This window comes from Macaca fascicularis, chromosome 12 (assembly GCF_037993035.2).
Source record: "Macaca fascicularis isolate 582-1 chromosome 12, T2T-MFA8v1.1".
Lineage (NCBI taxonomy): Eukaryota > Metazoa > Chordata > Mammalia > Primates > Cercopithecidae > Macaca > Macaca fascicularis.
This window is the reverse complement of record NC_088386.1, coordinates 104,833,302-105,106,377: the sequence shown is the minus strand read 5'-3', so window position 1 is coordinate 105,106,377 and position 273,076 is coordinate 104,833,302. Positions and strand designations below refer to the sequence as shown.

Sequence of the window (273,076 nt, the reverse complement as noted above, 5' to 3'; positions counted from 1 at the left end):
TCAGTTGAAAATGCAGAAATCACCCATCTTCTCTGTCCCTCATGCTGGGAGCTGGAGCCTGGAGCTGTTCAGGTCATTTTTTTAATTTCAGCACTTTGAATATGTAATCTGTCTCCCTCCTGGCCTGCAAGGTTTCTGCTGAGAAATTGGCTGATAGTCTTATTGTGAGCTCTTTTGCATGTCACTAGTTTCCTCTTACTTATTGCTTTCCAAATATTCTCAGTTATTCAGTTGGTATAAGTTGATTATAGGGTGTCTTGGTATAGAGTTCTTCAAATTTATTTTATTTGGGGTAATTTGCACCTCTTGGATCCAGATGTCCGTTTCTCTTTTCAGATTCGTCAGTTTTTGTCCATTGTTTCTATAAATAATCTTTCTGAAACTTTCTGTCACTCTTTTCTTTCTGAGGTCCTCCTAATGCCTATATTGGTTCTCTTGATGATGTCCCATTGTCATTTAGACTTTCTTAACTCTTTTTATTTTTTACTTTTGTTTCTCTGACGGGGTAATTTTAGACGACTTGTTTTTAAGTTCATTGATTCATTCTTCTTCTTGATCAAGTCTATTGCTGAACCCCTTCAATGAATTTTTTATTCAGTTATTGTTTTCTTCAGCTCCAGAATTTGTTTCTTTTTATAGTCTCTATCTCTTTGCTGATATTTTCATTTTGCTTACATATAATTTTCCTGATTTTATTTATTTGTTTATTTGTGTTCTCTTATAACTTACTGAACTCCTTTAAGATGATTATTTTAAATTCTTTGCCAGGTAATAGATCTCCATTTCTTTAGTGTCAGTTACTGAAGATTTATTTTATTCATTTTATTATGTCATGTTTTCCTCGGTCTTTGTGTTTATTGGAATTTTGCATTGGTATTTGTGCATTTGAAGATACAGCCACGTCTAGTTGTTATGAACTGGCTTCTACAGGGAAAGACCTTCAATGCCCAGCCTTACAAGAGATTTTGGAAGTCTCTTAAAGCTTTTCTTTGGACTCATGCGTGACTTAATTAAAGAGATTTATTGGTCTCTCTCTCTCTTTCTTTTGCCCATAGTCTCTTGTTCTCACTGGTTTCTGACTGCTCTTCCTTGTGCTAGGACACTGAAAGTATGCTATACTCCTCTCCCAATTTCACTCACTGTCTCCCAAATTCACAGAACCATACCAGCTTCAACCAGCTACCTGCACCTTCCCTTTATTCTTAACTGCTCATAGGCATCCAAAATATGCAGGTTTCATCAGGGCTCTGGGTAAGGTGAAACATAAACTGGACTCTCAGATAGCACTCTGAAAGGCCAGGGACACTGGATGCATGCTCCTGCCTTTCGTTTCCCTCTGAGGGGGAAGTCATACACTGAGGTGCTCTGTCTTGGTATGAGCTGTGCTGTCCTGAGGGAGGGACTAATTCTGGTAAAGTAAACTTGTTGCAATATAGGCTTCTTAATATGAATATGTTAAAATATATTTTCATGTTTTTATTAACTTCCTCTTAAGTAATATTTTCATTGTAATTTCATTTTTTAAGAGAGATGCCATGATGTAATATAGTGGCAGATGTTGGAGTGAGGGAAAACTACTTGAGGTCTAATCTCAGCTCTATTACTCATTAGCTCTGAGGCCTTGGACTACTCACTTAACTTCCTAAAGGTTTAGTTGTTTATAACACGGGAATAAGAGTAGCTACCTTGCAAGGTGGCTGTGGTGATTAGAGATAATATACATATCTGATCAGTGCCTAATACATCAATATGTAATACTTTAAGTGATATAACTAAAGATGCAGCTGAAAACTGAAGATAATAAGTGAAATCCATCATTTCTCTACACATTATACAATTCCACTAGGGATTTCCCAAGTGCGACACTGCAATTTATACCATCACTTTTATGCATTTCTAATGTATTTTTATGCATTTCTGATGCCAGGATGGATTAACTTAAATGGCAGTCAATTATTAAAGTCATTCAAGAGCCAAAATATATTATAAACAATAGTAATTATTTAGTTTAATATTTTTATAGAGTCTAAACTTTAAAAGGTATCAGTATTTTAAAATGTTTTAAAATGAATAGAGATAGTTGGCACAGAATATTCCTTGCAGAAAATATCTAATCTATTCAAACACAATTTTTAAAAAAGCACAGAATTATTCTAATTTAAAAGTTCCAGATTTTATGCACATTCTTAATATAAGTTGGGCACTTATGTAAGTTTTGTGAGTCACAGATTTCTCTAACAGCTAACCAACTGGTTGGCCATGAATGAACAGCACATGTCAAATCTCCCTGTCTCCAAGTAGGTTCCCCCTAAAATGTTAATTTCTTTCTAGCTATGTTAGCACCAGCAATATTAATTTTTGATAGCCTATGTTAAATTTTAAAAGAAGTCTCATTGAGCTTTGTGAAAAAGGAATATACCAAATAGCATATAAACCTTCAATTCACAAACTGCTGTTTTGTAAGTAATAATGATTCCCAGCACTTATAAAGAAATTTGTAAAGTTTGAAAGTGCTTTTATTTTTTTAAAGTCTTTTCTCACTTGGGTTTTATCAAGACTCTTACAGGTGTAAATGACAGAAATGTTCCGTAGGATTTTGAGGGAAAAAATACGCAGAGCTTCACTGGAAATAGAATCATTACGTATGTTTCTGTGTGTGTACATTGATGTGTATATGTATAATATTGTCCTGTCCTCTCTAAAATATCAATCCTCTTTATATTTGAGGAAAGAATATTTTCCCTGTCCTCTCCTCATTGCTTTGTAGGGACAGAGACTGAGGTATTGATATTCTTTCACTTGCTGCACGCTGGTCTTGTGGAGGCAGTCAGATGGAGAAGTTTGTCTGCTATGTAGAGCTAAGTTTCTCTTGTGTGGACTAGACTGATTCAAAGTCTAGACTGATGGAGTAGTTAGCAGATTAAAACCATTTCTTTATTATAAACTTTGTCAGCATTAGAAGTGATAGTTTGGTCCATACACCCAAATTTTATGTACATCTATAAACTGGTTATGTACTTGTTTGGTGATATATGACATCTTTTCCCCAGTCAATCCTCAGAACTAGTACTACTACAAAAAAAGGTTCTGACTACCCACGTTCCTACAGCAAACAGGGCATTCAAAATGTGAATCTATGACTTCAGATACAAAGTCCAGAACTCTTTCCAAAATATTATGTGATCTATATATAGTATCCTTTTTGTTCATAAATATACCATTTAGCCTGGAAACTTTATTTGTTGGGCCACTGTTTTACTAGGTTTGTGATTTATGGGATTCTCTAATCCCCAATATCCTCATTTCTAAAGTAGAGATATAATACCTTCATCTCTAGGTTGTTGCAATGCCTGTGTGTGTATGTGTGTGTGTATAATTTATAATATCAAATATATGGCATTATTCTGTTCCTGAGATGGAGTAGATACTTCAGAAATGTCTCTTTCATTTTTATTTGTAATAATTGTACTGTAAAAAATTCATTTAAACCTTAAAATCAGCTATTAAAATATGTTTGTAGGGTCATTGCTACTGGAATAATACAGGTTGCCAATGTAAATCTTTGTAAAACAAAAAGACTTCTCTTCTCATGATCGATTATACAAGATCATGTAATTTACTTAATCACTTATCTTCCAATACAAAAGTACTGTATTCTACACTTAAAATTTCAATATATTACATTGAATAAGCATTATGCTATCACCTTTAAATGATAGGGTTAAACTTTCCTCTAGTAGTTACTGTTTAAACAACAAATTGGAACTTGGAAAGAAAATATTTTAAGTCATACTTTCATAAAATGATTTACTAACAGATGGAAATCTTTTTGATGAATGTAGGAGGAGGGGTTTTAGAGAAGTTAGATTAAGAGACAGATTGCAAATAAGAGAGGGAAAAAGGTACTAGAAATGAATTAAGCCCAATTGTTCACTCCTTTCTACCTCCATGCCATTTGCAGTTTTTCCTATTGACAGAGCAGAGTACATTTCCTTACCTCTTTTTCATAATTTTGGTCAAGTAATTTGCTCTGATCAATCCAATGTGATTCAAGTGAAAATGTGTCAGTTCCGAGCCTAAATGTTAAGCATATTTCTGCTTGCCCTTTGTGCCTCTGCCATCCACTTGAAAAAAAATACAGATCACTGCTCAGTGGTTGAAGAAGAATGACAAAGACATGGAGCATGGTCACTCCAGCCTACACAGAGATACAGACGAAGCAGAGCCACCTAGCCCAGCACAACCTGGATCCACCAAACACTGCCTGACCTGCAGATCTGAAAGGATAAATGATTACTGTTTAAACCATGGAGTCTGGAGGTGTTTTACTACACAGCATTATTGTGACAATTGCTAAAAACAAAATGACATGTTACCAAAAACCATCAAAGGAAGATTTTATATCTATGAAAAAATAGATTGAAAAAGAGGTTTCAGAGATAGGCAAGGTATAGTTAGTATAGGAGGAAATTTAATTTGCTATATGAAGCTGTCAAATGGAAATGAAACGTTATATTTTACTCATTTATTTCCTGTTTGTGGTGCTGATTTTTAGCAGCATAATTAATTATGTGATTTTTTTTCAAACATGAATGGCTATTTCAGTTTTATAATAGAAAATAAAACCTTCACATTCTAAAAGTTACTGATGATGTAGACTTAGTTATAAATAATATAAATATTGATGAAAAGGTAAAAAGAAATTAATCTATCAGTCTATTTTGTAGTTTAATGATGTTAAAATGTTATTGTCACCTATACCCTCCTGCATTTCCAACAGCTGGATTTAAAGAGCTATCAGTTAAAGTGCTCTACTTACCTAGGTATATTAAAGTTAGTTAATATAGCTTTAGCATTTGTAGTAAATATAATTGTTATATTTGTTCAGATATTTTCATGATATATGCATGTCTGAAAATGCCTGGCAATAAGTATTCTCTCTAAATATTTATTGTATATTATTATCATGTGTAAATCTATTATCTACCTTCATTCAGAAAAAATAAGAAATAGCAGTTAAGATGACAAGAAGACCTTAGGGATATTACAGCAACACAGTATTCTAGATTTTTCTCCATAGTTCTCTACAACAATAAAGAAAGTAAAGCACATGAATTCTCAAGATAAGAATGCAATTTGTTCAACTCTAAGGGTTAAGTCTTGATTTTTAAAATTCAGAGTGTGGCTCAAAATGATCATATCACTTGGTAATGGATTAGGTATCATTAAATGACCTGAAACCGAGACGGGTGACTTACTACTGTATCAGTCAAAGTCTCAGCAGGAATAATAACTTAACCCGATAGCTTAAATAAAAAGACTTCCAGGCTGAAACTAATTACTGAAGGTTACTGAAGGTCAAATGCAACTGATCAAGTCATTGAGCTACCCAGAGACTAGCAATAGCAGCAATCTTCTGGTAGTTAAGAGACCAGCAGAGAAAGTAGTCTTTCCAGAAACCAGGGAAAGCAGGAGCTGTCCAGCAGAGAAGTAGGATTAGAGGAATGCAGCTGTAGCCAGAGTAACTGCACCAGAGAAGGGAGAGAATAGTAGGAAATGCTCTGAGCTCTCTCTTCTCCCACTCTCTTGCCTCTGGCTACTATCAGTGGAACCCACCTAGAAGCCAGGCTGGAAGAGAACCCAAGTGATGCAATCCAGAGGAGTCAGCTTCCTGTGTCACAGAAGGTACAGAGAAGTGGGGAATTAATACTGGGGATGAAAGAGGTTATACAAATTGAGAAGCAACATAATAAACTAGTTAGAATACCCACAAGAATCAGGAGTTAGTATTGGGTTTTGACTTAAATTAGAAAGAATTTTTCTTCATCTTTCTTCCTCCTTCCTTTCCTATCCATTTATTTATATTGTTTGTTTACTGAAGACCTACTATGTGCAAGTTGTTAGACTTCTATCTCATGCCAATGGACACACTGCTTGAGCAGAGGAAGCTTTGGATTTGTTTAACATAAGCATGAAAAATGACCCTATTACATGCAATATCTGTACACAGGGATTATTCAATCAACAAACATTTATTTGAATTTCATTGGGTCTCATGGGATTTATTTTTATATATATATATATATATTTGAAAACAATGTATATATCATGTCTATATAAAAACAATAAAATTTAAAAACACTGGTCCCTGGCATTATATTGTTTATAATCTACATAACATCCTTTTAGTGTGTGTATAAATGCAATTTTATTAGAGAATAAGATAATATGATTTGAAAGAAAATTATATTTATGAGACTACAAAAACCATTCATCCATCTATTTTACCAAAATGCTGCAAGAAATGAGTCAGTATATTGTGGAGCCATTTCCAGGATTGAATAACACCATGAATGGTTGTTTTGATATAAAGGCTATAAAAATTATTCTTAAGGTTTTGGTAAATTAGTCTGGCATATCTTTTCTTAAGTGACTTTTTCTCATTTTTAGTTGAACTAGACTTGCAAAATTAATAATATGATTAAGTCAAGGCCATTCATCTCTCAAACATTGTTAATTGTTAAAAATGGTGTAGTATTGTGTTGGAAGGCACAGAATTGCCATCTTCCACTCTGGGCATTTAAACTTTAGGTTTTCCGAGATACCATCTGAAGAGTTTGCTTTTGTTTAGTCATGGCTGCCATCTGATCTGTTTTCTGGACATGTTGCCCACTTAATTTTAAGTTTATGTACTCATTTTACTAAGTGTCTGATTTGCTTTTGGAGGCTGGAACTCATGATTTTTATGTCTATAATCACTACATGATGGTTGAATGTTAAAAGTCTTTGAAAAAAAATCACATGGGTAAAATATTTATAAAAGCTGAAAGGTTTCTTGTTAATCACAGCATTATTTTCAAATGTTAACCCACCATATACAAAACTTAAACACAGATAAAAATAATATATTGAAGTGGAACACTGCTGAATTTAAACTGGTTTGATTAAAAATAAAAAAATGTAAATGGTATGATGATGTTAGTATAATAAACATCATACAGAATGTAAAATATTTTACACAATTCTAGATGTTATATAATTCAGACAACCTTGCAGCTACTATGGACATAAACTTCACATCATCAACTTAATACTTAAGGATAAATTTAAAATTTATATGTAATAACAATAATTTTTTTAAAAATCATTAAAAATCATCTTCATTTATATAATTTGTATTCTTTTCATCAGCTTTTCTTTTAGGAGGATGTATCCCATAATGCCTAACACAGCACATTCTTTATGGTTTATACTGAACCTGTACAAGCTTGAACTTTAGAGTCATTTGACTTTGAGTGAAATGATTTTTCTTAGGCTCTCAGTCAGAGTCCATTTCTGACCTACTCCCATCAGGAAGCTATTTTAGTTTCCGTTTAAAGTAAAGTAAGCGGAGTATAAATAACTTTTTAATTGCCTTACATGATTGCCGAGATGCTCACAGTAGATTAGAATAAAGGAAAACCTGAGAGCCTTCAAAATCCTGAGAAAACAAGGTTGCAGAATGACACAGATTTACTCTGTAGAGTGAGTTCTTGAGAGTTCAGAAGCACTATAAGCATGATATAAACAGTTTGTTCAAATATCTCCAATGTTGTTATATGTTATGGCTAAACTATTGAATAAACGTAAAGAAAAAAATACCTGTCATTGTTGTAAATATTGCACTCCCCAAGGGTCAATAAATGCTTGTTGAATAATTAGATAACCTTTTTTAACTTCAAAGAAAAATCACTAGGTGAATAAATACAACAAGAAAAGTATTGAAGTTTTCTTGAAACGATATTATCTCAGTATTGATGTCTAGTATTTCTTTTCCTCTTTAGCATTTATCATTTCCTTCTCAAGATTAGCACTTGTATATGTAGGCATGTTTGGGTTCATAACAGTGCTCAATAAGAAAATTTATCATTGGAAATTGGCCACAGAATCTCACAGAATTAAATTTTACCTTTCAATGTAGTTTTGTTGTTGTATGAACTACTTAAGTCTTTTTGAACCTGAAATACATTTGGTCTTAATGGCCTCTTTCCTTTGATACTTGCATATCGTTCCATTGTATAATTGCCTTAAATCCTTGATAAGATAGGGTGATGGTACTAATAATTCTGTTAAAGGAACAAAATGCTTTCCCAATGACAAGAACAATCAAATATCCAACTCCTTTAATGGAGAATCAACATATACATTTTCACTTTACAAGGTACAGGCTGCAATTCTGAAGTATTAATTTTTCAATTAGGTGAAACTTATCTGAATAGAGATCAAATGTTGTTTTCTGTATTACTTATACAAATTTAAAATGGTGTTCATTTTATTTATTAGAAAGAAATTGTATGTCAAATAAGTTTTTAGACATTTTTATTGCTAATCTCCTAGGCAAAATGAATCTCGATTGTTCCTATAATATAATGGAAACATCTACAATTTTGACATCTAACTCTTCTGTGTAGATATTTTTCCATGTTTTTTAGAGCTTTTATCTTCTAATTTATTCTTCTCAAACCACAACCAACACTGTCCCAACTGTGCTTGGAACTTGCACAAATTAACTAGGATTTCAAGTAAAGAGTTGTGAGATGTCTGCACTATTCATTGATCTCTACATGTAAAAGTGGATATTATAACATTTTGACTGTAACAATGGAAGATTCAGTTTGCCAGTTAAACTTTTATTTTAAGTGACACGTGGAAAGGAGTCATCTTTTCATATAGCAATACTCATTTTGTAAGTAAATTGCATGATTTCTTTTTACTAATAAGTCTTATTTTTTTATAAGCTACTCCCTCCTTTTCCAAAAAGGTCATTCTAGAAATGAAAAACTAAACACAGAACAATTGAGTGCTTTTAAAAACTAGTAGTGCTTAACTTGCACTTAACCACAGTGAGTAGTTATGGCTATTTTTCAAATTGCCAAGATTTGTAGATGGCACTTTTACCTGGTAGGAAAAACATAGTGATGTAAACAAGATGCTCCTGCATTGTTAGCAGATAAACTTAACTTAAAGGCTTTTCTTGTCTTTGCAATACATCACAGTAGGGTTCTTTTTGTGTATTAGTTTTCCCCTGGATATTTGATTTTGGAATAAAGCGATTTTTCCTTTATGGAGGAAAATTTACCAAGCAAGTAGAAAGCAGAAAAAAGCAGGGGTTACACTCCAAGTTTCTGACAAAATAGACTTGGAACCAACAAAAATAGAAAGACAAAGAGGAGCATTACATATTGGAAAAGGGATCAATTCTACAAGAAGAGCTAATAATCTTAAATATATATGCACCCAATACAGGAGCACCCAGATTCATAAAACAAGTTCTTAGAGACTACAAAGAGACTTGGACTCCCACACAATAATAGTGGGAGACTTTAACACCCCACTGTCAATATGAGGCAGATCATCGAGACAGAAAATTAACAAGGATATTCAGGACTTGAACTCATCTCTGCATCAAGTGGATCTGACAAATATCTACAGAACTCTCCACCTCAAAACAACAGAATATACATTCTTCTCAGTGCCACATGGCACTCACCCTAAAATCAACCACATAATTGGAAGTAAAACACTCCTTGGCAAATGCAAAAGAACTGAAATCATAATAGACAGTCTCTCATACAACAGTGGAATCAAATTGGAACTCAAGATTAAGAAACTCACTCAAAACCACAGAACTACATGGAAATTGAATAACCTATTCCTGAATGACTCCTGGGCAAGTAATGAAATTAAGGCAGTAATCAAGAAGTTCTTTGAAACCCATGAGAACAAAGAGACAATGTATCAGAATCTCTGGGATGAAGCTAAAGCAGTGTTAAGAGAGAAACTTATAACACTAAATGCCTACATCAGAAAGCTAGAAAGATGTTAAATTGATACCCTAATATCACAGCTAAAAGAACTAGAGAAGCAGGAGCTAACAAATCCAAAAGCTAGCAGAAGACAAGAAATAACTAAGATCAGAGCAGAACTGAAGGACATAGAGACATGAAAAACCCTTCAAAATTCAATGAATCCAGGATCTGTGTTTTTTTTTTGAAAAATTAATAAAATAGACCACTAGCTAGACTAATAAAGAAGAAATGAGGAAAGAATCAAATAGATACAATAAAACGTGATAAAGGGGATATCACCATTGACTTCACAGAAATACAAACAACCATCAGAGAATACTATAAATACCTCTACAAAAATAAACTAGAAAATCTAGAAGAAAATGATTAAATTCCAGGACACATACAACCTACTAAGACTAACCCAGGAAGTAGCCAAATCCCTGAATAGACCAATAACAAGTTCTAAAATTGAAGCAGTAATAAAAGCCTACCAACAAAAAAAATCCCAGGACCAGATGAATTTACAGCCAAATTCTACCAGAGGTACAAAGAGGAGATGGTGGACTATTTCTTCTGAAAATATTCCAAACAATTACAAAGGAGGGAATCCTCCCTAACTCATTTTATAAGGCCTGCATCAACCTGATATCAAAACCTGGCAGAGATACAATAAAAACAAGAAAACTTCAGGCCAATATCTCTGACAACATCAATGCAAACATCCTCAATAAAATACTGGCAAACAAAATCCAGCAGCATATCAAAAAATATATCCATCACGATCAAGTCAGCTTTATCCCCAAGATGCAAGACTGGTTCAACACGCACAAAATAATAAATGTAATTCATCACATAAATAGAAATAAAGACAAAAACCACCTGATTATCTCAATAGATGCAGAAAAGACCTTTGATAAAATCCAACAAGCCTTCATGTTAAAAACACTCAATAAACTAAGTATTGATGGAACATATCTCAAAATAATAAGAGCCATTTATGACAAACCCACAGCCAAACATCATACTGAATGGGCAAAAGCTGGAAGCATTTTCCTTGAAAACTGGCACAAGACAAGGATACCCTCTCTCACCACTTTTATTCAACATAGTATTAGAAGTTCTGGCCAGGGCAGTCAGACAACAGAAAGAAATAAAGTGTAAACAAATAGGAAGAGAGAAAGTAAAATTGTCTGTTTGCAGATGACATGATTCTATATTTAGGAAACCCCATTATCTCAGCCCCAAAACCTCTTAAGCTGATAAGCAAATTCAGCAAAGTCTCAGGATACAAAAATCAATGTGCAAAAATCACAAGCATTCCTATGCACCAGCAACAGACAAGCAAAGTGCAAAATCATGAATGAACTTCCATTCACAATTGCTACAAGGAGAATAAAATACCTAGGAATAGAGCTAACAAAGGATGTCTAGGACCTCTTCAAGGAGAACTAGAAACCACTGCTCAAGGAAATAAGAGAGGACACAACAAATGGAAAAACATTTTATCCTCATGGATAGGAAGAATCAATATCATGAAAATGGACATACTGCCCCAAGTAATGTATAGATTCAACGCTATTTCCATCAAACTACCATCAACATCCTTCACAGAATTAGAAAAACTACTTTAAATTTCATATGGAATCAAAGAAGACCCCATATAGCCAAGACAATCCTAAGCAAAAGAACAAAGCTGGAGACATCACACTACCTGACTTCAAACAATACTGCAAGGCTACAATGACCAAAACAGCATGGTTCTGGTACCAAAACAGACATATAGACCAGTTCTATCAGAATAGAAATTATTCTATCAGAACAGAGACCTCAGAAATAACACGACACATCTATAACCATCTGATCTTTAACAAACCTGACAAAAACAAGCAATGAAGAAAGGATCTCCTATTCAATAAATGGTGCTGGGAAAACTGGCTAGCCATATGCATTGAAACTGAACCCCTTCCTCACACCTTATACAAAAATTAACTAAAGATGGGTTAAAGACTTAAATGTAAAACACAAAACCATAAAAACACTAGAAGAAAACCTATGTAATACCATTCAGGATATAGGCATGGGCAAAGACTTCATGACGAAAATGCCAAAAGCAACTGCAACCACAGCCCAAATTGACAAGTGAGATCTAATTAAAGAGCTTTGGCATAACAAATGAAGCTACGATCAGAGTGAACAGGCAACCTATGGAAAGGGAGAAAATTTTTACTATCTATCCATCTGACAAAAGTCTAATATCTAGAATCTACAAGGAACTTAAACAAATTTACAAGAAAAAAAACAAACAACTCCATTTAAAAATGGGCAAGGGACATGAACAGACATTTCTCAAAATAAGGCATCTGGCCAGGTGCAGTGGCTCACACCTGTAATCCCAGCACTTTGGGAGGCTGAGGTGGGTGGATCACCTGAGGTCAGGAGTTTGAGACCAGCCTGGCCAACACGGCGAAATGCTGTCTCTACTAAAAATACAAAAATTAGCTGGGTATGGTGGTAGGCACCTGTAATCTCAGCTACTTGGGAGGCTGAGGCAGGAGAATCGCTTGAATACGGGAGGCAGATGTTGCAGTGAGCCAAGATTGCACCACTACACTCCAGCTTGGGTGACAGAGTGAGACTCTGTCTTGAAAAATAACAATAATAATAATAGAAGGCATTTATGCAGCCAACAAACATGAAAAAGAGCTTAACATCACTGATCATTAGAGAAATGCAAATCAAAACCACAATGAGATACCATCTCATGACAGTCAGAATGGCAATTATTATAAAGTCAAGCAACAACACATCCTGGCAAGTCTGTGGAGAAATAGGAATGCTTTTACACTGTTGGTGGGAATGTAAATTAGTTCAACCATTGTGGAAGACAGTGTGGCAATTCCTCAAAGATCTAAAGCCAGAAATACCATTTGACCCAGCAATCTCATTACTGAGTATATACCCAAAGGAATATAAATTATTCTCTTATATGGATACATGCATGCATATGCTCATTGCAGCATTATTTACAGTGGCAAAGACATGGAATCAACCCAAATGCCCATCAATGATTGATAGATATAGAAAATGTGGTACATATACACCATGGAATACTATGCAACCGTAAAAAGGAATGAAATCATGTCCTTTGCAGCTACGTGAATGGAGCTGGAAGCCATTATCCTCGGCAAACTAATACAGGAACAGAAAACCAAACACCACATATTCTCACTTATAAGTGGGAGTTGAACAATGAGAACATATGGACACAGGGAGGGGAACAACACATACTGGGACCTGTCAGTGGGGCCAGGAGAGGGAGAGCATGAGGATAAATAGTTAATGCATGCGGGGTTAATACCTACGTGATGAGTTGAGAGGTACAGTAAACCACCACTGTACACGTTTACCTATGTAACAAACCTGCACATTATGTACCTGTATCCCAGAACTTAAAATTAAACTTAATTAAATTGAAAAAGCCCTCCCAATCAGATGTGTCACATCTATTAACTCGATTGTGAATTATATTTGTTATATAGAGATGAAGCTAGTAGACAGGAAACAGCATTCAGTGATGACTCCAATCCATCCAACAACGTGCAGCAGAGAAAAAGATATGTTTAGGTTCTTTACATATATTCTTTCAAGTTTATAAATGAACACAGGAAATGATTTTGTAATGTGAAATGCATTGAAGTAATGCTTGAGAAACCTAGATTGAGAATAGCTGCACTTCAACTTAATGTATAAGTCTAGAGGATTTGAAGGTACACAGTGAAAAAGAAAATCACTTTCCTGATATACTCAGAACAGAAACTTACCCATATTGTACTTGGCTTCAAGTGGTGATCTGCTGCTTAAATGAAAACATAAATTCTATGCTAAATGTGAATTTACCATAATGCAAATAATACATCCAATCTAATCCAGGACCAGATTTAGAACCACAATAATAAATCACTTTGTTAAATGCTCATTGAAAAATTTTGTACCCTTCCCAAAGGTACTCCATCAGCACTTGTTATAGAAAAAATAAGTTGATAATACTATTAAAATAAGTTAATACTACTCTCCATGCTTTCACTTCCTTTGAAATATAGCCATTAGAAATTGCCTTGTAATAGGAGTAAACTTTGCTAATGTTTGTCATCAACAGGTTTTTTTTTTTAAATGCTTTCTTCCCCCTCTTTTCCTCTTCATTCTTTACACCCCTCCCAGGGAAACTTCTGCAACCTGAGGCATTCTTTCTTACCTCAGATTTCAGAGAGTTATTATTCTTTCATCTAATTACTACAAAAATTTTATTTTATGTGGTAAGCTTGTGAATTGTCTTCACAATAAATTATTAATGGGAGTTAAACCACAACTCTTCCCAAAGATAATAAGATAAGGAAGAAATTTCCAAGTTCTGAATGGAAGTTATCAGTGAACTTTTTATAGAATATCTGAAATTGTCCAATTATAGCACATTGGTGACCAATATAGGACTGGTAGTCAGAAAAAAAAACAATGTTACATTTTTAATTACTTGATTCTATAAGTCAGGAAGTTCTTTCTGATGTTTTGTACAATATGTGGGTTGCAAATAACTCAACATGCCTTCTTAGTTAGAAAAGAGGTTACTCTAATTTTAAATTGTCTTGGCTTCAAGGCAACTTCATAGGGTTGTTGTGGAAGATCAAATGAGTTCGTACATTAGAATCACAATGTAAACTTGATAACACTTTATACAATTTAACGTTATTACTGTAATTATGTACTCAGTGTGTTTTCTTGCTAGTTATACATTATGGTTTTAAAGTTCTACAAGATATTTATTCAATTATGCATATGAATTCCATAATACAATTGCTTTTATTTATTTTTTTTTTTTGTGACAGGGTCTTGTTCTGTTCCCATGCTGGAGTGCAGCTGCACCATCAAAGCTCACTGCAGCTCCAAACTCCTCAAGTAATCCTCCTGCCTCAGTCTCTGGAGTAGCTGCAACAACACGTGTGCGCCACCACACTGGACTAATTTTTAAATTTTTTATACAAATGGATTTTCCCTGTGTTGCCCTGGCTGGTTTCGAACTCATAAGCTCAAGTGATTCTCCTGTGTTGGCCTCCAAAAGTGCTAAGATTACAGGAGTGAGCCACTGTGCCTGGCCTGCATTTTTAATAGCGTAAATCTTCAGGATAATTTAACTCAGTGAACTTTTTTTTGAATTTTAATTATGTTGTAGGCATGTCAATGTCATGCTTAGAGATGACAATGAAGAATGTATGATCTTGCTACTTAAATGTATGTTACAGAACTACATTTAGCTAAAGAATGTATATTATATGGCATACACATATACATTTTATATACTTATTAGAAATATGTTTACACACCAGCCTAAAGTTTTATAGACGATAAATAGATAGATAAATACCAATAATGGAATATAGACTATGTGCTGAGGAAGAATTAGTTCTGACTCTACATTTAGGCTGAATTTGAAAATGTATAAATTCAATAAATAGACACGAAGAAAGATTTTTTTTTTTTTAGTTTAGACGGTATTATGAGTAAGGCACCAAGTTCAAAAATGCAAGGGTAGTCACAGAGCAGAATTTTTCTGGTATGACTAGACTTGAATTTATAGAGATTAGGATGAGACAGAGATATGGTGGTATGGATTAGAATCATTTGATGAAGGATCATGAAAACCGTTTAAAGTTTTGAAAACTTTTCATCCTTATATATTTTGAGAAAGGCTATGCTATAATTAGATCTTGTTATTGTGGGTGGTGGGAGATAAAAACTCTGACAGAAATGTTTAAGGTAGATTTAATAGCTATAAGGGATATGGAGACAAATTAAGAAGCTGTTTGAGTTATCCAGTGAGTCCTAATATCAAACAGAGAAATAGTTAATACAACTTACATTGCTTTAACATTTTTATATACCAAAAACTGTAGCAAGTACTTTACATGCATTTTTCTCATTTAACTTTTACAGAAGTTCAAAATGAAGTGGGCATTATTGTAAACATCCCCCATTTTATCGATGAACAAACCGAGGCTACATGTTTCTTAGGGTTCTAGGGAAACTCATACATCTCATACATTTTCATGACTAAATTTCAAAAGCAAACTAGTGGTAAGCATCTGAGTCAAGCAGATGGAAATACAGTGGAGGGGAGAAAGATAAAGACAGAGTGGGAGAGTGAGGGAGGGAGGGAGAGAGAAAGAGAAGCATTGCTTTTTGAGGTTCAGGTTATGTTAGTTTCTTATGAACGTTTGTGAGTTTATACATTATGATTGGTTCATTTGTCTCTACTTATCTTATACTTCTATAAAATGTACCCCATAAGAGAAGGAAAGAATGAAAAAGAATGGCAGAAAGAGAGAAAAATCTGAACAAAAGAAACTGCAAAAAGAGAGATTCATTCTTTCTATAAAAAAACCAATTAATGACTCACAAGGGTTAATACTGGCCCAAATCTCCTTTTGCAAAGCATTGCATAAATAAGAAAGGCCCCTTGAAAACACTAAATTTATAAATAGTATTTTGGAATTCATTTAAAGCCAAAGTTGCACAGATATTTTCCAAGGAAGAGTGAAATTAAAATAAAAACACTACCATTATCATTTCACCTGGAATCATGAAGTAGTGACACTTAAAAGAATAGATTGTTATAATTTACTCTTTACTTTGTTCAAGACATTACTTGGGAATATCTGCTTTCTATATGTAGCAGGCTGTCCTCACACTGCTATAAAGAACTGCTCAAGACTGGGTAATTTATAAAGGAAAGAGGTTTAATTGACTTACAGTTCTGCATTGCTGCGGGGGCCTCAGGAAACTTACAATCAAGTCAGAAGGCAAAGGAGTAGCAGGCACCTTCCACACAGGGCAGCAGGATAGAGAGAGTGCAAGCAGGGGAAATGCCATACACTTATAAAACCATCAGATATCTTGAAAAATCACTCACTAGCACACGAACAGCAAGGGGAAACCTCCCCTATGATTCAGTTACCTCCACCTGCTCCTGACTTAGACATGTGGGGGTTATTATAATTAAAGGTGAGATATGGGTGGGGACATAGAGCCAAACCATACCATTATATTTTTAGCTTATGTAGTGTTGAACTTCATAATTGTGTTTACCCGTATTAGCTCTCCATTTAACTAGACTTAGAGAACAACTTGATAAACTATAAAATAAACCTATTAATCAGTGTTTAATTTTGGTTCCTTTGTATTTACCACTTAAAGTAGTGGTTACCATACCATATCATACCATTGTTTTGTGTTCAGACTGGGATAAATGAAGTTCCATTAGGAAATGTTCTCACAACAATATTCTTAAATTGAGAATGTTGGAGCAAACTGTGACATAAAATCATTCTATTTGTAAACCATATGATACTAAGTTTGTCCTTTAGCCTCCTTGAATCCCAGTGTTCAGATCTGTCTAGAGGGAGAATAACTTTCCATGCCTGCCTCACAGAGTTGGAGTGAAGATTCACTGGGGAAGTCTATGTGAGGAAATCTACAAACTCCTGATCACTCAAATAATACTTACCATCATCATTAAATAATTTGATAACTTTCATATAACTAGACCTGAATTGTAAGTTTAAAATATATGGGATGCATTGCCTGCTTGCAAACAGCATAAATTCCAGTCATGGGGTCTAAGGAAAGTCTTCAGATACAATTTTGTTATCTGTTTGATTTGGGGACCAGTTGACAATATTGAGAATCAGTTAAGAAATATATAGATTAGGCCAGGCGTGGTGGCTCACACCTGTAATCCCAGCACTTTGGGAGGCTGAGGTGGGCAAATCATGAGGTGAGGAGTTCAAGACCAGCCTGGCCAACATGGTGAAACCCTGTATCTAAAAATACAAAAAAAGTTATTGGGGCATAATGGTGGGTGCTTGTAATCCCAGCTACTCAGGAGGCTGAGGAAGGAGAATCGTTTGAACTGGGAGGCAGAAGTTGCAGTGAGCCTAGATTGCGCCATTGCACTCCAGCCTGTGTGACAGTGTGAGACTCTATCTCTAAAAAAAAAAAAAAAAAAAAGAGAAAAAGAAAGAAATATATAGATTACAACCTCACCTTTAGTACAGAGAAAGCTATTATATAGGGGACAGTGGACAGTGGACTGTTTAGGACTTGCCAGATGTCTTGTAAATACTTCCTTGAACCACATAGGAATTACCCTCAAAAGTGTAGCCCTGCCCCATGCCCCACTATAATTGAGCAAATGAAAATGTGTTATTTTCTTTATAATGAGACAGAGATAAAGAGGAAGCAAAGAGGAGGTGGTTGAGTATATACATTCAGTTACGTTTTCCAACTCACTCATCAGCTAAGTCACTTCTTCCTGGAGAGGAGTGTGTTGGAGGGGTGCATGATGGAGAGAATCTTGGATTATTTCTCCAGTGAAGATCAGCCACATTTAAATTGTAAATGAGAGATAAGCTTTCCCTCCTACAGTTTAGTTTTGCATAGAAGACATAGCACGAGAATATAAGTAAGCTCTGTACCAAGCAAACAGAATGATGAGCACAGATCCAATAGCAGTTTGCCATTGGGAGCTTAGTTGGGGACTGGAATGTTTAAGGGTAAGTTTGCGGTAAATATAAAAACTATTTTGAGCCTTCAATAGTAGAGGTTAGTGGGGTGGATGGAACAACATCTTACATCAAGAAGAGATCGTATCTATAGACATGGAAATTTCACTTCAGAAAAACTGTTGGTAGAAAAGACAAGGATATGAAGAATCATAATAACCAGTTTAAAGAAGTTTTTATAAGAGACCCTGGAAATTTGGAGACTGGGAGATAAATGGTGAAAGTTCTTGTCCAAAATTCTGATCTAACATTTTAAAAAATAGTAAATAATAAACCCAAACCATTATACCAATCTGTTATCTCCTCCAAAAAGAATCATTTCATTCACCATAATTTTATATAAAAAATATTATTAATTTTTAGCTACATACTGTGTATTACATTCTTTAGAATCATTTTTTTCTTTGGAGAAATATTCAATTAATAAAATGCAATTAAATATTGACACTCTTTAAATAATGACCAAATAATCATAGCTGTTGTTTATATGATAAATAGCAAACTGATTCTGCTTAAATACTTAAGAATGAGGTACACAGCCGGGCGCGGTGGCTCAAGCCTGTAATCCCAGCACTTTGGGAGGCCGAGACGGGCAGATCACGAGGTCAGGAGATCGAGACCATCCTGGCAAACACGGTGAAACCCCGTCTCTACTAAAAAATACAAAAAATTAGCTGAGTGAGGTGGCGGGCGCCTGTAGTCCCAGCTACTCGGGAGGCTGAGGCAGGAGAATGGCGTGAACCTGGGAGGCGGAGCTTGCAGTGAGCTGAGATCCAGCCACTGCACTCCAGCCTGGGCGACAGAGCGAGACTCCGTCTCAAAAAAGGAAACAGAAACAGCATGATTCATTTAAAAATACTACCACATTTTCACATAATTAAATAGTTTTTCCAAGCAAAGGAAATGGGGAGGTGATTCATAAAGAAAAAAATTGAAGTGGTCAATCAACACATGAAAAAAGTTTCAACCTCAGTGGTAATCCAACAAATAAATAGTTCATGTTAAAATGATGAGATAACACTTCACATGTCAATTTAAGATTTTTTAAAATAGGTATATGAACCGTATTCTTTTTGGGAGAGTGACCATTTCCATATACTGCTGGTAAAACACAAATCAGTAGAATGTTTCTGGAAGGCAATTGATTAACACATAGTAGACATTTTAAAATGTTCACTTTGATCCAGCAATTCCACTTCTAGAAATGTGTCTTTAGAAAATAATGATAGATGTAGACAAGGATTTAGCTAATATCCTTCAATGATATACTTTTAATAATAAAAAACTGAAAATAATATAAATGTCCACAAATCAGACATAGCTTAATTAACTATGGTAATCTATACCATAGAAGGTTATGAAACGATTAAGCATGAAATAATTTATGAAAATAATGTTGTAAAGTTATTAACTTCTTTTCACTATTTCTATCATAATACTGGGATAATTTGTATGTCATCTGATAAGCATCAAAGTGTCTATAGTTGTTGATAAGTGAAGTTGGTATTAGAGGTTCCACAGTCTTTTCTATGAAAAACTGAGGTTTATATTGGTGTATTAGTTCCTTGGGGCTTCTGTAACAAATTTTCACAAACTGGGAGGCTTAAAACAATATGAATTTATTCTTTCACAGTTCTGAGGGCTAGGTAACTGAAATTATTAATAGTATCACTGGATTGAAATCAAGATGGCAACAGGACTGCACTCCCTCTTGAGGATCTAGAGGAGAATCCATCTCTTTCCTTTTCTGCTGTGTGGGGCTGCTAGCATTCCATGGCTTGTGGCAGCATCAGTTTAATGTCTGCTCCATGGTCACATTACCTCATCATCTTCTATAAATGTCAAATATCCCTCTGACTTCCTCTTATAAAGATACCTGTGATTGTATTTAGGGCCCACTGGGATGATTAAGGATGATGTCTCCATCTGAAGATACTGTGTAAATTTTTTTTTTTTTTTTTTTTGCCATATAAGGTATATTTCAAAGGTTTCAAAGGTATGGATATCTGTTGCTGCTGGTGGTAGGGAACTATGTGTCCTACCACAGTTGGCTATTGATGTTATGTTTCACGAGTAGAGTGTTTCCATCTGTGATTCTTTTTTTTTTTTTATTTCAATAGTTTTTTGGGAGAACATGTGGTGTTTTGTTACATGAATAAGTTCTTCAGTGGTAATTTCTTAGATTTTGTAATTCTGAGCAGTGTACATCGTACCCAATGTGCAGTTGTTTATTGCTCACCCCCCTCCCACCCGTTCCCCTGAGTCCCCAAAGTCCATTGTATCATTTTTATGTATTTGCATCCTCACAGCTTAGCGCCCACTTATGGGTGAGAACATATGTTTGGTTTTCCATTTCTGAGTTACTTCACTTAGAATAATGGTCTCCAATTCCATCCAGGTTGCTGCAAATGCCATTATTTTGTTACTTTTTCTGGCTGAGTAGTATTCCATGGTATATATACACCACAATTTCTTTATTCTTTGATTGATGGACATTTGAACTGGTTCTGTATTTTTGTAATTGTGAATTTTGCTGCTATAAATATACATGTGCAAGTATCTTTTTCATATAATGACTTATTTTCCTCTGGGTAGATACCCAGGAGTGGGGTTGATGGTTCAATGGTAGATCTACTTTTAGCTCTTTAAGTAATCTCCACACTGCTTTCCGTGGTGGTTGTACTAGTTTATATTCCTACCAGCGTGTAAAAGTGTTTCCTTTTCACGATATCCACGCCAACATCTGGTTTTTAAAATTTTTTTATTATGAGTAAGGTGGTATTGCATTGTGGTTTTGATTTACATTTCCCTGATAATTACTGGTATTGAGCGTATTTTTATATGTTTGTTGGCCATTTGTATATCTTTTTCTGAGAATTGTCTATTCATGTCCTTAGCCCACTTTTTGATGGGATTATTTGGTTTTTCTTGCTGATTTGTTTGAGTTTGTTGTAGATTCTGGATATTAGTCCTTTGTCAGATGTATAGCTTGCAAAGATTTTCGCCCACTCTGTGGGTAGTCTGTTTACTCTGCTGATTATTTCTTTTGCTGTGCAGAAACTTTATTGTTTAATTAGGTCCCATCTGTTTATCTTTGTTTTTGTTGTGTTTGCTTTTGGGTTCTTGTCATGAAGTATTTGCCTAAGACAGTGTCTAGAAGGGTTTCTCCAATGATTTTTATCTCTGATCCATCTTAGGTTGATTTTTGTAAAAGGTGAGAGATGACAATGCAGTTTCATTCTTCTACATATGACTTGCCAATTATCCCAGCTCCATTTGTTGAATAGGGTGTCCTTTCCCTACTTTATGTTTTTGTTTGCTTTGCCAAAAATCAGTTGGCTGTAAGTATTTGGCTATATTTCTGGGTTCTCTATTCTGATCCATTGGTCTATGTGCCTGTTTTTATATCAGTACCATGTTATTTTGGTGACTATGGCCTGATAGTACAGTTTCAAGATGGGTAACGTAATGCCTCCAGATTTGTTCTTTTTGCTTAGTCTTGCTTTGTCTATGTGGGCTCTTTTTGGTTTCATATGGATTTTAGGTTTTTTTCATATTGTTTTTTCTAGTTCAGAGAAGAATGACGGTGGTATTTTGATTGGAATTGCATTGAATTTGCAGATTGCTTTTGGCAGTAAGGTCATTTTCACAATATTGATTCTACCCATCCATGAGTATGGAATGTGTTTCCATTTGTTTCTGTCATCTATGATTTCTTTCAGCAGTGTTTCATAGTTTTCCTTGTAGAGGCCTTTCACCTCCTTAGATAGGTATACCCCTAAGTTTTTTTTTCAACTATTGTGAAAGTGGTAGAATTCTTGATTTGATTCTCACCTTGGTTGCTGTTCATGTATAGGAAGCCCACTGACTTGTGTACATTACTTTTATATCCTAGAACTTTGCTGAATTTATTGACCAGGTCTAGGAGCTTTTTGGATGAGTCTTTAGGGTTTTCTAGGTATATGATCATGTCACAAAGAAATAATGACAGTTTGACTTCCTCTTTACTAATTTGGATGCTCTTGATTTCTTTCTCTTGTCTCATTGCTCTGGCTAGAAATTCCAGTACTATGTTGAATAGAGGTGGTGAGAGTGGGCATCCTTGTCTTGTTCCTGTTCTCAGGGGAAATGCTTTCAACTTTTCCCCATTCAGTATAATGCTGGCTGTGGGTTTGTCATCAATGGCTTTTATTACCTTAAGATATTTCCCTTGTACACCAATTTTGCTGAGGATTTTAATCACAGAGGGATGCTGGATTTTGTCAAATGCTTTTTCTGTTCCTATTGAGATGATGATGTGATTTTTGTTTTTAATTCTTTTTATGTGGTGTATCACATTTATTGGCTTGTGTATGTTAAACCATCCCTGTATCCCTGGTATGAAATCCACTTGATCATGGTGGATTATCTTTTTGATTTGCTGCTGGATTTGGTGAGCTAGTATTTTGTAGTGGATTTTTGCATCTATGTTAATCAGGGATATTTCTCTGTAGTTTTTTTTTGTTGTTGTTGTTATGTCCTTTCCTGGTTTTGCTATTAGGGTAATACTGGCTTCATAGAACAATTTGGGGAGGATTCCCTCTTTCTCCCTCTTTTGAAATAGTGTGAATAGGATTAGTACCAATTCTTTGAATGTCTGATAGAATTCAGCTGTGAATGCATTTGGTTCTGGACTTTTTTGTTGTTTTTGGCAATATTTTTATTACCATTTCAGTCTCACTGTTATTGGTCTGTTCAGAGTTTCTGTTTTTTCCTGGTTTAATCTGGGAGGGTTGTATATTTTCAGGGATTTATCCATCTCCTCTAGGTTTTTGGTTTATGTGCATAAATGTGTTCATAGTAGCCTTGAATGATCTTTTGTATTTCTGTGGTGTTGCTTTGTATTTTTTTGTTTTATTTTTATTTAGTTCTGTTCTCATCTTGGTTATTATTATTTTTTTCTTTTGCTGGATTTGTATTTGGTTTATTCTTATTTCTCTAGCTCCCTGAGATGTGGCCTTAGATTGTGTATTTGTGCTCTTTCAGACTTTTAAATGTAGGCATTTAATACCATGAACTTTCCTGTTAGCACCACCTTTGCCATATCGCAGAGGTTTTGATATGTTGTGTCACTATCGTTGTTCAGTTCAAAGAGATTTTTAATTTCCATATTGATTTCATTGTTGACCCAATGATCATTCAGGAGCAAGTTACTTGATTTCCATGTATTTGCATGGGTTTGATGGTTCCTTTTGGAGTTGATTTCCAATTTTATTCCACTGTGATCTGAGAGAGTGCTTGCTATAATTTCGATTTTCTTAAATTTGTTCAGACTTGTTTTGGGGCCTATTATATGGTCTATCTTGGAAAATGTTCCATGTGCTGGTGAATAGAATGTATATTCTGCATTTGTTGGGTAGAATATTCTGTAAATATCTGTTAAGTCCATTTGTTGTAGGGTATAGCTTAAGTTTATTTTTTCTTTGTTGACTTTCTGTCCTGATGGCCTGTCTAGGGCTGTCAGTGGAGTATTGAGGTCTCCCACTATTATTATATTGCTATCTCATTTCTTAGGTCTAGTAATAATTTTTTTTTATAAATTTGGGAGCTCCAATGTTAGATGCATTAATATTTAAGATTGTGATATTCTCCTCTTGGACTAGTCCTTTTATTGTTATATAATGTCCCTCTTTGTCTTTTTTAACTGCTGTTGCTTTAAAGCTTGTTTTGTCTGATATAAGAATAGCTGCTCCTGCTCACTTTTGGTGTTCATTTTCATGGGATATCTTTTCTCATGCCTTTACCTTAAGTTTATGTGAGTCCTTATGTGTCAGGTGAGTCTCTTGAAGACAGCAAATAGTTCGTTGGTGAATTCTTATCCATTCTGCCATTCTGTACCTTTTAAGTGGAGCGTTTAGGCCATTTACATTCAACATTAGTGTTGAGATGTGAGGTACTATTCTATTCATCATGGTCTTTGATGCTTGAATATTTGGGGATTTTTTTCATTGTGTTGTTTTATAGATCCTATGAGATTTATGCTTAAGGATATTCTATTTTTGTGTATTTTGAGAATTTGTGTCAGATTTAGAGCTCCTTTGAGCAGTTCTTGTAGTGCTTGGTAGTTGCAAATTCTCTCAACATTTGTTTTCTGAAAAACACTGTATCTTTCTTTCATTTGTGAAGCTCAGTTTCACTGAATGCAGAATTCTTGGCTGTTTTGTTTAAGGAGGCTAAAGATAGGATCCCAATCCCTTCTAGCTTGTAGGGTTTCTGCTGAGAAATCTGCTGTTACTCTGATAGGTTGCTTTATATGTTACCTGATGCTTTTGCCTCATAGCTCTTAAGAGTCTTTCCTTTGTCTTAACTTTAGATAACCTGATGACCTTGTGCCTAGGAGATCTTTTTGCAATATATTTCCCAGGTGTTCTTTGAGCTTCTTGTATTTCGACATCTAGATCGATATCAAGGCCAGGGAAGTTTTTCTCAATTATTCCCTAAAATGTGTTTTTCAAACTTATTCCTTGGGAGCACCAGTTATTCTTAGGTTTGGACATTTAATATAATCCCAAACTTCTTGGAGGCTTTGTTCATTTTTAAAAAAATTTTTTTTGTGTGCTTTTGAATTGGATTAATTCAAAAGCCTTGTCTTTAAGCTCTGAATTTCTTTCTTATACTTATTTGAGTCTATTGCTGAGACTTTCCAGTGCATTTTGCAATTCTCTAAGTGTATCCTTCATTTTCAGAAGTTGTGATTTTCTTAAATTTGTGCTTTTTATTTATTTCTCCAGAAATTTTTCTATTTACATCCTGTATCTTTTTAAAAAATTTCTTTAAGTTGGCCTTCACCTTTCTCTGGTGCTTTCTTGATTAGCTTAATAGTTGAGAGTCTGATTTATTTTTCTGGCAATTTGGAAATTTCACCTTGGTCTGGATCCATTGCTGGTGAATTAGTATGATCTTTTGGGGGTGTTAAAGAACCTTGTTTTGTCATATTACCAGAATCATTTTTCTGGTTCTTTCTCATTTAAGTCAATGTAATTCCCATTGATTCAGTTTGCCTCTATTGTAATAGATGTTAGCTCTTCCAAATTCTGGCAAATTTTATCCAATATTTCTTATTCATTCCTATAAGATTAATATTCTCTAGATAAATAGGTCCTTCTTCTGCTGTCCTAGCCCATTCATATTGAGAAAACTGCACTGTGACCATTGTACCATCAATACCTGTGAACACTCTGAATCTTCCTATTTTACATGAAGTTTGGTCTTCAGGTGTCCCTAGTGAAATTTTTCCATTAGTAAATCATGATTTATTAACCAATATAAACCTTGGCTTGTCATGCAGAGCTCCAAGAGAACATCTAATTTCATCAACCTTATACACCAACATGTTTTAGAAAGTTTGATTTTTTAAAATCAAAATAATTATCATAACATTTTGAGAGACACTGAAATATAGATAGGATTACTTTTGTGATAGATTGTCAGAGCAAAACTCAAACATACCTTCCTTCTTAAATTCTAAGTTTTTCTTATAACTCACAACCAAAAAATGGTGTTTAAATAAATTCAAGTTAAATTAATTATTTTTAAATTAATTATTAAAAACTTTAATTAAAATAATTTAAGTAATAGATTAACAAACCAATCTTCAACTTCTTTCTGCACAAACTCGATTATATTAATACATGAAGAATTGTAAACTCTTTCTTAGCTTTAGAATTAACAATCGTCAGTTTGAGCCAAATTCAATCCTCATCATTTCCCTAGATATTGCAAGGGTGTTTAAACAATTCAAGGTATGCACCCATTTCAGCAGGGATGGGTATGATTAAGATCTGGAACACAAATCAATGTATGTACTAACTTGCCAAAAAAAAAATAAATAAATAAAGCCATCTCATTGATGACAATGAGATCATATCAGCAATAAAATTATATGTCAGATATGATCAGCCTTCTCTTGCCACAATGCCAATAGTTTAGAGAAACTTCCTCTAAGCAATAAATGTCTCCCAAGACCAACATAGATATTTTAGCTGTGTGTATTCATCCTTACTTACAATTGCAGATGTGCAAAGAATCAGAAAAACAATATTTTCAACACCATCTTTTTATCAAAAAGAGAAACTGAGGCCTAGTCTTGTTAAATAACCTGTCTGAAGGCAACAGTTAATTAGAAGTAAATCTTGGATGAAAACTTATATCTCCTAGGGCTGTTAAGCTTTATATTACTCTGTCTGACTGTATTATATTTTATTTTCACTGTTGTCACCAGTCACCATTCATGTCAGAACCGTGTGGTTAAAATTCATCCTTCTTTCACCCTGCAATTTTGCCATAGTACACTTACTATTTCATTTCATTTTTCAAAGAATTATATCATAACCAAAATGAATTAATATAAACAGTGTTCTTAGAAAACCAAATTGACTTTTGGTAATAAAACTTTCATCAATATTTTTTAGACATTGTCAACTTCCAATAAATAAAACCTTCAATAAAATTGTAATGATTTATTTCTTCAACATACTGATTTTAATTCCTGTGGATATATATACCCAGAAGTGAGATTGCTGGATCATATAGTAATTCTATTTTCAGTTTTCCATAATGGCTGTACCAATTTACAATCCCACCAACAGTGTAAAACGGTTTGCTTTTTTCCATATTCTCAGCAGGATGAACCTGGAGGACATTATGCTAAGTGAAATAAGCATGGCACAGCAAGACAAATACTGCATGATCTTACTTACATGAGAAATTTTGGAAATTTGAACTGACAGACTTCAAGAGTAGAAGGGTGTTTACTAGAGTCTGGCAGGTGGGGGGCAGTGAGGGAATGGAGAAAGGATAGATATTGATTAAAGAGTACAAAGTTTCAGTTAGACAATTGGTTCTGAAAATCTATTGCACAGCACGATAACTCTAGTTCAAAGTAATGTATACCCTAAAATTGCTATAAGAATAGATTTTAAATACTCTCACCACAAAAATAAGTAGGTGAAGTGATAGGTACTTTAATTACCTGATTTAATCATTCTACAATGTATATAGATATCAAAACTATATATAAATATACTATGTCGTATAAATATACACAATTAATATTTTTCAATAAAAAATCAAATATTAAAAATTATAATGATTTAACTGACAACACATTATTGGGACTGTGTCTGATAGAACACACAGGAGAAATTGGAATAACTAGAAAAGCACAGTGCTTAAATGTCCTGATAAAATTGTCTTAGTAAGAGAAATAAGACAGATAATGATATAAACAATAAGTAAATAGACCATGAAGCATTATATACATTAAGAGATTTTGCTAATGAGTTTTAAATGATATTTTTCAGAAACTCAGAGCTATCAGCAAAATAAGATTACTGGGTAATTCTGCCAAGTAAAACAATGCCCTCAATGCCGATAACCTATTTATGGCATGTTTTTGAAGACACACATTAAAATGTTAAAAATCATGATGCTGTAGCTGAAGTACACTTATATAAGTATTAAAAGCTATAATTATGAAGGCCACAAGTAAAATAATAGATATTGTTTATTTTCAAGGTAACATTTGCCAACATAACAATTTAGTTTATTCCTTAAGGCACTTCTATACTGAGGTCTACACTCTTTTTCCCCTTCTCTTTCTCTTTGGGCCTCTCAAATCACACAGGGAACTACCAGGCCAAAAATGAGGACCACACTTTCAGCAGGCTTCCGATGGCTGGTGCTGTAACATTGTACACAATATACTGTTGAAAGTCCATGGCTGTTCCATACTTTATTCAACAGAAAAAAAAAAAAAAAAAAAGAAATCCCATTAAATCCACATGTCCACATTACTCCCCTCTTTCCATTGCCATGTTCATCCAGGATATTAGGAAGGAATAAATCCATGTTATCACTGCAAGAATCATGAAACTGCCTTGAGGCATCTGAGCAATTTAAGATCAGGAAAATATTACACTTCCATCCCAGGCTTTACTCGTTTTTAATAATTATATCCCTGTTTCCAGCTACATATTCCAAGTCATTTTTTGAAAAATCACAATATACATCCAGGACAGCACATCCTCATGTTAAAAAAGGGAACATAGGCCAGGTGCAATGGTTCAGGCCTGTAATCTCAGCACTTTGGGAAGCTGAGACAGGAGGATTGATTGAGGCCAGGAGTTCAAGATGCCAGCTCTACAAAAACTAAAGAAATTTAGCCAGGAGTGGTGGCCCCTGCCTGTAGGCCCAGCTACTTGTGAGGCTGAAGTGGGAAATCCAGCCTGAGGTTGAAGTGAGCTATGATCGCACCACTGCACACCAGCCTGGGTGACAGAATGAGAATTCATCTCTTGGGAAAAAATATTGAGACATAAGACACATTACTGAAGTGTTGTGATAATTAATATGAAATGTTCTTAGCTGAATGACATGTTATAATTAATAATTAATAGTATGTTGAGGGATAGGGAGAGAAGTGAGAGTGTGCTGAAGGTAATGGGCAAGATATTTTATTTGTAGAGGTGTGAAAATCTCAGGGCTTTATATTCTGTGCATGACAGATCTTTAATATGTTGCAGAGTTTTAATTTTCAGCGATAATTTCTATATACATGCCTTTAAATTTTTTACTACACAATTCTTGAACGCCCAATAGGTAGGGTAACAACCGGGCTACATGTTTTCTGTCTCCTGAAGTCTGCATGTTTTTATTTTAACTGTGATTTTTCATGGTCAACATTTACAATCTGTGCTTGTGTAGAGAACACGTTTTCCTGTCCAAACCATTTCACACACAGCGTTTAATATGATTTTTCAAAAACTTTTGTAAAGTAGAGAAAACAGATACTCCTATTTTAGACATAAGCTTTGGGAAGATTAGAGTGTAACTAAAATTTACTCAACAAATTCTGTCACATAGAAATATAATTTGAGCCATATATGTAATTTAAAACGTAAAAAGAAACAAGTGAAGTTAATTTTAATACTTTTCATTTAACTCAATATATCAAAACTTTAACAATATAAATTGTATTAATGAGATATTTTATACTTTTATATTCATATCATCTTTGCAATTCAGTGTGTATTTTATACTTACAGCATATCTCAATTTAGATACTACATTTGTATCAGAAATAAATTTTTGTCTGTGCAAGTTAAGTAAATTCCCTAACTCTTGAGTCACACAGTATTAATATTGAATTCAAAACAGTATTCTATTAATGAAAAAGCAATGCTACATTTATACATATCAATGAAGTGTTCAAATTTTTCTTGTAGATTTTCACAGCAAATTTAAATAATACTGCTGATCAAAATTAAAATATTTTGAGGCTGATGTTAGAAAAGGTTTAAAAATTTTTTTTATGGAAAGTTTTGATGTCAACATAAATTCCTGAACCTAATAAGTCAAAAATAAGATATCCCTTTTAAAGGAGTTTCAAAGTTAGCTTAATTCATCTGCAATGTGATAGCAGGGCAAAGACAAATTATATCACCAATTTTGGGGCCTTTGAATATTGAATATTTGTCAAGCATCTGTTTACTTTCAGGCAAATTTTGTAAAGCTCTTTTGATAATTAATGACCATGGTAAAGAATACAAGACTATTAAATTAATCATCTTCTATTTCTTTCAATAGTTTCATAAACTAGAGATGATTCATATCATTTGTATGTGTATAATGAACAATTTAACAAGTATATTTAAGACATTTTGCATACGTTGTTTCAGAAAACTGAGAACAAATATTTTGAATATGGATCACGTTGTGAAATATAGCATTAAGGGAGACATCAGTGTTTTGTTCCAAATTGCATTAAGTAGCTGGAACATTATCTGCTGGGGTAAAACTCACTTTTTCATATGTAGCTAAAATTCTTCTTTGATAATTGTAAGAGATTAAAAATTATCAATGATGCAGGATAGTCAAGCCCCTAAATTGAGGCTTAGCCAGGGAGGGTTCTTGGCTTTGCCCAGGAAAGATTTCAAGGGCAGGCTAGTGGTGGTAAACAGCAACTTTTTTTTTTTTTTTGGTGATTCTTATTTTATATTTTTATTTTTTATTATACTTTAAGTTCTCGGGTACATGTGCACAATGTGCAGGCTTGTTACCTATGTATACATGTGCCATGTTGGTGTGCTGCACCCATTAACTCGTCATTTACATTAGGTATATCTCTTAATGCTATCCCTCCGACCTCCCCCCTCCCCTCCCCCTCCCCTCCCCCTCCCCTCCCCCTCCCCCGCCCCCTCCCCTCCCCCCCCGACCTCCCCCCTCCCCCCTCCCCCCTCCCCTCCCCCTCCTCTCCCCCCTCCCCTCCCCCTCCCCCCTCCCCTCCCCTCCCCCTCCCCCCTCCCCTCCCCCTCCCCCACCCCCTCCCCCTCCCCCCTCCCCTCCCCCTCCCCCACCCCCTCCCCCTCCCCCCTCCCCTCCCCCTCGCCCGCCCCCCCTCCTCTCCCCCCTCCCCTCCCCCCTCCCCTCCCCCTCCCCCCTCCCCTCCCCCTCCCCCTCCTCTCCCCCCTCCCCTCCCCCTCCCCCCTCCCCTCCCCTCCCCCTCCCCTCCCCCTCCCCCCTCCCCTCCCCCTCCCCCTCCTCTCCCCCCTCCCCTCCCCCTCCCCCCTCCCCTCCCCTCCCCCTCCCCTCCCCCTCCCCCCTCCCCCTCCCCTCCCCCTCCCCCCTCCCCTCCCCCTCCCCCTCCTCTCCCCCCTCCCCTCCCCCTCCCCCCTCCCCTCCCCTCCCCCTCCCCTCCCCCTCCCCCCTCCCCCTCCCCTCCCCCTCCCCCCTCCCCTCCCCCTCCCCCTCCTCTCCCCCCTCCCCTCCCCCTCCCCCCTCCCCTCCCCTCCCCCTCCCCTCCCCCTCCCCCTCCCCCTCCCCCCTCCCCTCCCCCTCGCCCGCCCCCCTCCTCTCCCCCCTCCCCTCCCCCTCCTTTCCCCCCTCCCCCTCCCCCTCCTCTCCCCCCTCCCCCTCCCCCTCCCCACTATAGGACCCGGTGTGTGATGTTCCCCTTCCTGTGTCCAAGTGATCTCATTGTTCAATTCCCACCTATGAGTGAGAACATGCGGTATTTGGTTTTCTGTTCTTGCAATAGTAAAGCAGCAGCAGAGGTGCTGCTCCTTGTGGCAGGGCTACCCATAGGAAATGTGCTCAGAGGCGCAGTTCAGAGGCAGTTCTGCATTCATAGTTACATGCACTTTTAATTATATGCAAATTAAGGGGCAGTTTATGCAGAAATTTCTATGATGAGGGTAGTAACTTTGGGTGATCCCACGGCTATAGTAAACTGACATGGCACACTGGCGAGCGTGTCTTATGGGATGCTGCTCCCCTCGCTGTGTGTTAGCTAGTCCTCAATTTGGTGTGCTGTCCAAGCCCCACCTTCGGAGCCTAATACCGCTTCCTACCTCACCTACCATCATGAGTTCAATCTTCTGGGCCACAAATGGACATTTTTCTATAAGTATGCAAGTCCAATCTGGTTAGGTCAGAGTCAAAACTTCAGAGGGCTTCCTGGACCCGGCAGCGAACAGCCCAGAAGCAGGGCCCGCCTGGTCTCGGGAGCCTTTGACCTGGGGCAGACGGTCAGCGCGGGCAGGACAGAAGGGGCCTTCTGGACCACTCTTCGAGGACCCAGGGCGCCCCTAGAGGCAGGGCCTTGCAACCTGGGTCAGAGGGAAGCAGAAGCCTTGCGAGTTGGCGGTAGCGGCGTCCGTGACCTCCGCCCCCTGAGCTGCGGGACCCGGTGACTCCCAGGAAGAGCGCAAGCGTCTGCTGGCCGCTCCAGCAGCCGCTCCCTTCCCGCCTCCTGCTCCCTGAGGGTCAAACCCAGACTCCAGCGGTTCGCCTCAGAGAATGGGACTAACCCGGAGCCCCAGCGCTGCAGGACCCGGCCCGGGCCGCCCCAGCTGCGCCTCGCTTCCCACTACAAGCTTGCTCCGTGCCCGCCAAGTTGGCGAGTCTAGAAGCTTCTCTTGGGCTCCGGGAAGAGGGTCTCTGCTTCCGCTCCGACTGTTTCCTGCACGGCCAAGTCGGGGGCGTCACCCCGTCTGTAGGTGTCGCTGAATCTTGAGCCCCATGCAACACCTGTTTCCCAGAGCGTCGGGCGGGGACTCCGCGTTAACGAAGCGGCGCGCACACGAACACACACGCCCTGACCACACACACGCACGCACACACGGGGGCCGGGAGAGAGGCGTAAGGCCCAGTTTCACAGACGTTTGGTGGAGCTGCAACGGTATGCTTTAGGTGAGTGAGGTCCTGGGGCTGGCACAGCCCAAAGGAACATTTGGCATCTACACTCGAGGGGATTGTTTATAAACAACCGGGTGGAGGATTGAGTGCGAGGCAGGGAGGTGAAGGAACTTTTGAAAAATTTTTTTCCTCTTTGACTACTTCGTCCCATTTAGTAGATCTTAGTCTTGCCTGCTGGAAATTAACCCTTAGTTTCGAGCTGAAACTTGTGGAGCGATTATGATCATTATTTTAAGGGAAAAGGCAATTACATATCATTAAAGTGAAGAGGCACAAAGATGGAAAACATTGTGGTTACTGATTGTTAATGTTCAGTGTAAACGATGATAGTTAAGATTGTTTATTCCGTAGTAAATGCCAATTTAGACACTGTGTGTGGGAATGTTTCACAGTTGAGCGTCTCCAGTATGGTAATAACTGTTTATCCACAGAGCTGTTGAAACAAATAAAGTGTAAATTTTACCCTCAGCTTTTTGGGTGAGTGAAAAGGAAGTTTAGTGTGTGATAAGGACTGTTGTATGCATACAAAGTAAACTATTAAGTTTCGGTTTAATTTTAATTTTCTCCCTAGTGCCATAGGGGGCGCGCTAAGACCGACCAATAAAAGTTTTGAGCGCATGTTATCGATCATCTACTAGTGAAATCTGTAATAATACTGTATACCATGCTGTCGGATCACTAAACATTCGTTTAGTCTAACAATACAATTTCATTTTAAATTACCTGTCAGCCATAACTTAGTAAGTTACTTCTACTAAAGAAAAGCATCTGTAAGTGCTTTGACAACCGAATATGGTTGAAAGGTTTAAAACAGAGTGCTTGTAAAGCTTGTTTTGCATGCGTTGGCCAATTATATGAGCAACCAACTCTTGAATGTAAAGTGAGCTGATCATCAATTTACCCTGAATTTTTCCAAGGAGTTAGTTTGAAGACTATGAGTGCAGGAAATCTGTCCATCTATCAAGAATTTGATAGATAAATGACACTGGTAGAAAACAGCTGAAACAATTTATCTCTAAGTGCTTAAAAACATTTTCTGGCTATGCATGGCACAAATGAATTATAACAATGTACGTTCTCTATCAAAAGTGTCCCAACTTACTTTTTCTAAGATAATGGGCAGTTGCTATTTTGTTGAAAAAGAAAAATTATTACAGGATTCTATGTAAACTATTTTATATTAAAAAACACAGTTTGCTTTTGTCTTGCAATATAGTGTGAACGTTATTATTTTTCCAAAGTAACTTCAAACTGATGTGTCTTTATGATTGCAACTTGTCATATAAAATGATAATTTATGTTGATATATGAAATGTGACCAAGTGTTTGGCGATTCAAAAAATCTAACTGCTAAATTAAATTTCTTTTTTTTTTTTTTGAAAAGAAATATATATATTTTTTATTTTACTTTAAGTCCTAGGATACATGTGCAGAATGTGCAGATTTGTTACATAGGTATACATGTGCCATGGTGGTTTGCTGCGCCTATCAACCCATCATCTAGGTTTTAAGCCCACATGCATTAGGTATTTGTCCTGATGCTCTCCCTCCCCTTGACTGCCACTCCCCGAGAGGTCCCAGTGTGTGATGTTTCCCTCTCTGTGTCCATGTGTTCTCACTGTTAAACTCCCACTTATGAGTGAGAACATGTGGTGTTTGGTTTTCTGTTCCTGTGTTAGTTTACCGAGGATGATGGCTTCCTGCTTCATCCAAGTCCCTGCAAAGGACATGAACTCATTTTATGGCGGCATAGTATTCCATGGTGTTTTTATGGCGGCATAGTATTCCATGGTGTGTATGTGCCACATTTTCTTTATCCAGTCTATCACTGAAGGGCATTTGTGTTAGTTCGAAGTCTTTGCTATTGTGAATAGTGCTGCAATAAACATGCGTGTGCATGTGTCTTTACAGTAGAATTATAATCCTTTGGATATATACTCAGTAATGGGATTGATGGGTCAAATGGTATTTCTGAGTCTAGATCGTTGAGGAATCACCACACTGTTTTCCACAATGGTTGAACTAATTTACACTCCCACCAACAGTAGAAAAGCATTCCTATTTCTCCACATCCTTGTCAGCATCTGTTGTTTTCTGACTTTTTAATGATCGCCATTCTAACTGGCATGAGATGGTATCTCATTGTGGGTTTGATTTGCCTTTCTCTAATGGCCAGTGATAATGAGCTCTTTTTCATATTTTTTTTAACCACATAAATGTCTTCTTTTGAGAAGTGTCTGTTCATACCCTTTGCCCACTTTTTGGTGGATTATTTTTCTTGTAAATTTGTTTAAGTTCCTTGTGATTCTGGGTATTAGACCTTTGTCAGATGGGTAGTTTGCAAAAATTTTCCCCCACTAACACTTTTTCTAATCTTCAGTGCCTTCATTTTTGTATTATTATTGTATTAGTCTTTATTGTATTAGTCTTTATTATTGTATTAGTCTTTATTCAACTCTAAAATTATCTGGCTACAATTTCAAGTTATGTTTATTCCCTGTTCTGAAATTTCATTTATTTCTCTGGAGGTAATATACCATTTGAATAGTACAGGAGTATGTCTTATATTCCAGGTTTACTTTCTATTTTTATTAGCACAAGTATGGTAGTATTTTTTGTTTAAAAAAACTTAGCTTATTACAATGGATAATTAATGCTGCCAATAAAGTTACCTCAAAGTTGATTGAACACATTATTTTAAATTCCAAAAGTCATCCATAAGATATGAATTTGTACAGAACAAAAGTTTAATGTACAAAAAATGGTGAATAGTCTCACAAGATACAGTAAATTAAGAAAGACTGAGGTGAGGATGGATGAAAGGAAAAATAGGGCATTCACTTTTAGATAAGATGTTTGAGTAGCCTAGTTGAAGAAATCTAAGTGTAGTTGGATATCCTGATAAATAATTTCATAAATAAAACTGGATTCAAAGCATGGATTTAAGTTTTAAATTCAGTGGAAGTAGCTGAAACCATATATGTGAATGAGATTATTCAAGAAGAGTTTGAATAGGGGAAGTTTGGTTAACTAAGTTGTTTTGCAGAAGCACGCAGACTTAACTTCTGTGTAATTGCTGATAGATTAGAAACAAATTTTCATCCCCTGTGGCAATTAGCAGACTACATTTTGGGTAATTGATGCTCAGTAAATTTTTGAAGGATTAAACTTGTACTTTTTCTATGTAGAGAAAATTTCTCCTCCTCAATCTCATGTAAAATTAAGTCTCTAATCATTTGCAGTCTTTATTTTAATCAGGTATTTATGTCCCAAGAGAAATGAACAGCTAAAGCTAAGTATAGATGATGGAGCTGGACCAGCATTTATAGCATGAAGACACACAAACAGTAATAGTTGTGTGCCTCTGGAACAACATCTCTTCACATTTTAAAATGCTACTCTTGTCTTTAAACTCACATGCGGAGCAAACTGATGAGGTTTTACCGGCCCAAACAAAGAAAATCAAAGATTTCAAGAAAAGAAATATGATGAACACAATGGCTCAGACTATGGGCTACAATGTTAGACAGTTGAATTTGAGTGTAGTTGTGCCACATGCTAGCGGTGAATCTCTACGTTACTTACCCCTCCAAAAACAAAGTTCTTCTTTTGTGAGGTGCTAATGGCAAGAGAAAATTTCACTGGAATGCTGTGAGGATTACATGAAATGCCTCTGAAAAGTGTTTAGTCTGTGCCTGCTAGGTGGTAATCATATAGAAAATATTAGTCATCATTAATCACTATCATCATCATTTCTCTTTTATATACTAATTGGTTTTAACCAGTATGAAAGAATTCTCTGTATTATTTTATTAATATTGGTCTAACACCCAGCACTGGTCTATAAAAAGAAGAAAAAAGATTTTCTTCCTTATGTATTTAGTATGTATATTGCTTATTTATATTTTTTCTAGTCTTATTGCTTTGGTAGCACTACAGTACAATGTTGAAATGTAGTGGTTACCACAGGCATCTTGATCTTTTTTACTTTAGTGGTAGAATTTCTAAAATTATACCATTACATATCTTTTAAATACTTTTGCATACTTTTTTGGTAGCCATAATACCATTTTTATACCTTATTTGGCTAAATGTAAGAGAAGTTGTGAATTGCTATAAGACATACAATTTTGAATTTAAAATTTATAAAATTTAAGTTGGAATTACAAAAATGCATCAAATTTTGAACATAAAGTATTTGTGTTACTTATGTAAATGATATTGTGCTCCTACTCCAGATTTTGAGCTAAGGGCAAGAGTTGATTTCTAATAATTTGTTCGCTGTGATTGGCATCTTCTAGATGCTCATCAAATATTAGATGAGGTCTGTATGACTACAGCTCTAAAGCCTTCAGATTGACAGTTGTTGACTCTATTTTTTAGTAAGCTCAGGCTGCCATAATATAATACCACAAACTGAATGGTTTAAACAGAAATTAATTTTCTCATGGTTCTGGAGGCTACAAAGTTCAAGATCAATTGCTAGTAAATTCATTTCTGGTGAAGGCTCTATTTCTGAGTTGCAAATGGCTGCTTTTTATCTGTGTTTTCATATGGTAGAGAAAGAGAAAGCTCTGGTGTCTCTTCATCTTATTATAAAGGCACCAGCCCTATCTGGTTAGCTGCCCACCCTTATAACCTCATTAAACCCTTGTCATCTCACAGTCCTTGTCTACAAATACACCCACAAACATTCAATCCATAACATTAGCAAATGGGTATGAAATTCTTGGTAATAAGATACAGATCAGTAGAAAATTAAAATACAGAAAACAAATCAACAAACAACTTTAAATACTTTTTGACTTAATAGTTAGCTGGTAAAATAGGTATAGATCTTATGTGTAAAATGTCTCTCATGAGAGCCTGTTGCCTCTACTTGATTTACAGCAAACTTATGCAACCCACAGCTTGCGGGCCGCATGTGGCCCAGGATGGCTTTGAATATGGCCCAACACAAATTTGTAATATTTCTTAAAACATTATGCATTTTTCTGGCAATTTTTTTTTAGCTCATTAGGTTTTGTTAGTGTTAGTATGAGTGGCCCAAGACAATTTTTTTTCCAGTGTGGTTCAGGGAAACCAAAAGTTTGGACACCCCTGATTTACAGTAAATTATGAACTAATGAAAATTTCCTAATAATTGTCACTTGCCTTACTTATCACTATACTTGTCACTTGCCTTACTTAAGTGGTTAGGTTGGCTCTATTTTCTATTAGAGAGAATTTTTGGGTCACTTTTATTTGGTTCATATTTGAACCAATTGAGTGGGCATGAGATATATGTGAGCTTGCATATTTTTCTGCCTACACTATAAAGAATGTAGTTTCTACAGTTTCACGAAGATGCTCACACATATAATGAGTTCCTAAATGTAACTTCTAGTCTCATCACATATTCTGGCAGTTCATTTCCTGGATGAGTAAAATCTGCAAGACAAATAAGGTTTTAATAGCCTGTGGTCATCATGTACACAAAACTTCAGTTCATTTTTTATATTGACTAATATGGCCTATAGATATCTGCAAACCTGAAGAAATCTTAAATAGAAAGAATGTTCACAGAATTCTCTGGTACTTTTCCTGCAAGATAAAAAAAATATCTAACAAATCAACTCCAAGTACATTGTACAGCACCATTATGCAGCAGATTGGTAATATTAGTAAAGGAATTAAGTTTACAGGCCTGTTGCCTTTGGTACCACACATGGAAGTTGTCATATAACTACTTGTGTCACAAATCCTTGAAAATGTATTGTATCTCTTAAGTTACCTGATAGCTATAACCTTGGCTTTATCCATCTACCTTCTGCCATTGTGCCCATAGAGAGTGCTTTGCTATGTGTGTGTGGAATGAATGAACTCAATTGTCCTTGCCGATGCAGCAGTATAATTTGGTCTAGGATATAGGTAAACAACTGGCTAAAGGGTTTTCTTCACGTAAAGTTCTTTTTTACCTATGTCATCCAATTCTCAAAACAACAGATATCTATTAACTAATATTAAAGTACTTATAATAGTTTTAGAATACTGTTTTTATTATTAGTTTATGCTTAAAGTTACCTTCAAATAAAAGTAAGTGTTTATATTTGCTGTCCCATAAAATCAGTACCTTTCCTTTCATGAATGCTGGTTTATGAGGATTCCCTTCCTCCAAAAATTGCTGGTTGATGGGGTACTTTGATCTAAAATGAAAGCCTAAACCAGAGCATTTTAAAATCAGTCTTCTGAATTTCAACAAAGAAAATATTGTAAATTTAAAATACCAGTTATTTTCAAAATTCCTGGGCATCATAAAAATAATGTTTGAATATTATTAAAAATTTGAATGGAAATTTGCTTTCTTCAAAATAAGTGGTAAGTTTAAAAGGGGCAAAGCCTTGAGAATTTACACATTACCTTCCAAAGTTCAAGACCATCTTCAAAATGCATGTATAACACATTTTCAGTGAAAAATAGGTTGATAAAATATCATTTTGAAGAAGATATTCTAAAGGTCATCTTGTCTGCCTTCTTATTTTGAGCTCCAAGAAGGTTGGGACCAAATCTGTTTTTTTTCCCAGATTATGTCTCCAATGCCTAGTATAACAACCTTCCACAAATATTAATACTTATTAGAGTAACTACATTTCAAGCATTGTTCTGGGTACTGAGGATAAAGTGGTTAGCCAAAAAAGACGTAGCCTCTCTTCTCCTGGAGTTTTAGGCTAGTGAGTGAGACTGACCTTAACCAAATGTTACCTGTACTGAGAATCTGTGTTTTTCCTGTCCAGCCATTATTACCCTAGGACGTCCCCCTGATTCAGTTTTGGGTATCTCCTCTGAGTCTATGGATAGGGTCTTGGCGGATCTGTCAAACAAAGTGCCTTCTCTTTCCCTTCCCTGAAAATGAGAATATGACTCAAGGTAAGCCACTCAGAACCACTCTTCCTGGAATTTTCATTTTGGAAAAACATGGTAATATTGAAGCTTTAAAATAATAGGGTATTAACATAATAATAAGGGCCAGAAGGGGCTGCTTCCCAGAAGTGGTAATAAGCTAGGGAAGCATAAGAATGAGCTGTAAGAGAGGGAAGTAGAACACTTCAGGCAGAAGCATGTACAAATGTCCTATGGCAGTAGCGAGAATAGAGATAAAAAGATCTGTAAGGTGAGCATTGTAGAAGCCTTAGGAGCTATAGGGAACCTGATGCAAAACGAGACTGAAGAGAAGGGTATGGGGCCAGGACTTTGAGGCCCTGTAGGCCACGTAAAGATGTTTGATTTTTAATCTGAAAGCAACAAGAAGACTTTGGAGTGTTTTAAGCAAAGGAGGTGAGGGGAGCAAATGTGCATATCCAAAAATGTTCTTCCAGTATATGGAGTATAAATGGTCAGAAGGCAATAATATGAACTGGAATCTAGTTTATTGAGGGTAGACTATGCTCCAGGCACTATTAAAAAAGGTTTGCAAATAATAATTCACTTATGCCTCGTAACAGTACTATGAAGTAAGTAGTATTATCATCTACATTTTTAAATTCACTTATGCCTCATAACAGCGCTATGAGATAAGTAGTATTATCATCTACATTTTACGGAGGAAGAATCTGAAGCTCAGAGGTTACTGAATTTGCCAAAATTCTCTACACCAATATGTAATAGAGCCAGCATTTGAACTCAATCTGCCTTCAGATCCTGAGTTCATAATTATAAACACTAGAAAAATATGTATAGTCTTATTTGAGGTTATTATCGCTATTATAATTGCCATTTTTATAACCCATGAAATTAAAAAAATTGTGATAAAATTTGCCTACCATAATATTTAACATTTTAACCATTTTCAAGTGTATAGATCATTGGGATAAGAACATACATATTGCTGTGCAACTATCACCATCATTCATCTCCAGAATATTTTTCTTCTTCCAAAATTGAGATTTTACGCCCATTACATAATAACTCCTCATTCTCCTCTTCCTCCAGACCCTGGAAGCCACCATTCTACTTTCTGGTTCTATGATTTTTACTATTCTAAGTACTAAGTAAGTAGAATCATACAGTATTTGTCTTTTTGTGACTAGCTTGTTTCACTTAGCATAATACCTGGAAGGTTCATTCACGTTGTAGAATATGTCAGAGTATTCTTCCTTTTTAAGGCTGGATAGTATTCCATTTCATATCCATACTATATTTTGCTTATCCTTCCATCTACCCCTGAATACTTGGGTTGTTTCCACATTTTAGTTACTGTGAGTAGTGCTAAATGTGAACATGAGTGTGCAAATGTCTCCTTGAGACCCTGCTTTCAATTCTTTTGAGTATATACCCTTAAGTGGAATTGCTAGATCAAGTGGTGGTTCTATTTATAATTTATTGAGGAACCGCCATACTGTTTTTGACAGCAGCTGCACTGTTTACATTCCCACTATGGTGCACCAGAGTTTCAAGGCCTTTACATTTTGCCAACAGTTACCTTCTGTTTTTTGATGGGCCAATGAGTGTGAGGTAGTGTTTCATTGCGGTTTTTGTTTGCATTACCATAATGATTGGTGATGTGAATCACCTTTACATGTGCTCATTGGGTACGTGTATATCTTTTGCATCAGGTGGCTTTTGTAGTCATTGAGTTTAGGAAGTTCTTTATATATATGGCTATTAATTCCTTGTCATATACATGATTTGCAAATAGTTGACCCCATTCTTTCAGTTGCCTTTTCACTCTGTTAATGATGCTCTTTGATGCATAAAAGTCTTTAATTTTCGCAAAGTCCAATTTGTCTTATTTTTTTCTTCTGTAGCCTGTGCCTTTAGTGTCATATTAAAGAAATCATTGCTGAATCCAATGTCATAAAACTTTTGCCCTATGTTTCTTTCTGAGTGTTTTGTAGTTTTCACTCTTAGATTTAAGTCTATAATTCATTTTAAGTTAAATTTTGTATATGGTGTTAGGTAAACATCCACCTTAATTTTTTTGCATGTAGATATCCAGTTTTCCCAGCACCATCAGACTGTCCTTTTCTCATTGGAAGGTCTCAACACTCTTTTTGACAATATATTCAATTCGAGGGTTTATTTCTGAGCTCATTATTATATTGCAGTGTTCTGTATATCTGTCTTTATGCCAGTACTACATTGTTTTGATTACTGGAGCTTTGTAGTAAGTTTTGAAATCAGGAAATGTGGGTTTTCCAAATTTGTTCTTTTTTCTCATAGTTGTTTTGGCTGTTCATAGATCTTTCAGATTACATATCAATTTAAGGATGGATTTTTTATTTCTGTGAAAAACATCATTGGGATTTTCATAGGAATTGCATTGAATTTGTAGGTTTTGGGGGGGCTAGTATTGACATTCTAACAATATTAACTCCTCCATCCCATGAACATGAGGTGTCCTTTTATTTATGTCTTCTTCAACTTTTTTCAGCAATGTTTTTTGGTTTTTATTGTCCACGTCTTTACTTCTTTGGTTAATTCCTGACATTTTATTCCTTTTGATGCTATTATAAATGGAATTGTTTTAACAATTTCCTTTTTAGATTGCTCATTGTTAGTAAACAGAAATGAAACTAATTCTTGTGTTCACTTCGTATCCTGCTACTTTGCTAAATTTGCTTAGTAGTTCTAATAGTTTTTTGTAGAGTCTTTAGGGTTTTCTATGTATAAGATTATATAATTTGTGAACAAACATAATTTTAATTATTCCATTCTAATTTAGATGTGTTTTATTTCCTTTTGTTGCCTAATTGTTTTGGCTAGGACTTCTAGTACTATTTTAAATAGAAGTGGTGTAAACAGGCATCCTTGCCTTCTTGATCTTACCGGAAAAGCTTTCATTCTTTCACTATTGAGTATGATGTTCTCTGTGAGTTTTTTGTATATGGTTTTTATTATGTTGATGTAGTTTGTTGTGTGTCTTTATCATGACAAGGTGTGGGATTTTATCAAATGTTGTTTCTGCAGTAGTTGAGATGATGACATGTTTTCTTCCTCCATTCTCTTACTGTGGTGTATTATACTGATGGATTTTTGTATGGTAAATCATCCTTGCATATCAGGAATAGACTCTGTTTGGTCATGATGTATAATTTTTTAAATTACTGATGGATTCAGATTGCTAATATTTTGTTGAGGATTTTTGCATCAATATTCACAATGCATATTTGTCTGCAGTTTTATTTTCTTGTAGTGTTTTTGTCTGGCTTTGGTGTCAGGGCAAGGATAGACTCATAGAATGACTTAGGAAGTGTTCTCTTCAATGTTTTGGAAAAGTTTGAAAAGGATGGTGTTTGTACCTCTTTATATGTTTGATTGAATTTGCTAGTGAAGCCATCAGGTTCAGGAATTTTCTTTTTTGGGATATTTTGATAACCAATATAACAGGTATTCTGTTTTCTTATTTCATCATGATTTAGCCTTTGTAGGTTTTTTTATTTCTAGGAATTTGTCCATTTTATTTAGGCTATCTACTTTGTTGGTATATGGTTGTTCATGGTACTTTTATAGTCTCTCTCTTTCTTTAGAATCAGAAGTAACATCTCCACTTTTATTTCTGATTTTTGTAATTTGAGTCTTTGTTTTATTAGTCAGTCTAGCTAAACATTTGTCAGTTTTGTTGATTTTCAAAGATCCAACTTTTATTTTTCTTTATGTTCTCTATTGTTTTTATTTCTCTATTTTGTTTGTCTCTGCTTTAATCTTGATTATTTCTTTTCTTCTGCTAGCTTTGAGTTTAGTTTGTTCTTTTTTCCCCTAGATCCTTAATTTGTAAAATTAGGTTGCTGATTTGAGATATTTCTGTTTTTAAAATGTAAGCGGTTTTAGCTATAAATTTTCCTTGTAGCACTGCTTTCACTGTATCTCATAGGTTTTGGTACGTTGTGTTTTCTTTTTCATTCACCTTGGAGTATTTTATAATATACTGTCTTAGTTTGTTTTGCGTTGCTGTAACAGAAAGCCACAGACGAGTAATTTATAATGAACAAAAATTTATTGGCTTAAAATTCTGGGGACTGGGAATTCCAAGATTGAGGAGCTGACATCTGGTAAGGTTTTTGTTGTGTCATAACATGGTTGAAGGCATCACATGGGCAAGACAGAGAGAAAGGTGGGCCAGATCCATTCTTTTTAAAATAACCCACTCTCACAATAAAGAAACCACTCCTGTAATAATACCAATAACCACTTCTTAGAAGTCCCACCTCTCAACACTGTTGCATTGGATTACGTTTTCAACATATCAACTTGGGGGGATACATTCAAACCACAGAATTTATGTTATGTTTTGTTTGCTAATTTATTGGTGATTGATAGGGTGTTCTTTAGTTTAAAAAATGAGAATGTTCTATTTTTCCTTCTGTTAGCAATATCCAACCTCGTCTCCTTGTGGTCAGAGAAGATTCTTTGTATGACATTTATTTTCAAAAATATGTAAAGACAACTTATGGCCTAACATATGGCCTATCCTGGAAAATGTCCCATATGCATTTGAGGAGAATGTTATACTGTTTTTTTGGGGGTAGAGTGTACTGTATATATCTGTACAGTCTGCCCAATAGTTGGTCTATTGTGTTGTTCAAGCCTTCTATTTCCTTATCTTCTGTGTGGTTATTTTATCCTTTATTGAGAATGAGGTATTAAAGCTTCTGTTATTGTAGACCTTTCTACTTCTTCTCTCAATTTTGTCCATTTTTACTTCATATATTTTGATGGTCTGTTATTAGGAGCATAGATATTTCTAATCTATATATCTTTGTTGTATTTAACTTTTTATTAATATGTCTTGTGGGTTTGTTACATAGGTAAATGTGTGCCATAATGGTTTGCTGCACCTATCAACCCATCACCTAGGTATTAAGCCCCGCATGCATTACCTCTTTATACTGATGCTCTCCTTTCCCTCCTGCCCGCCTCCACAGACCCCAGTGTGTGTTGTTCCCCTCCCTGTATCCATGTGTTCTCATTGTTCAGCTCCCACTTATAAGTGAGAACATGCCATGTGGTGTTTGGTTTTCTGTTCCCGTGTTAGTCTGCTGAGGATAATAGCTTCCAGCTCCACCCATGTCCCTGCAAAGGACATGATCTTGTTCCTTTTTATGGTTGCATAGTATTCCATGGTGTATATGTACCACATTTTCTTTTTTTTTTTTTTTTGAAATTTATTTATTTATTTATTTATTTATTTATTTTTTTTTTTTAATTTATTTATTATTATTATACTTTAAGTTGTAGGGTACATGTGCATAACGTGCAGGTTTGTTACATATGTATACTTGTGCCATGTTGCTGTGCTGCCCCCATCAACTCGTCATTTACATCAGGTATAACTCCCAATGCAATCCCTCCCCCCTCCCCCCTCCCCATGATAGGCCCCGGTGTGTGATGTTCCCCTTCCTGAGTCCGAGTGATCTCATTGTTCAGTTCCCACCTATGAGTGAGAACATGCGGTGTTTGGTTTTCTGTTCTTGTGATAGTTTGCTAAGAATGATGGATTCCAGCTGCATCCAAGTCCCTACAAAGGACTCAAACTCATCCTTTTTTATGGCTGCATAGTATTCCATGGTGTATATGTGCCACATTTTCTTAATCCAATCTGTCACTGATGGACATTTGGGTTGATTCCAAGTCTTTGCTATTGTGAATAGTGCTGCAATAAACATACGTGTGCATGTGTCTTTATAGCAGCATAATTTATAATCCTTTGGGTATATACCCAGTAATGGGATGGCTGGGTCATATGGTACATCTAGTTCTAGATCCTTGAGGAATCGCCATACTGTTTTCCATAATGGTTGAACTAGTTTACAATCCCACCAACAGTGTAAAAGTGTTCCTATTTCTCCACATCCTCTCCAGCACCTGTTGTTTCCTGACTTTTTAATGATTGCCATTCTAACTGGTGTGAGATGGTATCTCATGGTGGTTTTGATTTGCATTTCTCTGATGGCCAGTGATGATGAGCATTTTTTCATGTGTCTGTTGGCTGTATGAATGTCTTCTTTTGAGAAATGTCTGTTCATGTCCTTTGCCCACTTTTTGATGGGGTTGTTTGTTTTTTTCTTGTAAATTTGTTTGAGTTCTTTGTAGGTTCTGGATATTAGCCCTTTGTCAGATGAGTAGATTGCAAAAATTTTCTCCCATTCTGTAGGTTGCCTGTTCACTCTGTTGGTAGTGTCTTTTGCTGTGCAGAAGCTCTTTAGTTTAATGAGATCCCATTTGTCAATTTTGGCTTTTGCTGCCGTTGCTTTTGGTGTTTTAGACATGAAATCTTTGCCCATGCCTATGTCCTGAATGGTACTACCTAGGTTTTCCTCTAGGATTTTTATGGTATTAGGTCTAACATTTAAGTCTCTAATCCATCTTGAATTAATTTTCGTATAAGGAGTAAGGAAAGGATCCAGTTTCAGCTTTCTACTTATGGCTAGCCAATTTTCCCAGCACCATTTATTAAATAGGGAATCCTTTCCCCATTTCTTGTTTCTCTCAGGTTTGTCAAAGATCAAATGGCTGTAGATGTGTGGTATTATTTCTGAGGACTCTGTTCTGTTCCATTGGTCTATATCTCTGTTTTGGTACCAGTACCATGCTGTTTTGGTTACTGTAGCCTTGTAGTATAGTTTGAAGTCAGGTAGCGTGATGCCTCCAGCTTTGTTCTTTTGACTTAGGATTGTCTTGGAGATGCGGGCTCTTTTGTGGTTCCATATGAACTTTAAAGCAGTTTTTTCCAATTCTGTGAAGAAACTCATTGGTAGCTTGATGGGGATGGCATTGAATCTATAAATTACCTTGGGCAGTATGGCCATTTTCACAATATTGATTCTTCCTATCCATGAGCATGGTATGTTCTTCCATTTGTTTGTGTCCTCTTTGATTTCACTGAGCAGTGGTTTGTAGTTCTCCTTGAAGAGGTCCTTTACATCCCTTGTAAGTTGGATTCCTAGGTATTTGATTCTCTTTGAAGCAATTGTGAATGGAAGTTCATTCCTGATTTGGCTCTCTGTTTGTCTGTTACTGGTGTATAAGAATGCTTGTGATTTTTGCACATTAATTTTGTATCCTGAGACTTTGCTGAAGTTGCTTATCAGCTTAAGGAGATTTTGGGCTGAGACAATGGGGTTTTCTAAATATACAATCATGTCATCTGCAAACAGGGACAATTTGACTTCTTCTTTTCCTAACTGAATACCCTTGATTTCTTTCTCTTGCCTGATTGCCCTAGCCAGAACTTCCAACACTATGTTGAATAGGAGTGGTGAGAGAGGGCATCCCTGTCTTGTGCCAGTTTTCAAAGGGAATTTTTCCAGTTTTTGCCCATTCAGTATGATATTGGCTGTGGGTTTGTCATAAATAGCTCTTATTATTTTGAGGTACGTTCCATCAATACCGAATTTATTGAGCGTTTTTAGCATGAAGGGCTGTTGAATTTTGTCAAAAGCCTTTTCTGCATCAATTGAGATAATCATGTGGTTCTTGTCTTTGGTTCTGTTTATATGCTGGATTATGTTTATTGATTTGCGAATGTTGAACCAGCCTTGCATCCCAGGGATGAAGCCCACTTGATCATGGTGGATAAGCTTTTTGATGTGTTGCTGAATCCGGTTTGCCAGTATTTTATTGAGGATTTTTGCATCGATGTTCATCAGGGATATTGGTCTAAAATTCTCTTTTTTTGTTGTGTCTCTGCCAGGCTTTGGTATCAGGATGATGTTGGCCTCATAAAATGAGTTAGGGAGGATTCCCTCTTTTTCTATTGATTGGAATAGTTTCAGAAGGAATGGTACCAACTCCTCTTTGTACCTCTGGTAGAATTCAGCTGTGAATCCATCTGGTCCTGGACTTTTTTTGGTTGGTAGGCTATTAATTGTTGCCTCAATTTCAGAGCCTGCTATTGGTCTATTCAGGGATTCAACTTCTTCCTGGTTTAGTCTTGGAAGAGTGTAAGTGTCCAGGAAATTATCCATTTCTTCTAGATTTTCCAGTTTATTTGCATAGAGGTGTTTATAGTATTCTCTGATGGTAGTTTGTATTTCTGTGGGGTCGGTGGTGATATCCCCTTGATCATTTTTAATTGCGTCGATTTGATTCTTCTCTCTTTTCTTCTTTATTAGTCTGGCTAGGGGTCTGTCAATTTTGTTGATCTTTTCAAAAAACCAACTCCTTGATTCATTGATTTTTTGGAGGGTTTTTTGTGTTTCTATCTCCTTCAGTTCTGCTCTGATCTTAGTTATTTCTTGCCTTCTGCTAGCTTTCGAATGTGTTTGCTCTTGCTTCTCTAGTTCTTTTAATTGCGATGTTAGAGTGTCAATTTTACATCTTTCCTGCTTTCTCTTGTGGGCATTTAGTGCTATAAATTTCCCTCTACACACTGCTTTAAATGTGTCCCAGAGATTCTGGTATGTTGTATCTTTGTTCTCATTGGTTTCAAAGAACATCTTTATTTCTGCCTTCATTTCGTTATGTACCCAGTAGTCATTCAGGAGCAGGTTGTTCAGTTTCCATGTAGTTGAGCGGTTTTGATTGAGTTTCTTAGTCCTGAGTTCTAGTTTGATTGCACTGTGGTCTGAGAGACAGTTTGTTATAATTTCTGTTCTTGTACATTTGCTGAGGAGTGCTTTACTTCCAATTACGTGGTCAATTTTGGAGTAAGTATGATGTGGTGCTGAGAAGAATGTATATTCTGTTGATTTGGGGTGGAGAGTTCTATAGATGTCTATTAGGTCTGCTTGCTGCAGAGATGAGTTCAATTCCTGGATATCCTTGTTAACTTTCTGTCTCGTTGATCTGTCTAATGTTGACAGTGGAGTGTTGAAGTCTCCCATTATTATTGTATGGGAGTCTAAGTCTCTTTGTAAGTCTCTAAGGACTTGCTTTATGAATCTGGGTGCTCCTGTATTGGGTGCATATATATTTAGGATAGTTAGCTCTTCCTGTTGAATTGATCCCTTTACCATTATGTAATGGCCTTCTTTGTCTCTTTTGATCTTTGATGGTTTAAAGTCTGTTTTATCAGAAACTAGTATTGCAACCCCTGCTTTTTTGTGTTCTCCATTTGCTTGGTAAATCTTCCTCCATCCCTTTATTTTGAGCCTATGTATGTCTCTGCGTGTGAGATGGGTCTCCTGAATACAGCAGACTGATGGGTCTTGACTCTTTATCCAGTTTGCCAGTCTGTGTCTTTTAATTGGAGCATTTAGTCCATTTACATTTAAGGTTAATATTGTTATGTGTGTACTTGATCCTGCCATTATGATATTAACTGGTTATTTTGCTCATTAGTTGATGCAGTTTCTTCCTAGCCTCAATGTTCTTTACATTTTGGCATGTTTTTGCAATGGCTGGTACCGGTTGTTCCTTTCCATGTTTAGTGCTTCCTTCAGGATCTCTTGTAAGGCAGGCCTAGTGGTGACAAAATCTCTAAGCATTTGCTTATCTGTAAAGGATTTTATTTCTCCTTCACTTATGAAACTTAGTTTGGCTGGATATGAAATTCTGGGTTTAAAATTCTTTTCTTTAAGAATGTTGAATATTGGCCCCCACTCTCTTCTGGCTTGGAGAGTTTCTGCTGAGAGATCTGCTGTTAGTCTGATGGGCTTCCCTTTGTGGGTAACCCGACCTTTCTCTCTGGCTGCCCTTAAGATTTTTTCCTTCATTTCAACTTTGGTGAATCTGGCAATTATGTGTCTTGGAGTTGCTCTTCTCGAGGAGTATCTTTGTGGCGTTCTCTGTATTTCCTGGATTTGAATGTTGGCCTGCCCTACTAGGTTGGGGAAGTTCTCCTGGATGATATCCTGAAGAGTGTTTTCCAACTTGGTTCCATTTTCCCCCTCACTTTCAGGCACCCCAATCAGACGTAGATTTGGTCTTTTTACATAATCCCATACTTCTTGCAGGCTTTGTTCATTTCTTTTTCTTCTTTTTTCTTTTGGTTTCTCTTCTCGCTTCATTTCATTCATTTGATCCTCAATCGCTGATACTCTTTCTTCCAGTTGATCGAGTCGGTTACTGAAGCTTGTGCATTTGTCACGTATTTCTCGTGTCATGGTTTTCATCTCTTTCATTTCGTTTAGGACCTTCTCTGCATTAATTACTCTAGCCATCAATTCTTCCACTTTTTTTTCAAGATTTTTAGTTTCTTTGCGCTGGGTACGTAATTCCTCCTTTAGCTCTGAGAAATTTGATGGACTGAAGCCTTCTTCTCTCATCTCGTCAAAGTCATTCTCCGTCCAGCTTTGATCCGTTGCTGGCGATGAGCTGCGTTCCTTTGCCGGGGGAGATGCGCTCTTATTTTTTGAATTTCCAGCTTTTCTGCCCTGCTTTTTCCCCATCTTTGTGGTTTTATCTGCCTCTGGTCTTTGATGATGGTGATGTACTGATGGGGTTTTGGTGTAGGTGTCCTTCCTGTTTGATAGTTTTCCTTCTAACAGTCAGGACCCTCAGCTGTAGGTCTGTTGGAGATTGCTTGAGGTCCACTCCAGACCCTGTTTGCCTGGGTATCAGCAGCAGAGGCTGCAGAAGATAGAATATTTCTGAACAGCGAGTGTACCTGTCTGATTCTTGCTTTGGAAGCTTCCTCTCAGGGGTGTACTCCTCCCTGTGAGGTGTGGGGTGTCAGACTGCCCCTAGTGGGGGATGTCTCCCAGTTAGGCTACTCAGGGGTCAGGGACCCGCTTGAGCAGGGAGTCTGTCCCTTCTCAGATCTCAACCTCCGTGTTGGGAGATCCACTGCTCTCTTCAAAGCTGTCAGACAGAGTCGTTTGCGTCTGTGCAGAGGTGTCTGTGTGTCTTAGTTTACTGTGCCCTGTCCCCAGAGGTGGAGTCTACAGAGACAGGCAGGTTTCCTTGAGCTGCTGTGAGCTCCACCCAGTTCGAGCTTCCCAGCAGCTTTGTTTACCTACTTAAGCCTCAGCAATGGCGGGCGCCCCTCCCCCAGCCTCGCTGCTGCCTTGCCGGTAGATCACAGACTGCTGCGCTAGCAACGAGGGAGGCTCCGTGGGTGTGGGACCCTCCCGGCCAGGTGTGGGATATGATCTCCTGGTGTGCCTGTTTCCTAAAGCGCAGTATTGGGGTGGGAGTTACCCGATTTTCCAGGTGTTGTGTGTCTCAGTTCCCCTGGCTAGGAAAAGGGACTCCCTTCCCCCTTGCGCTTCCCAGGTGAGGCAATGCCTCGCCCTGCTTCAGCTCTCGCTGGTCGGGCTGCAGCAGCTGACCAGCTCCGATCGTCCGGCACTCCCCAGTGAGATGAACCCAGTACCTCAGTTGAAAATGCAGAAATCACCGGTCTTCTGTGTCGCTGGCGCTGGGAGTTGGAGACTGGCTGCTCCTATTCGGCCATCTTCATGTACCACATTTTCTTTATCCAGTCTATCATTGATGGGCATTTGGGTTGATTCCATGTCTTTGCTATTGTGAATAGTGCTGCAACGAACATATGAATGCATGTATCTTTATAATAGAATGATTTCTATTCCTTTGGGTATATAATCAGTAATGGGATTGCTGGGTTGAATGGTATTTCTGGATCTCACTTTCTTAATCTGAAAATAGAAATAATAGTGTTCAGCAGTAAAGCTGCTGAGGGTTTATTAGACTAAATGGTTTTGATTTTCTGCCCTTATCTTCAGGTATGTAAAGCCAGAAAGAAATCTTAAAACTGTCCCAAAGGTAGGCTCCTAGGGAGAGGGCAGTTACTGGGCTGCGGTAAGTTCGGTATTGAGAGAAAAGCTAGGACAACTGAAGAACTGATGAAAAACAAGGATTGATAGCATTTCCTGGAATAATATCTGAATATCAGTTGCTCCTCTAATATCAAATATTTTCATGTATAACCAAATAGATAAATTTCATGTTTTAAGATAAAACTGAGTTTGATCTACTTCTAAACACAACCATGTTACAATGTTATTAATAGAATTGTATAATGGAATCTCAGTATTTTTAGAGACAGTGTAGAGAGATATACTGTATTTTCCATAAGGAAGAAGATTGCTGAGATGATCCCCAAACCTCAAAAACTGAGAAGGAAATGTGGAACCTAATAGATTTATAGCCTGCGAATCATTGCCCAGTTTATATTCACTCAATATGTGTCAATGTGTTACCTTCCTTACAGCAGAGAGCCCTTCTAACAAACAATATTACAGTTTCTGCAAGGACAATCAGTATCTTTTAAAGTTTTATTTTTGTACTTGTGTTGGGTTAAAAATAGGCATCTATAGGTGACTCTAAAAAATATTAAATAATGCAGTTTCTCATGTTTTCACCTCTCAAATTTATGGCAGCCAAAATTGATCACTCAAAAATATAAATTTTAATTTGTGCTGACAAGGTACTTTGTTATGAAGGATTCATTAATTAAACTATGGTTTATCCATCTAATGGGATCCTGGGAAGCTTGGTTCTCTATGTATGGATGTGGGGGAAAAAAATAAAGAATAAAATGTTAAATAAAAAAGTGTACTTTACTGATAATAATATATTTTATCTTTTTAAATAAAGGTAATAGAAATTAAGAATATGTATTTTCATGTGAGTGTGTACAACTAAAAGACAATAAATGAATACATTTTTTAAAACTAATAAGTTACCTATCTGAGACCAAGCTAAAGAGGTAGACAGGAATGCACATGGAATAAAGCATTCTAAATTTACTTATATATTTATATATTCTGATTTTTGAAATATTACCTATTACAAATCTTAACTTAAAAAAAAGTATCCAGTGCCTTTTGGGTGTATTAACTAGCTCAGTACAACAATAAAAAGCATTTTATTGTTCTTAAATGTTTCATTAATCCCATATGACTTGCTTTAAAATTTTCATCTAGAATAAACGAAAGTCCACTGTAATTTATCCCTGATAATTGTCTTATAAGGTTTCTTTATTTTTGCCATTGTTATCACTGAAGTGGCTTATTAAAAGAAAAGAAAATAAAGACTCTTATTTATTTGTCTAAATTTTTCAAAAGGGCAAATTAATATTTTAGATATAGTTAGTGTTTACTTTGTGCATTTGTTTTAGCTTAAAACCTAAGGCCATATTGGATGGCAATGAGTCAAACTTATTTTGAATTCATTTCTATTTCATCTAAACAAATGTTTAGCATGTAATATGTTCCCATGGATATATTGTACTGAAATAGTTGCCCTTATGAATCTTATACTTGGTTGTGTGTGAGGGTGAGACGGCTAGCAAGAAAAACAATAAATAAGTCAATTATACAGTGTTAATATTAAGTAAGTCTCAGAGGAAAATGAAAAAATAGTATCAGAGTTTAAGTAAAATTATTCAGAGTGCCAGTCAGTGTGAGTGTGGGGGCGAGAGGTTGATTAGATTTTTAAATATGTTGGCCAGTGTAGACCTCATTGAGAAAATGATATTTGAGGAAAAACTTAAAGGAGATGAAAGAAATAGCCAAATTGATATTTGGGGGAAGAATATACCAGACAGATAATATTAGTTATCTATAGCTTCAAATAAATCCACCCCATAAAGCAATTAATATGATTTATTTTAGTTGTTTTACTGCATTTTCATGTCAATAAAAGAGAAAGCTTCTAAAACCCTCCCCTCCCTTTTTTTCTTTCCTTTCTTTTTCTCTTTCTCTTTCTTTTCCTCCTCTTTCTCATACTGTATGTCTGTTACATACTGCAACATGCTAAGCACCCAATAGGGAGGGGTTTGGAAGGATAACATACAGGGAAATAACAGAATATATGAAAATGAAGACTGATAATAAGATTCAGTGTAAAGCATTGCTCAGGATTCCATTTGATATATTTTTATTAAAGGGCTAAATGGAACTGTCACCAAGAGATATTCTGCAGAATCACTCTAATACATGTGTGGTTATAACAATAAAAAAAAAAAAAAAAAGAAAAGAGTGACTTATATTTGCTGCATTGGACCTTATTTCCTTGTTTTTTGTTTTTGTTTTTGTTTTTGAGACGGAGTCTAGCTCTGTCGCCCAGGCTGGAGTGCAGTGGCACGATCTCGGCCCACTACAAGCTCCGCCTCCTGGGTTCACGCCATTCTCCTGCCTCAGCCTCCGGAGTAGCTGGGACTACAGGCGCCTGCCACCACACCTGACTAATTGTTTGTATTTTTAGTAGAGACGGGGTTTCAACGTGTTAGCCAGGATGGTCTCGATCTGCTGAGCTTGCAATCCGCACCTCTTGGCCTCCCAAAGTGCTGGGATTACAGGCGTGAGCCACCGCACCCAGCCATTTCCTTGTATTTTTAAATCACAAATTGTGTCTGCAATTCAAAAGAATATAAAAACTACATACATTTTCTGTTACCTGATTCTCAAAATATTTTCATTTGATTGTCCTTGATCATTCTCTATTGTTTGAATAGAAAAATATGCCAACTTTTGTATATTCATGTCTCTTAAAATATTGTCAACATTTTGAGAACAAGACATTTCATACTATTAAATAATATATTGTTCAATATACTTGCACATTTTCATCTTAAATTAGATTATTTGATTATTTGGTAATCTCTTGATTTTTTTTTTTTTTTTTTTTTTTTTTTTTTGCTTTTCTGTTCTTTTCTTAGATTACAGTGGCATCCGGTTTTAATTACTAAGGATTTAGGCTTGCAGGATCCAGAAGGAAGGGCAGCTGTTGAAGTGCCTGTAGGGTTAATCTGAAGACTAGAGAAAAATCTATCTTAAGTTATTTCTTAAAACAATCTAAGAGAAAAACAAAGTACAGTGAAGTAATTCTCATTTTAGAAGATAATTGGCTTCCATTCTTAAAAATGAGAAATAAAAGATGGGACAATTTTAGAGAAACTAGCTTGCATATTTGCTGAAGTACTCTCGTATCAAACTAGAACAGATCCATAGTTAGGGCTCAAAAATAGATTCTGGATAAAGGTATAAATGATAACATATTTTTATTTTTCAATTTGAAAATTGAGAAATAGTATCACATCCCCTGACATCCAACTATATCCCTGAACAGGCATCACTGATATTAAAGCACATTTGGATTATCTTCAAAATTTATTTAATGGAATTCATTTTATGTTTAACTGGATTTAATGCTAATGATAATCTTATAGCACACATGTTTATGAAGAATTTTATTTTTATTTATTTGAAGTTTGTTTACATAGTAAACAATTGTTTTAAAAAAGAATGAATCGGATATGTTTGGATACTGTAGAGGTATTGCTCTTGTGTTTATTCATGAATGACAACCTGATTGGCATAGAAATATTGACTCGTATTTCTTTGTCATCAAACTCTGAACTGGTGAATCCTTTGTCCTTTAAAATTTAGTGTTAAGAATCTAAAGCAGGCATGATTTTGGCTCTTTTGTGGCTATCTTTTTTCTAGCTTTTTTTTTCCCCCAGTAGAATTCTATTTTTTCTTTCTAGTGTGAGGAGAACACTTAAAATTGAGATCTAACCTCAACATTTTTTGAAGTACACAATACCATATTGTTAACTATTGGCACTATGTTGTATAGCAGATTTCTGGAACTTATTTGTCTGACATAACTAAAACTTTATACCTGTTCAACAGCAATTTTCCATTTTTCCCTCCACCCAGCCCCTGGCAACCACCATTCTGCTCTCTGTTTATGAGGTTGACTATTTTAGATAACTTATATAAGTGGAATCATGCAGTGATTTCCTTCTGTGATTGTTGGATTATATGATAATTCTGAAGTGAAACCATAAATCTACTAGAAGAAAACATATGGGAAAAGCTTCATGACATTGGGCTTGGCAATGATTTCTTGGATATGACAGCAAAAGCTCGAGTAACAAAAGCAAAAATAGACAAGTAGAACTACATCTGCTATAGTTTGGGTCTGATTTATCCCTGCCAAAACTCGCATGGAGATTTAATCCCCAAGAGGTAGTGTCAGGAGGTGAGGCCTACTGGGAGGTGATTGAGTCATGGGGGCAGAACCCTCATGAACAGATTCATGCCTTTCTGCCAGGGCAGCGACTGAGTTCTCACCCTTGGGAATGGATTAGTTCCCAGGAGAGTGGGTTGGTAAAAAGAGTCCGGCTTCCTCTACTTCTTTCTTCTGCTTCCTCTCTTGCCACAACCACTACTGTAGGACAATTATAACTCCTTTCATTAATATAGTGGTTTAATTGATGCTAGTATGATGAATTAATTCAAGTAGTTTATTTTTAAGCAAGACAGATGTGAAGAAGTTAAGAAATGAATCAGACAAATTAGACTTAACACTTCTTTTAAATCTCAAAAGTCAGTGTCTTTGTGAGGCAAGGCAATGGTAATTAGCAGGAGTGGATGAATATGTGAAAGAAAATGCAAAATCTAACAGAAAAGAACTTGTTGGCTGGGCGTGGTGGCTCACGCCTATAATCCCAGCACTTTGGGAGACCGAGGTGGGTGGATCACTTGAGGTCAAGAGTTCAAGAGCAGCCTGACCAACATGGTGAAACCCCTTCTCTACTAAAAATACAAAAATTAACCGGGTGTGGTGGCACGTGCCTGTAATCTCAGCTACTCGGGAGGCTGAGGCAGGAGAATCTCTTGAACCTGGGAGCGGGAGGTTGCAGTGAGCCGAGATCGTGCCATTGCACTCCAGCCTGGGCAACAAGAGTGAAACTCTGTATCAAAAAAAAAAGAAAACTTGCTGATTTTTTTTTCCAGTTTACTCAGATGTCAAGGATGTGTTCAATGAGAAAACATGACTATTTATGTATTTGGTATAAATTCATCCTTTATTATATAATATTGTAACAATGAGCAAATTTTAAAGCTGATTCTATCACTTACTTACTTACTAGAGCTGACTTTAGACAAGTGATTACCATCTTTCAGCCACTTTCCTCATCTGAAATGGAATCTTCACATAGTTGTTGTCTGGATAAAATGAGACAAAGGCTGTAAAAGCTAAAGTACAATATCTAGAACCTGTGCTCAATGGGCAGCAGATTCACTAATTGAGAACCTTCATTGTGACACATACTGTTCTAGATACTCAAGAGGAAAAGGTAAAAGGTGAATAAGACATGTTCTTATTCATGTCTTTTAAAGATCCCACAATCTATCAGAAGAGACAGAGGACTACTCAGAACATTAGAGTAAATGAGGTATGTGCCAGGAAAGATGCATGCACAAAGTGTTATGGGAATGTGGAAGGAAAGACTAATTCACCTCACGAGAAGTGAAAAAGAGGTTTTATAGGAGTGATGATTTCTGAGCAAAATTGAGCCTTGTAATTTTCCAGGTCAAAACATTTCAATGGAACAGCCTAAGGAGAGATTAACAGTATTATTGGTTAAACAAGTGCAAATGTGGAAAGATGTGAAGTTAAAAGACTGCGTTGAAGTATTACTTTTCTGAATTATATCTGGGGATAAAATCTTTTGCATTCTTTGCTTTCCTGGCTTTGCCCACAGTGACAGAGCAACCTCCATGTTTTCAGTTGAACCCAGAGGGCTACTTTCACTCAATGCCCTGCTGAGTCATCTCATTAGGCAGCTGTGCCTTTTCAGAGCTGGGTACAAAGATGTGGGTGGTTGTGTAAATGAGGTGGAAGGGTGACCAGATGTATACCAACTAAGTCAGTGCCCAGGAGAGCCAAATGATGATGTCAGTAGGAAGATTTGTTGTAATGAACGGACAGACAGTAATCAATGCATATATTTAAGAGCTTGGCAGAACAAGCCATCATATCCAGTATTTGACATTGAACCAAATTTGCTCCACACTTGTATATGTGTGATTATTTCACATCATATGACTCATATAGACCATAGCACTTCCTGATCAAAAGACATACAGTAGTTGAATGGATAACAATGCCAGATGCAATTATATGTTGTCAACAGGAGACTCACTTTTGATGTAAAGACACACATAGGCTGAAAGTGAAAGAATGGACAAGGATATTCAGTGCAGATCACAACCAAAAGAAATCCGGGTTAGCAATACTTACATTGAACCAAACAGACTTTAAGACAAAAACCATCACAAGAGACAACAAAAGGACATTATATAATAAAAGGGTCAATTCACTAAGAAAATATAGCAATTATAAAATGTATGCAACTAACTTTAGAGCACCCAAATATATGATATAAATATTGGCAAAATTGAAGGGTAAAAAAGACAGTAACACAATAATAGTAGATTTCAATACTCTTTTTTTTTTTTTTTTTTTGAGATGGAGTCTCACTCTGTTGCCCAGGCTGGAGTGCAGTGGCCGGATCTCAGCTCACTGCAAGCTCCGCCTCCCGGGTTCACGCCATTCTCCTGCCTCAGCCTCCCGAGTAGCTGAGACTACAGGCGCCCGCCACCTCACCCGGCTAGCTTTTTGTATTTTTTAGTAGAGACGGGGTTTCACCCTGTTAGCCAGGATGGTCTCGATCTCCTGACCTCATGATCCGCCCGTCTCGGCCTCCCAAAGTGCTGGGATTACAGGCTTGAGCCACCGCGCCTGGCCTACTCTTTTTTTCAATAATGGATAGAATAACTAGTGAGATGATCAGTAAGGAAATAGAAATCCTAAAGTATAGTATAGACCAAATGGACCTATCATACGCGTATAGAACATTCTGCTCAACAGCAGGAGAATATTTTTCTCAGATAACATTATGCTAAATTTAAAAAGCCAACTACAAAAGACAAATAATGTGTGATTTCACATATATGAGTTATCTAATGTAATCAAACACACAGAAATAGAAAATAGGATGCTGGCTGCTAGGGCTTGGGGCAAGGGGTAATGGAGGATTGTACAATAGCTATAGAGTTTCAGTCATACAATATGGGAAAGTCCTAGATATCTGTTGTATAACAATGTGCATATAGTTAACAATACTGTACTATAACTTGAGGGTAAATTTATGTTATGTGTTTTTTGATCAGAATGAAAAAGAATTTGCTAGAGCATAGTGATACATAGAAAGAAAATACAGAAAATTTCGTATTCTGGCTAATGCTTAAGTCACATTCAATTAAAAATTCTGTCACATTGAAAATAATTATATCGTAAAACCTAGACATTTTAGATACTTATAGTGGATGGGTGAGATTGGATGAGATTAAGAAATATAAATAAAAGGGAATAAACAAGTAAAGTAAGGAAACCTTGCATAGGCTGATGATGTAAATGGGCCATGAACTGAGGATGGAAGTGAACTTTGCACTGAGAGAGACAGTGAGTGAGAGAGAGGGAATGAATTTGAAAGCAATGTAAAACGCAATCAGTCCTGAGGCATACAATGTAATAATCTCCCAAGTAACAAATGGTATCAAGCCCAAACTAATTCACATATATATGGGTATTTTCCATTCCCTCAGTTTCAATAGCCCTCTTAGTACACTAATTTCTAGGGCTTCTCTAAGTACGTGAGTGAGAGCAGCATTTAGCAGGTCTTTGGTAATATTGCAAGGCGGTATCTGCTGGTCTCAATAGTAAATACCCAACTAGATTACTTTTTTCTAGATCTGGCATAAAGCCAGTAAGATTAATGATACTTTTTGGTAGCATTTAACAGAAGAGCTCAGTAAGTAGGTTTTCACTGTTACATGGAAGAGAAAAGAATACAGGCAAAACTAATACCCTATAATGTATTATACATAAGAAAAAATTATCCTCATTTTGTATAGCCTGGCCAAAAACTGACAGAATTAAAGAGAAAAATATAAACATAAACATAACTCATGTAACAAATTAATTATAAAGATAAAATCAGAACATGGCTTATGTCTTTCTGGTTTGAGTAATGAATGATAATTCTAGAATTATTTTTTTAAAGGTTGTCTAATCAACAGCTTCATTCATATGTTCTCTTTTAGCACTGATTTTTGAGTTGTCTAGTGTAAATGGAGAAATCGTGATGATTTCCTATGTTTCTGGGTTAGTGACTTACTTTTTTCTGCAATGCACATTAGTTAAAATTATCCAAAGACATTATTTATATAGTTCCAGATCAGTCAGACAGTTAAAGAAGTATAATGTGATTGGAAAGATTTTCCAATATACTGGTAAGTTTAAAAAGCAAATTCCTGAGCGATTTGCATCATATAGTTTCATTTTGGGGGTAAAAATATGTACTTATAGGTTCTTAAAATTTTTGGAAGTATATAAAACAAAATACTAAGAATGGTTATACCTGATTTTTTTTGTATTATATGTAATTTGTAATATTTTCTTTAGTAAAACCTAGATTATTTATATAAAAATATATTTCTTTTTAGAAAATAAAAGGCAAGACCTATATTAGTCTAGCATTTTTGTATATATAGGAAAGCATAGCTAAAAGGTTTTGTGATATATACCTTCAAGAATAACAATAGAGACTTCTGTGATTTCTTAAGACTAAAAATAATAAGAGAAATAAATTATATATTTAAATGCATTATATCTTTGTATGGGAAGTGGAGGTATCTATCTTAAAGAATTTACGGTGATATTCTGATCAGATATAGTAACAAATTATTGTCTAGAAGGACATTATGTACATGAACAAAACTAGGGCTGACCGTTTGTTCAGTTTGTAGCAGTTTGGATAGTTTCATTTCAAGAAAAATAAACTGGTTTTTTTACATTTAAAAAAATTATACTTTAAGTTCTGGGATACATGTACAGAATGTGCAAGTTTGTTACATAGGTATACATGCGCCATGGTGGTTTCCTGCACCCATCAACCTGTCATCTACGTTAGGTATTTCTCCTAATGCTATCCCTCCCCTACCCCCCGGCCCCATCCAACAGGCCCCATGGTGTGATGTTCCCCTCCTCATGTCCATGTGTTCTCATTGTTCAACTCCCACTTATGAGTGAGAATATGCGATATATGGTTTTCTGTTCCCATGTTAGTTTGCTGAGAATGAAACTCAGATCAAATGTGGTTGAAGAAATAAACAAGCCCAAAGGTAGGGCAGACTTACGGATTTATTGATAAAAATGGACCAAGAAAGATATCAAGAACGCAGATTCTTTCTATCCCTAGGCTATGCCATTCTTAATGTAAATTTTTTCCCCACACAGATTGGAGGATGGCTGCAGCAGCTCCAGGCATCATAGCCTGACACAACAGGGTCCAAAGGCATTATATTGTCCAGCCCTACTTGTGGCTCTTTCTTGGACATGAAGGAAAACTTTCCAAGAAGTGGCCAGAAAATTTTTCCACATCTCATTTGCCTTCCTAAACCACTCCAAGAGTGGGGGTGAGTACTGACAATATCTCCAAAATGTATTGCTTACATATGGGCCCTGTTTGAAAAATTTGGAAGTCACTGAATTACAAGATGAATTCTTCATGTTACTAGAGTTATTTTCAGTTCGGGGTATAGTCAACATTTCTGTACATATCTCCCCGGGTGCTTATGTTAGTAGTATTAAAACTGATATGCAGATAGCTAATGTTACTAATGCTAACAGAGCAATTGTAACAATTTACACTCCACTTATCATTGTATCAAGGCTCTGTTGCCTCCAATTTTTACAAACACTTGGTAAAACAAGACTTTTAAAATTTTAACCTACTTGCTGTATAATGATATCTGATTGTGATTTTATTTTCCTGGGTACTAATGAATACAAGCATCTCATTTCCTTTATTAGCCATTTGTTTGTTTGGTCTTTCAGTTCTGTATTGTACTTCTTCAAAGCCTTTGCCCATTTCTTTATGAGATGATTTCCCCTTATTTGTAAGTTCTTCTGTATTTTCTAGATTCCATATGCCATATATATTGATATATATGTAATTTGTAGATTCCATATGCCATATATATTCATATATATGCATATTATCTTTGTATATTTTTTATCTTTTTTTTTGATACAGAGTCTTGCTCTGTTGACCAGGCTGGAGTGCAGTGGCGTGATCTCGACTCACTGCAACCTCCACCTCCTGGGTTCAAGTAATTCTGCTGCCTCATCCTCCCAAGTAACTGAGATTACAGGTATGCGCCACCACACCCAGCTAATTTTTGTGTTATTGGTAGAGACGGGGTTTCACCATGTTGGTCAGGCTGGTCTCGAATTCCTGATCTCAAGTGACCCACCTGCCTAGGCCTCCCAAAGTGCTGGGATTACAGGTGTGAGCCACTGCTCCTGGCCTATACATTTTCTTATACTATCTTATTTATTTTATTTTAATTTTGGGCTAATGTTTTGGTTTTCTTTTTGGCTATTTTCCCTATAATGTTTCTGTCCAATGCAAAAACTATTTTAAAGGGAAAAGACAGTCAGAACAAATGGGACTGTGAATCTTACAATATTATTGTCACTGAATTGAATTGAGTTGAATTAGAAATTCTTACAAGTGGTTTGTTTATTTCTAGGTTTTTGTGTAAATATAATGATAGCAGATATGGTTATATACCTTTCAAAATAGGCAACAGAAGCACGACATCTTCAATTTGTATCTTTCTCAAGAAAAAATAGCATTAATAAAATAGCACTAGACAAATAAGAAAGTCAGCAGGAATAAAAATGTATGAACTTGATTGAAATTTAACAAAATCTGAATTGAGATTTAACAGCAGCATGAAAAGAAGTTACTTTATCATTGCCCTTTGAAGAGTTCTCCAATGTGAAACTGGTTTACAGCAATAGAATCTTTCCTAGTATTTGTCATGGATTTCTTTTTCATGAAGCATTTTGCTGACTTTATACCTTAGTATACAAACAGGGAAATGTTAATCTGCAGCTCTCTCTGTAAAACATCTTGAGGGCCATTTCTGACATCTTTCCAATGGAATAAAATAAAATGAACTTGTTTTTGGGATCTATACTACTTCCTGAATACAACCTTCATAGATTGAGTCTCTTTAATAAATGGTGTTGGGAAAGTGGGGTATCCCTATGCAGCAGAAAGAAATTAGACCCTTATCTCACACCATATTAAAAAATTAACTCCAAATTAATTAAAGCCTGAAATGTAAGGCTTTTACATAAGTAAGTATAGGGGAAATGCTTCAGGATATTTGTCTGGGAAATGACATTTGAATATGTTCTCCAAAGCATAGGCAGCCCAAACAAAAACACACAAATGGGATTATAGCAAACTAAAATTCTGCAAAGCAAAGGAAGCAGTCAACAGAGTGAAGAGACAATCTATAGAATAGAAGAAAATGTTTGCAAACTGTACATCTGATAAGGGTTAATGTCTAAAGTGTGTAAGGAGCTCAACTTAATAGCAAGAAAAAAAAATCACCTGATTTTAAAATGGGCAAAAAACCTGAGTAGACATTTCTCAGAAGAAACAGATATATGCAAAAATATTCAGCATCACTAGTCATCAGGGAAAACAAATCAAAACCATGAGAGATCATCTGAGACCTGTTAGAATGGGCATTAAAAAAAGACAAAAAATAACAAATGTTGATGAAACTGTGGAATTAAGGGAACATTATTTGCCATTATGGAAAGCAGTGTGTGAGTTCCTCAAAAAATTAAAACTACTGTATAATCCAGTTCTCTCACTACCGGGTATGTATCCAAAGGAAATGAAATCAGTATGTTGAAGTGATATCTGCACTCCAGTGTTTATTGCAGCACTATTCACACAAAAGGATATGGAATCAGCCTAAATTGTCCACCAGCAAATAAATAGATAAAGAAAGTATGATATGTATACACAATGGAATACGATTAAGCCATAAATAAGAAGGAAATCCTGCTATTTAAAATAACATGGGTGCACCTAGGGTACATTGTATTAGGTGAAATAAGTCAGAAATAGGAAGACAAATACCTCACAATTCACTCACATGTGAAATCTTAAAAAGTTGATCTCATAGAAATAGAGAGTCGAATAGTGATTACCAGAGGCTGAACTGTTGTGTGTTGGTGGGGAGAAGGGGCAGTTGGGGAGATGTTAGTCAAAGAATACAAAATTATAGTTCAATAAAAGGAATAAGTTCAAGGGATCTATTAAACAGCATAGGGACTAGAGTTAATTACGATATGGTGTATTCTTAAAATACATCATCATATCAGAGTAAATACTAAGTGTACTTACTACAAAAATGATTATGTGAGATAATGCATCTTTAATTAGCTAGATTTGGCTATTTCACTATGTATATATACTTCAAACCATCATGTTGTATAAAACAAATACATAAAATTTTATCTATTTAAATAAATAGATGAAATACATAAATAAGTTTGAAAAAATTATTTCTCACTCTTCTAAAGGCTAGAAGTTCGAGATCAATGTGCTAGCAGTTTCAGTGCTTGGTGAAGGTTTGGTCTTTGCTTTCTTTTTTTTTCAAAGCCTGTGAAATTTTATTTATACAAAAGAATAAAAATAGCTATTTAAAAATTATTGATTTAAACGTGTTTTTCCATTTTTCCTGTTCCTTGAACATGAATCTGCTTCCAACTCAGAAAGATTTAAGATAGGTAATTACTAAATACTTCCCTTGCAAAAAACCAAAGAGCCAAATTTCCCATTTTACTTATGATAAACCAGATTATTTTCAGTTATGAATATTGGGAACTACATGAAAGAGATGATCAGATATGTCAGCAGGAAGGTATGAGCTGTACAAAGGCATTACAAAAAGACCCCAAAGAAAATAAGATGATAAAAACAAGAGAAAAATAAGAACACACAAAGCAATATAAGAAAATGCCAGATATTTACAGCCTTCATCTGAAATGTAATTTGTGTTCTTCTTTCAACATAAAACAAAACCAGAGAACATTTCTTGATGTGTATCACAGATGAAGCTGGTACCAGCCAGTTTAGGGGGAGACATTCGTGCTAAGAAGGGAGAAATGTACAGTTAGCAACTCGCTGGGATTATATACGTCTTGATCTTCCTGCAGTTCTATTACTAAAAATGACATAAAGTAAATGATCCAATGTATTATGGAAATGACTTGTTTGTCACCACATTTAGAACAAGCTACTCAAAGTCACAGGCACTGAGTCTGGGAGAGCAGAGGTGGATGGCCACGAACTCAGGTGAAGGATGTTTATCTTTGTGAGGTCAGAGAAGGGAAGCAGGGCTCTACAACCTGGAAACTTCTGCACGAATGTATCTTCTAACAGTCAGCTCATGGTTTTTTGTTTAACCTCAGATCAATCCTATGCTGGTTTTTTATTCTTTCACTTTTTATGGCTGCTGTGTTGACTCCTTGAGGAAGTAGAGGAAGCAGTCTTCTGAGGTTTCATTCCCCGCACAGATCCATCCAGATCCTCAGGGTCCTCCTGGCTGGACTCATTTTCCTGATTGTAGAAGTCTGAAGAAATGTCCCTTTCCATCCCACTTCTTGGCTCTCTCTTTCCTTCCTTCCTTCCTTCCTTCCTTCCTTCCTTCCTTCCTTCCTTCCTTCCTTCCTTCCTTTTTTTTTTTTTTTTTTAATTTCCACATTTATTTTTCTTTCATGTGCGTAGAAAATGGCAGTGAAGCGTCCTGTGAATGAGGCAAGGAATGGGCATGGTGCTGCAGTACCAGCCTGGTTGTTGTGCTTCCAAAGTACACTATGCATAGTGGAGACAAAGGGTGTTGCAGTTTGTTTTTAATTGCTCGCAGTTCCTTGGGCTTCCCATTTGTTTTTGAAGTTGTCAGTTTCTTCAAATCTCTTTTCAAGCGACATACTGCATTACAAATGATGGCACTTAACCAATGTGGCGTTTCCATATTTATATCAACAAAAGAAATTTACAAGACATAATAGCATACAATCTTGACATTTACTAATAGCAATAAAACATGGGCATCATTTTATTTTTTCTGTACAAACTATCAGAACACGACTTTATTCACATTAAAAAATCATCTTTAATTTGATTTGACCTACATATCCCCATTTCATTTCACCCATTTCTCAAACCTCTCATCACGTCACCCACACCTTCACCAGACTACAGAATCTACAAGTAATTAGATGTAACACCTAAATAGAGCTTAGAAAGTCCTCTCCCAAATGTTTCATCACTTCCTTGATAATTCCTTAAAAAAGAAAAACAAATGCACTTCACTCATTCCTTCCACTCACTTTCACATTTCAATCATCAAATCAGCAAGATGGACTTTTCACCTCAATCCGAACAAAGTTAGAAAGAGTTCCTCTGTGGGGCGTCTTGATGCTGCACCTGTGATTCTGGGGACCCTGGGTACTGTTCTGCTCTATAAGAAGTTCGTTTAATGGAATAAAAGTCTACATAATTTGTGATTGATTTCAGTCCACACTGTGTTGACTAATCAGTAGAAGCTGGAAAGTGAACTCGGTCATCAAAATAAGGGTCTTCATAGCTATGAGGAGACTGCAAATACAATCTGTATGATTCAAAGTTATTTTGTTGGAGTCATCTTGACTATAATACAGCTGTCGATGCTGTAGTTGTCTATTTAATTCTCCTGCTGGTGAGGAATATGAACTGATGTAAACTGGCAAAGGTTTGCTGGAGCCTGACTGAACGATGGGTGACGTCTTTTGGTTGGTAGTAGACAAGGAAGGACGTGATTTGAATCAGTCTCGCTCCATTGTCGACACAGGTGTAATAAAATGGTTCTGATTCCACCCATCATTTTTATAAATGCTCCAGCGGTCCTGATATTGCCATAATGTATTCAAGACCTGGGCTGCTGCCTTCACTACTTTTAGAGATGATCTGTTGCCCCTGCCTTTGGTTATGTTCACCAGCTTCTCTATGTCTCCCAAGTCAGCCAGGGCTTTGGTGTTCTCCATGTTTTTGCTGGTGACCTCATGCAGAGCACAGCAGATGGCTGCCTTGGACAAGACAAGGCACTGGGACCGTTGCTGCAGGGAAGATGGTTGACCAGGTCTCGCATGGCATATTTGCCTATGAGCTCCTTGTTGCGAACATCTAGTGTCATATTCCTCAAGGCAGCTGCCACGGAAGAAACAACTCTATTGTTATCCATTCTCAGAAGTTCCACAAGGATGGGGAGCCCCTTTTATTTTCGGACAGCCACCCGGATGTATCCTGCAAACTTCCAGTTGCCAGCAGAGAGGTTCTGGAGAGGTCTGGCAGAGCCTTCCAAGGTGGCTGGGTTGGAACTTTCTGCTAGAAGAGTCAGATATAGCTTCACCACCGATGGGTGCCACAGCATCTCAACCCCTTTGGGGGACTTTGACAGTCCTGGGATAGGACCAACTCCATCCCATTGATCTTCTTGCGGAGTCCTCTTTTACTTTTTCTTCCCCCAGAAGCTTGGCTCAGAGTCTTTGCTGGGAAACTTTTTCTAGTAAGTCATCACATTTGTTCAGTCCCAGTAACCGGGCCTGGGGCACCTCCAGCTCCAGCCGATAGGACAGGTTCCTCAGGGTGCACACGCAATTCTTCACCATCTTGCTGTCATAATCAGATGTGTTCATACACGTGTAGATCACATACAACAGCGAGTCCACTAGCCCCTCTCAGGACTGCATTTGCTTCTGAGCCTCTTACCCCATGGAACTGAGGTTCCTCAGGCAACCTGTCATATTACACAGAATTAGTGAAGTCTGAAATTTAATTTTATGGCCATCATGAAGAGTTATTCCATCCAGAATGTGGAATGATCACAGAGTTTGTTAAGGGTGAGAGAGCATCATGAATAATCATCATTTTTACAGCATCACATGAGGATAAATTTCAAAGACCTCCTGTGAAAAGCTCCCTTACTTCTGCATCAATAGATTTTCTCAACAGTCACAACAAGGCAGGTATCCCACCAACATTCTTCATTGCTATTTTATTTTCATCTGTAGACTTGCCAAAAATGATGTTTCAAAGGGCACCACAGGCATTCTTCTGAAATCCCAAAACTCTGTGGCCAAAAGGTCAACCAGAGGCTTGATTCCCCCTAACCTACACACCCTCATCTTCACGTTGTTGTCACCAAGCAACAGGTGCTGCAGATAGGCTGCTGCATTTGCCTGAACAGATGGGAACTGGTGCTGAAGCATGTGAATGACCTTAGGCAACTCAGGATCATGCCAGGCAAACTCCCTGGGGTCCTTCTAAATGCTGTCTATTGATGGGAATCTTGTGGTACCATCATCAACCGGCACTGCGTGCTGAAGCCTGTTATAATTGCACTCTTGCACTTGGTATTGTATGGGCCTGTAGGGCTCTGCATAGGTAGCTGTTGTGTTCAGAGCATAATTATTTCTTTGGTATGTAAGGGTACTTCGTTAGCTGTACATCCTTTGTAGATTTCCAATACCTACTGCTGGCTCCCTCTTTTAAATGAGCTAGTCCTGAACTCTTGCTAATGCACTTAATGCAGCTGCTGAGGTAACTGAGGATTTACTGAAGAGCCTCTTAGCTTCCTTAAACTTCTGGTTCTTTCTATCATTTTTGCTATAGGAGTTTTTTTGGTTGGTCAGATACCGATCCCAGTCAGGAGTAATATTGCCATACATCTGAATGTCTTTCAGGTGGCTTCCCTCAAAAGCATAGGTCTGTTGCTCCAAGTTTGCCAGTGTTTCCCATGAAGGCCATGCCCTTATGACTTACCTCCTAAGGGCCACATCTCTTAATGCTTTCACATTGGCCACCAACACATGAACTTTGGGGACACATTCAGACTATAGCATATGCTATTCTTATATTTCATGTATCACTCTTGAGACTGCACATTCTACCATGCCTATAACTTAAGTGTAGCTTGAAATATGATGGCTGGTGGACTAGCTCTCTGAGAAACATGCAGAGGATAAGAAATTACTCTATTTTTCTCACTCTCTAGACCTAGGATCATTCTAAAACTGAATGGAAAATAGTTGGGTGATGACTATATTCCCCTTTCTAAAGAATTCTAAACATGCTTGAAGATAACTAGTTAGAAAACAAGACTAGAATGGAAGTGGATGAAACCATAACAGAGACATATAAAAACCATTTAAAGTTCTTAGAGAGTTTATAACGAAGTCTTAAAAAGCAATTGCAACAAAACCAAAAATTGACAAGTGGGACCTTATTAAACTAAAAAGCTTCTGCACAGCAAAATAAACTATTGACAGAGTTAAACAGATACCCTTCAGAAGGAAAGAAAATATTCACAAATCATGCATCTGACAAAGGTCTAATACCCATTATCTATAAGGAACTTAAGCAATTCAACAAGCAGAAAACACATAACCACATTAAAAAGTGGTCAAATGACATTAACAGACACTTCTCAAAAGAAGGCATGAAAGTGTCCAGCAAACATGAAAAAATGTTTCACATCATTAATGATCAGAGAAATGCAAATCAAAACCACGGTGAGATACCATCTCACACCAGTCAGAATGGCTATTAATAAAAAGTCAAAAAACAACATACTGGCCAGGCTGTAGAGAAAAGGGGACACTTATACACTATTGGTGGGAATGTAAATTAGTTCAGCCACTGTGGAAAGCAGTTTGGAGATTTCTCAAAGAACTTAAAACAGAACTACCATTTGACTCAGCAATCCCATTACTGGGAATACAGCCAAATGATAATAAATCATTCTCTGAAAAAGACACATGTACTTGTGTGTTCACTGCAGTACTATTCACAATAGCAGAAACATGGAATCAACCCAGGTGCCTGTTAATGGTGGATTGGATAAAGAAAATATGGTACACATACACCATGGAATACTACACAGCCATAAAAAAGAATGAAAGCATGTTCTTTTCAGCCACATGGATGCAGCTGGAGGCTATTATCCGAAGGGAACTAAAGCAGAAACGGAAAACCAAATACCTCCTATTCTTACTTATAAGTGGGAACTAAACACTGAGTACATATGGACATAAAGATGGGAACAATAGCCACTAGAGACTACTAGAGGGGGGGAGGGGGAAAAAGGGTTGAAAAACTACTTATTGGGTACTATAGTTACCACCCGGGTAATGGAATCATTTGTACCCCGAGTCTCAGTGTCATGCAATATACCCATGTAACAAACCTGCACATGTACCCCCGGATCTAATATAGAAGTTGAAATTCAAAAACACTTCTTTGAATAAGTGTTTTTTTTAAACCCACTTTCCCCTCTCTTTCTTTCTTCTACTTGTTTTACTTTTCACAAAGACTTAAATGAAATATTTTAAGTTCTTGTCTTTCATAATGAAAAGTAATTTTTTCACTTTTTTATTATTTCAAAGTTAATAATTTTAAAAATGTATTTAAACGTAAAATTGAAGGTTGTGTGATACTCATTATATTTGTTCAACTGAGGCCCCATGCCTGAAATTCTGTGTGTGGGAAGAACACACTGTCAAAAGGGTAGAATAACGAATCACTGTGGGAAGGCTGAAAAATTGTCTGAATCTATCAAAATGTCACAACCAAATTAAGGTTTAATTAAAAGCTAAAAAAAAAAAAAAAAAAAAAAAAAAAAAAAAAAAAAAAAACAAAAAAAAACCTCGGTGTTGAATCCCACAAAATCGTTTTAGAAGATTACTCTTTGCAATATTAGTACTCAGTATTTTAGCTTCTTTCTAATCCACATTACAGACCTGAATTTCAACTATGATGGATGCTTGCCTTTTTGTGAGAATAGGATACTGGAAATAATTTCATAAGTAGAGATTTAGTATGTTATCCACCTCTGATGGGATGCTCTTGACTCAGCTGGTCAATAAAACTCAGAGAATGTTCTCTGGGTAAGATTGGGGGCACTTAAACAATATAGTAGCCTTGCCATGAATGCTTTTTATTTTTCTCCTTCTGCCTCACTCTGTTCTCACCTATACTACAAAGTAATAGGATGGATCAATGCAATGACCATAAGATCATTATTCAGACTGCAGATTCCTCAATAGCAGGAAGCACACATCATCATATTTGTATCCCCTCAGCTTGCACCAGTGAAGGAGTAAATAAAATGCTAAAAAAATTCCAAGAAGAACAAAAGTCAGAATACAAAAAGTAAAAATACAAATAAGTATAATATTTAGCAATATCCCTCTTTACTTTTTCAATGGAATTGCGTTTTAATAAGGTCCATAGTATCCTCATATGATTTGGGGCATATCTGGTGAAACAACATTTGACACATTTTTGAAATGCCTCCTTCACTTGGCTTCTAAGATAATGCTCTCTTCCTTCCCTCCTCCTCCCTCCATCTATTCTCAGTCTCCTCTGCTGACATTCCCTCATCTCCCTGCCTCTATACATTGGAGAAGCCAAAGAAGTAAATCCAAGATTTCTTTTATTTTCTATTTAGTCTAACTTCCTTGATGCTATGAATCTAAATACTATCTACATGCTGATGACTGTCAAACTTATATTTCCAACGTGAGCTTCCCTCTTGAACTCTTGATTCTTAGAGGGAAAATTGACTACTTAACATCTTCATTTAGATGTCTAACGCACATCTTGAACCTACCATTTCCTAACCAGAACAGTCTTCACCTTTCAATATGGGACAACAATGTTCTAGTTGCTAAGGCAAAAAACTTTGTCGTCCTTAATGTCACAATTTCTCTTTCTCCCTCCATTCAAACCCACAGCAAATTCTGTAGTATTACATACAAAATATATCTATCATGCATTCATTTCCTGTGTTTTTGCAGTAGACTTTTGACCTCACCACTTGGACCTTGCAACACTAATGTCTTTTCTCTAGATAGCAGCAGAGTAGTGTTGCTAAAATATGTTTACCCGTGACAATTCTCAAATCAAAACTCTCTAGTGCTTTTCCATAGCATGCAGAATGTAAACCAAAGTCCTCATAGTGGTTTAATTTTCCTATTGATCTGGGCCCAGTCTTATCACTGATTTCCTACAACTTTCTTCTTTGCTCACTCCACTCCAACCATACTGGCCTCCTTTCTGTTGTTCTAGAATAATAGGTAAGCTTTTACCCAAGGCCTTTTTACTTGTTCCTTTGGCTAGAATTCCCCCCTCAAGTCTCCATATAATTCACTATGTCTCTTCCATCAGTCATACTCAACATCCGCCATCTTGAAGAGAATATCCCTAGACATCCTTAACTAAAAGTACAACTCTTTCCCTTTCCCTAAACACTAAAAAAGTTACTATCCCATTTTCCTTCTTTATTTTATCCAAAATAATTTAGCAACATCTAAAATGGTTTACTCACTAATCTTGTTTGTTGCAATTTTCCCACTACATCATAAGGTTCATGTCATATGGCTGTCCTAGGGTAAGGCCAGCAAGGCATCTAGGTTGCAAAATTTAAGGAGACAGTCACTCTCAGGTCATGCAAGTGCATTCATGCTTGTCACAACCCTGCTTTCATAAAGGCAAAGATTTTAACTTATTTATTAACTGATACTTTCAAAATGTCCATCATAGTGCCTGAGATATGGTGGAAGTTTACTAAATACTAGCTTAATGTATCTTAGATACTTAATAATAATTTTTTAAAACCCCAGTATGTGCCAATTAGTAACTGCTGATCAGTATTGGAATTTAGTAAGAACTTAATCTCCAGTGACCCACTTTGGTTAAGTTCTTTCACATTAACAGGTTGTAAAATGCCTGGTAAAATACAGAAGTTTCTCCTTTTTCTGCATATGTTTCAAGATCACCAGTGGATGCTTGAAACCATGGATAGTACCTATATATACTATGTTTTTTCTTATATGTATATCTATGATAAAGTTTAATTTAAAAATTTGACACAGTAAGACATTAACAGTAACTAATACTAAAATAGAACAATTATAACAATATACTTTAATAAAAGTTATAAAAATAATAAAAGTTGAATAAATTATAAAAATAAAAGTTATTTGGTCTTTCTCTCTCTCAAAATATCTTTTTTTTTTTTTTTTTGAGATGGGATCTCGCCTTGTTACCCAGGCTGGAGTGCAAAGGCGTGATCTTAGCTCACGGCAGCCTCCATCTCCTGGGTTCAAATGATTCTTCTGCCTCAACCTCCCCTCCCAAGTAGCTGAGATTACAGGTGCCCACTATCACGCCCAGCTATTCAAAATATCTTATTGTAATGGACTAACCTGTTTCCAGACTGTGGTTGACCCCAAGTAACATAAACTACAGAAAGAAACTGTGAATAAGGAGGGACTGCCGTATTAAAAACTCACCGAGCCGGGCGCGGTGGCTCATGCCTGTAATCCCAGCACTTTGGGAGGCGGAGGTGGGCGGATCACGAAGTCAGGAGATTGAGACCATCCTGCTTTACACTGTGAAACCCTGTCTCTATTTAAAAAGAAAAAAAAAAAATACAAAAAATTAGCCGGCCGTGGTGGTGGGCACCTGTAGTCCCAGCTACTCAGGAGGCCGAGGCGGGAGAAAGGCATGAACCTGGGAGGTGGAGCTTGCAGTGAGCAGAGATCATGGCACTGCACTCCAGCCTGAGCAACAGAGCGAGATTCCGTCTTAAAAACAAAACAAAACAAAACAAAACCAAAACTGACCTATATAGGCATATGTTTACACCCAGTTCAGAAATGGAGTTGATAACAAGTAATTCCTTACCCCCTAAATAGCTGCTTAAATCTCCCACATTCAAAGATTATACAACACATAACTGCATTGACCACAAGTAAAATTCAAGGTGTTTACATTTTGTTGAGACATAATATATGAGTAAAAAAGAATAATTTTTGCTAGTGTACTGAGAAAAACTAGGGTATGATATTACCAGAAGAGAAGTGCAGAATGTTTTTTAAGAGACTTATCTAAACTGCAAAAATATAGATTTGCAGGGAAACTATGTGGACACAAGTTCTGTTGTATCCTACTTACATATCTGGCATCCTACTCAATATCCGGTTGGGAGAAAATTATCAGGGTAAACCCTCTGAAGAAAGGGGAAGGTAATGATTAACTGAGGGAGCCTCTGAGGACCTGTGGCCTCAGAGTTTTTCTCTTTGACTAGTGTGAACCCTGAACACTGAAAGGATACATGCTTCCCAGGTAAGAGAGAAATCTGTAAGAAATACAGGCATATTGACCAGGCATGGTGGCTCACGCCTGTAATTTCAGCACTTTGGGAGGCTGAGGCGGGCAGATTACCTGAGGTCGGGAGTTCGAGACCAGCCTGAACAACACGGAGAAACCCCATATTGACTAAAAATATAAAATTAGCTGAGCGTGGTGGTGCATGCCAGTAATCCTGGCTACTCGGGAGGCTGAGGCAGGAGAATGCTTGAACCGGGGAGGCAGAGGTTGTGGTAAGCGGAGATCGCACCATTGCACTCCAGCCAGGCAACAAGAGTGAGACTCTGTCTCAAAAAAGAAAAAAAAGAAAAAGAGAAAAAAGAAACACGTGCATATCTGAGAGATACTGCAGGTCCAGATACACGCCACACGATAAAGCAAATATTGCAATAAAGTGAGTGGCATGTTTTTTTTTGTTTGTTTGTCTCTCAGTGCAAAAAAAAAGTTATGTTTATACTATACTAACTAGTCTAAGTGTGCAATAGCCTTACATGTAAAAAATGTACATACCTTCATTTAAAAATACGTTATTGTTAAAAATGCTAACAATCATCTGGCCTTCAGTGAGTCATAATCTTTTTTGCTGGTGAGAACTTTGCCTCAATGTCGATGGGTGCTGACTAATCAGGGTGGTGGTTGCTGAAGGTTGGAGTGGCTATGACAATTTCTTAAAATAATACAACAATGAAATTTGCATTGGCTGACTCTTCCTTTCACAAAAGATTTCTCTGACACATGTAATTTTGTTTAATAGCATTTTGCCCACAGTAGAACTTCTTTCAGAATTGGAGTGAATCCACTCAAACCCTGCCACTGCTTTATCAACTGAATTTATGTAATATTCAAAATGCTTTTTATCATTTCAACATTGTTCCTAGAATCTTCATCATGAGTAAATTCCATCTCAAAAAACCATTTTTGTTGCTCATCCATAAGAAGTAACTCTTTACCCATTAAAGTTGTATCATGAGATTGCAACAATTCAGTCACATCTTCAGACTCCATTTCTAATTCTAGTTCTCTTGCTGTTTCCACCACCTCTGGAGTGACTTCTTCCATTGGAACCCTGAATTCCTCAAAGTCATCCATGAGGGTTGGAATCAACTTCTTCCAAATTCCTGATAATGTTGGTATTTTAACCTCCTCTCATGATCACACATATTCTTAAATGGCATCTAGAAATGATAAATCTCTTTCAGAAGATTTTCAATTTGCTTTATCTAGATCCATCAGAGGAATCACAATCTATGGCAGCTATGGCATTACAAAATGTATTTCTTAAATAACAAAACTTGAAAGCCAAAATTACTCCTTGATCCATGGGCTACAGGATGCATGTGGTGTTAGCAGGCATAAAAATAATATTGCTTTCGTTGTATATCTCTGAGATCAGGGCTCTTGGGTGATCAAGTGCATTGTCAATCAGCAGTAATCTTTTGAAGGAAATCTTTTGTTCTGAGCAGTATGTCTCAAAAGTGGGCTTAAAATATTCAGTAAACCATGTTGTAAACATACGTGCTGTCATTCAGACTTTGTTCTTCATTTAGGGAGCGCAGGCAGAGTAGATTTAGTGCTGGCTTTATGTTAAAGTCGCCAATTGCACTAGCCCTTAATATGAGAGTCAGCCTGTCTTTTGAAGCTTTAAAGCCAGGCACTGACTTCCCATCTTTAGCTATGAAAGTCCTAGATGGCATCTTCTTCCAATAAAAGGTTGTTTCATCTATGTTGAAAATCTGTCATTTAGTGTAGCCACCTTCTTCAATGATCTTAGCTAGATCTTCTGCATAATTTGTTGTTTCTACATCAGCACTTGCTTCTTCACTTTGAACCAACGTCTGCTACCTTCCACCTTTTCTTATGCAGCTTCCTCACCTCTCACAGCTTTATATAATTGAAGAGAATTAGGACCTTGGTCTGGATTAGGCTTTGGTTTAAGGGGATATTGTGGCTTGTTTGATCTTCTATGCAGGCTACTGAAACTTTCTCCATATCAGCAAGAAGACTGCATGGCTTTATCATCACTTGTGTGTTCACTGGAGTAGCACTTTTAATTTCCTTCCAGAACTTTTCTTTTGCATTTACACCTTGGCTGTTTGTTGCAAGAGGCCTAGTTTTAGACCTATCAGGGCTTTTGACAGGCCTTTGTCACTAATCTTAATCATTTCTAGCTTCTGATTTAAAGTAAGAGCTATGGGACTCTTGCTTTCACTTGAACACTTAGAGACTATTGTGAAGTTATTCTTTGGCCTAATTTCAATATTGTTGTGTCACAGCAAGTAGGGAGGCTTGAGCAGAGGGAGAGAGATGAGGCTGGTCACTGGAGCACTCAGAACGTGCACAATATTTCTCAGTTAAGTTTGCCATTTTATATGGGTATGGTTCATGGCATCTCATAAAAAGTACAATAGTGACATCAAAGATCACTGATCACAGATCACCGTAACTGACATAATTAATAATAATAATAAAATTTGAAATATGAGAATTATCAAAATGTGACACTGAGACATGAAGCGAGCACATGCTGTTGGAAAAATGGAGTCAGTACACTTGCTTCATGCAAGGTTGTCATGGACCTTCAATTTATAAAAAAAACATAGTATCTGTGAAGTTCAATAAGGCAAGAACCATAAAACGAGGTATGCCTGTGGATAGAATCCATGAAAACATTTTTGAATAAACTTGAGAAAAAGTCAGGAGAAGAAAATTCATCACAAGGAGAATTAACTGACAGGGAAGATATTTGACCAGTAGTTCCACATGAACTGTTGGAGGAACTATTTTCTATAGTTCCACATGAAATGTTGACCAAACAAAGCATCTATTAAAGCTCAACAAAGTTGTAGTGAAGTTCAAAGAAATGATTAGAAGATAACAAAAGAAATGAAAAGCAAACTGGATTATTTCTGTGGGGAGGGATAATATGTAAAGTATTCCAGAGGCAAAGCAATGTTACAAGCCATAGGGAAAATTAGACTATAGCGCAATTATAGTCAGGGTGATAGTAGAAAGAACTGAGGAAATTTTGCAATCCAAACAGGTAAAGATCTAGTACAAAATATAAATGATAAACATTATAGGTTTGAAAGATAAAGAGTATCCAGCATAAACCTAAGTAATTTTCCTTATGTGCATAACCAAAACATAAAGAATAATTATCATAACATATATTGGAAGGAACCTTTCCCAAAATAATATGTGACTCTGTAGATGAAAAGAACTTTAGGTTTCGCAGTAAAAATATTGTTACAAAAAATTAACACAAAGAGATAATCCTGTAAATCTTATTAAAATCCAATAATGAAGAAAAAGTTCTTAAAATATTCAGGCAGGAAAACATAGTCATGTACAAAGGAGAAAAAATTTCTCCAGTGAAAAAGATATTGTCAGAAGATAGTGGAGCAATAAAAGATCTGAGTAACATGATGCCTTTAGATACTCTTACCATAAAGGTGAAGATGTACATTCTGAATCACCAATTCAGGGACACAGCACTCTTGAAATCCTACTTGATCAGATCCAAATATTCAAGAAATAAATCGGAACAAAGAACTCAGATATATTAGTTTCATATTGCTGCTATAACAAATTACATAAACGTGGAGACTTAAAACAGCACAATCTTTAAAAAAATCATCTAGTTTTGGAGTTCAGGAGTCCAAAACAAGTGTCACTGTACTAAAATCAGGGTATCAGTGGGACTTCTGGAGGGTCTAGGGAAAAAGCAGTTTGCTTGCCGTTTCCAGACCCTAGAAACTGACAACATTCCTTGACTCATGGTCACTTCTTTCCTTTTCAAATTCAACACCATAATATTTTCAAATCTGTCTCTGACTTTTACATTATTAGCTTCCTCTGTCACATATAAAGACCCTGGTGATTTAAATTGGATCCACCCAGATAATCCAGGATAATTTTCCCATTTCAATATTCTTAATCACATCTGGGAAGTTCTGGAACATAATATAACATATTCACAGGTTCTGGGGATTAGAATGTGAATATCTTCAGGAGTTATTCTGCCTACCACATCAGTTACAGGGAAACCATGGTAAAGGACTGATGTAAACATTAAATCTGTCTAAAAATAGAAATAAGACATATATTGTATAATTTCAGCAATAAATTAGAATATACATAATATAAATAGAATAGAATGTACATATAAATTTTGAACATATAAAATATAATTTTTTGATAAAATGAATAAGTAAAATATTTTTAAACAATTGAGAGATATACAATAACAATGTAAACAATGATTGTCTCTCAATGGTGGGATTTTGTGACTTTTATTTATACTTTTCTTTATTTTCCCAATTTCTATAACAGATATATTTGAAATCAAAATAAACATATACTAAAATGAAATAAGTTATCTTCAAACACACACAGTTATATATACAAACATACATAAATCCATCATATAAGCACTAGTCCAGACATTTAAAACATCCCTACATTGTAGATATAAACAAAAAAAGAATAATGTAGAATTATAGTAGAATGATTTATATTCCTTTGGGAATATAAGGGCATATTAAGGACACATGCATGCATATGTTCGTTGCAGCACTATTCACAATAGCAAAGACATGGAATCAACCTAAATGCCCACCAATGGTAGAATGGAAAAAGAAAAACGTGGTGCATGTACACCATGGAATACTAGCCATAAAAAAGAATGAGATCATGTCTTTTGCAGGTACATGGATGGAGCTGGAGGCCATTATCCTTGGCAAACTAATGCAGGAATGGAAAACCAAATACTGCCTGTTCTCACTTATAAGTGGGAGCTAAATAATGAGAACACATGGACACATAGAGGGGAACAACACACACTAGGACCTGTTGGAGAGTGGAGGGTGGGAGGAGGGAGAGGATCAGGAAAAACAAATAATTGGGTACTAGGCTTAATACTGGGTAAGGAAATAATCTGTACATCAAACCCCTATGTCACAAGTTGAACTATGTGACAAACCTGCACATATAACCCTGAGCTTAAAATAAAAGTTAAAAAAATAAATAAATGTTAATAAATTAAAATAAAAAAGAATAATGTAAAATTAAGTATTTTATATAAAATTTAAACCATAACATCAAACATTTTTTGTTTTTTTTTCTGATTTGATTTTTTAAACATCTCTTCATTTTATTAAAATTATCTTATTAGTTTTAGTGAAGTTTGTATTAAAAGCAAAAGAAAGGGGAGAAATGGGGAAAGTGTGAAAAGTCAAATGACTCCTGGAATAGAAAGACATCAGAGAGCGCAAAGGGACGTCTCTGCAGATAAGAAGATAAGAATAGATGACTCATGTAGTTTAATCACCTAATTCTCTTGCTTTGCATCAGGATTCACAAAGTGGGTGATACACAATTGTCATGAGTTGGGTACTTTTATTTAAAATGTATTGGTGTATAGATAAGTCTCTATTAGACAGTCTATTTGAGATACAGGAGACGTCAGATGTATGTGTCAACTAGCCAATATCCTACTATCAATATGGTTCCATGAAGAACACATATTCTCACACAACTGACTCTAATGAACTATCCCAGTTCAAGTCTCTATTCAGTACCGTAGTACCTTAACAAATAGCTACATTCCTTGGTTCCATTATCATTCACTAGGCATTGGTCAATAAACAAGTGAATTATCAATGACCAAAACGAAAGCTTCTGTCCTTACAGAGCTAATTTGTACTGGGTAGGAAAGGCTACAAACAATAAATACAGTAAATAAATAATTTAGAATATATTAGAAAGAGGGAATTGCTATGGGTTAAAGAAAGGAAAAGTAGGTTTGAATAATGGTGCCAAGCAGTGCTGGGGTAGGGGAGGAATTGGAAATAGATTGCAGTATGAAATGGGGTGGTCAGAAGGTGATATTTGAGCAGATTTGAAGGTTATATTATTGCTAGACAAGAAGCTATCTGGAGACCATAGCAGGCAGAGGATACAGATACAGAAAAAGATTCAAAGTAAAAACTGCTTGGGAAGTGATGTCAGCAAGATGGCAAACTGGGTGATCCCAACTCTCACCCCTAAACAAAAACAATGATAAAATCAAATATTTGTGGAAAAGGATAGCTCTGGGAGAAGCCCTGAGGCAGTTAGGGGGCAGCAGCAATCCATAGGAGTGCAGAGACCATGAATGGCTAATAGAAAGGGGTGGGAAGCATTTTTTATGTGTTGCCCCATCCCCCAGACTGGCACAGTGCCACAAGGAATCCCCTTGGTCACTGGTTCCCTCATGGGGGAACAGGGAGAGTGGGTGGACCTCAGCAGCCGTTGACACCAAGAATTCCAGTGGCCCTAACTACCATTGCAAAGGACTTCTGCGGTCTCTGACATGGACCCCAGCTGCTGCGTCACTGACGCCACAGATGCCAAGTACCCCCCTTCCCACACTGGACTCAGAGTTGCTGGAGTTGCAGCCAACGCCAGGCTGCACATGCTCATGCCTGAGAATAGGAACCTGCCATAAAACATGTGCATTTGCACAGTTCCTGTCACTTAATGGTGCCACCACTTGCATGCTCAGGTGTCTACTGGACCATGTCTGCACTACAGCTGTGCACATATGACCAAGGGACCAGACACCTGCTGAAGGTAAGCATATGCACCCATTGAACCACGTGCCCATTGTAGCTTTGCCCAGTGCCCACCAGACCTGATGATTATGTGCCTGCCACCTCCATGGCACATGCTCCAGCATGCTCAGTAGACTAGGCATTCACTGTAGCTGCATGTATACACACACACCCACCAGACTTAACCTCTGTGCCCCACCCCCGAGACAGCTCCCTCATATGCCTTTAGAACTTGTGTTCCTATGCATTACTGAATACATATCTGGATGTAGAACAACCACACACTTCACCCTACCTGCCCACAAAAGAAATTTTTTACCTACCAAGGCCAATTTGTGAAGTTTGGAAGGGACAACTGCTTCTTCAAATGTGAAGACAACACAAGGCTATAAGGAACATGAAAAACGAGGAAAACATGATACCACCATAGTCACCCAATAACTCTCCAGTAACCAAACCAAATAATGGATATTTTTAAATTGCTGGGCAAATAAGTATAAATAATTGTTTTAAAGAAACTGTGAGCAGTGAGAGAACACAGACAGACATCAAGTAAACCAGGAAAGCAATACATGAACAAAATAAGTTCTACAATGAAATAGAAATAATAAAAAAGAACTAAACAGAAATTCTGGAGCTGAAGAATACAGTGACAGAAATAAAAAAATACAATATAGGGCTTTAACAGCAGACTTGATCACACAGAAGAAAGAACAAGCAAATCTGAAGACATACATCATTTGAAAACATCTAGACAGAGGAGAGAAAAAAAGAATGAAAACGAGTAGAGAAAGTCTACAGGATATATGGAATATCAACAAGCAAATCAATGCATGCATTGTGGGTGTTTCAAATAGAAAACAGAAATGGGGCAGAAAGCTTACTTAAAGAACTAATGCTGAAAACTTCCCAAATCATGAGAGGAAAATTAACATACAAGATTCATGAAGTTCAAAAGTATTTAAGTAAGATCAACTCAAAGAAGACTATACCAAGCCACATTATAAACAAATTGTCAAGAGTCAAAGAGAGTTTTAAAAATTATTTTTATTATTATTATTATTGACTAAGTTATAATTATATGCATAATGTATGGAGCAAAATGTGAGGTTTTGATATATGTATACAATATGGCATGGTTAAACCAAGTAATTAACATTTCCATCACCTTATCTTTTTTTATAACAAAACATTTGAAATTTACTTTATTAGTTATTTTGAAATATACAACACATTATTATTCACGATAGTCACCTGAGACTATACCTGAGATCTATTACCCTGATAGGCAATAGATCTCAAAACCTATTTCTCCTGTCTATCTAAAACTTTGTACCCTTTGATCAACGTTTCCCACCCCTACCTTAGACTGACTGGAGGCATAATAATTTAAATAATTTAAATAAAATCAGATTGCTGTTTTGGTTGTTGTCCTGCAAATATAATGGCATAAATATATATTTTTCCTAAGCCTGAATGCAGTATGTCTCTTCTGGGTGTGCAATATTATTGACATGTCAAATGAATTAAAATTTTCTGAGGTGGCATGGGTTATAAATTTGCTATATTGATTAATTTAGTAGCTACCAGTTTTTTCTTTTTTAGTCTGTATTGTTTTGAACTTTGAATGTGACTTTGAACGGATCTAAATTTAAAGGAATATAGAACCAAAATGTAGAAAAGGTTTTCCCTCCTATCTGAACTTGATTTTTACATGGTTTAAACTTTCTTAAGTTACAGATGACTCTCAAGTTCATCTATTCACCTATCTCATCGTAAAGATGAAGAAACTGCAACGGGAGGTCAAAAACTCCTGTGGAATTACAAAGCACTTTTGTGATAGCAGATTTCTGGCTTCTGGCCTTCACTTTCATTAAAATATGATCCTTTTTTATTCCTGTGTCTCCAGGTTATTCAATTTTTTTGTTGTTGTTAAAATTCTTGAATGTATTTTTTTTTTTTCTTTTTGCCTTTGATTTAGCCCCAACACACATCTTCTCCACAAGAATTTAACTCTGTTTCTTTGGGAATACAGCATCTTATGTGGGGTAAGATCAGGTCCTTTGCCATAAAACAGATCTACATTTAAATCCTAGCTCTACCACTTACTCACTATGTAATTTGGGGCAACTTATGTTTCTTAGTTTTACTGTTTTCAAGCTAATAATAATGACATAGGGACTTTGTTTTCTCTGAAGAAAAGGAGGTGTTGTATCAATTGATTAATGGTAAGAAAACAGTAAACTTTCTATAAAAATGAAGATGATTATCAGATATTATGTTAAAGAAGTTAAAGAAATTAAACATTTTACATAATGTCTTCAAGAAGAGTTTTTGTAAGCAAAACTTCTACAAAATTTAAACTAAAAAAAATACTCTGTTTCTTGAAAATGTAATAGTTGAATCACATACACATAAAAGGAATATGAATTTGGAAGCCAAGAGTAGAATTTTTTTAAAATTAAGAAGGATTCATTTGGAAAAGCTTTGTGAAGGATATGAGTTGAAAACCAGGTTTTGAAGGAAAGTGCAACAAGATTTGGCAGCCTAAAGGGTGAAGGATATTTTAGATGCAGTAATAAGGGAAATAGCTTAAAATGTTGACAAGGGTATGGATATAGCAGCTTTTTTGTTTGTTTGTTTTGTTTTTAAGGAGCAATTTGTCACTGTATGGTACCTCTTGCAAAATCTGTTTGTAAATTCATTTATACTCTCTTTCCAAAATTGAAGTGAAACTGTTAAGAGTAAAAAACTACAGACACTATAAAAAAAAAGAAAGACAAGAATTAAGTTTTTTTAAAAAAATAGTTAAGAGTGGAGATATTTTAATTCTAAATTTTCTGCCACAAAATATCTATTCTGTCCAAAGACTGCTGAGGTGAGAAGCTTTGTTACTTTATGATCAACACACTTTATTTTCTTCTCCACCTTAGTTATTGGTCCCTCCTTTTATTTTCCTTCTTGCTAATAAACATTTTGTGTTCCAAATTTTAACCTTTACCATATGGTAGAGATTTGGGGTTGAAAAGGCAATGTATATAACTTCCTTTAAATTCTAGTCACGAGAGGCCACCAGTGTTTAACCTGGACATTGTCAATTAGCTAAATTGTGAAGTAAGTGCACAACAAAGACATAGCCAGTTGAAACGTGTAAGCAAATTAATGAGAAGTTCAGTATTCTCTTCTGATGCTTGAGTGGCTGGTCTTCCTATGGGCAGTCTTCTCTCTTCCATCATCAGTCAAAACATGTGAGGTCAACAACTACAAAGTAGTATCTGCATTTCTCTTTAGTTGATTTTAATAAAAGTCAAGCCATGGTCCAAAAAGAGGTGTGTCCTCACTGGTAGAAATATAATTCATTTTGTGAAGAGCAATGTGGAAGACAAAGAGGTAGTCTGGGAAAGTTAAGAATTCCCAGTACCAACAGTATAAAAAGCGGGAGATAAAAACTCACTGCACACTAGAAAAGACCAGCATCTTCAGTAGTAACATTCTTGAGTCCTTACTATGCAGAGGAAGCTCTTCTCAACGCCAGATATAAAAATCTAAAACATATCTCAGAGCCTGGGGGAGATAAGAGAAATGTGAACAGGAACAAGAAAACAAAAAATAAGTCAAACAAAGAAACACCAAACAGAGAAATCTTTTGGGAACGTATTTGCCTTTCTTTCTTTCTTTTTTTTTTTTTGAGATGGAGTCGTGCTCTCTTGCCCAGGCCAGAGTGCGGTGGCCGGATCTCAGCTCACTGCAAGCTCCGCCTCCCGAGTTTACGCCATTCTCCTCCCTCAGCCTCCCGAGTAGCTGGGACTACAGGTGCCTGCCACCTCGCCCGGCTAGTTTTTTTTTTGTATTTTTTAGTAGAGACGGGGTTTCACCGTGTTAGCCAGGATGGTCTCGATCTCCTGACCTCATGATCCGCCCGTCTCGGCCTCTTTGTCTCTTCTCAACCAGGAAACATTCCTTTTCCTCTGCAGAATTCATTTGATTTGATCTATTAAAAAGGACAGAGCTGATTGAAACAAGAGTTTAAGTGTGTCACTAGAAAGACCTTTCGATCTTTGGCTGCCCCAAGTCTGCTTCAGAACACTCTGTTCTTTCTGTCCTCATTTCTCACCAGTATTTCTTTATGCCAAAGAGTCAAGTACCGAAAGTAATTTTAAAATAGATGAGTGCAAGTGTTCCGGGACCAAACTGAGGTTCGGACTGCTGTTTCTCACCGCCCAATAACAAGATGCAGATGAAAAGAGTTTTTATTTCTGTAACCGGTTACAGGGAGAAGGCCTGAAAAATACCACCAGACCAACTCACAATTACAAAGTCTTCCAGAGCTTATATACTTTCCAAGCTATATGACTACGTGTAAGCCTGCATTCATCTAAAGACAGAAGCAATTAACTTCTTTTAATCTATAACCATCATTCTCAGCAAACTATCGCAAGAACAGAAAACCAAACACTGCATGTTCTCACTCATAGGTGGGAACTGAACAATGAGATCACTTGGACTGGGGAAGGAGAACATCACACACCGGGGGCCTATTATGGGGGGGGGGAGGGGGGAGGGGGAAGGGATTGCATTGGGAGTTATACCTGATGTAAATGACTGGTTGATGGGTGCTGATGAGTTGATGGGTGCAGCACACCAACATGGTACAAGTATACATATGTAACAAACCTGCACGTTATGCGCATGTACCCTAGAACTTAAAGTATAATAATAATTTAAAAAAGGGAAAAAAATCTATAACTAAAATCTGAGTCCTGAAGACCTTCCTCTGGAGTAAATTTACTTAATCTAAATGGGTTCAGGTGCTGGAGTGATTACCTTTCTCTTGTCTCCTGCTAAATTACGGAGGCCTGGGGAGTTTCTTCAGCTCCCTAATAAAACTTGTTTACTCCCAGATGGGTCCTGTTAAGAGTTAAGTCATTATTTTGTCATGCTTTAAGTCCCAGGAAAGGCCTACGCAAAATGCTTGGTGGGCTTTTGTTACATTTCAGCCTTTGCATAAGGGCACTGGCTCTTTCAGCTTTTAATGTTTTAACTTAACTACTTAGTCAGTACTGAGACAGTTGTTATGGAGACCTGTGTGAAACCTGGCCTGCCACACAAGGTTAGGGAAAAAAATGGATTCAACCAACAGATTGTGTCTTCTCCCTAAGAAATCACTTTTGCAATGAAGAACCAGAAAGAAGCCTTTTTAAAATTACAATTTGAGGTGAGAAATTATTCCATTTAACTCTGAATTGAATGAACTCTGACACGTTTATACTGCATTTTCCAGCAATTTGGGATAAAATTTAATACTTTTAAAAAATCCTAATAGCGCATCGCTACTACTACATTTCCTTGCTTTTTTAATACCAATTCCACTGCTTTAGGTTGCTAAGAGATCAAGTTCTAGGTTAAAAATTAGAAAACCAGGCTTCTGTTTGCATGTCTGTTACTGACTGTGTAGGACTTGGTAGAAATTCTGCACATCCATTTGTTCAGAAAAGTCATTTTTTAAAACAACTTCACTGCTAAAGAATCAAATATAAGAATCTATTGTCGAGCATGAAATTAAGGAAAATTACTAGTAAGAAAAGAAAAAAATTGATTTGGAAAATTTTTAAATTATTTTATTTATAGAGCTGTGAGCCATAGATCCCAAAGCCTTCCTCTGTGTTTTTGTTTAATAGCCTTGTCAAGATATAACACACATATTACACAGTCTCTCCATACACCCTAGCCCTAGGTAACTACAGTCTATGTTCTGTCTCTATAGATTTGCCTTTTGGACATTTCATATTAGAATTGTTACAGGAAAGGAGTGCCCATCCAGACCCAAAGAGAGAGTTCTCATGCAAGAAAAAATTCAGGGAGAGTTCATAGAGTAAAGTGAAAGCAAGCTTATTAAGAAAGTAAAGGAATAAAAGAATGGCTACTCCATAGAGCAGCCCTGAGAGCTGCTGGTTGCCCATTTTTTTATGGTTATTTCTTGATTATATGTTAAACAAGGGGTGGATTATTCATGCCTCCCCTTTTTAGACCGTATAGGGTAACTTCCTGATGTTGCCAGGGCATTTGTAAACTGTCATGGTGCTGGTGGGAGTGAAGCAGTGAGGACGACCAGCGGTCACTCTCATCGCCGTCTTGGTTTTGGTGGGATTTGGCCAACTTCCTTACTGCAACCTGTTTTATCAGCGAGGTCTTTATGACCTGTATCTTGTACCAACCTCCTGTCTCATCCTGTGACTTAGAATGCCTTAAATGTTTAGAAATGCAGACCAGTAGGTCTCAGCTTCATTTTACCCAGCCCCTATTCAAGATGAAGTTGCTCTGGTTCAAATGCCTCTGACAGAGTAATATAATATATAGTCCCTTGTGATTGACTTATTTTACATGACATAATGTTTTCAAAGTTCACACATGCTTTAGCATGTACCTACTTCTTTTTATCATTGAATAACATTCCATTCTATTAATATTTATTGTCTCTTCATCCATCAGTTGTCATACATTTGGGTTGTTTCCACCTTCAGCTATTATGAATAATGCCCCTGTGAACATTGGTTTGCAAGCTTTTGTGTGAATATATGTGTTAATTTTTCTTGGGCAAATACCCAGCAGTGGAATTTCTAGATAATGTGTAAATTTGTTTAAATATGTGAGGAACTGCCAGACTGTTTTTCAAAGTGGCTGTACCATTTTATACCCTCAGGACATTCTCTCCAACACTTGTTATTATCTATCTCTCTTTTTTTTTTTTTAACTATAGGCATTCTGGTAGGTGTGAAGTGGTATCACATGACATTTTGGGTTTGCATTTCCCTAATGGTGAATGATGTTGAGCATTTTGTAATGTCTTTATTGGCCATTTGTGTATCTTATTTGGAGAAATATCCATTCAGATTTAAATTCAGTTATTTGCCATTTTATTTTTGAGTTGTGACAGTTACTCTGCTTTTTCCCAAGCTTCCAAGTCCTGTAACTCCTGGCACAGGGCTGATTTTACCTGATTATACAAAGTATCCACTTGTTCCCAGCAAGCCTTCTCCTGGCTATCCATTCTAGAGCACAAGTTCCTTGATTTGTAAAAAAGGTCTCCATGGTAAATTTAAGCTGGGGATTCAGACTAAGCAAAGTTCTTTTCCAGAGATGAATGAACCCACTTTACATTGTCAGAAAATAAAAGCTATGCATCATTTTCTGCAGATGCCAGAGAACTTGGAGATGATTAATTTACTGCCCCAAAGAGCTTTAAATTATTCAACTACAGGGCATTTTGTTTAGTTTCAAATGCGATTTGGTTTATTGTCTATGTAAATGCCTCTTTTTCCATATATTTTAATCTCTATGTCATCCCAATTTCTTTCAGAAACAGGAATAACAAATCTTTGGGGAAATAAATACAGGAAAAATGTGAAAATGGTACTAACGAATTTTTATCTACCAGAAAATTTACTTTTTAATCTTTTCATGTCATAGAAAATGATCAGTGTCTCTGGGAATGAAGTCTAAGGCTACACGTGGTATATCAAATTGTAAAGGTACAATTGTATTCACCAACAACTTACAAATTTTTATCTACCAAAAAATTTACTTTTTAATCTTTTCATACCATAGAAAATGATCAGTCTCTCTGGGAATAAAGCCTAAGGCTATATGTGGTATATCAAATTGTAAAGGTACAATTGTCTTTTTTTTTTTAAATTTATTTATTATTATTATACTTTAAGTTGTAGGGTACATGTGCATAACGTGCAGGTTTGTCACATATGTATACTTGTGCCATGTTGGTGTGCTGCACCCATCAACTCGTCATTTACATCAGGTATAACTCCCAATGCAATCCGTCCCCCCTCCCCCCTCCCCATGATAGGCCCCGGTGTGTGATGTTCCCCTTCCTGAGTCCAAGTGATCTCATTGTTCAGTTCCCACCTATGAGTGAGAACATGCGGTGTTTGGTTTTCTGTTCTTGTGATAGTTTGCTGAGAATGATGGTTTCCAGCTGCATCCATGTCCCTACAAAGGACACAAACTCATCCTTTTTGATGGCTGCATAGTATTCCATGGTGTATATGTGCCACATTTTCTTAATCCAATCTGTCACTGATGGACATTTGGGTTGATTCCAAGTCTTTGCTATTGTGAATAGTGCCGCAATAAACATACGTGTGCATGTGTCTTAATAGCAGCATAATTTATAATCCTTTGGGTATATACCCAGTAATGGGATGGCTGGGTCATATGGTACATCTAGTTCTAGATCCTTGAGGAATCGCCATACTGTTTTCCATAATGGTTGAACTAGTTTACAATCCCACCAACAGTGTAAAAGCGTTCCTATTTCTCCACATCCTCTCCAGCACCTGTTGTTTCCTGACTTTTTAATGATCGCCATTCTAACTGGTGTGAGATGGTATCTCATTGTGGTTTTGATTTGCATTTCTCTGATGGCCAGTGATGATGAGCATTTTTTCATGTGTCTGTTGGCTGTATGAATGTCTTCTTTTGAGAAATGTCTGTTCATATCCTTTGCCCACTTTTTGATGGGGTTGTTTGTTTTTTTCTTGTAAATTTGTTTGAGTTCTTTGTAGGTTCTGGATATTAGCCCTTTGTCAGATGTGTAGATTGCAAAAATTTTCTCCCATTCTGTAGGTTGCCTGTTCACTCTGATGGTAGTGTCATAAAGTCTTTCTAGATGAAAGAAGGTAAAGAATAGAATGAATTTTTGAGTTAATGAAAGTTACAGTAATTTCCATCATTTACAGTGACCTAGGGCTGCATCTCTCCCCATTACCTGCCAGAGCCTTTTGTTGTGTGGTGGTATCATGTAGTATCCATTCTTCTACACTGTAGGTAAGGCCTAGACAAGACTTTAGATTAGATTCATATTTTTGGGGGGTGGAGGAATGGGTTAGATACAGCCTCTCCCTTTTAACAGTCACCTGTCTCATATTATCTCTTCCAGTTCCCATGTTCTTCACCAGGTTACTTTTAATCAAGTATTCATTTATCAAGTTACTCCTCCACCCTCTCAGAAATATTCACATAGCATTATAAAAGAAGAAAAAGCTTTCATAACCGAGAGAATGCATTTCTCATACTGTGTTAGCATTCTTCTAGGGAAATTTTTGCTGGTTTGTTGAACATTTTTTCCCATTTTTTGAAGATGGTAGCAGGTATTCTTCATAGTCCCACTCAAAAGAAAAAAAATATTCAAAATTGGCTTGCATACATAGTTTTTTCATAGCTTACCTTTTTTTATTAAAAACCAAGGCTCAATTTGACAACTCACCTAATTAATCCCCCAATCATTAGTTTTGATGAAAAAGCCAGTTTTACATTCCATAGGAAATTTACCATCATGGATAAATTATGAAAAGAATATGTCAAATGCTTTAGGGGGTTTTAAAAAGAGAATAATAAAAAACTTTTTTTTTTTTAACAATAAAAGCATCTCAGTAAAAATGCAAATAACCTCCTAGCACAATTACTTTGAAAAAAACCCACACAAATTTTAGTGTTTAATTATTTGTTTAAAATATGAGTCATGATACTATACAAATAAAAGTTTTGCAGGCAGTAACTTTGGTTAGTTTTCTAGTGTTTAATATGAACTGTATATTTCTGGCCCTGAGACAAGTAAAAACACATGATAGTAGCTGTGATTAAGATAATCTCTTATTTCTGTAGCTTGTCTCCTGGTTTCTTGGAAAACTCGGTAGGCAGCTGACCAATCTGCTACTCTCTATGCATAAATTTTGTAAGAAAGGGACTCTAAGACAGATTCTCCATGGACTGTAAACTTTAAGAGGGACTTTCTTCACATTAGTTTAATTTCCTGGTTGTAGATTTGTTATTTTTTTAATGGGTGGGTTTCTGGCCTTTTCAAATCCTGAAAATCATTTTGCCTATAACTAGAGTCATTAGAATGTTGATTACAGACACAAAAAATTTAAAATTAAACCAGAAATATAATCAAACTAGTATTTTTTTTAGAGACAAATCTCATGTAATAAGCTTTTAGTTACAAGGAACAGAAAGTTCAACCCAGAATGGCATGAGGAAAAGGGGAATCATTGGTTTAGTGTAGACTCCAGAGCTATGTGCATCTTCATTTATATCAAGTGGGAACTCAAAAGAAAGCTCAGTTCCCTAAAAATTTCAATATATAGATTTGAAGCTCTTCAGCGATGATGAGTCAGACCCAATCATGTGACCAAACCTGAACCACCTGGTATCTGAGGTTTGAAAAAATGTAATTGGATTAAGCTCATGCGATCACTCTCAGAAGCTGGACATGGAATCAGACTTTATCTATGTCAGTTTCAATGCTTTTGGCTACATGTAATAGAAACTCAACCTCAAATTAGCTTAACATCTAAAGATATTTAGTTAACACTAAATATCTTATTTATTATCTTGTTATTTATCTTCCTTGTTATTATCTTGTTATTTATCTTCCTATCATCTTTAGAGGTTATTATCTTAGATGTTAACATCTACAGATAGATGTTAAGATAATAACCTCTAAAGATAATAGGAAGTTTAGAGAGATTACAGTTTCTAAGCATAGTGAAATAGGATTCCAGCTTGTCTGCAATTTCCTTGGTCTTGGTTTCCTCCATGCATAGTAAAGTGTTCTACCATGAATCACCAGGTAAATAGGGCAAACAATTTTAGTGAGAAAAATAAAAGACACCCACAATTATTTAATGCCCAGTCTTTACCTGTCTCTGTACCAGGCAAATACATGCAATACCTAACCCTCCCAATTATACACACAGAGAAAGCAAGACATTGAGAGGTTTGGTTGTATGCCCATACTTGCATGTCTGTGCACCAAGAAGCAAGAAGCCAAAGACAGATGCTTCTGACTACAAAGACCATTCTCACTTTACCATACCATGCAACAACTTGGACTATCAGGTAGGTATATAGATAGAACCTAAGCTATTACTAATTGAGAATATCATTTTGCAAAACTACAAAGTACATAAACCCAATTAAAGACAAGGGCATGGGGAAGGCATGTCTTTTTATATAGACTGAGGAACATGTGACATCCTTTTCTCTTCTACTGGGTGTTCCAAGGGCAGTGTGCAGTCTGAGTTTCTGAGGAAGCAATTTAGAAAATGCTCCACTGCTTTCATTTTCACAAGATAGACATGTAAACTACAAGGTAGTAAATAAACTGTAATCCTGCAGACAATTTCTGCTTTCTGCATTCTTCACTTTTTTCTGTAATTTTTTTGGCTAATATCTGACATAAACTTGTGATTGAACATAATATATATGTATCACACAGGGTCCTCTTGTGTGAAATGCACATTATTTGTAGGGTTGAGCTATGCATGTATATTTCTTATAAATCAAGTATGTCAGTGGTCTCATTCCATTTCATTAATAAGACATTCAGCTCTTCTGACCAGGCTAAAGGGTTTTTCATGAAACTAATCTGTAGCTATAATCCAGTAACATTTTTACCTCTCAAGTGCTGTAAACAATTTATCATTTCAGAGTCTCTTACCAAAATTTAAGAATTCTAGGTTTCTTTTTTTTTTCTTTTCCATAGGTTATTGGGGTACAGGTGGTGTTTGGTTACATGAGTAAGTTCTTTAGTGGAGTAAGTTATTTAGTGGTGATTTGTGAGATTTTGGTGCACCCATCATCCGAGCAATATACACTGCACCCTATTTGTAGTCTTTTATCCCTCAATACCCCCCCACCCTTCCCCTGAAGTCCCCAAAGTCCATTGTATTATTTTTATGCCTCCGTGTCCTCATAGCTTAGCTCCCACATATCAGTGAGAACATACCATGTTTGGTTTTCCATTCCTGAGTAACTTCACTTAGAATAGTCTCCATTCTCATCCAGGTCACTGCAAATGTTCTTGACTGTGGAGAATTCCCTCAGACACTAAGCCTGGCAACAAATATCTCTATGGCTACAGTGTGTCAGGGTAAAAATAATTGCATGTTTAGAACAAGCATCCTGGAAGCTTTCCACAGGGCTCATTTTTTAAGGAAAATACTTCAACTGAGTTTTGAAAACCAGCACCTGATTGAAACAAGAAAAAGAATGTTCCCTTTTGGAGCTGCCTTTTTCTTTGCCTTTGGTCTATGAGCATTTTGTTCACTAAAAGCAACATACAGTATTCAGATTTTCTGCTGGACCTGTTAATACACAGTTCATACATTTTCCCAGTTCTTCAGGTTTTGTTTTCAAATTTAGTAAAAAGCTACTCTCACTCAACCATTTGATATTTTCAAATGTTGCTGTGAAATATCAGGGCTTGCATCTTGAAGGACAAATCTCTCCCTTTTAATTCCTCTGTAACTGACATGCAGGATTTTGTCTCATCACCTCATATTTAAATCCGTTCTTTGGACCTAATAAAGACCTATGGATGCATCAGGGCCACTGATAGGTCAGGAAGCATCTGGGGCTTCTCTTGTTAAATTATCCTATCAGACCATATATGCCTCCTTCAAGTTTCAGGGTCTATCAAACTGGATTCTATCTTTTCTGACTCTTTTCAATAGTTGAAAAGGTAAAGTGAATAAATAGGAAGGATTAGGAGGAGAATGGGATGGAGACAAAACAGAAGGTGCTTACAGAAATGATATCTGAAGTATCTTCTCCCCTCAGGTGTGGATGTAAATTGTAGGCGAACAAGGCCAGCTAAGTAATTGAGGCAGAATAGTGGCCCAGCTACTCTTTGATAAGTAGCCGCTTCCTGCCTGCCTGCCTATAGCGCTTAGTAAAAGATGTTTTGCTTTCACCTTGAAGAATGTGCTGATATAACATCTCTATGAATAATGAGCTGGACATGTGAGAAATCATCCATAGTAAGGGACATTCCATAGCCACCAGGCTGTGATGGATGTAAAGGACTGATTCCCAATGATTGTCTTTTATGAAAACCTCATAAACCTACTTGTTTGTTGTTTTGTTTATTTGCTTTTGTTTTTGTTTGCCTGAGGTGTTCATTTTTGGGGGAAATTTTATCTGCTCAGAGATAGCAAAAGAGAAGCCCTTGGGCTCAGCTAAATCACATTTTTCATGTGTTTTAAAATTGTTAAGTCACAATGCCTTTAGTTAGAACATGTGCTCTCAAGTTAGTTACAGACCCCCCCACCATTTCCTACCAGTATATACCAGCAACTCCTCGCATTCCCATTACCTTCTTGGCCACTGACAGCATTTAGGTTTCCCCTTCCTGCCTCAGTTAGGTCAAGGCACTCTTTTTCCAGAATCTAATGTTTTATATGAAACTATCTTATCCTAAATCCTCCAGAACCATTGATTCATGAATGATTCCTCCTTTTATGAGTGCATTCATTCAACACCGTTAGGATTGCTTTGTGCCAGGCACACTCTGCTACATCTTGAGAAGATACCAGTGTGTTTGAGACATGGTCCTTATTTGTAGAAGTTTGGAATTTAGTCCGGGAAGCAAACCTGTTTGTCTCCAGAATAATCATTTCATAATTGAAGGGTCATCAATGGATAGGGAGAGGGAGAGTGGGTAGAATTCGCTAAGAAGTGACTGGTGCCTGAAGACCCATGTATATTGTTGAAATTTTAATTTGTTGTAGTGAATGGAACAACCACATAAGACAAGGCTTGACCTCACTCCTTTCCCATAGCCTCAATCAGTGACAGGTGAAAATTATAATTTAATTGAACATCGCCTAGGAGGGTAGATAACTGTGTAAAACTTAACCATGTTATCTACTATCTTTTAATTTTCAGGAGTTTATGTAACTTAATTTTTAAGATAAAGCATCTTGAACCAAAATGCTGAAGGCTGAGCTGTATCTGAATATAAATTCCAGGTATTCTTTTCTCATCTAGGTATCTTGGTCAGCACTACCCAATAGAAATAGAGAGTCATGAATATAATTTTCAGTTTCCTGGCAGCTACATTAAAAAAGTTAAAAGTGGCTGGGTGCAGTGGCTCACGCCTGTAATCCCAGCACTTTGAGAGGCTGAGGCGGGTGGATCACCTGAGGTCAGGAGTTCGAGACTAGCCTGGCCAATACAGCAAAACCCCATCTCTACTAAGAATACAAAAAATTAGCCAGACGTGGTGGCAGGCGCCTGTAATCCCAGCTACTTGGGAGGCTGAGGCAGGAGAATCTCTTGAACCCAGGAGGCGGAGATTGCAGTGAGCAGAGATTGAGCCATTGCACTCCAGCCTGGGCAACAAGAGTGAAACTCCGCCTCAAAAAAAAAAAAAAATTTAAAAGCACAAGGAAAATTAACTTTAACAATATATTTAATTTTACCTAATATATTCCAAAATTTATTTCAACATTAAATTCTATGATAAGAAGAAGATATGTGCACTCTTTTTCAAACAAAGTCTTTGCAATCGAGTGAGTATTTTACATTTATAACACATTTTCATTTGGACTAGGCCCATTTCTAGTGTTCAGTGCTACATGTGGCTAGAAGAGCTGTTCTAAATGCTCTTAGAGCATCTGCAAATATCTTGGAGCATGCGTATGTGTTAGGTAAGCAAAATGTTAGACCTAAATAATTTAGCTACTTTATCCGTTTAATGTTCGGAGTTTCGGAAGTAACGTATTTGCTAGCTGATTAATATTTTTACTCAAGTAGAAAATAGTTTCTAGTGGTTCCATCTTAATCATGGCCATTTAATTCATCATAAACTTATTTCAAGAAAAGGTTGCCATTTGCACAGTTACGGCAAACTCTTAAGCTGAGAAGAAATTTGATTTTCCTTGATTACATATAAGCATGTAAAATTCAGTATTTGGACTTAAAGAAAACCTTTTGGTATGATAGAATACCGAAATAGATTTCGTTTGATGAACTCTATCTTAATGCGGAGATATTGTAGTCCATTACGAAATTAGTCCCCATCAATTTCCTTTTTTCTTTCTTATTGTTATGATTATCAAATGCTGATTCATAAACTAAATGTCATAAAGATTTATTTAAGTTTGAGGACAAATCTTCACAGCCAATGATGAGTTTTTCATTATTGAATTTTATTTTCCTGGTTATGTACCTTCTGCCTTTACTAGTGTACTGTGTGCTTGTTTTTACCACTGCACACTGCCTAAGTGTTCTGTAGCTCCCTTAATGAGAACTGTGTTTTGAAGAGTTCCTTAAGGCTGTTTATTAAGATGGCACTTTGTTTCTTTATTTGTGCTCTGGACACATAAATATTAATACAGCTATTCAGCCAGTCACATATTTTTAGACCTCAGATGTGTCAGACATGGTTATCTTAACAAATTTATCTCTATCCCTATATCCCTCTGATGCCATTTCACTTAGCCAACCTACTTAATGCAATTGCCTAAAGGGATTTCTACTAAGAAAAGAGTACCAAGGAGGGGACCAGATGTTTCACAATCAAGCTTACAGAGCAATTTCCTAGAAATCAGCATATGCAAGGCTATAGGAAGTGATTTAAAAGTGATTTAAAAGTGATTAATAAGGTTTAATTTCGTCACAACCTTATGAGAGGAAGAGTGTTATTTCCCTCATTTTGACATAGTAGGAAACTGATGGTCAGAGATGCTAAGTAACTTGCCCCGCAGCGATCACTAGTAAGTGGAGCTGGGTCCCGGCATTCTGGCCCCAGAGGCTGTGCGCTTAGCTGCTGCCTCACAGCCCCTTTGCACTGATACATGCAAGAAAATCCACATGATTCCCAGCATGATTTTTGCTGAGCCCTTCCAAGGAGGCTGAAAGGAACAGAGGACACATTACTGCATGGAACACACAGGAAATATTTTATTAGTTTCCAGATGGAGCAAAGGATAGAGTAAAAGCATTTCAGTAGAGCTCCACAGACAGCTCTCCTCAGGGAGCCCACTCTGGCATCTGTGGTCCCCCAGTCGAGGTATTGCCTATAGTCCCCTGGCCTCAGCAGGTACTGCCGCCCCGCCCCGCCCCCCCGCCCCCCCCGCCGGTAGTTGAGCAGCTCATAGAGGACCCAGGAGCCCTCCAGTACATTGAAGGAGTGGATCTCACTGAGGTGAAAGCGGTCGTGAAGACAGGAGCAGTTCTCAGTGATCTCTACCATCTGGCCCCTATAATCCTCTGGGTCATAGATCCTGAGCCTATGGGAGCTAGCCTGCAGATTCAGCAAACAGCACATGAGGGAAAGTCAGAAAACCTGACCTCATGTCAGCAGGGACCCCTGGGGAATGGACTTTAAAAAAATCTTTGCTTTATCAAAGGTGACCAAACTAAAAGAAAGAGATGGCTAATACCAGGGGCGCTGTGTGTAGTTGGATAGGTTGTCTACTGTGAAGCTCAAGAGGGCGTCATTCCCCATTCATTTGGTACCAATGATGCTCCCTAGGGCTGTTGGTACAATCTACATGAACAGACACACTGGTCCTGCTCAGGACCACTTTCAAGTATTTTATGTATTTGTTTCATTCTCTCCTTTATAGATTTGTAGTGGTTTGGGGCTCTCCCTGGAGGACATACAAAATAATCAGACTTTAAACAAAAAGATAAATGTATCCCGGGCAACAGGTATTATTTTGAATCTCAATAACATTAGAAGCTAGAGGGAGAGGAGGTTGAATTGCTTTTACCCAAGCAAGGCACAAATTGATGGCAATTCAGGAAGACAGTCCAGCCTGGGCAGTCCCTTCATCTGTGCCTTTCTGCTTTAACCCTGCTGCTCTAACATGCTGAAAATCAAGAGCCATCACAAAGACTAGGTTTCACTTCTCAGCTCCAACATGTGCTCCTACAAATCAGTTTTAGGTAATAACCAAAAATGGAAGTTCAAGATCTTGAAAGAAGCCTGGACAGCATCAAAGAGTATAAAATCTTTAGAAAAATAGAAAGTTAGGCTGTTTCTCCTGAACTATTCCTGCCTTTCTCTCTTGAGCACTTGTTTTTCCTTCATCTGCTTGTTCCTTTCTCTTGTCACAATGTTTCCTCTTCCATCACTAAAACCCTCTTTAGGAAGGATTCTCATAAGCAATTCCTCGTGTGGCATGAACAACTGCCAATAAGGTATTTTACATTGGTCAGCATTCCGTGTTTGCAGAGGACTGATGTGTTGTTGCTTCATTCGTTCTTCACAACACCCTGGAACATGTGGAGCAACATTAAAGCCTTTTACCCTTTTACTGGAAAACTAAAGACTGGATCTTACAATCTGTAATTAGAAGAGTTGGAACTTGAAATTAGAAATCTGAGTTTTTGGGCTCCTAATGCCAGACTGGGTCCCTATCAAGCTATTAAACCCTGTGAGGGGATTTCAGACTTCACAAAAATGGTTCATTTTCCCAGGACTCTGTCACAGTCAACTTTAGGGAATCCCTAACTGTGAAATTCCAGTCTGCCGGGGCTTCATTTGGGTAACAGGGGGCCCTGCAGGAGCTATTGGAATGTCATTGTTGGTTACTGGTTTGCCCAGTCAGAAGGCAGGACTTCAGAGACCCTTGACGTTCGTAATAATAGGTAATACTCGGGGGTGGGGATTGGCCTGTACCAGGTGCCCTCCTTTCACGCTCATTGCAACCTTAGGAAGTACTCTTATTAGTCCTAATTCATAGATGAAGAGTACCAAGCTTAGGTACTCTTCAAGAAATAGCCAGGTACCTAGTTTAGCAAGGAATTCTGTTGCTCATTCATCACCTGTGGCATAGACGCTCTGAGCGAATGCCATGCACAACTTATTCCCAGTAGCGGTGAATTTGACTAGTAAAATAAAATAGTGTCCAGTTAAAAGCGCTGCATCACATACTTTTTCAGTGGGAGGAAACTTTACGGATGTTAATAAAGGAAAAGAGAATATAGTTAGAGCTAGAAAAAAGAGGGCCGCCATCCCATCCCATCGCCTGTCGTGTGAATCATCCATGTGGATAACTGATGCGACTCGAGGGCACGGAAGGGACCTGGTGGGACTGCACTCACATGGGGGATGAGGCGGCAGGAGCGGACCGAGTTGCTGAGGCCCATCCACTGCTGGTGGTCGGCATAGTCGCCGCGGCGCAGGAAGTACTGGAGGCCCGAGTAGTTGGGCAGCTCATAGAGCATCCAGCAGCCGCTGTCCACGCGCACGGAGTTGCAGCGGCTCAAGTAGGGCTGCAGGTTGGGGTGGTCGCTGCTGCATTCGTGGTGGCGGCCCTGGAAGCCCGGTCCTCGTAGAGAGGGTGATCTGCAAGGCAAGGCGAGGGCTCACAGGCCTGCCCCTGCCCCAGTCTCCGCCCCCGCCATGCGCGGAGCTCCTGGGGCCCCGGCGCGGGCTGAGCTCACCTTCCCCTTGGCTGGCTGGGCTGAGCGGGTGGGGCGGCATTGTCAGGTGGTGGTGTTTAAAGATGAATTAAGGGATCATTGGTTTATTTTTAAAAATCATTAATGATTAATAATTATTCATGATGCTTTTTAAATTTCAACTTTACTTTTGATCTAATGTATGTAGCTTTTTGTGGAACAGATCCCTTTTTAAGTAAAACTTTCCATAAGACTGAAAATAAATAGTGTTGGAACCAAACTGTCAATTCCCTCCTGGGCAGGGGTCGCCACGAAGGATCACCGACACGAGATTCACAGCAGAGAGTTATTTATTACTAGCGCACTAGGGTCCCAAGCTCTAAGTTGGCCCTGGGACCCCGACTGCTTGTTACAGGCTGTTTATATAGGCAAACACAAGTTCAAACATAGCTTAGGGCGTGAAATTCAAACAAAGCTTTAGGCGCGTGGTAATTGGGTCTGTCTATGGCCTGAGCAAGTGGCTTGTTCTAATTGGTTAGAGCAGGACCTTATGAGGTTTTTTTCCTGGAGTTGTTGATTCCGGGAACTTCGAGGCAGGGTGGGACCACATGAGGTTGTTTCCCGGAATTGGCAGGGTGGGACCCTATCAGGGTGGGTCCCTATCAGGGTGGGACCCTATCGAGGTAGGGTGGGACCCTATCCAGAGCCACCTGGTGTTAATTTTTTTAAGTTCTTTTTTTATGAGGCCTAGTTTCTAAGTTTTATGCAGCCTAGTTTCATTCCCTCCTCTTTTTGTGTCAGAGGCTCAATCTTGAGCCTCTTCTTCAGTCCTGAGGGTCTGGTATTGTTGGGTCAGAACCATAGCATGTACTATGTTTAATCTATTTTTAATAAGGGTGAGTAAGCGGTTGAGTATGCATGGCCCGAAAGTCAGGATGAGCGTGAGCAGGATGAGGGGTCCTAAGATGGTGGAGATTAGGGTACTAAGCCAAGGGGATTGGTTGTACCAATTTTTAAACTAACTTTGTTGAGATTTTCTTTCTTTTTTTCCTCTTGTCTAATCTTTTTCTTAGTTTTGCCATAGAATCTTTAACTATTCCTGAATGATCTGCATAAAAACAACATTGCTCTTTCAGGGCTGCACAGAGCCCGCCCTCTTTCAGAAAGACAATTTCTAGTCCTTGTCGGTTTTGTAATACAACTTCAGACAGAGAAGTCAAGGACTCTTCAAGTTTTGTGATAGATTGTTCTATGGCTCTAAGGTCTTCATCTATGGCTACTTTAAGTTGTTGCAGATGATGGTTACCATGCACTAGGGCTGCTGTCCCGGTCTTAACTCTAGCCGCTACCTTACTTCCTAACATGTCGGCGAGGGTGAGGGAGATTAAGGGCGGGGAGGTACTTTGAGGAGCTTTTAGTTGGGGCTTCTCCGATATGGAAACCGGGGGCTTCCTAGCTTCTAATAAAACCTGGTTTGGCCTTACTGCAACAGGGGCAGTGTCTGGATTGACTAATAGTCTGATTTGGAGGGGAATTTTAGGCGGGTTGTACTGGTATAAATAGAGACCTTATATTAACCTTGTTGTTATCTATCTGTTATCAGATTTTGCCGCATCTTCAAACTTGATGCGAACCAGGTTGCAATTTTCTGAATATCGGGTTGTGGTACAGGGCTGGACAAAGGACATGGTTATATACCAAGGTTTTGTGGCCTATTTTTACTTTCCATTATTAGTAGTCACACAGGACCAGCTTTTGCAATACAAGTGAGTCAGATTTTCACAAGTTTTTCTTATTTGTCCTGTCCTGAATCCGGGACAGGCATAAAACCTGTTCCGGCTGATGGACACCTTTCTAGCCTGTCCTTTCCATTCTTGTCCATCCTGAGGAGTCCTTAATAGGACTCCTGTGGGACCAGTAAACCGGGGACCTGTGTTTTTTATCTTTCCTGCTGTTTTTTTTTTTTTTTTTTTTTTTAGGTTGAAATAGAGGTCTGGAAACCAAGTCTTTATAGGAACATTCTCGGAGGTCTTATTTAAGACCTCTTGATTATTAAAATTAATTATCTGTCAGGTCAGGCTAAATGGCCGGTGGGGGTTAGCATTAAAAACTACACTAGAGACGGCGCAGGGAAGAAGGGCAAACAATAAGCAAGGAGTTAGATACGAGAGAGTCTTATCTTGAGCGGGTCCGTGGAGCGTCGGAGTTTCCATGTCTTAAGTGGTGTTGGTCCGGACGTCTCTGGAGCAGCTTTGGCGTGGGATGCGTGGATTTAAGTGGAGATTCCGTCAACCTTTATGGCTGTGGGCATGGTCAGGAGAACAATGTAGGGTCCTTTCCACCGAGGCTCTAGTCCTTGAGTGCGATGCCATCTAACGTAGACAGAGTCTCCCACCTGGAAGGGGTGACTGGTCTGTGGATGTCCTGGTTGGTACAGTTCTGCCAAGGGGGCCCAGATTTGGGCCTGTACTGCTTAGAGTCCTTTTAGCCGAGCCTGTAGGTCAGTTTTAGGATCGGAGGGGGAGAAGGAGTTAAGCAAGGTTGACAAAGGGGGAGGTCCTCCATAGAGGATTTCATATGGAGTGAGCCTAAAACGGTTCGGCGTATTTCGGGCCCTTAACAGAGCTAAGGATAGGAGGCGTCTCCAATCTTTTAAACCAGTCTCTAAGGTCAATTTAGTAAGGGTCTCTTTTATTGTTCTATTCATTCTTTCTACCTGTCCTGAGCTCTGGGGTCTATAGGCATAATGTAATTTCCAATTAATCCCCAATATCCTGGCGAGCCCCTGACTTACCTGAGAAACGGAGGCCGGCCCGTTATCTGACCTAATTACCTTGGGAAGTCTGAATCTAGGAAAGATTTCTTCCAGAATTTTCTTGGCTACTATGTGTGCTGTTTCTTGCCGGGTGGGGTAGGCTTCTACCCATCCTGAAAAGATATCTATAAACACTAGTAAGTACTTATATCCAGCATAGTGAGGTTTTACTTCAGTGAAGTCTATTTCCTAATAGACTCCTGGGCGATTACCACGAGTTCGTTTCCTTTCTGGCACTCGGGTAGCCCCAGCGTTTACCTGCTGACAGACCTTACAGGCAGATGTCACTTGTTCTATGAGGGTACTTGCCTTTGGGATTAGAAAGTCAATTTTTTTCAATCAGTAATTTTAGCTTTTCGACTACTCAAGTGTGTCCAGGCATGCATCTGCTGGATCATTGCCAGGGCCTCCTTTTGGGGAAGGACTATTTTTCCTCCTTTTTCTCAGTTTTTAGTGTCTTTGTTCTCTATAGCCCCTATGGCTTTTGCTTCTTCCTGGTCTCCCGGGGTTTAAGTATGTTTAATAGTTATGTCGCTGGTTTCGTCAGGTTCTGTGGCTAGGGTTAGTACTTCCGCCATGGCGGCTTGCCTGGCCACTTGGTCGGCCTGTCTGTTTCTTACTGCGACTGGATCTTGTCCTTTTTGATGCCCGGGGCAGTGAATTATAGCCACTTCTTGAGGAAGAAAAAGGGCTTTTAATAAGGCAATTATTTCAACTTTGTTCTTGATTTCCTTTCCTTCTGAGGTTAGGAGACCTCTTCTTTCATAGATACTTCCATGAGTATGAGCCGTTGCAAAGGCATACCGGCTATCAGTATAAATGTTAGCTTTCTTTCCCTTGGACAGCTCTAGGGCCTTGGTTAGTGCTATTAACTCAGCCTTCTGTGCAGACATGCCAGGAGGTAGTGATTGTGCTTAAATGGTGTTGTGGCCATCTACTACCGCCGCTCCCGCCCTCCGGGTACCTGAGTCAAGGTAACTGCTGTCGTCTGTGTACCAGGTGTGATCCGCGTCTGGGAGTTCTTGGTCTTTAAGGTCTTCCCGTGTTCCATGGGTCTCAGCCAGTACTTGCCGACAATCGTGTGGGCTTGGTTGGTCTTCTGGTACCGGCAGCAGCATAGCAGGGTTTAGGGTGACCGGAGGGCCAAACTGGACGCGGTCCGTGTCCAGTAGGAGGGCCTGGTAGTGGGTTAGGCGTGCGTTGGTTATCCACCGGTCCGGGGGCTGCCCCACTATGGCCTCTAGAGCATGTGGGGTAATAATAGTTAGTGGCTGCCCAAGGGTTAACTTAGCAGAGTCCTTGACCAGCATAGCGGTGGCTGCCATGATGCGAAGACACGGGGGCCAGCCGGCCGCCTCCGCTTCTCTCCCTCTCTCCCTGGTCCTTTTTCTCTCACAACTGCCGCCAGGATTTTTGTTAAATGCTTATCCCTCACTCGGTCCTTACGATCCTTTTGCTCCATCTGTTCCTTCGCTAACCTGGCTTCCCTTTCCTCAGGGGTTTCTCTCTTATTATACACTTTTTTTGCCTCCTTAACTAATTCCTGTAATCCATAGGTTTGTATTCTATCTAGTCTTTGGAGTTTTCCTTTGATATCTAATGCAGCTTGGTCTATGAATGCCATAGCTACGGTAGCCTTATGTTCTAGGGCCTCTGGGTCTAATGGGGTATACATTTGGAACCTTTCCAGAAGCCTTTCCATGAAGGCTGCCGGGCTTTCATCCCTTTCCTGAGTTATGGTCCTTACCTTGGCCAAATTTGTGGGGCGCTTTCCTGCCCCTTTGAGACCCGCCAACAGAGCCTGGTGATAGATTTGGAGACTCTCCTTACCTGGTGCCATTTCATAGTCCCAGTCTGGGCGGGTGAGGGGAAATCCCTCGTCTATTTTATTGGGAAGTTGGGTTGGGAGGCCTCCTGGTCCTGGCACATTTTTCCGGGCCTCCAGGAGGACTTGCTGCCATTCTTCAGTGGTTAGGAGGACCTGCAAGAGTTGCTGGCAATCATCCCAAGTGGGCTGGTGAGTGAGGAGAATGGATTTTATTAACGAGGTTAGGGCCTGGGGGTCTTGGGAAAAGGAAGGGTTATGGGTTTTCTAGTTGTAGAGGTCAGAGGCAGAGAAGGGCCAGTACTGGACCGTGTGATTGACAGTACGGAGGGGAAAAAGGGAGGATTGCCAAGTGGAAGGGCCATCTGGGTCCTCAGTCCGCCGCAAGCGGAGACGAGGAGGTGTTGGTGGCGACGTCCGAGGGGTGAGTTTGGGCGGGGCTGGAGAAGGAGACGGGGTGGAGGGAGGGGCCGAGGGAGAAGTTGGAGAAAGGGTAGGGGCTGAGGCGGTAGAGGAAAGAGCTGGGGACAAGACAGGGGGCAAGGGTGAAGCGTAAGGTGGAGGTCTCAGAAGGGGGTTTTGAGGTGGAGGAGGCAGGGGGTCAAGAAGGAGGAGATCCCTCTGGGGTTCATCTGGGAGGACTGGCTTATGCGGGTCCGGTTTCCGATTTTTTTTGGGGGGGCTTCTAAGGCAAGAAGGGTAGACTGGGGTGGGGAAGGGGAATGGAGGAAGGGTTTCACCCAAGAGGGAGGGTTTCGGACCAGATTCTCCCAAGTAATTATGTAGGCCACCTGGTCTGGGTGTCCGTGTGGCCCAGGATCTATCACTGTTGCTTTAACCTGTAAGATAATTGGGAGGTCAAATGTTCCGTCCCGGGGCCACCCAACATGGAGGGTAGGCCACTCGGACGAGCAGAATTTTCGCCATTGTCCCTTACGGACTTCTATGGAGAGGTTGTGGGCTCGAGCCCGAACGTCAGGGAAGTGAGTCAGGGTCAGAGACAAAGGAGTCGTCAACGTCTGTCTTATTTCGTCCACGTATAACAAGGACAAAACGAAAGTAACAAAAACAAAGACCAGACAAGTAAGGAGAAGCCGCGCGGCCAGAGAGTGGCACCACAAGATCATAAAATACTCAGACAGCAGGGGCGACCTGCCTACAGATTTAAGGAGGCTGACTGAGTCGTCAGCCTTCTCCCAGACTGCCGCCAGGGCGTCCCCCAGGGCGTAAGTGGGAAGGTGCCAGACACGTCTGTCCCCCTTCCCCACTTAATTCAGAAGGAGTACTCCCCAGAGTTCAGAGTTAGCCGGCAAGACAGAGAGAACAAAACGAAAGTACCTGGTAGGTCCGTTCAGTCAGCAGTCCGTGGCCCGGGCCAGATGGGTCTCCGCCGGATGGGTCGGGGGTCCTCGGATGACCCCACTTCCCGGCCAACGCACCAAATGTTGGAACCGAACTGTCGATTCCCTCCTGGGCAGGGGTCGCCGCGAAAGATCACCGACACGAGATTCACAGCAGAGAGTTATTTATTACTAGCGTGCTAGGGTCCCAAGCTCTAAGTTGGCCCTGGGACCCCGACTGCTTGTTACAGGCTGTTTATATAGGCAAACACAAGTTCAAACATAGCTTAGGGCGTGAAATTCAAACAAAGCTTTAGGCGCGTGGTAATTGGGTCTGTCTATGGCCTGAGCAAGGTGTCTTGTTCTAATTGGTTAGAGCAGGACCTTACGAGGTTTTTTTCCTGGAGTTGTTGATTCCGGGAACTTCGAGGCAGGGTGGGACCCCCGGAATTGGCAGGGTGGGACCCCATGAGGTTGTTTCCCGGAATTGGCAGGGTGGGACCCTATCAGGGTGGGTCCCTATCAGGGTGGGACCCTATCGAGGCAGGGTGGGACCCTATCCAGAGCCACCTGGTGTTAATTTTTTTAAGTTCTTTTTTTATGAGGCCTAGTTTCTAAGTTTTATGCGGCCTAGTTTCAAATAGCATGTCTATCTATATATATATAGACAGATATATATGTAAATATATAATATATATTAATTATATATAATATATAACGCATATATTAACAAATCATGGAGAAAATTTTTTTCTTTTTTTTGTATCAACAAAAGAAGATAAATAGTATAAGATACATTAGGCACAAATCTTAGTAGGAATATAATTATAAAATCTATATTTATCCTCTCCTCCCTAAAGGCTCTACTGAAGCACTTAAGCTTTTCCTCTAAGCTCTAGGGGTAGGGGGTGTGGGATCCAAAAATAGTCATAGAAAATAATGCAAAGTAAAATGAAGAATTGAACTGCTGTCAAATAAAGAATGCGTTACTAAGTATGTTGGTGAAGAAAATGAAATACTTGAATCACCAGAGTCTCAAAAGTACTTTCTCCTAAAGGCTTGTAGCATGTTTTCCCAAAAGGATTTGGAAAAGCCTACTTCTTCCAACTGCTTTATTTTTTGAACCATTTGATCAATGTTGAAACTATTCCCAAGACAAAATTTAAGTAATGAATTTCCTAATAACTGGATTACTTCCTGAAGTATGTTTTTAAGCCATTCTGAGGACAAAATATTTAAAGCCATTATCTTCCCACTCTAAGTTATATGAACTCTGTAATTGAGTTTGTCTCAGTAAAAGGCAGTTGCAATTTCCTAACACTGATCACAGAAAAGTACCAAGGTTCGCAAAACAGAACTAAAATTATAAAATTAAAAACATTGGTTTCTAAAAGCACTGTAATAGAATATTTGTAATATATTTAAAATATTTGGTCTGTGAGTTTTTAAATATAATGTATGATATGCATTTACATATAATTAACTTTATGATACTAATTCACAAAATTCTACTGGCATCCTTTTATACAAAATGAAGATGTTCAGTTTAGAGATCCCAGAGATTTTAGAGGTCATCTTTATCATATAAATTTCTATTTGTCCCCAAAGAAGGAAAAACAGATATCAGATAGCAATTGAAAAATAGACTGGCTTTATGTTTATTCTATTTTCAAAAACTGGAAATTAGGATACAAAAAAGCATGTCAGACTTGCTGTTGCGTTCCCATTACCATTTAAAGGATAAAGCAACTGTTTGCTCAGATGTAAATTACCTTCACTATATCTGCTCCTTAGAGAAATTTCTTTCAAATGCCTATCTTAGTAAGTGTTGAGATAATTAAACCACCTTTTCTTAGAAAGCAAGGATGTAAGATAGCTGCTTTGAATAAAATAATTGAATATTTCTTTCCGCAGTCTTACTCTAGTGAATATCTAGTTTCTCAAATTCTTCTCAAACACTGTCTTCTTCTTATTGTTCTTTTTAAAAACAGCTTTATTGAAGTATTATTGATATATACAAAGAAATGTACATATTTAATGAGAATTTGATGAGTTTGGACATACACAAACACCCATAATACCATCACTACATCAAGGTAACAGACCTATCCAATACTTCCCAAAGTTTCCTCATGCCCCTCCTTTTTTATTTTGTTGTATTTTCTTGTCAAGAACACTTAACACAGTATCTTTACTTTTTTTTCCCAATGCACAATACCATATTATTAGCTACAGACACGTGCTGTACAGTGGATCCCAAAAACTTACTCATCTTGTGTAATCAAATTGTTATATTGATTGAACAACTCCTCACTTCCTTCAACCCCAAGCCCCTGGCAGCTACTATTGGATTCTCTGCTTCTGTGAGTTTGACTATTAAAGATACCTCATAAAAGTGGTTTCATGAAGTATTTGTTCTGAAACTGGCTTATGTCACTTAACATAATGTTCTTCAGCTTCATGCATGTTGTCACCAATGGCAGGATTTTCTTTTCTTTCTTTTTTTTTTTTTTTGAGGCTGAATTATAGTCTGTTGTATGTATATACCACGTTTTCTACATTCCTTCATCTGTGGAATGACACAAATTGTTTCCATATCTTGGTTATTGTGAGTAATGCTACAGTGAACCTGGGAGTGCATTTTCTTTTCAAGATCCTGATTTCAATTATTTGAGATAAATACCCATAAGAGAGATTGCTACATTGTCTGATAGTTCTATTTTTAATTTTGTGAGGGATCTCCATACTATTTTTCGTATCTACTGCACCATTTTACATTCCCACCAACAGTGTATAATTCCAAATTCTCCACATTCTCACCAACACTTATCTTGTATTTTTTTTGTAACTACCATCCTAACAAATGTGAGATGATATCTCATTGTAGTTTTGATTTGCATTTCTCTGATAATTAGTGATGTTTAACATGTTTTCATTTCCAGTTAGTCATCTACATGCCTTCTCTAAACAAGCATCTGTTTAAATCCTTTTCCCATTTCCCCCATGTTATTTGAATGCCAGACATTGTGAATTTTACAGTTTGATAGGTGCAGGGTTTAGTTTTTTTTTTTTTCTTCAGTCATCCTAGTGACTTACTTAATTTTTTTGCACAGTTATGTTACATGATTCAGTTAGATCAGTTAGAACCTTTAAATGTTATTTTATGCTTTTGGAATACTATACCCAATGCTGTGTGCGTTTGAGGCCTCTTTGCTCTGACTGATGGCAACAGGAATGATAGCGATAGATGACCTGTGTGAGCTCTGGGAATCTTGTTAGCCCCATGTTACAAAGTTACTAAATAGAAATCTGAAAGATTAATAGAAGATGATGACAAAGAGATTCACAGTAGATCTAGATTATTAATGGAAACAGGGAGAGACCATGGAAGACATGCTCATGAGTGGATCACAATCACAGGCAAGATGCAATTGTGCTATTGCCATGTAAGCATCTCAGAGCACGAGTATACTACCTAGCTGTCTCTCCCAGTTTTAACATTGACTAGCAGACTGTTTTGGAATAAACCTTCAGACCTGTTTCCTCTGGAGAATACATGTTAGACTCCTGCTAATTTACGAGCTTTACCTAAAGACGCTGACTGAGTAACCCAGAGAAAGAAACTGCACAGAACCTATTGATGACTCATCTTATGGAGAGTCAGTAACAACTCTCAGTTGATTTCCATTTTATAGATGATATTTGGCATTCTAGGTATTATTCAGATTACAGATTATTCTAGGTATTATTTCAGAGGAAAGTACTGCCAACAACTCAGATGAGGGAAGAATGTTGAACAGCAGAGCTGCTGTACTCAGCCAAGTAGTAGATTTTCAAATACAGGATTAGATAAATTATTTTAAGCAAAAGGATGAAGACAAACTCCTCAGATTAGAGTAAAAGGAATATTCATGGCTTACCTTCATATAAACTAGGGCATTGAAATTTAAAGAGATTATTTGAAATAAGAAGGAAATATAGATGAGGTCAAATTCTCATCCTTCTTTCCTCCTTCACTTATGCATCTAGGTTAATCCCTTCACGAGGAGATTCTGCCCTCTTTTAGCATCTCCTTCTTGCTTTTACATCTGTCTGCTCAGATGTAATTTGAGGTGAGTTTCTAAATTATTATTCTAAGTTTAAGAGAACTAGAATTCTGAATCAACACTATTTCACCCAGAAGCAGTAGGTACAGTCACAGTTTCCTGGAGGACTGTGATACCACAAGATGAATTGTTCATATGTGACTACAACAAAAGATCTGGAATGATTCTTAACAAATTAATAGTAAATTAGGAACAAGTTCAAACCTGAGGCATTCTATTACTTTGACTATTCCAGGATGTTTCATTCGTTGAGTAATTACAAAGGCAGATTACTGAACCAATTCATAAAATGAAGGCTGGCCTTTCAGAAACTATATTCTCTTCTCATGGTATTGCAAAATGAGGTTTCTTTCATTAATATTCTTCACCTCTTTTACCCCAAAAGATAAGCAAGTAAAAAAAAAACCTTACATAGTATAAAAGGATATACTAGCCCAATGAAAAGAAAATACATTAATGTCAAATATTTTCTTATGTGTAATTCCTTCTTACTCAAATAAAAAAGGCCCAAGAGACCTAACTATGTATTTCCAAACAAACAAAACAAACAAAAGTGGTGATCTGAGAGAAGACTGGAGATGTTAAAACTGTATTCTCAAGACTATATAGATTGACTTTGAAATTATTTTTCCAAGAGCTAAATCTGGGACAACTAGAGATCAATGGTTTTCTAACATGTAGGAGATGAGAGGATATACATTATTAATACTGTTTTCATAGAGTTTATAAAAGTTGTATACAGTGTTTTGATACCGAATTTTTGGGGTTTCTATTAAAGCATTTAGAGTATTCTAATACATCCCCTTTCTTTTTTGCGTCGTGCTGGTGAACATCTGGTCCCATTCTTCTGTATTTCCACATAGACTATAAACCTTTCAGTATACATTATTTCTGTCAATGTGTATTTATCTCACCAATTCTGTTCAACACCATTGCTCTTTCTGCTTCACCTGGGATATATTCCACTGTGTTTAGTGGACTTGCTACAAAACTCTAATGAAGTAATATTCCTGCCCAGCTCACCAGTGGTAGTGGAGAAAATAAAAATCATTTATCTGCATTTCACTTTCATTCAACTCAGGTCAATTCAGGGGGCATATTTAAATACTTATTATGTGCTCATCATTATGTTAATATAGAGTAGTCACACATCAAAGATACTCATCAGGTACAGTGCTTTGTATTATTTCATTCATTCTCACAAAACTTCACTATTTCTTTTCTCCCTTTTACAGGTGAGAAGACTAAGGTATCACTGTATCATGTTGCTTTATGTAGTTATGAGAATTAGATAAATAGTCTAGCAAATTGCCTACCTTGTAAGTTTTTAATAAATATTTTCTCCTACTATGTTTACAGTTATCCAGCTGAATGACCATGCAGAAAATTCAGAGAACTGTCATCTCTGATTTTAGGAAATAATAAATATAGACACTACTTCCTGAAGAGCATCAGGCAGAGGAGAGGCAGAGGCTCCCATTGTGAGTGGAGCTTGCTACACTAAGTGTCTTTACCCAGCAAACCCAGTGTTCTAGAGCATGATTTTCATTTGTTACTGTGGGAAGTTGCAAGTGAATTGAGAATCTTCTGGTTGAAGATCTTGCAAGTTCCTTTAGTGCCTCAGTCTCATGCTGCTTTGGAAGATTGCTCGTACCCTACTTTAGGGAGCGGATTTTTCCTTTTTTAAAAACTATCTTGTGAAGAAGAATTCTTCACCTCCTTTAGCAAAATATTAGGTATCTGGTTATACTTTAGGTCAGGAAACACTTCCTTGAAACCTAAACTCATCTCTTCTGTGTTTAGTAGAAAAGCAACATGATAATATATGGAATTTCTTTACTAGAAGGGATTTTGGAAATCATTTGGATGAACATTCTGATTTTGCAGGTGAGGTAAAACAATTGTGTCAGAATCCAGATTAGAACTTAGTTTCCTTTATTTTTAGTTCAACATTCTTTCTCCTTTGCCATTCTGTCTCCTTATGGCTAAACAGAGTGTCATAGCTTTCAATCCACTTCCATTCACTGTATGAAAGGTGGCACATTTGTATGTCTGACATAGAAGTTTCAATAAGTTCCCATAATACTCAATATTACTACCACTCCACAATGTTATTATTTTTTAGAAATCATAGGTAAATGAACCTCACTGACATAGGTTTGCATACATTTACAAAAATAAAAATGGTTTGTTAAAGGAAAAGGAGCCTATTAGTAGCTTGATTCAGTCCGTCCATTAGTCCCATGGATGTTCAGCTCCACACAAGAGACCACATGAAACTTCATGATTATCTCAGGAATTTTATTATTAATATTTCTGATCCAGAAAACAATTATTGAATCTTCAGTTGGTGCCCCAGAACAACAACAAAAAAGTTATTTGCAAGAAGAAAAGAAACACAGCCTTATTGAGTATTATTAAAAAGAGGTAAAAGTCCCTCTCAGGCACAAGAAAAAGACATGGTGGAATTGATCAGTAACACAGAGAGATCAGAGGGCAAGTGATCCACACCTGAATAGGCATGGAGAGCAAAATTCCAAAGAGAAGAGAAATTTGAGAAAAAGAAAATTTAAAGAATATCAGGACAATCCGATACTAGCTATACATCTGGATGAGGAGTAAATCACAGATTTTGATGTCGTCTTTATGCTTTTGTTTTCCAAATGAATCCATGTTAAATTTATAGTTTTTAAAAACCTTGACCATATGCATACATGTTTTTGTCAGTTTTTTGTTGGATGAGAAATAAACAGAGATAGGAATTCTCTCTAAAGATAATGTTCAGAACAAACATACAATTAACTTACTAAATCGAAAAAAGAGTTTTTAGAAAGCTGTCTGTAAATAGGGCTATCCCTGTGAGGTATAAAAAAGGAGCATATGGGTGGTGCTTAACACTAACTTGAATTACTTCCAAGCCACCATTTTCATTTAATTAATTGTTATTTTATTCAGGACCCAGTAGGTAGTTTCCAACTTTTTACTGCAGTGAGCAATTCTGCAATGAGTATCCTTGTGAGCAGAACCTTCCTTCCAGGATGTTAACACTGCTTCTACCATCTGCATTCCTGACCTGAAAAGTTCAGCTTATTTCTATCTTACTTTTCTTGCCTTAGATGTGTCTTTGGTTTGAGAATGTGACTTTGACATTTCCCAGGCTTTGGAGTTTCTCCAGTAAAATCTTCTTAAGGAGGGCAGCAGAAACATTGCTAATGGGATTTAAAGCATAAGAGAAACAATCACAAATTTCCACTCCCTGAGGTGAATGCTTTGCATTTTTGGATGGGCTCTTTGAAAGCCAGTACCATTGCATGTGTTCCTTTAGGAGGTTATTGAGATTTTTGAGTGTGGCATTCTACAATTTATATTGAGATTATAAATAAATCTTATTATTAAGAAAAAAAGTCAGTACACAATTTATAGTATAATAATCTATTACAACCAGCAGCAGAGCATCAGGATAAAGAGCTTCTGGGGGAGGGATGGCTCCCATCTCTAATGGTCCTTCCGAGTTACAAGACACAGCATTAGTTATTATAGTTCAGTAGATGGATTATCTTGCCAGCCAATGAAAAGTTTCTTTCTTGTAATAGGGAAAATTATCTCTTTACTTGATTTCCATAGGCATAGACTCTTAGAATGCATGTACAAGTATGCTTTCCTGAAAATTAAGAGTGATAGACATGGTTTGCAATGCCAATAAAAACAATTATAAAGACAATGTTAGATATAAATGTCATAAAATATCCTTCACCCCATCTTTGTATCTTCCTTCCTTTAGCTTCATCAAAATATGATCCTTCCCACTCTGTTTGACCGGGCAATTCAGCACTGAAACCTCTTCTTAGCTACAAACCTGCCTTTGCAAATGGTAGCCTTCCTTTGCAAGTGACTCTACCATGTCCTCTACCCAGGTTTCCATCCTTTAATAGAACAACAAAACTGGAAGATGCTTAGTGATTCTTCCACCAGTGTCTGTAGAAAACAGGCTTACCTCATTCACTAATGCAAAACATGTGATGTGTTTGAGATTATAAAAGGAGTCATGGCTGAGAACAGTGGCTCGCACCTGTAATCCCAGCACTTTGGCAGGCCGAGGCCAGGGGGTCACTTGAGGCCCGGAGTTCCAGACCAGCCTGGACACATGTTGAAACCCCATCTCTACTAAAAATACAAAAATTAGCTGGGCATGGTGGTGGGTGCCTGTGATCCCAGCTACTAGGGAGGCTGAGGCAGGAGAATCTCTTGAACCTGGGAGTCAGAGGTTGCAGTGAGCCAAGATTGTACCACTGCACTCCAGCTTGGGCAACAGAGGAAGTCTCCATCTCAAAATAATAATAGTAATAATTATAAAATTTAAAAAGTCAAAATGAAATTTAGCTTAAAATACCAACTTTTCTCTGGGTTCTACATATGTTGTTATATGTGAGTATAGAATATGTTAACAATGTTTACCTCTAGGTTGCGGGAGTATGGAATTTTATGATTTATTACATTTTTATATGTATTTATGGATATTTTATTAAAAATACATATTAATTTTAGGGCCAGAAAAAAAAACATAAGTGTGAAAAACCCTGATGTCTTGTTTTTTTACCTGCTGCCCTTCAGTTATCTGTTTTCCAATTATGGCAAGATATTTCCAGTAAGCTTATCGTAACTCATAAATAACTCCTGACTTCTCAAATCAGCTCTCCTTTCATTTTCAACTTATTTCTTGATTTCATCTTCTTTTATCCATGCATCCATCCTTTCACTCATTTAATAGAGACTTACTGAACTTCATTACAGTAGCACTGGACTTGGTGCTATGTAATCAGTCTGTGAAATCTTAATATTTTTCTTCTTTTGAAGTGTCTACCTACAATAAGAAACAAAAGAAGGATCATGACATAGTAAAAGGTACATAGCTTTGGACTAAGAAATATGACTAAAATATTTTACTACTACTTAACATGTTATTGCATTTAACTACAAAAATACTATAAGGCAGTTTTTGTTTTTTGTTTGTAAGAGATTTGAAAATGTTTAAAGCTTTCTGAAAGCTGGAGGGAATATATTCTCAATGAAAGAGTTTCCAGAAGGTTGTTAATAAAAAAGTTAGGTGTTACAAACAAAAAGCATTTTTGTGTTTTATAAAGAGTAAAATTCTAAAGAAAACTAAAAGAAGTCTATTTGTAGTTCTATTAGCATATCATTGATATATACTTAGTCATTCTATATTTTGTATTTGATGTTTAACATTTTGTATACATATTTTCCTGTATCAATGTACTCCAAAGTAATTTTGTTAAACATTTGTACATTTAATCATGATAATTCCCCATAATTTCCATCTCGATTGAGTTTGTGTGCTCTGTAACCAGTGTGTGTTCAAATCCCAGCTTCTATGCTTTCTACTCGTAGAACCTGGGACAGGTTTCTTACCTTCTCTGCAAGATGAAAATAATAATTTTTAACTCACAAAGTGGTTGATTATAAGGATTAAATGAGGTAAAATACATTTAATGCTTGGAAAACCTAGTACATAGTAAAAGTTAAAAGAGTTTTGTTAGTTAATAAAGATAATAATAGTATATATTATTATAACTAATAATATATAATATGGTATATATTATTATAGTAGTCTTTTTGTTGCATTCAGTGTTCTCATATCAGCTGATGGCACAGTTTTATGCCAATTGTTTTTTCAGTGATGGCTCTCCTGTTTCTATGCTTCTTCTGACTTTGTTGTTGAGAAACCCTGCCAAAGTGCAGTGAACTCCCAACTCCAGTTGCTTCCTTAAATGACAGCAGAATGGAAAGATCAGGTTAAGTCAAACGGGATTTGGATTCAAACTTAAGCTCTGTTGATTACCAGCTTTATGTCCTTGAATAAGTTCCTTATCTTCTTAAGTTTCTCAGTTTCCTCACATATAAAATAGGGCTAATAATGCCTACTTTGAGGATTGCTGGAGTCATTGGATGTGGCAGGTATTCAATACATGAGAGTTAGAAATGGGCTATTTTTGCCTAAAATTTCTGGTGCCTTGTTTGTCCTCTAAAATTAGGCTCCCTTTCCCAGGTCCCCACCTGGGCTCATTTCATCTGGGATTCACATTGTCTTCTTAAATTCAAAAGTAAATGATTGTTCTAAACTTTCTGATTTCTATCCATTCCAGATCCACATGATCTCGCATCTTAAGAAATTCTTTCTAAAACATCCTTTCGTTTTATCGGTACGCTATTCATTACAAAAACAACTCTGTTGCCTAGATACAGAAAAAAAGATTTTGAACTGTTTGTCTACTACAAAATTTCACAAAAATGACTACACAGATTTTCAAAAAATTTGGAAGGTGTATTGGGAATGATCTGATTTAAAATTTGTACATGTGGTTACACCCAAAATTCAATCAGGACACTTTAAGACAGCCAATTTTAGGACATCTATCACTGAGGACAGAGTGTCCTAAAAATAGGAGGATATGCTTGGTGTGATATGACTGAACTACTGAAATTGGGGAACAGTTAAATATCATTCAGAATTTACATTCTGTTGAGTGAAACCAAACCCAACCCAAGCAAATAACAGTGTTTTAGAAAATGACCCACAGTCAAAAGTCACAAGGACAGACTTGTGTTTATTCCTAATTAAACAGCTGGTGTTTATTCCTAATTAAACAGCTCCATGTGCTACACTCCAAAATGAATAAACGCAGGAGTGACTTTTGCATTTAAGGCTGGTTAATGACTTTTCCAAGTGTTGCTAGATAAGGCAGTTGGTTGGATTATGAAACAATGATCTCCCTGAAAGAATGCTAAAACCAGAATTTAAGTTCCTAAAGTAGTTCTTAACCAGGAATGCCCAGCAAAATCACATGTGAGTGTTTTGAAATAAAGACTCCAACATAAAAAATATTGATTTGGCAAATCAGGGATGACACCTGTAACAGAAATTTTCAAGAAACGAAGAAAGTAAGACATTTGGAAAAGATTTAATTACCAAGCTCCTCAAAAATGATCAAGACTGCCGCTACATTTGAACTCATTCTTGACTGAGGCAGTATTTGAGGGAATTCATCCCTCTGCCTCAGAGTAAGTTTGAACAGGCAACACTAAAATAATTCTGGCATTTATTCCTTTTAAATGCAAGAACATCTTTTAAAAATAAATAGTTCACATTAGAATTTTTAAAAATCAAGTGTGTTAAGATATATTTTTAAAAAGAAAAATATCAGGAGAGAAAAAGAGCCTATAATGTCATACAAACTTTAGCAGAAACTCTAAAGACTGAGTAAGGAAGAAAAGGTTAGTTTTACTTTGAATTGGGTTGACTGGCTATATTCCCTAAGTTTAAACAAAGCGTCAGCTACTGGATAGGTAAAATCCTAAGGAAGATAACCTGCTGGACGACGGGAAGAAAAGCCAGGCTCAACTCCTAGGTAGATGCCAACAGAAACCTAGCAATCAGTTTTCAGAAAAATTTCTATTAGCAACTTAGTCAGAAGTTTGTTTCATTTGTTTGCTTGTTTTCTTTTTCTTTTTTTTTTTTCTCGATTTAGCTTTCCCTTTTAGAGAAAAATACATAAGTTTCAGTACAGATTTTTTTTTCTAAAAATTCAGATCCAGCAAATAAGTCTTAGGAAATAAAAATGACAAGGCCACGGGATGCACCTGTTATTTGGGCTGAGGGTTGAGATTTCTCAAGTTGAAAAGTTGTCAGGCTGCCTTTCTGTGAGCCAGTCCAGAGAAACACATACACCTCTCAATATTCAAATGCTGAGGGGATTTTCTATCTTACAACCTTTTGATTCCTAGTATGCTTTCACAGATCATCCAAAGATCTACAAAAGGACAGTGGTCTTTCAATCCAACTAGCACATTGGTTAGCTCTTTGAAGGAATATTTCAATATGAATGAGCAAATCATACTTTTTTGGTATAAATATAATTTCAAGCCACTTTCATCTTTTACTTTATTAAACCTGTTCAGATGATATCTCACTAGATATTTTTATTTGGCATTAGCCATCAATGGAAACAAAATGCATTCCAGCAAATATTTTTTCTCTATCCCCAGTGGAGTAAAGAATCAGTCTAAGCATATTTTGACTTTGGTATCTGGCTTGTATTCTTGCTGCCTTTGTGGCTTCTGCTGATCTGTGGTTCTGCAACAAATAGAAATTATTTATCCTCACATGTAAATAGGCCCAATTATTCCAGTCATGTCTTCACATATAGAATGCTATTTTTAAAACATGTCCATCAAAGTTTAGCATGAAAAGGTTAATTCAGAAAGCATTCTTATTATTTAACTCATGTTAAAAAAAATCAGAAGACAGTAAGATTTAAAAAATAAAAAAGGGAAAAGAGGAAATAAACTTGAAAATGTGAAACTACAGTCTGTCACTTTAGCTACCAAAATTCTCTCTCTCTCTTTCTCTCTTCCTAGAGGCTCAATCAGTTTTTATTCTCGCAAAGTCTCTTGGCATAAAATTGACCATATTTTCTTTTCAGAAGCCTCCTTAAAAATTCAATGATAGGAAAACATTAAAGAATCATTTTTTTGTTTTCTTATAAAACCCCTTCTCACCTCATCACTGATGGGTGAGGAAGAAGGTGAGTAAAGGTCATGATGGCATCCATTGCTGGAACATAGGCGCCTGATTTATGGGAGTAGAGTTCTTCTGAGGTTATCGGAGGCCCACGGATTCTTCTCAAATATCAGTATGATAATGAAACCCCAGTCTTGTTACTAGCCTAAAGGAAACTTTAATACCCTGAGTGGATATATGTTTTCTGAAACTCATGGATTGCCTGAAAAGAAATATCTTATTGATTCTACTTTGCTCTTAAAGTATAACAGGCACAAAATAAAGTGATGCAGAGAATAAAGTGATGTAGAGAGAAAAGCATTGGTCATTGTTTATTTCCAGCGCTGTTTCATGAACTGGGATTTCAAAAGCTCTGACCTGGAAATTATGTTGTCTCAAGGCCCCTTTTACAGCTTTCTCTCCATCCCGCCCTCTCTCTAACACACTAACTTCACAGGTCGATAAAGGCTGCCTTATGGTTCTGTGATGTCCTAGAAATGGGTTCTCTTTTGTCCTTTCAGCCTGTTAGTTATCCTCTGCTGGTCACTCATTTAAGATATCATTTTATTTCTGTTTTCACAATTATAATATTTGTCTTCCTGATCAGTGGAAAAAGAAGTCTTATGGGCAAAAAAAGATCAATACAGTAAATGTTTTAAAATATGTTTTGCTTATTTCAGGAACATATGGATCTATAATACTAAGGCCATCATGGGTCTATAATGCTAAGCTCTCCAAGGTAACTCACACTCTTAATTCTCATCAACATAGACTATGGCTTGAATATTAAAATATCAATGTAAATATTTTGCCAAATCACTAATCTGTGTTCTAGATCCTTTGCCTACCTTGAAATAAACATGGTATGAACTCCTTTTAAAGTAATATAAGTCATATCAAATCTCTAAAAAAAAGAAACAGAATCACAAACACATATAACAATTATACAGCTATTTATTTGATTTATGTATTTGATAAGCCATTCTAAAAGTGTGTCTAAAGTTCTGAATAATATTGCTTTAAGCTCACGGAAGATCTATGTATTAAAGATTGTCACTTTTTCTACTTGAATGTAGGAACAAAGGTCAAAATTGAATTAAGATGCCATTGCCTAAGTTATGGCATCACAGAGTAAGGTCATTTTTCAGCATGAAAGAGGCAGTTCTAAAAAATTAGTGTATCCCTTGACTCAGTTTTAGAAAGCCAAATATTTCTCTATTTATTTTATCGGAATAAAATAAATGTTTATAAGTTCTCTTAAGGAAAACATATGGTTTTGTTTGTTAAAATTACAGTATTTGAGGGTTATTACAACCAGAAGTACTGGGTGGCTACTCAGAGCCAAGCTCACACTCCCCTTGTTCATCACCTTTATTTCTTCCCATACATATTTTCCCTGAAAGAGAAAAAAAGAGTGACCACAGTTTTTTCAAGTCAGCTGGATCTGAGAAACTCAAACAAACAGATCAATGGACAACAGCAGACACAACCACAGCAGCTCATGCTGCAAGGCTGCAGTTATACATAGTCTTGCCTGGGCAACTGCAGTAGACTCCCAACAGTTCTCTGTCATCCTCTTTTGATTCCCCTCATGACTATTCCCAGGACAGCAACTTAGAGGAGCTCATCAAAATGTAAAGCTGTTCACAGCAGTGCCTAACGTAAAGCTCTCCGATAGCATCTCATTGCCTAAAGGATGAAAGTCAAGTTAGTTTACAGAACTGCGAGGTCTCTGCAGAGTAAGCCCTCTCCCTTCTTCACTTTTGCAGCCCTTCTCAACCCTTTGGTTTCTGGGTTCCAGTCACATGCCCGTTTTAACAGGTAGCTATCACAGCCCTTCCACCACAGGACTATTGTACATGCGTCTGTACAGACCTTTGACATCCTCTATCTAGAATATTCCCCAGTGAACTTTGTTTTTCACTCTTCCTTTGTCCATCTTCCTGACCTACCTGGACACTTTCAGGAAAGCCCTCTGTGACATGCCAGTCTAGGTCAGAGTCTTCTGCAATACGCTGTCAAAGACTGACAGTTCTTTCCTTTACAGCACTAACTTCGGGTTTTATAAACCTATTCTTTGCATTGTTTGATAAATTCTCTCTCCCCTATGAGATGTATGAGTTCCATGAATTCTCATTATGTAAGAGAGCGAATGACACGTAAGTGGTACTAAATAAATATTTGCTAAAAGAAGATAAAATTAATAATTGTCGACTATCATAGCAAGAGAGAGTTTTCTACATTTATTCTGAAGTAATCTGTGCTGGTATTCCCTCCGGGTACAAAAGGCCTCTTGTCAGGGGGGAAGAAGACTTTCCTCAGGAAGTTTCCAGAAAGATCTCAGAAGAATAATGGAACTAACAGTTAAATGCCATACAGTCATTAAATTATTAGCCCAGGCATCAGAGAAACTAAAAGAAAGATAAAACCTCTTATAATTTGTTCATACTTGTTATATGGGTAATACAAGTCCAAAAATTTTACACTTTCTCTACCCACAAAAGTTAAGATTGCTTTTTAGATTATCTAGTTTAGAGTTAACCTAAACCAGATTTAGAAAGGTCTTCGTATGTTTGGGCTGCTGACAATTCTTTTTCTGAGTTATTCTAGTTTTTTAGTTTCCTGGGAAATTGGGTAAGTGTATTTCAGTCTCAACTATAAAACATCAAATGTCCTACATATATTAACTTACACAGTCTAGTCAGATTTAGAAGTCCTGTTGGTTCTCATGAATTGATGGCAGAATATGTACACAAAACTGACAGGAAACTTCCTTAGAATTCATGCAACATTCAGTATAGCATTTATAAAGCCTCGCGTTTTACCTTAGATGAGAGAGAAATATAAGACAATCGTCTTTTCTGCACATATGCAAAACTTTTATATTGAATGAATCTTTGAATTTCCATTTCAGTGGTGGCTTCGATACTATTCAAGACTGTTGCTTCTACAAATAAGTACTGATGTTTACCTCAATACTAGCTATTGTGTTGAAACATAACACAACTTGGAATTAAAATGGATGCAAATTGAAATGTTTACTGTTGTGCTCAAGGGTACAAAGACTACCAGTCTGTAAAAAAGAATATCATTTTCACTATTTTTGATCCGACTATTTGAACCGAGTTTCACTTAGAAGACACATTTTTAATATTAATATTGCACTCAGTGGGGTTTGCATGCTGATGCTGAATCACTATGTGAATCTTTAATTAATTACCAGTATGAAGTCTTGGAGGGAAAATAAAGCAGATATCTGAGCCCTTTGTATCATGTCGGAAGGGCATTCTTGTACTTCCCATCCACAATCCATCTGGTTGGGCTGCCCTGGGCTACAAGTACATGGATTTAACATCTTTTTAGCTACTCTTTGAGAAGCCAAAAAGTGAAAAGAGCACAAAATTTGCAATCAACTGACTGAAGTCAAATTTCAGTGCCCTTTGCCTGCCTTTTAGAAGTAGAGGGATAAAAATAATAGTTTATTTGTATGGCTAAATGAGTAATATAGTACTTGTAAAACTCTAGTTGAAAGGAGCTAAAGCAGCTGGCCTATTAAAGCATTTGTTCTCTGCAAGGGGGCAGATCCCTAGGAGAAAGAGAATAAGGCAGATAATCTCACCTAATATCCTTGTTAATTAGACCTATGTGTAAACGAAATACTGTTATTTGATATGGCAGAATGCCCTGACAAAATGATAACTTAAGTAATAATCTCAGAATCTATGAAGCATGGCTCCCTGGAGAATGTGATGGAAATGGAAATGTTTCAGAACTTAAATATTCCTTCTGGCCATGTAGGATAATCCCACAGACCTCATTTAGTGGCTTTATCTTTTATTTTGGGCCAAGGTGTGTTTGTGATGGAGAAGAAAGGGAAGGACCTAGCAAACTCTTCTGTGTCCCAGACTTCTCTCTGTTCCATCTGAGCCTCTTCATTGCCTTACAGGGCACAAGTGGAAGGTTATAAAGCAAACACGCGCGTGCGCGTGCACACACACACACACACACACACACGTGTATTTAATACAGGAATAATACAAACAATAACACATCATGACCTGGTGATGGCGACTGGAATATAGTTCAACACTTTAAGATTTTCTGCTTTTGACATTTCAGAAATGGTGAACTACCTTGTTTAATATCAACTTCCCTCTCAAGAACAATTAGAAAATTTAAGGATGAAAATATAAAAAAATTGTTTGAAGTCAAAATAGGACTTGAGGGGCAAAGATCCTAGAACACAGGAAAGCCCAGATTGGGAGAACACAATTCACCCGGATTGATGCAGGTCTTTAAAAAATTTCATGTCTTTTTAAATTTTCTAAAATTTTTGTTGGTACATGTAAGTGTGTATATCTATGGGGTACATGAGATGTTTTGATACAGGCAAGCAATGCATAACAATCACATCATGGAGAATACGGTATCCATCCCCTAAGCATTTATCCTTTGTATTACAAATAATCAAATTATACTCCTTTGATTATTTCAAAATCTACAATTAAGTAATTATTGACTATAGTTATCCTGTTGTGCTATCAAATAGTAGGTCTTTCATTTTTTTCTATTTTTTGTACCTATTAACCATGCCCACCTCCCAACCACTGCCTTTCCCAGCCTCTGGTAAAATTCTTCTACCTCTATTTGACACAAGTCTTGAACCCAAAAAGAAATTGAATTGGTACTTAAAATCTTCCTGCAAAGAGAAGTTCGCACAAAGATTTTTTTTTTGTTGGGTGAATTCTCTAAAATTTTTAAAGTATAAATAATACTCAACTTACAACTTCAGTATACAGAAGAGAATAAATTGTCCTTTCTCCAGTGTATATTCTTGGCACCTTTGTTGAAAATGAATTCACTGTAGATGTATGGATTTATTTCTGAGTTATATGTTATCTATTCTGTTCCACTGGTCTATGTGTCTGTTTTTATGCTAGTACCATGCTGTTTTGGTTAATATAGCTCTGTAGTATAATTTGAAGAAAGTTAATGTGATTCCTCCAGTTTTGTTCTTTTTCCTTGGGCTATCTTTGGCTATTCTGGGTCTTTTGTGGTTCCACGTAAATTTTATAATTAAAAAATCTATCTGTGAACATTGTCATTGGAATTTTTAGAGGAATTACACTGAATCTGTAGATTGCTTTGGATAGTATAAGCATTTTAACTATATTGATTCTTCCAATCTATGAACACAGAATACCTCTGCATTTTTTGTGTCCTTTTCTATTTATTTCATCAATGTTTCATAGTTTTTATTGGAGAGATCTTTTACCTCTTTAATTAGGTTAATTCCTAGGTATTTAATTTATTTCTAGCTATTGTCACTGGGATTGCTTTCATGAATTCTTTTTCTGATTGTTTGCTATTTGCCTAAATAAATATTACTGATTTTTGTCTGCTAATTTTGAAACTTTATGAAAATTTGTTAATCAGTTCTAATAGTTGTCTTGTTGAATTTTATCAAATGCATTTTAATAATTTTTTGTTGAGTTTTTTCAAATGCTTTTTCAGCACTAATTGAAATGACCACATGGTTTTTGTCCTTCATTTTGTCGATATAATGTATTACATTGATTGATTTGCTTCTGTTGAGCTATCTTGCATCCCAGCAATAAATCCCACTAGGTCATGATAAATGATCTTTTTAATCTGTTGTTGAATTCAATTTGGTAGTATTTTGTTGAAAATTTTTGCATCAATGTTCATCAGAGGTGTTAGCCTGTAGTTTTCTTTTTTGGATGTGTCTTTGTCTGGTTTTGGTATCAGGGTAATACTGGCCTCATGAAATTAGTTTGGAAGTATTCGTCTTCTTCTATTTTTCAGAATAGTTTGAATAGGATTCATAATAGTTCTTGAAACATTTGGTAAAATTCAGCAGTGAAGCCATTGGGTCCCAAGCTTTTCTTTACTGGGAGACTTTTTATTACAGCTTTGATCTCATTACTTGTTATCGGTAAGTTCAGGTTTGGGATTTTATTTGTATGTGTCTAGGAATTTATCTGCTTTTTCCTACATTTTCAAATTTATTGACTTAAAGTTGCTTATAGTACCCTCTGATCATCCTTTGAATTTCTATAGGATCAGTTGTAATATCTTCTTTTTTAACTGTGATTTTATTTATCTGAGGCTTGTCTCTTTTTTTCTTAGTTAGTCTGGCTAAAAGTTTGCCAATTTTGGTTATCTTTTCAGAAAACCAACTTTTTTTTTTATTGTTTTCTTAATTTCAAGTTCATTTGTTTATTCTCTCATCTTTATTATTTCTTTTCCATTATTAACTTTGGGTTTGGTTTGCTCTTGCTTTTCTAATTCTTTAAGATGCATTATTAGGTTGTTTATTTGAAGTTTTTATTCTTTTTTGATATAGGCACTTAAGCTATAAACTTCCCTCTTAGTACTGTTTTTGCTGTATCCCATAGACTTTGTTATGTTGGGTTTTCATTATCATTTATTTCAAGAAATTTCTGAATTTCATTTTTAATCTCTTCATTGACCGACTGGTCGTTTGGGAGTATATTATTTAATTTCCATGTGTTTGTATAGTTTCAAAAATTCCTCATTATTGATTTCTAGTTTTATTCCATTGTTGTCAGAGAAGATGCTTGATATATTTTAAATTTCCTTGAATGATCTGACACATGTTTTGTGATCTGACACATGTTCTATCCCTGAGAATAATCCATGTGCTGAGGAGAAGAATGTGTTTTCCACAGCTGTTGGATAAAATGTGCTGTAAATATTAGATCTGTTAGGTTTACAGTGTCAATAACATCCAATGTTTCTTTGTTGATTTTTTTTGTCTGTTCAGTGTTGAAAGTTGGTTGTTAAAGTCTCCAGCTATTATTATATGGAGATTTGTCTCTCTTGTTAGCTCTAATAATAGTTGCTTTATATATCTGGGTGCTCCAGTGTTTGGTGCATATATATTTACAATTGTTATGTCCTCTTTCTGAGTTGACTCATTTATCATTATATAATACACTTCTTGATCTCTTTTTATAGTTTTTGCCTTGAAATCTATTTTGTCTGCTAGAAGTATAATGACTCCTGCTCTTTTTTGTTTTCATTAGTGTGGAATGTCTTCAACCATCCTGTTATTTTCAGCCTATGTGTATCTTTGTAGGTGAAGTGTGTTCCTTGTAGGTAAGAAACTTTAGGTCTTGTTTTTCCCCCATTCGGTCACTCTATGTCTTCTGATTGGAGAGCTTAGTCAATTTATATTTAATGTTATTGTTGATAAATAGAGACTTGTGCCATTTTGTTATTTGTTTTATGGTTGTTTTGTGGTTTCACTTTCTTCTGTCTATTCTCTCTTTTTTTTTTTTTTTTAATGCGAAGGTGTTTTTTTCTGGTAGTATGTTTTAATTTCTTGCTTCTTATTTTTGGTGTATCTGTCATATGTTTTTGATTTGAGGTTACCATGAGGCTTGCAATAATATCTTATGACCCATTATTTTAAACTGATGACAACACTGGTTACATAAGCAAGCATATAGACAAGAAAACTCATAAAAACTTTATGCCTTAACTTCATCCCCTTACTTTTAAACTTTTTGTTGTTTCTACCTTATTGTACTATGTCTTAAAAAGTTTTTATTATTTTTGATTGGTTCATCTTTTTTCTTTCTATTTAATACATAAGAATTTTATACACCACAATTACAGTGTTATAATATTCTGTGTTTTTCTATGTATTTAATATTACCGTGGAAGTTTTGTACCTTCAGAAAAAAATTTTTAATTAGTCTTTGTTATTTACTTATTTTTTGAAATATTTTCTTGTTTTTTAAATTTATTATTTTTTACATAAATGAGTTCTTTAGTGGTGATTTCTGAGATTTTGGTGCACCCATCACCCAAGCAGTGTACACTGTACCCAATGGGTATTCTTTTATCCCTCATCTTCTTCCCACACTTTCCTCCAAGTACCCAAGTCCACTGTATCATTTTTATGCCTTTATGTCCTCATAGCTTAGCTCCCACTTATGAATGAGAACATTCAATTTTTGGTTTTCTATTCCTGAGTTACTTCACTTAAGTAATGGTCTCTAATTCCATCTAGATTGCTACAAATGCCATTATTTCAATCCTTTTTCATAGCTGAGTAGTATTCCATGGTATATATCACATATTTTCTATATCCACTCATTGATTGATGGGCATTTGGGCTGGTTCCATATTTTTGCAATTGCAAATTGTGCTGCTATTAAACAAATATGCATGTGCAAGTATCTTTTTTGTATAATGACTTCTTTTCCTCTGGGTAGATACCCAGTAGGGGGATTGCTGGATCAAATGGTAGATCTACTTTTAGTTCTTTAAGGAATCTCTGCACTGTTTTCCATAGTGGTTGTACTAGTTTACATTCCTACCAGCAGTGTAAAAGTATTCCATTTTTACTACATCCATGGCAACATCTTTTTTTTTTTTTTATGGCCATTCTTGCAGTAGTGAGGTGGTATCACATTGTGGTTTTGATTTGCATTTCCCTGATCATTAGTGATGTTGAGCAGTTTTTCATGTTTGTTGGCCATTTGTATATCTTCTTTTGAGAATTGTTTATTCATGTCCTTAGCCCACTTTTTGATGGGATTTTTTCTTTTCTTGCTAATTTCTTTGAGTTTTTTGTAGATTCTGAGTATTAGTTTTTTTGTCAAATGTATAGATTGTGAAGATTTTTTCCCACTTCGTGGGTTGTCTATTTACTCTGCTGATTGTTTCTTTTGCTGTGCAGTACCTTAATAGTTTAATTAAGTCTCATTTATTTATCTTTGCTTTTGTTGTATTTACGTTTGGGTTCTTGGTCATAAAGTCTTTGCCTAAGCCAATGTCTAGAAGGGTTTTTCCAATGTTATCTTCTGGAGTTTTTATGGTTGCAGGTTTTAGATTTCAGTCCTTGATCCATCTTGAGTTGATGTAAGGTAAGAGATGAGGATTCAGTTTCATTCTTCTACATATGGCTTGCCAATTATCCCAGCTCCATTTGTTAAATAGGGGGTCCTTTCCCGACTTTATGTTTTTGTTTGTCTTGTCAAAGATCAGTTGGCTGTAAGTATTTGACTTCATTTCTGGGTTCTCTATTCTGTTCCATTGGTCTATATGCCTATTTTGATACCAGTACCATGCTTTTTTGGTGACTATTGCCTTATAGTATAGTTTGAAGTTAGGTAATGTGGTGTCTCCAGATTTGTTCTCTTTTGCTTAGTCTTGCTTTGAATATGCAGATTCTTTTTTGGTTCCATCTGAATTTTAGGATTGCTTTTCCTAGTTCTGTGAAGAATGATGGTGGTATTTGGATGGGAATTGCATTGAACTTTTAGATTGCTTAAAATTTTTAATTTTGTCATCCATCTCCCATTTCTCCCATTTCATTTGCTTTTGCTTTTTACCCCTTTACACTTTAATCTGATTCGCTTCCCTTCTATATCATTTTTCCCATTTACCTAGAGATTATCCTCCTCTCTATTTTTCTCCAAATCTGAAAAGTCTTGTGCTCTTTTGAAGATGCTAAACAATTGTGTGATCTGTCTTCTGATTTTAAATTTTTCAGTTTTTTTTCTTTGATCTCATTTCCTCCCAATTTCTTTATGTATTTCTCTCTTTCTTTTTTCTTTTTTCTTTTTTTTTTTTTTTTCCAAATCTAAAAAGTCCTGTGCTCTTTTGAAGATGCTAAACAATTATGTGATCTGTCTTCTGGTTTTAAATTTTTCAGTTTTTTTTTTCTTTGGTCTCATTTCCTCCCCATTTCTTTATGTATTTCTCTCTCTCTCTCTTTTTTTACACTTGTTTTTCTTCCTTTTTCTCATTCTCCAACATATTTGCTTAATCCTGGTACTGACGAAAAAATAAGGTAAACAAGTAGAACTCTATTTTTTTTTTCATGAGACTTAAATATCTTTTTAGATATAAGAGAGTGGAGGTTGTGATTCACAACTTCCAGCAAAATTATCAATTTTTAATAGTCTACTTAGGGTATTTCTCCCAACTTCGTTTTATAATACTTGGGACTTTGTTCCTAAAATCTAATTCCTAGCTAAATTCCTATATGTTTTTCTTCTCAACAACATGGTTTGTACAATATATTGATATATTGTAATCAATCCACACTATTTCTTGATCTTTCAGGCATATAGAAATCAAATTATTCTTCATCTCTACTCTTCTTGAATTTCAGGGTTAGTTTGAATTCTGAGTCCAGTGCAAGTCAGTTCTTGTTAGTTCTAAATTGATTCACACATTTGTATTGCTTACATTTTTTCTTTATTTCCCCATGGAGTTCTCCAACAATGAGAAACATAGCTCCCAAACAACCACCATTCATTTAGTAGTTGTTCAGTTGCAGTATGCATGTTTTAAATGATCAATATTATTAACCTGGATCCCATGTGAAACTTTTCTCTACTACAGCCTAGTGATTTTGTACAGCGTGTTTTGCTTTTTGCCTTATAGACTTCACTCATTTCTGAAGTTACTTGGGTTAGTGTCTTTTTCCCTTCTTCTCTTCAGTGAGATTATATTATACATGTTTTAATAAGATAGGTTCTTTGGTCACAATCTGCATTCAATGCTGGAATTCCCCCCAACTTCCTAAACGTTTTTTAAAATTTGCATATATTAAGGCTTACTTTGTGCTGTAAAATCATATGGGATTTGACATATGCATACTGTCGTATATCCACTATTGTAGTATAATGCAGAATAGTTTCATTGCCCTATACCACCCTCTTTGCTTCACCTGTTCAACCCTTACTCCTCTGAAAATCCTGGCAAACATTTGTCTCCTTCACATCTCTATAGTTTTGCCTTTTCTAAAATGTCATATAAATTGAATCATGTAGTATGTAAAGTTTCCAGGCTGGCTTCTTTCACTTAACAATATGCATTTAAGATTATTCTATGTCTTTGTATGGCTTGATACCTCATCCTGTTTTATAACTTAATAGTATGCAGTTGTATGAGTGTACCACACTTGGTTTGTCCACTCCTCTATTTAAGGATATCTTGGTTGCTTACAGTTTTTGATCATTACAAATAAAGTTGCCATAAGTATTCACTTGTAGGTTTTTGTGTGAACATACATTTTTTGAGCAGTTGGGTAAAGACCTAGGAGGACAACTGCTGGATTGTATGGTGAAACTGGGTTTAGGTTTGTAAGAAACTTCCAATTGTCTTCTAAAGTGCTAGTATCACCTTGTATCCCACCCACAGCAATTACTGATGGTTGTTGTACCTCCACATTCTCACTAGCAATTGGTGTTTTCTTTTTTGCTTGTTTGTTTTATAGCATTCTGATAGGTCTGCAGTTATATGTAATTATTTTCTTTCTCTCGTTTTTAAATATCTTTTTAAATTTTAATTTTTATGGTTTCTGAGACAGGGTCTCACTTTGTTGCCCAGGCTGGAGTGCAGTGGTGTGACCACAGTTCAGTGTAGCTTTAACCTCCCTGGCTCCAGCGATCCTCCCACCTCAGCCTCCCTAGTAGCTGGAACTAGGTATATGCTACCAAACCTGGCTAACTTTTGTATTTTTTTTTTGAAACGGGGTTTCATCATGTTGCCTAGGCTGATCTTACAGTCCCTGTGCTCAAGCAATCTGCCCATTTCAGCCTTTCAAAGTGCTGGGATTACATGAGTGAGTCACCATGCTCTGCTTAATTATTTTCTTAAATTGCGGTTCCCTAATGACAAATGATATTAAGTATCTCACAGTATACTTATATGTCATCTGTATATCTTCATTGATGAGTATCTGTCTAGAACTTTTGCCCATTTTAATTAGTTGTTTATTTTCTTATTGTTAGGTTTTGAGAGTTTTTTTGTATTTTTTTAGATCAACTTCTTTATCAGAAGCGTGTTTAGCTAATATTGTCTCTCAATCCATAGTCTGTCTTGATTCCCTTTATAGTATAATTTGCAGAAAACTTTTCAGTTTTAAAGAAAGTCCAACTATTCTATTTTTTTCTTTCATAGATCATGCTTCAGTGTTGTATCAAAAAATGCATCACCAAACCTGTGATAGTTAATATTGAGTGTCAACTTCATTGGATTGAAGGATGCAAAGTGTTGTTCCTGGGTGTGTCTGTGAGGATGTTGCCAAAGGAGATTAACATTTGAGTCAGTGGTTTGGGAAAGGCAGACTCAACCTCAATCTGGGTGGGTACCATCTAATCAGTTGCCAGTGCAGCTAGGATAAAATCAGGCAGAGGAACATGGAAGAACTAGACTGGCCTGAGTCTTCTGGCCTTCATTTTTCTCCCATGCTGGATGCTTCCTGCCCTCGAACATCAGACTCCAAATTCTTCAACTTTTGGACTCTTGGTCTTGCACTAGTGGTTTGCCAGGAGTTCTCGGACCTTTGACCACAGACTAAAGGCTGAACTGTTGGCTTCCCTAGGTGAGGTTTTGGGACTCCTCACCTTGCAGATGGCCTATTGTGGGACTTCACCTTATGATTGTGTGAGCCAATACTCCTTAATAAACTCTCCTTTATGTATATACCTATCCTATTAGTTCTGTCCCTCTAGAGAACCCTCACTAATACAAAACGTTCTAATGAATCTATGTCGTACAGGTATTTCATCTGTAATCCACTGTTTTTGTACTGGAGTTCTGTTGATGTGGTGGTAAGGTGGGTGAACAAGTAGTGCTCTATAATCTTTTTAATAAATCTCAGTCTTTTAGTGGGCTTAGATGTTACAGTTGAACCCTTTGCAATTGTTTCTCCTTGATGTAACTTTTTCCCCACATGCTTCCTGGCTGCAGTTGATCCCTGTTTACTCTTTTTGTTTTCATTTAAGTGAGATAGAAGGGCTGCTGGTCAGAGTGGTAGTTCTTTCTTTCCTTCATCTGGGATAAGGCTCTGACAAAGTGCTTTTCCCTGTAGAGTTAACCTTTGTTATAGAGAAGCCTCTGGATACATTTCTCAGTGATTACTCTCCTCTCCTCATGTGACAGTCGTGAGGGAATATTTTTTACTTTTCACTATAAGAACTGCATGTGGTTCCTAGATGTAAAGTCCACAAAGTGTTTGGTTCCTATTAGACTACAGTCTTCAGGATCTTCTAATGCTAGTCCATACTCAGCCACTGGCATATTTGAAAAATGATGACTTGTGTTCTTACTAGTTTATGTTTTTATTAGCTTTAGCTCCAGGTAAACAGGTATTCATTGGAGCACCTGCTTCTCTAGACTTTAGATTGGTGATATACCCTGTGATGTTAACTTCTCTGTTATGTTCAAGGAAAGTCAATGATTTTCAGCTTGTCTAGCTTTCTTTTGTTACAGGAATAGGAGGAATGTTGGAGCTGAAATAAAAATGCCTCATATTGTTAGTTTTTTATTAATGAGTCCTTAAGTATTTTTATTGTTTCCATCTTCATAGCAATTATTTTATTTTGTGTCTTCCATAAAGATCACCTGTGAGAATTTCTATTAACACTGATAGGATAACCTATACGATTCTAGTGTACATAGTTGTGCCTTAAGTATTTTCTACCTGAAAATGTAGCATTCAGTTTACAGTTTCTACAAACAATAATAATCTGCTGATAAATATTATCCTGATTGCCTACATATTTCATAGCATATGTCTAATTCTCTGTGAAAGTCATTTTATTACTGAAAAAAAAAAACATGATTCTAAATGTAAAGAGAACAGGATGACTATGGTACATGGTCCTAACTTTTTGGAGTCCTAACCCTTAAAGGACTTGAAATTTAATATTCTTCCAAAATATACATAGAGTGTATTTACATGTTTCTAGTCACAAGGTAATTATGCTGCAATCTCAGATTTTTATGATCCATGTCATCCCTTAAACCTCATACACCCATCTGATTGTTGAATATTTCTATATGTCTTGTAAGCATCAAATATCCAATAAAAGGAGTAATCAAGTAATTAAGATGAAGTGGGACTGAAGTAGAAAATGAGGCAAACTTAACATTATCCTGTTAACAAAACCTGGCAGAGAGAGAACAAAAAAGGAAAACTTCAAGCCAATGTCTTTTTATAAATATCTGTGAAAAAATCCTCAAGAAAATCTCGCAAACTGAATCCAGCAGCAAATCAATAAGCTTCTCCGCTATGATCAAGTAGGGTTTATCCCCGGGATGCAAGGTTGATTCAACATATAGAAATCAGTAAGTGTGATTCATCACATAAACAGAACTAAAGACAAATCCACATAATTATCTAAATAGATGCAGAAAATGCTTTTGCTAAAATTCAACACCCATTCATGTTAAAAAAACAAAAAAACAAAAAAACTCTCAATAAACTAGGTATGAAGGAACATACCTCAAAGTAATGAGAGCCATATCTGAGATATATGAGCCACAGCTTACATCACATGAATGGGTAAAAGCTGGGAGCATTCCCCTTGAAAACTGGCACAAGACAAAGATGCCCTCTCTTACCACTTCAATTCAAAATATTAATGGAAGCACTGGCCAGAACAGTCAGGCAAGAGAAACAAATAAAGGGCATCCAAATAGGAAGAGGAAGAGAGGAAGTCAAACTATCCCTGTTTGCAGAAGACATAATTCTATATCTAGAAGAACCCATAGTTTTAGCCCAAAAGCTTCTTAAGCTGATAAACAACTTCAGCAAATTCTCAGGATAAAAAAAATCAACATTTTTTTTTTTTTAAACACTAGCATTCCTATACACCAACAATAGTCATGCAGAGAGGCAAATCAGGAACGAACTCCTATTCATAATTGCCACAAATATAGTAAAATACCTGGGAGTACAGCTAACCAGGGAAGTGAAAGATCTCTACAAGGAGACTATATATTACTGCTGAAAGAAATCCTAGATGACACAAATAAATAGAAAAATGTTCCATGCTCATGGATAGGAAGAATTGATATTGTTAAAATGACCATACTGCACAAAGCTATTTATAGATGCTGTTCCTATCAAACTTCTGATGACATTCTTCACAGAGCTAGAGAAAAACTATTTTAAAATTCATATGGAACCAAAAAAGAGCCTGAATAGCCAAGGCAAACTTAAGCAGAAAGAACAAGCTGGAGGCATCATACTACCTGACTTCAAACTATATGTTACAGGGCTACAGTAATCAAAACAGCATGTTACTGTTACAAAAACAGACACATAAGTTAATGGAACTGTTAAATAAAATTTAGCCTAAAGCTGCCTTCTTACATATTTTAAGTTCAGCCTAGAGGTTTCTTTGTACATTGTAAACTATAACAAGTGCAATAGTAAACATGCCATAGCCCACACATGTGTCAATCACCAAGTTTTGGCCAATCAAATATAGCCAACTGTTCAAACCATGTTCAATAGCTGTGACCAATCTGGCTGTTTCCGTACCTCACTTCCATTTTCTGTAAGTCACTTTCCTCTTTTTGTCCATAAATCCTGTTCTACCATGTGGCTGTCCTGGAGTCTCTGAGCCCACTCTGGCTTGTGAGGCTGCCAGATTTGTGAATTATTCATTGCTCAATTAAACTCTTACAAATTCAATTTGGCTGAAGTTTTTTGTTTTTTGTTTTTCCGAACAGATAGCCCAGAAATAAGGCCACATACCTACGACCATCTGACCTTTACAAAACTGACAAAAACAAGCAATGGGAAAGGACTCCCTATTCAATAAATGGTGCTACAATAACTGGCTAGCCATATGCAGAAGATTGAATCTGGACTCCTTCCCTACACCATACATAAAAATCAACTCAAGATGGACAAAAGACTTAAATATAAAAACTCAAAACTATAAAAACCCTGGGAGACAACATAGGCAATATCATTCTAGATATAGGAATGGGCAAAGATTTCATGACAAAGTCACCAAAAGTAATTGCAACAAAAGCAAAAATTGACAAATGGAATCTAATTAAACTAAACAGCTTCTGCACAGTGAAAGAAACTGTCAACAGAGCAGACAGACAACCTACAGAATGGAGAACAATTTTGCAAACTATGCATCTGACAAAGGTCGGCATCTATAAGGAACTTAAATGAATTTACAAGGAAAAAAAAAGATTAAAAAGTGGGCAGAGAACATGAACAGACACGTCTCAAAAGAATACACGCTGCCATCAAGCATATGAAAAAAAGCTCAACATCACTGATCATTAGAGAAATGTAAATCAAAAACATCTCACACCATTCAGGATGGCTATTACTAAAAAGTGAAAAATAACAGGTACTGGTGAAACAGGAGAGTTCCCTCAACCTCCTTGCAGGACATGTGACAGGGGTGTGGCTCGCCTGTTCAATCAGTCACCGCTGCTGCTGCTGCTCAAACCCCTGGCAGAAGCGGGGAGCACAGAGACAGGCAGGTGCAAGAGCCAGGGAGAGAGTTTTGGTCTCCAGGGCTGCAGTAGTGTCTAGGGGTGGGTGCCTGTGGCCCCAGTGTTACAATGCCCTCTTAGCCTTGCCTTCTTCAGACAGCTTAAGTGTTAACCAGTTCAATGGGCCCTCTGCCTTTTCACAATGGCAGAGGGCCAGCGTGACAGCTTTCTGTATCCCAAGCTCTTGCCCAGCCTCCTGGAAGAATCGATCACACACAGGCTTGAAGGAAGAATGTGGGGTTTTATTGAGTGATGGAGGTGGCTCTCAGCATGATGGATGGGGAGCCAGAAGAGGGAATGGAGTGGGAAGATGATCTTCCCCTGGAGCCTGGCCATCCAGTGGCTGAACTCCTCTCCTACCATCCCCAGCCAAACTCCTCTCAGCATTCAGACGTTCCTCCTCTTCTCTCTTTCTCTGCTGTGTTGTTCTTCCATTTGTCTGCTTGTCTTGTCTCCTGGCCTGCTTGTCTGTTTCTGGAGCCTGGTGTTTGGGATTTATATGGGTACCGGATAGCGAGGCATGGCAGGCCAAAAGGTAATTTTGGGGGCATGAAAACAGAAATGCTGACTCCACTTAGGGCTGTGGGTCTCCAGGCTTGAGGATGGGGCCTTTGCCGGGGAACTGCCGCCTTCTACCCAGTATTTCCCTGTCTCCTGTCCATATCACTTGTGAGGTTGTGGAGAAAAAGGAATGCTTATACGCTGTTGCTAGGAGTGTAAATTAGTTCCACCATTGTGGAAAACAGTGTGGCGATTCCTCAAAGACCTAAAAATTGAAATGCTATTTGACTCAGAAATTCTGTTATTGGGTATATACCTAGAGAAATATACATTTTTCTACCATAAAGACACATGTACATGTATGTTTATTGCAGTGCTATTCACAATAGCACATACATGGAATCAACTTAAATGTCTATCAATGGTAGACTGCATAAAGAAAATGTGGTGCCTTTACAACATGGAATGCTATGTAGCCATAAAAATAATGAGATCATGGTATTTGCAGAACATGGATGGAGCTGGAGGCCATTATCCCTGGCAAACTAAGACAGGAACAGAAAATCAAATACCACATGTTCTTACTTATAAGTGGGAGCTAAATGATGAGAACATGTGGACACATAGAGGGGAACAAGAGAACAACAGACACAGGCCTATTGGAGTGTAGAGCATTGAAGGAAAAAGAGGATCAGGAAAAATAACTAATGAGCACTAAGCTTAATACCTGAGTAATGAAATAATCTGTATGAGAGACCTTCATGACACAAGTTTACCTAAATAAAAAACATGCACATGTGCCATGAACTTAAAATAAAATTAGAGAAACTGTTATTGTAATTGGGCTTGAGAACTTCTAGGTGAATAAAATTTGCTAACTTAAAATGTGGCAAAGTATTCTAAACTGGGTGAAATGAATTTTAAACTTTCCATGTTTAATACATCTGCATATGCTGTATTAACTCTGTAAAGAAGAATGTGCCCTGGGGCAGCATCCTCATTCCCAGCTCCAATCTTGTAACAAAATAAAACAAAAACATAAAGAAAAATAGAAAGAGGGAAATATCCTTAAAAACTAGAGCACAAGCATTACTATTTTTGTGAGGCCATCTCTGATAGGCTTGTGCAGGTGCAGATTCGTTCTGTCTTCCATGTTCCCAATGACTCACTTTTAACTTTACCACATTGTATGAAACCCACTGTTTGTGTTTGTCTTTCTGCTTATGAGGCACTGTTTGACAGCAATGAACATGTCTTTTCTCTGGGACCTGTGATTAATATGATGTTGACATTTAGTTAATTTAAAAGGAATATATTTGAGATGAAAGGATATACTTAGACCAAAAACTATCAAGGAATATGATTAAACTTTGATTATCTTTAATTTAGATAAATACATTTAAACTCAGTCAAATTATTTTCTTTATCTCTTAACATTGATTTTGAAAGAGTTAAATTGTAGTGTCAAGTTACTTTGACATTAAATTGACATGGAGGGGTAAATGTTTAGCTTTGTTATTGGAATACTCAGATTTCCAATATAGACTTCAGCTGTCAAAATGACTTGGGGAATTACAAATTTGTTTTTATATCTCTTATCTCTTCACCTATAAAATTGAACTAAATGTCCTGTCCTAACTTTGAATACAATAAAGTTACACAGTTTTGCTAAAAACCTTAGTAGCTTATAGCCTTTACATACTCATCTTTTTTTCTATGATGTCCTTTACCTATCTTGTCTGTTCTCCATCTGGTCATACACAATATCCTCAAATCATTTTCTGCTTCTCTTTGAAAGCTAAGCTTTTGGTTCCATTTATTTTTAAAGAATATGTAAAATATTATATGGCATGGGATCAAACTAAAGTGGCAGAAGAAAACAGATTTTTTCACAATACTTTATTTTACTATAGACACTGAATTAATTCTACACTGCATAACTATAAGATCAACTACTATAAGAAACACTACACCGAAACCGTGTTCCCAGCACACAGCAATTAAAGACAGGTTGTCATGGGTATGGCCACTAGTGTCTAAACATTAGCTGGAAAGGGCCTAAGAAAGAAGAACTTAATGTGTTTGGAATTTTATTACTCGTAAATGTAAAAGAAAAAGAAGACTAGTGGTTTGGCTGATAGGATTAAATATGGCAAATAGAAGGCAGGAGTAGCTTGTAGCTCTTGCTAGGACAGAGAGAGCAGTGAGTGGAGACTCACATTGTGAACTCTTGCTCCAAGAACTACTGCAGGAACATACCAGGAAAGCTGAGAGAATCCACAGACCCTTTGAAGGAACTGGATCACTGCTGTAGGCTCCCTGAGTTGCCAAAAACTGTGAGTCCACTTGCTTTCTCAGGAGGGAGGCTGGTGGTCTGGGGCAAGTTCTCAGCCCTGGTCACTGGCTGCCTGGAAATAGACTTAGTGCTGTTGCAGGGGGCACAGCGGGAGTGAGACCAGCCTTTAGAACTGCAGGCTGCATGGGAATGGGGTAAGGCCTGTGACTACTGGCTTTCCCCCACTTCTCTGGTGACCTGTATAACTCAGCAGAGGCAGCCATAATCCTAAGAACATAACTCCATTGGCCTGGGAACCACACCCCCATTACCCACAGCACCCTCAGAAAGCCCCATCCAAGGAGAGTCTGAGCTCAGAGACACTTAACCCTGCCCCAGCCTGATGGGACAAAAGAATCTGAACAGCAGCCCTTGAGTCCCAGATCTTCCCTCTGACATAGTCTACCTAAAAGAGAAGGAACCAGAAAAACAATTCTGGTAATATGACAAAACAGTGTTCTTTAACACCTTCAGAAGATCATATCACCTCACCAGCAATGTAGGTAAACCAAGATGAAATCTCTGAATTGCCAGAAAAAGAATTCAGAAGGTCAATTATTAAGCTAATCAAGGAGGCACCAGAGAAAGGTGAACTTGAAGAAATCAAAAACATGATACAGGATATGAAGGGAAAAATCCTCAGTGAAATAGATAGCATAAATAAAAAACTATCACAACTTCTGGAAATCAAGGAAACACTTAGAGAAATGCAAAATGTACTGGAAAGTCTCAGGAATAGAATTGAACAAACAGAAGAAAGAACTTCAGATCTTGAAGACAAGGCTTTAAAATTCACCCAATTCATCAAAGACAAAGAAAAAAGATTTTAAAAAATGAATAACACCTCCAAGAAGTTTGGGATAATGTTAAGTGTCTAAGCCTAAGAATAAGTGGTGTTCCAGAAGAAGAAGAGAAATCCAAGTGTTTGGAAAAAATATTGGAGATAATAATTGAGGAAAACTTCCCCAGCCTTGCTACAAATTTAGACATCCAAATACAAGAAGATGAAAAAACATCTGGGAAATTTATCACACAAAGATCATTACCTAGGCACATCATCATCAGGATATCTAAAGTCAAGAGAAAGGAAAGTATCTGAGGGCTTGTGAGGTAAAAGGATCAGGTAACCTATAAAGGAAAACCTCATATTGAGTAACAGCAGACTTCTCAGCAGAAACCCTGCAAGCTAAAAGTGATTAGGGCCCAATCTTTAGCCTCCTTAAACAAAACAATTATCAGCCAAGAATTTTGTATCTAGTAAAATTAAGCTTCATAAATGAAGGAAAGATACAATCTTTTCCAGACAAACAAATGCTGAGAGAATTCATCACTACCAAGCCAGCCATATAAGAACTGCTAAAAGGACCTCCAAATCTTGAAACAAATCCTCAAAATACACTAAAATAAAACCTCCTTAAAGCAGGACCTATATAACAATAACACAATGAAAAGAAGGTATTCAGGCAACAAATAGCACGATGAATAGAATAGTACCTCACATCCCAATACTAACGTTGAATGTCAGTGACCTAAATGCTTCACTTAAAAGATCCAGAATGGCAGAATGTCTGTTCACCAACCAAATTTCTACTGTATTCAGGAGATTCACCTAGCACATAAAGACTCACGTCAACTTAAGGCAAAGGGGAGGAAAAAGATATTCCGTGCAAATGGACACCAAAAGCAAGCAGGAGTAGCTAGTCTTAGACAAAACAAACTTTAAAACAACAGCAGTTAAAAAAAGACTAAGAGGGACATTATATAATGATAAAAGGACTAGTCCAGTAAGAAAATGTCAAAATCCTATATATTAAATCAGGACAAAGGTAATTGTGGTTTTTGCCATTGAAAGTAATGACAAACCAGCAATTACTTTTGAATACACCTACTATATATGCACCTAACATTGGAGCTCCCAAATTTATAATTACTACTAGACCTAAGAAATGAGAGAGAGAGCAATGCAATAATGGCATGGGACTTCAATACTCCACTGACAGCACTAAACAGGTCTTCAAGATAGAAAGTCAACAAAGAAGCAATGGACTTAAACTATACCCTACAACAAATGGACTTAACAGATATTTACAGAACATTCTGCACAACAACTGCAGAATATACAATCTATTCATCAGCATGTGGAATATTCTCCAAGATAGACCATATAATAGGCCACAAAACAAATCTCAGTAAATTTAAGAAAATTGAAATTTTGTCAAGTACTGTCTCAGGCCACGTGGAATAAAACTAGAAATAACTCCAAAAGGAACCCTCAAAACCATGCAAATACATTGAAATTAACCTACTCCTGAAGGCTCATTGGACCAACAATGAAATCAAGATGAAAATTAAAAGATTATTTCAACTGAATGACAATGTTTCAGATAACACAACCTATGAAAACCTCTGGGATACAGCAAAAGCAGCGCTAAGAGGAAAGTTCATGGCATTAAATGCCTACATCAAAAAGTCTGAAAGAGCACAAATAGACAATCTAAGGTCACCACTTATGGAACTGGAGAAACAAGTATAATCTGAACCCAAACCCAGTAGAAGAAAAGAAATAATGAAGATTGGAGCAGAACTAAATGAAATTGAAACAAACAAAAAATACAAAAGTCAAATGAAACAAAAAATTTGTTCTTTGAAAAGTTAAATAAAATTGATAGACCATTAGTGTAATTGACCAAGAAAAAAAGAGAGAAGATCCAAATAAGCCCAATCAGAAACAAAATGGGAGATATTACTACTGATACTACAGAAATACAAAAGGTTGTTGAAGGCTGTTATGAACACCTTTAGTCATATGAGTTAGAAAAACTAGAGGAAAGATGGACAAATTCCTGGAAATATACAACCCTCTCAGATTAAACCAGGAAAGTATAGAAACTCTTAACAGACCATTAACAACCAGTGAGATTGAAGTGGTAATAAAAAAAATTGTCAATAAAAAAAAGTCCAGGACCAGACAGATTCACAGCTGAATTCTATCAGACACTCAAAGAAGAATTGGTACCAATCTTATTGACACTATTCCACAGGATAGGGAAAGAGAGGATCCTCCCTAAATCATTCTATAAAGCCAGTATCACCCTAATACCAAAACCAGGGAAGAACAGTGAAAAAAAAGAAAATGACAGACCAATATCCCAGATGAACATATATGCAAAAATCCTCAACAAAATACTAGCTAACTGAATCAAACCGCATGTCAACAAAATAGTCCATTATGATCAAGTGGATTTCATACCAGGGATGCAGAGATGTTTTAACATCTGCAAGTCAAAAAATGTGATACACCACATAAACAGAATTAAAAATCACATGATCATCTCAATAGATGCCAAAAAAGCATTTGACAAAATCTAGCATCGCTTTATGATTAAAACTCTGAGCAAAATTGGCATAGAAGGGACGTACCTTAAGGAAATAAAAGCAGTCTATGACAAACCCACAACCATCATACTAAACAGGGAAAGGTTGAAAGCGTTCCGCCTGAGAACTGGAACAAGACAAATATGCCCACTTTAATCACGTCTAAACAAGCATATGGAAAAATGCTTAATATCATTAATTATCAGGGAAATGCAAATCAAAACCACAATGTGATAGCACCTCACTCCTACAAGAATGGCCATAATCAAAATATCAAAAAATAATATTAACCGATGTTGCCATGGATGTGGTGAAAAGGGAATACTTTTACACTGCTGGCAGGAATGTAAACCAGTACAACCACTATGGAAAACAGTGTAGAGATTCCTTAAAGAACTAAAAGTAGATCTGCCATTTGATCCAGCAATCCCAGAGGTATCTACCCAGAGGAAAATAAGTCATTACACAAAAAAGATGCTTGCACATGCATGTTTAGAGCAGCATAACTCACAATTGCAAAAATATGAAACCAGCCCAAATGCCCATTAATCAATGAGTGAATGAAGAAAATGTTGTGAGATATATATTATATATATCTATATATATATAATTTGTATATAGAGTTATATATTATATATATAACTCATCCATAAAAAAAGCATACAATAATGGCAGTTGCAGCAACCTGGATGGAATTGGAGACCATCATTCTGTGTGAAGTAACTCAGGAATGGAAAACTAAACCTTGTGTGTCCTCACTCATAAGTGGGAGCTAAGCTATGAGGATGCAAAGGCATAAGAATGATACAATGGACTTTGGGGACTCAAGGGAAAGGGTGGGTGGTGGTGAGGGATAAAAGACTACACATTGGGTACAGTGTACACTGCTTGGGTGATGAGTGCACCAACATCTAAGAAATCACCAGTAAAGAACTTATTCATGTAACCAAACACAACCTGTTCTCCCAAAGCTATTGAAATAAAAAATAAATTAAAAAAAAAGACGACTAGTGGTTTTCTGATTATGGGATTTTGAGAAAAAGTTAAAATTTGTGAAGTTAATAATTGGAAAACCTTGTTGATTCCCTTACATTTGAAAAATTCACTTATAAATTCCAACTACTTAAAAACTGAGTCTCTTCTAATATGGTGGAAACAGATGTCTCTGGAGTGAAAATAAATTCTGTATTTCCAAGTGACATTCATATCTGTGGCAGCACTGGCAGCAGGAAATGAGTGAAGGATGATATTTGGAGGCAGAAGGTTAATATGACAAGTCATGAGAAAGTATGTGGAGTAATAAATGTAGTAACACATTTTTTTAGACAGTGATATGCTCTCCAGAAATCTGAGAATAAATTAACCATTAAGGCCAGGTATATAAAGAGCTTCATACATAGATCCTAATGCTTTTGAGGTATTATGAATCATGAAATTCTTTTAACCTGACATAGACTTGTATCACTTGCTGCTGAACTGCCTAATGCTATAAGCAGGTGGGGATTATGCTAATAAGTCACACTAAGAACTCTTGTGAACATTTCTTTGACAAATATGTTAATACTTCATTTTGGGGTAAATTGGATTTCTAAATGTGTGAGTAAAAGATAAAGTCTGGATGATTATTCTTTTCAGAGAAAAATAAGGATAAATTGATGGGTATTAGCCCAAAAACCTATTTAAGGCAAAAGAATCTGATTTAAGAAAAATATTTTAAGTAATTTATCTTGATAATTACTTCTTTCTTTACCTTTGTGTTTGAGGGATGACCATTTTGTATTTTCCTAATTTATTTAGCAGCCAAAAAGCAAATTAAAAGCTGTTTTTAGTTTTTAATTGTTAGGATTAATTCTCTTAAAATAAACCTGTCTTTTTAAAGCTTAAACTTGTCATAGTGAGATAAGAAAAGGATATATTTAGAAGGAATTGAAATTTGCAAATTTAAACACAAGTACTTGAGAATTTAATTTTAGATATAAATGCAAAGTTCATTTAATCAATAATTCAGTTAAATCCAACCATAGTATGTGGATAGTATAATAGCACAGAAATTTGATGACCTTAGTTTTCTCATTTTGAGGACACCTGTAACTTGATATTATAGGTTAATAGATAACAAAATTTTTGTTACATTTGTGACTGCTTAGTTTCAATTTAAGAGGAAATATAAGACGAAATGTTTGATGCTCAGTACCTACAAAGGCTCTGTGAAATACTTTGGTGTCTTTTTGTTGGTGATTTATTTAAGACAGTTTTGCTAAATGCCAATGACAGTGGAAATAAAATTACCTCAAAATAAAATTGTTTGCTTTTATCTCACTGAGTGATTGGTTTTACAGCATTTTCATTAACTCAATAAAGGAGAACTGGACCATCTATACTTGTAACTATTATAAAACTAATTTGGCAAGTTCTCAAGAAACAAGAAAATCTGGCCTTTTAATTTGTGATTTTAGGTTGCATTTTTTGTGAAATTACAAAAAGATTTAGGAGTTAGAAGCCTGAAAGAAGCAGCAGTGCTTCATCTTGAAAATGTTTTACTCTAAAGTAATAAATGTCAAATTGAGTTAATAGATTAAAATTTAGATACTTTACAAAGTAACAGTTGATCATGAACAATAGTTACTAAAGTAGCAACAAAATTTATGTAGAGAAGAAAAAAGAGAAAAGACTCATGTTATCTAACAAAAAAAAAATGTACCTTATAATTGAGTCACAAAATACAGAACGGTGAAAGAACACCGTTGTATATTAGAATATTTTTTATCTCGCAAATATATCATATCCCATAAAATGGCAACAAGGAGATCAATTCTGGATCAAATTCTGGAATGTAGCTGTTTTTTATCGCCGATTCATTCATCAAATCTTTACTACTTATCATGTGCCAGGCTGATGTGGACAACCAAGATAGTTTCTCCAATTCAATAAGCTTTCAGTGAAATTTGCAGCAACTCAGGAGGACCGATGTGGATGTAAGAAATGTGTAGATGGCCAATAGCAGTGCATTTTTCTTTGTTTGTTTGTTTGAAAGGATGTGTTTAGTATTGAAAGGATGGATCAAAGAAAGAATGGCAATTATAATAAAATGACCTTGAAATAATGGAGCTTGGGCTGGTTTATGTCTGAACCCTTGACACCCCTGGTTTAGCCCACCTCCTTGTTTCTCTTAGCATACACCTCTATTAGACTTTCTTTAAACACCCCATTGTTACTCTTTTTTTTTAAATTGTATTTTATATATATGTGTGTGTGTATATGTATGTGTGTGTATGTACTTGTTTGTCTTCTAAATTTATATGTGTATTTACATACACAGATTATATATATATATAAACTCAGAAGATACACATATATAAGGAAATGAAAGTATTCTTGCCACCTCTTTCTTTCAACCATCTAAGTCCCTTTCTGCCAGCAACCAGTTTTAATTTTTACAGGCAAATTTATATATATATATAATATTATAGATAATATATATAATATTATATAGTAATATATAATGTATATACACACACACAATGTTTTATTTCTATTTTTATATAACTGATGGAATACTAAATATACTCTCTTGAACCCTGCATTTTTCACATAATGATGTATCCTAGAGATTGTTGTATATTAGAATGTAAAAAAAGTTATTATTTATTTTTAAGCCTGAATTTTATTCCATCATTGGAATGTACTGTAATTTTTTTAACCAGATGAACATTGATTATTAGGTTATCATTTTTACAAAAAAGCTGCCCTAATTTGGTGACTAACCATAAATTTTAATTTGATTCAAACGCAATTTTAAAATAAATTTGTTTTAAATCTAACTTTGAAAATACTAAATTGTTCTCAAGATCAAAATTATAAAATCCTTCTAGCATCATTAGTTTTAAAGTTGTAACTATGTTCTCCCTGAAGACATTAGTAATAATACAAATTGGTAACATTGTATAATGTGTACTGTTCACTGTGTTTAAATGTTATATAGTTTTATTCTAACAATAATACTTTGAGATGGTTATTATTTTTATCTTTAATTTATAAATGAAAAAAATTAATCCTAGTGAATTGAAGTAAGTGTCCTATGGTTACACCACTAATAAGTGATGAAGCAACATCTAGAACCAGAGAATCTAATTCTAGAGCCAACACTTTTAAATATTAAACTCTGTTATCTCACCAAATACAATACATAAAAAGAGTCAGGCAGAGGTAGAGTTGCATTCTTCTCTATGATGATGAAGATTCACATACTATGACATACGACTTAAAGTAATTACAAAGAAATAACTTGGTACATTTTTTGACAAGCTATTAGGAAGTCACATGTCAATAAATTAAAAAAAAATTAAAAACCAGACTAGCCAACATGGTGAAACCCTGTCTCTACTAAAAATAACAACAAAAACATCATCAGCAACAACAACAACAGCAAAAATTAGCCAAGCGTCATGGCAGGTGCCTGTAATCCCAGCTACTCAGGATGCTGAGGCAGGAGAATAGCTTGAACCCAGGAGGTGGAGTTTGCAGTGAGCCAAGATTGCACCATTGCACTCCAGCCTGGGTGACAGATCGAGAGTCTGTCTCAAAAACAAAAAAAAAGGTGAATTATATCAAATATTCTCAGTCAGTCTTTATTTATACAAATCCACCCAGGAGGTGGAGTTTGCAGTGAGCCAAGATTGCACCTTTGCACTCCAGCCTGGGTGACAGATCAAGACTCTGTCTCAAAAAAAAAAAAAAAAAAAAAAAAAAAAAAAAAATTATATCAAATAATCTAAGTCAATCTTTATCTATATAAATCAGAACAGAGATAAAGTGTTTCAGCTTTTTAACATTTTTGTTGATTCTTTTCTAGCTATCTTTGGAAGTGGCAATCATATTGCTACTAAACATTTCTAATATCAATGGTCTCATATATTAATATGTGCTGTACTTTATGTCTAACCATATGTTTAATAGAAATGCTAGCTTATAAAAAATTTCCACTGTATAGTAATGACCATGTGTCCAGAAAATATTATATGTACATCTATCTATCCATCCATCCAACCCCATTTTTCCATGACCTAGTTTGAGTGGGTAGTTTTACACTCCATCACACACAAGTTGGCCTAGAACAGTGAGCATCAAGGATTACCTTCTGCTGAATCCCTGTATATAGCCCCAACTCTCTGCAGAATTGTCAAGTAGGAGAAATGTGTCCTTTGAAGTTCTAGTCTCTTTTTACACTATCATTGCTTCTCCAATGGACATGACTGCTCCCTGGCCTTCAACATCCTAGTAATTTAACCTTATTTTTGTTAATGCAGTATTTGTTTTGAGAAATAATTTAATAAATTATATATTTCTCAGAATATACTGAATTTTATTAGTGCAAAGTCATTTTGCCATTTTTGGGCTTCGCTAACATGTAACTTCCACTTCTGTGTCAGGAAATTCCCAATTATGTGTTTTGACAGTTTGAAAGTGTGCCACATTGCCATTTGCACTCAAGTACACCTTCTTCCTCTTCTAGGGTCCCCCATTTATCACAAGGGCTGGAAATTTGGGAACTATATTTTCCAAAATCCTTTCGTAGATGATTTTCCCCTATAGTCAAACAATGAGACATTACACAAAATTGGGAAAGTTGAAAGCAACCAGAAGCTCTTTTCCTCTTCCAGCAATGGCAAGTCAATAACGGGCTTCTGCAGAGATTGCTTTAGGAACATCATCTAAGAATTCCACCACAAGTTACCTATCCCAATACTACAGGCAACTGCAACTCCTGACCAATATCAGGTACATCCTGAGATCCTCAGGGATGGAAGTAAATCTGAAAGCTGGAGGCAGTTCCCCCATGACTTTGTCATTTCATGCTGTCCTGTGGTTTTCTAAGTGCCTAAATTCCTGTCTTAAATACTATTTTATCTGAAATGTCTAGACTCAATCCTCTGTTACTCACTATTCACTGACTGATACAAAGGAATTTCTACTTTTTGGTATCAGTGTAGACAAATCCCACTTCTCTCTTAGGTCTTAGAGATAGGGGCTTAAGCACATGAGTTAGCCTTGTCTATTGCTCCTTTCTGGGAAGCCACGATAAGTATTAGTTAGAATCCACTGGTGGAGTCTTAATGGTAGTGTTCAGAAGCAGAAGTTGCAGTATACAACCATTGATGTAATATCCAGGCTAAAAAATTACTGATTTTTTTCCTAAAAAAAGGTTTTGTGCTCTTTAAACATTTTAAAACTACCTTAATGTTGGCCAATTTTCCATGGCTGGTTTTCTCCTATATTATCAATTGTACATACTTCCAATAGATTTTATTTTTCCTTTCCTAAGAAAATCAGAGGCAGTTCTGTTGCTTGCACACAAGTTTTGTTGCTGATACAAAGAGCGACAGATAAGTCATGTCATCAGATCTATTGCTAATTATGGAATTTCATATAGCAATCTTTAAAGTATCATGTTCGAGAAAACTGAAAATATGAAGGTGAGTAGGTTCTAAAATGACTCCTGAAATGACACCATATGCATGTGGGCTTACTACCTATCCTGTTTTATATAAGAAGTGCTCTCTGTTTTAAGAGACCTCTGTTTTAAGATATTAAGGTCATAGCATCAGTGTCACTTTTGCCCCTAGAGAGGTAGAAACTGCAGGTCCTTAGAATTTGGCCTGGGGATATTCCTGAGGAATAATTGATAAGTTTATTTTGGACAGCAATAGTAAAACTTGCATGATTGACTTATTTTAAAGGAAGTTTTCAAAGCAATAGAAGATAGACAATGAAATATGTCATTTAAAAATTCTCTAATTTTAACTCTGTGATATGTTTGCTTTAGACTTAATTCAGAACCCATCTACTATTTAATAATAAAATAATTGTCAAAATATTTTTTAAAATTATGTAATTAATTGGCCCTATTTTCACTTGTTACTAAAACATGCTATTTATTTTTTCTTATGCTCCTTTAAAGACAATAAATCTAATCAATTTATTTTCCATGCTTATTTTAAACTACACAGTTGAAAAAAAAATGTTACATTTCCTTCAAAAGTTTTCAACTCTTGTTCCCAAACTGAATTCTCTGTAACCCTAATATAATGCCTCAGAAAATTTTGTCCTACTTCAGAGCAGGACAATAGAATCCTTAATAAAGTCTACATTCTGTTAACATGTATTTTCCTTTAACTTTGTTAGACTTTTATTTTTCCAATTATCAATGTAATAACTTTTTGTATTTTTATTGAGTTTCTTCTCAGGTTTTAACATTTTTCAGTTTGTGTTTTATCTTTTATTATTATTATTGTTATTATACTTTAAGTTCTAGGGTACATGTGCATAACGTGCAGGTTTGTTACATATGTATACTTGTGCCATGTTGCTGTGCTGCACCCATCAACTCGTCAGCACACAACAACTCGTCATTTACATCAGGTATAACTCCCAATGCAATCCCTCCCCCCTCCCCCCCCATAATAGGCCCCGGTGTGTGATGTCCCCCTTCCCGAGTCCAAGTGATCTCATTGTTCAGTTCCCACCTATGAGTGAGAACATGTGGTGTTTGGTTTTCTGTTCTTGTGATAGTTTGCTAAGAATGATGGTTTCCAGCTGCATCCATGTCCCTACAAAGGACACGAACTCATCCTTTTTTATGGCTGCATAGTATTCCATGGTGTATATGTGCCACATTTTCTTAATCCAGTCTGTCACTGATGGACATTTGGGTTGATTCCAAGTCTTTGCTATTGTGAATAGTGCTGCAATGAACATACGTGTGCATGTGTCTTTATAGCAGCAAGATTTATAATCCTTTGGGTATATACCCAGTAATGGGATGGCTGGGTCATATGGTACATCTAGTTCTAGATCCTTGAGGAATCGCCATACTGTTTTCCATAATGGTTGAACTAGTTTACAATCCCACCAACAGTGTAAAAGTGTTCCTATTTCTCCACATCCTCTCCAGCACCTGTTGTTTCCTGACTTTTTAATGATTGCTATTCTAACTGGTGTGAGATGGTATGTCATTGTGGTTTTGTTTTGCATTTCTCTGATGGCCAGTGATGATGAGCATTTTTTCATGTGTCTGTTGGCTGTATGAATGTCTTCTTTTGAGAAATGTCAGTTCATATGCTTTGCCCACTTTTTGATGGGGTTGTTTGCTTTTTTCTTGTAAATGTGTTTGAGTTCTTTGTAGGTTCTGGATATTAGCCCTTTGTCAGATGAGTAGATTGCAAAAATTTTCTCCTATTCTGTAGGTTGCCTGTGCACTCTGATGGTAGTTTCTTTTGCTGTGCAGAAGCTCTTTAGTTTAATTAGATCCCATTTTGGCTTTTGCTGCCATTGCTTTTGGTGTTTTAGACATGAAGTCTTTGCCCATGCCTATGTCCTGAATGGTACTACCTAGGTTTTCCTCTAGGGTTTTTATGGTATTAGGTCTAACATTTAAGTCTCTAATCCATCTTGAATTAATTTTCGTATAAGGAGTAAGGAAAGGATCCAGTTTCAGCTTTCTACTTATGGCTAGCTAATTTTCCCAGCACCATTTATTAAATAGGGAATCCTTTCCCCATTTCTTGTTTCTCTCAGGTTTGTCAAAGATCAGATGGCTGTAGATGTGTGGTATTATTTCTGAGGGCTCTGTTCTGTTCCATTGGTCTATATCTCTGTTTTGGTACCCGTACTATGCTGTTTTGGTTACTGTAGCCTTGTAGTATAGTTTGAAGTCAGGTAGCGTGATGCCTCCGTCTTTGTTCTTTTGACTTAGGATTGTCTTGGAGATGCGGGCTCTTTTTTGGTTCCATATGAACTTTAAAGCAGTTTTTTTCCAATTCTGTGAAGAAACTCATTGGTAGCTTGATGGGGATGGCATTGAATCTATAAATAACCTTGGGCAGTATGGCCATTTTCACGATATTGATTCTTCCTATCCATGAGCATGGTATGTTCTTCCATTTGTGTCCTCTTTTATTTCACTGAGCAGTGGTTTGTAGTTCTCCTTGAAGAGGTCCTTTACATCCCTTGTAAGTTGGATTCCTAGGCATTTTATTCTCTTTGAAGCAATTGTGAATGGAAGTTCATTCATGATTTGGCTCTCTGTTTGTCTGTTACTGGTGTCTAAGAATGCTTGTGATTTTTGCACATTAATTTTGTATCCTGAGACTTTGCTGAAGTTGCTTATCAGCTTAAGGAGATTTTGGGCTGAGACAATGGGGTTTTCTAAATATACAATCATGTCATCTGCAAAGAGAGACAATTTGACTTCTTCTTTTCCTAACGGAATACCCTTGATTTCTTTCTCTTGCCTGATTGCCCTAGTCAGAACTTCCAACACTGTGTTGAATAGGGGTGGTGAGAGAGGGCATCCCTGTCTTGTGCCAGTTTTCAAAGGGAATTTTTCCAGTTTTTGCCCATTCAGTATGACATTGGCTGTGGGTTTGTCATAAATAGCTCTTATTATTTTGAGGTACGTTCCATCAATACCGAATTTATTGAGCGTTTTTAGCATGAAGGGCTGTTGAATTTTGTCAAAAGCCTTTTCTGCATCTATTGAGATAATCATGTGGTTCTTGTCTTTGGTTCTGTTTATATGCTGGATTATGTTTATTGATTTGCAAATGTTGAACCAGCCTTGCATCCCAGGGATGAAGCCCACTTGATCATGGTGGATAAGCTTTTTGATGTACTGCTGAATCCAGTTTGCCAGTATTTTATTGAGGATTTTTGCATCGATGTTCATCAGGGATATTGGTCTAAAATTCTCTTTTTTTCTTATGTCTTTGCCAGGCTTTGGTATCAGGATGATGTTGGCCTCATAAAATGAGTTAGGGAGGATTCCCTCTTTTTCTATTGATTGGATTAGTTTAGAAGGAATGGTACCAGCTCCTCCTTGTACCTCTGGTAGAATTCAGCTGTGAATCCATCTGGTCCTGGACTTTTTTTGGTTGGTAGGCTATTAATTATTGCCTCAATTTCAGAGCCTGCTATTGGTCTATTCAGGGATTCAACTTCTTCCTGATTTAGTCTTGGAAGAGTGTAAGTGTCCAGGAAATTATCCATTTCTTCTAGATTTTCTAGTTTATTTGCGTAGAGGTGTTTATAGTATTCTCTGATGGTAGTTTGTATTTCTGTGGGGTCGGTGGTGATATCCCCTTTATCATTTTTTATTGCGTCTATTTGATTCTTCTCTCTTTTCTTCTTTATTAGTCTTGCTAGAGGTCTGTCAATTTTGTTGATCTTTTCAAAAAACCAACTCCTGGATTCATTGATTTTTTGGAGGGTTTTTTGTGTCTCTATCTCCTTCAGTTCCGCTCTGATCTTAGTTATTTGTTGCCTTCTGCTAGCTTTCGAATGTGTTTGCTCTTGCTTCTCTAGTTCTTTTAATTGTGATGTTAGAGTGTCAATTTTAGATCTTTCCTGCTTTCTCTTGTGGACATTTAGTGCTATAAATTTCCCTCTACACACTGCTTTAAATATGTCCCAGAGATTCTGGTATGTTGTATCTTTGTTCTCATTGGTTTCAAAGAACATCTTTATTTCTGCCTTCATTTCGTTATGTACCCAGTAGTCATTCAGGAGCAGGTTGTTCAGTTTCCATGTAGTTGAGCGGTTTTGAGTGAGTTTCTTAATTCTGAGTTCTAGTTTGATTGCACTGTGGTCTGAGAGACAGTTTGTTATAATTTCTGTTCTTGTACATTTGCTGAGGAGTGCTTTACTTCCAATTATGTGGTCAATTTTGGAATAAGTGCGATGTGGTGCTGAGAAGAATGTATATTCTGTTGATTTGGGGTGGAGAGTTCTATAGATGTCTATTAGGTCTGCTTGCTGCAGAGATGAGTTCAATTCCTGGATATCCTTGTTAACTTTCTGTCTCGTTGATCTGTCTACTGTTGACAGTGGAGTGTTGAAGTCTCCCATTATTATTGCATGGGCAGTCTAAGTCTCTTTGTAAGTCTCTAAGGACTTGCTTTATGAATCTGGGTGCTCCTGTATTGGGTGCATATATATTTAGGATAGTTAGCTCTTCCTGTTGAATTGATCCCTTTACCATTATGTAATGGCCTTCTTTGTCTCTTTTGATCTTTGATGGTTTAAAGTCTGTTTTATCAGAAACTAGTATTGCAACCCCTGCTTTTTTTTGTTCTCCATTTGCTTGATAAATCTTCCTCCAACCCTTTATTTTGAGTCTATATATGTCTCTGCGTGTGAGATGGGTCTCCTGAATACAGCAGACTGATGGGTCTTGACTCTTTGTCCAGTTTGCCAGTCTGTGTCTTTTAATTGGAGCATTTAGTCCATTTACATTTAAGGTTAAGATTGTTATGTGTGAACTTGATCCTGCCATTATGATATTAACTGGTTATTTTGCTCGTTAGTTGATGCAGTTTCTTCCTAGCCTCAATGGTCTTTACATTTTGGCATGTTTTTGCAATGGCTGGTACCGGTTGTTCCTTTCCATGTTTAGTGCTTCCTTCAGGGTCTCTTGTAAGGCAGGCCTAGTGGTGACAAAATCTCTAAGCATTTGCTTATCTGTAAAGGATTTTATTTCTCCTTCACTTATGAAACTTAGTTTGGCTGGATATGAAATTCTGGGTTTAAAATTCTTTTCTTTAAGAATGTTGAATATTGGCCCCCACTCTACTGGCTTGTAGAGTTTCTGCCGAGAGATCTGCTGTTAGTCTGATGGGCTTCCCTTTGTGGGTAACCCGACCTTTCTCTCTGGCTGCCCTTAAGATATTTTCCTTCATTTCAACTTTGGTGAATCTGCCAATTATGTGTCTTGGAGTTGCTCTTCTCGAGGAGTATCTTTGTGGCGTTCTCTGTATTTCCTGGATTTGAATGTTGGCCTGCCCTACTAGGTTGGGGAAGTTCTTCTGGATGATATCCTGAAGAGTGTTTTCCAACTTGGTTCCATTTTCCCCCTCACTTTCAGGCACCCCAATCAGACGTAGATTTGGTCTTTTTACATAATCCCATACTTCTTGCAGGCTTTGTTCATTTCTTTTTCTTCTTTTTTCTTTTGGTTTCTCTTCCCGCTTCATTTCGTTCATTTGGTCCTCAATCGCTGATACTCTTTCTTCCAGTTGATCGAGTCAGTTACTGAAGCTTGTGCATTTGTCACGTATTTCTCATGTCATGGTTTTCATCTCTTTCATTTTGTTTATGACCTTCTCTGCATTAATTACTCTAGCCATCAATTCTTCCACTTTTTTTTCAAGATTTTTAGTTTCTTTGCACTGGGTACGTAATTCCTCCTTTAGCTCTGAGAAGTTTGATGGACTGAAGCCTTCTTCTCTCATGTCGTCAAAGTCATTCTCCGTCAAGCTTTGATCCGTTGCTGGTGATGAGCTGCGCTCCTTTGCCGGGGGAGATGCGCTCTTATTTTTTGAATTTCCAGCTTTTCTGCCCTGCTTTTTCCCCATCTTTGTGGTTTTATCTGCCTCTGGTCTTTGATGATGGTGACGTACTGACGGGGTTTTGGTGTAGGTGTCCTTCCTGTTTGATAGTTTTCCTTCTAACCGTCAGTACCCTCAGCTGTAGGTCTGTTGGAGATTGCTTGAGGTCCACTCCAGACCCTGTTTGCCTGGGTGTCAGCAGCAGAGGCTGCAGAAGATAGAATATTGCTGAACAGCGAGTGTACCTGTCTGATTCTTGCTTTGGAGGCTTCCTCTCAGGAGTGTACTCCACCCTGTGAGGTGTGGGGTGTCAGACTGCCCCTAGTGTGGGATGTCTCCCAGTTAGGCTACTCAGGGGTCAGGGACCCACTTGAGCAGGGAGTCTGTCCCTTCTCAGATCTCAACCTCCGTGTTGGGAGATCCACTGCTCTCTTCAAAGCTGTCAGACAGAGTCGTTTGCGTCTGCAGAGGTTTCTGCTGCTTTTGTTGTTATCTGTGCCCTGTCCCCAGAGGTGTAGTCTACAGAGACAGGCAGGTTTCCTTGAGCTGCTGTGAGCTCCACCCAGTTCGAGCTTCCCAGCGGCTTTGTTTACCTACTTAAGCCTCAGCAATGGCGGGCGCCCCGGCTTTGTTTACCTACTTAAGCCTCAGCAATGGCGGGCGCCCCTCCCCCAGCCTCACTGCTGCCTTGCAGTTAGATCGCAGACTGCTGTGCTAGCAATGAGGGAGGCTCCGTGGGCGTGGGACCCTCCCGGCCAGGTGTGGGATATAATCTCCTGGTGTGCCTGTTTGCTTAAAGCGCAGTATTGGGGTGGGAGTTACCTGATTTTCCAGGTGTTGTGTGTCTCAGTTCCCCTGGCTAGGAAAAGGGATTCCCTTTCCCCTTGCGCTTCCCAGGTGAGGCGATGCCTCGCCCTGCTTCAGCTCTCGCTGGTCGGGCTGCAGCAGCTGACCAGCACCGATTGTCCGGCACTCCCTAGTGATATGAACCCAGAACCTCAGTTGAAAATGCAGAAATCACCGGTCTTCTGTGTCGCTGGCACTGGGAGTTGGAGACTGGAGCTGTTCCTATTCGGCCATCTTGCTCCGCACCCCCCCCGTGCTTTATCTTAATATCAGATTAATTTAGTATGGAACCTCAAAATCAGACATTTTTAATGTTTTGGCTACATAAACACCTTTAAGAATCTAGTAGTGAGCTTACCTAGTTATTCTATAATGTTGACTTCAGTAAAATTTCAGTCTTTTACAGGATATTCTGCTCATCACAAAATGCTCATTAGTTGAAGCATTCAAATATACATTTAAATATCATTAAAGTAGATCAGCCTAATACAACAAATATAGCTGGCTATATAGACTGTAGCTTAAAACTCTTGCTCTAAAATAATATCCTAATTGCAGATGTTATGCCAAGTGAAATAAGCCAGTTACATAAGGACAAATATTCTATGATTTTTCTTACATAAGATTCCCTGAATGCTCAAAATCTTAGAGATGAAAAGCAGAAAGTTGGTTGTCAGGAACTGGGCAGGAGTGGGGTAGGTGGGATGGAGAGTTAGTATTTAAGGAGTACAGAGTTTCAGTTAGGGAAGATGAAAATTTCTGGAGATGGATGGTAATAATGATTGTACAACAGTGTAAATATATACAGTCTTAGAACTGTACTTAAAAAATAATAAAATGGTAAATTAAAAAAATTGCTGGCTCTTTCACTATATATTTTGTATCTATTAGGAAAGTTTCCTCTAAATTTAACAGTTCCAAAGTAGTTCTGAAAAATAATTTTTAAATGTCATACATACTTAATTTTGTTAGGTTTCCAATTAGTAGAAAATCTGTAGTATGTGGATTTATTAAAACTCATTAATTCAGTCATATTTAACCAGCTTGTTCCAATGACAACCTGTGTTTTTTTTCACTTTTATGCTCTGTTAGTCAATTTATTTCACTTAGTTGCCTGTCAATTTGGGTGCCAGAATTTCTCACAAATACTTAATTGCCACCTGGAAGATAAACATTTTTTCATTTTAACTACATTGACATATTGTGAAAGTGCTCTAGATTTGTTAATATCTTTAAACTTATTTCTCTCCCTGACCAGGCGGTTATTATTCACAGCTTCCATTTTCATATTCAAGCAGTGACAATACTTGATATTTTATAGGTTTGCTCCTTATAGACAATCAGTAAGCCATCCATTTCACCTTATTTGTATTAATTCAGGTTAAAATGAATGTAATGTTACTTCACTTATTTATCCTTAGTAACTAATAAGTATAGTTTATGTCTTTAAAATTAATTATTTTATTATTATTACAATAAGCTAACATCTGTAGATGGTTAGTACATCATGGCTAATATCACAATACTCTGCTACGTGAGCTATCTCACTTATAAGTTCACAATGATATCACCATTAAAAACAAGGTTGACTGAGTGTGCAATTGTGTGTGTATGTGTATGTGTCTTGTGTAGTGTGTATATGTATTTGACTTGAGGTCACTAATGCTGTATGGATTTCATAAAGCAAATGCAAATGTTGTAATTTTTTGTTCTTAACAGTGACAATGTAAGGTACATACTTTTTTCCCACCAGGAATATTCCATTCTTCGCATATTTTTATGATTTTTTTTTTGTAATTTGCCTCTAAGCTTAGATAATAAATGACACAGAAATTAGGCTTTTTATTTTGAATCCACATCTCATTCTTTACCTACACCTGTAATACCAGTGAGCTCACCTAGTTATTCCATAATGTTGACTTCAGTAAAATTTCAGTCTTTTACAGAATCACTCACCTTCAAATGAACACACCTTGCCCTTTATGAAGTTATTTATGATGCTTTGAAGAATATTTTGGGAATGTGAAACTTTATGCAACTTTTGATTAGAAAGGAAGCCTCACATAGAAGCTAAGAATACAAACCAGGGGGTCAGACGGACTTGAGTACTAGTCACAGCTGCACCCTCAGACAAGTCAACAACTTCTGTGGGCCTCAGTTTTCTCATTTAAGATATGGAGATATTCCCAAGTTATAGTGTTCTTATGAGAATTAAATGACCTCATCCATAGGTCCCACTGAACTTAGGATGCGATAAGCCCTGAATAAATTGCAGCCCCTCTTTCTCATACACATGCTTGATGGCATGAAAACACTGGCACAGGCATTACCTGAATGCCTTCTTCTCTCAGACACCACATAAGAATTTTGTCCTTGATAAATCCATTCCTGTGCTTTTGTGATTGAACAAGAGGATAAAAAGAAAACAGAAGCTCATAAAGAGATGGAGTGAAGAGGGCTGATTCTGGAGGTGAGGGTGGTGTTGGGAGAAACCCAAGACAAACAGCTGTGAAGGGCAGTAGGTTTGAAAGAAGGAAAAGGGGAGAGTACAGCACTACTAATGAGGACATGTGTACATTGTGTGGAGTTTATGAGATGTATTTATGTATTATTTTTTTAAAAAATACTTTTGTCGTATCCTTTGATCAACATCTCCCTACCTACTGCCCCAACCCCCCACATAGCCAGAACCGCTATTCTACTCCTTGCTTTTATGTATTCAACATTTTTTAGATTCCACATTGGTGAGATCATGCGGTATTTGTATTTCTGTGCCTGGCTTGTTTCACTTAACATAGTGCCCTGCATGTTCATCTATATTATCACAAAGGAACGGATTTCCTTCTTTTTGTTAAAGCTGAAAAGTACTCCATTGTGTATAGACACTATATTTTTTTTTCTCCATTCATTCTTTGATGGACATGTAGACTGACTCCATATCTTGTCTACTGGGAATAATGCTGAAAGAACATGGGACTGCAGATGAGATTTTTCTTGTTTGAAAAATCAGTATTATGATGCTCATATAATACTTTAAGAACACCAGAGCATAAAATTGAGAGAACTTTGAAAAAGCGAAAAGACTTTTTGAAAATGTTTCTCTTCTGAAAAGGATAAAATACAAAAATGGAGTGAGCACATAAATTATTTTTGCACTAGGTTTCAGAGACAAATGGAAAGTGTAAGCCAAGATGCAGAAAGCAAAAAGGAAAATAAAATTATTTGAAATAGGTTAAAGAAATGTTTCACTTACATCATGGCTAGAGGTAGACAGGTATTTTTCAGGCCTCGATTTTACATGATTTAAAGTACCATCTTTAAGAAAAAGGAATCAAAGTTAGAAAAATAAAACAGAATATTTACTGTGAATGAGAAAAAAATCACAATAAACTAAAACATGACAAATGGCATAATTATAAAATATCTTTATGACCGCGTATGGTGGCTCATGCCTGCAATCCCAGTACTTTGGGAGACAGAGGTGGGCAGATTGCTTGAGCTCAGGAGTTTAAGACCAATATGGGCAACATGGTGAAACCCCACCTCTACAAAAATTACAAATATTAGCCGGGCCTGGTGGCACACCTGTAGTCCCAGTTATTTGAGGGGCTGAGGCAGAAGGATCGTGCCACTGCACTCCAACCTGGGTGACGAAGTCTCAAAATAAATAAATAAAATTACAATATATTTTCCCCTATATTTTGGCTTGATATTATTGATCCTTGTTTTAAATGAAAGAAAATTGTATCATAATTTTTAAAGATAGAAGAAAAAGGTCCTAGCATGGTAGATTAAATTTGTTTAATTGGTGTCTGTGATTCATAAAACCTGCAACTTCAGATTATATAGATATTTGCTGTTGGTTCTAATTTTGCAAGTTTATGTCCTACAAATGAATGTGTTATGGTAAATTTTGTTTTGGGAAATTCCCACTAACAATGGGAAAAAGAGGAGATTTTATATATAATTATGTAGGCTTCACTATCAAGTATGTTACTACAGGAAATGTCATTGTGCATGGGTATTGACCAAAACGAAAACAATCCTACACTTAAATTATTTTCGTATTTGATTAGAAGGATTGTCCACAGACAGCTCTGTGACTTCATTCATGTCAAATTGTGTTTCTCCTCTAGTGCTAACTTCTCCTTAGCTAGATACTATATATATGTGCCCGTGGACACTCTAACACTACCAAACCACAAAGGGACTTGGGAGGAAGGAGAAGTGGTTCTCTTAAACAATTGTTGTTATATGCTCAATTTTGTTTCTCCCTGATCAGGACCATGGAAGAGACTCCTACACGTAAGAGGCCTTGAAATGTAGAGTTTTGATACCTTAGGGACGTGTCCACTCCTGAATGTAAATCTTGAATTTTACAAGGCAATGAAAAACAACTATTATTTTTAGAAACACAGTTGCTAAACTGGCTTTAAGGCACCCTGGACACCACAGTAAACTCACAAGGGTGCTGCCAAATATTTTAAATTTTCTTTGGCCCTAGAAGTACCATGAAAAAAAAAAAAAAAAAACCCCGAGATATTAAAATCATTATGAACTGAGGAAGTTAGAGAAATTTCTTTTTCTCAGACAGTGTAGAGGGGCTTGATTGGTAGTTGAAGACCCTGGTGTTCAGGCGATGTGTTTTGGGCGAGCTTTGCAGTTTGCTGTTGCCATTTTGGAGGATCATGCCTGTCCACATTTTCCACTTCAACTAAATGTTGAGTTACAGTGGATTAAAGCACATTAAAGGTGATCTCATATGAAATGAATCATCTTCAGCTGAGCCAGTTGCTCATGACCAGATAACTGAGAAAAATAGGAAGATCATTAAGGATGTCAAGCACCCGTCCAGAGTTTGCAAAAACGTTCATTAGCATTGCTCATGGCTGTAATGGCTTATCTAGATTTTCATCTGTATAAGTGCTAAGTAGGTTATCTCATAGAATATGAAATTATTATTTCACCTTGGGAAGACTATTTCCAATGTTATGGTCATAGGGCCTAATGACTCTAATGTCAAGCTACCAAAGATCCTGGAACCATTGCTGGTCTCAATGTACTTAAAATTTTCAAAGAACCAGCTGCTGCTTCTGTTGCTTATGGTGCAGACATAAAGGTTGGAGCTGAAAGAAGTGTGCTCATCTATGACTTAAGAGATGAAATGTTTGACGTGTCTGTCCTCACTCTTGAGAATGAAATATTTGAGATCAAATCTATAGCTGGAAATACCCACTTAGGTGGAGAAGATTTTTGACAACCAAATGATCAAACATTTTATTGCTGAGTTCAAATGCAAGCATAAGGACAGTAGTGAGAACAACAGGGCTGTGTGATGCTTCTGTACTGCTTGTGATGGGCTAATTGCATTCTCCCTTCCAGCACCCAGGCCAGTATTGAGATGGATTCTCTCTGTGAAGGAACAGATATGTATACCTCCATTACTCATGCCCATTTGAAGAACTGAATACTGTCCTGTTCCATGGCACCCAGGACCCGATAGAGATAGCCCTTCAGGACACCAAACTAGAAAAGTTGCAGATTCATGTTATTGTCCTGGTAAGTGGTTCCATCTGTATCTCCTAGATCCAAAAGCTTCCTCAATAATTATTTAGTGGAAAAGAACTGAGCAAGAGCATTGACCCTGATGAAGCTGTTGCTTACGGTGCAGCTGTCCAGGCAGCCATCCTATCTTAAGACAAATCTTAAACTGTTCAAGATTTGCTACTTTTGGATTTACTCCTCTTCTCTTTGGTAATGATGCTGCTGTAGAGTCATGACTGTTCCCACGAAATGCAATATACTTTTCTTACCAAGCAGACCCAGACCTTCACTACCTATCCTGACAACCAACCTGTATGCTCATTCAAGCTTTTGAAGGTGAGAGTGCCATAACCAAGGATAACAATTTGCTAGTTATCCAGGACAAGTTTGAGCTCACAGGCATACTTCCTGCTCCCTTTGCTGTGCCTCAAATTAAAGTCACTTGTGATATTGATGTCAATGTCATCCTCAACATCTCCTTGGTAGGAGGGGTAATAATGCCACGTGAACTACAAACTTCAGATATATTATTTAATTTATACCTTAGGAAATTTTGAGGTTAGGCATTAGAATAATCCCATTTTAAAAAATAAGTAAATCAAGGCTCTTAGGTTAAGTAAACTCTATGGCCTCAGAGTCAGTCATAGGATCTAGGACTCATACAGAGGAGGTTTCAATTTAGTGCGTACACTAACCACTATACTATCCCTCCTCCTGCCCATCTCCATTCTCTCTTCTGTTGCACCTTTTCCACTGTTTGAACTTAAGTGCCCAAATACTGCCACATCCTGAAAGCAATTTCTATCATAATAAATGTTAAGGAGGCTCTGATGAAAAATTGTACAGCATCGGAATCCTATCTTTGTGATTGATGATGTCGCTGCTTAATTATCTCATTTTCCCAGGTCCTTGATATTGTCAGGCTCTCTCTAAAGGAATCTGCTAAAAGGCTTGGCAAATGTCTTGAGAGCTATGCATTAACATAAAACTGAAAAAGCATACGAAATTTTAGAGTTTTCACTTTTAAATCTTTATATTACCAGCTTGACATATAAGAGTTATAATTGGACATATTCCTAATAACTTTCAGTAAGAACAAATAATTACATTCTGAAAGATCAACCGCATAATTTTGAAAGGACCAACTTGTCATGGTGAAAATCACTTCTTTCATTCCTTTGCAGTTATTTTTAAGTATTATATAAATGCACTCAGCTCTTCACGGTAATACTTTTGCTTCCTTCTATGGTAATTCATACCTATTACTTAATTTTCCACATGACATTTTTATGAGAGTTGCAGATCTTAGTCCCATATAAAAATAAAGCATTATTATGTGAAAAAAGAAAATGTAAGCAGATCAAAAGAAAAAGTAAGTTTTTAAACTCAGTTTCTGAGAAGATGTAGTGGACATACTTTCTTTTTTAATTAAAAAAAATTTATTTGTAGACATTTTTGGGATATATGTGCAATTTTGTTCCATGTATAGGTTACATGGTGGTCATGTCAGGGCTTTTAGGGTATCCATCTCCTGAATAATGTATATTGTACCCATTAAATAATTTTTCATTATCATGCTAAGTATAGCTAAAAACCCTAGATGTTATCCATAAAATAAATAGGTTCTGACAGGTGAAGAGAAGAGAAGACAGACTGGCTAGGGACCTCAGAACTCAAAGAATAACATGGTGTGAATTTCTTGGATACCCTAGTGTAAGTATGGGAGAAGCTGGCAACAAGGAATTTCTAATGGACTCAGACAAAAAAAAAAGAAAAGAGAAAAGGAAAAAAACTTCAAGAAAAGACAACTGTGACTAGTCAAAAAACCACTAAGAGGGCAGCCTAGAAAGACAGGAAACTTTTAGATGATTTTATTGATACATAATGTTTTTCCATATTATGGGGTACAAGTAGTATTTTGTTACATGCATAGAGTGTGTCATTATCAAGGCAGGGCATTTAGAATTTCCATCACTTCAAGCATTTATCATTTCAATATATTGAGAGTATTTCACATCCTCACTTCTAGCTATTTTGAAATATATCGTGCATTTTTGTTAACTACAATCACCCTACTTTACTATCAAACGTTAGGACTTTCTTTTTTCTTTTTCTTTCTTTTTTTTGAGGGGGTAGACAGGGTTTTACTCCTGTCTCCCAGGCTGGAGTGTAGTGGTGTGCTCTCGGCTCACTACAAACCACAACCTAGACCTCTAGGTTGGTCTCAAGTGATCCTCCCTCCTCAGCCTCCTGAGTAACTGAGACTACAGGCATGCACCACCATGCTTGGCTACTTTTTGTATTTTTAGTAGAGATGGGGTTTCGCCATGTTGGCCAGGCTGGTCTCAAACTCCTGACCTCAAGTGATCCACCCACCCGGGCTCCCAAAGTGCTGGGATTACAGGCGTGAGCCAACATACCTGGCCTGGACTTATTTTTTTCTATCTCACTGTATATTAGTACCCATTTGCCAACCTCTCTTCATCCTCCCCTTCACACCCACATCCTTCCCAGCCTCTGATATCTGGAGTAGAATGATAATTCTACTCTCCACGTCCATGAGATCAGCTGTCTTAGACCCCACATATAAGTACAGATGCTAATTGTCGTTTTGTGTCTAGATTTTTTCACTTAACACAATGACCTCCAGTTCCATCCATGTTTTGCAAGTGAAATGATTTTTATTCTTGACGATTGCTCTACTCTGCCTAATACAACAGTATGAACTATGGCCCCACCCCCACCTCCACCAGCAAAGGCTCAGGGGAAAAAGGCTTCTCCCCTTGCCAATCTATAATGGAGTGTCTCAATCCCCTACCAAAATGGGGCCAGAGAAGGGCAAGTAAGAAGCCAGGATTTTTGGTTCTACCAGCTGGTAAGCAGGCCTCCCCCACACCCATGGTGTCAGTGAGCTTTTACTGCACCAGCTCTGCACTATCAGAGGAGGCCTCGTGGGGGGTTAAGACTTCCTCTGACCCTCAGCTTGGTAACAAAACCACCCCACTGCAGTGTCAGTGGAGACTACCATGAGAGAGCAATAATGAGCTGGCCCTCCCCATCCCAACCAGGGCGGCATCCACAAAAGCCTGGTGGAAAGCCTCAACTCCCAACCCCACCCAGCAGTGGTAAGGAGCCTTTTCTACCCTCAGGTGTCAATGAAGGCCAAGAGGAAAACCTGGGAGTTTTCTACACTTGCCTGATAACAATGAGAAGGTGTCTCTCTTTTCCCCGCAGGCATGCTGTCAGAGGAGACCTTGGCTATGAACTGTAAGATATAAATGAGGTCCAGATAATTATAATATAACCCCCTAAATGTCTAATTTTCAATAAATAACTCATACAAACAACCAGAAAAAAATATATTGAATTTCATCAAAATTGAAAATTATGCATCATCTCAAGAGGAGGAAAAGACAAGCTACCAACTGAAAATATTTACAAACCACATATCTTATAAAATATTCATCTATAGAATATATAAATACCTTTCAAGATTCAACATTAAACACCAAACCATATAATTGCAAAATGGGAAAAATGTAAAGAGACCCTTCACCAAAGAAGACACATAGATGGCAAATTGCCACATGAAAAGATGTTCATGAGTAGCCATTAGGGAAATGCAACTGAAGACCACAATGAGATATCACTATACATCTGTTAGAAAAGTGAAAACAAACACATGGTGACACTAAATGCTGCCATGAATGTGGAGAAACTGGATACACATGTATGGCTGGTGAGAAAATACGACAATTTAGTCACTCTAGAAAATAGTTTGGTAGTTTCTTTAAAAACTAAACATAAACTTACCTTGCAGCCCAGAAATTTCAGTTCTCAGCATTTATCCCTCCAGAATAAAAACTTAGGTCCACACAAAAACCCATGCATGATTGCTTATGGCAACTTTATTTGCAATAAACCCCAAACTAGAAACAACCAAAATGTTCCTCATAGGTAAATGGTTACATAAAATGCAACAGAAACAAACATACCCTGAAATACTACTCAGCAATATAAAGGAAGGAACTCTTGATAGATACACCAAATTGGGTGGATCTTATATTAGTTTGCTAGGGCTGCCATGACAAAATACCAATCTGTGTGACTTAAACAACAGAAATTTATTTTCTCCCAGATTTGGAGGCTAGAAGTGCAAGATGAAGGTGTGGGCAGGTTTGGATTGTTTTAAGGCCTCTATCCTTGGCTTGCTGATAGCTGTCCTTTCACTGTATCCTCACAAGATCACTCCTGAGTGCCTGTGCATCCCTGGTATCTCCTTAGATGTCCAAACTTCTTCTTTAACAATACTAGTCAGGTTGGGTCAGTGCCCACCCTAATAGCCACATTTTAACTTAATCACTTCTTTAAAAGCCCCGTCTCCAAATGCAGTCACTCTCTGAAGTACTGAAGACATAGGACTTCAACATAAGAGTTTTGAGGGGGCACGATTCAGCCCATAAAAGATCTCATGGGTGGTAAGCCAAGTAACTAAAACCAATTTTAAAGGTCACATACTGTATGAATCCATACAATATTCTACAAATGACAAAATTATAGAGATAGAAAACAGAATAATGTGTGCCAGTGATTATGGATGGTGGATGCAAGTAGATATGACTATAAAGGATTAGAATAAGAGAGATCTTTCTGATGATAATTCTGTATCTTGATTTTGATAGTAGATACACAAATCTACTGGAATAAAATGACATAAAACTATATACATGCCTTGTACTGATACCAAATTCCTAGCTTTGATATTCTTTTATCAAATAATTGGTCTCATTTACTGAATGATGCAAGCAATGGTGGAAACTGGCTTAAAAGTACGGACCTCTGTACTACCTTTGTAATTTCCTGTATAATTATTTAAAACAAACAACAAAGAAACCTAGGCCGGGCGCAGTGGCTCACACCCATAATCCCAGCACTCTGGAAGGCTGAGGTAGGCAGATCACCTGAGGTCAGGAGTTCAAGACCAGCCTGCCCAACATGGCAAAACTCCGTCTCTACTGAAAATACAAAAAATTAGCTGGGCACGGTGGTGGGCGCCTGTAATCCCAGCTACTTGGGAGGCTGAGGCAGGAGAATTGCTCGAACCTGGGAGGTGGAGGTTGCAGTGAGTGGAGATTGCGCCACTGCACTTCAGCCTGGGCAACAAGAGCAAAACTCCATCTCAAAAAAAAAAAAAAAAAAAAGAAACGTCAAGGCTAGTCTTCAACTATCAAAGGAAATCTTGAAGTTACTGCCTTTACAGATGTTATCATACTAACTTTGGTTTTGCAAGTGCAAAGAAGTCTGATATTTTAGTCTTAAAAAAGATCTCAATTTTAATCAAATAGCATTTGGAATGATGTTAGTGACAATTAACACATGGATCTTTTTTCTTCATTTTGTGTTATTTTTTGAAAACTACATACAGATATTTTTATTTCTAGCAGGCAGATGTCAATACCCTCAGTGAGATTACTTGACTTACTTCCTCCCTTAGCAAAGGTGGACATTCAGCACGAGGTGGACATTCAAACATTTTGTTTGTGCTGACAGAAGGTGATGAGAGCACCCAAGGTTAGCTCTACCTTGTGTCTGCCATTTGGGCAACACTTATGATATTTTGGCATTCATCTTTAGTAGTTTGGTCAATATTTTCAATTAACAAAATAAGAAAACTTAGTGTTTAATATTTCTCTTTTTTTTTTTGAGACAATGTCTCGCTCTGTTGCCCAGGCTGGAGTGCAGTGGTGCAATCTCCGCTCGGCTCACTGCAACCTCCACCTCCTGGGTTCAAGTGATTCTCCTGCCTTAGCCTCCTGAGTAGCTGGGACTACAGGCACCTGCCACCACACCTGGCTAATTTTTGTATTTTTAGTAGAGACGGGGTTTCACCATGTTGGTCAGGCTGGTCTCGATCTCCTGACCTTGTGACCCACCCGCCTTGGCCTCCCAAAGTGCTGGGATTACAGGCGTGAGCCACTGCGCCCGGCCTCATTGTTTAATATTTCTTAAAGAATACCACATATTATTCCACTATTCAATCACCATTACCATCATCTTCACCAACATTGTTAAATAAAAAAAAATGAAACAATGCTAATAATAAAAGTTTTCAATTTAGTCATAATTGTATAGTTATTCATGGAGGTGGTATTGATATTTGCAATTACATGTATTTTATAATCATCAAATCCTAGAGCTGAGTAAAGTATTATCTCATGTCTCCAGTGCAGTTCCTTCTGTATGTTTTTTAAACACACAGTTTTGTTTAACAAATGTTGCCAGATTTAGTCATTTTTATATAATAATTTTATTTATAAAAATAAATAATTTAATAACAAAGCAGCATCTCAATAAAAATTCCCTCTGTACACATAAGTACAACTTCACTCATCCTGTTAGTGTATGTCTCTTTACAAAATCAGAATAGGATGCAACTTCGCAGGAATAAAGATTAGCAAATAACTTTGGGGCTCTTAGGGGATTTTGATTTATGAGTTTTTTTATTCTGATTATTCTGATTTGACTCTGATTCATGAGTTTTTTATTCTGATTTGATTTATGAGTTTATTTTCTTCTATTAGGTACATAGTGTTCTAAGTCTCTAATGGCTGTTTAATATCACTCCTGCAACAGTTGAATTTATTGTAAAAACTGATATGTTAGATCATGCTGTTCTTCTAAATACTTCAATTTCTTCTAGCCAAACTCAGATTAAAATTTGTTGTGCCCTATATTATTTAGGGACAAATTAAAGAACGGGATTTATTTTATTCTGGCTTTTGCATATAAATATAAATTTGCTGCTACATATATGGCTATATTTCAAATTTTACTGATTTAATATCTCACAAAATTCAATCTTCTGTAGTTGGAGAGTTGTTGATAACTTTGGTAGATGTAATCTGACTTACAGCTTAGACTTATAAAAGCTAAGAGAGAGGGAGTTAGCATTCAGAATTTCTAAGTGGTGATATTACCATATATGTCTTACATGTAAACCCAGATTCTTCTGACCTGAATTTCCGGTTAACATTAAAATTTTCTCTGTATCTTGGTGCTTTAGAAACAGGCAGACTGGAACCAATTAGGGAAGATAATTTAAACCCTACTGAAAATACAAATGAAGTGCTTCCAACTCTAAAATCCTTTCAGGAATGTTATCTGATCACAGTAGGTTTAGGTTAGATGAATAAGCTTCAAAAATGGGTAATTTTGGATTTTTTTCCTTTTTTTTTTTTCCTTACAAAAGCAGAAGCATAAACTGTCTTATTATCATTCCCCTACCATCTTTTGAACAGAATCTATTATGGAGAATCTGATGAATGCAAGGGAGAAAAGCTCTGTAAATTTTGCACTTCTTCCTTCCTTCCTTCCTTCCTTCCTTCTTTCCTTCCTTCCTTCCTTCCTTCCTTCCTTCCTTCTTTCCTTCCTTCCTTCCTTCCTTCCCTTCCCTCCTTCCTTCCTTCTCTCTCTCTCTCTCTCTCTCTCTTTCTTTCTTTTCAGCAAAAAGCAGGAATGACGAACCTGCAATTGTAAAATAAAGTAATAAAAATTCAAGCTCTAAAATTCCAGGAGCATGTCTGCATGGAAGTCAGGGCCCTGTCCTTCTCGTGTGCCACATACTTCTATCTGCTGGTGATTTGAGACAACACAGTGTGTTGTCTCCCTGGGAGAAGCTCCATGAGCCCACTCGAAAAGAATGCATCTTTTTTTTCTCTCTTGTAGTGGGAACCTCTGTGTACTAGTGAGACTACTGTGCCGTTTGTCCACCACCATCCTGGTTTAAACCTTTATTGACATTCTGACATTCTTTTTTTTTTTTTTTTTTTTTTTTTTTTGAGATGGTGTCTCACTTTATTGCCCAGGTTGGAGTGCAGTGGCATGATCTCAGCTCACTGCAACCTCCTCCTCCTGGGTTCAAGTGATTCTCCTGCCTAAGCCTCCAGAGAAGCTGGGATCACAGGCATCCACCACCAAGCCCGGCTAATTTTTTTGTATTTTTAGTAGAGACAGGGTTTTGCCATGTTGGCCAGGCTGGTTTTGAACTCCTCACCTCAAGTGATCCACCCACCTTGGCCTCCCAAAGTACTGAGATTACAGGCATGAGCCACCATGCCTGACCATGACATTCACATTTGCACTTCTTATAGTGGGTCAAATAGTCTTTTGTGAAAATGTGAATGAAGGTATATATATTCTGGACTGCATTGTTAAACACAGTGTTCATCAAAATAGTTTCAGCCAGGGTGGCTGAAGAATAAAAAAAAGCAAGAATCGGTAGTGTTTTCTTAAAAACTCTACAATCTTAGTTGTCTCTCTTCTACCAAAGGAAAGTGTGAAACTTTGACAAATAACACACAAAAAAATCAATTTTCCCATGTTTTAAGGTATAGCTAGTTCTAACTCTTTTCTTAAAACAATTGTTTTGGAATGATAGAATTATATAATTGAACCCCAGTAATTTTAAGGATACTATTAGCATGTTAAAATGTCAATAGAGTAATCTATACATCTGCTCTATTTCCCCTAAACTATGTAATCAAGACATTACAAAAATTTCAAAAACTAAGAAGGAAAAATATGAAAGCCAAGAGCTTTAGTAACTAGTAGATCAATGTTCAATTTATAATCACACAATATAAGTCACCTTACTTAGAACAGAAACCTTCCCAGGAAAGTGTAACAGATGTTGTGCATAGTTGTCACACTTATTTTACTCGTGTAGTCTTGAATAATGCAAAACTACATATAACTTTATACATAACCCTAGGAAAAAATGTACGATAATGAGTAAATTTCTGATTTCCATGATTTTTGCTTTCATGTTCATTGACTTGACAGTCAAAATCAGTCACTTAAAGGGTGAATGGTATTTTGCCTTGGCAGGAACTGCACTTCAGTGTAGCAGATTGTTTAATATAACTGTGGTATAGTCTGCATGGTATATTATGCAGTTAGGGTATTTTTGGGTATTTTATGTACTAATATACAGAAATCAGAATATATTGTTTAATGAGAAAAACACATTGCAGAACACTGTATATGTAAAAAAGGAACAATTAAGAATCTATATTTTTATCTGCTTATAAATGATGTGAAGAAATATTAGAAGATATATAAGAAACAAAAACGTTTATAAATAGTGTAAAATATATAGAGGTGGCCGGGCGCGGTGGCTCAAGCCTGTAATCCCAGCACTTTGGGAGGCCAAGACGGGCGGATCACGAGGTTAGGAGATCGAGACCATCCTGGCGAACATGGTGAAACCCCGTCTCTACTAAAAAAAATACAAAAAACTAGCCGGGCGTGGTGGCGGCGCCTGTAGTCCCAGCTACTCGGGAGGCTGAGTCAGGAGAATGGCGGGAACCTGGGGGGCGGAGCTTGCAGTGAGCTGAGATCCGGCCACTGCACTCCAGCCCGGGCGACAGAGCCAGACTCCGTCTCAAAAAAAAAAAAATATATATATATATATATATATAGAGAGAGAGAGAGAGAGAGAGAGAGAGGTGACTGGAACATGAAGGGGTTGAGTTGAGACTTATCAAAGTATGGCTTTGTTTATAGTTTTTATTTTTAAAACATGTAAAAGTATTACTGACTTAAAAATTAAAGTATATTTAGAAATAGTTATTAGTTATTTAAAAGTTCCCTTTTGTCATCAGTAATGCCCATCATTCTTGATAGATATATCAACAAGAATTTAAATGATTTTAAAAATTCACTAATTATGTCTCTAAAATTTGTTATAAAGTTCTTCTTTGCTTTTACCACCAACACTGGGTTGATTTACCTAGAAAGAAATATATGTATACACACTCTGTATACATATAGTTACATATAACATTTATGTCAATACTTACACATCATTCATATACACATGCATATTAGAGATAATATATTTTCAAGGCAAACCAGGGTTTACCAACTTTGTGCTATTTATTATGGTTGCAATCTTTTCACTTGCAGCCTAGGATGAGATTAAGTCAAATTTACTTTGAATTTCATTCAATCTAACAAATATTTTGGGGACTTCCATATGTACCAGCGAATAAAACCCATGGGTCTCCCTACCCTTGTGAATATAACATTTGAAGTGGCTGGAAAGGACAGGAAGACAGGCTATAAACAAGAAATGTAATAAATTTGTACTTTTGCATTTTTTTTAAGTCCTATGAGAAAAATGAGAAAGTAGAGCCATGTAAGAGGGATCAGAGTACCAGGGAGGTTGAGAATTTAATTTTAAGTAAAATAGGGTGTATCTAATAGGGAAGACAGCATTTGAATGAAGACTTGAATAATGTGTGAGTGTTAGCCATGTGGACGTCTGGGGGAAGAGTATTCTAGGAAGATGTAGTAGTTAAGGCAAAGGACCAAAGGTAGGGGCATGCCTTAGTTACTTAAGGAACAGCAAGGAAGCTTTTGCAAAATGGATACCGCGGAGAACGGAAGGGGTTAGGTCAGAGAAAATGGGCTAGAATGCATATGTCATATATACTTGGTTTTCGTTCTTGGTGAAACTGGAAATCATTGTAGAGTTCTGAACAAATAAATGATATGATCTGACTTATGTTTAAAAAGAATGAGTTATTGGAGGCCAAGGTAGAAACAAGAAGAACATTCATGAAAGTTATTGCAGTAATCCAGGCAAGGGAGGTAGTGACTTAGGCCAAAGTGGTAGGGGGTGGGTTGTGGGAAGTGTTCAGATTCTGGATATATTTTGAAGGTACAGCCAAAATGATTTGATGACAGAGTGGCTGTAGGCTATGAGAGAAAAAGAAGTCCAGCATGATTTCACATCTTTGGTCTCAGACGCAGAATGAAGTTGTTGAAACCATCCTTATAAACTTCATAAAATTTATCAAGAAGAAGGGAGTGAGAGAAATGAAAATATACCAAGCCTGAAGCACATACAGCAGTAATCACGGGGTCAGTTTGCTCTCTGATCTGCTTACTCATAGTTGTTTGACACCTATTGCCCTGGAATCATGCAGACCCTGTTAAAAGATTATAGTTCCCTGACCAGGTGCGGTGGCTCATGCCTGTAATCCCAGCACTTTGGGAGGTCAAGGAGGGCGGATCACGAGGTCAGGAGTTCGAGATCAGCCTGACCAACATGGTGAAACCCCACCTCTACTAAAAATATAAAAATTAGCTGTGCATGGTGGTGCGTGCCTGCAATCCCAGCTACTTAGGAGTCTGAAGCAGGAGAATCACTTGAACCCAGGAGGCGGAAGTTGCAGTAAGCTGAGATCATGCCACTGCACTCCAGCCTGGGAGACAGAGTGAGACTCTGTCACCAAATATATATTTCCCTTTAACTACTCTATGAATGACAACTTGAACATTATAAAATGTTTTCCATTTGAACTATTCTTTGTGGTCCTGCATACCAGTAAAACTGCTGGAATAAACTGATCCGAAGAACCCCATGAGAAGCTGAATGCAGTTTCCTCATCCTTAGGATATCTTCCTTACCTTGACTAATCAATGACCCCAATTTTCCAGCCTGTCACCCTGCACCATCCCCTTAAAATCCCTAGCCCAGAACTCTTTAGGGAGATAGATTCGAGAATCCCTCCCATCTCCTTGCTCAGCGGCCCTGTGATCATTAACTCTTTCTTTGTTTCAAACCCTGCTGCCTTGGTATGTTGGTATGTTACTGCACAGCAGGCATATGGTGGTCCTGTAACATTGTCTTCAACCACGACTGGAAAGTATTGTACAAGATAGTCATGGGCAAGCATCAGTAGGACCACAAAGGAAGAAAAAACCTGGAGTGAACTAGATAAGACTTCCTAGAAAAGAAATAGTAGGATACAGATCAGAATAAATTAATTCTCCAACTGTCTTGTGCAACACTGTAAGTCATAAATGACAATGTTGTTGCTTCCATGACACTCACCAAATCTCTTGTGATACAATGAATTCTGCTGCTGTTTACCTTGGAGACTGAGGATTCTAAGCACAGCTTTGTCTCAACCAGGAGTCAGGACTGTAGCCCTATTCCACCAACCTAAAATTACATTAATAAATTCTAGGTATACCTGACTATAATGTAAGCTTATAATGCAGCTAATCCTCCAATGTTGATAATAAAGATGATAATAAAAGGTAATGAATGGCTCAAAAGTCTTGTATGCTGAATTTGTAGTACCATGTATAATTTTGTTAAGCAAATTTGCTTCCCTGGCTATTTTTGAAAATTAATGTTTAAATTAACCAATGTTTGGGATGAAAACTGAATTAACTGAGCTAAATTAAATTCTGCTATTAGTTCTATAATTGTAAAACTTGAGAATAAAATATTTTGAATACCAAGACTACTCAAGTGCAAAAGACAATGAAAATCTTGTTATGGAAGAAATAATCCAGAAACAAGCTATTTATTATGTTTTTCTTATTTTGGTAAAATATATGTCTTCGTTGGGAATCTGTGATCAGTATACAAGTGTAAGAATGATGACACAATTTTAATTAAGCATGGCAATATAATAAAGAAATGTGAAGAAGGCATTTCAGATTTGTTTCATTGAAAGTAGTTTATTGATTTTTTCAAAAAGAGAGAAAAACAAACTATCACATCCAAAAGGGTGCCATCTGGGTGTCTCCTGTTGTATACTAGGGTTCACAACTAATTGTATGACATTGTCCCATTGGGATGGGTTAAGAATATGCTTTATCAAAAAAAAGGAAAACTTGTAAGACCAGGGTCAGCATTAGAGATGTGAAGGCACGGGTTCCCATCTTCTCTCATTACTCCGCAGAGACCCATGCGAGAGCCAGGGCACTGCTGGGTCCCATTTCAGCTTGAGGGACCCCTCCACACTGTGGGTTTTCTTTTTCTTTGTTTTTTATTCTTAATAAACTTGCTTTCACTTTGCACTGCAGACTTGCCCTAAATTTTTTTTAAACTATACTTTAAGTTCTAGGGTACATGTGCACAATGTGCAGGTTTGTTACATATGTATACATGTGCCATGTTGGTGTGCTGCACCCATTAACTCATCATTTACATTAGGTATATCTCCTAATGCTATCTCTCCCCCCGGACCCCACTCTATGACAGGCCTCGGGGTGTGATGGTCCCCACCCTATGTCCAGGTGTTCTCATTGTTCAATTCCCACCTATGAGTGAGAACATGCGGTGTTTGGTTTTCTGTCCTTGTGATAGTTTGCTCAGAATGATGGTTTCTAGCCTCATCCATGTTCCAGTGAAGAACATGAACTCATCCTTTTTTATGGCTGCATAGTATTCCATAGTGTATATGTGCCACATTTTCTTAATCCAGTCTATCATTGATGGACATTTGGGTTGAATCCAAGTCTTTGTTATTGTGAATAGTGCCGCAGTAAACACAATGTGCATGTGTCTTTGCAGCAGCATGATTTATAATCCTTTGGGTATATACCCAGTAATGGGATGGCTGGGTCATATGGTATTTCTAGTTCTAGATCCTTGAGGAATCGCCACACTGTCTTCCACAATGGGTGAACTAGTTTACAGTCCCACCAACAGTGTAACAGTGTTCCTATTTCTTTTTTTTCTTTTCTTTTCTTTTTTTTTACTACTATACTTTAAGTTGTAGGGTACATGTGCACAAGGTGTAGGTTTCTTACATATGTATACTTGTGCTATGTTGGTGTGCTGCACCCATCAACTCTTCAGCACCCATCAACTCGTCATTTACATCAGGTATAACTCCCAATGCAATCCCTCCCCCCCCCTCCCCATAATAGGCCCCGGTGTATGATGTTCCCCTTCCCCAGTCAAAGTGATCTCATTGTTCAGTTCCCACCTATGAGTGAGAACACGCGGTGTTTGGTTTTCTGTTCTTGCGATAGTTTGCTGAGAATGATGGTTTCCAGCTGCATCCATGTCCCTACAAAGGACACAAACTCATCCTTTTTTATGGCTGCATAGTATTCCATGGTGTATATGTGCCACATTTTCTTAATCCAGTCTGTCACTGATGGACATTTGGGTTGATTCCAAGTCTTTGCTATTGTAAATAGTGCCGCAATGAACATATGTGTGCATGTGTCTTTATAGGAGCATGATTTATAATCCTTTGGGTATATACCCAGTAATGGGATGGCTGGGTCATATGGTACTTCTAGTTCTAGATCCTTGAGGAATCGCCATACTGTTTTCCATAATGGTTGAACTAGTTTACAATCCCACCAACAGTGTAAAAGTGTTCCTATTTCTCCACATTCTCTCCAGCATCTGTTTTTTCCTGACTTTTTAATGATTGCCATTCTAACTGGTGTGAGATGGTATCTCATTGTGGTTTTGATTTGCATTTCTCTGATGGCCAGTGATGATGAGCATTTTTTCATGTGTCTGTTGGCTGTATGCATGTCTTCTTTTGAGAAATGTCTGTTCATATGCTTTGCCCACTTTTTGATGGGGTTGTTTGTTTTTTTCTTGTAAATGTGTTTGAGTTCTTTGTAGGTTCTGGATATTAGCCCTTTGTCAGATGAGTAGATTGCAAAAATTTTCTCCCATTCTGTAGGTTGCCTGTTCACTCTGATGGTAGTTTCTTTTGCTGTGCAGAAGCTCTTTAGTTTAATGAGATCCCATTTGTCAATTTTGGCTTTTGTTGCCATTGCTTTTGGTGTTTTAGACATGAAGTCCTTGCCCATGCCTATGTCCTGAATGGATATTACCTAGGTTTTCTTCTAGGGTTTTTATGGTTTTAGATCTAACTTTTAAGTCTCTAATCCATCTTGAATTAATGTTTATATAAGGAGTAAGGAAAGGATCCAGTTTCAGCTTTCTACTTATGGCTAGCCAATTTTCCCAGCACCATTTATTAAATAGGGAATCCTTTCCCCATTTCTTGTTTTTTCTCAGGTTTGTCAAAGATCAGATGGCTGTAGATGTGTGGTATTATTTCTGAGGGCTCTGTTCTGTTCCATTGGTCTATATCTCTGTTTTGGTACCAGTACCATGCTGTTTTGGTTACTGTAGCCTTGTAGTATACTTTGAAGTCAGGTAGCGTGATGCTTCCATCTTTGGTCTTTTGACTTAGGATTGTCTTGGAGATGCGGACTCTTTTTTGGTTCCATATGAACTTTAAAGCAGTTTTTTCCAATTCTGTGAAGAAACTCATTGGTAGCTTGATGGGGATGGCATTGAATCTATAAATTACCTTGGGCAGTATGGCCATTTTCACAATATTGATTCTTCCTATCCATGAGCATGGTATGTTCTTCCATTTGTTTGTGTCCTCTTTTATTTCACTGAGCAGTGGTTTGTAGTTCTCTTTGAAGAGGTCCATTACATCCCATGTAAGTTGGATTCTGAGGTATTTTATTCTCTTTGAAGCAATTGTGAATGGACTTTCATTTATGATTTGGCTCTCTGTTTGTCTGTTACTGTTGTATAAGAATGCTTGTGATTTTTGCACATTAATTTTGTATCCTGAGACTTTGCTGAAGTTGCTTATCAGCTTAAGGAGATTTTGGGCTGAGACAATGGGGTTTTCTATATATACAATCATGTCATCTGCAAAGAGGGACAATTTGACTTCTTCTTTTCCTAACTGAATACCCTTGATTTATTTCTCTTGCCTGATTGCCCTAGCCAGAACTTCCAACACTATGTTCAATAGGAGTGGTGAGAGATGGCATCCCTCTCTTGTGCCAGTTTTCAAAGGGAATGCTTCCAGTTTTTGCCCATTCAGTATGATATTGGCTGTGGGTTTGTCATAAATAGCTCTTATGATTTTGAGATACGTTCCATCAATACCAAATTTATTGAGCGTTTTTAGCATGAAGGGCTGTTGAATTTTGTCAAAGGCCTTTTCTGCATCTATTGAGATAATCATGTGGTTTTTGTCTTTGGTTCTGTTTATATGCTTGATTACGTTTATTGATTTGCATATGTTGAACCAGCCTTGCATCCCAGGGATGAAGCCCACTTGATCATGGTAGATAAGCTTTTTGATGTGCTGCTGGATTAGGTTTGCCAGTATTTTCTTGAGGATTTTTGCATCGATGTTCATCAGGGATATTGGTCTAAAATTCTCTTTTTTTGTTGTATCTCTGCCAGGCTTTGGTATCAGGATGATGTTGGCCTCATAAAATGAGTTAGGGAGGATTCCCTCTTTTTCTGTTGATTGGAATAGTTTCAGAAGGAATGGTACCAGCTCCTCCTTGTACCTCTGGTAGAATTCAACTGTGAATCCATCTGGTCCTGGACTTCTTCTGGTTGGTAGGCTATTAATTATTGCCTCAATTTCAGAGCCTGCTATGGGTCTATTCAGGGATTCAACTTCTTCCTGATTTAGTCTTGGGAGAGTGTAAGTGTCCAGGAAATTATCCATTTCTTCTAGATTTTCTAGTTTATTTGCGTAGAGGTGTTTATAGTATTCTCTGATGGTAGTTTGTATTTCTGTGGGATTGGTGGTGATATCCCCTTTATCATTTTTTATTGCGTCTATTTGATTCTTCTCTCTTTTCTTCTTTATTAGTCTTGCTAGCGGTCTATCAATTGTGTTGATCTTTTCAAAAAGCCAGCTCCTGGATTCATTGATTTTTTGGAGGGTTTTTTGTGTCTCTATCTCCTTCAGTTCCGCTCTGATCTTAGTTATTTGTTGCCTTCTGCTAGCTTTCGAATGTGTTTGCTCTTGCTTCTCTAGTTCTTTTAATTGTGATGTTAGAGTGTCAATTTTAGATCTTTCCTGCTTCCTCTTGTGGACATTTAGTGCTATAAATTTCCCTCTACACACTTCTTTAAATGTGTCCCAGATATTCTGGTATGTTGTGTCTTTTTTCTCATTGGTTTCAAAGAACATCTTTATATCTGCCTTCATTTCATTATATACCCAGTAGTCATTCAGGCACAGGTTGTACAGTTCCCATGTAGTTGAGCGGTTTTGAGTGAGTTTCTTAATTCTGAGTTCTAGTTTGATTGCACTGTGGTCTGAGAGACAGTTTGTTATAATTTCTGTTATTTTACATTTACTGAGGAGCGCTTTACTTCCAACTATGTGGTCAATTTTGGAATAAGTGTGATGTGGTGCTGAGAAGAATGTATATTCTGTTGATTTGGGGTGGAGACTTCTGTAGATGTCTATCAGGTCTGCTTGGTGCAGAGATGAGTTCAATTCCTGGATATCCTTGTTAACTTTCTGTCTCATTGATCTGTCTGATGTTGACAGTGTGGTGTTAGAGTCTCCCATTATTATTGTGTGGGAGTCTAAGTCTCTTTGTAGGTCTCTAAGGACTTGCTTTATGAATCTGGGTGCTCCTGTATTGAGTGCATATATATTTAGGATAGTTAGCTCTTCTTGTTGAATAGATCCCTGTACCATTATGTAATGACCTTCTTTGTCTCTTTTGATCTTTGATGGTTTAAAGTCTGTTTTATCAGAGACTAGGATTGCAAGCCCTGCTTTTTTTTGGTTTCCATTTTCTTGGTAGATCTTCCTCCATCCCTTTATGTGGAGCCGCTGTGTGTCTCTGCATGTGAGATGGGTCTCCTGAATACAGCACACTGATGGGTCTTGACTCTATCCAATTTGCCAGTCTGTGTCTTTTAATTGGAGCATTTAGCCCATTTACATTTATGGTTAATACTGTTATGTGTGAACTTGATCCTGTCTTTATGATGTTAGCTGGTTATTTTTCTCGTTAGTGGATGCAGTTTCTTCCTAGCATCGATGGTCTTTACAATTTGGCATGTTTTTGCAGTGGCTGGTACCAGTTGTTCCTTTCCATGTTTAGTGCTTCCTTCAGGAACTCTTGTAAGGCAGGCCTGGTGGTGACAAAATGTCTCAGCATTTGTTTGTCTGCAAAGGATTTTATTTCTCCTTCACTTATGAAGCTTAGTTTGGCTGGATATGAAATTCTGGGTTGAAAATTCTTTTCTTTAAGAATGTTGAATATTGGCCCCCACTCTCTTCTGGCTTGTAGAGTTTCTGCTGAGAGATCCGCTGTTAGTCTGATGGGCTTCCCTTTGTGGGTAACCCAACCTTTCTCTCTGGCTGCCCTTAACATTTTTTCCTTCATTTCAACTTTGGTGAATCTGACAATTATGTGTCTTGGAGTTGCTTTTCTCGAGGAGCATCTTTGTGATGTTCTCTGTATTTCCTGAATTTGAATGTTGGCCTGCCTTGCTAGGTTGGGGAAGTTCTCCTGGGTAATATCCTGAAGGAGTGTTTTGCAACTTGGTTCCATTCTCCCCATCACTTTCAGGTACACCAATTAGACATAGATTTGGTCTTTTCACATAGTCCCATATTTGTTGGAGGCTTTGTTCATTTCTTTTTACTCTTTTTTCTCTAAGCTTCTCACTTCATTTCATTCATTTTATCTTCAATCACTGATACCCTTTCTTCCACTTGATCGAATCAGCTACTGAAGCTTGTGCATGTGTCATAGTTCTCGTGTCATGGTTTTCAGCTCCATCAGGTCATTTAAGGACTTCTCTACATTGTTTATTCTAGTTAGCCATTCATCTAATATTTTTTCAAGGTTTTTAGCTTCTTTGCGGTGGGTTCAATCATCCTCCTTTAGCTTGGAGAAGTTTGTTATTACTGATAGTCTGAAGCCTTCTTCTCTCAACTCGTCAAAGTCATTCTCTATCCAGCTTTGTTCTGTTGCTGGCGAGGAGTTGCGTTCCTTTGGAGGTAAAGAGTTGCTCTGATTTTTAGAATTTTCAGCTTTTCTGCTCTGGTTTCTCCCATCTTTGTGGTTTTATCTACCTTTGGCCTTTGATGATGGTGTCATACAGATGGGGTTTTGGTGTGGATGTCCTTTCTGTTTGTTAGTTTTCCTTCTAACAGTCATGACCTCACCTGCAGGTCTGTTGGAGTTTGCTGGAGGTCCACTCCAGACCCTGTTTGCCTGGGTATCACCATCAGAGGGTGCAAAACAGCAAAAATTGCAGAACAGCAGATGTTGTTGCCTGATCCTCCCTCTGGAAGCTTCATCTCAGAGGGGCACCCAGCTGTATAAGATGTCAGTTGGCCCCTACTGGGAGGTGTCTCCCAGTTAGGCCACTCGGGAGTCAGGGACCCACTTGAGGAGGCAGTCTCTCCATTTCAGATCTTTTTTTTTTTTTTTTTTTTTTTTTTCCCGGTCCCGCCCCCCATTTCAGATCTTAAACTCCATGCTCGAAGAACCACTACTCTTTTCAAAGCTGTCAGGGAAGTTTTTCGTGGGTTTTCATCTATAAGAGACATCCACAGGAAAGCAGCCTTGTCAGTGAGAGAATATATAACCTATTTGTTGTCAGGCTGTTTTGATTTGGAGTGCTAGCTTTTCTACTGAGCTGTCTAGCTCCCCTCCTCCTGGAGATACTGAGGATATCTCTCCATGAGTCCCTAGTCTTTTATACTACTTTGCAGCTTCTCTTGGTTCAGGCTACCCAGAGTAAGCTCCTTACATTACTTCTAGACAACTTTGCCTGTTGCATCACAGATATTTCTCAGGTATGTCTATATGTGGGTTAAATAAAATATTTTGTATTACAAAATGCAGGACATTTTCATAAATTTCTGTGATGGAAGATATGGAAATAGTTTCAGCCTGATAATATAACTTTAATTTTATTCATGACTGAGTTTATGACATTTCAGATAAACCTCTGAGGAAAAAGCTAAGCTTCTGAGTGTAGGAGGGTTTTCTGTTATCAAATTTTTTTAATGATATTGTTATTTGCAGCAATTGTAGATTGCTTTGCAACTGCACTTGGTTTATAAGTCTCTATAATTTCCACCATGTCTCCGAAAACTTTCTTTTAACTTTTGTCAATATAAAAATCAGTCATAAATAATTAAAATAGAACATGAACTAACTAAAAGAATAAAAACTGGGCCCCATTACAACTTTTTTAATAGGTGAAGTATTTTAAGCCAGTTTTTCCCATTATTTCTTCCTTAATCAGCAACCTGGGAACAATGGTAGACAGTTTTAGGAAGTCTCAAAATGCTACTTAATGTTTACTGATTATTTGTAATATTCACAAACTCCTCTCTTATGTCATAGATACTGTGAATTTAGTGGTCAAAACAACTCTCACTACTCTCAGCTCCTAGTAACTTATAAAACTGAGAGAAATAATTTTATTCCGTAAAAGTTGTGAAGCTCTCATGTATACAAAAATATCTGAAGGGGAAATCTTAAGGAGCTGATAATAAGAAAACCTATGCAGAAATCACCTACTCGTTCTTTAATCTGTTAGCACTTGGGATCACTTCCATAGCTTCAAAAACTCTATGAGCATATATAGAATATATAATAAGTGGACTATAGTGGTCATGAAAATGCACACTTCAGATCTCTTGTTGCGATGAGTGCATTTGTGTGACAACCCTAGCTGTTGCTGCTCTGGATCTACCAGCAGGCTTTCACTGAGTCCATGCTTTCTGCATATTGCCAGAGGCAATAACTGAGCATATTACAACTGTTCATTCAAATCTGCTCCCATGAAATGAGGGATTTCTCTGGTGGGCAGCTTTGGCTAGAGGACACTCCATCAACCTGACTGAAAACTCCTTAGACCTGCTTCCTGAACAATTCACATTTTTCTCCAGACCCCTTCACAGATATCATAGGCCCATGTAACATCAGATGTAGTCTGAAGTTTCTTCCTGATTACTTCTGCTCCTGAACAATTCACTTTTTTCTCCAGACCCCTCCACAGATATCATAGGTTCATGTAATATCAGATATAGTCTGAAGTTTCTTCCTGATTACTTCTGCTTCTCTCCTTTATCTTTCATTGCTGTTTCTCCAATAAATCTCTTGCTTGCACCTTTAATTCCATCTTAGCATCTGCTTCTTGGAGGACTCAACAAAATATATGCTTGTTCTTTCAGTCTCATACTGAACTTCCTCTCATTCACTCTGCTCCAGCATGTACAATGATATTTATTGTTTCTAAAGCATGATAAATTGTTTCTACCTCAGAGGCTTTGCACAGGCTATCCTGGATTTCCATGGGACATGGCTACTGAGGGCTATTGAGAATTCTCATGGGCTACTGAGGATTCTAGTTATCCACCACCTGGGGGAGGATTGAGACTCATCACTGAACAGAGGGGCTAGGTTGTCAATAAATATTTTTCTAGGGAAGAGGTACTAGTAATGTGTCAAATGAACATTCCAAACATGAATTCCAAATATTAATATTCCAAATTTAAGGGCATCTTGAGATAGTATACTATCATTGTACAACTGCATACAATTTATATATATACAATTTCAATAAGTTTGGGGGTATAAGTATTTTTGGTTACATGGATGAATTTTATAGTAGTGAAGCCTGAGATTTTAGTGCACCTATCAACTGAGTAGTGTACATTGTACCCAATAAGTAGGTTTTTTTTTTTAATTCCCTCACTCATCTCCCATCCTCCCCTTTTCTGAATCTCCAGTATCCGTATATCATTTTGTATGCTTTTGAGTAACCATAGCTTAGCTCCTACTCATAAATGAAAACATAGGGTATTTGGTTTTCAATTCCTGAGTAACATCAGTTAGTATAATGGCCTCCAGCTCCATCCAAGTTGCTGCAAAAATCATTATTTCATTCTTTCTTCTGGCTGTGTAGCCTTCTGAAGTGCACCACATTTTCTTTATCCACTCATTGGTTGATGGGCACTTAGGTGAGTTCCCTATGCTTGCACTGTGAATTTTGCTGTAACAAACATACGCGTGCAGATGTCTTTTTGATATAATGACTTCTTTTCCTTTGGGCAGATATCCAGTAGTAGGTTTTGCTGGATCAGATGGTAGATCTACTTTTAGTTCTTTGAGAAATCTCCATACTGTTTTCCATAGAGGTTGTACTAGCTTACATTCCCACCAGCAGTGTAAAAGTGTTACCTTTTCACCATATCCATGCCAACATCTATTGATTTTTTATTTTTTAATAATAGCCATTCTGGCTGGGGTAAGCTGATATCTCATTGTGGTTTTAATTTGTATTTCCCTGATGATTAGTAATGTTGAGTAATGAGCAATATTGATTAGCATTTTTTTCATTTGTTTACTGGCCATTTTTATGTCTTCTTTTGAGAAGTGTCTATTTAAGGAATTTGCTGACTTTTGATGGGATGATTTGTTTTTGTTTTTTTTTCTTGCTGATTTGTTTGAGTTCCTTGTAGACTCTGGATATTAGTCCTTCTTCAGGTGCACAGTTTACAAATATTTTCTTTCATTCTGTGGGTTGTCTGTTTACTCTGATGATTATTTTTTTGTTGTGTGAGAGGATTTTAGTTTAATTGGGTCCCATTTATTTATTTTTGTTTTCTTTGCATTTGCTTTTGGAGTCTTAGTCATAAATTCTTTGCCTAGGCCAATGTCCAGAAGAGTTTTTCCTAAGTTTTTGTCTAGATTATTTATGGCTTCAAATTTAAGTCTTTAATCTATCTGGAGTTGATTTTTGTATATGAAAAGAGAGAGATTCAGTTTCAGTCTCCTACATGTGGCTCTTCAGTTTACCCAGCACTATTTATTGAATAAGGCGTCCTTTTCAAAAATATTTCTTGTATGCTTTGTCGAAGATTAGTTGGTTGTAAATATTTGGCTTTATTTCTGGGTTCTCTATTCTGTTCCAGTGGTCTATGTATCTATTTTTCTACCAGGACCATGCTATTTTGGTTACTATAGCCTTGTAATATAATTTGAAGTTATGTAATGTGATGTCTCCAGGTCTGTTCTTTTTTGGTTAGAATTGCTTTAGCTAGTCAGGCTCTTTTTTGGATCCATATGAATTTTAGGATTTTTTTCTAATTCTGTGAAAAATTATATTGGTATTTTGATAGGAATTGCACTGAGTCTGTAAATTGCTTTGGGCAGTATGACCAGTTTCATTATATTGAATTTTCCAATCCATGAGAATGGGATGTATTTCCATTATTTGATGTGATTTCATCTAGTTTTTTTTTTTTTTCAGCAGTGCTTTGTGTTTCTCCTTGTAGATATTTTTAACCTCCTTGGTTCTTTGTTATGTATATTCCTAGGATTGTTTATTGTTTTTGTTGTTGTTGTGCTTTTTTTTGTTTGTTTGCAGCTTTTGTAAAAGGAATTGAATTCTTGATTTGTTTCTCAGCTTGATCATTGTAGGTATATAGCAGTGCTACTGGTTTGTGTACATTGATTTTGCAACCTAAGATTTTACTGAATTCATTTATCAAATCTAGGAGTCTTTTAGAGGAGTCTTTAGAGTTTTCTAGGCATATTATTATATCAGGGCAAACAGAAAGAGTATGACTCCTTCTTTTCCAATTTGAATGTCCATTACTTCTTTCTCATGCCTGATTGTTCTGGCTAGGACTTCCAATACTATGTTGAATAGAAGTGGTGAAAGTGGGCATCCTTGTCTTGTTCTAGTTCTTAGCAGAGATGCTTTCAACTTTTCCCCATTCAGTATGATGTTACCTGTGGGCTTGTCATAGATAGCTTTTCTTATTTTAAGGTATGTTACTCCTACGTCTAGTTTGTTGAGAGTTTTTATCATAAGGGATGCTAGATTTTATCAAATGCTTTTGCTGTATCTATTGAGATGATCATATGATTTTTGTTTTTAATTCTGTTTACATGGCAAATCATATTTCTTGCCTTGCATATGTTGAACCATCCCTGAATTCATGGGATAAAATCCACTTGATCATGGTGAATTCTTTTTTTCATATGCTGTTGGATTCAGTTTGATAGTATTTTGTTGAAATTTTGCATCTATGTTCATCAGGGATATTGGCTTGTGGTTTTCTTTTTGTTGTTATGTCTTTTTCTGGTTTTGGTATCAGGGTGATACTGGCTTCATATCATGAGTAGGAGAGGGTTCCTTCTTTCTCAATCTTTTAGAAACGTTTCAGTAGGATTGGTACCCATTCTTTAAAAGTCTGGCAGAATTTTGCTATAAATTCATCTGGCCCTGAGCTTTTCTCTTTGCTCAGAATTCTTTTTATTACAGATTCAATCTCATTGCTTGTTATTGCTCTGTTCAGGGTTTCTATTTCTTGAGCTAGGAGGGTTGTATGTTTCCAGGAATTTATCCACTTCCTCTAGATTTTCTTCTTCATGTGTATCTATGTGTCCATAGTAGTCCTATAAACTTTTGTATTTCTGTGGTGTCAGTTGTAATGTATCCATTTTCATTTCTAGTTGAGTTTATTTGAATCTTCTCTCCTTTCTTGGTTAATCTAGCTAATGTTCTATTGACTTTATCTTTTTAAGTAACCAATTTTTCATTTCATTGATCTTTTGTAATTATTTTGTTTCAATTTCACTTAGTTCTGCTCTGATCTTTGTTATTTTTTTCTTTCGCAAACTTTGGGTTCTGTTTGTTCTTGTTTTCTAGTTCCTTGAGTTGTGATGTCAGGCTACTCATTTGTGATGTTCCAGACTTTTTGATGTAGGCATTTAGTGCCATAAACCTTCCTCTTGCCATTGCTTTATCTCTATCCCAGAAGTTTTATAACTTGTGTTACTATTATTCATTTTGAAAAATTTTAAATTTCCATCTTAATTTCATTGTTAACCCAAAAATCATCCAGAAGCAGATTCTTTTATTTCCATGTATTTGTACAGTTTTGAGGGTTCCTTTTGGAGTTGATTAGTTTTGAAGTTGACTAGTTTTATTCCTCTGCAGTCTGAGAAGATACTTGATATGATTTCAATTTTTAAAAATGTATTGAGACTGTCTTGTGACCTATTTGTGATGTATCTTGAAGAACGTTCTGTGTACTAATGAGAAGAAGGTACATTCTGCAGCTTTCGGGTAGAATGTTCTGTAAATCTCCATTAGGTCCATTTGATCTAGAGTGCAGTTTAAGTCCAGTGTTTCTCTGTTGACTTTCTGCCTCGGGCTGTCAGTGGAGTGTTGAAGTTCCCCACTATTGTGTTGCTATCTATTCTGTTAGGTATAGTGGTAATTGTTTTATGAATCTGGAAGCCCCAGAGTTAGGTGCATTTACACTAAGGATTTAAAATTTTCTTGTTGCACTAATTTTTTTTTTATCATTGTATAATGATTTTTCTTTAAAATATGTATCTATTTAGAAAATTTTTCATTCATATTTTGAATTATTTTTAAAGTTTCTTCATGTTGGTTTTCACCTTTCTCTTGTAAGTCCCTGATAAATTTAATAATCAACATTTTCAATTTTTATCTGATATTTCAAAGATTTCATTTTGATTTAGTTATATTGCTGGAGAGCTAGTTAGACCTTTTGGGCTTGTTACAGAATCCTGTTTTGTCACATTGCCAGAATTATTTTTCCAGTTCCTTCTCATTTGGATAAACTCTTTCTTCTAATTGTTTTTGAATTTATTTTTGTTTCCACTTTTTAAAAATTTCTTTTATTTCCCTTGCGGATGCGACTTTACAATTATATTTTATTGTAACCTAATTGGGCTCTGGGTGCTTTCAGGTGTAAGACTCTGTATGAGTTCCTTGGTTGGAGAGAGTCTTTGTAGGATGGCTTTCTCAGATGCTGGTTGTACTAGCAATGTGCTCAGTGTGTGAGCAGATTCACTGTCTCCTCTGGGGTTGGAATGGCAGAGTTCCCTTGAAACTTACCTCATTCCCCAGTAATGTGCACTTATTTATTTCTCCAGTATTTTATTTATTGGGTTGAATAGTTCAGGCTTTAGGCCAATAGGGGAGGTGTCCATGGATAAAAACTTGTTATGCCTAAAGCAGGTGAAAAATGCAATACCCAATGGTGATCAAAGGTCCCAGCCTTGACAGAGGCAGCAAGAGGATCTCTCCGTGAAAATCGCCAAGATCTTTTTAGGGTGAAGGTAGGAAGCCATCTTAGCTCCCCTGCCGGACCAGAAGAAAGTAATCCACCTCCCATTCTCTCTCTGTGTTCCAACTATTGAGATCAGACAGACATCTCCTGCCATTGACAAGAGTACTGGTTTTCCATGTGGAGAGCGTTTTTGACTCTACCTTTTGTTTAAGCCTAAACCTAGAGGGCACTTTTCCTTTGGGAATGCATTTAGTCTGAAGTGTTCCAGAGAGGCTATCTACAGATGCAACCATGCTGAGCTCCTGTGGGAGAAGCCCCAGTTATGTTTGCAGTGGTGGGTGAGGGAGCGAAGAGGTCCCCTTCTTCAAGGCCCTTCATAAGCACCAGAGCTGTCTGACTATTGGGGTAGACCTGCAGACTTGCCCCGCTGAGCCCAGCACTGGCACTTCTGCCTCTTCTGAAAGAAACTTCCTACAAATGAAAAGTTCTGTGATTTAAGGCCTGCTGTCTCTGTATTTTTTTGGCCCACAGGGTGTTCTCTTGATTTAGTGCGTTCCTGCTTTCCCCAGGAGTAAGAGTCCCTGAGGGACAAGTTATTGTGAACACTGTTGTTCCTTTGGTTCTAGCTGACCAGTGGGGCTGCCACACACCAGGCTGGTGCTGGGGAATGTCTGCAAGCAATCCAGTGGTGTGACCTGTCCTCAGGTCTCCCAGCAGTGGGTACCAGCACTAGCTTTGATGTGGGTGGCAGGGGAGTGATGTAGACTGTGAGATTTCTTGGTTATGAATAGTCTTAAGGTGTTGGCTTTCTTAAATGCCAGTTTTAGTACTAATGAATAGTCACATTTAGTACTAATGAATAGTCACATGGACAGACTCAGGGCCTCCTGGTTAGCCAGGGTGAGGCAGGCAATGGTGGTAGCTGGAGTCATGCACAAGTTTTCTCTTTCCTGGGTGCTGGGTTATTCATTCTGCAGATTCTGTAATGGACTGTGTCAGTTAGCCTCCAGCTAGAAGGTGGCATTTGCAAGAGTACTAGTTGTGGTGGTAACACTGGGATTTATATTTGCCCTGTGTTACCTAGGAGAGGTACTCTTGTGTCTCAGGCAATAGGCAAAGCTATAGCGCTGCCAAAAGCTTACATCCTTTGTCTTAAGCTACCAGGGTAGGTAGAGGGGCAAAGCCAGGTGGTGGCTGGATTAAGCAGCGGTCCTAGTGGGGATTAGCGGACAGTCCTCTGACCGCTGGGGTGATGTGATGTTCTAGAGGGGGAGTGCAGCTGCCTCTGCTGTACACAAGTGTTTGTATGAGGAGTGGTGAGTAGCAGGTGGCAGTAAGCCCCATCTAGTACCCACACACTTGGCAAGGCAGGTCTCATATCCGCAGTGTTCCATGAATAGCAGCTAGCTAGGTTCTAGGCAGTCTGCGCTCAGAACACAAAACTGCCCCAGGCCATAAGTCATCCCCATGAAGATACAAACCAAAATTTTCAGACCATGCCCCTCCTCGTCTACCCAGAAAGCAGGGACACCCAGCTCCTGCACCCATGACTACATCGCACTTCCCACTCACCCCTTGGTTCTGGCCAATGGGGTTCATCCCCACTTGAGATTATATCGTGAATCTCAGCTGGGAGCTTCTTTCCACCTGTTGTGCCAGGAATTTGTGGGTTCTTGGTCTCACTGACTTCAAGAATGAAGCCGCAGACCCTCGTGGTGATTGTTAAGAGTTCTTAAAGGTGGTGTGTCCAGAGTTTGTTCCTGCAGATGTTCAGATATGTCTGGAGCTTCTTCCTTTTGGTGGGTTCCTGATCTCACTGACTTCCGGAGTGAAGCTGCAGACCTTCGCAGTGAATGTTACAGCTCTTAAGGCGGCACATCTGGAGTTGTTTGTCCCTCCCGGTGGGTTCGTGGTCTATGCTGGCTGCAGCAGTGAAACTGCAGACCTTTGCGGTGAGTGTTACAGCTCAAAAAGGCGGCACAGAGCCAAAGAGTTAGCAGCAGCAAGACTTATTGCGAAAAGCAAAAGAACAAAGCTTCCACAGTGTGGAAAAGGACCCAAGCAGATTGCCACTACTGGCTCAGGCAGCCTGCTTTTATTCCCTTATCTGACACCACCCACATCCTGCTGATTGGTCCATTTTACAGAGAGCTGATTGGTCTATTTTACAGAGCTGATTGGTCCATTTTACAGAGAGCTGATTGGTCTACTTTACAGAGCTGATTGGTCCATTTTACAGAGCTGAGTGTTCTGTTTCACAGAGCTGATTGATCCATTTTACAGAGAGCTGGTTGGTCCATTTTGACAGTGTGCTGATTGGTGTGTTTACAATTCCTGAGCTAGGCACAAGAGTGCTGATTGGTGCATTTACAATCCTCTAGCTAGACATAAAAGTTCTCCAAGTACCCACCAAAGTAGCTAGATACAGAGTGCTGATTGGTGCATCTGCAAACCTTGAGCTAGACACAGGGTGCTGATTGGTATATTCACGATCCTTGAGCTAGAAGTTCTCCAAGTCCCCACCAGATTAGCTAGATACAGAGTGCTGATTGGTGCATATACAATCCTCCCACTAGACACACAAGTTCTCCAAGTCCCCACCCAAGTCAGGAGCCCAGCTGGCTTCCCTAGTGAACGCTGGGCCTGGGTCTGGGGCAGAGATGTCCGTCAGTCCCACGCTGTGTACCCGCACTTCTCAGCCCTTTGGCCATAGATGGGACTGGGCGTGCTGCCGAGCAGGGGGCAGTGCCCTTCTGGGAGGCTCAGGCTGGCAGGAGCCCACGGGGTGGGGGCGGGGCCTCCAGCATGGCGGGCTGCAGTTCCCCAGCTCTGCCCCACGGGGAGGCGACTGAGGCCTGGCGAGAATCCGAGCACAGCGTGGGTGGGCCAGCAGTTCTGGGGGACCTGGCGCATTCTCTGCAGCTGCTGGCCCAAGTGCTAAGCCTCCCACTACCAGGGCCAGAGGCATCCACTGGCCGCTCAGAGTGCTGGGCATGCCCAACCCACGCTCACCCGGAACTTGCTCTGGCCCCTGAGAGCGGGGGCACAGCCCCAGTTCCTGCCTGCGCCTCTACCGCCACACCACCCTGCAAGTAGAGGGAGCTGGCTTCAGCCTTGGCCAGCCCAGAGAGGGGCTCCCACAGTGCAGTGGCGGGCTGAAGAGCTCCTCAAGCATCACCAGAGTGGAGGGGGAGGCGGAGGTGCCGAGAGAGGGCTGCTAGCATGTTGTCACCTCTTACTGTGACCACCACCTGAGTTAACTGGCGGACTTCTGCAAGGTCTTCTGTGAGGTAGGATCAGGAATAGCTTCCATCCATTTCCTCTGGAGACTGGGAGGGACATCCTGATGCCACTCCTCCTGTACTCCCCACCATGCTCTATATCCAGCTCTAGTGCTGGGTAGGGTTAAGGCCTTTTCCATGGCCTGGATTGCTAGGTGCTGTGGTAGCAGTGTGTATTCTGCAATTTATCCCTCCTTACACTCTGTCTAGCTCATGGTGTAGGCTGCAGCCCACCGCTTCTTCTATGGAGTCTGTGGTTTCTTTCAGTATTCCTGTTACATTCTTGTGTTGCTTCTTGGAACAAAGTTCACAGCATGAATCTCTAGACACTATTTTGTCTTTCCAAGTGGGAGAGTCATGCTAACAATGCCGCCAATTGGTCATCTTGTTTGACTGTCTTATTCAAGAAACTTCTAACAGATGAATTTCAGGTCGAAGGAGGGACAACCCAGAAGGAAGATCTAAGATGGAAGGAAGAATTATAAATACTGAAATTGATCAATGAATAAGTTAATAAAGCAAAACCTTCATAAAATGATACAAATAATAATGGCTGAGCTGTAGAGTTTTTAAAAAGCAGAAGTAAAAATACTGATCAAAAATAATTTGAAGACATCATTTATCTGAAAGAATGGCAGACGGACTTGCAAAGATTCCAGGAACTGGCTAGCTTGCCTGAGTCCACCGTCTCTGCAGTCTTGTGAGTTCCTCGGGCTGACATGACAGGGGTTCTACAGGCTGTAACAGAAAGCTTTTATGATTGGTAAAAGCACTTCCCAAAATATTCACTCTACTTTTGGTATCCATAAAGCTAAGTAAGCCATTTTTTTTAAATATCACCAACATGATATTGTTATTATTTTTTAAACCATGAGACTAATGATTTTCTTACTGTTACTGTTAGTAATATATTCCAGTATTGTCTAGCTTTTTAAAAATTTAGAATATTTTGCCATTAGAGAACAAAACATATTTTTTCCTTTTATCAATGAAGTTTTTCTCTAATGGTAGATTAAAATATTCTAAATTTTTAGAGTATTTTAATGGTCATTACTTAAATTCTCAGGTTTGCATTTTCTCAGTTTATAAAGTGTGAGCCATGATATATATTGAAGATAAAATAGATGAGTTAATATTATTTAGAAAGATGCCTGGCCCATAGCAAGCCTTATAAATATCAGCTACTATTATTTGATTTTTCTTTGGTTAAAAATGTTTCATTTTATTTATTCTTTAAACCTACTGCCGACTGTAAGTATTTGTCACATAAAGAAACCTTATTTTTCTTGCATACAATTTTAAAAAGCAATTGTAAAATTATTGCATGTATTATTTTTAATCAACAGAACAATACATTTATCATAGTTGGATGAAATGTAGTTTATCATTTAATTTGTTTCTGTCAAAACATACCCGTGGTAACAAAAGCTTTTTTTTCTTATTTATTACATAGTCTTTTCACCTTTCAATCAGTTTACTCTGGCCTTCTCTAGAGAGAATGTTTCAATTAATGGTTTTAGAGAAGCTGTTTCCAACTATTGATTAGCAGTCAAACTTGTCTCAGCAATTTTTAGAATACCAGACTAGGTCTGGGATGGAATTGACTCAGAATCTGAAAAGTAAAGTCTTTCTCTTAACAAGTGGTAATGGTGCTTGACAGCAACTTTCTTTTAGGAGAAACTAAATTAAATTGTGTGATTTTAGAGAGGATACAATTATTTTTTTCTTTCCTTTCTATTAAATGATCAGAACTCTAGAGTGTGATAGTTCACATTTTTCCATTACTTTTCCCTCAAGCTACCAGATGTATATCTGATTTACAATTTTATGCAGTAATTTTCAGAAAAATTTATTGTGTTTTCTTCGAGGATTCAAAGCTATAGGCAGCTTTAGTATCCTCCATGCCAAACACTCATTTTCTTGTATAGAGAGACTGCAACTTGCCCATGCTGATGAGCCCAGAGATGAACCCAGAAGCTCCATGTCCACACTCCACACTGGAGTTGGGTTGTATTACCCTGAGTCAGCAACAGGAAGCCAGAGAGCAGTAATGGTAATGATGTTAACTGAAATTCTGCTTAACACGTGCCAGCCGTAGTTCTAAGCCCTAAACTCATTTACTCTTTACAGTGACTATGAGGTTAGTACTGTTGTTCTCCTCATGGTAATACTGAGAGAAACGGAGTTTAAATACTTTGCCCAATGCCCCACAGCTAGGAAATGGTAGAAAAGGGATTCCAACCCAGGCAGTTTGTCTCTACAGTCTATGCCCTATCACACTTAAAATGGAATCTAAAATTGTTGATAATCCTCAGAAGATTGCATTCACTCCTGTCACTCACCATCATCATTCACCATCACCAAGATGCACTGGCCATTTTATTTCTCTAGGTTTGCTAAATGGCTCAGGGTCATTTCACTTATTGTTTCCTCCTCCTGAAAGATTGGGATACTCTCTTTTTTACTCCTCAAATTAAACATATACTGGGAAAAAAGGAGAGATAAAAGCATAAACCAAGTGTAGTTATTTCTGAATTTGTTGCTGAAAGAGAACTTCTGAGTCCTGTTTCTCCTGTAGACATGGAAACTGAAGCCCACACAAATAAAGGTCATTCAGTTAGTGTGAAAAAACAGACAATAATATATCTTTTGATTTTCAGACTAGTGCTCCTTTCGCCTGCATTCTAAACATGTCAAAATTGTTTCTTGAATATAAGAAAAATTTTACTGAACAACATTTGTAGTTTTCATTACACTTTAGCCTTCATATATGCAGAATTCTTTACTTATTACCTTCCCCCCTTTTACTCCTCGCTATTCTCCTCCAGTTTTTCCTCTTATTTTTCTCCTCTTTCTCCTTTTCCTATTATTTTTTGTTCCCAATGCTGCATTGCACATGGAACATTTGGAATTCTCATGCATTGCTCGTGAAAGTGTGATATGCAGGTGGAGCCACTTTGGAAAATAATTTGACAGTTCCACAAAACTACTTAACACACACTTACTGTGACTTAGATCTTCCACTCCTAGTTAGTTATGCAAGAAAATTAAAAGCCCATGTCCATACCCATTTTCTATATCTTTATTTAGCTATTGGCAATAGCTAAAAGCTGGAAATAACCCAAATGTCCACTAATATGTAAACAAATAGACAAATAGATACATGCAATGAGTTACTACTCAGTAATAAAAGGGAACAAACAATTGGTACACAATAGTTACACAAAAATGTAAATGCATTTCAAAATAATTATGTTAATTGAACAAAGCTAGATGAGAAAAAGTACAGTTTAGGATTCCATTTGTATAAAATGCTAGACAATGTAAATGAATCTATAATTTATAGTGGTAGAAAGCAAATAAGTGTGTGCGTGGGGGTAAGAATTGGGCAGAGACAGGCAAAAGTAATATAAAAATCTTGAAACTCTTTGGGTGGTGAGTTTTTTAAAATTATTTTGCTTATAGTAATTGTTTTGACGGTGTACCCATATGTCAAAACTTACTACACTGTATAATTAAAATGTGAGCAGTTTATTATATAACAGTTATATCTCAACAAAACTGTCTGTTAAGAAAACATTTACAAAAACTAAAAGTTTATTCCACCTGCCTGCCTTAGCTATTCTTTTATGTGTTAAAGTAATTTTTATCAAAAAAATTATTATTTGATGAAACATTCCCTTTCTCAAAGTACCAGAGGGAAATGTAATCACCAGAGGAAAATGATCAGCAAATTAACCCTTTTATTATTTCTATTGTGGTAGACTTGACCACATGGGAAAGTCTTGTTATTTATATTAGAATCAGCCTCAATCAGAGAGCCAAAATTCTAAAGTACCTACTCTTTTCACTTCACCTTCCTTTGTTCAAAATCGGCTATGAAATGCAAAGAAGGGTCCTACCAGAGCCTTCTGGACAGGGCAAAAGAGAAGAGAAAAAAAAAATCTAGTGTAGTGTTTGGCTGTCCACTTTCCCAAGGTCTTTAGAGGTTGGGAAGACCAGGGTAATGGGCTTCCAAGTAGGAGCTTCCCCCCAGTCCACGTGTGCTACCACCATGTGAAAGAGACTATTTGAAGACAGTGCAGAAAACAAAAACAGGAGAAGCTTCAGATCTCTCCCAAGTACCAGTGACTTCTGGCCTGGCTCTGTCCTACCGCTATAGATTTTGTTGGTGGTGTTGATTGGTTGGCTTTTTGTTTTACATAAGATATATGTAAAAAGGGAAATTACCTCATTTGTTATGCATATTAAAGTCTTCACTCCTAGAAATGTATTCCAATAAGCGGTACCCACATTTAAAGGATCTATATAAAGAATGCCTCTTCCTTGAGTTGGACATGTATGTTGGGTGGAGGGTTCTTGGAGAAAATGAGCTTCCCTGCATCATTTGTAAAAGTTAATTTAGCAAGAACAAATTATAACAGTGCTTATTTTAGTAGGGTATAACATAACCCAATGAAACACAGGTTATCAGTATCAATACTGGGTTTGTGGTCTTTATTTAACGGTAATTAGTTCCATCCATGATAATTTTTTTTCTGTTTCAGTAATAGTATTATTTTAACTTGAAAAAGGTAAAAAGCTGCTGAAATGAAATTTTTAAAGAGTGACTCAGTCCCACTTAATGTGATTTGTGATTTACCACAGCTATTACTCAAGATCTAGCCCTTACCTAAGCCTTTAGAGGGAATAGAAACAACATTTCCAACAGTATGTGAAAAGCAAGAGCCATGTGCTTAGACACAGGAACCAACAGAAGAACTGTCCCAAGTGGTATTTGAGGCAAAGTAGATAACAAGGATAATATTTTAAAACCCTAAGGGGGATCTGCAAAATTTGCTATTATCATGTTGAGAGGTACTTCATGTTGCTGAAACAGATAAATCTTTTGCTATTTTCTTTCACCAAGTAAGTTTTAGTCGAGTAACAAAATAGCTGTACAAATTTCAATATATTTTCAGTAAGTCAATATCAAGGATTCATTTGGCACCTGCTGTGTGCAGGGCATTTAGCTAAGCATGAACCATACATAGAAAAGGATATATGTGTTATTCAAAGAGCTGATACTCCTCTTGAAAAATGTAAGACTGATATATATGACATAACTAAAGAATAATAAGGACAAGTATAATTAAGTGTGTAATGGTTTCCAAACTTCAGGGTGCTTATGAATAATCTATGTTTCTTAGGCCCCAACACCAGATATTCTAATTCAGTGAGCCGCTGGCCCACATATGATCATGCTAATGTTTTGAAACCATAATTTTATACAATAAAATGAGTAAGATTGAGTGTCATAATTAGCAATATGTTTTTAACATCTAAATAATAAACTAGCAGATACATAGAAGGTCAGTGAGGCATGGAATTGTAACTCAAGAAAGTAAATTAAAATATGCTTTTCTGAGCTACTAGTTTCCATGCTAATCTCTCACATACCCTTCAGCGAGGGACAATATTCAAGACCAAGCATGTTACAAATCCCTTCCCAGACATAGTCTCGCATATAATAATTGAGTAGCAGTGAGTCAGAATGTACTCTAAGCCTCATCAAAAAGTAGAATCAAACTTTACATTGCATTGGAAGAAATTTGAAAATGAATAGGAATGTATTCATATACATATATATGTATTCATATATATATATGTTTATTTAATATTGGACTGTTGGCATTCATATCCTAAAACTGGATGATAATTTCAGAACTAGGAGGCTGTTTGATTGAGGGTCTATGGAGAATGTGAAAAAGCACCATTTTTAGTCTTCATGTCTAGTGAATTAGTGTTTTATATCAAACTGATATACTTATTCATAACTGTATATTGAGTAATATGAAAGGAACATATGTGACCATTATAATAGCAAAAACGTTCTCAACTTGCAAGACAATGTAAAAAGAATAAAATATTCTATAACATTTTTCTATCATTTTACTTTTACTTATGTGTATATGCTTCCATGTATGCAATGAGAGTTAAATATCTGTCATTAAGAAAATAATGGCAAATTAACAATACATCAAATTCAAAATTGAGCAAAGAAAACTTTACAAACACATCATTAAGAAAATAATGGCAAATTAGCAATATATTAAATTCAAAATTGAGCAAAGAAAACTTTACAAACACATAGGCAAATTCGATTGCATTTATTTAACAAATACCACATCCAATCAGAATATAAATTAGTTTCTAAAATTAATTATTTTCTGAGGTACCATATACATTTAAAATACCAAAATTATCTAAAGAATTCATACAAATTATAGTACAAAGGTATTATGCTGGAAAATGATATATCATTATTATGTACATGTATATTATATTAGAATAATAGCTTGTTCAGTAATGTTACTAAAGTAAGAAAAATAGATGTTCTCTATTGGTAGGTACCAAGAGATGTACACTTAGATAGGTATATACACAAGACGTGTATATTAAGAATCTATGGACAATTGGGCTATTATTCCTGATCAAGAGAGTTGGAATTTTTACAAAGACATTTTGAAATAAGAATCTAATGAGCAGATCAGTTTCTTTTTTTCATGCTGTCTCTTTAAGAAAATAAAAAAATGGTGAAAGAAAGGGTTAAGAATTGAATGAGGAAAATGTATTTTCAAATATAAAGAATGCAACTATTGCAGTTTACTACCAAGTCTTGAGTCAGATAGGGTATTCATGATGTTTATAGTGAGTGAGAAACAAAAGTAATGATGATATTTACAGTTGAGGATTATTTTTATTGCCATAAATTAACCAGTCCTATTGAATTATTACAAGATAAAATTTTGTATCTTGCAAACAAATTCAAGTTTTAGGTGATTGCTGCAAAAATAAAATGAATTATTGTGTGCTTTCAAATCGACTGGTGTGAATACATTTCTAGTTTAAAAATTAACATAATAGGCAAGGCGGGATGGCTCATGCCTGTAATCTCAGCACTTTGGGAGGCCAAGGTGGGCGAATCACCTGAGGTCGGGAGTTTGATACCAGCCTAACCAACATGGAGAAACCCCGCCTCTACTAAAAATACAAAATTAGCCGGGTATGATGGCGCATGCCTGTAATCCCAGCTACTTGGGAGGCTGAGACAAGAGAATCACTTGAACCTGGGAAGCAGAGGTTGTGGTGAGCCGAGATGGCACCATTGCACTCCAGCCTGGGCAGCAAGAACGAAACTCCATCTCAAAAAAAAAGAAAAGAAAAGAAAAGAAAAGTTAATAACTTTGCCTTTTAACCATAATGAAATCACAAGGATCATAACCTCCTCCCATACATAACTATAAAATTGGAAAAAACACATGAAATAATTATTTTTAGACATCGGAAATGTGCAAGACAGGCACATGACCCCTGTGACAAGGAGGAGTGTCAAGCAGTCTCACTGAACTGAGGACATGGAAATTAGGTACCAGAGAACTGAAGTGAGAGGAAATTGTGTAAAAGACAAACAAAACCAGCTTCAGAATTTGCCATTTGTGTCTTTGGTGAGAACTGTGCTACACTTCCATAGGGTGAAACTCCTTGAGGCAGGACTACAGAGTTTTAACTGAATAATTTTCTAAGCTCATATAAAGTAGGGAGATAGTCAAACCTTGGCCAGCATTCTTAGTCTCAGTCATCATCCAAAGCATTTATTAATCTCAGAAGTGTCATGCTTCAGTGGTGGATTAAAACATCCTTAGAGTAAAAGACACTCCAGAATTATAGGGGAGAAAACCACACTGTTTAATATCAAAAACGTGAAGTAGCAAAATATACACAAAGCCTACACACTGAAAACTAAAAAACATTGCTAAGGAACATTTTTAACATTTAAACAAATGGAAAAGAGTATTTTGTACGTAGTTCAGAGGACTCAATAGTTTTCAAAGGGCATATTTCCCAAGATCCATAAATTCGATGGAATCTCAGTGAAAATCTAGCAGGCTTTTTCATAGTAATTGATAAGTTTAGTCCAAAATGTACATGGAAATGCAAAAATTCTACAAGAATATTTTGAAAAAAGAACAGTTGGAGCACTTAAATGACCTGATTTCAATATTACCATAATGCTACAATATGAAGGAATTCTGAGTATTGGCTTTAGACCGTAGAGATGAGAATGGAATGGAATGGAGAGTCCGGATGTAGACTTAAATATGATCAACGATTTTTTGACAATGTACCTATACTTAATAGAATAATGGCCAGCAAAAGGAACCTATAAATGTTGCCTTATAAAAAAAAAAAGGTCTTCGCCAAAGTGATTACATTAAGGATCTTGAGAGTGGAGGATTATCCTGGATTCTGAGTGTGCCCTAACTTAACACTCACAGAGGAAGAGGAGGCAGTGTAACCAGAGGCAGAGATTGGAGTGATGGAAATCACAAGTCAAACAATGGCAGCCACCAGAACCTGGAAGAATGTTCTTCCTGAATCTTCTAGAGGGATCAGGCCCTATCAGCACCTTGATTTTGGACCGGCAATACTGAACTTTTACTTTTAGCCTCCAGAACTGTGAACGTGTAATTTTTTTATGCTTCTAAGTCACTGATTTTGTGATAATTTGTTATAGCACCCATAGAAAACTAATACACTGACTAAGCAATTAAAAAGGACAAAGTACTTTTTAAATAAATGGTGCCTGAATGACAATTACTTATATCCTAGAACTATAAATTTTCGATAGAATGCACAGCACAGCGCAATGCGTGCTCATTAAATGAAAGAGAAATCAGTGACTGAAGAACTTTACATTGTTATGTGACTTGTTAAATTAACTTTCAAATTAATAAATTGCTTGTACTTTATTTTTTTTAAGTAACTTACATAACAAGACCTGTTGCTGAACTAGTTTTTTTTTTTTTTTCATTTCTTACCCTACAGATGTATTAAGAGTTTGAAGATTTTCTGGTTTTCCAAAATCAAGAGTTGAAGTTTATGAATTACAATTACTTCCTCTCATGTTTTCTCTTTCTCAATAGAGTATAGATTATCACTACCTGTTCATTTATCTACAAAATATCCCTATGAAATAATGTGTGACATAGCAGAGGTAGAAATAAAATTATCCCATATTGTTATGACATTGTTATGATGCCAAAGTAACTGATGATTTAATTAAGGATCAAACTGCTCTTTGCCCTGATAGGTTAGTCAAATTGGTTAAGTCTAGGATTCCCACAATAGCCCTCACTCTAAAAATTATCTCTGCTTGAGCAATAAAGTTCTTTTTTTTAAAGAAAAAAAATATTTTTCACAAATATTCACTAAAATAATTGCTTATTAGCAATGATGAATAATTATTTTCTGAAACCAACACATCTTTTATGTATAAAATCAGAATAGAAATAGAAATAAAATAGTTAAAAGCAAGAGATATTTCTTAAGAGTTCACTAGAAGAAATAACTCAATGTTCTTAACTCTGCCTAGTGATAGATCATCTTAAATATTGAATAAAAGCAGAAAATGGCCTTTCCTCTGAAAAATTGTTAATTACTTATTAAAAAATCCCACCAAGACTCTGCATTCAAAACAGAAGTAATATCCTGAAGGGCTCTGAAAAAGGCATAAAGCTCTATAGCTTTATGTGCAAAAAAGAGAAAAACACTTCAGGACTAGTAAGCATCCGGAGGCAGCATTCAATAAAGTCTACGAGTAACCTAATCATTATTAACAATGTAGCTGATGAGAACAAGCTGATGTCACATCTGAACCTCAAGAAGTTGCATTAAAATAAACTGACCTTTTTTATTATCTTACTGAAATTTTTTTAAAAATTAGGACATAATTCTGTTCACAGGTCCTGATGAGCAATTTGAAATTGCTGTTATTCTTAGCCATAAATAAAGTCAATTTTTGTTGCTTATAGTAGTTATGTTCTATGAAGTTGGCAAGAAAAATGGATTATCAAATACAGAAACACTGCTCCTAGGTGAAATACAGGGTTAGGTTCCTTCAAACCTCTGGTCACATGTGTGTCAAATGATCAATAAATACCTTCTTTAGTGTGTTTATTTGTTAAGACATCCTATCTGATAGATATTATTTGTTAACATTGAACTTATGGTTGACAGCACTGTAACTCGTACTCGAATAAAGCTTGTCTAACACACATTTTTCTTCTGTCAGGTGCAGTCATAAGCTTCTTGCACCTGAGAACACGTGACAGCATTTCATCACTGTCCTCAGGGGCCATTTTAAACAATAAAATCACCATTGAAAATTCCAGAAATTTTTTTTTAAAGTAGCGCTAAATACCCCATAGAAAGGACACTTGCTTATAGTATTAGAGCTGAAACAAGAGGGCAGAGCGTTGTCTTATCTGGCCTCAGCAGGAATGTGCACACGTCAGACAACTCAAATCTTTTGCTGCTTTGTGCGTGTCCATGACTAACCGCAAAAACAGTGTGAGTATTGGATTTGGGGTTACAAATAAATTTTGACTCTTAGGTGAAATCACAAATACATGAATAAGAGGCTTGACTCTGCTATGATATGAGAAGAGGCTGAGACAGATAGAAAAGCCAGTTGCTGACAAAGCAGCAAGTGGGAGTTATGAGCTGCTCTAAAACGCCACAGTGAAGAGGATGCTGTTTCACAGAGGCAGGGCTGCTGAAGTATGGTTAAGTATTGAATGGCTGCCACAGCTGACCAATACACACGCTATTTAAGAAGGTATGGGTGCCTCACTTTATTTTCTATTTCTATATTGAATAAAAAATTAAGATTCCTTTTTCCCAGAAAAGTGATTTCATGAAGGGAGATAAGACTGCCTTCCAAAGATTTGTCCCAATTAATAGAACCCATCTTGATCTAGTGTTTATATACTGGGATTGCAGGCATAGTGTTTACAGGGAATTAATTTACAACTGTTGGACATGATTTGCGAATCTAATTTTAGTAGAGTGGTGTCAATATGTAGAGCGGTGTCAAAATGCTTGTCAATATTAATCATATATCAATATTAGGTTTCATAATAATTGATTTGGCTATGTTATACTGAATACCCTCCACCAAAAAAAAAAAAATGCTCTCTGAAAATATGGGCTTAAATGTTAGTTTCTGAGGTGTATGTTAATCCTTGTCCCCTGATATTGATATCAGAATCATAAAAATGATTTACTAATTGAAATGAATCACTTTTCTTGTGTCAGGCAAAGAATAATTCGTTGTTTGCTTTTTTAAAAAATCACCAATAGTCACACTTATTTGCTAGTAAAACTATACATTCCTAGTAAGAAAACAGAGAAAAGCTCCTTGACATTTTGGCCTTGGCAATTATTTTTGGGATATGACATCAAAAGCAAGGCAACAAATCAAAAATAAACAATTGGGATTACATCAAACTAAATAGCTTCTACACAACAAAGGAAATAGTCAATAAATGAAAAGATGACCCTACAGAAAGGGGGAAAATATTTGCAAACTGCATATCTGAGACAGGATTACTATCCAAAACACATAAGGAACTCCTAAAACTCAAAATCAAAAAACAACCCAGTTTAAAAATGGGCAAAGGATCTGGATAGACAGTTTTCCAAAGATGTACAAATGGCCAACAGGTATATATAAAGGTACTCACCATCACTAATCATCAGGGAAATGCAAATCAAAACCACAATGAGATATTGACCTACCCTTGATAAGACGCCTACTTTCATTTTTAAAAAGAAAATGTATTGGCTAGAATATAGAGAAAAGGGAACGTTTTAATACTATTGGTGGGAGTGTAAATTGGAATAGCCTCTATGGAAAACAGTACGGAGGTTCCTCATAAAACTAAAAGTAGAACCACCCTATTCTACTTCTGTGTATTTATTTAAAATTTAAGTCAAAATGGATTGTAGTCCTAAATGAAAATTCTGAAAACTATAAAATGCCTACTAGAAAACATAGAGGACAAAGCTATTTTAGCGACCTTGGCTTTTGTTGATGTGTTTTTAGATACAACATCAAAATCACAACCTGTGAAAGAAAAAAAAAGTGACAAGATGAACTTAATTGAAAGTTTAAAATTCTGCTTTGTGAAAGACACTGTTAAAGAAAAGACAAGCCATTGTGTGGCAGAAATATTTAAATACACGTTAGATAAAGAGTTGTAGTCAAAACATACAAAAACACTCTTAAAACTCAACAATAAGAAAACAACCAACCTAATTTAACAGTGTCAAAATGATCTTTACAGAACCTCACCAAAGAAGATATAGAGGAGGCAAATTTTCATACAAAAATGTGATTATCATCACATGTTATTAAGAAATTGCAAAGTAAAACAAGATACCACTACATAACTTAGAATGGCCAAAATCCAAAACAAAACAAAACGAAAAAAGGCAATACCAACTGCTAGTAAGAATGGATAGGAATAGAAGCTGTCATTCACTGCTGATGAGAATGCAAAATATCTACTTTGGAAATCAGTTTAGCAGTTTTTTATAAAACTTAATATATCACCGAATAATCTAGCAATCATGCTCCTAGGCATTTACCCAATTGAGTTAAAAATTGATTTCACAAAACATTCTCATGCTATTTTTAAATTTTAAGTAAGTTTTGTTAGTAATTAGAATTCCAAAGCATTTGATCTACTCCTTATTCAATTATTTGAAAACATACTGTATTCATATACTATATTTATATCTTTTGCTACCATTGACTGTTGTTGCACATATGGTATGTCAATGTTTTAGAGGGTTTTTTTTTAAATTAAATTGCAATTATGGACTGGCATTAGTTACATGATCCTGACAATTTTTAAACCCTCTTCTTTCATACTTTGTATTGACTATACTCAAATTCCTCATGTAAAACCAGGTAAGAACAAAGCTATCTGGCCATGGTGTAGGCAGCTGGTGAAGCGTAGTTGATGTAGATATCTGCCTTCATGTATTTCCTTGTTGTTGTCATTATTACCAATTATTTTAATTTTATGTGACTCCAAAATCTTATAAAGGTGAAAAGATGCAATTTATTGAATGTATTGAAAAAGCAGCAAAGAAAACTGTAACTTTCTTTTGATGAGCACTATTTGGATAATATTAAAGCAGGAATCCCAAGTAGTGATCATTTAGTGATGATTATTGTACAGAGGAATAAGGCAAGTAGTGTGCCTCAAGGCCTTGATGTGTATCCTGTTCCTTGAGTATTTGATACCTCCCAAAACGAAAGTTACAGTGAAAAACTGTTACCTTTCTTCAATGCACTATTTGTTTTACAGTTTCAAAGCAGTGTTGTTTTTGTTGTTGTTGTTGTTGTTGTTGTTCTATTGGGAAAGAAAGGAGAAGAAAAAAGGGAAAGAAACTGGATTAATTCTTACAGTATTAAAAAAAGCTTTATAGACTGTAATACAGTAGACTCAAATTCAAAAGGTTTTCTTCATTTTTTTAATAACTCAGTAGCCCAAATCTTTTTATTCATTATCTCAATATTTAAAGCTAAAACATTAGTATACATTGTCACTGCCTTTAATGATATCAAGTATGCCTTATAAAATAGAGCATAAATTCCAAATTCCTTGACTTAGCACCCTGAACCCTTCTCATCAGATCTTTCGTATTTCTACAGTCTGAACTTCCATTATTTTCTTTATCCCCTGTAAACAGCCAAATTAGATTCTTTATTTAAGGCCTATCCACATATATTAGCTGATTGTAGATGTCACCCCATAATGCAGTTGAAAAATTGAGGCCCAGCAAGGTTAGGCACATTGTCCAGAGTCTCATAATGAGTAAGTGGCAGAGACTCGGAGTTGGTCTTTGTGTCCTTTCCAAGGCTTCTGTCATCTCATTGTACTGCCCTCCACAGGAGCAGTTACATTTCAGCTGTTTTCAGTGATGTTTTAGCTCATGGGGGGTTTAGGCACCCTGGGTGTAAATATAAAGAAAAAAGTTCTGATGTATGGAGACCTATAGACACCCTCCAAGTAATGTCAGGAAGGCAACCATTAATTTTCCAGTAGCCATCCTAATTTTGCCCTCATCTGCCATTCCTCCTTTTTTTTTTTTTTTTTTTTCATTTGGGTTGGAGAAGTCAGTTCAGTCAAGTGAACCCCTATATGTCAATATTTTGTTTTCTGTAAATACAACCATCTGTATACTACTTTTTTTTTCAAATATCCAGATAAATGATTTACAGTGGAACAATATTATTTTATCTATTTGCCATTCTGCACCAAATGTTGTAGGAGCAAGGTCAAAACATTAAAAGAGAAGTCTGTGAACAAGTTTAAGTGGAGCTTTTCCCTTCGACTTTATTCTTCATTTTCATGAAGAGACATTGCAAATAGCACCAGATTTCTATCCATTACTATAATAAATTATCATCACAATGGGTAATATAGGTTGCAGTATAATATTTTCCCTCTTTCCTCTTCAGAAGAAATGCAAAATAATTCTCATTAATCGTTATTTAACAATTTCACGTAAAAGATCTTTTTGCCAAGTCTAAAATGTGTGTGTGTGCGTGTGTGTGTGTGTGTGTGTGTGTATTTATGGGATGTTGCTCTTTTGTCATGTACTGTAGCTCTGTACCTCTCAAGGGCCCTTCATTAGTTATCTGCAAAAATATGAAATAGCCAAATCCTAAGTCAGTGGAGTTTTTTCTGTATTATGTCCTCAATCATCAAAGAGAAATCTATTCTGAGAATCAAAAATAGTCCTGTTTTCCACTAAAATCAGGGAGTGCGAATGAGGAATGTGGATGACAGTATTGGTGACCAAAGCAGTCTTACACTGATACCTCATTGGCAACATCACTAGAACTCCAAGCACCTTACCATTTTCTTCCTTTCATCATCAGAACCTCCAGAGGTGGCTCAAGTGGCTTTTTGGGGTGGCAAATTTGGTCTTCCTCCTCACCACCTATGAACATCACTGCTTTTTGTCATTTCCAGCAATCACGGAATGGCTAAAATTGTCTCTATTTTTCTTCCTCTTCTTGGCTGCAGTCATTCCTGACATTGCTTCAGAAACTTTCCTCCCATTGCTATTGTTCTTCTGCTCCTCTTCACCACTGACTGCATAAGAGTGCATGAGAAATACCTGCCCCCGTCATCTGGATTGCACTCTTTGCACTGTAACTGAGTTGGCTCTGGGCTTTCAGATTCTGTATGTTTTTCATGATATTTCAAAGATAACTGCCTCACCCAATTCACTAGCACTTTACCTTTATTATATTCCCCTTCCTCTCCCCTAGGAGCCAGTCATAGATTTCCTAGTGGATCTGATACTAAGGTAAGGATCTAACAACTGATTTGAGTATCTAGATGCTGCAATGAAAATCTTTACTCAGCTTCTTCTTTTTTTTTGAGTCTTAAATAAAATTTATCGAGTTGCTTCTATATATTTATACAAGAAAGGCTATACACACCATGATAAAATGTCATTATTCTTTTAAATTGTTTATTAATTAAATATACTGCCCTTGCATCCATTGGTACAATGTGAATCACAAAAATGCCAGGCCATTCATAGCAAAGGCAAAGTAATTAAATTTATAGTCAACTTCAGATCACTAATGTATGGTAGAATGTTGCCCCTTGAAGTGGAAGATAAAACATATTAATCCTGTTAAAATTCTTTCTCTTGGCCCTTAAGGCACGTCAAGGTGACATTTAAGAAAAAGAAACAAAATTTGGATACTAATGTAGTGCTGCCCCCCTAAGCCTGGCACAGACAATATGAAGCTAGAAGCTTTGTAAATATGCATAAAATTGACTCCAAAGTCCAGGCTGGTACCTACTGGAAGAGTAGTAAAAGAAGTATATTTGTACTGTGTTTTACTTTCTTATATTTAAAAGTCTGTACATAAAGATATATTATTTCCTCTGTAAGAGTCATTGCCCTAACAAGGAAAATCTGGATCTGTAAAGTTTAAAGTCAGGCTGTAGCAGCCTGCACCTTGAGGATTTCTTTCCATAAAGGCCCTCAGGATGGTAACTTTACTGAATTTTTTCCAGGACTATGTATCTGTCTCCAAGGTGGATTAGCCAGTATGGTCAGCATTTTCCTCAAAATCTAAGCTCATTCCAACATAAAGTTTAATGTGTGCATCTGTTTTTTGGGCCACTTACTACAACTTTACCCCAACTTGCCATCCCCTTATATAGCATGGGTGGTTAAAGATGAGTTAAGTTGACTGCTTACACAATCTCTAGGCAATTCTCAGCACAAATATTCAGTCATTCTGTCTTGTAGACTTACTATGTCCAGTGCAGTCCATCTCTCTTCTTAGCTGAGCCATCTCAAGCTATACATGCAAAAGACAACTTCAGTTGACTCATTTTAAGCCAACTCTGCAACTTATGGGAACCTTACACTCACTCTCCTAACCGTGTTTATTTCTTGCTTTGTTCATCTTGTGTGTGGAGATGTAGATTACCCTGGTATTTCTGCATCTCAGGCTACCAATCCACTAATTCTGGTTTGTAGCCTGTCTTCTACTGGCTTAGTATTTTTTGGACTGCAAAACCAGTAACTATTTATGTATCTTGACTAAGTTCTTCCTCCTGTTGAAATGTCCTGACAGACACTTTTGACAAATGGGGTCAATGTCTTGGATTCTGAACTTGGAGTCACTGACAGGCTCTGGCCTCAGAAAGCTCTAGGTTCCATGCTCCTAAACTAGAAAGATATATCTAAGCATGATTAAGTTGTCACTGTGGGGATCCTGTCCAAGTTTTTGGCTACTGAGGGCAATAAAAAATATATATGATCCTGTATGCTACAATTCATATAAAAATGAATCAAAAGCTTTAGGTGATGTATTATAGTATATATTAAGCTGTTATGACAGAGTCCTCAAAATACAGCGGCTCAAACAAGATAGAAGCTTATTCTTCTCACACATAATTGTCCAGAGTTGGTAAGTAACCCCAGTGGCTCTGCTCTAAGGACCCAGGTTCATTCTATTATGTGGCTCTTAAATCTATTAAATCTTTCACAGTGATGTTCATGATAGCCTAATCAGAGATAACTCACTATAATATCTGCACTCTAGTCCAATGAAAGGAAGAAAAAAGAATTGGAGCACAAGAAATTTTCTTTTTAAGGGATTTGACCTGAAAGATACACCCATTGCCTTTAATCGTATCCCATAGCCTGAAGCTTAGTCATATGAGTGATCTAAGCTGCAAAGGACACTGGAAATCTAGTCTCTGACTAGGAAACCGTATATCCAACTAAAACCGGAGCAGAAGGTTCTAGAAATTCTAGAAATAAGTTCTAAATTTACTTATTTAAAAAGAAGTAAACATAAGAATGGATACTGAGTGATATTAACCATGTATAACACAGATGTATATATCTGAGCCATTTAAAAAGAGAAATGAATTAGTCCATCTAACCTGAGTATAATCTTGTATTATGGCAATTTGAGATTTTTGCAGCGGGTGGTAGAACCGAATACTTGAGATCAGAAAAAAATAGGTGCTTCTTAACTAAAAGTGGGGAGAATTTATGGCTACTGTCATTTATCACGTTAGTTACCACACAATGAAAAAGCCAACTTTCAGAAGATTGCTATAAGTACATCATAAAGATTATCTTGAATGTCTATACTTACTATACTAATGGCTATACTTCCTACTTCTTAATTTAATACCTCTGATAATGTTTTAAATACATAACAGTAAAATTTGGCAATAATACTATGAAATATAGATAAGAAAAGGACAAATGTTGAAGTCTTCATGGAATGTGTAGTTTTCAAACAGCAAGGGAAATGGTCCACTTATACATTTTATTTATACACTTTTATTTGCCTTCCCAACCCACTGCATACACAAATGTTCAACATAACAAAAGTGGAAAACTTGGCTCTGAGCTTCCCAGAAGCTAACTTTTTAATTATTGCATTTGTTGAATAACACATTTTGAAAAATTTATTAATTCAAATTAAATCAATACACTTATAGTTCAATTTAATATTTATCAAAAAGAAACAAGAGTAAATAAATTATAAATCAATTTTTGTGTCTCTATATCAGCAGGTCCTTTACTGATTGGTAGGTGCCTTGCCCTCCTGAAATATCATAATTTTCACAGGAAAATATTGATATAAATATAATGGAACTTTTTTGCTGAAAAAAATGTATTGGGAGCAAATAATACATCTTGATCTACTGCAAGGTACTTATTATGAAGAACAAAGAACAAATAGAAAAGAAGGAATTTTCAACAGTAAATATGTATTTGAGCTCTCCCTTCTGTCTACTAGAAAGCCGTGCTGAAGAATGGGTCTGATCATTTTCTCCAGCAGCTAATGATTTGTTGTGGAAACTTTGGTAGCACTTTACTCATGATCAATCCCACTACTTATGCTAAAAATGGATTTTGGAATTCTTTCTGAAAGGAAGGTACTAAGGCCAGAGCCAGTCAATCCTCCAAAGATGTGGATGAAGAATCAAAATTACAAAGCAATAACAAAGGGAGTAGAAGAACCAGAAGAACTGAATGGGAGGACCAGATAAAGGGGTCACCCATGAAAGGTTGTTGGCAGAGCTCTAGAGGCTGAAAGCTTTTTACTTGCTTCCCCCATGTTTGCTTGGCCAACCTAAGACATTTACGGGGCAGGTATATATAGGACAGTGCTACCCACAGTATTCTCAAAAAGCATAAATCCCTCAAAATATCCTGAGAAAGGGCTCAATGGCTAGAGTTGTTTGGAAACATTACATCTTATACATTTCCATGAGATAATTAAAATGAATGTGAGTACATTATAGACTTTGAAAAATCTTGCAGTAAACAAGTTGAGATAGCACAATGGATTAAAGGAAGATCTGGAAGATTAAAGGAAAGGCATATATGGAGTCAGACATAATCTAATACATTAAAAATATAACCCATACATTAAAATTGATTGTAAATACATCTTACCACAGGCTAAACAGCTTTTATGGATGGAAGCATCAATCAAAACTCTCCCAAGAGTAAACTAAACAAATCTAGAGAATGAAACAAGAATTTTCTTCCTATGCCTTTTGTATACCCAGAAGAGCTCATTACAAGCACTCCTAGGAAATGAAATAGGAGGCTGGAGCTATTCCCTTGCAAGCAGACCTGTAAAATGGAATTAAGCACAGGCTTCGAAGGCAACAGAACCCAGAGCTCAAGCCCCACTTAATTAAACTTTTAAAAGTTCTGTGACCTTGAGCAATAAAGTAACTTATTTTCTTTTGTTTTAAAGTCCATACTTTGTTCAGATTTCCTTAGATTTTACCTAATGTCCCTTTTCCATGCCAGGATCCCATCCAATTTAGTCTTCATATTCCCTAAGCTCCTCTTGACTGTGACAATTTCTCAGATTTTCCAAGTTTTTGATGACCTTGAGAGTTTTGAGAAGTCCTGGTTAGATATTTTGTCAGTCTCTGAAATGGGGTTTACCTAGGTTTTTATTCATGATTAGATTGGGACTATGGGTTTGGGATAGGAGCACTACAGATGTAAAATATCATTCTTATCACATAAAATCAAGGGTACAAGCTATTAATATGACTTCTCTGTTGATGTTGACCTTGATAACCTGGCTGAGATAGTATTTGTCAGGTTTTTCTACTGTAAACTTCTTCTTTTTTTTTTTTAAACCTTCTTTCTACTCTGTACTCTTTGAAAGGAAGTCACTATGCTCAGTCCATGTTTAATATATGGAGAATTAAGTCCGCTTCTTTGGGGGAAGAGCATCTGTGTTCTTGATTTTGAATTCTTCTGCCTGGGAGATTTGCCTATTCTCTCATTTATTTATTTAATCATTTATTTATATAACTATGGACTCATAGCTATATAAGTATGGATTCAGATATTTATATAACTATGGATTCATAGATATTTATTTATATAACTATGGGCTCATATATTTTATACTTTTTGGTTATAATCTAACACACTTTGTATACTTCGTTGCTCAAATTCTTCCAGGTTTGGCCCTTGGGAGCTCTTGAATGCTTTCATTTGGCTCCTGTGCCCCTTTGGCATACCCCCTTGATATTGATGTCTCTCTCTCTCCCCACCCCCTTTCTCTGTGTGTGTATGTGTATGTGTGTGTGTATGTGTCTGTGTGTGTGTGTGCGTGTATGTGTTTTGCACTTACTTTCTGACACTATAGAGTGCTCCAGCCTCATTGTCTCAAAGGAGTCCTCGTTCATTTCATTGGAGAATGACACTGGAAACCTGTAGCCCCATTTGTTTTGGCCAATTACTCCCATTTGAAATGAGTGTATTTACCAAATGCCTGTACCCCCATTGTAGCTAAAAAGTAGCTTGCTTTTGATTTTACAGGCTCATAGGCAGAAGGGACTTGCCTTTTCTCAGATGAGACTTTGAACTTGGACTTTTGAGTTAATGCAGGAATGAGTTAAGACTTTGGGGAACTGTTGGAAGGGCATGATTGTGTTTTGAAATGTGAGGACATGGAATTTAGAAGGAGTCAGTGGCAGAATGACATGGTTTGTCAGTGTCTCCAGCCAAATCTCATCTTGAATTGTAGTTCCCATAATCTTCACATGTCATAGAAGGGATCTGTTGGAACGTAATTTAATCATAAGGTTGATTACTCTCATGCCATTCTTGTGATAATGAGTGAGTTCTCATGAGATCTGATGGTTTAATAAGGACTTTTCCCCTATTTTCCTCATTTATGTATACAGCTTCAATTTCCAAGTTGTAATCTTGTAAACTGAAATATGTTCACAATTATTTGCAGAGTGTACTTAAGAAAACAAATTCTAATAAGAGTTTATTGAGTTAAAGTTTGCCAGTACAGCAGCAATTTGCTCTGTGTGTGTGTGTGTGTTGTAGACACACATCCGGAGAGCTTTGACTAATACAGTGTTACATACTTATGAATATTTTTCTAATTTAGATACCATACTTTTCTTCTACCTTAGTTTCTTTTGTATTGTTTGCTTCTTTGTTTATCTCTTGGAACCATATTTTCTTCTAGTGTTCACTTCAAATTAAATCTTAATCCTATGTTGCCATGATTTTAACAATTGCCTGTTGAGTCCTTTTAGGACATCTAACTAGTATTTATTTATAGTTCTGATACAATTAGATTTCCAAAATTGATGTTTCTTATTATAACTGTTGAAAAGTATTTACATTTTCAGTGAATTAGTTAAACTTTAGTTTTTAGCTATTTTGAAAAGTGGTTAAGTTGGAAAATGCCTAAATTGCAACATTGCCTCCCCCAGTGGGATTGTTACCTGATGTTTCACTTCCTGATAAATGGCTTTATTTATCACAGAAATTCTCTGGACAGTAGAGATGTGACTTTAATCAATAAGTAATGGAGACTTCAGGAAAATAAGCTTAGCTTCTCATTATTTGGGTTTTGTTATAGGAATATCTTAAAACAAAGGTTGATCCTAGTCCAAAACACTTGACCCAGAGTTGCAAGTTTTTTTTTAATGAAGAACTTTCTGGATGTATTTTGGTCTGTTTAATGCAGTTCTTCCGACATGGTTGAGAATGGGGTATTGCCTGCCATCCTTCTGCCAAACAAATACATGTGGTGAGTGATGATATTAAAAAGATACAGAAAACAGGGCAGATGGGGAAAACGCCATCTTTCTTAATGAAGAGACTTTAAAATATGGAAAGTTGTAACCTTGGAAACTGAAATATCTTTACCTTTATTTGCAGAATGTACTTAAGAAAATAAATTCTAAGAGTTTCTAGAGTTAAAGTTTGCCAATACAGCAGCAATTTGCTGTGTTTCAATTTACTGTGGTCAGTCTGCATAAGCTCCATCTAGAAATTGTACCTTAATAAAATATATTATTAAAAAATTAGATGTTGATTACACAATTAATCTTCTTTGTTTTTTCATAACAGCACCAGGAAGTCAAGGCCTTTACTTTCCCTTCATATTATGTACTTAATGCTTAAGACTTCCATCTACCATACCCAACCCATGTGCACAGACACACATGTGCACACACACACACATTTAATTTGTTTCAGTCATCATAACTGAGCTATCTTAATTGTCTTTTCATTTGGGTTTTCTACACAGGTGGGTTTTCTACACAGGTCCTCCCTTTCCTGCTCTCTTTTTATTCTTAACTCAACTAAAGTTGGAGTTTTGGAGCTCCATTACTAGTAACAAAGAATCTGATACCCTGGCTCCATCCTCAATGATTGTGATTTTGTTTGGTCTGGTGCAGGACCTTGCATTGATATATTAACATATGCTTCTCTGGGGATTCTATGTGCAGTCGAGAAGGTTGAAAAGTTGAGTCCCAGAAGAAAATTACTCTAGTAGTATAACACAACTCACTCACTGTTCCAAAACTCAGTTTAGGATATTTCATTTTCTAGCTTTAGGATGATTTCAATGGAAACACATCTAAAATCAGATCAAGGAAAAATTCCTTCTCAATCAATCCTAAAACTGCCTTAAAAATACATTAGGTTGATCATTGATTATTGATTATAAAGAATAAAGTTCACTTTTTGTCTGCTGATAAGACAATCTAGCAATTGTATAGGAGCCTTTTCTTAGGCAGATCATACAACTGTGTATGACATTTCTCATTCTCGATTGTACGTGTAACTTGTTTTGTTGAGGAATCAAATTGAAAGTCCCTTATTCTTTCAAGATAAGAAAACAGGTTTGTGGCAGTTTAGTCATTTGCCCAAGGTTACAAAGCTAAATAGACTGAAAGCCAATTTTTTTCCAACCACATTTTCCTTAAATATCTTGTTCCTGTATTCCACTCCTATTACCCAGGAAGAAAGAATAGGGTGATTGTTTTGCTCTATGAGAATAATTAATGTCATTCTATGAGTGGGGCTGCTTTTAGGTCTGCTTATCCAAGACACTAGCATGATGATTTTTGTTATCATTTGTACCAACCTTCTCTTGACGTACTTCCTTCCTTTTCCTTTTCCCATTTTCTTTCTTACTACATCCTATCCATTTGATTTTTCTTTCTTTTGCTTTCTTCCCTTTTTTCCTCCCTCCCTTCCTTCATCCCTTCTTGCATTCCTCCCTCCTTCTCTTTCTCTCTCTCCCTTCCTCCTTTCTTTCCTTCTTATTTTGCATCCCTAAATGGAGGGATATTTAATGTGTGTTTTCAAGATGTACCAGAATGATTGCTTGAGAATAATTGAACCAATTTTATACAAAAATAATACATTAAATACAACATAAGTTATGTACTATATAAGTTAATTATAAAAGTCAATCCTCATTATTTGCAGATTTTTCTAATTGTGAATTCGCCTACTTATTAAAATTTATTGGTAATCCCCAAATGAATACTCATGGCACTTAATGAACATGTGCAGAGCAACAAAACATTTCAGTCATCTGATGTACACATTCCCAGCTGAGATCCACCAGGAGATGCTCTGCCTTCTTCCAGCCCTCCTACAAAGTTCTTTCCACAGTCTACTTACTGCTAAGTTTGTCACATTTTTGGCTTTTTGTTAGCAGGTTTGCTGTAAAATGTCCCTCAAGCATAGTGCTAAATTGTTGTCTACTATTTTTAAGCACAAGAAGTCTGTCATGTGCCTTATGGAGAAAATATGTATGTTAGATAAGCTTTGTCTGGTCATAAGTTAGAGTGCTGTTGGCCATGAGTTCAAGGTTAGTGAATCAATAACATATATTAAGTAAGATGTCTTTAAACAGAAACACACATAAAACAAGGTTGTGAATTAACTGATTGACAAAAATATTGTGATCAGAGGCTTACAGGACCATAACCTTGTATTTTCCATAGGAACAATTGTTTGGTATTCATTAATTCAATGTTCAGAGTGACTGTGTCATGACCATGGCAAATGAGAATCAACTGTATTGAAATGCCTTCCCTTCTCAAAGGAAGTCTTCATTCATCTCCTGCTGCTAAGAGAATCACAGTATATTAACAAAGACATAGGTTTTTCTTAATCTATTCCTTCAGTTTGGGGAGGCATTTTGATACCATTTTAAAGTGGGAAATACCACAAATATTATTATCATTATTATTATTACTGGTAGTAGTAGTAGTAATACTAGTAGTAGTAGTAGGTGGCAGTGTACAAGCAAGGTACCCATGACTGGTTTCTTCCATGGATTATTTTAAAGAAACTGGGTGTGAGTTTCTTTATTATACAACATTTTTTGTGGCAATAGTTGACTTATAGAAGGCTTAACTACTAATACTGGTTCACTTTTTTGAGTCTACTATATATAAAACATTATTATGAGTTCTTTACATTTATTAGATATGCAAAGATCAAAACAAGTCTATGTGTTTGGCACTATTGTGATCATCTCATTTTTTCAGAGGATGAAGGAATGTATGTCAGGAGCACCTGATTTCTTACAGTTGAGAACTTCTCTAAATGCACCCTTCACAAAAGAGAGCAGAGCCAAGATGTACAGAATGACAGATTTCTGATAGCATATTTAAATAAATAGATCTGATCATGCTTGAAGCCAATATCTGCCCTAGACTACTCAATAAATTAGTAATCTCTCTCTCTTTCCCTCTCTCTCTCTGTCTCCCTGTCTCTCTCCCTCACCCTCTCCTTCTTCCTTTCCCTCTCTCACTTCCTTACCCTAACTTTTTTCCTCTCCCTTTCCTGCTCTCTTTTTATTCTTAACTCAACTAAAGTTGGAGTTTTGGAGCTCCATTACTAGTAACAAAGAATCTGATACCCTGGCTCCATCCTCAATGATTGTGATTTTGTTTGGTCTGGTGCAGGACCTTGCATTGATATATTAACATATGCTCCTCTGGGGATTCTATGTGCAGTCGAGAAGGTTGAAAAGTTGAGTCCCAGAAGAAAATTACTCTCTTACACTCCATTCTTCATTTTATACATTTTTATGCAGATAAAATTTGGATAACATATGAATGGGCAAACAAATGTAGAAAATCAGAGTGCAGTCCAATAAAGATTAGCTGGTCTGGGTGTGCATTTAATGTCATCAATAGTAAGGTCAGTTATCAGTTACAGTTTTTAAACAGAGAAAGAAACCTGATTCATACAGTCTGACAGGCCTGCCATTTTGGTCTAACTTATTTCACCAGTCAATAATCCTAATATGCATTGATCCATAGACAACCATAACAAATAACTGAATTTATAGTCCCGGAGTTACCTATTTCTTCTCTTCTACCTGTTTCACAGAGATATTGCAAAGACTTATTAGGTTACTCTTTTTTTTATAACTGCCAAGGACTTTATTTTTCCAACATAACTGCTGTGCCATTACCACGCCTTTTAAAATTAACAAGAATTTCTTAAGATCAAATAATACCCAATATATATTCAACTTTCTCTAAAATATCTTTTTATACACGATTTGTATGAATCAAGACCCTAACAAGATACACACATTTAACATTCTCTTAAGTCTCTTATTTGTTAACAGTTTCTCCTCTCATTTTTTAAAATTATACTTTAAGTTCTGGGTTACATGTGCAGTTCATGCAGTTTTGTTACATAGGTGTACACCTGCCCTGCTGGTTTGCTGCACCCATCAACCCATCACCTACATTAGGTATTTCTCCTAATGATATCCCTCCCCTAGCTCCCCACTCCGCAACAGGTCCCAGTGTGTGATGGTCCCCTTGCTGTGTCCATGTGTTCTCATTGTTCAACTCCCACTTATGAGTGAGAATATGTGGTGTTTGGTTTTCTGATCTTGTGATAGTTTGCTGAGAAGGATGGTTTCCAGCTTCATCCATGTCCCGCCAAAGGACATGAACTCATCCTTTTTTATGGCTGCATAGTATTCCATGGTGTATATGTGCCACATTTTCTTAATCTAGTCTATCATTGGTGGGCATTTGGGTTGGTTCCAAGTCTTTGCTATTGTGAATAGTGCTGCAGTAAACATACGTGTGCATGTGTCTTTATCATAAAATGATTTGTAATCATTTGGGTATATGCCCAGTAATGGGATTGCTGGATCAAATGGTTATTTCTGGTTCTAGATCCTTGAGGAATCGCCACACTGTCTTCCACAATGGTTGAACTAATTTACACCCCCACCAACAGTGTAAAAGCGTTCCTATTTTTTTCACAACCTCTCTGCGTCTGTCGTTTCTTGACTTTTTAACAATCACCATTCTAACTGGCGTGCGATGGTATCTCATTGTGGTTTTGATGTGAATTTCTCTAATGACCAGTGATGATGAGCATTTTTTTCATATGTGTGTTGGCTGCATAAATGTCTTCTTTTGAGACGTGTCTGTTCATATCTTTTGCCCATTTATGATACTTTTTTTTTCTTGTAAAGTTTTTTAAGTTCTTTGTAGATTCTGGATATTAGCCCTTTGTCAGATGGATAGATTGCAAAAATTTTCTCCCATTCTGTAGGTTTCCTGTTCACTCTGATGATAGTTTCTTTTGTTGTGCAGAAGCTCTTTAGTTTAATTAGATCCCATTTGTCAATTTTGGCTTTTGTTGCCATTGCTTTTGGTGTTTTAATCGTGAAGTCTTTGCCCATGCCTATGTCCTGAATGGTATTACCCAGGTTTTCTTCTAGGATTTTTATGGTCCTAGGTCTTATGTTGAAGCCTTTGATCAATCTTGAGTTGGTTTTTGTAAATGGTGTAAAGAAGGGGTTCAGTTTCAATTTTCTGCATATGTCTAGCCAGTTTTCCCAATACCATTTATTACATCGGGAATCTTTTCCCTATTGCTTGTGTGTGTCAGGTTTGTCAAAGATCAGATGGTTGTAGCTGTGTGGTGTTATTTCTAAGGCCTCGGTTCTGTTCCATTGGTCTATATGTCTGTTTTGGTACCAGTACCATGCTATTTCAGTTGCTGTAGCCTTGTAGTATAGTTTGAAGTCAGGTGCATGATACCTCCAGCTTTGTTCTTCTTGCCCAGATTGTCTTGGCTGTGTGGGCTATTTTTTTGTTCCATATGAAGTTTAAAGTAGTTTTTTTTCAATTCTGTGAAGAAAGTCAGTGGTAGCTTGATGGGGATAGCATTGAATCTATAAATTACTTTGGGCAGTATTGCCATTTTCACGATATTGATTCTTCCTATCCATGAGCATGGAATGTTTTTCCATTTGTTTGTGTCCTCTTATTGACCAGTGGTTTGTAGTTCTCTTTGAAGAGGTCCTTCACATCCTTTGTATGCTGTATTCCTAGGTATTTTATTCTCTTTGTAGCAATTGTGAATGGGAGTTCGCTCATGATTTGGCTCTCTGCTAGTCTGTTATTGAGTATAGGAATGCTTGTGATTTTTGCACATTGATTTTGTATCCTGAGACTTTACTGAAGTTGCTTATCAGTTTAAGGTGTTTTTGCGCTGAGACGATGGAGTTTTCTAAATATGCAATCATGTCATCTGCAAAAAGAGACAATTTGAGTTCCTCTCTTCCTATTTGAATACCCTTTATTACTTTCTCTTGCCTGATTGCCCTGGCCAGAACTTCCAATACTATGTTAAATAGGAATGGTGAGAGAGGATATCCTTGTCTTGTGCCAGTTTTCAAAAGAAATGCTTCCAGCTTTTGCCCATTCAGTATGATATTGACTGTGGGTTTGTCATATATAGCTCTTATTATTTTGAGATATGTTCCATCGATACCTAGTTTATTGAGAGTTTTTAGCATGAAGGGGTGTTGAATTTTATCAAAAGCCTTTTCTGCACCTATTGCGATAATCATATGGTTTTTGTCAATTGTTCTGTTTATGTGATGGATTACATTTATTGATTTATGTATGTTGAACCAGCCTTGCATCCCAGGGATGAACCCAACTTAATTGCTTTTGATGTGCCACTGGATTCAGTTTGCCAGTATTTTATTGAGGGTTTTCACCATTGACCATCATCAGGGATATTGGCCTGAAATTTTCTTTTTTGTTCTTTTTTGTTGTGTCTCTGCCAGGTTTTGGTATCAGGATGATGCTGGCCTCATAAAATGAGTTAGGGGGAATTCCCTCATTTTCTATTGTTTGGAATACTTTCAGAAGGAATGGTACCAGCTCCTCTTTGTACTTCTGGTAGAATTTGGATGTGAATCCGTCTGACCCTGGACTTTTTGTGATTGGTAGGCTATTACTCCCTCAATTTCAGAACTTGTTATTGGTCTATTCAGGGATTCGACTTCTTCCTGGCTTAGACTTGGGAGGGTGTTTAGTCCAGGAATTTATCCATTTCTTCTAGATTTTCTAGTTTATTTGTGTAGAGGTGTTTATAGTATTCTCTGATGGTAGTTTGTATTTCTGTGGGATCAGTGGTGATATCCCCTATATCATTTTTTATTGCATCTATTTGATTCTTCAATCTTTTCTTCTTCTGGCTACTGGTCTATCTATTTTGTTGATCTTTTCAAAAAACCAGCTCTTGGACTCATTCATTTTTTGAAAGGTTTTTCATGTCTCTGTCTCCTCCAGTTCTGCTCTGTTCTTAGTTATTTCATGTCCTCTGCCAGCTTTTGAATTTACTTGCTCTTGCTTCTCTAGTTCTTTTAATTGTGATGTTAGGGTGTCGATTTTAGATCTTCCCTTCTTTCTCTTGTGGGCATTTAGTGCTATAAATGTCCATCTAAACATTGCTTTAAATGTGTCCCAGAGATTCTGGTACGTTGTGTCTTTGTTCTCATTAGTTTCAAATAACATCTTTATTTCTGCATTCATTTCGTTATTTACCCAGTAGTCATTCAGGAGGAGATTGTTCAGTTTCCATGTAGTTGTGTGGTTTTGAATGAGTTTCTTAATCCTGACTTCTAATTTGATTGCACTGTGGTCTGAGAGACTGTTTGTTATGATTTCTGTTCTTTTGCAGTTGCTGAGGGGTGTTTTACTTCCAATTATGTGGTCAATTTTAGAAAAAGTGTGATGAGGTCCTGAGAGGAATGTATATTCTGTTGATTTAGGGTGGAGAGTTCTGTAGATGTCTATTAGGTCCACTTGGTCCAGAGCTGAGTTCAAGTCCTGAATATACTTGTTAATTTTCTGTCTCGTTGATCTGTCTAATATTGACAGTGGGGTGTTAAAGTCTCTGACTATTATTGTGTGGGAGTCTAAGTCTCTTTGTAGGTCTCTACGAACTTGCTTTATGAATCTGGGTACTCCTATATTGGGTGCATATATATTTAGGATAGTTAGCTCTTCTTGCTGCATTGTTCCCTTTATCATTATGTGGTGTCCTTCTTTGTCTCTTTTGATCTTTGTTGGTTTAAAGTCTATTTTATCAGAGACTAGGATTCCAACTCCTGCTTTTTTTTTTTTGGCTTTCCATTTGCTTGGTAAATATTTCTCCATAAATTATTTCTCCATACCTTATTTCTCAAAATAAAGGTATTTTAAGCCTATGTGTGTCTCTGCACATCTGAATACAGCATACCAATGGGTCTTGACTCTTTATCCAATTTGCCAGTCTGTGTATTTTAATTGGGCCATTTAGCCCATGTACATTTAAGGTTAATATTGTTATGTGTCAGTTTGATCTTGTCATTATGATGCTAGCTGATTGTTTTGCCCATTAGTTAATGCAGTTTCTTCATAACGTCAATATTCTTTACAATTTGGTATGTTTTTGCAGTGGCTGATACTGGTTGTTCCTTTCCATGATTAGTGCTTCTTTCAGGAGCTTTTGTAAGGCAGGTCTGGTGGTGACAAAATCCCTCAGCATTTGCTTGTCTGTAAAGGATTTTGTTTCTCCTTTGCTTATGAAGCTTAGTTTGACTGGATATGAGATTCTGGGTTGAAAAAATTCTTTTCTTTAAGAACATTGAATATTGACCCCCATTCTCTTCTGGTTTGTAGAGTTTCTGCCAAGAAATCTGCTATTAGTCTGATGGGCTTCCCTCTGTGGGTAACCTGACCTTTCTCTCTGGCTTCCCTTAACATTTTTTCCTTCATTTCAACCTTGGTGAATCTGATGATTATGTGTCTTGAGGTTGCTTTTCTCAAGGAGCATCTTTGTGATGTTCTCTGTATTTCCTGCATTTGAATGTTGGCCTGTCTTGCTAGGTTGGGGAAGTTCCCCCTGGATAATATGCTGAAGAGTGTTTCCAACTTGGTTGCATTCTCCCTGTCGCTTACAGGTACACCAATCAAACGTAGATTTGGTCTTTTCACACAGTCCCATACTTCTTGGAGGCTTTGTTCATTCCTTTTTATTTTTTTTTTTTTCTCTAATCTTGTCCTGTCTCTTTATTTCATTCAGTTGATCTTCAATCACTGATATCCTTTCTTCTGCTTGATCAATTCGGCTATTGATACTTGTGTATTCTTCACGAAGTTCTCATGCTGTGTTTTTCAGCTCCATCAGGTTATTTATGTTCTTTTCCACATTGGTTATTCTAGTTAGAAATTCAACTAACCTTTTTTCAAGGTTCTTAGCTTCCTTGCATTGGGTTAGAACATGCTTCTTTAGCTCGGAGTTGTTATTACCCACCTGCTGAAGCCTACTTCCGTCAGTTCGTCAAACTCATTCTCTGTCCAGTTTTGTTCCCTTGGTGGCGAGGAGTTATGATCCTTTGAAGGACAAGAGCGTTCTGGTTTTTGGAATTTGCAGCCTTTTTGCACTTGTTTTTCCCCATCTTTACTCTTTATACCCAATAAAACCTGTAAAGATTTTAAGGCTTTTAGAATGAATTCCATTTTACCTGCCTTTTTGTTATTGGCACTTTATAGAAATTTGTTTACAGCTTGTATGTGAAATATGGTATTTATCTATTTTGTATTTTTGTTAGCTTTTGTAATCATAATTTTTATTAAAATACCATCAATTAATAAAGACAAATTACTTTTTAAAAATATACCTAGTCAATGGTCAGAAAACATAGAACTCCTTCACTACCTGATTGAAAGTTGAAATGACTTTTTGTGACAATAATAACTACACTGTCTTCTAAAACTTTGAGGAAAAAAATTAACTCTATATGCTGTACTTACGTTTTAATTTATTTGCTATTCCTTTTTTAATTTTTGTAGGTACATAGTAGGTATGTATATTTATGAGATACATAAGTTGTTCTGATTCAGGCATGCAATGTGAAATAATTATATCATGGAAAATGGGGTATCCATCCCCTCAAGCATTTATCTTTTGTGTTACAACCAATCCAATTACATACTTATTTTAAAATGTACAATTATTATTGACTATAGTAACCCTGATATGCTATTAAATTCTTATTCATTCTTTCCATTTTTTTTTACCACTTTACATTTTGAAGTTTTAAATTACAAGTAAAACTAAACACTAATCCAATTCTAAAATACTCTTGAAAACAATTTTAAGTTGGTATTCTACTTAACAAAAATACATTAAGCATGTAAGCTGTTTTACTGCCCAGTTCATATAAACACACATCACACATACATGTGCAAACATACATACACTGTGAATACATGCACTGCACACATACATGTGCAAACATACATACACACTGAATAATTTTTTGCACTATTTTATCCTAAACCACATTTTCTTTTCTTTGTTTGTTTTCTTTTTGTTGTTGTTTCTTTGTTTGTTTGTTTTTTGAGATAGAGTCTTGCTCGGTCGCCCAGGCTGGAGTGTAGTGGCGTGATTTCAGCTCACTGCAACCTTCACCTCCTGAGTTCAAGCTGTTCTCCTGCCTAAGCCTCCCTAGTAGCTGGCATTACAGATGTGTGCCACCACACCCAGCTAAGTTTTGTATTTTTAGTAGAGACAGGGTTTGGCCATGTTGCGCAGGCTCTCGAACTCCTGACCTCAGGTGATCTACACGCCTCAGCCTTCTAGAGCACTAGAATTGCAGGCGTAAGCCACCGTGCCTGGACTAAACCATATTTTCAATTCACTTCAACATAAAACTTACGAAATTTAGAAGATTTTTTTGAAATAAATTAATTGAATTATTTTATCAGTTAGTTATAGGGGAATGTCAAACCAAGTCAATAGCCAATTAACTGCAATATTCAATTTCCCCTCACTCAGAATGTGGCTGGAATATAATAATTGTCTTTCTCAATTTTGTCTGACTTGCCAAAAAGAACAGATAGTAGAGAGTTTTGTTTTAATGGAATGTCGAGCACAACCAATGTAAAATAATCACATATTTTATTCTAACAATTCTTTTCTAAAGTTTAGTGTTTGTTTTTAATATCAACATACTGTTATAATACTTATAATTAAAATTCTATTTATTTTAATGTTTAAAGAAATGCATGCTTGTTGCATGATCTAAACAGTATTACTATTTTCTATTTCTTTACTACCTTCAAACAAATAAACATAAAAATGCAAGTTTACATACATAGCAATTATAAAACTGAAACAATAGAATGTATTAAAATGAACAAGTAAACATTTATCACTTTTTCACTGTATTATAATCTAATATATATTACATACTAAATACACATTAAATACTATTCAGAAGTACATAAAAATATACTTATAAATTATTCTAAAAGAGAAAAAGTATAAAGAATATAAAGACATCCATGAAAAAGCATTTTGCTACATAGTAAGTGCTTTATTTAAAAAATCACAAAGTTTAATTAGAAAGCAAAAAAATACTCCAACTAATTATAACATCTTTATTTTTGCTTAGAGCGTAGTGATTTGACAGCCAAAAAATTAAAAGAAAGTAGAAAATTGCAGGATGGGAAGGTAATCAGATGTCTGTTTAGAACTTATAAACTCAGTTTATTTAATTGTGGAAATGCTCCAAAACTTGTAAATTCTACTCTAATCAGGGATGTGGTGATGAAGTCAAGGGTATTTTTAAAAGCAAACAGTGGATCTATTATTTATTTAGATGCCTCACGGAAGACCTATTAAGAGTTAGATTCTGTAAGTTTCTTAAAAAACACAAAAAAATTGTGTAAGAATCAGAGCAATTTCTTCCACTTGTGTGACAATAATAATTATACTGTCTTCTGAAGCTGTGACATACATATGTGAGACATATATATATGATTTTAATATGTGCCACGCAGAAAGTATGCAATGGGTGTGTTTTTATCTAAATGGTTTTAACCCATCTATTCCCAACATTTATGTACTAAACTAAGTTGACTTTGGGAAGGACAGTGAGGTTTGCCAAACTACTAATAACGAATCAAAAGGGTAGCCTTGCTAATATTTTACGAAATGCTTTCACGTATGCAATCTCATTTGATGTAACATCTCTGTGGGGTAGATAGTATAATCACAGTGATTTTACAGGAAGCTGAGACTTAAAGAAGTTGACCGACTTACCCAAGGCCAATTAACTCTCTAGTTAGTTGTGAGAGAGTAGTGAAATAGAGGCATGTAATCATACCTTGGTGCAGCTTCACAATGCCAATCAAAGGTATTGTATTTGATGTTATAAATTGGATGCAATCTTGACAAAGTTTATAGGATATTGTCCCCACAGCCGTGGACTCAAAAAAAAAAAAATTTCTGGGTACCATCATCCTAAACATCATGGTCTTTGGTTGACTTGATGCCCCCACTGTTCATCATGCTCAGTATCCCTATTCTTTCTAAACAACTTTGTCATATCATCCCACTCTGGGCAAGGCTAGTTTCCCACTCCTGAGTTCAGTGGTATGACTTGTTTTGGTCAATCCAGTGTTAGCAGAGGTGACATTAAGAGTCTTGAAAAGTGCTTTTGTGATTTGGCTGGCTTACTCTTTTGCTTATTCTGTTGTCGAGAGAAAGCTTCCTTTGGAAAGAGGATAAGAAACAAATTGAGCAGAACTATCCCAGCTAAGGTGCCCAGCCAAGCCCCAGCTAGGGCAGAGCCTCCAGCTCACTGAAAACACATGAGCAAATACATCTGACACCAGCAGAAACACATTATCTATAATCCAAAAGTATCATGTTTAAAGCCATTGAACTCAGAAAAAATCAGTAGAACTTCAGAAATATTTGAGGAATAAAATTATATTGTTGTTTTCCATGAAGAGCTTGTGGTTGTATGATATGTATAATAAATTAACTGGTAAACAATCCAGAAACATGGCAATATGATTCAACTACTAATTCCTCCTTCTTTTTTTTTTTTTTATTATACTTTTAAGTTCTAGGGTACATGTGCACAACGTGCAAGTTTGTTACATATGTATACATGTGCCATGTTAGTGTGCTGCACCCATTAACTCGTCATTTACATTAGGTATATCTCCTAAGGCTATCCCTCTCCACGCCCTCCCCACAATGGGACCCAGTGTGTGATGTTCCCCTTCCTGTGTCCAAGTGATCTCATTGATCAATTCCCACCTATGAGTGAGAATATGCAGTGTTTGGTTTTCTGTTCTTGCGAGAGTTTGCTGAGAATGATGGTTTCCAGCTGCATCCATGTCCCTACAAAGGACACGAGCTCATCCTTTTTCATGGCTGCGTAGTATTCCATGTTGTATATGTGCCACATTTTCTTAATCTAGTCTGTCACTGATGGACATTTGGGTTGATTCCAAGTCTTTGCTATTGTGAATAGTGCCGCAATAAACATATGTGTGCATGTGTCTTTATAGCAGCATGACATATAATCCTTTGGGTATATACCCAGTAATGGGATGGCTGGGTCAAATGGTATTTCTAGTTCTAGATCCTTGAGGAATCGCCATACTGTTTTCCACGATGGTTGAACTAGTTTACAGTCCCACCAACAGTGTAAAAGTGTTCCTGTTTCTCCACATCCTCTCCAGCACCTGTTGTTTCCTGATTTTTTTAATGATTGCCATTCTAACTGGTGTGAGATGGTATCTCATTGTGGTTTTGATTTGCATTTCTCTGATGGCCAGTGATGATGAGCATTTTTTCATGTGTCTGTTGGCTGTATGAATGTCTTCTTTTGAGAAGTATGTGTTCATATCCTTTACCCACTTTTTGATGGGGTGGTTTGTTTTTTTCTTGTAAATTTGTTTGAGTTCTTTGTAGGTTCTGGATATTAGCCCTTTGTCAGATGAGTAGATTGCAAAAATTTTCTACCATTCTGTAGGTTGCCTGTTCACTCTGATGGTAGTTTCTTTTGCTGTGCAGAAGCTCTTTAGTTTAATGAGATCCCATTTGTCAATTTTGGCTTTTGTTGCCATTGCTTTTGGTGTTTTAGACATGAAGTCCTTGCCCATGCCGATGTCCTGAATGGTATTACCTAGGTTTTCTTCTAGGGTTTTTATGGTTTTAGATCTGACATTTAAGTGTCTAATCCATCTTGAATTAATTTTCATATAAGGAGTAAGGAAAGGATCCAGTTTCAGCTTTCTACTTATGGCTAGCTAATTTTCCCAGCACCATTTATTAAATAGGGAATCCTTTCCCCATTTCTTGTTTTTCTCAGCTTTGTCAAAGATCAGATGGCTGTAGATGTGTGGTATTATTTCTGAGGGCTCTGTTCTGTTCCATTGGTCTATATCTCTGTTTTGGTACCAGTACCATGCTGTTTTGGTTACTGTAGCCTTGTAGTATAGTTTGAAGTCAGGTAGCGTGATGCCTCCAGCTTTGTTCTTTTGGCTTAGGATTGTCTTGGCAATATGGGGTCTTTTCTGGTTCCATATGAACTTTAAAGCGGTTTTTTCCAATTCTGTGAAGAAACTCATTGGTAACTTGATGGGGATGGCATTGAATCTATAAATTACCTTGTGCAGTATGGCCATTTTCACAATATTGATTCTTCCTATCCATGAGCATGGTATGTTCTTCCATTTGTTTGTGTCCTCTTTGATTTCACTGAGCAGTGGTTTGTAGTTCTCCTTGAAGAGGTCCTTTACATCCCTTGTAAGTTGGATTCCTAAGTATTTTATTCTCTTTGAAGCTATTGTGAATGGGAATTCATTCATGATTTGGCTCTCTCTTTGTCTGTTACTGGTGTATAAGAATGTGTGTGATTTTTGCAAATTGATTTTGTATCCTCAGATTTTGCTGAAGTTGCTTATCAGCTTAAGGAGATTTCGGGCTGAGACAATGGGGTTTTCTAAATATACAATCATGTCATCTGCAAAGAGGGACAATTTGACTTCTTCTTTTCCTAACAGAATACCCTTGATTTCTTTCTCTTGCCTGATTGCCCTAGTCAGAACTTCCAACACTATGTTGAATGGAGTGGTGAGAGAGGGCATCCCTGTCTTGTGCCAGTTTTCAAAGGGAATGCTTCCAGTTTTTGCCCATTCAGTATGATATTGGCTGTGGGTTTGTCATAAATAGCTCTTATGATTTTGAGATACGTTCCATCAATACCAAATTTATTGAGAGTTTTTAGCATGAAGGGCTATTGAATTTTGTCAAAGGCCTTTTCTGCATCTATTGAGATAATCATGTGGTTTTTGTCTTTGGTTCTGTTTATATGCTGGATTACGTTTATTGATTTGCGTATGTTGAACCAGCCTTGCATCTCAGGGATGAAGCCCACTTGATCATGGTGGATAAGCTTTTGGATGTGCTGCTGAATTCAGTTTGTCAGTATTTTATTGAGGATTTTTGCATCGATATTCATCAGGGATATTGGTCTAAAATTCTCTTTTTTTGTTGTATCTCTGTCAGGCTTTGGTATCAGGATGATGTTGGCTTTGTAAAATGAGTTAGGGAGGATTCCCTCTTTTTCTATTGATTGGAATAGTTTCAGAAGGAATGGTACCAACTCTTCCTTGTACCTCTGGTAGAATTCAGCTGTGAATCCGTCTAGTCCTGGCCTTTTTTTGATTGGTAGGCTATTAATTATTGCCTCAATTTCAGAAGCTGCTATTGGTCTATTCAGGGATTCAACTTCTTCCTGGTTTAGTCTTGGGAGAGTGTAAGTGTCCAGGAAATTACCCATTTCTTCTAGGTTTTCTAGTTTTTTTGCGTAGAGATTTTTATAGCATTCTCTGATGGTAGTTTGTATTTCTGTGGGGTCAGTGGTGATATCCCTATTTGATTCTTCTCTCTTTTCTTCTTTATTAGTCTGGCTAGTGGTCTGTCAATTTTGTTGATCTTTTCAAAAACCCAGCTCCTGGATTCATTGATTTTTTGGAGGGTTTTTCATGTCTCTGTCTCCTTTAGTTCTGCTCTGATCTTAGTTATTTCTTGCCTTCTGCTAGCTTTTGAATGTGTTTGCTCTTGCTTCTCTAGTTCTTTAAATTGTGATGTAGGGTGTTGATTTTAGATCTTTCCAGCTTTCTCTTGTGGGCATTTAGTGCTATAAATTTCCCTCTACACACTGCTTTAAATTTGTCCCAGAGATTCTGGTATGTTGTATCTTTGTTCTCATTGGTTTCAAAGAACATCTTTATTTCTGCCTTCATTTCGTTATGTACCCAGTAGTCATTCAGGAGGAGGTCGTTCAGTTTCCATGTAGTTGAGCAGTTTTGATTGAGTTTCTTAGTCCTGAGTTCTAGTTTGATTGCACCGTGGTCTGAGAGACAGTTTGTTATAATTTCTATTCTTTTACATTTGCTGAGGAGTGCTTTACTTCCAACTATGTGGTCAATTTTGGAATAAGTGGTGCTGAGAAGAATGTATATTCTGTTGATTTGGGATGGAGAGTTCTGTAGATGTCTATTAGGTCTGCTTGGTGCAGAGTTGAGTTCAGTTCCTGGATATTCTTGTTAACTTTCTGTCTCGTTGATCTGTCTAATGCTGACAGTGGGATGTTAAAGTCTCCCATTATTATTGTATGGGAGTCTAAGTCTCTTTGTAAGTCTCTAAGGACTTGCTTTATGAATCTGCGTGCTCCTGTATTGGGTGCATATATATTTAGGATAGTTAGCTCTTCCTGATAAATTGATCCCTTTACCATTATGTAATGGCCTTCTTTGTCTCTTTTGATCTTTGGTATTTTAAAGTCTGTTTTATCAGAGACTAGGGTTGCAACCCCTGATTTTTTATGTTTTCCATTTGCTTGGTAGATCTTCCTCCATCCCTTTATTTTGAGCCTATGTGTGTCTCTGCATGTGAGATGGGTCTCCTGAATGCAGCAAACTGGTGGGTCTTGACTCTTTATCCAATTTGCCAGTCTGTGTCTTTTAAGTGGACCATTTAGTCCATTTACATTTAAGGTTAATATTGTTATATGTGAACTTGATCCTGTCATTATGATATTAGCTGGTTATTTTGTCCGCTAGTTGATGCAGTTTCTTTCTAGCATCGATAGACTTTACATTTTGACATGTTTTTGCAATGGCTGGTACCTGTTGTTCCTTTCCATGTTTGGTGCTTCCTTCAGGATCTCTTGTAGGGCAGGCCTGGTGGTAACAAAATCTCTAAGCATTTGCTTGTCTGTAAAGGATTTTATTTCTCCTTCACTTATGAAACTTAGTTTGACTGGATATGAAATTCTGGGTTGAAAATTCTTTTCTTTAAGAACGTTGAATATTGGGCCGCACTCTCTTCTGGCTTGGAGAGTTTCTGCCGAGAGATCTGCTGTTAGTTTGATGGGCTTCCCTTTGTGGGTAACCCAACCTTTCTCTCTGGCTGCCCTTAACAGTTTTTCTTTCATTTCAACTTTGGTGAATCTGACAATTATGTGCCTTGGAGTTGTTCTTCTCGAGGAGTATCTTTGTGGCGTTCTCTGTATTTCCTGAATTTGAATGTTGGCCTGCCCTACTAGGTTGGGGAAGTTCTCCTGGATGATATCCTGAAGAGTGTTTCCAACGTGGTTCCATTTTCCTCATCACTTTCAGGCACACCAATCAGACATAGATTTGGTCTTTTCACATAGTCCCATATTTCTTGGAGGCTTTGTTCATTTCTTTTTACTCTTTTTTCTCTACACTTCTCTTCTCACTTCATTTCATTTATGTGATCTTCAATCACTGATACTCTTTCTTCCAGTTGATTGAGTCAGTTACTGAAGCTTGTTAATTTGTCATGTGGTTCCCGTGTTATGGTTTCCATCTCTGTCAGTTCTTTTAAAGTCTTCTCTGCATTGATTATTCTAGTTATCCATTCATCCATTCTTTTTTCAAGGTTTTTAATTTCTTTGCACTGGTTACGTAGTTCCTCCTTTAGCTCTGAAAAGTTTGATCGACTGAAGCCTTCTTCTCTCAACTCGTCAAAGTCATTCTTTGTCTAGCTTTGTTCCATTGCTGGCAATGAGCTGCATTCCTTTGGCGGGGGAGATGCACTAGATTTTTTTAATTTCCAGCTTTTCTGCCCTGCTTTTCCCCCATCTTTGTGGTTTTATCTGCCTTTGGTCTTTGATGATGGTGACGTACTGATGGGGTTTTGGTGTGGGTGTCCTTTCTGTTTGTTAGTTTTCCTTCTAACAGTCAGGACCCTCATCTGTAGGTCTGGAGTTTGCTTGAGTTCCACTCCAGACCCTGTTTGCCTGGGTATCAGCAGCAGAGGCTGCAGAAGATAGAATATTGCTGAACAGCAAGTGTTGCTGTCTGATTCTTGCTCTGGAAGCTTCGTCTCAGGGGTGTACCCTGCCGTGTGAGGTGTGAGGTGTCGGTCTGCACCTCAGTTGAAAATGCAGAAATCGTCCGTCTTCTATGTCACTCACATTGGGAGCCGGAGGCTGGAGCTGTTCCTATTCGGCCATCTTGGGCCCGCCCTTAATTCCTTCTTCTTAACCCAGTTTTATGTTTTATTTACCAAGCCTTCCTTTCCAATTTGTAAGACATCAGAAGCTTCTCACAATGATACAATATTCTGATAAAATGATTGCTCAAACATGGAAAAATTTAACATGCATTTCATAATCCCCCAAAACTTTACTGTACTGAGTCAATGTGTATAGAGATATTTACTGATCATTCAAATATTGAGGGTGCACAAATGGGAAGAAGGATAAATTGCATTCCAGTGAGATTAAAAAAAAAAAAGCTCAATGACAGGGTGATCTTATCAGTTCAATTTCTGATAAAGAGAGTCAGCTGTCTGGCAAAGAGATATTTGTGTATGAAAGATAACTGTATGTAGTGTGCTAACACAATCTAAAGTGACGGCTTATGGTCTCTAAAAATTATAATTTTTCAAGCTTCTGCATATGCTTGACATTTCAGACCCAGTGCCTTTTATTTTTAGAAAATATCTCCAAAAAGAAATGAGCAAAATTTAGCAAAGAGTCAATTTAATGATCTCTCAGAGGGAATTGAGTATTTGGTGTTGCTACAACCGCAGCTGGAAGTCAGCTCATACCATCTGCTGCAATTAATTTACAATTAAAATCCTGTAGCTGACCTTAATTCATAAGTTTCTAGATTCTTATATACTAATATAAAGGGGGAAAAGGCTGCAGAGATTGAAGCAGTTATATGGGCAAGGTTGAAAGGAAATGTGACTTGAGCTTTGCTCTGTAAAAGGAAGAGTCACCAGATCTAAGTATGCCTTTCTGCTGGGAGTCTTTGGACTTTTCATGGCGCGTACCTTTCTCTTTTTACATAAGTTAGATATTTTCTCCCCGCTGCCAGCTTTGTACAATGTGACATCTATCACTTTCCTACTACATCACATTATTCCTGGGTATTTGACTGACGCTGACAAAGACATTCTTTATTGGCCTAAAAAAATAAACAAACATGATAGTAAAATTGCAGCAAGAAAAAAAACAAATAATTACAAAGACACAGTTTATTCTTTACTGTTTAGATCCTCAAATTAGTCTTCTTGAAAAAGGGTTTCTATATGCCTTTGTGCTGCTATCACAAACTATCACAGACTAGGTAATTTATATTATAAAGAACAAAATTTTATTTCCCACCATTCTAGAGGCTGAGAAGCCCAACATCAACATGCCAGCATCTAGTGAAATCCTCCTTGATGTATTCTCACATAGTGGCAGGCAGAAGGGGAAGAGATTACCAACTCCCTGAGCCAAGCCCTTTTATAATGGCACCTAATCACATTCAGAAGAGGGGCACCCTCATGGTCTATCACATCTTAAGGGACAAACCTCTTAATATTATCATGTTGGCAACACCTGGATTTTGGAGGAAACATGTTCAAACTATAGCATTATGTCTTTAAAAGAATTTTTTAAAACATGAAAAGTACTTTTAATTTGTTTTTAAATAAATTTTTTTTCCCAGGGGAACAAGTTATCCATAATCAGTATCTATTGAACTATTTTGGGAATAGCATTGACTAATGCTTTGCATTTATTCTAATGGCTGGTTTTTTTTTTTTAATTTCCCTCCCCAATGTTATGCTATTTTAGGAAGAAAATATAGCTTTCTGACAAACAAAAAAAGCCCACCAATTTTTATGCCATTAAAATAATTCAAATGCTGAAATATTTCCAAAACTTATTTGTTCATAACATGTAAGGAACTCTAATATGTGAAAATGGGGATTTGATCCTTTTTTAAAAAAAAAAAAATAGGCTACGAAAACATGGAGTCATTTATTTGAAGGTCTTCTCAGTAGCACATTATATAGAGGAACAATATGGATAATAAAAAATTAGAAAGAAGATATAGCAGAACACATAAGAAATATAACATTGCCTAAGCTAAAGCAAAATTATATAAGAGGAAAGTATTATTTTTGTCCTTCAAGGAGTTACCCTAAAAAAACTAGGTTCAATAAAACAAGTTTTCCTGTTTTATTCTTAACTTTTCATCCCCCAAAATCTCAATCCATTTTCATATTCTTAGACTCATTAGTTAGATTAAAATTGTGGTTACTCAACAAACCACAACTTTTCAGCTATGACTTACCAATGCCCTGCCAAATAAATAAATAAATAAATACTTATTGGTAAATATCAATAGGTATTGTCTTACCTACTGGTAAAATCAAATCCCACATTACAAAGTCCTTTGGTGAGGATTCTTGATTGCGATCCTTGATTGCAGATATGCAAGTGGACAGTAATATCTAGTGTTAATGGTACCTACTCTATAATGCAAATAAATTTGATTAAAATTCTATCCCATATATAGTTGGAAAACTGAAATTCTGATATCTAAATATCTCCCAGAATTTGCTTACAATCTTAAATTTTTCCTGGTTTCATCATCCAATGCCTCATAAATTAATTCCGTATAGTATTTTGTGTTTGCATTTTTTTACCATCACTATCAAAAATAAAAATATATATATTCATTGCATAAGGTTTGTATGCATGTGTATATGCATGGAACAGATTTTACAGAAGACCTATGGAGGTAAAATATTTTGAATCCTTGTGTGATTCTGCTTCAGAAACAACATGCCTGAGTAATTGTGTGAGTAGTTGCTGTTTCCTGAATGGTTCTAGAATCTAAAACATGTTTTCAATTGATGAATTATGAAATGTGATATCCTCTGTGGAGTTGTGATGAAGAATTGAAGATGTCGTAAACCAGAAGATAAAGCAATATTTTCCCTCTGACTGTTCTCTTTAACATGATCATCTTGTATTTGCTTCTCTCATTTATAAGGATTCTATTATGTCTTTAGAATTAGGCTGTGGCTCTTTACAATGAATTTTTAAGTTTCGTGAGAAGAATGTTCAGTCCAAAGTCATAAGGAAATAATTATGGGCAATCAAATCAGTCAAAAACTGTCGGCTGGGGGTTTGGGTTATAGACTATGAGAAAATATTGATTTTACAAGCATCAAAGACCATATATCTATTCCAACCGAGTTACAGCTCTTGTATGACAGTGAATCTGTGGATTTAGGAGGAAGCACAGCTTAGTGCCTGTAGCCTGGAATTAAATTATGTAGGTCTTAATTAGCTATGAAATTGGAATATTGCAGTTGCAAAATGAAGTAAATAGTAGTTCATATATCATCATGTGAAGATTAAAGGAAATAATGCATGGAAGTATTAAGAACAGATACATGGTAAGTGCCAGTAAACTATAGCAATTTTTACTTTTAAATATTTTAATATGATTCAGGGAATGAAGACAAACCTACAAAATTAACATATATTTGGTTTATTCTACTGAGTATAATTATATTTACAAACGAAGAATTATAAAATGTAGTTTCTAAACTTACTTCCAAAACTTACAAGGTGCACGGCCTTAGGTATGTAATTTACACCCCCACACCCACACCAACATCAGTTTATTTACCTGTATGTTACAAGATATTATGTCTACCGATCCGAAGTCTAAAATTATATAAATTCATTTTGTACTCAGAATTCTTCTAAATACAGTCCCTGAGGTTATTTATAGTCTGTATTTGACACATTTAAATATAAATTTTTATGTTCATACTTTTTTTTTCTGTGAAAAACAGCATATTTAATCACACAGTGCTGGAGTTATATATATAAAATATGTATCACGTTACCTTCCTAAAACACAAAAATACCTGAATAAGAACAAAATGACCTCAAGATTTTGGGATAAGGTAATGTAGACCTCTGATATGATATAGATAAGATAATGATTTAGTTTGCCCAAGAAAGTCCCAGTTTACACCTGTTGCCTTAGTGTATTAGCATATTAGCATCCTATTTATACTTAAAAGTATCTAGTTTGAATAATAAAGTATATGGTCACCCTTCAAGAAAGAAATACAGTTCATCGTTCATACTTTCAAAAACATTACCAAATAAATGAAGAGAAAAAAACAAAATGTTATGCGACTCATTTGGAATAATGGTTCTCAATGAAGAAGGTACTCTCCCAGGAGGTATTTCTGGAAATTTGTGGGTGTGTTGTGAATTATCACAATAAGAAGACACACTGGCTCTTAGTAAGCAGGAGTCAGTGTGATATTAGACCCAGTGCAATTTATAGGGCTGTCCCACACTAATAAGATTTGTCCCTGTTCCTTAGAACTTTCAAGTGCTCAGCAGGATAAAATCCACTACAAATACAAAACGGCTACACTTTGGTAAAAAGGTAAAATTTCAAAGCTATCTTTACATGAAAACCAACTATGAACATAAAAAGCAAATCGGGAAAGATTATAGCCGAGGAAAGGTTAAATAGATATTCTCTTCCAATTACTAAATTAAATACGCATGCTGCACATATTGCATACCCAGGATATGTCTGTAGCAAGATATCTGTAAGTGTAATTAAACTGGCCAGTGAAATTTTCATACTGATTTAAGAATTTTCACTTGCACTAGTATTATATTAGTTATGATTGGTGACTTGAAAGAGTTGACCTATAGGTAGTAGCAGTGACATGAAAAGTCTCCCAGAAAATAGATCCCCAATCCTGGCAATTCTGGAAAGTTTGTAAAACATGTCACGCTTCTTCATTGTCTCCACTTGGAAAACCTGTCATTTGTTTCAGCAAGTTATCCTTTCTATAATGAAGGTAATGTTTCTTTGTTTCTTATATTCAAATAAGTCTATTTTACAGTAATTTTCCTAACATTAGTTTTTATTCTAGTATCCTCCTGTACTTATTCTCTTTGTCTTTACTTCTTATGTGGAATGATTCTCATGTTCATAATTCCCTTAATTAATTGCTTGCACATTAATTATTTTGATGCAATTGACTATTTCATCTATTTCATTCATGATATAAAAGGAAATAATTCATAATAAAATTACATACTTTTTTAATTTAAATGATTGAACATGTTGATCTTATATGTATGTATATTACATACCGTTTTTATTTAAATGACTGAGCATGTTGAACAAAGCAAAGTCTGGATGAAACCTTTGAGTTAATGAAAGTTTTCACGTGCAGTGGCTCACGCCTGTAATCCCAGCACTTTGGGAGGCTGAAGCAGGTGGATCACCTGAGGTCAGGCGTTTGAGACCAGCCTGGCCAACATGGTGAAACCCTGTGTCTACTAAAAATACAAAAATTTGCTGGGCATGGTTGCACACGCCTGTAATCCCAGCTACTCAGGAGGCTGAGGCAGGAGAGTCTCTTAAACCCAGGAAGCGAAAGTTGCAGTGAGCCGAGATTGCTCCATAGCACTCCAGCCTTGGTCACAAGAGCAAAACTCCTAAAAACAAACAAACAAACAGGAAAGTGAGATACAATCAACACTGTTATTTACTGAGGCTTGCACTGCCTCTCTCCCCATGTCAAAGCCAGAAGCTTTTGTTGTATAAGACCCATTCAGTCTCTCAGCTGGAAAAGAAAGCTGAGTCAAAAACCTCAAATTAGATTTGAGATCTGCCAGGTGGACTCAACCCTCCCATCAACAAACTCCCTCTTTAACCCTATTTCTTCTTTTTCGTCAGTACATCTCGGTGCGTCTCTAACAAAGTAGCAATTAGGCATATTCCCCTTCACAACCACTCACACAGAGATATTCCCATTTTTGCAGAATAGCTTTAAAGAACAAAAACTTAGAATATCAAAGAAATATTTCTGTAATTGTAAAGTAGATTGTTATAGTGAGAATATTTTGTCAGTGTGTTTTCTTGTCTATTTTGTGTGGTGGTGTGCAATACTCATTCTCTAATTCAAATCACAGGAGAAAATAACATGTTTACATGAATACAGTTTCTTCATCATTTAATTTCAGAGTTTGTTTTAGCATAATAAAATCTGCTATTACCAAATATAATTATCTACCATACCCACCAGAGTTGGCATTATAAAATTTGGCCAGTTTCCATAAATTCATTCTCAATGTTTAAAAATGCTACAGATGATGACCAAAATAATATGTAAGTATATAAAGGCATTTTCCACACAAAAGCATTTCTGAGTTATAGAAGAATCACTGGAAAAATGTTTTAACATCCCAATAGGATCCCTCTGACTGAGGCTAAGCTCACATTAGTTTTTAACTATTTTATTTAAAAAATGAATCATGAAATTTAAATTGAAGTTTCATGACTATTGAGATGTGTTACGTGTTCTAAAATTTGGCATGTCTATTCATGTCTGGCCATGAGAATAGTGAAAAACATACCAAAACAGAAATCAAGATGATCTCTTACTTTCGGAGGTTTGTACCATGATTGTTGTAAAAGTCGGGATGCGTCCATGACAGTCTAGGACCAATTCGTGCCTCCACAGGTGTGTGTTACTGCAACAATTTAGTTTTCTTCTCCATATATTTTGGTTTACAATGAATGTGAAATTTTACCTGACTAAACTATGGTAACTTCGGAACCACTAAAAAAACTTACTGAAAATTAAGATAATTTTTTTTCCTGAATGAAAAAATTCAGGAAAATCAACAAACTGTTAAGCCAATAACTTTTTTCCTCACTTTCTGCCCCATACCAGGAGCTGTTAGTTTATAGCTAAAAAGCTTTCTGGTGATTGCTTTTATGTAAGTCAAATACTAAATTGTGACTAGGGTCTTGAAAGCTTCTGCATAGCCACTTATGCAACTGATAATCAAGGTTGTAATCCAAAGCTTCAAATCCAAGAACATGCCAATGGAATCGTTTAAGACCTAACAGCCTGGATTACCACCTGCAGCACCACCATCTGTGACAATTTCACCCAGAGTGATGAACTAGATCTGGGTGAAATTAACGGTTAAAACGTGTAGGCTTTGACCCTAATATTACCAAGAGGAGAGAGACTGAAAGATTATATTTCCGTGAGCTGTCTTAAATATTCCTGTTCTCCTAAGATTTTCTCAGGTTCCATTCACCTCTCATGAAAGATTTCACTTGGCCATGAGTAAAGCTACGTTTTGAGAAGTAAACACCCATGCATTTCTCAAGGAAATCTGCAGGGTCTGTGTCTGCTGGTTGACAACCAATAACATGTTTTGATAAAAACTTGACTGCCAAAGTGCTAGAAACTTTGTTGTGGTTTGGTATTTCTGTTTTTCTTTAGAGTGGCCCCAACCCCCACTCCCTGTTAAAACTTTCTGTGCTTAATTAATTCAAACTAGTATCTTTGGAGGCTGTCTTACTTGCTAAGTAAATAAAGAAGAAAATAAGAAAAACCTTTTAATCCTTCAGTTTCCTTGTTTATTTCACCACCTTCAAGTTCCATGGGGGAAATAGGGGTAATGCAATAGTCTGAATATTTGTGTCCCTACAAAATGTATATATGAAATCCTACCCTCAAGGTGATGGTATTAAAATGTGGGGCATTTAGGGAGGAGAGGTGGGGTCATGAGGACAAAGTCCTCACGAATGGAATTTGTGCCCTTATAAAATAGACTCAGGGAAGCTTGTTTGTCCCTTCCACCATATGAGAACACTGCTATAAGGCACCACCTATGAACCAGGAAACAGCCCAGATATCAAATCTACTGGCACCTTGATCTTGGACTCTCCAGCTTTTGAATTATGATAAATAAATTTCTGTTGTTTATAAGCTACCCAAGTTATATTTTTATAGCATCCTGAACTGACTAAGGCAAGTAGAGTTCTAGTATGGATAAAATTTTACAAATGAATGCTGCAATCCTAAAGTTATTGCACTATAAGCACAATTTATAAATTACAAAGCAATTCACCGATGAATTTAGAACAGAGATGGATTAGAAAAATTCTGTTAATACTTCATGAAGTATTATTTGAACTCAGAGTACCAAGAATGTCTATTAAATTATTTTACTATTATTTTGTTACTTAGTGGTAGCAGATGATTTAAAGAAAGAACAGTGGTAGTGGAGGTTTTAGTTTTTCAGTTTGTATTTTGAAACACAAACTTCAGACACAGTATTTTTCAATGATAAAAAGAAAAAAATTAAAGTAGCATCTTTGTACTACCTACCTAGAGCCAGACCGTGTGTTTTTGTATTTTTCATTCCGTATTCTACAGATGAGAAAAGTGAGGCTCAAATTTCTGTTTAAGTTTAAAGACATGTGCTTCCAAAGCCCTTGACTTTTTCACTACAGCTTGATTAGACAAATAACCAAATAACTTTACCACAGTAGTAACTTCAGCCATTCAATGACAGACACTCAGGACTATTAGAAGCAGGAGGATGGGAGAGTGAATGGATTGAAAAACTGTCTATTGGGTACTATGCTTACTCTTTTGGTGACAGGATCATTCATACACCAAACCTCAGTGACATGCAATTTACCCATGTAACAAACCTGCACACATATCCGCTGATTCTAAAATAAAAGTTGAAAAAATATAATTGCAGCCATGAATTACTGAGTAAATAGGGCAATCATTTTTAGGAAAGGAAAACATATCCATTACTATTGAACTGTTAGTTTGCCACAGGGATTATACTGGGCAGCTTCGCATATAATAACTCAATATTACTGTTATACAAATAAGAAAACTAAGATGTGGAGAACTAAATATATGCCTGATATCACACAGCAGGGATTCAAACCTAGTTCTTTATAACTCCAAAAGCAATTCTGCACTTCCTACATCGTGCGAAAGCTCCAACAGCTTGAGTTAAAACAAGTATAATTTGTTTTAACTATGGTTAGCCACTGTTATTGGAGCTAACCCATTGGCAACTTGGAAAAAGTATACATTATTTTATGCAAAAATCACAAAATATCTAACATGTAACTAATGATATGGATAAAGGACAGGAAAATGCATAGATTCAGTAATTCCTAGTGTCCATCTCTCCCTCACTAATAAGCTTGCTGAGAGAGTGTGGAGTCTAAGAATATAGAGAAAAGTGCTGAAGAAATTGGTCTACAGACTTTATTTCTGCAAATAAATAATTTAAAAAACTATTACTTCTATAGAAAATCCATTCTTCTTTCTGGTTTATCTTTCTTATTTAATATTGAAATCAGATCAATTTTTAGTATGAAGGTCATATGTGCCTTACGTTGCCCTGTCTTCATTAGTTCTACTGTGTAAATGACATATGAATGAGAGTGCCTTTAAACCTCAGATGTGTACTTGAAGTGGTGATCTTGTTTGTTTTTTTAATCACAAGCTCTAAAAATTGTGTAAACACTTTCCTATAGTTTCCAATTGTACTAAAGTGGAGAGCCTCGATTGTGTTAAAATTACCTCCCAGTTCACTTGATTTCAGTTTGTGTATTGACCGTCATGGCTAGTGGTTGGAGATGCTTAGATAAAAAAGCATTGCCTTTCCAGCTGTCTTTCGAGAGGCTGGTGAGTAAAGGATGGTTGCCATATGACGTGATAAGAAATGAGATAGGAAGGTGTAGAGGAAAGGAGGAAAGCACAGAAAACTGGAACCTACTAACACTTTCCAGGACGAAACTTGAACAGATGACCCAGAATCCAGAGTGATGGATTTTCTCATGGTCAGCACCTTAGACAGCCATTACCTCTAGTAAAGTTAGATGCACAGATTGGTTGAGTTTACTGACATAAATTTATCTATCATTTCCATGATTTTTCCTTTTTTGGATAGTAAAGAAGAGAAGGAAGACTGTTTTCATTGGTTTGTATGATGATGACTCATGAATAGCTGACATCACATTATGAATGAACAGTACTGGCATATTTGCATGACAACCTGTGTGTTTATGTACAGTGCATATTGGTTTAAAATTAGTCCACATTTGTGGCTTTGTAGTGCTGCTGTTGTGGTCTTTTTGCTCCTTAGCTCAGCTAGGTCCAAGTTATTGTCACCCAACCAGGAAGAATTAGGCAGGTGTACATGGGAGAGTGAGTGGTGTAGAATTTATTAAGGAAAAGGGAAGCTCTCAACAAAGAGGGGAAGCAGGGTTGGGGGGTGTTTCCCCTACCCAAAGGTGAGAAAGTCCACCATGTGGCTGGGTCCAAGGCCCTTTATAGATTCAGAATGTGAATTGAGTGCTGATTGGTTTGTGAGTATGTACAAAAGGTTAAAGCAAAGACACCACACAAAGCCGGGCATGACCGTGTAGAAAAACCATTTTTCTACACTGTCATGTAGGTATTTGTGAAATAGGTGAAGGGTGGGGACAAATCAGAGAAAAGCACACCAAACAGGAAGACAAGTTCTCAATCTGATCCGAGGATTTAACTTCTGGCTTGGCTTTCAGGTTTTAAACTGTCTTTGGGTTGGAGGTTGGGTTTCACCGGGGACCTGCTCCTATCTGCCTACGCATTTGGCTGCCTCCTGCCACTCTCATTTTTCCCCTCTGAAGAGATACATCTAACTGCCATTAGAGTAGGGACAAAAACATATCTTAACTGTTTCCTACAGACGGGAGGCACTGTTTTGGGAAAACAGCAGTCGATCTCTCTCAGAGGCCTATCTAAGAGTCCTCAGTAAAAAAGAGCCATTGTTTGAGGCTCTGGTTGCATGACTGTTTGGAGTTTGATGGTCTAAAGGTGAGAAAAGACAAACCAGGTTATTAGAAGACATTTATCAAAAGGAAACAAGGGGGCAAGCCAAGCATAGGGCTTGACTATGGTTAGCTCCCTTGGTCTTATTTCCCCAAACAAAGAAACCTCTGGGTTGTGAGCACCTTACTTGGAAGGATTGTCAGAATAATTGGCCAGAACAAGAATATTGATCCAGATTTTTACATTACCCATCCCTTTTGTTTCTTCTGAACTGCAGCCGGATATCACTGGTTGGTTCACAGAAATAAGCAAGGTTAGTTTAAAATGTAGGCAAAAACTTAAAAACAAGTAATGAAACTAGAATTTAATTACAAGTATATAAGTTTTGAAACATAATTTTTCTCCCTCCAGTGCTCATTTTTATTAAAAAAAAAACCCTCAAATACCTATGAGTTGGGTAAATTATTCTCATCTTGCAGTCCCAAGATAGCATGGGGCTGCTGGGCCTATTAGAAAGTGACATTCCTTACTCACCACAGGTGAGGAACCCTGTACAGGGACTGTGTTGATAAGATATGAAGCCAGTTTTCCCAAAGGGTTTTTATTGGCTCTGCAAGCTTGATTCCTTAAAGGGAAGCACACTCTTATAGTCAAAGTCTTGGTAAAACAACCAGTTTCTTCAATTGTGTCCTGTTGCGAAAGAAAATAGATTTTTATTGCACTGATGCAAATAACTACATTGCCATAAGTTAAGAATACTCACAAATATTTTCCAAATTCTGGAGAAATCAGGCAGAGAGAAACAAATATGCTCCAAATTTTATTCACAGGATTAAACCTTACTCAATTGTTAAAAGCTATAGATAGCTCAAAAATGTTTCCTTGGCTCTGAGAAACAAAACAAAGATCAGCAGTGTTTTAAGCAAAAAGTTAAAAAAGATTACTTCAATATTTTGTTAGTTTAGTCCACTCAGTTAACTCTTATTCTGCTTGATATTCATAAGCATTTCAGCTCTCCAAGAGTACTGTACATTTTTCCTTTGTTCCAGTGTCACAATCTCCAAAGATATCAGAAACCTGTGTTTAAGAGCACCTGTCAAAGTTCTATAGCTCATTATAAACCAACTTTTGAAAAGAATCAAAGCAAGACAACAATTGTCTATGAATGACAAAATAATCAGGGTAATTATAGTCAAAAACATGATTAACAAAGAAGACTTTTACCCTTTTGCTGGTATGTCAAGCTTCTGGGTTCCCTTCCCCCAAGCTCAGTTTTAAGCCAAGCAGTTTAAGGTGTGGAGAAAGTAACTTTTCCCAATTTGGAGGATGCATCAAAGGAGAGGGTCCTGTGGTATGAAGACACAATTACCCATCTGCAAAGAGATGACAGAGGAGGAGAAGGATAAAGAAGGCTTTTGTTTGTTTTTTTAAAAGAAGTCTCAGTGATTCAGGAGGCATTCGAGACAGAAGTACACACTGAAGATGATTGGTTACCCATCTAGAAAGAGGGGAACAAGGCATCCCTAGTCCTTTTCTCTTTCCAGTGAATATCCAGGGTACATGAGGGACAGAAAGAAGAGGCATCCCACTTTCTTTCTTCCATCCTTATATCTCTGAGTCCCAGCGACCTTGAGAGGATGCTACCCATGGGTGCCAGTGCGGCTTTCACCCATGTTAACAGGAGGCCTAGAGGGCGGGAATTATCTGCATTTACCACATGCTGCCTTTCCTTCATGCTGTCAGTAACCTTTGAGTTCCTCAGACCTCATTTATGCCATGGAAGCTAGCATGACCTCTATCCATGAAATGGGGAATGCTAATTGGCAGGAATCAGTTATGTTCACCTGCACCATGCCCCTTGACTTCTGTTGTCTGCCTCTGGATCTCTCAATCCAGTTTTTCTTACTAGGGCTTCAACTGAAAGCTTGGAATTGAGTTTGGGACAAGAAGGTGCCTCAGGGGGGTTCATGGGCTCATTAAGTTCCAGGTTGCCCTTGCCAGACTGCAGCCAGCAGCTGGCAGAGTCACTCCTCCACTGCTTCCTTATCATAAGTCAAATGCTAAGGTAAAGCTGTGGAGCTGAGTCCTCCTCAAAGAAGGGAGAGAAAAGGGCATCCCATGAATTGGGGTCCTGGCCTAGTAAAATGCCTTTCAAAAAGAAAAAACCTCTCACATAGAAAAGCTCCCTGTATTTGCAGGGCTCTGTTAACTCCTGACATCGTGGAGAAAAGAAAAACAAAACAGCTTAAGTGCAGGGTGGAGAAGGTTCCTTGCGGGGGGGAACCTCTTGCTCTATGCAAATGGGTTCCCTCAACAGGGGAAAGTCTCTTATCACTGTACCCTCCTTGCCTCTAAGAACAGATGGAAAGCACTTTGTTCTGAACTGCATATCTGATGGCTGGGCCAAATGCTCATTCTACTTAGTAATATCTTTACAATTTGCAGCAACATGTAAAAGAAGAAATTGATGCCATGAAAGCCTTGAAGAAAAGAAGAAAAATGTGATAGAAAAGACTGGATTGGAACAAGGCTGACATTCCCAACCCCCAAGAGCTGTGTGGGTCGGGGGGTGTCAGGGTTCTCTCCAGCATCCTGCCTTCTGTAGCTGCATCATTCGTTCTTAATTGGCTCAACAGAGGTTTGGTGTTTTATCTGCCTTCAGAAAAATATCTGAGGACAAGAAGGCTTGGAAACAAAAGTGAAAGAGGATTTGGGTCCACATTTACTCACCCTCGAGGTATTCCCATACAGGCCACCAAAATGTTATGGTCTTTCTGTTCTTTAGCTTAGCTAGGTCCAAGTTCTTGTCTCACAACCAGGAAGAATTAAGTGCACAGACATTGAAGAGTGTGGGGGGCAGAAATTTATCAACTGAGAGAAAAGCTGTCAGCAAAGAGGGGACACAGTGGGGTGGTTCCCCTATTCAAAGGTGGGAAAGTCCCTGATGTGCCTGGATCCGGGGCCTTTTATGGACTCAGAATGTGGAGTGTATGCTGATTGGTTTGTGAGTATGCAGAAAAGGTTAAAGCAAATAAACCACTCAAAGGTGGGCATGTCAGTGTAGAAAAACCAAATAGGAAAAGGTAGATATATGTAAAATAGGTGAAGGGAGGGGACCAATCAGAGGAAAGTGCACCAAAAGGAAAGACAAGTTCTCAGTCGGTCTGAGGATTTAACCTGTAGCTTGGCTTTCAGTCTTTAAACTGTCTTTGGCTTGGAGGTGGGCTTTCACTGGGGACCTGCCCCTATCTGCCTAGGCATTTGGCTGTCTCCTGCTGCTCTTGCTGCTTTTTCATGACTTCTGTGAAGAATCAAACATTTTAGTTCATCTACTTCCAATTATTAAATAACCATGTTATTTTGCTCCTCTATTACCAAGTGGAAATGGTTTTTCACAAAACAAACCAGTATCCTAAATTTCTTTCTTTTTTTTTTTTTTAGAAAATGATGTTTATTTTCCATCAACCATTTTTCCATGTTGCTTAAGAGCCTGTGCAAGAACAGCTTAAGACCATTCAGTGGTTGCTCCTACCCATTCAGTGGCCTGAGCAGTGGGAGCTGCAGACCAGTCTTCCATGGCAGGCTGAGCACTCCAGTCTTCAGTAGGGAACTGCTGAATAGGCACAGAGGGCACCTGTACACCTTCAGACCAGTCTGCAACCTCAGACTGAGTAGCAGTGAACTCAGGAGCTGGAGCAGTCCATTCACCCTAAAATTCCTCCTTGGTCACTGCCTTTTCAGTAGCAGCCTGCTCTTCTTTTTCAATCTCTTCAGGATCTCTGTAGAAGTAGAGATCAGGCATGACCTCCCACGGGTGTTCACGGGAAATGGTGCCACACATGTGCAGAACTTCCCGAGCCAGCATCCACCACATCAAACCCACTGAGTGAGCTCCCTTGTTGTTGCATGGGATGGCAATGTCCACATAGCGCAGAGGAGAATCTGTGTTACAGAGAGCAATGGTAGATAGGTTAACATAAGATGCCTTCATGAGAGGCTGGTGGTCAGCCCTGGGGTCAGTAACCACAAGAAGCCCTGGCTCCCGGAAGGCTGCCTGGATCTGGTTAGTGAAGGTTCCAGGAGTGAAGCGGCCAGCAATTGGAGTGGCTCCAGTGGCAGCAGCAAACTTCAGCACGGCCCTCTGGCCAGTATTCCAGGAGGATATAACACTGACATCAGCAGGGTTTTCAGTGGCAACAATGGCACGAGCCGCCAGCAGAAGCTTCTCCCAGGTCCTCTTCAGATTTATGATGTAGATGCCATCACTTTTCCTTTTATAGATGTACTGTTCCATCTGGAAGTCAAGATTGGTGCCACCTAAGTGGGTTCCTGCTGCAAGGAACTTAAGGACATCCTCCTCCTTCATTTGCAGGATATCAAGGGCTCCGGACATTGTGAAAGTTTCCCTTTAAGTTACGATGGGAATCCAGAACAACGCCGTATGGACGCCTGTGTAGGTAGCGCGGAAAGCCTTAAATTTCTTACTGGAGCAATTATCTGGAAGGGCAGAGTTAGGTAAAATTAAGTGACTAGAATAAATTAGGACAAACTGACCCCAAATTAGAATTTTAATTCTGATTTGCCCATTTCCAGAGATAAGTATCCTATGTGCTAAAGACAGATAAAGAAAGCATAGGTTTTGATAAAGTCAAGAATGGGGCCTAGTTAAATACATAAAATGTTGCTCAACTTCATACACAATAATGTTAAATAATCCTAAAATGCCGTTTGTGGCTTATCATATTGACAACATTTGAAACAGTGTAAACTCATGCATTTCTTTAAACAAAATATTTTCTATTACCCTTTACTGAAGGAAATCTAGAAACAAGGCTGCTTGTTAAAATAGCTGACTCCGTAATAACTGGATCAGAAATATACATATTGATCCAGGAACATCTTATTATAGCTAAAACCAAGAAACATAGTGAAGTTTGCTTTGGATAACATCAAACCTTGAGAGCCAACTTGAACATGCTCCCATTGGACAATTTAAAAATAGAAAAGAATAATAACTACAACAGAGTAAACACATCACATTTATTTAAATTCATGATTTACAAATGATACTGAATAAAGTACTACTTGGTTACTTTTTGAAGAAGCTAAGGAATTAACTCATTACCTTCACCTTCACTATTTTTCAGAGTAATAAATGTTCATCTTTCCTTTCCAATACACATAGTACTCAGGATATCTAAATAGTTAATGAAGCAAAGGTTTTTGTTTATTAATAAATTAGAAAAGATATAATTAGGAAAAAATTATTGTTTTGAAACATTAAAGAAAATAAAAGACCTAAGAAACAACCTTCAATGTCAGCAAAACAACCCTCAATGATGGCTAAAGAATAATAGGTATAAAGTGATGAAGGTATTTATAATAAATGGGTCAGGCTGACTATGTCAGAACCAAATAATAAATTGCTCCATTTGAAAAAAAAATAGAGTTATACCAGATATAACATAATAATACTGGATGGACGTATACAACACTGTCCATAAAATATTCATGGCCAAATAAATACCAACACATGACACTTGATTTAATCAACTTTTTAGATGAGCACTTTCTAATATAATTTTTTGTAATGATAGGAATGTTCTATATCAATGATGTCAATACAGTAGCCCATTAACCACATTTATTATTGCACACTTGAAATATAGCTAGTTAGTGAGAAATTGAATTTTTATTTTGATTTAATTCATTTGTGTTTAAATTTAAAAGTCACATATGTTTAGTAGCTACTGCACAGGAGAGTGCAACTGGATCTAAATACATTCAAAGGACAGAATGGTAAGGTAAATGACACTATGGAAAATCAGTTAGCAAAATCCAGGCTATGAGAACTACTATAGGATAAATAGTCAACTTTCTTCAACAAATTACCTAAAAAGGGGAAAAGGGCACAAGATGAGATTAGATACTAACAAATGTCTAGGAGATGTGGTAAGAAGAATAATAGTCCCCAAAGATATCTACATACTAATCCTCAGAACTTGTGAATATGTTACATTGGCAAGACAGCCTTTGTAGATATTAAACTACAGATCTTGAAATGAGAAGGGTATCCTGGATTATGCAGGTTAATTTAATGTAATTAAAAGTATCATTGTTAGTGAAAGATGGAGGTAGGAGAGTCAGAGAAGATGTGATGAAGGAAGCAGAGGTGGAAGTGATGTGGTTGTTGAGATTGAAAGCAGCAGGGTGCTATAAGCCAAAAAATACACGCAGTTTCCAGAAGCTGGAAAAGCCAAATAAAAGAAATCTCCCCTCGAACTCCCAGAAGGGATGCAGCTCTGCCAATAGCTCAATTTTAGCCCAGTGAGACTCATTTCAGATTTCCAGCATTCAGAACTTAAGATAATACATTTGTGTTGTTTTGAGGCAGGAGACATATGAATCAAATGCAATGTGTGGATTTCATGTGGATACTGATTTCAACAAAATGTGCTAAGGAATTTACAAAACAGCAACTCCATCCTAAAGTAAATGACAGGAAAGGAATTGTTTGACAATTCACCTTAGTGTGCACAATTTTTTGAAACCAACCAATCAGCATCAGCCCCTTGCAAATTGGAACAGGCTCACTCCGATAGCATGCCTATGATTGTCAACCAACACATGAGTCTCACCCAAGTAACATATTCCATAAATTATGTCAATCTACTTACCATTCTTAAAGTCTGCCAAACCATGCTTCCCATAACTCCACTGTTATCTGATATAATACCAGCAGTCTATTTTGCTAGGTAAAACAATCAGACAAGCATAATTATTCTTAACTGTAACAAGTAACAAATTCCACTATTTCTTTTTATTTCAGACATGGATGAGTGTTTTCATCATTTTTTACAGCAGTGGAGTTTGCACTATTGCTTTGAAAATCCTTGCTTGACAGCATTCCAAGCACACATTAGGAACAGACAGTCCACCCACCAGGCACATTTACTGGACTTCTTGTGCCAGAACTCCATCTGTGTTTCAAAACTGCCGATAAGTTAGATGGTTTCAACAAAATTATGATCTTTGCCTAATTTATTTGAGTTCTCATTACTGGATTTATTTTGTTTTCCTAGGATTTATAATCAATTAGATATTTGTGTAAGACATTGCTTTAAGGTAACAGCGATGCAGGACAGGCAAGCCCCCAAATTGGGGCTTAGCCCAGGAGGGTTCTTGGCTTTGCCCAGGAAAGAATTCAAGGGCAAGGCAATGTTGTTAAACAGCAACTTTCATTGAAGCTGCAGTACATGGCAGCAGCAGAGGTATTGCTCCTTGAGAAAAAAGCTACTTATAGGCAGTGTGCCCAGAGTAGCAGTTCACAGGCAGTTCTGAACTCATATTTATACCCACTTATATCCACAATTATATGCACATTAAGGGTAAATTTATGCAGAAATCTCTAGAAAGAGGGTGGTTAACTTCTGGGTTGTCAGGTCATTGCCATGGAAGGGGATGGAAACTTCCAGATGTTGTCATGGCAATGGTAAACTGACATGGCATACTGGTGGGCATGTCTTTTGGGGAGATGCTTTCACCTTGGACCTCTTTTAGCTGGTACTCAATTTGGTCTGGGGTTCAATCCCTGCCTCTGGAGTCTAGCCTGCCTCCTACCTCAATAGGAACTAGCCCTTTCTATAAAGTAATTAGACCTCTTTAGTAAGGTACCACTGATAAGTAATTTTATCTGAATAGTAATATATTAGCCTTTTTGTTTTGGAGATATAACATTTGTTAAATATATTTAAAATTAACCTGATTATTATTCTGCTATTTGCTTTTCTTTTGCTGTTATTGTTTTATATGGACAAAGTCTTATTTCATGTTGTTTTTGTTTCTCCTGGATTGCTTATTTCCATTGAATATACAATGTAGTGATCCAGAGGGAATGGATAAAGGCACAAAAACTCTTGGTCTCCAATCAAATCCACACAGGCCCTGAGGTTTAAGAATAGGAGGTCCATTAGATTGCTGACATTTTGTGGAAAATCTATTGGTCAAACTTTGCTTTGATCGCATAAAAACTTCATGAGAGCACTCCCCTGTTTTGCTAGTTTATGAAAGAATGTCACTGTGCTTAGTCTGCATTCCAAGATCCACAATTGTTGAGTTATTGATTTTATAGCCCCTTCCTAACCTTTGCTTGGTGGGGGAACCCAGGACACTATTCATTAGCCCATCTGTTGACAACCATAGTAAAATGATTTTCTTACTCAGAAGGAGTTAGGTATCTCAGTCTCTACCTCCTCCAAGAAGAACTCTTGCTATGTAAACAAATTTGCACTAAAATTTAATTATTGAACTTTCCTTAGTACATAACAAGACAAAATTGTCATAGAGTAACAATGATCATCATGGAAAACATTTTTTTTACTTATAAAAATCAATAAATCAATACATTTAAGCAGGCCTTTATAAAAATGAGGCAATACAACATCTAACAGTCAATATCAGCTTCTTTAATTGGTGTGTTGAAGACTCGGACAAAATTTTAACTCCAAGAGAGTTTCTTTCAAGTATTTTTTAATCTGGTAAAACCAATCCTCATTTTTTTCCCTGTCTCTTACCTGTGCTCTAAATGAGCTTCCTTCTCTTTAGAATTTTAAGAAAAATAAATAACATTCTAAAATTGATAGGCCAAAAACCTATAGGAATTCAGATGTACAGAAATAGAGTTTAAAAACCTTGCTGGAAACAAATTATGAGTTATAATTAAGAATTTTTCTAAACTCCAAGAAGTTAGAAAGAAATGTGATACAGATCAATATTGAATGGATTTTGTTAGATGCTTGCATATTGTCCTGAACTACAGATCTGTGCCAACTGCTTTAAGTAATTGTAGCCCTTTAGAGGGGAGAAATACTCAAAAGCAACAGAGTAGGAAAAATAAGACTTGCATAACATAACTATGGGAAAGACAAAAAAGAGATTTTAAAAGCCTTTATTTCAATGTTGTATTAGCTATAATTAAAAATTAAAACAAAATAAGTATTAAAATAGAGTTCAGGAACTTTCAAACAAACAGTATTCTGGGTACATACAAAAGTGGAATTAAGGGAACCCATGTTCTCTCTTTCTTTTTTTTTTTTTTTTTGTAAATGTGATTAACCTTGAATTATTAAATTTAATAGGAAAAAATAAATTTATGTGTGAAACTACCAATTTATAAAATGTTTACTGTGTTTCCAGGTATTTTCTGAGTGCATTAAGTATTAAACGAGCTAGAAATCAATATGATAATACCTCCTTAGATAACACTGACCACTGAACTGAAAACAAAACCAAAAAGTATCTTAATAATTGGTAACCTGGTCAGGCATGGCGGCCTATGCTGTAATCCCAGCACTTGCGAGGCCAAGGCAGGAGGATTGCTTGAGGCCAGGAGTTCGATTCCAGCCTAGGCAAAATGGTGAAATCTTGTCGCTAAAAATTATAAAAAGTAGCCAGGCATGGTGGCACAAGCCTGTGGTCCCAACTACTTGAGGGACTGAAGTACAAGGATGGCTACAGCCCAGGAGACAGAGGTTGCAGTGAGCTGAGATTGTGCCACTGAACTTCAGTCTGGGCAACACAGCAAGACTGTCTCAGGAAAAATAAATAAATAAATAAATAAATAAATAAATAAATAGGATTGGCAGTGAAAATTGTCTTCTTTGGGTTCTCTCTTTGTCTAACTCTAGGTGTCAACTATGTAAATTAGGCTCATTCCACCTCCCTGCACATGGATTTTTTTCATTACATAGGATATGGATCATGGACACCCTCAAAACTGTGTCATGTCCGGCAGCAATCAGGTATCAACTTGATCGAGCCCATGAAGGAGTTCAAATTGACCCCGTGTCAGTAATGTGCCTACTGTTAGCCTAATCATTGTAAACTAGAACAGAAAATATGATGGTAATATCTGTATCATATGACAAGAGATTGAGAATTAAAGTTAAAGATTAGAGCAGAGTAATTTGACAATAAAAGGAAAGATATTGGGAAAACCAACCAATATGTCTTCATGTAAACTCTTGGAGCCCTGTCCTTCCATTCATAACACAAGGATAATAATATCTGTTTATCTGTGTCAAAATTAGAGGAAATATGTGTGAAACACATGGAACATAATTTTACCTCAATAAATGAGAGCTATATAAACTTTATTATTATCATTTTTTGTTACTATAATTATATGAGATTTCAAAACTCTATATTTTGTAGTTTGTGTTACTATTTTCCACACTAGAAACATAAACATGTGTTTATAGTAATACACACAGTTTTTAAACATAAACTCAAAGCAACCTCATATGAGTATTTAGAGAGTAAAATTAAATATTATACGGTGGAGATTTTAAAACGAAAAATTGCTTTCAAAATTTTTAATGGTATGTAAAGTGTGCTGAGGAGACATGGTCAGTAGCATAATAAATACTGCAACGCTGTCTTCCACAATGGTTGAACTAATTTACCTTCCCACCAACAGTGTAAAAGCGTTCTTATTTCTCCACATCTTCTACAGCATCTGTTGTTTCCTGACTTTTTAATGATCGCCATTCTAACTGGCGTGAGATGGTATCCCATTGTAGTTTTGATTTGCATTTCTGTAATGACCAGTGATGATGAGCATGTCTGTTCATATCCTTTGCCCACTTTTTGATGGTGTTGTTTCATTTTTTTTTCTTTTACATTTGTTTCAGTTCTTTGTAGATTCTGGATATTAGCCCTTTGTCAGATGGATAGATTGCAAAAATTTTCTCCCATTCTGTAGGTTGCCTGTTCACTCTGATGATAGTTTCTTTTGCTGTGCAGAAGCTCTTTAGTTTAATTAGATCCCATTGTCAATTTTGGCTTTTGTTACCATTGCTTTTGGTGTTTTAGTCATGAAGTCTTTGCCCATGCCTATGTCCTGAATGGTATTGCCCAGGTTTTCTTCTAGGGTTTTTATGGTTTTTAAGTCTTATGTTTAAGTCTTTAATCCATCTTGAGTTAATTTCTGTGTAAGGTGTCAGGAAGGGGTCCAGTTTCAGTTTTCTGTATATAGCTAGCCAGATTTCCCAACACCAATTATTAAATAGGGAATCCTTTTCCCATTTCTTGTTTTTGTCAGGTTTGTCAAAGATCAGATGGCTGTAGATGTGTGGCATTATTTCTGAGGCCTCTGTTCTATTCCATTGGTCTATATATCTGTTTTGGTACCAGTACCACGCTGTTTTGGTCACTGTAGCCTTGTAGTACAGCATGAAGTCAGGTAGCATGATGCCTCCAGCTTTGTGCTTTTTGCTTAGGATTTTCATGGCTATACGGCACTCTTTTTGGTTCATATGAAATTTAAAGTAGTTTTTTCTAATTCTGTGAAGAAACTCATTGGTAACTTGATGGGGATAGCATGGAATCTATAAATTACTTTGGGCAGTATTGCCATTTTCACTATATTGATTCTTTCTATCCAAGCGTGGAATGTTTTTCCATTTTTGTGTGTCCTCTTTTATTTCATTGAGCAGTGGTTTGTAGTTCTCCTTGAAGAGGTCCTTCATATTCCTTGTAAGTTGTATTCCTAGGTATTTTATTCTCTTTGTAGCAATTGTGAATGGGAGTTCACTCATGATTTGGCTCTCTGTTTGTCTATTATTGGTGTATAGGAATGCTTGTGATTTTTGCACATTGATTTTGTATCCTGAGACTTTGGTGACTCCTCAACGATCTAGAACCAAAAATACCATTTGACCCAGCAATCTCATTACTGGGTATATACCCAAAGGATTGTAATTCATTCTACTATAAAGACACGTGCATACATATGTTTATTGCAGCACTGTTCACAATAGCAAAGACTTGGAACCAACCCAAATGCCCATCAATGATAGACTGGATAAAGAAAATGTGGCACATATACATCATGGAATACTATGCAGCCATAAAAAATGATGAGTTCATATCTTTCACAGGGACATAGATGAAGCAGGAAACCATCATTCTCAGCAAACTAACACAGGAACAGAAAACCAAACACTGCATGTTCTCACTCATAAGTGTGAGTTGAACAATGAGAACACATGGACATAGGGAGGGGAACATCACATATTGGGGCATTTCTGGGGGTGGGAGCCTAGGGGAGGGATGGCATTAGGAGAAATACCTAATGTAGATGATAGGTGTAGCAAACCATCATGGCACATGTGTACCTATGTAACTAACCTGCACGTTCTGCACATGTGTCCCAGAACTTAAAGTATAATAATAATAAATAAATAAATCCCTTTAAAAAAAGAATACTGTAATGAGGTCAGAAAAGTTCAAATTCTTTCTTTACATTTATTTGGTTTGATCTTGGGGAATTTATTTAACTTTCCACTCTTGAAGTTTTTATGAATTATAGTTCCTTCTTACTTTGTGGGGTGGTTGAAAATATAAAAAGAGAAAATACATAAGAACTTAAAACTTGGAGGTACACAAAATGTCATCTAGTCCAATATGTGAAAAAGATATTAAAAAGAATATTTGTTGCTGAGCACGGTGGCTCACACCTGTAATCCCAGCGCTTTGGGAGGCCGAAGCGGGCAGGTCACTTGAGGTTAGGAGTTTGAAACCAGCCTGACCAACATGGTGAAAAACAACAACTAGCTGGGCATGGTGGTGGATGCCTGTAATCCCAGCTACTCAGGAGGCTGAGGCAGGAGAACAGCTTGAACCCAGGAGAATATAGTTTTTATAGACTAAAAAATAATGTACAAGGTGGTTTCTCTCTTTCTCTCATTAACTCACTTGTTACAAGATGAGAGACTATTGATTTATGACATAGAGAGTAAAGTAGGCTTCTGGAGTGATTCTTTGTACTCCCTCTCTCTTCACCTCAATGTCTTTGTTATTGTTTTCTCTTCCTCCCATTCAGCCTTCAATTACAAAATGGCTGTTTATGACCACTTTGAAAAATGATTATTTTTCTCATCTCCAGAGCCCCCGTAAGCAAGCTCACTAGTTTTAAGACCTAAGTCACAATTTTTTATCAATTTATCTTTAACTGTAATCATAAATTGGCTCCTTAACTTCAGGTTCACAGGTTACTTGCCAAATATTTGAAGTACATCTTTAATGATGATGATGGTGATGATAATGATGATGATGACAATGACAAATATTTAATGGGTGGCAACTGTCTACAAAATATGCAAGTTATATGCACTCTGTATGTATTATCTAATTCAACCCTGACATCTAGTGAGTAGTACATACTATTTTTTCCATTTCACAAGTGAAGAAATGTGATATTAGAAAAGTAAGATAATTTCCCAAAGTCATAAGGCTAGTAAGTTGTGGATCCACACTGTGAACAGATGTATTCAGCCTCTGGAACCTGAGCTTTTAGTCACTGTGCTACACTCATATGTCCCATATGTTCATTGTTATTGCTATGTCTCCTTTGAGCAATTCCCTACATTTTATAGATTGTTGGACAGTATTTACTAATTGTAATGTATGTGTGTGTGTCTATGTACAGGAGAGATATTGGTCTGTAATGTTTTCTTTTATTTTTCTGAATTAGGTTTCAGAATTAAGATAATACTAACCTTCTACAAAAAAGGGAAGAGTGTTCCATTCTCCTTCAATTTCTGAAAGAGTTTTTATAAGAATGAGGTCTTTTTTTCTTAATGATCTGGTAGAATACACCAGTGAAACAGTCTAGTCCAGGATAATTCTTTGGGGGAAGGGGTTTCACTTAAAAAGCAGTTTTCTTAGTTGAGACCAAGTTTTTCCAGTTTTCTCTTTCTTCTTATATTAATTTTGGCAAGCTGTGTTTGTCCATTTTATCTATTTTTTTTCAAATTCAGCATATAAGTGTTTCTTATATGGGCTTATTACTTATTTATTGTTTGAAGATCTTTGGTGATGTGACTTTTTTTCTTTCTTTATATTTCATTCCTAAAAATGTTTGCAGTTTTTTCCCTCTCTCTCTTTCCTGTATAGCCACAATCTTATCAATTTGACTGATTCTTCCAAATAGTGTTTTTTGACTACTGATTTTTCCTATTGTTTGCCATTTTCTATTTCTTGATTTATATCATATTTATGTATTTGTGTTCTTCTGTTTGCTTTGGGTTTATTTTGCTGTTTTATTTTCTTACATTGTAGCCACAGATCACTGTCAGGTTACTATCTGTTCTAATATAGGCATTTAGTGCTATAAATTTTCTTCTAAGCACTGCTTTAGCTACTCCTATGATTATTGATCTGCCATATTTTCATTATCATTTAGTTTAAAATATTTCCTGGTTTATCTTCAGATTTCTTCTTTGACTCAATGATTACTTAGATTATTTGTTAGCATTTCTATTTCCTTAATCATCCTCGGGCCAGATATGCATAGTGCATCTTGGAAATAGCTTGGACCTCATAGAGGACCCATGGTAAGTAGATAAATTAGGCCCTGGGAAAACCTTTGAGTTCTAGTCTATGTTTACTACTGCATGAAAAATAGCCAGTCTCAGCCTTAATTATGGCTTCAGAAAGAATATTTCTAATGAGCACTGTGTAAGTAAGATTCTCTTTTAATCTTATCTCCAATTTTCCAGTTCTATCTATATGCACCCAACAGTGTAAGAAGACACTCTCCAAGAGAAAGTCAAGGCCATAAAATAGCACATAAAATATCACTAGTAGCATGTGTTTTGGAGGCAGCTTCAATCTTAGCATTTCCTAAAGCAGAATTTTCTGTACTTGGCCCAAAGAATCAGTAATACATTCAGTTAATTACAAAGTAAGATGCATTAGACAACTAATATGAAAGAGAAGGAAAATCACTATCTGTATCTATATATGTATATTTATATAAGTAAATATGTATATATATTTTACATATTTTAATGACATAATGTGTATCAAGATTGACTATTCTACTATACTACTTATTTCTGATCTAGTCACAGATACATTGCAGAGCTGAAGGTCTATTTCATCTTTTTCTTCATATTAGAGTCTTTCTAAAGGATAAGTGTTATAGACTGAATGTATTCTCCCAAAAATCAGATGCTGAAACTTAGTCCCCAGTGTGATGGTATATGGATATAAGGCTCTGGGAGGTAATTAAGTCATTAAGGTAGCACCCTCATAAATGGGATTAGTGCCCTTATAAGTTGACATCAGAGAGTTAATTTGCTCTCTTCCTACCATGTGAGGATACAATGAGAAGTTGGCAGTGTGGAACCTGGAGGAGAGTCCTCATCAGAACCTAACCAGGCTGGCACCCTGATCTCAGAGTTCCAGTCTCCAGAAATGTGAGAAATAAATTTCTGTTGTTTATAAGCCACACAGTCTAAGGCATTTTGTTATAGCATCCCAATCTAAGACAAGAAGAAATTGGACATTTATAGGAACCTTTTACAATACTTTGTTAGTAAAACTCCCTCCGCTGAAAATGAAAAAATTCCCGTGTAGCTTAAAATAAGAAGGTAATTGGTTGGCTTTTGTAAGAGTAAAATCCAAAGGACTGAGCTACCTTCAGAACTGGCTGAAACCTGAAGCCCAAACAAAATCAACAAGTATCTGGCTCTCTCCTTTTATCAGCTCTGCTGAACATACGGTGGCGTCGTTCTTAGGCAGGCTACCTCCTTAGGGTGGCAGAGGAGGCCCCAGCAGGCCTAGGCTCTTAAATAATTTACTTTTCATTTCCAGTGAAATTGAATTTCTTCTCTTATAGTTTTGTCAGAAAATCTCAAATAAGATTTTGATTATCATGTCTTTGGTTCTGTGAACACTTTGTGGTGAGAACACACATGTAATGGGTTTCCCCCTGGCAAAAAAAGAATTCATGTCAAAAGAATGAAGAAGGAATTCTGGGCAGACAAAATAAACAGCTGCCATCTCAAAATGCTTATCCTGTTTTGTTCAGAATTATAATGCACAGTATGAAGAATTATTTCAATGACGAGGAGTCCAGCCTTATATATAGAGAGAAACAGAACTGCTGTGACTGTCAGAATAATCAGTATTCTGGGGTTACTTTTCCTCGTAACTTCTGTTAACCTGTCTTCCTTGCTAGAATATAAATTTCACCTATGTAAAGATTCTGAATATTAATCCTCAGCCCAGTGAATAAGTTGACATTTAATATTTAATTTGAATTAGAGATTTAATACATGTCAATATTTGTTATCGCTTGTAGATACAGACACTATCATATCATTCCAGAACTTAAGCTCCAAACATTTTGTGAAAATGGTTGTTTAGTTATTATTGTTGGTACTGTTAACAGTGATAATCCATTAAATTTATTTTTACTTTACTGATTTCCAAATGAGTTCATACTTGATCTCTTTTGGACTCTTAGTAATCTTGTATTTTTATGGGGTCATGGGTAATGCACCTGCCTAAGGGTATATCATTAAATTGGTTCAAGGTTTACATCTTGATTTTCCCATATTTATTCCTCCTATCTGTGCTGATTCTTCACATTATGTGTAGGATGTGGCAGCATGGGAGCCCAGGACATTTAAAAGTGAATAGGATTTTAAGCAGGGGGAAATGGGCAGAAGAGAAAAGCTAGTACAACAAAAGCAAATGTAATAGAGCCAACTCAATAACAACAATAAAACAAGCAATATAACTGCAATAGCAATAAAACAGAATTTCTGATAAAAGAAATGGGTTCACATTTCAATTTCATTGAGCCCTGGTACTTGCTGGATATGTGACCTTGGTAAGTTAACCTTGGAAATTTGGTTTCAAGCTCTGTCGCAATCTGGTACAGCAAGAACATCTCACATTGTTCTGATCTAAAAATCCAATAGCTGCAGACAGAAAGGGGAATAGAAAGACAAAAACAAATAAGATACCAGAGAATCAGCCTGGTCCAGATCACAGGTCATTTAGACTTATCTGTAACAATTTACAGAACCCTTATATAATTGACCAGCAATAAAGCCAAGATTCTTTAAGGATTAAATCTGTAAGAAAATTGTACACATAGCAGAAATGAAAATACAAAAGGCAGTTTCTTGCCTCTCAGGATATTCTCCTTAGCAGTTACTAACATGTAAAGAATCAATAAAAATTAGTGTAACAAACAATAGACAGGTCAGGACCTCCATAATGATAGTGTGAAAAGCTCAGTAAACTCTCTAGTGAAACAGTTATTTGACTGGTGAAAATTATATTTAAACACACACACACACACACAGCCATTTAAAGTTTCTAGATTTTCCCCAAAGGCATACAGCAAATGAAGAAACATATATTCAAGAACATCTACTAAATCTCAGTGAAAACAGAGTCAGTGACATTTGGGCCATGATCTACTCCTACATCCCTCTGCCAGCTTTATGGGATGGAAGCTCTGCTCCAGATGCTTTGTTCTCAGCAGGTGCAACCAAAAAAACAAGAGCTCTCGCTAGCTCCTAGTCTAGTGCTATGAACTTAGCCAGGAGGGAAGGTCATCAACATCTATTATCCTGCCTCAGTGCTGTGTTGCCGAAGTTCTATCCCTGGCAGGTTTGACTGCATGAAGTAGGGCTCCCTTCCCTGACACTGAGCTCCCCTTTTCCCCAACTCCCGCTCATAGGGTTAGGGCTCCAATTCAGGAATGAAAGACCAAGAATACTGGGTCCCTGATTGTTTCCATCCTAGCTTGCTCATATGTTCAAAAACCTAATGGAAACCAAGTCCAAATAATTAAAGGAAGGCATGACATCAATAACTCATCAAATATAACATAAATAGATAGAAATTATTTTTTAAGAATCATATAAAGATTCTGGAGTTTTTAAGTATAATAAAACAAGCAGTAAATTTAAGTTGGCAGAACACAGCAGACTTGAAGACAGATCAATAGAGGTCATACAATCTAAAAATATACATAAGTGAATGAAGAAAACAGTCTCAAAAAATGTAGGAAATCATTATGCATACCCACATATATATAATGGGTATACCAGAATGAGAAGAGAGGGAGGATAAGAATGAAACAATATTGAAAGAAATAATTATTGAAATTTTCCCAAGTTTGCTGAAAAGCACACCTACCCATCTAATCTACACATCTAAAAAAGCTCACTGAACTTCAAGTAGGATGAACACAAAAGAAACACACCCAAACATACCATAGCAAAAAATTTGAAACCAATGATAGAAAGAAAATCTTAAAGCAGAAAGAAAAATGACTCATAAATCACCACAAGGGGATCACAATAAGATTAGCAACTGACTTTTCAGCAGGAACAACTGAGGATAAAAACCAGGGAAATGACACATTCAAAGTCCTGAAACAAAAAAAAGCTGTCAACCGAGAACTGTATATGCAGTAAAGCCACTTTTCAAGAATAAAGATGAAGAAAAGACAGTTCCAGATAAATAAAGCCTAATAAAATTTGTTCCTATAGGGCTGTCCTTAAAAATAAGCACTAAAGAAATTCCCTCATACTGAAGGAAATGACACAAGAAAATAATGTGAATCCAAACAAAAAAAGACCAAAAAGCCCCAGTAATTATGTCAGTAATAATGAAATACTGTATATTTATATATTTCACTATTTTTCTTATCTTAATTAATTTAAAAAACAATTGCATAAAACAATGTCAAAAGATTTTATTGTTGGGCTTATGAACTTTAGAAATATACTTAACACCACCACCATAGAGGAGAGAGGTGGTAATTATTTTGAAGTTAAAAAATAATCCAGATGGTAATTATAATCTACAGGAAGAAATAAACTAACCAAAACAATGGTACATAAAAAGGTTATTTTTGAAAAATTTATAAATTCATTTATGCTCTCTTTTAGTCTCTTAGTTTCTTTAAAAGACATGAAACAATATAAAGTAATAATTATAATATTTAAAACACATAAAACAATAATTATAACAATGTATTGTTGGGGTTGTAACATATAAAGATGTAATATGTAAACCATTAGCACAAAAAGTTAGAGAAGAGCAGTGGAACTACCCAGGACTAAATTCTATATCTTAATAAAATTTAATTAATATACATTAGCAATAGATTCTGTAGAGTATATATGTCTATTGTAAGCCCTAAAACAACCACTAAAGAAATGATTTAAAAATATATATTCAAGAATCATTAAATAAATTAAATTGGTACCCTAGAAAATATTTTAGTTAGAAAAAGAAGCAACATAGCAGAAAGAAAAATCCAAAATGGTCGTTAGACATATAGAAAATAAAAGCAAGAGAGAAGACATAAATGCAACCATATCACTAAAAACATTACATGTGAACAGATTAAGCAAGCCAATAAAAAGCTAGTCAAACTAAAGTAAAAAACAAAACCCAAGTATATGACATTTGGGGAAAACACACTTTATAATCAAAGATACAAATATGTTGAAAGTATAAGAAAAAAAGAAAAAAGATATACCATACAAGCAGCTGGAATGGCTTGTACTAGTATCAGACAAAATAGACTTTGAGCCAAAATTTGTTATAAGAGATAGAGGGACATTTGTAATGAAAAAGGTTTAGTCCATCACCAATATGTAAAAGTTATAAATATATGTGCACCTAACAACCAAAAATATGTGAAGCAGAAACTTACATAATTGATGGGAGAAACAGACATTTCAACATAGTTGTGGACTTTAACCAAAAAATTGACAAATTTTGGCCACTATAAAGTGTGTTCAAGGGTGTCTGCTGGTTTTATCTAGCCAGCATTTCCCCTTTTCTAATTGTAATTAAATTATGCAAATTACACAACAATAAGGCCCTATACAATAAAAAGGTGGACATAGGGTCCAGCAACCTTATCCTATCCCACTTTTGTGGGGTAAGACTTCGGATTGGAAAAACCCAAGGGTAAAAATACAACTTGTAATGCTGGATAATTGGCTTAAAGCCTAATAATACATTTTATATTAAAATTTTGTGTTTAAATTTAAATTTTGTATCCAACTATGTTATACATTTTTGTATAAAGCTAGGATTTTAAGCCTAAATACTTGTGTGAGCTTCAGGGGAACAAGGAACCCCAACAATGACTGAAAAATGCATACACTTAGCAATCATTTTTCTAAAGTGAGAGCTCATCTCTCAGACTCAAAGGGGTGCAGGTTAAGAATCACCAGTGCAGTTTTATTTCTGGTAACATACTTCTCACGGAATGCTTCAATACTAAAACATTGTTTTTAATCAGCTAAGTACACTTAGTAATCTTGTGCCTAATATTAAAACATATTAATTTTAGTGTAACAAGCAAGGTTCCAAAATGTTTTTGTCTCCAGGTGAATAAGCTTCCATTTATCTGTGCTACATTACATTTTAAAATTCTTAGACTACTCAAAAAAAAAATCTTTCAGCAACATTTTCACTTTCTTTCAACTTGTACTAAAATTGATAAATACTCCCAAATATTCTCTGCATGCTATTTAAACATTTCAGGCCCAGAGGATTAAAGTTAAATAAAACCAATCTCTATGGTAATTCTGTCGGTTTCCTCTCACTGGGACATACTGCTAGTGTTGGCTGACAATCAGTTGCCATGTGTACCTGAGATAAAGCCTTCCCTGACCACCACAGTCTGAAAAGATCGTTTTCTTATCTGAACTCTTAAAAAACTTACAATTGGTGCCTCTCAATGGCAATTAATCATTTTCTGCTCTAGTCCATGACATATTTCCTACCGGCTGGCCTAATACTAACTCAAATTAAACCAAATTGGAGAATATGTTACTATTTCTGTGGCATTCGTGTTCTACTGACAAAAACAAATGGACAAATTGTGAAACGGCTTTTTAAAATCTTTAACAGTCGATTGATTTTGTCTTACTCTAGAAAATTTACTTTTTTAATGGCATGGAATTTTTGTTTAGTAAGTGAGGCTTGGGTCTTTCATATTTGGAAAGAGTCATCCTTCAAGAGAGGAATTGCAGCCATATGTAAAATCTGAAGAAAGGCAATGATAAGTTTTATTCTCTAATTAAAATGTGACTGAATCTTAAATGAATTTCACCAGTCCATGTCCCTGTCATCCCTGCTCTGTCCCTGTCATCCATGACTTTTTTTTTTTTTTTTTTTTCATTAGATTTGGCTTCAATCTCCTAATAGAAAATATGCTGAGGTTAGCACTGGAATATCCAGTTTCAGTTCATAGCTGGAATACTTCTTACCTCAGAAATGTTGTTCCTTCACCTATAAACATAGTCCATCTCCAACCTACTTATTTCAAAAGAATGCTATTTAGTTAGTAATCACATATAAAATATACAGGTCATTGCTTTGTAAACTGTTAAGTCTTTTTCATATGTAAAGTATTATAATATTATTATTTAACTTGATTTTTATATTACCTGCCTATCTAATATATTGGCACTGAAATTAATGCTTCATATTTTAGTGGCCAGAAATCTGGTGGACCAGGGCTAAGAAGAGCTGGTTATGTACTAGACAGCCATGAGTTACCTTTGGCCTCATACCCTCAAATCTCAGGATCTAAGGCAATGGAGAGAATTGAGTATTAAGTTCTCCCAGTTACTAGGTGCCAGGATAGCATTTCACCCAGCAATCTGTGTAGAGTTCATGCTTTAAACCATTCATGTTATACTGCTTCTTAGTACAGTCAGAATTCTGGAATGCTTCTTCAGCAATTCTGCAGGGCCCATTTCCAAGCTGCTTATTAAAGCCTGTGTTAGCAAACTTCCTGCCTGGTGTTTGTTTTGTAAATTTCCAAAAACAGTGTAAAAACTGACAAACATGTTAATTTATGTGTTGCCTTTCTTTGTCAATATGGCAGTTATTAAAAAGAAATGTTGTTTATCTTTTAAAGCTCTGAAACAGATATCCTGCTATTGTTGTCCCAGTCTTGCCTTCCATGGAGCACATGTGTGCCCCCACTGCATTCAGCTATTGGTAGCTTGAAATAAGCCGTGTTGGAAGTATTCACACTGGGAAAATGGGAAAATGCTAGAAAACAGACTCCCTTATGCTACGCCCATCCCTCAGAGCCAGTTGTTAATCATTTACCACCACACCACTAGAATTCAGCAAATCTGGGTTTATATCCTAAAATTACAACCTTGGGTAAAGTTGTAATTTCCTCCTCTGTGAGATGGTGATAATAATACTATCCACCAAATAAGATAGTTATGAGAATTAAATGAGATCATTATCATGTAGGTGTTCCTACCAGTTTATGCCTCCAGCAGCTTCTGCATCTGATAAGCATACCCCAGTTGTGGTATCCCTCTGAGTGCTTCTTCATTTACAGACTTTGATGTGATAGTTTGCTTTTCAACCTCAGTTTTCTGTTAGATCCAAAAAAGCCATTGATTTTCAGTTAGTCCAGCTTTTTCTTGTTGTAAGGATGAGATTGATGAATTTCAAGCACTTTGCATATGAGAACATGGGAATTGATTTTTTTTTTTGTATCCTCAAGCATCAGTCTCACTTTGAAGTCTTAGCTTCTTGATTTGATTAAGAAAAATTCTAACCATTTAATTCCAAACTCAAGGCAAATTTACTCAAGTTCATGTCTTGCCTTAAAAAAAGTAATTTTATTGATTCTACTTTTCTTGCATATAATGCATTACAGAAAAGTTAAAATGATATAGAAGGAAAATATCAGGCCCTGATTTTTATTGTTGTTGTTATTAATATGAAATGCATGGATATATTTTGCCACAAATATATTCTCATGGATTCTAGCTTAAAATTTCTTATCTAAAAATGCCTCAAGGTTTTTTTCTTGGTTTCTGTCCAGACATTCCTTTGTCTAACACTGATGTTACAGGCTGATAATAGCCGCCTCTGGAGCCACTAGTTTTGTGATTTTTCAGAACAGGTTTCTCTAGAGGCCTCTCAGCTGGTGCCTACATGGTGCAACAAACCTAGACTAACCATTTGTTTCAGAGCTGGTATTTTATATAAGCTATATAAGAGTCTTTATGGAAGTAAAAGAAATTGGATTTATCAAATGCTCTGGAGGATTGTTCACTCATTTTATTCTTTTTTTTTTTTTTTAGACAGAGTCTTGCTCTGTCACCAGACTGGAGTGCAGTGGTGTGATCTTGGCTCACTGCAATCTCCAGACTCCCTGGTTCAAGCCAGTCTCCCGCCCCAGCCTCTCGAATAGCTGGGATTACAGGCACGTGCCACCCCACCCAGCTAATTTTTGCACTTTTAGTAGAAACAGGGTTTCACCACGTTGGCCAGGATGGTCTCGATCTCCTGACCTCCTGATCCACCTGCCTCGGCCTCCCAAAGTGCTGGGATTACAGGCATGAGCCACTGCGCCCAACTTATTCACTCATTTTAAGAGAACAAGAGAAGAAAGCAAATTAAAAATCCACTTCTTTGTTAGTAATCCAGTTTCTGTCCATTCTTCTATGCAGGTAACAGGTCAGTGAAACTTCTGTGCTGCTGAGCCTCCATTCATGCATTCCATTATTTCAAATCTGAACATGCCCAAGGAACCGCCTTAGAGCTTATGGCTTGACTCCAGATATTGCATGGTATGGTTTCAATTTTAGATCATATACTCAGAAACTTTTTACTAAATCAGCAATATGTTTTCTATTTGCTGCTTTCGCTGTGAAATACACCTAGTAAAGAGCACAATCTTAACAAATCTTAAGAGGAAAAAAAAGTCACAAATATTTATTATCTTTTGTTTTATGCATTTGATAAGTTGTTTAAAGAATGTTCCTGGGAATGTACCAGATTTCTTTGCCTGTATTTCACAGCAAAGCTATGCATTTGGAATTGAGGCATTTTTCACCAGAATTTAGGAACAATGGTGGATAATTTAATTTGAACTGGCATTACTTATATCGTGTCACAAAATAGCATCATATTTTATCTTTAGTCTTTGACAAGAAAGTCTAAAAAAAGTATTCATTATCTCTCCTCACACTGTTTTAGTATTAAAAGGCAACTACCCCTGTTGTCACACTAAAATGAATGTTTATTAGCTTCTCTAAGGAAAGCTGGGTTTGGCTTATTAAAATGATAGTACTTTAAACTACATATATTGCTTAACTATTCACCACTAGGCTTATGATTCTTAACTTTTGTACAACCATTATTTCTTCCCAATATGTACTTTTAACTGAGGAAGGCATAAAAACAATAATAATTGTTTTAATGGAAGCAGAGTTATGAGTAGATAAAATATATAACCAAGCATTACAATAATTCATGCAATACTCATCATAATCATTTATCATACTATCATATCACATCAAGTGATGATCATAATCACTTGCCAGGACTTCTGAAAGAGCTTCTTCTCATCCTCAAAGGTTCTCCCCAAATCTAGGATGCTCTTCTTAATGGAAAATTAAATCAGGCCAATGCACAATTAGCTGTAAGAGTTCATTTTCCTCAACATTAAATCTCTCCATTGCTGTATGTGATTGATAAACATTTGTTGAATTAGGAATTGAATGAATAAATGAATAACACAAGCCATAACATGTCAATTTCTGCTTAAATTTTGTTTGGCCTGTATTATCAAGTTGCAGTTTTAACTCCTACTAAAAAATGACCTTGTATCAGAGTATCAGTTTAACCAGGAATCTTAAGGCATATATCCTGAGTTAGAAAAATAATACTTGTAGTTGCAGAGCTCATAAAATTATTAATAAAATCATAATATCACATTTCTTTAAAGTGTGAGTGAGATTAACCACAGTACTGGGCAGAAACTCAAAAAAATTCACTCTATTCTTATAGAACGTCAACACACTGCTTTTTATTGCACACAATATATGTGCAAATAAATATAGTAGTCCCCTAGCATTTAAAAAGACTTATTTGATTGCAACAAATTCTTGTTTCAGAAAAGCATACATTTAAAAATTTTAAAACTCCTTTATTACATGGCCTTCAAGTTTAGAAATAAAGAATATATGTATTAATAGAATGACAAATCATAGAATTTTTAAGTTGGACATAACTTTTGAGGTAACCTGGTTCTACTCCAAAGGGCCTCAGTAGGGAAAATAATTGCTCATTATGAAATACATAATTTGTGGTAAATCCTGTATTTGAGCCCATATATTCATGCACTTTGTTTTTCTTTAGGTTCCCATTCTGCTTTTTGAGCCTGGGAACACACACACACACACACACACAATGTTAGAGAACCAAAAACCACATTGGCAATATTTCTCAAATAATAATGATGATTATTACCTAGTCAAAACTTGGATAGGACTGCCCTCTATATGTTCTCTTTACTTTGGGTTCTCTGTGTAAAGTCAGAATTTTACTTCCATTTAGATATAATAAATACTTACTATATTCAAGTCAGAGTTAAATAATAAAATGGACATGGATTCAATATATGCCTCAAGCATATAAATGTTGTACATGCTCTACTTTACTTGTTAGTCAGCCATTGATGGTTATTCAGATTTTTTTTATTTTTATTCTTACAAACAATGAGTCTATGACAATTCACATATCTGGTGCTCAAATGCAAGAGTGTATCTGGGTTATGTAATTAAGAGTAGAATTACACAGCCATAAAGTAGATACATCTCTAAACTTACTAGGTATTGGCAAGATTTTTTTCCAAAGTGAAGAGTACATAAGAGCTCTAATGTTTGCTATTTGCCTTTTTTACTTAAAAATATATCATGATCAGATTCTTACATTAGTTATTTGTATTAGTACTTGTATTCCATTTAATTAAAACTCTACCTTTGAAGTCATTCACATATTGAAAAGCATATAGTATATTTTCTACTCTTTGCTGTGACAATTCAATTTTCAAAGAACATAACTATCTAGATCAATTCCTATGTGTGAGTTTTAAAATGAGTGCCCTGTCACCTAGGAAACCAGACTAGGATCACAAAGGAAAAATGACAGAGCCAGGCTTTTAGCTGACATCTGTCTAATGACAAAGCCTGATTACCTTTCATTATACCACACTGATGGGCAAGATCTCAGCCAGCTGTAAATAGGAGGCCCCTCTGCTGATCTCTGAAGTCCTCTCTCTATGCAACTGTCTCTTTTATGGTCCTCTGCTCTATGAATCTGAGATGCCTTGGCCCCCCCAATCTTCCAGTTCTGTTCCAACTCAGGGGGACCACAGGGCACAACCTAGTTGCCAATGCCCTGTACTCTCTCTCTGGGCAGTGAGATGGAACATTCGTAGGGCTCACCTCATTTGTTTCCCATCTGGATTAGTTTTTGTTTGTTTGTTTGTTTTTTCACTAAAGAAATACCTGAGGCTGAGGCTGGGTAATTTATAAAGAAATGAGGTTTAATTGGCTCACAGTTCTGGAGGCTGTACTGGAAGCATGGTGCTGGCATTTGCCTCTGGTGGAGGCCTCAAAAAGCTTATATTCATTGTGGAAGGTGAAAGCAGGGCAGGCACCTCACATAACAAGAGAAGGGGCAGGTCCCAGACTCTTTTAAACAACCAGATCCCACATGAACTAACAGTGAGATCTCACTTATCACCAAGGGGATGGTGCTAAGCCATTCATGAGAAATCTGCCCCCATGATCCAATCACCTCCCGCCAGGCCCCACCTCCAATGCTGGGAATCATATTTCAACATGAGATTTGTAGGGGACAAATATCCAAACAGCGTCACCAAGTCTCAAGGTTCATCTTTTGTTGCCTGATGTCCAATGTCTTAAAGACCATTGTTGCATGCTTTCTGTCCATTCAGTTGGGCAGAAAGTTGTTTCAGGTTGGAGTGTAGATAACTCTGTTAATATTGTTGGTCAGAAGTCCACAAAGCACTTCAAAGTACCAAGTACCAATATTTGAGAGGTCTCATGAAAGCCAATGTAGGATAGTTACAAAAAGAACTCACAGATTGTTCTCAGAAAATTTTAATTTATATTCTGTATATATTAGTACACGTAATAGTGTTGATAACTGAACACTCAGACTCACCCTGGTTTACATATATTGACTATTTTCCAGTATAAAGTCCAAAGGTAGAGTAGGCTTCAGGGTGATTTGATCCAGTGACTCAGTGATGTCAGTAAGGAGGTGGGTCATGTTTTTACTTTTCCCCCAATTTCTCCAATCTGCTTCCCACAGAGTCAAGCCTCATCCTATGGTTTCTTTTTCCTAGTCACATGATTGCTGCTGACAGCTCCCAGGGCTATGTTCTTCACCGTCCACATCCAGATAAACATATGTAGTATTTATCCTCAAACTGACTTTAGATACCATGCCCATGATTAAGTCAAACTCTATGGCAAATGAGGTGCAATTACGCCACTTCCTTTAAACTAATCTGGTTTCCTGCCAGAATTTGTAAATGGGAATAATCTAGTGAATGCTACACGAAGAGGGAGGACTGGATCCCTAAAGGACATCTGGATGATATTAGGATATAGGAAAGAAAGACCAGTACCAAGGCTGGGTAGGCTTCCAAAAATTATTTACAGCACGTTTGCAAATAACTATCATACAAGGCAAAGTGTAGTATTACAGTAAGATCAGAAAAATTTGTAAAGAGGGAAATGTTTTATTGTTATCTACAATGAGGCTGTTTGATTTGACTTTCTTTAAAGCACTCATGCCTTTTATATTATTTGTGTGAATAGGATGTTAAGATCTAACGATGGCTGTAGCTACCTACGTATAAAGTACTCAGGTTTTGTGGTTCTCCTCAATACAGCTTTAGTCCAAACGTGAATGTAAATTTTAAAAATGAGTTTTATTATAACACCAGTCTTCTTTCCACCATAAAGATTACTTCATCTTAATGGTATGAATTTTTAACAAGTTAACATATTAGTTTGATGTCTTTGATCAGAGTTGCTCTATTCCTCATAATTAGAGCTTTAGCATACAGAGGTATGAATCAGAAAAAGGGAAAAGCAGTATGTTGGTTATTTGGAAACAAATTAGATGACAATACAGTAATTCCATGGCAGTAACTCTCAGGAAACCCCTATATTGGTAGAAGTATACGAGGATGGTATTTTCTGACCTTTGATCCTTTCTATGTTTACCAATTGGCTCAGAGATAAGCAAATGAAGTACACATCCCCTAAGTAACTGTGCTGCACATTTCATAAGGTCTAAATGTAATGGGAAGAACTCACCTGACTCAGACTTTTGGAAAAAAATGCATTTAAGTAAAAAAAAAAGTCCAAACACAAGTTAGAAATGTAAGTAAAACTGGCCGGATGCAATGGCTCATGCCTTTAATCCTAGCACTTGGTGAGGCTGAGGTGAGTGGATCATTTGAGGTTAGGAGTTCAAAACCAGCCTGACCAATCTGGAGAAACCCTGTCTCTACTAAAGTACAAAAAGTAGCCATGTGGGTTGGTGCATGCCTATAATCCCAGCTACTCAGGAGGCTGAGACACGAGAATCGCCTGAACCCAGTGGGTGGAGGTTGCAGTGAGTTGAGATTGCTCCACTGCACTCTGCCCTGGGCAACAGAGCAATACTCTATCTCCAGAAAACAAACAAACAAAAAGAACCAAGAGAAAGAACAAGAAAAAAGAAAGAAAGAAAGAGAGAGAGAGAGAAAGAGAGAGAGAGAGAGAGAGAGAGAGAGAGGGAGGGAGGGAGGGAGGGAGAAAGGAAGGAAGGGAGAGAAAAAGAGAGAGAAAGGGGAGGGGAGGGGAGAGAAGGGAAGGGAGCAGAGGGAAGGGGAGGGGAGAGGAAGGGAAGGGAGGAGAAGGGAGGGGAGGTTGGGTCTTCTTTGATATCAACAATTAGAAAGAGTAGTACATTTCTTAAATTATAGCCCATTTTTTCTCATAAATTTTGATGTAAAAGCCTAAACAAAATATTGCTACATAGAAACATAATAAATTATGATGAAATAGGTTACTTTTTACTAGAAGAAAACTATAAAATAGGAAATAACTTTCCAAGATTTCTCTTCTGAAACAAATATATAAGCTGATTTTGCATTTCTGATATTTATATGCTTTTAATTTTAGGGTGTTATGTTGCTTACTGATGTCAGGAAAGAGTATATTTAGGACTTAGGAGAATTGCCAGACCTTTCAGGTACTTCCATGTTTAGTGACTATGAAAGTACAACTCCAGTAATTATGGTCTAACAGAAATACAGGGACCAGGAGATCACAACTTTAGGGATGACTGTTGAGGTTACTCAATTGACTGAGTAACCTAGGCTAAAAGAAGTACTTTATTTGGTTGAGAGAATCTAAAATGGGTAGGAAAAAAGATAATCAATGTCAATTATGGCCTCCAGATAAAGGACTATAGCAGAGAATGTAATGTATCCTAATAACTCCTCTGTCTTCTTCTTATCATTATTATTAATGCTATTCTTATTACTATTATTATTTCTACTACCTTAGTTTTATTTTTCTTTTACAAATTGTGACTGGCTATCAGTGACAGGACAACAACTTTAATGGATAAAGCAATGACTTCGAGTGTGAAAAAGTGGACTTTAGCAGATACTGTTAATTCTATGTTCAAAACCATTTGTCATGAATACTCACTTAAATACCATTGCCTTTCTAATATCAGTCCTTAAATTTTCTTCTAGAGCATTCTCGAGCCACAAAAGTTTTCTTACTCCATGACTGGGAAAGGCTGTAAGTTCTGGCTAGCGAATGCTCAAAGGAGAAGCCCTTAAACAATGATAAACAAAAGTTGTTGAATAAATATCCCAGGTTTATAGGCTTAGATGGGGAATCTCTATAGTAGATTCTATGTTGTGTTTTAGAGAAACCCAGCAGGGTTGAACTCCAATTACTTGCAGTAATATGCTGCCATTTAAAGCTCTTCTTTTGACACTATTTCCTTCCTTATCACTTACACAATTTCTTAGATTGATTCTTTTATTATTATTATTATTTTTTAAAGACAGGGTTTCACACTGCTCCCTGGGATGTAGTGTAGTAGCAAGATCACAGCTCACTGCATCCTCAACCTCCCAGACTCAGGTGAACATCCCACCTCGGCCTCCCCAGTAGCTGGTACTGCAGGTGCGCACTGTCATGCCCAGCTAATTTGTGGTATTTTTTGCAGAGACAGGGTTTTTGCCCTGTGGCCCAGGCTGGTCTTGAACTCCTGAGCTCAAGTGATCCACCTGCCTCAGCCTCCTAAATTGATAGGATTATAAGCATGAGCCACTGTGCCCAGCCCCAGATTAATTCTTAAACTTAAAAAATCTGACCATAATCACTTTCCACATTAATTTCTGGGACCCAAATACCTGTTTCGGGAGCTGCTTTTAGCATTACCCAATCTAAACTAAGACCCATATCATTTTCTAATGTGATCAATTCAATCTCAGTTAAAATTAATTTTGATGTATTTCTTCAGTTAGTAATTTTGTTTGACTACTAGTAACAGAGAACCTGCTAGATTAATGCTAGAACCCACATGTTCTTCATGTAACGATTTAAAAGATATGAGACAAATAACACATGCATAAAACGATAGCTTCATAGTTATCAGAAAACCAGGCTTCTTTTGTCTTTCTCAGTCTTTACCACTTCTATATTCAAGATTGCCTAATGTGCAACTTTCTAGAGTTCTGACAATCATGACAATTCTCAGAAAGCAGCAAAAGGAAAATGGGAAATGTAAATGGGAGTCTAGCTCTTTGTATCCTATTAAAGACTGTTCACAGAAATCCCTCCCAACAAATTCCATACATAGATTGGTGCAAAAGTAATTGCGAAAAGTCAATTAAACAATTTTTAAAAACTTAATCATATGAACAAACCTATCTGCGAGGTAGGATGAGAAATAGATCATTTTAGCTGAACACATTGCCACCCTAAATAATATCATGTGTGATAATAAATGATATTGTGTGTGATAACTGCAGAAGATGTAGGCAATAAATATTATGTAGGAAGTCATCTTTTTCTGCTATACTTTCCTCCTAAATCCATGATAAGACAAATTTTTGGAGAAGAGACAAACTGTTCTTCAAGAGAACATTTAAAACTTCTGGAGGTCTACATGAAGACTTTAAAAAGTTCGATTTATATATAGGCCCGTACACAAGAAGCATCTCAGGGAAGTTGATAGAATCATGAAAGAGATGAAACTTTAAGTCATAGATTCTAATAATCATGGATCATGGGCCCTTAGACAATACCTCTGAAACAGTACCTAAGAACAGTGAGTTTAAATGGATTGTGAACACAAGAACAGGGAGATGTTCTGGAAAATAAGCAGGAATGGAGATTACTTTGTTTGTATTCATGTAAATTTATGATGCACCTGCGGCTGTTCATTATGACATCAGTCATACAGGTCCCTACAAATATAAGGTAGCATGTTGTACCTAGGAAAAATATTCAATAACAAATGTAAATAAATAAATTATAAATACAGTTAAAATATGTAAAACTAATGCAGGTACCTGCATCAGGTCCAAATGTGGACACTGATTATATACTAGAAATTTATCTTTTTATTAGGGGAAAGAGCAATCACAAATACATTGCAAATATAATCACTAATGAGATAAGAATTTGTAAATTGGATAATGTGGGCTAATTTGACGTATTAGGCAGAGCCCGTGGGAGGTGAAATCTGATGACTGGTGGGATAGCTAGCTTCTTAGGAAGGCCGGGAATGTGTTTCTAGAGGTAGTGTAGGATTAGTTCCTACTTTACTTCAAGATGAGAACTCTCTCTGCATGGTTGGTGATGTTCCAAAGCAAGAAAACAATGCTTTTGAATACTTTCTAATATTGATTAGTGGTAAGTTTCCCCTTTAAATGTTTTAAACTATAAAAAGCCCTTAATTTAAAGTAGATTAGCTCTGAACAGAGAAATTAAATTTACCCAAATAAACATGCTTGTAAGTTATAATGTATGTGAACGTCCTCATAACTATCTCATCGCAATAAAACTGTCTCATTAGCATGCTGAAAGCAAACTCAAGGTATCTAAATTCTAATCCTTTCTCAGCAAACCAAATAATGTTAATATTTCAGGACATTGGAAAGTGCCATTAAGATCACTACAAAAGTGGTTAAACTGACATAAAGAGAAGAAAATGTTAGCTATTGGAGAAAAAGGAAGGGAAATCAATCACTGAAAGGATATTAAGCCAGTTCACAATGTACCGTATAATGTAAATAATTATTAGTAATAATCCTGGTTATAAGCTAATGCTATAATAATGAGGTTTCTAAATCTCATTTTCTCTTGAAATAGGACTGCTTTTCAGCCCACCGAGTAATTCTACAAAATGTAATAGAAAAAAAATTATCAGCTCTTCATGAAAACTGTAATCTAGGAAGCAGCAAGAGACAGACACCATCAATTAAAGAAAGCCAGTGTCCAGAAACTGTTTCCTAAATTGACTTCAATACTGATGGAAAGAGATACAAGAATAGTTTTAATATATGCTTCCTTCATCATAATTGGAAATTTATATTATAGTATTCTAAAAGTTATAATCCAAATAAAGATTTTCTATTTATTTTTATTACAAGTAACACTCATATTAATTCTCCATTATTAAAGACAGACTCGGCCGGGCGCGGTGGCTCAAGCCTGTAATCCCAGCACTTTGGGAGGCCGAGACGGGCGGATCACGAGGTCAGGAGATCGAGACCATCCTGACTAACACGGTGAAACCCCGTCTCTACTAAAAATACAAAAAAAACAACTAGCCGGGCGAGGTGGCGGGCGCCTGTAGTCCCAGCTACTCCGTAGGCTGAGGCAGGAGAATGGCGTGAACCCGGGAGGCGGAGCTTGCAGTGAGCTGAGATCCGGTCACTGCACTCCAGCCCGGGCTACAGAGCAAGACTCCGTCTCAAAAAAAAAAAAAAAAAAGACAGGCTCCTAATATATTGAAGGGACGATGTGCAAGTGAACAACGATCACTGAAGTATCTTTTTTAGTCACTCTGGCACTGTTATTGGAGTTATTAAAGTGGAACATCCTATACACAGATTCAATAGAAGGGTGAGTTTCTGTATGGGATGGTAGGAGCTGGATCAATTTAGGCAAAGGGATCAGGATTGAAAATCTCCATTGGCCAATTCCAGATTCTATGGATTTTTGTCATATTACAAGAGCCTTTGAAAATAATCCTTGAAAAATTAACCCAGGTATGTTATCAATTAATTTCATGGTTGTCATCACACTAAGAGTTTTTCAGGATGGGATAGTTGCCCATAATCACATGGTTCCTGCAATAGAAATAATCTTTTTGCCATACTGTAACACTGGTTCAAGTAGTTATTCTCTATTATCAGTGGTCAGTCAATGTCTTAACTCCTGTTGCTGAACCCTTTTTATTATTCAGTTTTATGTAAGTATCTGCTAGGACAAAAATATTTAACTTAATAATAATGGTTACTTTTCTAAGTCGTCATTGCTAGATCTTTTGCTTACTATGAAGGAGGAGATGATAGTAAACCACAGACACTACAGTCATATGATTACATGATTTTGATTGAATGAAAGTACATTAACATGGTATGATTATGCTCATAATGAGGATTACAGTTGGACTCCACTATTAATATCATGCCATATGATCACTCTTGAACTACACTGAACTACCATTCTTGAACATATACTATAAATCGGACACACAGAAAAGGATGTTAAATATTTTTCTTCATTTACTGTATGAGACACTGTATGAGATAAAATATCACCATCTCCATTATTAACTGTGAGTTACTTATGCAAAGTCACTGAGTTTACCTTAAAGCCATTAATTTTACTGCCCCTTATATATTAGGAACATTAATATTTTGCTTCTTATATGTATTTCATATATGTCCGAATTTGTTATTTTTCTTTTTGCATATAATAATTTTATCATAAAATACTTCACAAATTTATGTAAATGAATGTATCAATTTTTCTCTAGTAATTTCTGACCTTGAATCACAGCAAAGAAAAATTTTCTCATACCAGGTTATGGAGGAATTCGCTTATTTTATTATTGGTACTTGTATGGCTTAATTTTTTACATTTAAATATTTTACTTAGAATTTATTCTGTCGTAGGATATTAAAAAGACAGCAGGTTTTATTTTCTTACATAGGTACATTTCATGTCTAAAAATATTGACTACATCATCTATTTTAATGACTACTCATTATTAAATTGAATCACATAAAATTGTCAATATTCAACCATTCAAGTTTGAAATAAATAGGCATTCTTGAAATGAATTACTATAATTTGCTTTTCAGTTAGCTTCATATGATGTTGTCGCAGATTATTTTGAAGGCGGTACACGCAATGAGACAGGTACTTCACTGCATTGTTGATATGAGAGCAATCAAATCCCAGCCCCGTCTTGGCTCACTTCTCTGTCTTAAAGCTATTTGTGTTATCAAAAGAAATTGAGACCTTTTACAATATGGCATATTTTGAATACTGTATTTTCTTGATTTCTATGCACCATCTTTTTCTGTTTGTTATCTAGCTCAGGTTCCTTTGCTGACTCTTCCTTTATTTTTCCAACTTCCCTATTTAGGACTTTCCTAACATTCACTATTTAGTTATCTTTTTTCTTCTATTATTATCTTCTCGGGGAATTCGTCTTGTGCCATGAATTAAACACTGACTTTATCCTAATAATTATACAATTTGTGGTTCAATTGCCAAATTGCTAAATGCCAAAATCATCAACCCAGATGCTAGCTAACATCTATAATTGGATGTTTAGTAAGCATTTAAAATATAATGTCTCCAAACAAAATTCTTGATTTCATTTCCAACCCAACCTGCTCCCCTAGCATACAGTATTTTAATCTCAGCAAATAGCTCAATGGATTTGGTCAGCCATCCACACAACCTCTATTCATCTATTCAAATGTTAAAACATATTAGACTTAACAACAAAAAGAATTCTAATTTATTTCTCCCCATCTTCACTTCTACCCTAGTCTAATCTACCTGAGTTCCTTTCTCAGAAAACCAAAAGTCAGGGCTCCCAGATAGTATTAAGGAGCTGAAAGTTACCAGCTCACTGCATCTGGACAACGAGATGTCAGATCCCTCACCCATCATGATTGCCTAACTGATCACCTGCTTCTTGTTGATCAACTTATCTTCCTTACTGCTCCCTAATTCCTGTTTTCCCATACATAGTTACATTTCGTCCTTACTATATAAACCCTTAATTTTAGTAGATTGAGGAGATGAATGTGCGACTGATGTCCCATCTCCTCAGCTGCAGCACCTGATTGAAGCCTTCTTCCCTAGCAACACTCATTGTCTCTCAGTGACTGACTTTTTGTGCAGTGAGCAGCAGGACCTAGACTGAACCCCTGGTGTTTCGGTATCAGATTTTGGTTTCCTAACCAGAAACATGTTGCCTGGGGCTCTGCTGCTGCAGGCCAGGAGAGTTTCAGAAGCCCTCCTAAGCAGCTGCCCAACCCTTTTTTAGTGGAAGGTGGATCTGTCTCTCTCTCTCTCAGGCCCCAGCTGCATTCCTGATTGCCTAGGAAGAACAGCCTATGAAATCTGACACCTGCATCAGGATACATGAGTGTCCTTTGTGGAAGCAGACAGCAGAATCTGCTCCTCTCAATTGGGAAATTTTTTAAGGAATTTTCATTTGAAGGTTGAACAACCCCAGCAGACTGAGAGAGGGAAGCACTGTTTCAGTTTGGACACTCTTGGGGCTTGTTTGTGGCCACAAGAGTTGGATTGTGTTTTGCGGATTGTGTGTGTGTCATGGGACGTTGAGATTTGATGCCAGAGTGCAGTCCTCTTGGGTGCATTCTTCAGGGTTAGGCTGAATGTAATTGTGGGTCGATGGCTGTGGTCATATGACCGTGAATGCACTGATCTTGTCTGATGTCAGAAAGTCTTTAAATTGTAATGCTGTTGAAATGCTGAAAAAGTAGGATCGAGTTCCATGTATCCAGACTTTTATGCTGCTCTTCTAAGCAGGGTTGGGCCTCCTGTGGTGCTATTTGGCCCCAGTGTTCTTTGAAGTCTGGGGAGGTTTGGCCTTTAAAAATCAAACTGCCACGGAAACTGCTTTACTCAAAATTTTGGTTCATAGCCTTCACTGAATTATCTATTGGGGCAAACAA

General features: G+C 36.8%; 1 protein-coding gene, 1 long non-coding RNA gene and 2 pseudogenes across 2 annotated transcripts; 1 reads left to right on the top strand and 3 right to left on the bottom strand.

The window, feature by feature from the left end:
* The first annotated feature begins 32,170 nt into the window (after nucleotides 1-32,170).
* On the top strand, nucleotides 32,171-260,578 carry LOC135966611 (uncharacterized). The gene is made up of 4 exons (XR_010580067.1): nucleotides 32,171-32,671; nucleotides 60,656-60,834; nucleotides 158,100-158,276; nucleotides 260,454-260,578. It is a non-coding gene; the product is annotated as an uncharacterized lncRNA (long non-coding RNA).
* On the bottom strand, nucleotides 64,340-87,128 carry LOC135966476 (chromatin modification-related protein MEAF6-like; annotated as a pseudogene).
* Nucleotides 95,556-99,657, bottom strand: LOC102124980 (gamma-crystallin D-like; annotated as a pseudogene).
* LOC102121636 (small ribosomal subunit protein uS2-like) lies at nucleotides 240,544-241,597 on the bottom strand. Its single transcript, XM_005574120.4, has one exon. It carries the CDS (start codon nucleotides 241,517-241,519, stop codon nucleotides 240,836-240,838), a length of 684 nt encoding a protein of 227 aa, XP_005574177.3. The 5' UTR covers nucleotides 241,520-241,597; the 3' UTR covers nucleotides 240,544-240,835.
* Nucleotides 260,579-273,076: the final 12,498 nt, after the last annotated feature.

Coding starts and splice junctions, on each gene's coding strand:
- LOC102121636 (XM_005574120.4), bottom strand. CDS start 241,519: ATGTCCGGAGCCCTTGATATCCTGCAAATGAAGGAGGAGGATGTCCTT.